At 40.4% G+C, this 288,358-nt stretch overlaps 1 protein-coding gene, 1 long non-coding RNA gene and 1 other non-coding gene across 9 annotated transcripts; 1 reads left to right on the top strand and 2 right to left on the bottom strand.

The window, feature by feature from the left end:
• Positions 1 to 69,602: 69,602 nt before the first annotated feature.
• On the bottom strand, positions 69,603 to 237,565 carry NEDD4 (NEDD4 E3 ubiquitin protein ligase). Of its 7 annotated transcripts, XM_063639393.1 has the most exons (30): positions 237,340 to 237,424; positions 214,966 to 215,111; positions 211,741 to 211,814; positions 196,939 to 197,017; positions 196,804 to 196,842; positions 169,823 to 169,876; positions 117,379 to 117,429; positions 115,874 to 115,935; positions 112,762 to 112,864; positions 106,144 to 106,310; positions 103,898 to 104,015; positions 103,644 to 103,811; positions 99,364 to 99,429; positions 95,520 to 95,639; positions 93,323 to 93,523; positions 91,585 to 91,665; positions 91,300 to 91,354; positions 91,151 to 91,209; positions 89,749 to 89,814; positions 84,728 to 84,957; positions 84,037 to 84,158; positions 83,878 to 83,948; positions 81,831 to 81,926; positions 81,428 to 81,501; positions 81,110 to 81,170; positions 77,238 to 77,297; positions 77,049 to 77,156; positions 76,019 to 76,115; positions 73,182 to 73,254; positions 69,603 to 72,663 (listed from the first exon to the last, which is right to left on the bottom strand). In XM_063639393.1, exons 4-30 carry the CDS (start codon positions 196,981 to 196,983, stop codon positions 72,561 to 72,563), a joined length of 2,550 nt encoding a protein of 849 aa, XP_063495463.1. In that variant the 5' UTR covers positions 196,984 to 197,017; positions 211,741 to 211,814; positions 214,966 to 215,111; positions 237,340 to 237,424; the 3' UTR covers positions 69,603 to 72,560. The 7 variants fall into 7 exon arrangements, with proteins under 7 accessions (XP_063495463.1, XP_055135214.2, XP_055135215.2 ...); XM_055279239.2 differs by lacking the exon at positions 214,966 to 215,111 and having other exon boundaries at positions 237,340 to 237,565; XM_055279240.2 differs by lacking the exons at positions 211,741 to 211,814; positions 214,966 to 215,111; positions 237,340 to 237,424 and adding an exon at positions 211,344 to 211,460.
• LOC129483810 (small nucleolar RNA U13) lies at positions 201,067 to 201,170 on the bottom strand. The gene has a single exon (XR_008658301.1). It is a non-coding gene; the product is annotated as a small nucleolar RNA U13 (small nucleolar RNA).
• Positions 237,566 to 237,697: 132 nt separating the features above from the next.
• On the top strand, positions 237,698 to 264,385 carry LOC129482825 (uncharacterized). The gene is made up of 3 exons (XR_010120816.1): positions 237,698 to 237,870; positions 258,633 to 258,805; positions 259,205 to 264,385. It is a non-coding gene; the product is annotated as an uncharacterized lncRNA (long non-coding RNA).
• Positions 264,386 to 288,358: the final 23,973 nt, after the last annotated feature.

Here is a 288,358-nt window from a genome sequence, read left to right as displayed (position 1 = left end):
CAGGCACGCCACCATGCCTGGCTAATATTTTATATTTTTAGTAGAGATGGGCCTTCCCCATGTTGCCCAGTCTGGTCTCAAACTACTGACCTCAGGTGATCTACCCACCTCAGCCTCCCTAAGTGCTGGAATTACTGGTGTGAGCCACCAGGCCCGGCCTAATAAATTTTTTCTTTTAGAAATAATCATTTCCCGGCCAGGCGTGGTGGCTCACGCCTGTAAATCCCAGCACTTTGGGAGGCCAAGGAGGGTGGATCACGAGGTCAGGAGATCAAGAACATCCTGGCTAACACAGTGAAACCCCATCTCTACTAAAAATACAAAAAAAAAAAAATTAGCTGGGCGTGGTGGCGGGCGCCTATAGTCCCAGCTACTTGGGAGGCTGAGGCAAGAGAAGGGCGTGAAACCCGGGAGGCGGAGTTTGCAGTGAGCTGAGATCGCACCACTGTACTCCAGCCTGGGCGACAGAGTGAGACTCCGTTTTAAAAAAAATAAAGAAATAAAATAAATAAATAAAAAATAAAAATAAAAAAAATTAGCTGGGCCTGGTGGCCTACACCTGTAACCTCAGCTACTCAGGAGGCTGAGACAGGAGAATCGCTTGAACCTGGGAGGCAGAGGTTACAATGAGCTGAGACCGCACCACTGCACTGGGCGACAGAGCGAGACTCCCTCTCAAAAAAAATAAATAAATAAAAGGCCGGGCAAGGTGGCTCACGGCTGTAATCCCAGCACTTTGGGAGGCCGAGGCAGGCAGATCACGAGGTCAGGAGATCGAGACCATCCTGGCTAACACAGTGAAACCCCGTCTATACTAAAAATACAAAAAAATTAGCCGGGCTTGGTGGGGCACACCTGTAGTCCCAGCTACTTGGGAGGCTAAGGCAGGAGAATGGCGTGAACCCGGGAGGCAGAGCTTGCAGTGAGCTGAGATCACACCAGTGTACTCCGGCCTGGGCGACAGAGGGACACTCCGTCTCCAAAAAAAAAAAAATTATCCCTTTCTCCCTAGGGGCCTGAAAGCTTGAAGGGCCGAGTAACTCCTCCCTTCTCAGGCCCAGTCCCAAGGCACAAGGCCACTTGGGCCAAGAACATGTGTCAGCAAGGTAGCAGAAGCAGGAAGAGAGCCGGCCGGAAGACACCTACCCTGGTCGGAAGACCCGTACCCCATGAAGATCAGGAGGGAGGCCGTCCGGGTACCGCCTAGCAGTTACATCAGACTCAGACACTTCCTGTTTACAGGAGACTATAAAACCCCTGCCCCATCGTCATTTGAGGCCCTGACACCATTTTAGGCCTCAGCCCGCAGGCACCAGGTGCTCATTAAAACAGCATGTTGCTCCACCCGGCCTCATGCTGTCTGTTGGCGCGCTGTCGGGGTTGGAACCGATACAAGAACCTTTTACTGTCCACTGAGGCTCTCTGCTGGATGCTGAGAAAATCAAGATGAATTGCATGGCCCCGGCCCTTTTTTTTTTTTTGAGACAGAGTCTCACTCTGTCGCCAGGCTGGAGTGCAGTGGCACGATCTCAACTCACTGCAACCTCCAAAAAGTCATGATGAAACTGGGAAGTTCAAGCAATTCTCCTGCCTCAGCCTCCTGAGTAGCTGGGACTAAAGGCGTGCACCACCAAGCCCAGCTAATTTTTGTATTTGTAGTAGAGATGGGGTTTCATCATGTTGGCCAGGATGGTCTTGATCTCCTGACCTCAGGTGATCCACCCGCCTCGACCTCCCAAAGTGCTGGGATTACATGTGTGAGCCACCGCACCCGGCCGAGCGCCAGCCCTCTTAAAGCTCACATCCTAACTGTGGAGATAAACAAATGCTGATGAGTCCCTGTAATGCATGCTGCAACAGCTGTATATACACAGTACAGGGGGGACTTGCTTGGGTAGGAATGCATCTAGGTGGTGGTGAGGACAATTCAAGACAGGATATAACTGTAAATATTAATGTAAATGGTACTAAAGTAACACATGCCTATGGAGCAAAAAGTAATGATGAAACTGGGAAGTTCTGTACACTTCCTTGCCTCCTGGTCAGAGGCCTCCATCTCCCTGCTGCAGCCTGGGCTGGTTACTTTACTGACCTGTAGTAGCTGTTTTCCTGGGACTACCCTTTCCAGGTCTCCAGAATTGCAGCCGTGTTTCCTGGATTCCATGTCTATTTCTTTCTTGCCTATTTCTGTATTTTGCTAAAGCATATCCTTGCAGTATGTCTCAAGAAATGGTGCCTGGGATGTATCATTTGAGTAATTATATATCTAAAAATGTTTTTGTTCCACTCTCATGCTTGACTGATAGTATACCAAGATATAGAATTCTAAATTGAAAGTCATCACCCTTCAAAATGTTAAAGGCATCCACTCTCTTCTGGCATTAGTTTGCATTGAGGAGTCCAATATACTGTTCTGACACCTCATTCTTTGACTGTGGATTGTTTTGTCTCTCTGGTTGTTTTCAGGATTATCCCTTCAGTCAAGGTGTTCTGAAAATTCACCATCACATGTTTGGATGTGGGTTATTTTTCATTCATTGTTCCACAAACATGGGCTCCTTCTGAGTGATTTTTTTTTTAAGAGACAGAGTCTTGCTTTGTTGCCCAGGCTGAAGTGCAATGGCATAATCACAGCTAACTGCAGCCTCAAACTCCTGGGCTCATGCAATCTTTCTGCCTCAGTGTCCCAACTAACTGGAACTACAGATATGGGCCACCAGGCCTGGCTATCTTTTTTTTCATTTTTTTTAAGAGACAGAGTCTCACTATGTTGCCCAGCCTGGTCTCAAAATCCTGGCCTCAAGCAATCCTCCCACCTCCAAGTCTTTGGGATTACAGGCATGAGCCACCACGCCCAGCTCGAGTTACTTTACTGACTTTTATCAGTGTCTTCCATGGTTCCTTGTGAGATTGTGTACTCATGACTTTAGAAAAATTGGAGAACAAATTTTTGTATTTTGAATAGTTATTTTCAGTTGTTTTCCTTAGTCCAACTTTAAATATTTATTATACGAAAGAAATTCCAAAAACAGAATTCTTTTCCACAAAATAAAAAATATATCATAGATTAATGTCTTCCATTTATATAATTTTTATAGTTTAGTGTTTTCAGAAACTTGATCTGATACAATATCTTACCAGCTATGTTGTAATATTTTAAAGAAGATAGATCACAACAACTTATAAATCAATAAAAACTTACAGGCTGGGCACGGTGGCTCACGCCTGTAATCCCAGCACTTTGGGAGGCCAAGGCAGGCAGACCACGAGGTCAGGAGATCGAGACCATCCTGGCTAACATGGTGAAACCCCGTCTCTACTAAAAATACAAAAAATTAGCCGGGCGTGGTAGCGGGCGCCTGTAGTCCCAGCTACTCGGAAGGCTGAGGCAGGAGAACGGCGTGAACCCGGGAGGCAGAGTTTGCAGTGAGCTGAGGTCATGCCACTGCACTCCAGCCCGGGCAACAGAAACAGAGCGAGACTCCATCTCAAAAAAAAAAAACCAAAAAAACAAAAAAACCTACTTGACATTTTCTTTTTTCTTTTTTTTTTGAGACAGTTTCGCTCTTGTTGCGCAGGCTGCAATGCAATGCGATGGTGCGATCTTGGCTCACTGTAGCCTCCACCTTCTGGGTTCAAGTGATCCTCCTGCCTCAGCCTCCTGAGTAGTTGGGATTTCAGGCGCCCACCACCACGCCTAGCTAATTTTTGTATTTTTAGTAGAGACGGGGTTTCACCATGTTGGCCGTGCTGGTCTCGAACTCCTGACCTCAGGTGATCCACCCACTGCAGCCTCCAAAGTGCTGGGATTACAGGCGTAAGCCACTGCACCTGGCCTCTTTTTCTATTTTTGAAAAAAATAGTAGGTATATGTGTAATTTTCTTGTATCAGGGATTTGGTTAGTATTTTCTTTGCTCTAGATAAACGAAAAGAACAGAAAAGAAAGGGCTGTGTGGTGAAGAATGTAGAAAGTAAAATGGGTAATTTGGGGGCGGAAGTCGAAAATCCAGAGAGAAAGAAAAATACACACACACACACACACACACACACACACACACACACAGAACTAGTAATCTGTGAGAGGAACCAGGCTAATGTCTTAGAAGACATAGACATTGAAACAAAATGTACTTTACGTACTGAAGCGACAACAAGGTTTAGCTTCATGAATTTGTAGAGTCCAGCTTGTCTGACAGCGGAATAAGCAATGAGTCCTCCACTTTTGCTGCCTGAACATAGGGTGACAATTTTTTTCTTCAGTCTTTGGTTTCACCACTAACTAAATATCGTCTGGGTTCCCATCCAGTCTGAGAACAGAAATATGTCACTTGCCTTGGTTTTAGGTTTAAAACTAGATTTCACAGTTTCTAAGTTATATGAATGCTACCAAAAGTAAAACAAAAATTCAAATTTTTATTAAGCCCATATCTCATTCAGTTATTTTTGCTTAATGTTTTTTTCTTTTTCAGCCCAACAAAAATCCACGTGTTAGACTACCTTGGCAAAAAATCTTAAAATAATAATGCTCAGGTACCTGGGGGTGGTGGCTCACGCCTGTAATCCCAGCACTTTGGGAGGCCGAGGCAGGCAGATCACCTGAGGTTAGGAGTTCAAGACCAGCCTGACCAATATGGAGAAACCCTGTCTCTACTAAAAATACAAAAATTAACCGGGCTGTGGTGGCACGCACCTGTAACCTCAGTTACTCAGGAGGCTGAGGCGGGAGAATCACTTGAACCTGGGAGGCGTACATTGCAGTGAACCAAGATCATGCCACTGCACTCCAGCCTGGGTGACAGAGGGAGACCCTGTCACAAAAAATAATAATAATAATAATTTAAAAAAGAATAATGCTCAGAAGAGTTAAAAAGAATAGTTAAAATGAAAAAGTTAATGTTAAAAAAATTTAAAGAATACTTAAAATAATTTTAGCTATTCATTTGATTAGGAACTAATTATATACAGTACTTGAAGGACTGTTCCCAAATTTCCTTTTTTTTTTTTTGAGACGGAGTCTCACTGTGTTGCCTAGGCTGGAGTGCAGTGGCATGATCTCGGTACACTGCAACCTCCGCCTCCTGGGTTCAAGCAATTCTCCTGACTCAACCTCCCCAGTAGCCCCCCACCACGCTCGGCTCATTTTTTGTATTTTTAGTAGAGACATGAGCCACCTTGCCCAGCCCCAAATTTCCATTTTGAAAGTCACTGTAGCTATTAAAAGCTAATGTCAGGGCTAGGCTTGGTGGCTCACACCTGTAATCCCAGCACTGTTGGATGCCAAGACTGGCGGATCACTTGAGGCCAGGAATTCGAAACCAGCCTGGCCAACATGGTGAAACCCTTCCTCTACTAAAAAAAACAAAATTAGCCAGCTGTGGTGGCACATGCCTGCAATCCCAGCTACTTGGGTGGCTAAGGCATGAGAATCGCTTGAACCCAGGAGGTGGAGGTTGCAGTGAGCCAAGACTGCACCACTGCACTCCAGCCCAGGCGACAGAGCAAAACTGTGTCTCAAAAAAAAAAAGCTCGCTGGGCACGGTGGCTCACGCCTGTAATCCCAGCACTTTGGGAGGCTGAGGCGGGAGGATCACGAGGTCAAGAGATTGAGGCTATCCTGGCCAACATGGTGAAACCCCATCTCTACTAAAAATACAAAAATTAGCTGGGTGTGGTGGTACGTGCCTGTCGTCCCAGCTACTCGGGAGACTGAGGCAGAAGAATCACTTGAACCCGGGAGGCAGAAGTTGCAGTGAGCCGAGATTGTGCCACTGCACTCCAGCCTGGGTGACAGAGAGCAAGACTCTGTCTAAAAAAAGAAAAAAAAAAAAAGGCTAATCTCAGGTGTGACCACTTGGGTTCAAATCTTATTTATGTCATTTACTGAGTTTTATGATCTTAGGCAAGTTGCTTAATCCCGTGAATCTCTGTTTCTCCACCTATAATATGTGGATAGTGGCCAGGCACAGTAGTTCACGCCTGTAATCCCAGCACTTTGGGAGGCCGAGGTGGGCAGATTACGAGGTCAAAAGATGGAGACCATCCTGGCCAACATGGTAAAACCCTGTCTCTACTAAAAATACATAAATTAGCTGAGCATCGTGGTGTGCACCTGTAGTCCCAGCTACTCGGGATGCTGAGGCAGGAGAATCACTTCAACCTGGGAGGTGGAGGTTGCAGTGAGCGAAGATCGTGCCACTGCACTGCAGCGTGACGACAAAGCGAGACTACGTCTCAAAAAAAAATGTGGATAGTAATAGTACCTATATAATAGAGTTGTCATAAAGATGAAATTAAATAATAGATATAAATAGCTTGGCAGAATGCCTGGCACATAATAAATACTCAACAAACATGAACCACATTACATCTGCATAGATAATGCACAGTTGAGTTCCACGTTCAGTTAAGCATTTAATACTCTGTAAATGCTCAGATTTTGTTTTCAGTTAATATAATGAGGATTCTTGGCTTATAGAAGGTCGGAAAAATATCCGATGCATCCTTTCCTATATGTGAACTATCAGAATCAATGCACAGGTCTCCAATTCCATGTCTGTTAATGACCAAGAAACTTCAAATCAACCTGTGCTATCAAACAGGATTACAAACCCACTTACAGAGTGTACTTATACACATCTTTTCCAGATAGCTATGTTACGTATAATGATCACCTTAGATTATAAGAATTCACTAGTTTAAAATAATTTTTTAGATATTTGAAGCAACTATGACCAGATACAAAGGTGCTTAGTACAGGAAGGTGCTGAGAAATTTATGAAATGAATTTATCAAGTTTTGTTTCTGCATGTTGTTTTGTTAGGCCCATGTATTACTTACCATAAATAATGATAGCTGCTGAAATTCTGTGGTTTAACACAATAAAAGTATATTTCATGCTTGTGCTGTATCCAGTGTAAATATTTGTGATTGGTAGATGCAGAGCCACATGGTCATTCAGGGACCCAGAGAGTAGAGGACCATGAAGGAAGTTTTTATAGGCCAGTTCTGGAAGTGCAGTGCATTACTTCAACCCATCTTCTGTTGGCCAGAACGCAACCACATGACCAACTCTTACAGCCTGGAAGCTGGGAAATGTAGTTAGATAAGTTCCAGGAATAAAAGACATGGGCCAGGCGTGGTAGCTCGCGCCTGTAATCCCAGCACTTTGGAAGGCCAAGGTGGACGCATCACTTGAGGCGAGGAGCTCGAGACCAGCCTAGCCAATGTGGCAGAACCCTATCTCTACTAAAAATGCAAAATTAGCCAGCTGTGGTGGTACATGCCTGTAATCCCAGCTACTCAGGAGACTGAGGCAGGAGAATTGCTTGAACCCGGGAGTCAGAGGTTGCAGTGAGCTGAGATCGCACCATTGCATTCCAGCGTGTGTAACAAGAGTGAAACGATGTCTCAAAAAAAAAAAAAAAAAAAAAAGAAAGAAAGAAAAAGAAAAATTAGCCAGGTGTGGTGGCCCATGCCTGTAATCACAGCTACTAGGGAGGCTGAGGCAAGAGAATTGCTTGCCACCCAGGAGGTGGAGGTTGCAGTGAGTTGAGATTGTGCCACTGCACTCCAGCCTGGGTGACAGAGTGAGACTGTCTTAAAAAAAGGAAGAAAGAAAAGAAAATAAGTGGGTTTTAGTGAACATGTAGTCTCTGCCATACCCTATTACAGAAAGAAAGCCAACAAATATTCTTAGAAGCTGTCAGAGAGCTGACAAGTCTTCAAGGTCCAGTTAGAGAAAAAGTTTTGGTATCCATGGCAAAGTGACACAGGAATAATGGTTTTTGGAAGCAGTATGCTCACCAGCTGAGTGACATTGCTAAGTTCCTTGATCTTTCTGAAGCTGAGTTGTCTTGCTCAGTAAAATAGGAATAGTACATAATAGCATCTCTCTCTTGGGGGGGGGTAAATATTATAATGTATATAAAGTCCCTAGAACATAATAAACACTTAACAAACGTTAACACACTGGACAAAGGGATGATTTATGTCCTGGTGGGGACAGAGTGGGTGGCACAAGATTTCCTTTTTTGTGTGTGATGGAGTCTTGCTCTTTCGCCCAGGCTGCAGTGCAGTGGAGCAATCTCAGCTCACTGCAACCTCTGCCTCCCGGTTTCAAGTGATTCTTACCATGTTGGCCAGGCTGGTCTTGACCTCCTGACCTCAGGTGATCCCTCTGCCTCGGCCTCCCAAAGTGCCGGGATTATAGGCGTGAGCCACTGTGCCCAGCTGGCACAATATTTCATCATGCTATTCAGAATGGTACACAATTTAAAACTAATAAATTATTTCTGGAATTTTTTTTTTCTTTTTTGAGACAGTCTCACTCTGTCGCCCAGGATGGAGTGTAGTGGCACGATCTCGCTGACTGCAAGCTCCGCCTCCCAGGTTCAAGTGATTCTTCGCCTCAGTCTCCTGAGTAGCTGGGCTTACACGTGCCACCACCTCACCCGGCTAATTTTCATATTTTTGGTAGAGACGGGGTTTCACCTTGTCGGCCAGGCTGGTCTCCAACTCCTGACCTCAAGTGATCCACCTGCCTCAGCCTCCCAAAGTGTTGGGATTACAGGCGTGAGCCACCGCGCCCAGCCAGTTTCCAGCTTCTAGAAGCTGCCCACATTCTTGTGTCACGTCCCTTTTTCCATCTTCAAGGCCAGCAGTGGCTGCTCAGGTTTTCACATCACTTTACTCTGACTGCCCCTTCGGCTTCCCTCTGTCGCATTTAAAAGGGCACTTGTGATTACACTAGGCCAACCTGGATGATCTAGGATAATCTCCCTATTTTAAGGTCTGCTGATTAGCAACCTTCATTCCACCTATTACCTTGATTCCCCTTGCCATGTAATGTAACACAGGTTCTGGGGATTACAACATGGATATCTTGGGGAGGGAGTGCCGTTCTGCCTGTCACAGTGGGTTAGAATTTCAAGAGCATCTTAACTCAGGTTTTCTCATGAGGGTGCAGTCAAGATGTCAGCTGCGTCTTCAGCCATTTGGAGGCCTGACTGGGCCTGGAGGGTGCCTTTCGTTAGTTGTGCTGGTTGCTGCTGGAAGGCATCAGTTTCTCCCCATATGAGGCTGTCTTCTGCTGCTCGCGTGTCCTCAAGACATGGCTATTGGCTTCCCCCAGCACAAGTGATCCAAGACAGCAAAGCAGCAGCAGCAATTTGGTCTTTTCTAATCTAGCCTCAAAAGTCACACACATTTCCACTATACTCTATAGGTCAAAGATTAAATCATACAATGCGGGAGGGGACCATCCAAAGTGTGAATACCAGAAGTTGAGACTAATGGGAGCATATTGGAGTCAGGCTACCACACGACCACACCCTTCCTGTGAAATCTGTTCTAACCACTTCCCTACCCCCACCACACTCCTGCATGCATTCTCTCTGCCCTCTTCTAACTTACACTACCCTTTATTTCACTCACGTGTCTACAGGTCAGTTTCCCTTTTCCTCATTCTGAGCACATTGAGGTTAGAGATAATGCTTCATTTACTTCTGAATTCTTAACATTCAGCATAGTGTGACTGAACTGAATTGAATTAAGGAAAGAAGTCAAATGACCAGAACTTGGAAACAAGCCCCAGTCTTTTACGGGAGCCTTGCTGAATGTAGATGGTAGATTACTTGAATTGGAAGACTAGCCAGAGAGGCTTCATCTGGTAAATCCCTTGAGAAGTAAGGTATATTTACAGCAGGCAACTCTGCCTATGGAGCAGCCATTTTGCTTACACTGTTGGCATAATAAGCTTGCTTTCTTTTTTTTAAAAAAAGAAGTTATCTTCATAGTAAATATAAGGAACGTGAGGGCTGAGGACTCTGTATAAAACTTTTTATTACTTTCCTGTATTGAATAAAATTGAAACTTGATAACCATGCTGAATATCTGCAGTCTTTTTTTTTTTGAGACAGAGTTTCACTCTGTCGCCCAGGCTGGAGTGCAGTGGCGTGATCTCGGCTCACTGCAACCTCCACCTCCCTGGTTCAAGTAATTCTCCTGCCTCAGCCTCCCGAGTAGCTGGGATTACAGGCGCATGCCACCACACCTATCTAATTTTTGTATTTGTAGTAGAGATGGGGTTTCACCACATTGGCCAGGCTGGTTTTGAATTCCTGACCTCAGGCAATCTGCCCACCTCGGCCTCCCAAAGTGCTAGGATTACAGGTGTGAGCCGCTGCACCCAGCCTTTTTTTTTTTTTCTTCTGAGACGGAGTTTCTCTCTTGTTGCCCAGGCTGGAGTGCAATGGTGCGATCTCGGATATCAGCTCACTACAACTCCCACCTCTCAGGCCAAGCAATCCACCCGCCTTGGCCTCCCAAAGTGCTGGGATTACAGGTGTGAGACACCATGCCCAGGCCTTTTTGTCTATTTTTATGTGGAGGCTACTCACCATAAACAAGTCTTTTTTTTAATTTTTTTTTATGTGTTTTGAGACAGAGTCTCACTCTGTCACCCAGGCTGGAGTGCAGTGGTACGATCTCCACTCACTACAACCTCCACCTCCTGGATTCAAATGATTCTCCTGCCTCAGCTCCCCGAGTAGCTGGGATTACAGGCATCCGCCACCACGCCTGGATAATTTTTGTAGTTTCTGTAGAGACAGGGTTTCACTATGTTGGCCAGGCTGGTCTGGAACTCCTGGCCTCAAGCAATCCACCCACCTCAGCCTCCTAAAGTGCTGAGATTACAGGCATGAACGCCCAAGCCCGGTAAAGTCATTCTTGATCTTTCAAGATTTAACTGTATGATGACAACTAATAAGTGAGGATGACTTTTCTGCCTTATTTAGGCCCCTACTCTTTCTAAGCATCTTTCCATACACCAGAGAGACTATTGACAATTCCTCCAAAGACAGGACTTACTTGGACCCCTAAAATTTAAAGTTTCTAGCTATTCTACGTTCTCTTCTTGGATGGCAGCATGAAAGATTCCAGGGCCATATGCTGTGTTTGCTCTGTGTGTCTCCATGTGAAATGTATGCAGTTTCCCAAACAGAGTATTAGCCTAGACTTTCTAGACATGCCTGTGTTAGTGAAAAGTACTGTAGCATCTTGTGTTAGTGATAATGGTTTCAAATTAGACAGCTTGAATTTCTTAATAGAAACCAAAGAGACTTTTGGGTAATATGTGAATCGAAAGGAAAGAATCTGCCAGTTTCTAGCCAAAAGGTGACCCTTTTAAAGACATATTTGTTAGTTGTGAGTGACAGAGGTTACAGAGTCAGCCAGGACCGTTTCCAAAGTGTTAAACTGACCTTAGGTAACAAGGTCATGAGGTCGGTAGGGGTCAGGATTGGTCGAGGAGAACTCTTTGCCTTTTGTGGAGAGCTTTAAAAGGCTTCAACTTCCCGTCCCTCCCTCTCTTCTTTCTGGTCTCACCCTGCCTGGCTGTTTTCTAAAAGCCACCATGATTTGAAAACTGACTCATGGGCTGACCTCCCCAGCCTGAGGGCACACGGACAACCAGATGCTGTAGTTCAAAACATATTCCTGTTTGGCGGGGTGGCAGGAGCCAGGAAGCCTGGAGATGGGGACTCTCCTCATGCCCCTTGCAATCTGTAAGAATTGTCTAATGAAGGCCGGGCGCGGTGGCTCACGCCTGAAATCTCAGCACTTTGGGGAGGCTGAGGCGGGCAGATCACTTGAGGTCAGCAGTTCAAGACCAGCCCGGTCAGCATGGTGAAACCCTGTCTCTACTAAAAATACAAAAATTAGTCAGGCGTGATGGCAGGCGCCTGTAGTCCCAGCTACTTGTGAGGCTGAGGCAAGAGAATCGCTTGAGCCCAGAAGGCGGAGGTTGCAGTGAGCCAAGACAGCACCATTGCACTCCAGCATGTGTGCCAGCATGGGCAACAAGAAACTCCGTCTCAAAAACAAAACAAAACAAAACAAAAAACTATATCTCTCTAGAAATGAAGACACTGTAGTACTCTTGTTCCTGCCAACAATTCTCTATATATAATTACTGGCTTTACAGAAGGTGGAGTAAGACATTTGCAACCCTGCCCAGGTACTGACCCTTTGGTTTTAGCTCCCAATGACTTATGAAACTTCATAAACTCTTCTAAGCCCTTGCACATGATATGACTGTGTTTGGTTTCTCTGGCATGTAACTTGTATATTACTTATGTAAGCTTTACCACTTTACAACAGTGCTTTGGACAATGATTTCTTATTAAAAAGACTTTGGCTTTCCCCCTCCTGAACATGTAAAGCACATTTGAACTGACATCTTTTAAACAGAGAAATTGTGATTTGCTCACATATAGCTTAACTGACTCGGGGATATTTCCTCCTCATTAACCTGTCCCCATCAATTTGAAGAGGAAATCAGTAAGACCTCACCATGAATCCTCTTTACCTCTGTATTTCCTTTTTTCCTCTCTTTGAAAAATCTGCTGAAATCTGGGTCTGACATTTGCGTATTTTCCAGGCTTCCAGCCATAGTGATCTCAGCTCCCTAACACCATCGTGGTCCGCAGCTTCAGGGCTCCCCACAGGAGTCTGGTCCAATGGCTGGAACTCCAGAGGCTCCTCCCTGCCCACCCCCACTCTGTGGTGTTCGACTGTCCAAGACTCAGGCAGACATAAGGGCAGTTCTGGCTGCCAGATGCTCATCCAATCATCTAGTTCCTTCCGCCTCCGTTTTAGGAGAAAATAACCAGGGAAAGAAGAGGAAATGATTGTGTTAATGATCAGGGCCCCAGAAAAATCTAGTGTATATGCTGGAGGAATAGAATGTGGGAAAGGAGGGCCCTGAGCACCTGATTGAGAAATTTCAATTTCTTTCTATCTGATTCACTTTAATATTTTTATGAGTAAAATTCTGTAATGTGAGCAGTGGAGATGCGTAAGACACACAAGAGGTATGTCCACATGCAGATCCACAATCCAGTGGAGGAAGAAGGAAAATACAGACAGAACTTAAATATAACCATATTAAAAACCTAGAAGCAATGCTCTGTGGGAATAGAGAAGAGGAAGAAAGTTATTTCAATGGGAAGACTCTCGGAAGGCTTTGTGTAGGAGGTAGCATTTTATCTCAGTCTTGAAGAATGGGTATGATTTAATGAAAGGATTTTTCTGGGAGTGGGGGCAGAGGTCAGGAAGGATATTCCTGGGAGAAAGGAGAGAAAACAGCTTGAATAAAATCCCCTAGAAGAGACAGCAAATGAGGCCAGGCATGGTGGCTCACGCCTGTAATCCCAGCACTCTGGGAGGCCCAGGTGGGCAGATCACAAGGTCAGGAGATCGAGACCATCCTGGCTAACACAGTGAAACCCCGTCTCTACTAAAAATACAAAAAAATTAGCTGGGCATGGTGGCGGGCGCCTGTAGTCCCAGCTACTTGGGAGGCTGAGGCAGGAGAATGGCATGAACCCGGGAGGCGGAGCTTGCAGTGAGTCGAGATCGTGCCACTGCACTCCAGCCTGGGCGACTGAGACTCCGTCTCAAAAAAAAATAAATAAATAAGAGACAGCAAATGGTGACAGACAGACAGGTAGGAATCAGTAAGTTCTTGAACAATTAATTTTAGCTTAAAAACCATATGGCAGGCCAAGTGTGGTGGCTCATGCCTGTAATCCCAGCACTGTGGGAGACTGAGTTAAGAGAATCACTTGGCCAGGCGTGGTGGCTCACGCCTGTCATCCCAGCACTTTGGGAGGCCAAGGCAGGCAGATCACTTGAGGTCGGGAGTTCGAGACCAGCCTGATCAACATGGAGAAAACTTGTCTCTACTAAAAACACAAAATTAGCCAGGCGTGGTAGTGCATGTCTGTATTCCCAGCTACTCGGGAGGCTGAGGCAGGAGAATCGCTTGAACCTGGGAGGCGGAGGTTGCGGTGAGCCGAGATCACGACACTGCACTCCAGCCTGGGCAACAAGAGCGAAACTCTGTCTCCAAAAAAAAAGAATCACTTGAGCCCAGGACTTTGGGACCAGCTAATACAAAAATTAGCCAGGTGTGGTAGCATGCATCTATAGTCCCAGCTAGTTGGGAGGCCGCGGCAGAAGAATCATTTGAGCCCAGGAGGTCAAGGCTGCAGTGAGCCATGATGGTGCCACTGCAGTACAGCCCAGAGTGAGACCATGTCTCAAAAAATAAACAAACAAAAACCAAAAGTCATATTGAGGAAGAAAAATATGAAATTATAATAGCTGCATGGAGCACAGGGAAAAAAATGAAAAGACTGGGTAACTTTGGAGGTTTCATTTAAAATAATTTTTGTTAAGAAAACACGGCAGGCCGGGCACAGTGGCTCACGCCTATAATTCCCAGCACTTTGGGAGGCCAAGGTGGGCAGATCACGAGGTCAGGAGATCAAGACCATCCTGGCTAACACGGTGAAACTCCGTCTCTTCTAAAAATACAAAAAATTAGCCCGGTGTGGTGGCAGGCGCCAGTAGTCCCAGCTACTTGGGAGGCTGAGGCAGGAGAATGGTGTGAACCCGGGAGGCAGAGCTTGCAGTGAGCCGAGATTGCACTCGAGCCTGGGCGACAGAGCGAGACTGCATCTCAAAAAAGAAAAGAAAAGAAAAGAAAACATGGCAAAGGCAACTAGGATGATATAGAACATCTTGGGAAATGGGTTATTCAGATACTATAAGGATAAGAGTAGAGGTTGGAAAAAGGAATAATACTATATGGGATAACAATTCTTATATTTAAGATCACTATAAGGATAAAGAAGGTAATTTAGGTAAAAAGCTTAATACTAACTCCGTAAATGGTAGTTGCTATTGCTATTATTTTTGAATTGTTTATTGCTATTGTTATGTTTATTGCTATTGTTTATTGTTACAAACTTAAGCATAAAAAAGCAAGACTTGAAAAATGCTTGTCTATGAGAAGAGAGGGGCGGAAACTATCAAAACAAGACCCTAGAGCCGGCTCAGTGGCTCACACCTCTAATCCCAATGCTTTGGGAGGCCAAGGCAAGAAGATTGCTCGCATCTAGGAGTTTGAGACCAGCCTGGGTAAGATAGCAACCCTGTCTCTACAAAAATAAAAATAAAAAAATTAGCCAGTCTTAGCAGGATGTACCTGTGATCCTAGCTACTCAAGAGGCCAAGGTGGGAGGACTGCTTGCACCCAGGAGTTTGAGGCTGCAGTGAGCTACGGTTGCATCACAGCACTTGGCAGCCTGGATAACAGAATAAGACCCCTTCTCTGAAAAAAGAAACAAAAAACAAAAACACGAAACCAAAACATGACCCTAAGGATTTGGAGACAGAGGTGCCATTGGATAAAGAATACGGCTGAGAGATCTGGGACACTTTAGTCCCCTGCAGATCCTTTCCTCCAGCTTTGTGCTCTTAGCCTGCCCAGCTTTCTTCAACTGCCAGAAACCCCTTCTGTTTCCCCAGCAATTTCCTATCCATCCCTCTAAGCCCAGGTCAAATGCCACTCCCCTCCTAGAGGCTTTTTCCTTTTATCAGTCAGAATGCATGAGTGTTTCTTGCGTGTTCTCAGAACATGCTACTTGTGCTTTGATGATGCAAATATTCGTGTGTCTGTCTCCCCCACTGGATTCTTTTGGGTTCCTCGTACTTAGTGAGTGCTCAAGAAGCATTTATTGAGATAAAATGTGACACATAGTGAGTTTAAAGTTTACTATATATAAATTTTTTCCATAGATGTTAGGGTTAGCCTCAAGCCCCAGATGTGCAAAAAAGTAAATTTACTTTTCTGTAAGTTCCCTTCATCTCTCTCAGGGTGACAGATAATTAGTAGTAGTTAGTTAGGGGTATCTTCTGCTTTCCCCCATGCTGCCTGTAAGTGCAAGGGGGCTCACTAGAGCCCTGTCTTCAACCTACACAGCTCATGGCTGAGTTGTCCCTGTTCCTTGAGACTTCTCTATGCCTCTCAGGCTCAAAGGAACTCATTCTACTGCCCCTGTGCTGTTTGGACCCAGTTGCTGAGACACTCTCACAGACATACCTGCTGTGGGCTATGCTGTCTTTGGGGTCTACAAGAGGACAGGGGCACCCTTTTCCCTAAGCTTCCCCAAATCCATCAGTCCATCAGTGGTTTCTGTTGTCATTTCCCACCACTGCCCCCCGAGGCCAAGTCATAAAAGGCAGGCTGGGAGCGCTTTAATCCCAGCACTTTGGGAGGCCGAGCCGGGTGGATCACTTGAGGTCAGGAGTTTGAGACCAGCCTGGCTAACATGGTGAAACCCCGTCTCTACTATAAATACAAAAATTAGCCAGGTATGGTGGCAGGCGCCTGTAATCCCAGCTACTCGGGAGACTGAGGCAGGAGAATCGCTTGAACCCGGGAGGCAGAGGTTGCAGTGAGCTGAGATGGCACCACTGCACTCCAGCCTGGTTGACAGAGCAAGACTCTGTCTCAAAAAAAAAAAAAAAAAAATAAATAAATAAATAAATAAATAAATAAATAAAAGAAAAGGCAGGCAGAGCCCAGGCTTCCTTTCTCAGGGAGCTACGTGCTAATGATTTTTATCATTGTCTCCCTCCCCAGCCTGGACTTTCCTCCTCCCTTCAAAGCAGAAAACTTTCAAATTAGCCCAAGAGTGGGAAAACTTGCTCTGATGCATATGTCAAGTTTTTTTCTGTGCCCCAGGGGTTCCTTCAAGGCTTGGACTTTTAAATATCAAAAGCCTTTCTCCTACTTATTAAGGTACTAAATGTCCTCTAGTCTAGCTGCCCAATTAAAGGAAGAGTGGAGGGGGTAACGGGAAATACTGCAGTGGGAGAATCTTTAATATTTCCACCATGCGGGCATCTGGTGATGTGCAACTCATGGTAGAGAACGGCAAATGTAAATCTGGGAATCAAAAACTTATCCTCGCAATAACCAAAGCTAAGAATGACAAAGGGGAAAAAGAAATCAATCAGGTAATTTTTTGAATTAAGCACTGTGCTAATTACCCCTGGGGGACAGACAGGAAGCTTGCAATTTAGTTATAAGAATCTTTTGCAATCTGGCCCCAGGCTCCCTCTGTAGTCTCTTTTGTCACCACTACCTTCCTTGACAGCACTCTTCTCAGCCCTCCGCCTTTGCCAGCCTGTTCCCTGAGGCTAGAATGCCTGTGCTGCTTTCTCCCCTGTCTTCCCCAGCCGGCAAACTCATCCTTCAAGGAGATCACATGTCTTCTTCTCTTGAAAGCTTTCCTGATGCCTGTGGCAGTTTTGTAGCTCTCCCTCCAGGCCCGCATTATAGCAGCAACCACTGACCTGTGAAGAATCTGAGGGCGAGGACTGAATCTATCCCCAGCACCTAGTACATAGAGCTTGGTACACAGTACATACTCAGTAAATATTTGTTGACTGCATAAGGGAATAAAATACACACTCAAAGCTGTCACAGAACAATGATACCTGAGCAGTCAACAATAGTAACAGTAAACATAGGAACTAGTGAACATTTTTCTTATGGTCCAGATACTGTTCCCCACCCCCACGCCGAGACGGAGTTTCGTTCTTGTCGCCCAGGCTGGAGTACAGTGGTGCGATCTTGGCTCACTGCAACTTCAGCCTCCCGGATGTAAGCGATTCTCCTGCCTCAGCCTCCGGAGTAGCTGGGATTACAGGTTCATGCCACCACGCTCAGCTAGTTTTTGTATTTTTGGTAGAAATGGTGTTTCACCATGGTGGCCAGGCTGGTCTCAAACTCCTCACCTTATCATCTACCTTCCTCGGCCTCCCAAAGTGCTGGGATTACAGGCGTGAGCCACTGCGCCCAGCCCAGATACTGTTTTACCACTTTACCTTGGTTTATTTAGTCCTAGCTACAACCCTATGAAGTAAGCACGATTTTTATTTCCATTTACAGATAAAGACCACTGAGGGATAGAGAGGTCAAGTTACCTGCTTAGAATTACTTGTCTACGTAACAATTTAGTACGGTAACTTAGTTACTAAATTAGGATTACTTAAATTTAGTAATAATTAAAGAAACAGTTGGACAACTGTTCTCAATTTTTTGAGACTAGTTTCCTCCTACCCAAAGTGAGGGGATTGGACTCTGTGATTTACAAGATCACTTTCAATTTGGAAAATCTCTTAATCAACAGTCAAGGATGTGACTAAAATGCAATGTATGCTAATGGTGGAACATGGGTATCAAGAGCAGGGCTTGGAGGGAAAGATATAGTCTGTGAGCCAGGTGTGGTGGTGCACACCTGTAGTTCCAGTTACTCAGAAGGCTGATGCAGGAGGATCCTTTGGGCCCAGGAGTTCAAGGCTACAGTGAGCTATGATCATGCCACTGTGCTCCAGCCTGGGCATCTGAGCGGGGGAGGGGAGAGAGGGAGGGAGGGAGGGAGGAAGAAAGAGAGAGAGAGAGAGAGAGTCTGAAAGCACGTGCTGAAGTAAAGTCAAAGGTCTAACTAACTAAGGCTCATGTCCTTTCAAAGAATCAGCCCATGTCATTCCCTCTCACAAAGGAAGTGGCTGGGCTGCACCTGTTCTCTCCTTCTGCATGACCTCTACATGATTCCTTCAGAAAGGTACTGTGCAGTTTCTTTTTTTAACTCCATACTACCTGATGCTCACTTGCACGGCCTCTCCTTGTGGAATAGTGCTGCAGAAGCAGGTAGCACAGGACGATTTGTCTAGGATACGCCCCCTAACATGGTTTCAGGCCCCACATCTTCCTGGGCACAGCCCAGGCCAGCTGGTCATAGAGATTAGAGGTCCCTCTAAGACGGCAAAGGATGGTGGATCGTCAGGGCTAGGCAGAGTGTGAGGGTGAAGAAATGGATCATTGGAGGTGCTCACTTCCTCTCTGTCTTCTTTTGCCCCCTTGTGTCCACACATGCAGTCAATGAATACACACCACCCATTCACCCCCTCAGAGAGTCTGTGCCTGTCTCCCCTCTTTTCCACCACCTCCATGTAGTTTGGATTTTAAGTGCTTCTTTGGTTTGCAGGAGTAACTTCCCTAACAGTCTCCCTGTTTCCAGTTCATCTTATACCAAGCTGACAGGTTTGTTTTAATCACAGCTCTGATCCTGCAACACCAGGGCCACCAGTCTTCAATCCCTTTCCATTCTCCAAACTTCATATTCTTCATGTTCCAATTCTTTGTATTCTCATATTGTCATTTCCTAGTATGTATAGGGAAACCAGATGACTAACTACTCTTCCAACTTGCCCCTGCCCTCTCTCTCCACATTTGGGCTCAGGCTCTGCGTCTATTGAAGTCCTATTAGACCCAGTTCAAATGGTATGGGTTTGAGTTTTTCCTTTTTTCTTTTCTTGTTTCTTTTCTCTCTTTATGTCTCTTTCTCCTTCCTTCCTTCCTTCTCCTTTTCTTTCTTTCTTTCTTTCTTTCTTTCTTTCTTTCTTTCTTCTTTCTTCTTTCTTCTTTCCTTCCTTCCTCTCTTTCTTCTTTCCTTCCTTCCTCTCTCTTCCTTCCTTTCTCTCCTTTCTCTCTCTCTTTCTTTCTCTTTCTTTCTTTCTTTTTTCTTTCTTTCTCTTTCTTTCTTTTCTCTTTCTTTCTTTCTTTTTCTTTCTTTCTTTCTTTCTTTCTTTCTTTCTTCCTTCTTCCTTTCTTTTTCTTTCTTTCTTTCTTTCTTCTTTCTTCCTTTCTTTCTCTCTCTCTTTCTTCTCTTTTCTTTCTTTCTCTTGAGACAGTGTCTTACTGCGTTGCCCAGTGGCAGGATCACATCTCACTGCAGTCTCATCCTTCTGAGCTCAAGAGATCCTTCCACCTCAGCCTCCCAAGTAGCTGGGACTATAGGCACGAGCCACCATACCCCGCTAATTTTTAAAATCATTTTTTGTAGGGAAAGGATCTTACTTTGTTGCCCAGGCTAACCTTGAACTCCTAGGCTTAAGCGATCCTTCTGCCTCGGTCTTCCAAAGTGTTGAGATTACAGGCACGAGCCACATTGCCTGGCCTATGTTATGGTTTTTATAAAGCCTTCTGGGATATCCGCATTCAAATTTAATTTCTCATAACACCTCATGCCTCTGTTATAGCAGAAAATCATGATCAAATTTGTTTTTAGATTTACATTTGTAAATCTGTCTCTATTGGTTTGTCAGACCTATGAAAATCGGAATTCTGTGTTTTTATATTTCTCACAGAGGCCAGTATGTAACTTTTCATTCAGTGGGCACTTGATAGTTATTGAACATGTGACATAATGTATAAGTAAACATGCTGTGTTCATTAAGGTTGAACAACATAAACCAGCATGGTCTAGATTAAACCAACAAAGTGAATATATAGGAGTCTATTTTGTTGAAAGCTGGATATAATGTGCTGAATAAAAGGGCACACTACTAGTTCCCATAGAGTTTTCTGCCTTTGGCTTCTACTCTAGTAAGTTGTGTTTCTCTGTATTTTCCTGTCCATCTCCTCAATTTTGTGGGCAATGCTCTGCCCGGTGGCCTCGGGTCTCTGTTGGATCTAAGAAGAGTTATTGATGTTCGCTTTGCTCAGCATTTTTCTTGTACAGATGGGAGTGATGACTTCCAAGCCAGAACAGAAAGCAGGTCTCTGTAGGGTCTCTTTTGGAGTAAGAAAGACTCAGACAACTCAGATTCAGGAAGGAATGGACCCAGAGTAGTTCTGGGCACTTGTGCGGTAGAAGTTGATCTCTCTAGAGTCCTGCCATTTACATGGTTTAGCACCGACAAGGTCAAAGCTCTCCATCTCTCCCCTCCACACATTTTACATTCTAGGGAGGGACCCAAGGAGGGGTTATCTACTCCTGGATCAATCAGCTATGGCCAGAGTCACCTGGCCACAAAGTATGGATGTGCCCTTTGGGGGCCACCCCTGTGAGTTAGGGCCACTCTTCAGAGAAGGGGTCTTTGGGAGCTGTGCAGAATCACAAGAAGCATCTACCTCACCATCAGAGGTCCTTGTTTGAAACGTTTGGCAGCAGAAGAGAGGACAGCATGGGCGAAAAATAAATTAACTTCTAGAGGAGGCAAATATTGGGTAAGAAAATAGTTATTACTGGACGATGGGGAATTGTCCAACCACGGTGGCTCATGCCTATAATCCCAACACTTCAGGAGGCTGAGGTAAGAGGATTGCTTAAGCCCAGGAGTTCAAGACCAGCCTGGGCAACATATCGAGACATACCTGTTTTTAAAAAAGTTACTGTTGTCCTTAATGTTTTAAAGAATGGTAAAGTGGCAGCTGGAGGGGTCAAAAGTACATATAATGAAGAAATTAATCATAGATCTACTGCTGATTTGGATCATATATTTGAAGAATCAGCTGTTAACAGAAAGAGAAAATAGGGTGGCAATTGGAAGGAGGCCATCAATTCCAGGAATTGTTCTCTTCATGTTGGTGGAAACCTTGAGGGTGAAATTGGTTGGGTCAGTAGGATGGGAGGGTGAGGGGATGGGTCAAGTAAGCAGAAGTGGGGCATAGGTAGGGGAGTGTGTCCTTGAGGGGTTAGGAGATGGCTGTAGGAGCCAAGGTAGCTTCCAAAAGCAGACCTAGCTGCTAGCAGGATTTTAAGGGTAAAGAAGGGATCAAGTTAAATTCTCTGATGGGGAGCCAAAAAAAAAAAAAGAAGGAAGAAGTGAGGGGAAGAAGAAGAAGGAAGAAGAGAAAGAAGGAAGAAGAGGAAGGAGGAAGAGGAAAAAGGAGGTGGAGGAGGAGGAGGAGGAAGAAGAAGAAAAAGAAGAAGGAGGAGGAGGAGAAGAAAGAAGGTGGAGGAAGGAGGAGGAAGAAAGAAGAAAGGAAGATGAGAGGGGAGAGGAGAGAGGGGGAGAAGGATGGAGGAGGATTAAGAAGGAGGCAGGAGAAGAAGGAGGTGGGAGAAGGAAGAAGAAGAAGAAAGAGAATGAGAAGGAGGAGAAAAAGGAGAAGAAGAGGAGGAGGAAGAAGAAGAGGAAGAAGAAGAAGAAAGGAGGAGGGAGAAGAAGAAGAAGGAAGAAGGACAGGAAGGAGGAGGGGGAGGAAGAAAAGGAGGCACGTGATCAGAGCCAAAGCTTGGGTGGTCAGGTTATTATGTATTCCAGCAGATGAAAGACATCACTCTCTCTTTCAGACCACAGGGAAGATAAAGAGTTCAGCTGCAAAGGAAGGCAGTATGGAGCCTAAAGGCTGTAGTGGGGCTTATTACATATAAGCAGCCCTGACACTTTAACTGGTTATTTATTTATTCATTCATTCATTCATTCATTTATTGAGATGGAATCTCGTTCTGTCACCCAAGCTGGAGGGCCATGGCATGATCTCAACTCACTGCAACCTCCGCCTCCCGGGTTCAAGCAATTTTTCTCCCTCAGCCTCCTGAGTAGCTGGGACTACAGGTGTGTGCCACCATACCCAGCTAATTTTTGTATTTTTAGTAGAGATGGGGTTTCACCATATAGGCCAGGCTGGTCTCAAACTCCTGATCTCATGATCCACCCACCTCGGCCTCCCAAAGCGTTGGGATTACAGGCGTGACCCACTGTGCCCAGCCTACTTTATTTATTTCAAGATGAATGTGGTTCCTGTGTTAGCTTCCTAGTGTAACAAATTATCACAGACTGGGCGGCTTAAACTATAGAAAATTACTATCTCACAGTTCTGGAGGCTAGAAGTCCAAACTCAAAGTGCCAGCAGAGTTGGTTCCTTCTGAGGGCTGTGAGGGAGAATCTATTCCATGCCTCTCTCCTGGCTTCTGTTTACTGATAATCCTTTGCATTCCTTGGCTTGTAGGGACAGCATTCCAACGTCTGCCTTCATCTTCACATTCTGTTCCTCCTGTATCTTTACAAGGCTTTTTTTTTTTTTTTTTTTTGAGATGGAGTCTCACTCTGTTGCCCAGGCTGGAGTGCAGTGGCGTGATCTCGGCTCACTGTAAGCTCCACCTCCCGGGTTCACCATTTTCCTGCCTCAGCTTCCTGAATAGCTGGGACTATAGGCACCTGCCACCACTCCCGGCTAATTTTTTGTATTTTTTTTTTTAGTAGAGGCAGAGTTTCACCATGTTAGCCAGGATGGTCTCGATCTCCTGACCTCATGATCCGCCCACCTCAGCCTCCCAAAGTGCTGGGATTACAGCGTGAGCCACTGCACCCGGCCCAAGGCTTTCTAATAAGGATAATAGTCATATTGGATTAGGGACCCACCCTACTCTAGTGTGACCTCATCTTAACTAATTACATCTGCAATTACCCTACTTCCAAATAAGGTCACATTCTGAGTTACTGGGGGTTAAGACTTCAAAATATCTTATTTTGGGGGGAACACAATTCAACCAGTATTAGTTCTCATTATACAAATGAGCAGACTGAGGCTCAGAGAGGTTAAATGAATTGCCCAAGGTCATTCAGCTAGTGACTATCAGAGCCAGGATTTGAACCCACATTGCTTTAAGACTGAGATGCTCTTACGTCCTCTGAACTGAGGATTGGTGAAGACAGAAAAGGTCAGCAGCAGTCAGTGTGGGCAATGACCTTGAAATATCAAATGGCCAGGGCTCTACTGAGCTGGAGGACATATAATTCTTATGTCAGGTCTGCTAAATTGGATGTCAACTGATATATTTTAATGATAACTTACAATATTTCTGAACCTTAGGATGGGAATGGCAAATCTGGGGGGAAAGCTGATGAGTACTGTCTTTAGAGCAAAAGTTCAAAGAAATAAAAACAATGGTGAGAGCAATAATCGAGACTTCTATAGTACTTTACAGTTTCTACAGGATGTTCACATTCATTATATTACTCAAGTGTCCCTGTGCAGTACTTATTGCCAGCCTGAGTTTACCCACAGGAAAGTGAGGCTCAGAAACTAAAGGACTTACCAGGACCTTCCAGCTAGTATGGAGAGGAATGGTCAGGGTTCTAATCCTATTCTGTTTCTACTGAATCACCTTGGGCATCTTCTTCAGAGAGATGACAGCTGAAGCAGTGCGAATTAGGACACATCACTGAAAGAGAGGACAGTATAGAGAAAAAAGGGCATAGGGTAAAGCCTGGGCCTCAGAGGCCGTGTTTTAAAGAGTCACGATAGAGACAATTAGAGGAACAAGTGGATGCACTCAGCAGAATCACAGAATTGAGGGAGAAAGCTACAAGGGTAAGCAATATTAAATGCTTGGGGAAGGCCAAGGAGAATAAAGATGGACAACATTTCATGGGATTTGGGAATGAGTAGTCCACTGATGGCCTCTTTAAGGTTTCAGGAGAACAGTGGGAGGAAACTGGAGTACAGGGGGTGGGGCTGAGGAAATGGGATGATGAGTGGCTCCATTTTTCATTCCAAAAGTTTGTCAGGGAAAAGGAAGAGAGAATAGGACCGTAGCTGGAGGGCACAGCAGGACCCAGCAAAGGTTTTTCCAAGGGGGAGGCAGGGGGACCTGTGCATGTCTGGAATACATCTGATCTCAAGGCTAGATTCTGTTTCCAGATGTGCAGTCACCAGTGATGAATACAATAACGTCTCCATCTGTTAGCTGAGTATAGTCCTTCTCACACAAAGATGTCCATGTTTAGTAGCATATGTTACTAATTTTATTTGCATTGTAGTGGACGGTATATTGCCTAACACTTGTCAGAGAAGCCCCTGCTCTAGATTTATGTCTACGTTGCCATGCAGCAACATTTATTGCATAGTGATGAAGAGCTCAGTTTTTGAAGACAGAAAGATCTGGTGTGGACATTAGCTCTAATAGCCAGTGCAGCCTTGGGCCAGTTAACATCCCTTAAGCTTAGGTTCCTCATCTGGAAATCAGGAATCATATCCATCACAGAGTACTGTGAGTAGGATTAATGGCCTAAGTTACGTACAGTGCTTAACTCAATGCCTGGAATATGTAAATACTCAGTACATAGTAACTATTAGTAGTTGTGGTCTTGGGTCAAGTAGTAAAAGCAATGCTACTATTGTTTTATCCTTAACGATCAAAGTGGGGCACTGTTTTTATGTGTGTCTCCACACTGTATGGCAATCGTTTAGTCTCCTTTTACCAGGCTTTTAATTAGATCACAGATGAAGGGTGCCGAACTGGCCATACCCCACACCAGAGCAGACCCCTCTCCCACTTATTCCTCGACTATCAGGTTAGTCTGTGTGTGGGAAAAGAGATCTGAGTTCTTTTCAAGCAGATCTGGGATGGGGGGAGGAGGAGGGAAGGAAGGACACCAAATGAAACTCTTTGATCTAAAAAAATGTCCTCCTCAACACACACACACACAGACAAACACACACACACACATACACACACACACATACACACACACACACATACACACTTGGTTTTGCTCTGTCCAGTCTGTATCCAGGAGGCCTGTATCTGAGGTCTCAGAGACAAAGATAAGAACATTGTTGAGAGTTTCAACTTTTATAAATATTAAAAATTGCAAAATCAGACTGAACCATCATAGCTCTTCCTTGGCCCATAAATCACTACTGGATTCGGTTCTTGGAAATCTTATTGAATTATAATAAACATTTTAACTTTTAGAAAAGTGATCCATTTGAGGGGAATAGATGGGGGGTGGGGTGGAGAAATGGCAGAGCTGCTGAATAGCTGTAGGCCAGACTGCCCCAGAAACCCAGACAAATATAAACAAATATCCATGCCCACTGCGATTTTCTTTCAAGTTTTCTCAGCTCTTCACAAATACCACTTCTCCTTTGATCAAAGTTTCTTCTGAAGACCTAGGGGGAAAGATGGAGCAGGCTTCCTGCTGCTCTTGCCCCATTTTATCTCATTGAGACCCACTGCTGATTAGGAGAAGGCCACTTGGCCCAGAAGCCCACACATCTCTGCTCCTGGAATGTGCTCACTACAGTACTGTCTGCTGTCACAGGAAGAGTGATTGCCTCTCTGGAGTGTGAAGATAAACAGATTTCTCTGTCTGCAAAGCTTATTCCCAGCATCAACTACCCACCCCTGCTCTGGAAGAACCCTCCTAGCCATCCTGTGCTTTAAAAACAACCCCAAAATATGACAGCTCTGCCCCCAGAATCTTTCTACAGTCCCATACAATTGTTATCTCAGGATCCTTGGGGAGAGGAGTGGTTAGCACAACTCAGGCTTTCAGGAGGAGGCGAGGTCAAGACAAACTGGTTCAAAAATCGGTGAACAGGCTGGGTGCAGTGGCTCACGCCTGTAATCCCAGCACTTTGGGAGGGTGAGGTGGGCAGATCACCTGAGGTCAGGAGTTCGAGACCAGCCTGGCCAAGATGGTGAAACCCTGTCTCTACTAAAAATGCAAAAATTAGCCAGGCGTGGTGGCGCATGCCTGTAATCCCAGCTACTTGGGAGGGTGAGGCAGGAGAATCGCTTGAACCCGGGAGGCAGAGGTTGCAGTGAGCTGAGATCACACCAGTGCACTCCAGCCTGGGTGACACAGCAAGACTCCGTCGGGGGGTGGAGGGTGGGGGAAGTGAGCAAACAGCAAAACATAGAAGAAAGGAGTATTAACATATATTGGTTCTCTGATGTTACCATTGCCACTGTTGTTCAAATTTCTTTCTGAGGATCTACAGGGATCTTGCCAAAATCTGGGAACTCGTGTCCCTGTTATCCTGGGCTGGGTACCCAGTTGATCATGGTGGCCCCGTCTCCCTCCACCAGAAGAGGAGCATCTCTGAAGCCCCAGAGACATCTTTTTTCTTCTTCTTTTTTTTTTTTTTCTGTCTGTGATTCATCAATGGGTGGGGGTGGGAATGGAGAGTGAATATCTGGAAAGGACTCAAATTCTCATATATTCTATATCGTTATAGTAGTTCAGGACAAGTGTGGTGGCTCATGCTTATAATCCTGGCACTTTGGGAGGCTGAGGCGGGTGGATTGCTTGAGCCCAGGAGTTCCAGACCAGCATGGGCAACGTGGCAAAACCTCATCTCTACAAAAAATACAAAATTGGCCGGGCGCAGTGGCTCACGCCTGTAATCCCAGCACTTTGGGAGGTTGAGGCAGGCAGATCCCGAGGTCAGGAGTTCGAGACCAGCCTGGCCAACATGGTGAAACCCTGTCTCTACTAAAAATACAAAAATTAGCCGGGCATGATGGCTTGCATCTGTAGTCCCAGCTACTCGGGAGGCTGAGGCAGGAGAATCACTTGAACCTGGGAGGCGGAGGTTGCAGTGAGCCAAGATTGTGCCATTGCACTCAAGCTTGGGCAGTGAGCAAGATTCTGTCTCAAAAAAAAAAAAAAAGGCCGGGCGCGGTGGCTCACACTTGTAATCCCAGCACTTTGGGAGGCCGAGGCGGGCGGATCACGAGGTCAGGAGATCGAGACCACGGTGAAACCCCGTCTCTACTAAAAATACAAAAAATTACCGGGCGCGGTGGCGGGCGCCTGTGGTCCCAGCTACTCGGAGAGGCTGAGGCAGGAGAATGGCGTGAACCCGGGAGGCGGAGCTTGCAGTGAGCCGAGATTGCACCACTGCACTCCAGCCTGGGCGACAGAGCGAGACTCCGTCTCAAAAAAAAAAAAAAAAAAATTAGCAAGGTGTTGTGGTGCATGCCTGTGGTCCCAGCTGCTTGGGGCAGGGGAGGGGACTGAGGTGGGAGGTTCGTTTGAAACCAGGAGGTCGAGAGTGTGATAAGCCAAGATTGCACCACTGCACTCCAGCCCGGGTGACAGAATGAGACGCTGGAGAAAAGAAGGAAGGAAGGAAGGAAGGAAGGAAGGAAGGAAGGAAGGAAGGAAGGAAGGAAGAAAGGAGGGAGCGAGAGAGGAAGAAAGGAGGGAGGGAGGGAATAAATCCAGTGAAAATCTGACTTGCATTTCCATCAGTGAAAGATTATGGGAGGAGAGTGGGCTGGGAATAGTTTGGTTGCAAGAAGCCACGGGCCTGCTCTCAAAATTCTTCCTTCTCATGGCAAAAGCAATGGGCTTTGTTGTCGGGACAATGACAGTTTCCTACTGGCATGATTTGCAAGCCTGGATTTAGCTTTTCAAAGTGAAGGCCTCACAAAAATCGAAGGAATAAACACTGTCCCCTAATGGACTCACACATGCAAATATCAAGTCTGGTGGTATAGCTAAAGCATGGAAGAGCACAGCCCCCAGGCCAGGTAGGAATTTTAAACTGATAACCTTCTCAGAATAGCCAGTTGGGTCAATAATCCCCCAGCAGCAGGTAACAAAAAGCTGCTTGATGAGTTGCAGACAGGGCTCCCTGCCAGAGGCCCCTAATGGTCAGAAGTACATTCCCTGGTGTCTTCATGCTTTTGTTCTAGGAAAAACCTCTCTAGGCTCTGTGGGTTCCCTTCTGGCGCCAGCTCCCCAGGCAGGTAAGGGAAGGGAGGGAGGGAAACAGAGAGAAGAAGGGGGCTTTCTTCTTCCCTGGCAGCAGGAAAGCCTTCTGTGGAAAGGAGGGCAGATGAGCATGGGGAAGGGGATGTACCTGACTCTGTCTTCTGCTTCCAGTTTTGGGAGCTGTGTCCCTCACCAGTGGGCAAACTTATGACCCCCAAATACGGCAGGGAAGTTTTAGTACTCCCACCTCAGCTCTCCAGGGCAGGCAGGATAGTGGGCTTGGGGGACTGGGGACTCCACTTCTTGGGCCCCCTAAGAAAAGAGCCAAGTTCCATCTGATCTTGGGCAAGAGAGGTGACGCAAAAGTAGGAGGTATGAGAGTTCAGCTTTGGGGCTGGGTGCGGTGGCTAGGCCTGTAATCTCCCGGCACTTTGGGAAGTCGAGGTGGGTGGATCACTTGAGGTCAGGGGTTCAAGACCAGGCCTGGCCAACATGGTGAAACTCCATCTCTACTAAAAATACAAAAATTAGTTGGGTGCGGTGGTGGGTGCCTGTAATACCAGCTACTCGGGAGACTGAAGCAGGAGAATCGCTTGAACCTGGGAGGCAGAGGTTGCAGTGAGCCGAGATTGTGCCACTGCACTCCAGCCTGGGCGACAGAGCAACTCTGTCTCAAAAAAAAAAAAAGAAAAGAAAAGAAAAAAGAAAGTTCAGCTTTGGCACCCATTTTTGTCTCCTCTTTTTCCCACCAACTCTTTGACACCTGGCACTCCCACTTGTACTCATTCTCTTGGTCTCAGCTTGAATTCGCCTCCTTTCTGAGGCATCTAAAATGAAGTCACTCCCCTCTCTCTCCCATCTTCTTTTTAGGTTCCCCTGACTCCTCCATAAGCGAGCTCAGTGAGATGTGGGATTTGTTTGTATAATTGGCTCCCTCTAGACCTGAGGACCCTTGAGGCCGAGATGACGTCTATGTGGCAGGCTTGGCTGGCACATGGCAGCCTCTCTCTCTGTGAATGCTGAATTAACGGAGAAATGAACAGTGGATCACTCCCATGATGCCTCTCCAAAGCATCCTTCTCCATCGTTCCAAAATGTCATTGTCCTTTTCAGTTAACAATAGACAGTAGACACCTGGAGGGTCTCCCAGGTATCTGGCATTCTAGTGGAGGACAAAGAGAATAAAGACTAATATGTATAATGCTCACCATGTGACACGTAGCATACTAAGCACTTTACATTTCATCTACTCATCTTGACCTCACAACTCTGTGAAGTAGAATGATTCTTATAATCTCCATTACATAGATAAAGCAACTGGGTGCATGTGGCTTGCCTGAGATCACATGGCTAGTAAGAAGTGCTGGCCTGCATGGTGGCTCATTCCTGTAATCCCAGCACTTTGGGAGGCTGAGGTGCAGGATCACTTGAACCCAGGAGTTCAAGGCCAGCCTGGGCAAGATGGTAAGGCCTTGTCTCCACAAAAACAAAATAAAATAAAATTGGCCAGGAACTGTGGCTCATGCCTGTAATCTCAGCACTTTGGGAAGCCAAGGTGGGAGGATTGCTTGAGCTCAGGAGTTCAAGACCAGCTTGGGCAACATGGCAAAACCCTGTCTCTATAAAAAATATAAAAATTAGCCAGGTGTGGTGGTGCATGCCTGTAGTCCCTGCTACGCAGGAGGCTGAGGTGGGAGGATGGCTTGAGCGTGGGAGGCGGAGGTTACAGTGAGCTCAGATTGTACCACTGCACTCCAGCCTGGGCAAAAAGCAAGACCCTGTCTCTAAAAATAATAATAATAATAATAAAGTGACAAAGCCCATATTTATATCACACCCCACTTATCTGGCTAATCAATCTATAGCAGCAAATGAGGTGTCCTCTACAAAGGTTGTGTTCAGAGGTTATAGAAGGGTTCTAGTAGCTGCACTACAAGACTATCAAGGAAATTTTAAGTAAAAATAAATATATGTTTGCTTGGAAGGGCTGGTTCCTACCTCTTTTTGGTTAGTTGTCATATAATAAGTCAGAATGGCGAATAGCTTGATTAGCCCCCTTCAAAATCCCCTTCCCTCAATCTTTAATATTGACAGAAAGGCAAGGTTTATGAGAACTCACATTAAGGTGTAAAAATATCTTAATTTACTGTTCTAACTTTTGGAAAGGAGCTTGATGCCAAATTACCTCTGAATTACCTTGATGCCAAATTACCTCTGAAGAGGTAATTCAGCAGGTTGTGGGATCTCTTGTTGGGATCAGAGATGGTTTCCTGGGGCTACAGGAACTACACTTGGAGTGGGAGTGGGTGGCAGAGGGTTTCCTCTCCCAGGCTCCTCAGATGATCTCACAGTTTGTTACCAAAAGGACTCAGTTCACAGATTCCCCCCTTCCAAATGGGATTCCCTAACAAGGCCTGACATTTTATATTTTCTACACAGTATTCACCTTTATTCTTCTGTGGGATCCTCACCAACAAACTGGTGATTGAACAAATATGAAAAAAAGGGACAGGAGGACGTTTTCCTTTTGGAAAGTTGTACTAACAAATGGATGGCCCAGGTGTGATCATGCACTGTTCTTGGGATGCTGATGGGAGTGGGCACTGCATGCTGGGCAGCAGTGGGCAGCTAATAGTAGGGGGGGCTGTTGAGGTTATGATATGGGGCATTTTGGGAGGAGAGGAGTGAAGAAAGAAATGATGGTGATTTTTTAAAAAGTGTCTAGAAAGGCTGTTGGGAGCCTGATGGTGAAGGGTCTTGCCTGCCTGCAGCAGGATCTGACCCTAATCACAGCCATTCGTTGCTTTTCCAAGTCACACGAGTGCCCTCAAGATGTTAGGACATGATCCAGTTTGAAGGGGTCCTATGGTTTACTAAACTTAATCTTTGGGTTAGACAAGTTAGATAGGTTCCCCCCTCACATGGTTTGGCTCTGTGTGTCCCCAACCAAATCTCACGTCAAATTGTAATCCTCAGTGTTGGAGGAGGAACCTGGTGGGAGGTGATTGGATCATGGGGATGAATTTCCACCTTGCTGTTCTCGTGGTAGTGCGTGAGTTCTCACGAGATCTGGTTTAAAAGTGTGTAGCACCCTCCCCCTCCCTCCGCCCATTTTTTCTCTGTCTCCTGCTCTGACATGTGAAGACGTGCCTGCTTCCCCTTCACCTTTGGCCATAATTGTAAGTTTCCTGAGGCCTCCCAGCCGTGCTTCCTGTACAGCCTGCAGATCTGTGAGTCATTTAAACCTCTTTTCTTTATAAATTACCCAGTCTCCATTAGTTCCTTATAGGAATTCAAGAACGAACTAATACTGCCCCCCCCCACCCTCCACCACCTGCCCCAAGAATTTCCAGAGTCTAATATATTCTAAGAGGCTTTATTATTATTATTACTATTTTTTAGCATGGAACATGATGTTTTATTATATAGGATAAAAGCATTTTTGTATGATTCAACAAATCTTCAGCACTGTATTAGCCAGGGTTCCCCCAGAGACACAAAACATGCATGCACATGCACACACACGTGTACACACACACACATACACACACACGCACACACACAGAGAGAGAAGAGAAAGAGAGACAGATATTGAGATTTATATGAGCTAACCAGCAGGCTGGAAATTCCAGCAGGAGTTGACACAGTCTTGAATCTGAAGACAAAGTTTGGTGGCAGCATTCCTTTCTTTTCTGGGAACCTCAGGCTTTTCTCTTAGGGCTTTCCCCTAATTGGATGAGGTCCACTCACATTATGGCAGGTAATCTTTATTACTCAAAGTTTACTGGTTTAAATCTGAATCTCATCTAAAAAAATACCTTTGCAGCGGGCCGGGCGCGGTGGCTCATGCCTGTAATCCCAGCACTTTGGGAGGCCGAGGCGGGCGGATCACGAGGTCAGGAGATTGAGACCATCCTGGCTAACATGGTGAAACCCCGTCTCTACTAAAAATACAAAAAATTAGCTGGGCGAGATGGCGGGCGCCTGTAGACCCAGCTATTCGGGAGGCTGAGGCAGGAGAATGGTGTGAACCCAGGAGGCGGAACTTGCAGTGAGCCAAGATCACACCACTGCACTCCAGCCTGGGTGACAGAGCGAGACTCCATCTCAAAAAACAAACAAACAAACAAAAAAACCTTCACAGCAACAGCTAATTTGGTGTTTGTGCAAGCAGCTAGGCACCACAGCCTGGCCAACTTGACACCTAAAATTCACCATTATGAATACCCAGAAGGCACTAAACATGGCTCTAGACACTGGATGACAGAGGATTAAACTAAAGAGACAAGCTTCCTGCCCCCCATGGAGCTTATGTTCTTATAGATGAGTCTGAATGTCATGTCCAGGATGAATTGGGAGTGGGAGGCCAGGCAGAGAGGGAGCAGAGGAGGTTGGAGTCTAGAATGTTACTCTTGTGTTGGCATGAAAGCCAAAAGGTCACATTAAGACTGGAGTAGGGCAGTCAGCCTGGGGTGAAAGGGGCTGATAAAAGATTTGTTTTGGAAGAGGACTCAGGAATAATTAGTAATAGGACAGACACCAACTCTTCATTTTATAGGGGGAAAATAAACTCATATAGGGTCTTGAGAGGTGACACAATAAGTTCAAGATCTCATGACAGGTAGTGACATTCTTGATTTAAGGCACTTCTCAACATGTTTGCATTGACGTCCTGGAATACCCTGAATCACAGCTCTGGGCCAAATTTTAATCAACCAAAGTTTTAAAATATGTATAACCAAGGATGCCTAATGTCTTAACAAAATACCACAGACTGGGTAATTTATAAAGAACAGAAATTTATTTTCTTACAGTTCTGGGGGCTGGGAAGTCCCAGATTAAGGCACCAGCAGGTTTACTGTCAGGTGAGGGCCTGTTCCCCACTTCAAGGTGGTACCTTGTTGCTGTATCCCCACACGGCAGAAGAGCTGGAAGGATACAAACCTACTCTCTCAAGCCCTTTTATAAGGGCCCTAATCTCATGCAGGAGGGCTCCCCCCTCACGCTTAATCACCTCCTAAACATCCCACCTCTTAACACTCTTACACTGGTCATTAAGTTTCAACACATATATTTTTGGGGACACATTCAGACCATACCACCCTATTTGGCCATAACTAAGCATGGCCTATTGTGAAAAACCAGACCAAGATTTGAGAGCCAAGCAATGGAATATAGAATGAAACACCCCCAACTTGAAAGTAATGGGATAACAAGTCAGATCACCTGGCCTGTTATCTGAACTTTGCCTCAGATAAATGTGGAGTGACCCAAAAGGAAATCAGATGACAAAGGAGCATAGCAATCCTGGTTTGTTTTTCTGATCACCCAGCCCCATTGCAGGAAGCAGAGGGAGTGGAGTCTTTGAGAAGAGCAGGCTGGAGAGAAGCAGCAGCACAAACCTCACCCTCAGTGGGTGATGAGTGTTTACGTTAGCCGCGTGCGGCCCAGGAAGTGGCAGGTGGGGCATCCTTGCCTCCTTCCGAGCCCAGCTGTAGTGTCACACTACTGGAGGGGCTTCAACTATAATTAGCATTGGTTCTGATGACATTTTGGAAATATTTTCTGTGGTAAAGCAGCACCACAGCATTTAGACATTGAGAAAACACTAGGGAGTGGACTGAACTCATCTTACTCCAGGATGGCAGCTGTCAGACCAAAGACCACTTGTCCACAGACCACTAGCCAGCCCGACACTGCTGGGTGTCCCTCATCCCCCTCCCAAAGCCTGGTGTGGGGTCAGACCACTACGACGGCTGTTGCAGCAAACCCAGGCCAAGCTGAGCTTAGAGTCTGGGTTTATTTAGAAAGGAGCCCCAGTGTCCCATTCAGTCTGGGGCCAGCTGAGATCTGGCTGTCTTCCTAGTCTTTCCCAGGCAGTGCTGAGCTAGACCACTTTCTTCCTCCCTTTTCATAAGGCCTCCACTTCCTCAGGCTCACACAGGCCCAATCAAGCTGTGAGGCAATAAAATCTTAAGACAACTTGTGATTAGGCACCTATTGTGGGTATAGCGAAGAAGAATTTCCTGACTATAGCAAAGGATGCAGTGACTGCAGTGAGGGCAGGGAAGGCATCCCAAAGTAGCTGGAAATGAATTTGAGCCTGGTTAGTGAGAACTCAGCCTCATCAGATGTTTGGAATAATCGTGATGACTATTTTTTTGAGAAACTGCTGTGTAGCAAGCACTCTGCTTAGCAGTTTGCATATATCTCATTCTTCATGTTCCATGAAGGCAGTTAACATGATTGCTGTGTTCACTGCTGTATCTCTAACATACAGAGCAGTTTCCTGTACATAGTAGGTGCTTAATAAATATTTGTACAATACCTGAGAGGTAGGATTATTATTTTTCTTTTTATTTATTTATTAGGGACAGGGTCTCACTCTGTTGCCCAGGCTGGAGTGCAGTGGTGTGATCATAGTTCACTGCAACCTTGAACTCCTGAGCTCAAGCGATCCTCCTGCCTCAGTCTCTTGAATAGCTGGGATTACAGGCATGTGTCACCATGCCCCGCTAATTTTTTTTTTTTTTTTTTTTTGTATAGACAGGGTCTCATTATGTCGTCCAGGTAGGTCTCAAACTCCTGGCCTCAAGTGATCCTCCCAAAGTGTTGGGACTATGGGCGTGAGCCATCATTCCAGGCCATAATTTCTCTTTCACAGTGCTGAAATTTAGGTTTGGGGTGTGTTATAGTTTGGCTGTGTCCCCACCCAAATCTCATCTTGAATTGTAACTCCCACTATCCCCACGTGTTGTGGGAAGAACCTGGTAGGAGGTGATTGAAATATGGGGGTGGGTCTTTCCTGTGCTGTTCTTGTGATAGTGAATGGGTCTCATGAGATCTGATGGTTTGATAAGGGGAAACCCATTTCACTTGGCTCTCTTTCTCCACCATGTGAGATGTGCCCTTCACTTTCCACCATGATTGTGAGGCCTCCCCAGCCAAGTGGAACTGTAAGTGCAACAAACCTCTTTCTTTTGTAAATTGCCCAGTCTCAGGTATGTCTTTATTAGCAGCATGAAAACAGACTAATACAGTAAATTGGTACGAGTAGAGTGGGGCATTGCTGAAAAGACACCTGAAAATGTGGAAGCGGCTTTGGAACTGGGTAAGAGGCAGAGGTTGCAACAGTTCAGAGGCTCAGAGGAAGACAGGAAAATGTGGGAAAGTTTGGAACTTCCTAGAGACTTGTTGAATGGCTTTGACCAAAAGCCTGATAGCGATATGGACAACAAGGTCCAGGCTGAAGTGGTCTCAGATAGAGATGAGTAACTTTTTGAGAACTGGATCAAAGGCAACTCTTGTTATGTTTTGGCAAAGAGATTGGCTAGGCCCAGGGTCCCTGTGCTGTGTGCAGTCTGGGGACTTGGTGCCCTGTGTCCCAGCTGCTCCAGCCATGGCTGAAAGGGGCCAACTTAGAGCTCGGCCTGTAGCTTCAGAGTGTGCAAGCCCCAAGCCTTGGCAGCTTCCATGTGGCGTTGAGTCTGTGAGGGCACAGAAGTCAAGAACTGGGGTTTGGGAACCTCTGCCTAGATTTCAGAAGACGTATGGAAATGCCTGGATGCCCAGGCAGAAGGTTGCTGCAGGGGTGGGGCCCTCATGGAGAACCTCTGCGAAGGCAATGTGGAAGGGAAATGTGGGGTCAGAGCCACCATGCAGAGTCTCTACTGGGCCACTGCCTAGCGAGGCCATGAAAAGCAGGCCACCATCCGCCAGACTCCAGGATGGTAGATCCACTGACAGCTTGCACCGTGAACCTGGAAAAGCCACAGACACTCAGCGCCAGCCTGTGAAAGCAGCTGGGAGGGAGGCTGTACCCTGTAGAGCCACAGGGGTGGAGCTGCCCAAGACCATGGGAACCCAACTCTTGCATCAGGGTGATCTGCCAAAATCACAGAGATAGAGTCAGGACTCAAACCCAGGTCTTACTGACCTAGAGCGAGACTCTTAATCACTCTATTGCATTGGAAACATCTGGGCTTTAAAGAGGGCTGTGCCCAGTGCCTGCAGTCTGTAGACTGGACTTAGTGCAAGGACATACCTACCTAGTTCTCTGGCAAATTAAACCAAAGAATCAACAGTATTCGGCATACTTTTTAGCCCCTTTTTTGAAACCACCCCTCATCCCTGCAACCTGAGGGATTTTCCTCTTAGCTCCTTTTAGTCCTACAATGCACTGCTGGCACATGGTTATAATACTACCTAATGAATATTAATTTGAATAGGTGTTTGTTCCTTACATGTTGCTCATGATATTCCTTGCATTTTTTCTTGCATTTTTGAATTGCTGCTTAACTTTTTTGCGTGCACACCTGGTTGTCTCAACTGGACTATAAGTAAGGACTGTGCTCCCAGGGTTAGTCTCTGTTTTATCTTTCCTACTCTATCCAGGCCAGGGCTAGTCCATCGCATGGCGTTACCGATTTTAACACAAATGAGAGAGGCTGTTCTAAAACTCTCTGTGGGCAGGAACTCCATAACTACTCAAGGTATTTTCTTCTTTCCACTATTAGTTCTTTCAGTTGGTCCATTTGTAAGGCCTTTTGCATGTGCCAGAGGCTGAGCTAGAAGGGGTGGATGAGGAAAAGTCTGCTTCCTGCCCTCAAAGGGCATACACAGGGTGGGTTAGGTGTGACACAGACAGGGTTATTCATAACCATTACTTGAAGTAGGAAGAAATAGTTTCATTAGAGACGCATAGACAAAGCTTAGTAAAGCATGTCAGAGGAGGGAGAGATTGTTTCCAGCTGTCGAGATCAGGGAAGGTGCCTCCCAGGACGTTCACTGTCTTATGCCACTCACCCCCATCAAAGAGAGGTGACTCCGAAAGACTTCAAAGGATACTACTAACTAAGTAGATAACTAAGCAACTGGAGAACCTAGCCTTGTCTATGTCCCTTGGAGTACATTTGGATTTACCAAATACTGCACAGCGGAATCCTGTTTTAAAGAATTGCATTGACTATATAGAATTCTGAGAGAAGAGAATGGAGAAACAACCTCGAGCTTTGGTGATCAAGTTAGAGGTTGTGTGTGAATGCAATTTTGAAAGAGTGGTAAGAGCAGAAGCCAGACTGCAAGGACATAAATTGGGAAAGCATGATGAGGAAATTTATTTCAGCAAATAATTGAATGCCAACTATGTTTATGCCAAGCACTAGGCTAGGCACTGGAGATACTGAAATATACAAAGCAGACACAGTCCCTACTCTTTGGAATTGGCAGCCTGTGAATCCTCTTTTGAGAGGACTGGAAGTTCCATGAGGAGAACTGGGAGGGTGGCTCCACAAATAGGTTGAGGGGAGTTTTTTTTTTTTTTTTTTAAAGTAAGAGAGACCAGCAGGAGTTAGAGATCAGCCTGGCCACATGGTGACACCTTCTCTACTAAAAATACAAAATTAGCCAGGTGTAGTGGCACATGCCTGTAATCCCAGCTACTTGAGAGGCTGAGGTAGAATTGCTTGAACCCAGGAGGCAGAGGTTGCAGTGAGCTAAGATCGTGCCATTGCACTCAAGCCCGGGCAACAAGAGTGAAACTCTGTCTCAAAAAAATGAAAAAATAAAAATAAAGTAAGAGAGACCAGGACACGGTTTCAGGCTGAAGGGAGAAAGTTAGAGATAGTGTGAAAATGCCAGGAGGGATGGATAACTAAGAATGTAAAATCCTAGAGGACATATGTGTATAATGTTTAAATCATGCCAGCACTGTGCTCCACACATCTTGTAAATGATCCTATTCCATCCTTTTTTTTTTTTTTTTTTTTTTTTGAGACGGAGTCTCGCTCTTTCACCCAGGCTGGAGTGCAGTGGCGCGATCTCGGCTCACTGCAGGCTCCGCCTCCTGGGGTTCACGCCATTCTCCTGCCTCAGCCTCCCAAGTAGCTGGGACTACAGGCGCCCGCCACCTCGCCCGGCTAATTTTTTGTATTTTTAGTAGAGACGGGGTTTCACCGTGTTAGCCAGGATGGTCTCGATCTCCTGATTTCATGATCTGCCCCCCTCGGCCTCCCAAAGTGTTGGGATTACAGGTGTGAGCCACCGCGCCCGGCCAATCCTATTCCATCCTTACAATAACCCTATGCAGCAGTTATTGCTAGGTAAGGACACTGAGATGCAAGGTCACATAGCAAGTAGGTGGAAACTGAGATGTGAAGCCAGGTCCCACTGTCAAAGACATGCTCTTGAGAACTCCACTGCTTGGAGAGAATTTGGCCAAAAAAACATTCACTGGGTGTAAAACTCACTCCAGCTGGTCTACATCGCAATGTTTTGCAATATTCTCAGCCAATGTTTACCTGAACTTTTCACAAAGTTTTGAGCTGTGCAGCATGAGAGAGGGAGAATTACCTTCCCCTACTTCAGGCTGCTCGGAGTTTCATCTGCAATAATCTTCGGGCATAGATCCAACTCTAGGAATAACACTGCATGCTCCTTTTTCACCTCAGGCCCCACATTGTGAATGATCCTTGGGTGCCATTGTTGCTTCCTTTGGCACATCCCCAGCACCTGTTTTCCCAATTCATCTCTCTAGGTGTGGGCAGTCACTCTCTCTCTACCCACCCCATTCAGCACCCCCACCCCCAACTTAACACAGTGTCTAGCACACAGCAAATGTTGTAGAAATGATTAACAACATTTTACATTTCTGCAGCACTCAACTTCAACTCACATGGAATTTAAAAACAAAAACAAAAACAAAACAGGATTTGGATCAGACAGAGCTAGATTTCAGTTATCTTTCCATTACCTAGAAGCAGTGTGACTCAGGACAAGGTACTCTGAACCTGTATCCTCATCTAAGAAATGAGATACCATGGCTGGGCACAGTGGCTCACCCCTGTAATCCCAGCACTTTGGGAGGCTGAGGCAGGTGGATCACAAGGTCAGGAGATCGAGACCATCCTGGCTAACCATTGAAACCCCATCTCTACTAAAAATAAAAAATTAGCCGGGTGTGGTGACGGGCGCCTGTAGGCCCAGCTACTTGGGAGGCTGGGGCAGGAGAATGGCGTGAACCCGGGAGGCAGAGCTTGCAGTGAGCCGAGATGGCGCCACTGCGCTACAGCCTGGGTGACAGAGCGAGACTCTGTCTCAAAAAAAAAAAAAAAAAAAAAAAAAAAGAGATAACAAAACCTCTTTCATACAGTGTAGTGAGGATTAAGTGAGGCAATTGATGTCTTTGTTAAATGTCTCCTTCATAGTGTATTTCCAGTATAAATGGAATCAAATGTTGATTTGATTTCTGCCCCCTTCAAATGCGTTTTATTTTATGTTATTTATTTATTTTTTGAGATGGAGTCTCGCTCTGTCACCCAGGCTGGAATGCAGTGACATGATCTTAGCTCACTGCAACCTCCACCTCCCAGGTTCAAACGATTCTCCTGCCTCAGCCTCTTGAGTAGCTGGGACTACAAGTGTGCACCACCACACCTGGCTAGTTTTTGTATTTTTAGTAGAGATGGGGTTTTGTCATGTTGGCCAGGCTGGTCTCACACTCCTGACCTCAGGTGATCCACCAGCCTCGGCTTCCCAAAGTGCTGGGATTATAGGCATGCACCACTTTGCCTGGCCCAAATGCATTAACAAAACACTATTACCCCTAACGAGAGTCTGTTGAATTAGTTTTCTGATCCTCATTCCACTCTGTGGGGAAAATATCAAAGAAAGAAACAGGACCTAAAGCACCTTCCAGTTTCTCAGAAATTCAACTGAGTTTGTTTCTCAAAACTGAAAAGACTCCACCTTTCACATGCTGCCACAAAAGGCATTGCACACCAGAAGGGTGAAGTTAAAATAAGCAAGAGAAAGGAACTACCTTTTGCAAGGACTGTGCATGGTATTGATAAAATTTTTAAAAAGCTACTACAGAATTCCCTAATAGAGTTCATTTGTTGTTGGTGTCCTGAGATGCTTGGCTGACTTTAGAGTAGAACTTATTCATCAGACCAGGAGAAAGCCAAACCCTCCGCAGGGATGTCCTCTTTCCCTAAGCAACAACAGATGAAACTGTGATAATGTTCTTGCCCACAGTCATCTGCTCCCATTCTGCAGATTAGATAGGGACAAGAGGAGGAGGGAATGTTCTGGGATGTAGCAACCCCCGACCTCCCTACCCAATGAAAAGACAAGCCTCCAGTGAGACTGCACAATGAAGGTGCAGAACTAGCATTTTGACAACTCCCTGGTCCTGTTCCACCTCGTGAACCTTGAAAGACTCAAAAGATATGGGTTTTTAAATGTAAATTTCACAGCCACATACAGAGCACTTGGTTAGTCAGTAATGAAGAAAAATGATTTTACTTAATAAGATCTACATCATCATCAATGGGACTTGACGGTGCGTGACGTGATTTCTCTAGCAATTTAAAATAATGAGGTTAGCTCTAATAGAAGGGACCAGAGAGGAAACTGTTCTGCCTGCTCTGCCTCCTTCACCATCAGCAAGGAATCACCGTGGCTTTTTTGGACAATTAAAAAAAAATTTGCATGGTGTCTCACAGTAATATTTTTCCTCTTCAGAAGGGATACATTTTAACTATTCTGCTAAGGCTAGCATTAGAGAAGAAAGTTTTCACAACCTAACATTGGAAAGGTCAGAATCAGTCCACAGGATGATTTGATTTAGCCCCTTAATTATCCAGGCTGACAACTAATAAATGTTTAGTGCTTACATGTGTAAAGGAGATAGAGCAAGCTAGAAGCAAAGACCAAATAATACATTTATGTTTTATATTTAAATCTTAAAGCATTTTACTTCTTATGAGAGAAAAGGCAAAATAATTGATTTGACTCAACTATTTCCAACAAGTAATCTACCTCTCTCTCCTTTCCTCTCCCTCTCCTCTTCCGTTTTTCTCCTTCCTCTCTCCCTCCCCTTTTCCCTTCCTTTATCTTCCTCCTCTTTCTTTCTTCCTCTCTTCCTCCCTACATCTTCTGTTTCCTAAACTCTCGAGAAAAGTCGAAGGGTGGGATACAGTTAGGGAATTTTCATCTTAAACTCACTTTTCATCTCCAGGACTGGCTTTGGGTAAAATGAAGAATTTGGCCCTCTTGGCCTTAAGTCCTTTTCTTGCCCTGCACACAGTAACCCGAGAAGACTAGAAAACCACATTTTCTGGGCCTCTCCAGCCTAGCTGCTGCCAGAGATCTGAGGCTGCAAAATTGTATCTGTGACCCTCTGTGTGGCAATTAGGCAATTGCCAGCCTAAGTGGCCATTTGTGCCTTCTGAACAGCATGCAAATGGCTGATTGTAGGTGCAATTCAGCAGCACATGCTCTTGGATATCTGCAGTTTTGCTTCTGAGCAAAGGGAAAGACCCCAGTGGTGAAGTGTCCCTCACCACCCCCCCATTTCTCTCTTTACCCCTTCCCTAAATACTGAGGACTAAATATTGAGAACTGAGGAAGACAATTTTGATATTCTTGGAGCAAGCAAAAAAGTGGAAAATTCAGTCACATTCAAGAAACATCAACCCCAGGATTTAAAAAGTTAGTTTAGAGGCAGCTGCTAAGCAGGTGAGTTTTGAGGCTCCTTTTCAAAGCTAAGGGGAAATTAACAAATGGTCAGCCCACCTCCCTGCTGGAAACACGAATCAGTGGTGCCACCTCCTGGCAGAAACGACCTTCAGACCAAGGCTGGGAAAAACATGGCAGCCATTTTGTTTTGGGTGCCAGAAAGTTCAATGCTGGGAGAAATCACAGGGCTGGTTCCAGTACAACCTCGTCATTTTGGAGGAAATGAGGCCTGGAAAAGGGACATGACAAAATCTGTGAGCTGAGACTGGGCAGCGAAATGAACCAGTATGTGTTGAATCTTTTACTAAAGGCTGAACGCTGTGCAAAGCATAACTACATCCTCACAACAACTCTACGAGGAAGATATATTTTGTACCATTTTCCAGGTAAGAAAAGTAAGGATCAGAGAGGTTCAAGTGATAGCTAATAAATTACAGAGGTATCTCTACCTTTAAGACACATGATATCACATGCAACAGATATTAAACTCAGGCTGGAATATGTCTGGAAAAAATGCTGCCATATTGTCCCATTCTGGAGTCCTTCGAGCCTGAATGAAAACAGGCCCTGTTCTGTGGAGTGGGGGTTCCCCAGGGAGCAATGGAATGGCATCCTGAGAAGGCAAGTGGTTCCTGAGAAGTCGATCAGTAAATATCATTTATCCCACACCCTGTTCTCTCCATTAGTTTTTTCATAAATGTCGGACCAGCTTCTTGTTTGGAAAATATGGTCGTTATGTGGAACACAGCAGAAACTCAACAGATAGTTTTAGTTAAATGAACTGTTGCAAAAGGGAATTTGGAAATCATTTCTTTATTCAATGTTGTAACCTCCTCTAACATGCATGCACACATACACACACACTTCCAATTCTTTTATTTTTTTTTTTGAGATGGAGTCTTGCTCTGTCACCCAGGCTGGAGTGCAGTGGCCCAATCTTGGCTCGGTGCAAGCTCTGCCTCCCGGGTTTATGCCATTCTCCTGCCTCAGACTCCCGAGTAACTGGGACTACAGGCACCCGCCAACACCCCAGCTAAGCTTTTTGTATTTTTAGTAGAGATGGGGTTTCACCGTGTTAGCCAAGACGGTCTCGATCTCCTGACCTCATGATCCACCTGCCTTGGCCTCCCAAAGTGCTGGGATTACAGACGTGAGCCACTGCACCCAGCCATACACTTCCAGTTCTTCATCTGCAGTCCAACACTACCTCTGAGCTATACCCCCTCCTTACACTTCTTTTTTTTTTTTTTTAAGACGGAGTCTCGCTCTGTCACCCAAGCTAGAGTGCAGTGGTGCGATCTCTGCTCACTGCAACCTCTGCCTCCCGGGTTCACACCATTCTCCTGCCTCAGACTCCCGAGTAACTGGGACTACAGGCACCCGCCAACACCCCAGCTAAGATTTTTGTATTTTTAGTAGAGACGGGGTTTCAACGTGTTAGCCAGGATGGTCTTGATCTCTTGACCTCGTGATCTGCCTGCCTCAGCCTCCCAAAGTGCTGGGATTACAGGCGTGAGCCACCGCACCCAGCCGCACTTCCAGTTCTTTACCCAGCTTGAATACCTCCAGGAAACTCACTAGTTTTAGAGGTGACCTATTTACAGTAAGTGCCTATTATTAAAATTATTCCTGTTGTTGAGTCAGTTTGTCATCCAACAAATGCGCTCTCTTGTCCTAGCTATGACCTATTAGGCAACACAGGACCTATATTATCTTCTACATCATAGCGGTCAAGTTTTGACCGTGCTCCTCTTCTTTAAGCTGAATCTCCTTGCTTTCTTCCATAGGTCCTCAGCAAGTTTTCCTTCTCACCATACAGCCTGTATTTCTGGTGACACTGTGTCCCCAGAACCCCACCCTGCTTACTGAGAAGCTTGACTGGTGAGGAGCAGGGCTGACTTCTGCTTAGGCCCAGGAACATCCAGACCCAGCACTGCCTACCTCTGGCTTATCGGGTAAGATACATGAACCTGTAGAGCCAGCTTTCTGTTAACTTACAGCTGAACACTTTCCTAATGGATACAGGTATGTGCCTTGTACCTCTCTCTGTGAAGACTGTTTACTAATGCCATCTTAATCCTGGGGAAAATGGATTAACTGTCCCCCTCTCAGGTCGTCTTCCGTAGAACAAAGGATCTGGGCCTGATTACCTCTGTGGTCCTTTCACATCTCTGATGTAAGCCCCACTGGCATCACCACAATAGTGCTGAGTGCCTACACTGGACTCTAATAAACAGCAGTGGCATTTTCCTTCAGTGATTTACAGTCACAACTGCACTTCATTTGCATTTTAATATTTTTCTTCCTGAAAATAGTTTTTATAACTATTCCAGGTTATTTTGGAGAAGAGAGAAGGGTTTTTGCAGAATCTGTTCCAGCTGACTTGGAGAATCCTTAATATTCCAGGTCATGTCTCCTTTCCTTGCCCTCTTCCCACTTGACAGCCAGCTCAGGCAAGTCACTGCAAGAACAAGTGCCCCAGACACCAGTTTCCATTGCTTGGTTGCCCAGAGAGAGGAGTGGGAGGTGGGCAAGGGTTGCTGTGTGGGCTATCGCCCAGTGTCCACCAAGCTCAGGCGGAGGGACCACACTCAGAGTACTGTCAGATGAGCCCAATACAGCACAGGCTACTGACTAGTGTCAGGACATCTCAGGCCTGTATGTCTTCACCTGTGTGATGGGTTGGTCATGATATCCCCTGCCCTGCCTAGCCTGCCCTGTGAGGTTGCATTGAGGTTTAACGCTGTGAGGAGGCTATACAAATCAGGATTAATTTTAAGATTATGATAGCCACTCTTTCCATATAATTATAATTTTTATGATCAAGCCTATCATTATTATTTATTACAATTCCGTAAATGTGGAATGTTGTCTTTATCTACCTATCTCCATGTGGTTAGAACATAATTTGTGCAATTACTGCATTTATCGTGACGGAGAATACAGAGAATTTAGAGCATATAATTATTCTGGCAAAAGCAGCATTTATGACTGTATCTTCCTAAAAGGGAAATGCACTCCTTTAAAGTAAATTATAGTTGCCTGGTTATGGCCATTCAAAGACCCCATTATTTCTGACTTTTTCTTGTAAATCTCTGAAAAGCAAGGCAAGGATTAAGGCTGAAACTCTAATTTGAGCCCAGCTTCAGGGCTGGAGGCTGCCACTGAGTGTTCTTGGGTTTCCCTGTGGGTAATGGAAGGCAGCAACTCCTCTAGTGGCCACCACTGCATGGGAATAATCATCAAAAGAGAGAAGAGACAAAAATACTTTAATTGCCTTGTAACCTCTTGTTAGCTGTGAAACAAGGTGGCCTTTACAGCTGCCCCCCAGAGAGACTAAACACTGGGCTGGGACTGTTTTGAATGGAAAGCTATAAAGTGCAAGCATCTAAAAGGAGTACTACTCTGTAATCGCCGCTGCTATTTATAGAGCTTGCCCAGCTCCGCAGGCTTATGGCTGCACAGGGAACACCTCTCAGCAGCTGCCTTTACCAGCTGACCTTGCTCAGGTTTGGGGTGGAGGTCCCCGTGGAACCTGCAGTTGGAGGAAACCTGGGCCCTGTGATGCTGCAGTCACTCACACAAGGTGTCCCAGGAAGGGACCAGGGCTTGAGTCCAGGCTAGAGCCTTCCACCATGCCAGGCTGTGTGGGAGGAAGGTGAATAGACCGTTTGATCCCTCGTCTCCTCTCTCTCTCGTACACAAAACTTGGAAGCCAGGATTTATTCCCTCAGAATAATAAAACACCTAGAAGTTCTCTGCTAACGAAATTGAGCAGCTCTAGAGTTGTCTGGATTCTAGCATTTAGGGTCTGTTGAGTGTACAGCTGGCTTCCTGCTCAATCACCTGCTAGCTGACAGGCTTTTCTCCTACTCACACTCCTTAACTCCTCATTCTTTTTTTTTTTTTTTTTTTTGAGATAGGATCTCACTGTGTTGCCCAGACTGGAATGCAGTGGTGCAATCTTGGCTCACTGCATCCTCGACCTTCCAGGCTCAAGTGATCCTCCCACTTCAGCCTCCCACGTAGCTGGGGCTACAGGCATGCACCACCAGGCTCAGCTAATTTTTGTATTTCTTTTTCTAGGTGAGGTTTTTGCCATGTTGACCAGATTGGTCTCAAAGTCCTGGCCTCAAGTGATCTACCTGCCTCGACCTCCCAAAGTGCTGGGATTACAGGTGTGAGCCGGCAACTCCTCATTCTTTTTTTTTTTTTTTTTTCCAGATGGAGTCTCGCTCTGTCATCCCAGCTGGGGTTGAGTGGCATGATCTCAGCTCATTGCAACCTTGGCCTCCTGGGTTCAAGTGATTCTCCTGCCTCAGCCTCCCAAGTAGCTGGGATTACAGGCCTGTGCCACCACACCCAGCTATTTTTTGTATTTTTAGTAGGGATAAGGTTTCACCATGTTGGCCAGGCTGGTCTCGAACTCCTGACCTCAGGTGATCCACCCACCTTGGCCTCCTAAAGTGCTGGGATTACAGGCATGAGCCACCACGCCTGGCAGCAACTCCTCATTCTTAAACATGAGCAGAGGTGCAAGGATTACCAGACAGTTGGTTAAAATAAATGAAAAGGTTAAACAAAAAGAAAAATTGACCTCTAGAAAACAAAGGTAATTCAGAGAACAGAACTTAAAACAAAAATACCAATCTGTATATAGTATGCTCAGAAGGTATCATGTCCATAAAACAAGAACAGGATGTTATAAAATAGGAAAAAAAATTAGAAATTAAAATATGATTGCTGAAACAGAAACTAAACGGAGATACGAGAAAATAAAGACAAGGAAATCTCTCAGAAAAACGAAAAAAAAAAAAAAGACAAAGACATGAAAAAGTAAAGATATAGAAGATACAGGCCAGGTGCAGTGACTCATGCCTGTAATCCCGGCACTTTGGGAGGCTGAGGTGGGCAGATCACTTGAGGTCAGGAGTTCAAGACCAGCCTGACTAATATGGTGAAACCCTGTCCCTACTAAAAATACAAAAGTTAGCCAGGTGTGATGGCGCACGCCTGTAATCCCAGCAACTCGGGAGGCTGAGCCAGGAGAATGGAAGTTTAGATCCAGCCTTCAGTCTCCTAAGTTTCAGAAACAAAGAACCATGAACATGGAAGAAAGGAAATCATGAAGGAAATAATATAAGAAAAATTTCTAAAGCTGAATGACATTACAATGGCAATGAATGACATTGTAATTAAAATGAGCCACTGAGTGCTTAGCACAATAAATCAAGAAAACAGATGTATACCTATGTATAGCATGAAAGTTCACAATACTGAAAATGAGGAATATCTTAAATATTTCAAAGGAGAATAAAACAGGACATCTACAAAGAGGCAAGAATCAGAATAACAATAGCAACCATAAATGCTAGAAGTTAGTGGGAAAGACCTCAAAATTCTGAGGGAGAATGATTATCAACAAGAGATCAATATCCAACAAAACTACCATTTGAACATGAGAGTAAAGCCAAGATATTTTCAGGACTCAAACGGTTTCATGCAAACCCTTTCTTAGGAATTTGCTTTCAGATATGCTGTAGAAACATGAAGAGCAAAATCAGGAACAAAATAAAATCTAAGCAATAGTGGATCCAATGTAGGGGGGTAGTCAAGATGTTCCAGATATCCCTTCAGCAAGTAGTCCAAACTGGAGCAGGAAGACAGGAATCCCAAGAAAGATCTCCAGGGAAAATGGGACACATAATAATTAAGTTATGAAGAATTTGGAAATAATTGGGAATTAAAAAAGGCAATTGGTGGAATAAACATAAAGGAAAGCAAATGAGAAATTCCAGAAAAAAACCCAGAAAGCTAAACAAAAGATAAAACTTCAATTAAAGGCCAGGTGTGATGGCTCACACCTGTAATCCCAGCACTTTCGGAGACTGAGGCGGGTGGATCACCTGAGGTCAGGAGTTCAAGACCAACCTGACCAACATGGTGAATCACCATCTCTACTAAAAATACAAAATTAGCCAGGCATGGTAGCTCATACCTGTAATCCCAGCTACTTGGGAGGCTGAGGCAGGAGAATTGCTTGAACCTGGAAGGTGGAGGTTGCAGTGAGCCGAGATCATGCCATTGCACTCCAGCCTGGGCAACAAGAGTGAAACTCCATGTCAAAAAAAAAAAAAAAAAAAGCTAGAGAAGAATCAAATAGATTCAATAAAAAATGATAAAGGGGATATCACCACCAATCCCACAGAAATACAAACTACCATCAGAGAATACTATAAACACCTCTACACAAATAAACTAGAAAATCTAGAAGAGGCCGGGCGCGGTGGCTCACGCTTGTAATCCCAGCACTTTGGGAGGCCGAGGCGGGCGGATCACGAGGTCAGGAGATCGAGACCACGGTGAAACCCCGTCTCTACTAAAAATACAAAAAAATTAGCCGGGCGTGGTGGCGGGCGCCTGTAGTCCCAGCTACTCGGAGAGGCTGAGGCAGGAGAATGGCGTGAACCCAGGAGGCGGAGCTTGCAGTGAGCCGAGATTGCGCCACTGCACTCCAGCCTGGGCGACAGAGCGAGACTCCGTCTCAAAAAAAAAAAAAAAAAAAAAGAAAATCTAGAAGAAATGGATACATTCCTGGACACATACACCCTCCCAAGACTAAACCAGGAAGAAGTTGAATCCCTGAGTAGACCAATAACAGGTTCTGAAATTCAGGCAATAATTAATAGCCTACCAACCAAAAAAAGTCCAGGACCAGACGGATTCACAGCCGAATTCTACCAAAGGTACAAAGAGGAACTGGTACCGTTCCTTCTGAAACTATTCCAATCAATAGAAAAAGAGGGAATCCTCCCTAACTCATTTTATGAGGCCAACATCATCCTGACACCAAAGCCTGGCAGAGACACAACAAAAAAAGAGAATTTTAGACCAATATCCCTGATGAAGCTTGATGCAAAAATCCTCAATAAAATACTGGCAAACCGAATCCAGCAGCACATCAAAAACCGTATCCACCACGATCAAGTCGGCTTCATCCCTGGGATGCAAGCCTGGTTCAACATACACAAATCAATAAACGCAATCCATCATATAAACAGAACCAAAGACAAAAACCACATGATTATCTCAATAGATGCAGAAAAGACCTTCGACAAAATTCAACAGCCTTCGTGCTAAAAACTCGAAATAAACTAGGTATTGATGGGACGTATGTCAAAATAATAAGAGCTATTTATGACAGACCCACAGCCAATATCATACTGAATGGGCAAAAACTGGAAGCATTCCCTTTGAAAACTGGCATAAGACAGGGATGCCCTCTCTCACCACTCCTATTCAACACAGTGTTGGAAGTTCTGGCCAGGGCAACCAGGCAGGAGAAAGAAATAAAGTGTATTCAATTAGGAAAAGAGGAAGTCAAATTGTCCCTGTTTGCAGATGACATGATTGTATATTTAGAAAACCCCACCGTCTCAGCCCAAAAGCTCCTTAAGCTGATAAGCAACTTCAGGAAAGTCTCAGGATACAAAATCAACGTGCAAAAATCACAAACATTCCTATACACCAGTGACAGACAACCAAATCATGAGTGAACTCCCATTCATAATTGCCTCAAAGAGAATAAAATACCTAGGAATCCAACTTACAAGGGATGTGAAGGACCTCTTCAAGGAAAATTACAAACCACTGCTCAATGAAATAAAAGAGGATACAAACAAATGGAAGACCATTCCATGCTCATGGATAGGAAGAATCAATATCGTGAAAATGGCCATACTGCCCAAGGTAATTTATAGATTCAATGCCATCCCCATCAAGCTAATAATGACTTTCTTCACAGAATTGGAAAAAACTACTTTAAAGTTCATATGGAACCAAAAAAGAGCCCACATTGCCAAGACAATCCTAAGCCAAAAGAACAAAGCTGGAGGCATCACACTACCTGACTTTAAACTATACTACAAGGCTACAGTAACCAAAACAGCATGGTACTAGTACCAAAACAGAGATATAGACCAATGGAACAGAAGAGAGCCCTTGGAAATAACACCACACATCTACAACCATCTGACCTTTGACAAACCTGACAAGAACAAGAAATGGGGAAAGGATTCCCTATTTAATAAATGGTACTTGGAAAACTGGCTAGCCATATGTAGAATGCTGAAACTGGATCCCTTCCTTACACCTTATATAAAAATTAATTCAGGATGGATTAAAGGCTTAAATGTTAGACATAAAACCATAAAAACCCTAGAAGAAAACCTAGGCAATACCATTCAGGACATAGGCATGGGCAAGGACTTCATGACTAAAACACCAAAAGCAATGGCAACAAAAGCCAAAATTGACAAATGGGACCTAATTAAACTAAAGAGCTTCTGTACAGCAAAAGAAACTACCATCAGAGTGAACAGGCAACCTACAGAATGGGAGAAAATTTTTACAATCTACCCATCTGACAAAGGGCTAATATCCAGAATCTACAAAGAACTTTAACAAATTTACAAGAAAAAATCAAACAACCCCATCAAAAAGTGGGCAAAGGATATGAACAGACACTCCTCAAAAGAAGACATTTATGCAGCCAGCAGACACATGAAAAAAATGCTCATCATCACTGGCCATCAGAGAAATGCAAATTAAAACCACAATGAGATACCATCTCACACCAGTTAGAATGGCCATCATTAAAAAGTCAGGAAACAACAGGTGCTGGAGAGGATGTGGAGAAATAGGAACACTTTTACACTGTTGGTGGGACTGTAAACTGGTTCAGCCATTGTGGAAGACAGTGTGGCGAGTCCTCAAGGATCTAGAACTAGAAATACCATTTGACCCAGCCATCCCATTACTGGGTGTATACCCAGAGGATTATAAATCATGCTGCTATAAAGACACATGCACACGTATGTTTATTGTGGCACTGTTCACAATAGCAAAGACTTGGAACCAACCCAAATGTCCATCAATGATAGACTGGATGAAGAAAATGTGGCACACATACACCATGGAATACTATGCAGCCATAAAAAAGGATGAGTTCATGTCCTTTGTAGGGACATGGATGAAACTGGAAACCATCATTCTCAGTAAACTATCGCAAGGACAAAAAACCAAACACTGCATGTTCTCACTCATAGGTGGGAATTGAACAATGAGAACACTTGGACACAGGGTGGGAACATCACACACCAGGGCCTGTCATGGGGTGGGGGTAGAGGGGAGGGACAGCATTAGGAGGTATACCTAATGTAAATGACGAGTTAATGGGTGCAGCACACCAACATGGCACATGTGTACATATGTAACAAACCTGCACATTGTGCACATGTACCCTACAACTTAAAGTATAATAATTTAAACAACAACAACAACAACGACGACAACAACAAACTTCAATTATGGTGCATACACTGTTTGAATCAGTAGGGAACAATATTTTCCTGGTCATAATAATGATTGTGGCTTACTGATATTCACCTGTTGGGCTTAAGCAATAAGCAACACAAAGAAAACTAAGTTATGTTTTCAGAACAAAATGTAAACATTATAAATCTTCAAAATACATAAGTAAATTTAGACGAACAGGATTAGGGGAGGAAAGGAGAGGAGACCAGCTGGAGGAAAAAAGAATGGGGGTTCTGATAGGAAACCAAGAAATATTATCTATAGGAGATGGAAGAAGAGATAAAGGTTTGTCTTTAAAGTGATAAAAATGGTCAACAGAGGCCAGGTATGGTGGCTCATACCTGTAATCCCAGCAGTTTGGGAGGCTGAGGTGAGAGGATCACTTGAATTCAAGACCAGTTTGGCCAACATGGTGAAACCCCACCTTTACTGAAAATACAAAAATTTGTTGGGCATGGTGGTGGGCGCCTGTAGTCCCAGCTACTCAGGAGGCTGAGGCAGGAGAATCGCTTGAACTCGGGCAGCAGAGGCTGCAGTGAGCCAAGATTGTGCCACTGCACTCCAGCCTGGGCAAAAGATTGAGACTCTGTCTCAAAAACAAAACAAAACAAAAACAAAAAACAAACAAAAACCCCAAAAATCAGGTCAACTGAGAAATTGAGACTTGAGGGCTTACGCAGGTAAGAAAGTGACTGAGCTAAATCATCTGTTATGGTAGGAAGTAAATAGTAATGCATAAAATTTATAAATCAAGAAATAGAGGCAGGGCCGGGCGTGGTGGCTCATGCCTATAACCCCAGTACTTTGGGAGGCCTAGGCAGGCGGATCACCGGAAGTCAGGAGTTCGAGACCAGCCTGGCCAACATGATGAAACCCCGTCTTTACTAAAAATACAAAAATTAGCCAGGTGTGGTGGTGCAGGCTTGTAATCCCAGCTACTCAGGAGGCTGAGGCAGGAGAGTTGCTTCAACCTGGGAGGCAGAGGTTGCAGTGAGTCAAGACTGTGCTACTGCACTCTAGCCTGGGCGACAGAGGGAGACTCATCTCAAAAGAAAAAAAAAAAAACAAAGAAACAGAGGCAAAAATATTGTTTATAGTTGTGGATCAGGAAAATAAAACTTCGAGGGTAGAATAGCTGTATTGACAAAAATTTCAAACGACATTCTTTTCTTTATATTTTGCAATAATCTTAGATTGAAAGAAAAGTTGCAAAAAAACAGTACAAAGATTTCCTATATGCTTTTCATCTAGATTTCCTTTATGTTACCATTTTACATAACCATACCTCAATGATGGAAACCAGGAAATTAACATCGATACACTACTATTAACAAAACTTTAAGGCCCTCTCTGAATTTCACCAGTTTTTTTTTCCCTATCATGCTTTTTCTTTTCTAGGATTCAACCCAGGAACCCACAATTCATTTAGCAGTCATGTATCTTTAAGTCAGCTCCAACCTGGGACAGTTATTTAGTCTTTTCTGGTCTTCCATGACTTTGACACTTTTGAAGAGTAAGTTATTTTGTAGACTGTGTCTCAATTTGGGTTTTTCTGATGTTTTCTCATTATTAGATTTTGGCAAGAAGGCCACAAGTGATGCCGTGGTCTTCTCAGTGCCTCATATCAGGGTCGGGCGGTGTATGATGTCAAAATGGCTTATTATTGCTCAAGTTAACCTTGATCACTTGGTTAAGACGGTGTCTACAGTGTTTCTCCACCATAAAGTTAATATTTTTCCTTGGCAATTAATATCTTTGGAGAGATGCATAGAGAATATGCTCATGTCCTATTTTCTCCTCACCTTCGGCCACTTTAGCATCCATCAGTGACTCTTGTTTGCCTAATCATGCTTTTCAATTCTTTGTTCCTCTCACATTAATTGGAATTCTTCTGTAAGGAAGAGTAGTCTACCCTGTATATAGTATTTTTAATTTTTAATTTTTTTCAGGAACAGAGTCTTGCTCTGTTCCCCAGGCTGGAGTGCAGTGGCACTTTCATACCTCACTGAAGCACTGAATTCCTGGGCTCAAGGGATCCTCTTGCCTTAGCCTCTCAAAGTGCTGGGATTCCATGTATTTATTTATTCAATTATTTGTTTATATCAGTATGGACTCATGCATATTTATTTTATTCTATGGGTCACAACTTAATACTGTCATTTATTTTCTTGCTCAATTTGCTCCAGCTTTCTCTATCAGGAGCTCCTTCAGGTTGGCGCCTGTGTCCTTTTGATGTTCCTTTATTAGTTTTCGAGCACTTCCTTGCTTTCTGTAACCACAGGAGGTTCCAGGCTCATCTTTAATTTTTCCTGCCCCAGCCCTGGATTGAACTATTTTTTCCAAAGAGACCTGGTTCCTTTTATTGGAGAATAATAGACGTATGTATGTATGTATGCATGTATATATGTATGTATGTATGTATGTATATATGTATGTATGTATATATGTATGTATATATGTATGTATGTATATATGTATGTATGTATATATGTATGTATATATGTATGTATGTATGTATATATGTATGTATGTATGTATGTATGTATATATGTATGTATATATGTATGTATATATGTATGTATGTATATATGTATGTATATATGTATGTATGTATCTTTATATATATTATAAACCACAAGTTCATTGTTATTCCTGCAGATCTAATCCAACACCATAGAGCTCCTTCTAGGCTTTCCCCTTTTTCTTATTAGTAACTTCCTTCTGGAACCTTGAGAAATGTGGCTTTCAATATCTGTAGTGTATTTACTTATTTATTCTATACTGGTATATACCTATAGTCATTTCAGAATTACTTATTAACTAGAATACAGTATTTATATAGTTAGCCTTTGGTCTTATATTATCCAATCAAAATACTGTTTTGCAAAGTTATTTAAGTTATTTCTTTTCTTCCTTACTCCTTTCAGTGAAGTTATTTGCAATTCAATTAATTTTTTACTATTTTATGCTACTTTGGATTCCCCCCAATCCTGGTTGATTTTTTTTTTTTTTTTTGAGACAGGGTCTTGCTCTGTTGCCCAGGCTGGAGTGGAGTGGCGTGGCGTGGCGTGATCATAGCTCATTGCCACTGTAGCCTTGACTTCCCAGGCTTAAGCCATCTTCCCGACTCATCCCCTCAAGGAGCTGGGACTACTACAGGTTTTCACATCACGCCCAGCGAATTTTTTTTTTTTTTTTTTGTAGAGAAGGGGTTTTGCCATGCTGCCCAGGCTGGTCTCAAACTCCTGGGCTCAAGCGATGCACCTGCCTGGGCCTCCCAAAGTGCTGTGATATGGCCGTCTTCTTATATGAACCCCAGTCATATTGGATTCAGGGCCTACCCTACTCTAGTATGACCTCATTTTAACTGATTACATTGGCAATCACTCCATTTCCAAATAAGGTCACATTATGAGGTACTGGGAGCTAGGACTTCAACATATCATTTTGGGAGGGATGCAATTCAACCCATAACAGTAAGCATTGTCTTTAGTTTCTGGCTTATCCTCCCTGTATTTCTTCTGAACAAACAAATACAGTAAGTTCTCACTTAAGGTCATTGATGGCTCTTGGAAACTTCAACTTCAAGTGCAATGAAGTATAACAAAACCAGTTTTACTATAGGCTAATTGATATAAATAAGCAAAGTTCTACACAAAATTTCAAATCACAAAAACATCACCAAACTTCTAAATGAAGATCCCAAACACCAGCTGGGCGTGGGGGCTCACACCTGTAATCCCAGCACTTTGGGAGGCCAAGGTGGGTGGATCACCTGAGGTCGGGAGTTCAAGACCAACCTGACCAACATGGAGAAATCCTGTCTCTACTAAAAATACAGAAGCTGGGTGTGGTGGCGCATGCCTGTAATCCTAGCTACTTGGGAAGCTGAGGCAGGAGAATCGCTTTAACCTGAGAGGCGGAGGTTGCGGTGAGCCAAGATCGGGACATTGTACTCCAGCCTGGGCAACAAAAGTGAAACTCTGTCTCAAAACAATAACAACAACGACAGCAACAAAAACCCAAATGCTTCTTTTTTTTTGAGACAGAGTCTCGCTCTGTCCACCCAGGCTGGAGTGCGGTGGCGCGATCTCGGCTCACTGCAACCTCCGCCTCCCAGGTTCAAGTGATTCTCCTGCCTCAGCCTCCCAAGTAGCTGGGACTAAAGGCGCATGCCACCACTCCTGGCTAATTTTTGTATTTTTAGTAGAGAGAGGGTTTGGCCATGTTGGCCAGGCTGGTCTCAAACTCCTGACCTCAGGTGATCGGCCCACCTCAGCCTCCCAAAGTGCTGGGATTACAGGTGTGAGCCACCATGCCTGACCTCTCAAACACTTCTAATATTAAACATTGAAATAAATGTGAGTTGCACTTATATTTAAGAAAGATGAAAACAAGATAATTGCTGGGTACAGTGGCTTATATCTGTAATCCCAGCACGTTGAGAGGTTTAGGCAGGAGGATCGTTTGAGCCCAGGAGTTCAAGACTAGCCTGGGTGACATAGGGAGACCCCATCTCTACAAAAAAGAAAAAGAAAAATATTAGCCAGGCATGGTGGCACATGCCTGTGGTCCCAGCTACGTGGGAAGCTGAGGTAGGAGGATTGCTTGGGCCCAGGAGGTCAAGGCTGCAGTGATCTATGATTGCATCACTGCACTGCAGCCTGAGAAAGACACTGTCCTAAAAAAAAAAATACAATTATCCAACTCTTGGTGAATCAGTAAGTGATGGCAGTCATAGTGATGGTGGGTTAAATCAAAGAATAAATGTTTGCAAAGGGAAATTGTAAGGAGAGCCTCCTCCCACCACACAATGCAAAAACAATCATAAATATGGTGGGCTCCCTGAGTGCTTTCACACCACATTGTTTGTCAAGCACGTGTATCATTATCATCTACTTCATGAATTTTTATTTTACAATAACTTGTGTCCATTCATTCACTCATTTCCCAACCTGCTCATGCCAGCTCAGGATCGGAGGTGGCCCAAGTCTATCCCAACAGCTCAGGGAGGAAGGTGGGAACCAATCCTGGACAGGACACCATCCCAACACAGAGCGCACACACACACTCACTCATACCGGCCAACTGAGACATGCCTATTCACCTAAAGGGCACACCTTTGGGATGGGGGAGGAAAGCAGAGTATCCAAAGAAAACCCACACTTACCTGGGGAGGGTGTGTGAACTCTGCACGGGGGCCCCAGCTGGGAATGGACTTATTTTCCTCATGAATCTTATAATGAAACAATGTTGAAGAAAAGATGTTATTGGAGGAACTGCTATACATGTATTTTTTCTTATATTCCTTCTTTATTGCATGTAGGATAGCATACTATCAATGCTCTTTTGCATGTTATGTTTTCACTTCACAGTATATCCTAGAATCTACTGATACCAGGTTTATAGACTCTTCTTTTTTTTTTTGAGACGGAGTTTTGCTGTTTGTTGCCTAGGCTGGAGTGCAATGGCATGATCTGGGCTCACTGCAACTTCCACCTCCCAGGTTCAAGCAATTCTCCTGCCTCAGCCTCCCAAGTAGCTGGGATTACAGGCGTGCACCACCACGCCTAGCTAATTTTTATTATTTTTAGTGGAGACAGGGTTTCTCCATGTTGGTCAGACTGGTCTCTCGAACTCCCGACCTCAGGTGATCCACTTGCCTCTGCCTCCCAAAGTGCTGGGATTACAGGCGTGAGCCATTGCTGCCGGCCTCCTCATTGTTTTATAGAGCCACTTAATACTTTACTTTATGGTTGAGTGGTAGTTTATTCAATCAATCTCCTATGATTGAGCATTTAAATTTGTAATGACCAGAAATGATGCAATTAATAACTTTGTGCATATATATTTTTTCACATTGTTAGAACTATATCTTCAAGATGATTCCTAGAAGTGCTACTGCTGAATTAAATTGCATATGTAGTTTTGTTAGGTATTGCCAAATTCTCTTTGCAGTTTGCATTTCTAACAGCAGTGTATGAGAATGCCTGTTTCCTCACAGCTCACAGAATGTATCATCATACTTTTCTTTTTTGCCAATATGATAGGTGAGTATCTCACTGTCTAATTTGCATTTCTCTAATTATAAGGGAATCTGAACAGTTTTTCATATATTTGAAAAAGATCTTGCCCATTTTCTGTTGGGTTTTGGTCATTTGTCCCTTCATTATTTTTTAAACATCTTTATCAACTTCATAATATACTTTCATCCCTTTCAAGCGTACAGGTTTTAGTGTATTCACAGAATTCTGCATCCAAACACAATCTGAGTTTAGAACATCTTCGTGGCCGGGCGCGGTGGCTCACGCTTGTAATCCCAGCACTTTGGGAGGCCAAGGCGGGCGGATCACGAGGTCAGGAGATCGAGACCACGGTGAAACCCCGTCTCTACTAAAAATACAAAAAAATTAGCCGGGCGCGGTGGCAGGCGCCTGTAGTCCCAGCTACTCGGAGAGGCTGAGGCAGGAGAATGGCGTGAACCCGGGAGGCGGAGCTTGCAGTGAGCCGAGATTGCGCCACTGCACTCCAGCCTGGGCGACAGAGCGAGACTCTGTCTCAAAAAAAAAAAAAAAAAAAAAAAAAAAGAACATCTTCGTTACCCAAAAAGAAACCCTAAACTCACTCCCTATTATCCCTCATCCCTCAGCTTTATGCATTTACTAACCTACTTTGTCTGTATGGATTTGCCTATTTTAGACATGTCATATAAATGAGTCATATAACATATGCTCTTTTGTGACTGACTTCTTTCACTTAGCGTAACATTTTCAAGGTTCATCCACACTGCAGAATGTACCAGTATTTCATTCTTTTTATTGCTGAATATTCCATTGTATGAATATACCACATTTTGTTTATCCATTCATTAGGCAACAGACATGCGGGCTATTTCCACTTTTTGCCTATTGCTAAAAGCACCATTTAGAAAAATGTCAAGTTTTGCTCTCAGATTTGAGATGCCACCTTTAAAATCTACTAAATTTTTGATATGTACTCTGGTCTATTTTGGGGCTTTCTATCCTGTTTTACTAGTCTATTTGTCTATTTATGTGGTACTACCACACTTTTAATCATAGAGGATTTATAGTACAATACGTTTCAATGTCCTATAGAGCTACTCAGCTCTCATAGCTTTTCTTCAGTGTTTTCTCACCTATTGTTGGATATGTTTTTCCATGTAAACTTTGTATCAACTCATCTAAAAAAAACTTACTAGTAGGCTGGGCGCTGTGGCTCATGCCTGTAATTCCAGCACTTTGGGAGGCTGAGGCAGGTGGATCACCTGAGGTCAGGAGTTTCGAGACCAGCCTGACTAACAAGGAGAAACCCCATTTCTACTAAAAATACAAAATTAGCTGGACGTGGTGGCAGATGCCTGTAATTCCAGCTACTTGGGAGGCTGACGCAGGAGAATTGCTTGAACCCGGGAGGTGGAGGTTGTGGTGAGCCGAGACTGTGGTGAGCCAAAATCACGCCACTGCACTCCAGCCTGGGCAACAAGAGTGAATCTCCATCTGGAAAAAAAAAAAAAAAAAAAGCTTGTTAGTATCACATTAGGTTTTAAATTAAGTTAGGGAAAATGACATCTTTATAATGTTGAGTCATCCTATGCAAGAATAGGAGCTATCCTTCCATTTATTCAAGAAAGCTTTTGTGTGTTTCAGAAATGTCAAATTACATTTTAAACTGTACTTGTTTTTTAACTACTTTAGGGACTGTATTGAGTTTTTCGGAATGTGATACCATACAAAATGGATAAAATATATGTCACATTGTCTGCAGAAAAAAAACCAGTATCTTAAATGCTAATCTGATTCACACAGTAAGTAATGTTTTAAAAGCCTGGAGTCTGATTGACCAGTGCCTCTGATGAAGTTTTTATCAATCTCAGCTGTAGAAGGATGCTTTGGGCAGTCAGGAAATGCCAGAGATACAGGATTGTTTTCTTTTTGGATCTTCCTCTCAGTGCTCTGCAGGAAGCCAGATCTTTCCCACCTAAACCATAAAACTTCTTAAGATAAACAGTTTCTCTCTTCTTGAAGAGAGGGAAAAGGAGGCTGATATAACCAGTGGTGTCAGTGATCTGAGATAAAAACTGTCAGAATAAAGTAAAGGAGAAAAACTAAGCATGTGTTTGTAGCCAGGTCAGAAAGCTCTTGTAATAGATCAGGCGTTGGTTATATTGCAGATAATTGACACATACACACCCACCCTTTCTACTCTCATACACATACAGAGGGGAGAGGATGACAGAAAAAAAACTTATCAAGACACAGAGAACAGAGAACTCAGAGGTACAGAACAAAGACCCTCATTAAGCCACCCTAGCTGGAGAATCTTTGCCATGGCCTCCTCTGTAAGTTAAGTCTGGTGTTCTGAGCCAAAAGCATCTCAATACATTAGATTTCTAATTAGTTGTAATATTTAACTAGGACATTTTATTTATTGCTGGTATTCAAGTTATTTTGAGAATACTGTTCACTGCAAGTCCTGGTTTAAGAATCTAAGAAGTCTATATGAAAAAATGCAAATCTGGCTAGGTCCTACTGCCCATTAGTCCCTGGATCAGGGATGGACAGTTTGCATTTCGTTTATCTACACCCATTGTGTCTGGAAGAGAGAAAGAAACACTAACTATATGACTGATACTCCAAATAGACAGTTTGCCTCCAGACCTCACCTGCGGGTCAGGCAGAGTGAGATTTAGGTGAGCTCATTAGTCCTAGACACAAGCTCTGAAGTTGAAGGGTCAAGATACCACCCAAAGAGGCTGACTTCAACTTCTAGATCTGCTCCTAATTTGCAGTGCACCCAAAGGCAAACCCTTGCTGTGTCTTGTTTTCCCTTTGTGAGCTATCAAATGAGAATGATAAAGTGTGCCCTACCTCCTTTACTGGCATTTAATGAGGAGACAATAAATGTGAAAATGCATTAAAGTGAATTAAAAGTGCGATCTAAATGTTAAGAGTGATTCAGTGAATTGTGTTCCAGCATTCTTCAATGTCCTAATGAGGAAGAAATGTTCCTAACGAGGAACAATTAGATAGCTTTCCAGCATATTTATCATGGATTTAAAAAGTGTCCACTCACTCAGTGGCTGAGTCACTCTTCCAACCTCTGTTGTATGCATGTTAGATCATTTTAAAAGGGCTGGGAGGCTGGGCGTGGTGGCTCACACCTGTAATCCCAGCATTTTGGGAGGCTGAGGCGGGTGGATCATGAGGTCAGGAGATCGAGACCATCCTGGCTAACACAGTGAAACCCCGTCTCTAGTAAAAATACAAAAAATGAGCCGGGCGTGGTGGCAGGTGCCTGTAGTCCCAGCTACTCGGGAGGCTGAGGCAGGAGAATGGCATGAAGCCGGGAAGCGGAGCTTGCAGTGAGCTGAGATTGCACCACTGCACTCCAGCCTGGGCGAGAGCGAGACTCTGTCTCTAAATAAATAAATAAATACATAAATAAAAGGGCTGGGAAACCTCTGTTCTACCAGCTGAAAAGACTTCCAAGCCCCCATAACTTGGCAAACAGGCTTCGGATTGTGGCCGTCCCACATTGCTGGCAGAGTGGGCTGAGGTTGAGTCCAAGGAAAAAAGTTATTGGCACTCTAGAAAAGATTTTGTAGACTCAGAGATGTAGTGCCTGTTATATATAACTAGGGAACCAATATAATTAAGGAAAACCTCACATTTTTGTCTGTCCCTCTTGATGTAAGCATATTTGCCCTCTGAGTTCATGGCCATGGGTAGTAAGCATCTTTTGGGTAATTGAATACTTGGAAGTATTTCATGACATAGAGATTTGTGAAATACTTCTCCTACACAAAACCCCAAGTGAAATCTTACGCAGATAAAATAATTCAAACAATGACCTGTGCTGTGACAAAGACCATCACTGCCCACACTGGAAACTGTTCCAGCTGTTTCTCTTGGTCTGAATTGGCTTCAGGTAGACAGAGCCTAAGATAAAATGGCAATGCTGAGAATATCGGTCTTTTAGGCTCTTGATCTTCTGTTTCAGGGCTCTTTTCCATCCTGGGAGAAGTGTCCCTTTTTCTAACCTCTGTCAATACTGGAACAGCTCTTATCTTTTACTATGAATATATTTGGGGTCAGAAGTCTTTTCCTTTGTATTATAATTTCAGTCTTCTAAGTATGGAAATGAAAGGCCTTATTTGCTATTAAGTTCAGTCATCAGAAAACAGGTGAGAGCATATTTGGTTTCTCTTGAACCTCACCATTCCTGCTATGGGGGCCAGCCCCGAGAGGGAGCTACATTTAGTCATTTAAGAGACTTTAGGGTCACTTGTTATTTGGGATAGAAAGGCAGAGAGGAGGGGCTGTCTCTCGCTTCCCTCCAGGGTCTGCTACCTTACCTGGTCGTCCATCCTGGGGCTGTCAGGGGCTTATTCCAGGTAGTGCTCGAGACCACACAGACTCCCTGCCCAGGAGCCTGCATCCCATGTCCTTCATGCTCTTTTAGGCCTCCCTAGCTCATCTCTAATCTCTATTTCTTTTCCTCCAACAGTCTTCCAAGGGCCTCAGAGTCCATTTTCATTGTGCTTCTCCCTCCCCAGAGCCACCTGGCCGGTTGCAGCCTCCCCACTCCCCACCCACGCAAACTTCTTTATGGAGATCATAGGGCTGTTACCTAGCAGTGACGTTATCCACAGGTGCAGGGTCCAGAGCTCCTACAGCCTTTGGCCTTCTAGCACCTAGATGCCAAAGTGAAGAGCAACAAGAGGACCACTTTACAGTGCAAGGCACAGGCAGGGTCTCAGGTGAGAGCAACTGCAGAGAAATTGGGCCTCGCACCAGGGAGATTGGGAACGGGAGCCAGGTCATCAGCAGCCATCAGGTTATGGCTGTGCACACACGTGTGCGGGTGTGGGGGAGGAATTCCACCCTGAGTGGAACAGGACACAAGAGAAAACTGTTGGCAATAATTCTAGAACTTGGAATACCTAACAGAGACAAAAGAAAAACCTAAAAGCCTCCTTTTGGCTAGGAAAACACTACCAATTACACTGTTTATAGTCTTCCCTCACTCACCACTTATTCTATTAAGTATAAAATAGATCAGAATTTGCTTATCAGAAGTGATGTTTGATAATTCACTCAGCTTTCTTAGTGTGCTGCACATGTAACAGGGTCTCCTCACGGGCTAATGATTATTTGCTGATAACCTCCATATCTCTACCCACCTTTAGATCCACAGCCGCCTGCCGGCAGCCTCCCCTCTGATGTCTCCGTGATCTGTTTCTGTTTCAGCGGCGGCACTAGCTCTCATCCAGCTGGCCCAGTTAGAGACTTAGGTGTGGGCCTACACTCCTGTCTGCCCTTCCTGCCCTTCCCTCTCCAAAAACAAGGGCAGTTCAGCCTCCCCACATCTCTGCATCCCAGCTTCTCCAGGCTGACTTCAGACTGCCACCATCTCTCCCGTGTCACTGGAATGCTCGCCAAACTAATGCCGGCTCCCGGTGTTACTGCCCCTGGAGAGAAGGAATGAGCTTTCTAAAGTGCACATCCCATCACACCACCCTTTGGCATGTAACTTTTGAATAGTTCCCCTATTGTTGACAGGATACAGATCAGATTCTTTTCACTGTCAAATCCCTACTATTTCTCTCAATATAATCTGCTATTTCACCCATTGAGAGTAACTCATAATGGCCTCTGATGATCCCTTGTTTAATTTCACTCTTTCTTTTTCATGGGCCACACGCACTGCTGAAAATTAGAAGGCTGGTTCCAGTTCAAAGCCTTCAGCTGGGCTGAGCTCCATCTGCAGTCTATTAGCCCTTCTGATCACATTTTGTTATTCTCCTTGCACCAGAAAAAACAAACAGATGCCTCTCCCACAGTCTATGCCTTCCCCTCAGTGTCAGAGGTTGGCTCCCAGGTGACCCCCTGCGACCTCCTCAGCAGTGGCCTTACCCTCCTAGTTGTCCTGTCTCAACACTGCTCGTGATTTCTAGCCGTTTTTTTTTTTTCCTTTTTTAAATTTTTGAGATAAGGTCCCACTATGTTTCCCAGACTGACCTCGAACCTCTGGGCTCAAGAGATCCTCACACCTTAGCCTCCCAAGTAGCTGACACTACTTGGTGTGCTCCACCCAGGAGCACAGGATGGAGCTACCAGGCTTTCTGGTAAACCACCCGGGTGCCAATGTGCCTCCTCTGTTCTGGTGATGATCCTTCAAGGTGCTAGATCCAGCACTTCGTACTGGATGCTGCTTCCCAGCTCTTCCCACATGTTTGCTTCTGCCCACAGCTTCCATGACCTTCAGTAGGGACCACCTCAGTACCGGGGGGGCGACTGTCAGCAAAATTCCTGCCTCTATAGGAGCTACAGTGCACACTCAGGTATGACTTGGGGGCTTAGCCCACCTCTATATAATCTGCGTAAGCCTCTCACCCGAGCCACCCCTAGCAAACATATAACCTACATGAAAGTCACATGCTTACAGTGGAAACACAGCTCCTCCTCAAACCAGACCACCATCCTTAAGCTCGTGAGTGTAAATTATATTTTTTTATTTTTGGTGTAGGCATTTTAATCTGGCGGTGCGTATGTATTTTCTAAACATTCTACAATTTGTACATGTTCTATTTAAAATAAAACAGAATAAGTGATTTTAAAATTTAAAGAGGTGAAAGAAACTGTAAGAAAACAGACGCTTTAAATGAGGTGGTTTCAGCTGGGCGCAGTGGCTCATGGCTTTAATCCCAACACTTTGGGAGACTGAGTTGGGCGGATAACTTGAGGTCAGGAGTTTGAGACCTGCTTGGCAAACATGGTGAAACCCTGTCTCTACTAAAAATACAAAAATTAGCGGGTGTGGTGGTGGGCACCTGTAATCCCAGCTACTCGGGAGGCTGAGACATGAGAATCGCTTGAACCTGGTGGGGTGGGGCAGAGGTTGCAGTGAGCTAAGATCATGCCACTGCACTCCAGCCTGGGTGACAGAGTGAGACTCCATCTCAAAAAAAAAAAAAAAAAAGGTGGTTTCAAAAGAAGGCATAAATTTTTTTTAAACAGTTAACAATTAAATACATGCCAGAGTACTGCACAAACTTTTGGAGAACAGAAGACATGCAAAAGTACTTCCAGTCTTCAACATAAAATAAGTCCGAGCATTGCTTCGTATGTTTGTTGGCTATTTGTATATTTTCTTGTTTTTTTGCTTCAGCTTTTAAGTTCCATGGTACATGTGCAGGAAGTGCAGGTTTGTTACATAGGTAAACGTGTGCCATGGTGGTTTGTTACACAGATCAACCCATCATCTAGGTATTAAGCCCAGCATCCATTAATTGTTCTTGATGCTTTCCCTACCCCCCGCCCCCACTGACAGGACCCATATGTGTTTTCCCCTCCATGTGTCCGTGTGTTCTCATCGTTTAGCTTCCACTTATAAGTGAGAACATGTGGTGTTTGGTTTTCTGTTCCTCATTAGTTTGCCGAGGATAATGGCTTCCAGCTCCATCCATTGCAAAGGACACGATCTAGTTCCTTTTTATGGCTGCATAGTATTTCATGGTGTATACTACATACCACATTTTCCTTATCCAGTCTATCACTGATGGGCATTTGGGTTGATTCCATGTCTTTGTTATTGTGAATAGTGCTGCAATGAACATATGCTGGAATGTATCTTTATAACAGAATGATTTATATTCCTTTTGGTATATATCCAATAATGGGATTGCTGGGTCAAATAGTATTTCTGCTTCCAGGTCTCTGAGGAATCACCACACTGTCTTCCACAATGGATGAAATAATTTCTAAGTGTAAATTTTCAATTTCAAAATGTGACTATCTAGATTAGAATGTTGTTTGAATTTCAACATTTGGCTTTCCTGGAAGAACTTCTTCCTAGTCTCTGGGGTTCCCTGGAGGAAGCAAAATAATTTAGCAACATCGCTAGGTGAGCCACTTGTAGCTGCCTCTCAATTCCTTTATGTTGTGTGGAAGTTTGTCTTTAGGCCCATGGATTCCAGCACTGTCCAGTATGGCAGCACCAGCCACATGTGGCTATTTGAATTGTGGCCAGTCTGAATTAAGATGTGCTGTAAGCATAAGGTACATACTGGGTTTCAAAGACTTAGTACCAAAAATGGAAAATATCTCATTAATAATTTTATGTTAATCACATGTTGAAATGATTTTTTTTTTTAGACGGAGTTTTGCTCTTGTTGCCCAGGCTGGAATGCAATGGGGCAATCTCGGCTCACTGCAACCTCAGCCTCCTGGGTTCAAGTGATTCTCCTGCCTCAGCCTCCTGAGTAGCTGTGATTACAGGTGCCTGCCACCACGGTTGGCTAATTTTTTGTATTTTTAGTAGAGATGGGATTTCATCATTTGGCCAGGCTGGTCTTGAACTCCTGACCTCAGGTGATCAACCCGCCTCAGCCTCCCAAAGTGTTCGCATTACAGGCGTGAGCCACTGTGCCTGGCCTGAAATGATGTTTTGGATATACTGAGTTAAATAAAATAGATTATTACAATTAGTTTTCTTTTTATATTTTAAAACATGGCTACTAGAAAATTTAAAACTACAAACGTCGCTTGCTTTATATGACTATTAAATAGTGCTGGACTAGTCCTAAGATATTGTAGCTCAACTGTGTCTTAATATACCTTCCAAAGGCTTGCAGTATGTGCTGTGTGTAACTCCCTTCCCCTACCTTGTCAATGCCTATATTAGTAATTAGAGGTCTTGACAATAAATCCCAAATTCCATTTCACAATGTCCCCAGATGGAGATAGGGCAAGTATATATATTGAGCCCCTGGGGGAACCACAGATATTCCAGAGTCCTAGTAGTGGCTGAGTTAATACAGCTTTCTTTTTTCTCTTCGCACACTTCTTTTGAAGGGGCAGACAGGGATAAAACATGGCAGAATTCCTTATAAAACCACACACCATCACCATCTCTTCACAAGCACGACCCCATTCCAACAAACAGCAATACTAAAAAAGCGAACCTATTTGGCTGCCGTCCATCAATCACTGAGAACTTGGTTATCCCTTCAGAGGGCTAAACATAGGATATTTCACTGTCATCAAGTCTGGAAGAATATTTATGCTACACTTGGACTTATGCCCAGTGACTGGGTATTAACAAAGTCATTAATCTGCATAGTGTTTTCAAGTCCAGCATCAGTGACAATCCTGTTTGTTTGAACTGAGATTATCTTAGTTCACTGTGCTCATTACCTCCTATTAGTTTGAGAAAATACACTTGAATTTCTCATTTATAAAATATTCTTGTTACAGAAAAACAACTTTTAAGAAGGCATGATGTTTGCCTTTATAATAATTGATTATTCTTCAGAAGAGAACTTAAGTCAGGACCTAAGTAATGAATAGAGTATAACTCATGAGCCTATGGTTATGGCTTTAATCTTTGGTTAATTTCACCAGGAGAAAAAACTTTGTTCCAGGGTCATGTGATTGCACAGGAACTTTCATTTACTTGGGTGTTTGGAGGCCCTCCCTTGCACATCTCTCCAGAGATTTAAAGCAGGTCTAAACACATCTGCAGAGAATGTTCAGCAGCTCTGGGCTGTGAACTGCTTTCTTCCCTTCATGGCTCTAGTCTGATTTGGACCCACCTTATCATCTTGACCATGATTTCAATGGAAAGACAACCTTTCCAATAAAAGGCGCAATTATGGCTTTTCATTTCTCTTTATATAAGAAGCAAGATTGTAAGGATGAGTTGAATATAATTTCAGGCCAATGCAACCTTCTGGTATTGGGAAAAAATACGAATTGATGGCTCATCTGAGAGTAGTGACTTGTGAATTTACAGCTGCTGAAGTGGCATCTTACTGGCTGTTGTTGGCATTAGTTTATTTAGCTGGCCTTTCATTGACAAAGAGTGGAAAAATGAACTGCACATTATAAAATTAGATATATATGTGTTTTTCAAGGCGAATCTCCATAATCCTTAACTTTTCTAGCCTTAGCCTTTACCTTCTGTGGAAGGCAGGATTTTCTAGTAATGATCTAGGAAATATCTCATCCTCCTAATCTATGCTGTTTAATGAACATGATAAGATCTTGGTCCCATGACTGTGTTCTGCCTATGGTACAATTTTCTTTTTTTTTTTTTTTGAGATGGTTTTTTTGTGTTTTTTTTTGTTTGTTTTTGGTTTTTTTTTTTTTTTTTTTGAGTTGGAGTTTCGCTCTGGTCACCCAGGCTGGAGTGCAATGGCATGATCTTGGCTCACTACAACTTCTGCCTCCCAGGTTCAAGTGATTCTCCTGCCTCAGCCTCCCAAGTAGCTGGGATTACAGGCATGCGCCACCATGCCCGGCTAATTTTTGTATTTTTAGTAGAGACAGGATTTCACCATGTTGGTCAGACTGGTCTCAAACTCCTGACCTCAGGTGATCCACCTGCCTCGGCCTCGGAAAGTGTTGGGATTACAGGCGTGAGCCACTGCACCTGGCCCGTACAATTTCCAAAAAGGAAGACTATTCAGGTGGGCCTGATCTATTCAAATTAATCTTGAAATGCAGAGAACTTTCTCCGTCTGGTGGCAGAAGAGGGCAGCCGAATGGGGAATCAGAGATTAGAAGCATGAGAGGCATTGTTGGCTTGAAGAGGGAGAGAGGGCCAATCCATGAGGAATGTGGGTGACGTCCGAAAGTTAAGAGTGCCCCCCAGCTGCCATCCAGCAAGAAAACAAGGACTTCAGACCTGAAGCTACTAGGAACTGGATTCTGCCAATAATCAGAAAGATCTTGGATGCAGGCAAGAGTCCAGACACCATAATTTTGGCTTTGTGAGACCCTGAGCAGAGAACCCTAAGCTAAGACCATGTGCACTTGTGACCTACAGAACTCTGAGATAATAAATGGGTATTGTTTTTAGCTGCTAAGTTTATGGCAATTTGTTTTGCAGCCCAAGAAAACGGATACATCTTGGTAATTTGTTGGATTCCATAGCTTTTCTTTGTTGTGGTTCATAAATCCACTGAGTTTACAAGCTGTGTGGCCTTAGGTGTATTACTTGTCCTTGAGCCTATAAAACCTGTCTCACTGAGTTTTTATGAAGATTAAATGAGATCCACATAAAGTGTTTACTGCAGAATCCAGCACTCAGCAGGATCTCAATCAAGCTCCCTCTCTGCTTGAATATTTACGTAGTCCCCAATGTCCACCTGAATACAGAGCTCCTGCACATTATTGCAGTTCCAGGCACACCATACGTGCTCCTAAATGGATTCTATACACAAATGGTATTTTTAAGCTCAAATTCATCAAATATTTGCATGGGAAATGAACATATGAAAAAGATGGATACATAATTGTCTTTGTCCTCAAACTGCCCAGAAGTTTGTAGGACAGAATTATATAAACAAAGAATTGTAATGCAGTCTCATCCGCACTAGTATATACCAACTGCTGAGACCACAGCACCGTTCCACCGTGTCCAGAAAGTGGAGTGACTTATCAAGTAGACATGAGAAGCGAAAGCATTCAGACGGCACCGGAGTCTGCAGTGATGAGGGGCTGGAAGGACTCTGATTTGGAGGGGAACCAAGGGCGCCTGAGTGAGGTATGATGGAAGGTGGAATTGAGACCTTAGGCTGAGGATGGACTGCATTCCATGCGAACCTCCATGCTAACGGGTTTGTGCTTCATGCTTTTGGCTCTGGGGAGCTCTCAGGTTTTTTGGCGGTGCAGTAACCTGATCAAATCTGTGCTAAAAAGGAAACACTGGTTGTGATGGAGGGACTGCATAGGACGCATTGCAGTGGAACAGACGAGTGGAACAAACAGGAGGCTAGTGTAGTGATAGGCCTTAACTTTCAAGGAAAATACACAAAAATCTACTAAGTTTCTTTCTTCATAGTGAGGTCCTGACATTCTAATACCTTAGTTTAATATCATTTATAAAATAAATGTCTGCCGTGATGGACAGCAAAGCAAGGACTTCTTGTACAGGTGGGGCATGGTGTGGGTTGGCTGCTGCCCAAGCTGGCTAGAACAGGAAAGGTGGAAGCAGAGGGCCATGGCCTAGGCCCCCAAAATTAAAAGCTATGGTCTGGATTGTGGCAGAAACAGGAGGCTGGAACAGCACCTTCCCAGGCTGGCTTGAGTGGGTGGGAGTGGATTCCCTTCTAACTGGGAAACTAATTCTCATGCCTGAGAGGAAGGAGGAAAAGACACTTTGTTCTGAATTAACACTCCGAACTCTTTTTCTCATAGAAATGATGTTATAAATAGTGGTTGGCTACAAGACTGGCTTCTTTGATGAGCAGCAAGGTGCCTGAAATCCAGTCCATTTTTAGCTATTATTTTTATCTTCTGGCTATTTCACTAACAACCAGACTTATGCAATACAACCTTTTTGTAAAGTGGAAATGATTATCTGTGGTTGAGAGTTTATAATCATGTTAGTTCATCAGGTAGTAAGTTTAGGGTTGCATTGAGAATTTAACGTTTTGCTGTAAGGAACTAGACCAGAAGACATCACCCAGCATACTGACTTGGAAACACTCCTATTTCATAATGAACCACAGTTTTTTTTTTTTTTTAAAATCAGAACAGAACTTTATTTGTGGATTCAAGATTTTAAAAAATGATTTTACACTTTAAAGTGTGCAATAAATTTTGATACATCAATCTTGATATATATATTTACTGTATCAGAAGATTTTAAAAAGTCAAATAGTTTATAATAAAAATGAATTGTGTTTAACTTGATACTTATTGGAATAACTTCAGCATTATAAATAAAAACCCAAAACAAACACCATTTAAATTTGAGTTCTGATGAAATGCATTTGTAATACAATTTTGTTAAAATTTTTTAATAAGAGATTGTAGGCTAAAGTTATATGCTTATAATTTCTAGAAACACATGATGTCCTTGCTTTATGAAAATGATCCTACTGACTGTCCTGCAGTAGAATGCATTTGAGACACTTTTCTGTCTGGGATAAGGGGCTGTGTTGCTTGATACACATTCTTTCCGGACCATGAGCCCCTAGTGGGAGATGAAGGGGATGAAGGTCTGCAGCTGGGGACTGGTGGCAGTGAGTCTGGTCTCATTTAACACCATGTTCTATGAGTCACAGAATCATCCAAATGAGTATCAGCCAGATAAAAAGAAAGCTTTGTATTTGCTCATGCTTAGATAGTTCACAAACATAGTATTTAAGTAATTGTGGCAAAATCCTGTTTTAACAAAAACGATTTTCACATTCCATTCTACATAATGAGGACATTTCCAAAATGCATTGGCCCACATTACTATTACTTTGCTGATATGAAGAAAATGAATTATGATGGTAAGATCCATATACAGATATACACATGTGTATCTATATTATTTATGTATTTAATATCAGATATGTTCCTACTTCCTTGTCTTAGAAGTCACTTTACTTTTAAATGATTCTTTGGGAGTGTGGTCAATTTGCACACCTGACTTGACACAATCTGACGGTCAGCACAAAGCACCTTCTGATTGTATAACACTTTACAAAGTACTTTTTGCTTTCTTATCTGTCTGGAACTTCTGACAATCTGGCATGACAATGCGGGTGGGCATGATTATTCTCATTTGACAGATGAAGAAATATGAATCCAGAGAGGTTAAGTAAGCTGCTTCAGTTCACATGGCTGGTGAGAGATCAAACCAGGACTATACCTGGTGCTCATCCTTGACTGCTGGTTGACAATGGTGAAGACAAAACACAGGGTACATTAATCTGTGAATTGCTTCCCCTAAACCATGCTGATGATGTGGTGTTTGGAAAGTGGAAAGTGGTTTTGCTACTGTCACATTTCAGATTTCTATCAGGTGCTAATGAGTACTAATCATGTTATACCCCAACAAACTTAAACCAAGAACCAGAGGTACTTTTTACAGTTCTCACAGGGTGTGTGTATATATATATATATATATATATATTTAAGAAGATTCATAACATATATTTACAATTATTCCTAAATCACCAAGATACCATACTGAGAAATAGGTTTAATCTTTTTAAGAGCATTTTCTATATAATCATTCCAATATAAGGATGAAACAATTTAAGTATGAAATATAAATACAGTCTTGGCACACTTTATCTTTGCAGGTGTGCTGGAACCTAGAACACTTTCCCTTTTGCCTTATTCTGCTTACCCCTACTTTGGATTGTTTTACAAATTCATCGACGCATTTGCAAGTTCCTTGAGGATCAGGACTCAGCTTCTCTGAAGCTGACAACTCTTACCCCAGAGCATAGCATAGCTCTAGGCACGCAGCATTCAATAAACGTTTGATGGATACATGTACATGGTCTTTATGTACTTCAGTTTGGTTAAAGGAAGATTTGAACTGTAGCATTTTGCCTACAGAGTTCTGGATTTGTAATTAAAAACATTGTCTTCATAGTAAACAGTATTTTAAAAGGCATAAGAAATAGTAATAAATTTAATACAAATTATGCATTATAACAACTCTTTGGTTATTTTAAACAAATCATTTGGTTTTTTTTACTAGCGTGATACTAAAATATAAAAATGCGACTACAGAAATTAGCTTAATCTGTAAACATGATAAACCCTGTAAACATATATTTACTACATAATTGTACAAGTGTAAAGAATGTCTAGTAAAGGCAAGTGCTATACACTTCATTTAGTTCTTCAAGGCATATTTAGAAATACTGCTTTGTGGATCTTTAATGTTTGAAGAAGGAATTCTTCTAACTACACTAAAATATGAAAAAGTGATGAGTATACCAATGGTCAATAGGATATGCCGGCAAGAGAAAGGCTTTAATACTTTTTACCCATTGCAAATATGAATTTGCTTCACATGTCTTATGAACTGTTTAGTAAAAACTGCATATTAACAAAAGCCAAATACTTCAAAAGTGAAGAAGTAAACAGTTTTTCTGTTAGTTGGCTAGAAATATAGGTAACACACTTTCCCAAGTTTTTTTCCAAAAATCTAGGCAGTAAGGTGCGTAAGGCAGGTCTACAAAATAATAAATAGCTGCAAGTAGCACTAAATATATTGTAGTTTACTAAATAGTAAAATATTTCTTTTTCCAAATTTCAGTTTTCCATCTCAAAATGCATCAAACTTTTCACACATGACACTTATCACAAATATTTCACAGTTATCATCTCAGTAGTTTAAGAAAAAACTGCCTGGCAGATATCCTATACAAGAGGTAAATGTTAAGGACAAAATTCACTATTTAAGTCATACCAGACTTATATCCTATTGTGTGAACTCTAAAGCCAGGTGTGGCCAGGCACCTAACTCTAAAGACAGAATGAAACAACTGGTAAATGCAATGCATTATTTAAAAGTGATTGAAAATAAGCTGTCATACTATTTCTTCAAATGCTTTTTATATGATTTTCTTCAAGATCTGGGAAGAATCAGTGGCCACGTTTTAGTAGTTCCCTGGAAAATTTTAAGTCAAGATTTTGGTTATAAAACTATGGCAGTAAAAACACTATAGATTGTTATTTGTAATCTAATCAACTCCATCAAAGCCCTGAGTGTTTTCAATTGCCATCTGAAGTTTATCCCATAATTCTTCAAATGATTCATAAGGTGGCAAGTCCAGGCGATTAAAACTGAAAGAACAGAGAGGAACTGGTTATGAAGGACATTGACAAAGCAAGTACCATCAGAGCAAACAGGGCAATGCTGCTATTCATGATGAGTGTGTTCCAACAGCACCAAAATACGTCTTTTCACCAGGGGTAGAAGTAAGACGTAGGACTGGGTTCTGGGCATGGATACTCTGCACAACTCCTTGTGGAGTGCTGCCCCCACCACATCTTCCAAATGTCTGAGTTCTCTGCCACTTCAACCTCCAAAATGGAATGTTCTAGCCCGTCTTGGGACAGCCCATCACTCATCACTCAGTTTAGATGGGTCTCTCTGATCTTCAGCTACCTGGACTTCAAGCCTGGGCAGACTTGGTAACAAAACACCTGTTCGTTGGGTGTCACCAACTCCTCCTTACCCATAATCCATACCTGCCACCGACATAACACAGAGGAGACTAGCCCTGCTGTAGCTAGGCTAACAGTCAGAGGAACCTCAATCTCTGAGGCTTTGTTCTATCGAGGTCCAAACAACTGCTTACCAGGTATGAGCTCTTGGCAGCTTTTCAGGAGTACCCCACTGTTCAACTGTAAATGACTGTGGTCCGTTTGAACCTACAAGGAAGAATTTATTTGGTTTCATTTACTCTCTACAGGGATCTCCAGGCATATCAACACTTTTTCTAGTGTAGAACCTACACACACACAGGGAACTAATCTGGTTTGTTTATTTATTTATTTATTTATTTATTTATTTATTTATTTATTTATATTTTAGAGATGGAGTATCCCTCTGTCACCCAGACTGGAGTGCAGTGGTATGATTCAAGCTCACTGTAGCCTCAAGCTCCTGGGCTCAAGTGATCCTCTTGCTTTAGCCTCCTGAGCAGCCAGGGCTACAGGTGTGCACCACCACGCCTGGCTAACTTTAAAAAAAATTCATTTCGTAGAGATGGGGGTCTCACTATGTTGCCCAGGCTGGTCTTGAACTCCTGGCCACAAGCCATTCACTCTGTCACCCAGGCTGAAGTACAATGGCATGATCTCGGCTCAGTGCAACCTCTGCCTCCTGGATTCAAATGATTCTCATGCCTCAGCCTCCCAAGAAGCTGAGATTCCAGGAGTGTGCCACCACACCCAGCTAATTTTTGTATTTTTAGTAGACACGGGGTTTCACCATGTTGGCCAGGCTGGTCTCGAACCCCTGACCTCAGGTGATCTGCCTGCCTCAGCCTCCCAAAGTGTTGAGATTACAGGCGTGAGCTACCCCACCCAGCCGACTTAACATACTTTTTATTGGCTATCTAATACTGTAATTTTAACATTTTGAAATAACTTCTTCCTATAAATACGTAAGAATTTGACTTTATATTCTAAGAATTTGACTTTGTATTCTAACACAAACAACTCTGGCTCTATGTGTGGGATATTTGCCCCAAATTTCAAACAGTGCATGAAATCCGTGGATGGCTATAGGGCTGGGTTACATAGAAGAGAGAAGAGAGGCCAGAGATGGAAAGGGGCATTTGTTTGCCCTGCCTTCATTTTTCGCTACTAACTTGTTAAGGTAGAGAAGATGGAGGAAGGGGAGTCAGGTGAAACCATGAAAAAGAAAGAGGCTATGAAGTCCAATTAGGCAAAGAATGACTGAACTGGTTACTGGCAAAGCTAATCACTTTGAGTGATTACTCTAGGTAGAGAAGTAGCAGCTGCTTGATCGGTTCTGCAAACACACATTAATGAGGCTTGGCAAGCTGACCAGATTTGCCATGGAGAAGAAAGCGTTTAGCTATCCCATCAGATGGTCAGCTTCTGTTTGCACAAAAAATTCAGCTTAGCAATTTCTTAGGCAGCAGTCCCGACTTCTAGTCCCCAAGACAATCCTAATCTTACTCATTGTTCTGAGTAGGCCTCCCACTTTAGGTACATCCTTTCTAAAAGATTTATTCTTGGATTCTTGGTTTCCTTAAAAGCAAGTAAATATCATTCCAATAGACAGAATATGAATCAATATGAGAAAAGTTGCTGTAATCTACATCAGAAATGGCACTTTTAAGCAAAACACACTTCCAGTTTTTTTTTTTTTTTTTTTTTTTGAGACGGAGTCTTGCTCTGTCACCCAGGCTGGAGTGCAGTGGCACAATCTCGGCTCACTGCAAACTCTGCCTCCCGGGTTCATGCCATTCTCCTGCCTCAGCCTCTCCGAGTAGCTGGGACTACAGGCGCCCGCCACCACGCCCGGCTAATTTTTTGTATTTTTAGTAGAGACGGGGTTTCACCGTGGTCTCGATCTCCTGACCTCGTGATCCGCCCGCCTCGGCCTCCCAAAGTGCTGGGATTACAAGCGTGAGCCACCGCGCCCGGCCCACACTTCCAGTTTTACACATCAACTGGAAAATAATTTGATAGAATACATAGAATCTTACTTTACCTAAAACTGCATTAACTATTCTGAAAATCAAGAGATATGTGCAGTCTTCTTCCCAGTCCTGCTGCCTCCCCCAAGAAATGAAAAATAGTAGCCTAATGAGATTCTCCACCCCTATCTTGAAAGGAAAAAAAAAAAAAGATTTCATGATCAAGTAAGTTTGGGAAACAATGCTTTTGTTTTCTTCTAACAGTAAAGGTTCTACAAAAGTCATGAAGAAATCCATTTAACTTTGTTTAGTCCAGCATTTCCCCAAAGGTATTCAACCATGACTCTTTGTTTTTATTTTTTAAAAAATACAGTTAGTAACATTCTGTGAAACTTCAAATGCTATCCTGAACTATCACATTAGAAGTAATGCTTTTTCTTTTTTTTGAGACAGGGTCTCAGTCTGTCGACCAGGCTGAACTACAGTGGTGCGATCTCAGCTCACTGCAACCTCCGCCTCCTGGGCTCAAGCAATTCTCCTGCCTCAGCCTCCTAAGTAGCTGGGACTACAGGTGTGCACCACCAAGCCCAGCTAATATTTGTATTTTTGGGTAGAGACAGGGTTTCACTGTGTTGGCTAGGCTCGTCTTGAACTCCTGACCTCAAGTGATCTGCCTGCCTCGGCCTCCCGAAGTGCTAGGATTACAGGTGTGAGCCACCCCTCCCGGCCAAGGTAGTGCTTTTTCTGTAACTGATGCATACTTGGCATAGAATTTGAAGTTAAAGAACGGAAAGTGACTCAAGTCATTTGATGTTTCCAGTTTTCCCCTTTATTATCTGATTAGAAGGTGTAAATACATTTTAGCCTACTCCAGTGTTCCTAATGGTATCACTTTCAAAATCTTAATTCTTTTTAAAATTAAGCTAAGTATTAGTAAATGATGGAAGCTTGAGGATTCATCAGCCATGAAAAAGACAATAGGCATTATTCCATTTTTTTAATGATCTATGGAAAATCCTTACCATATAGTTCAGCAAATCCATTCATAGGCACCCGAGATGTGCCAGTGACAAACTGAAGTAATCTTATTCTTTTTTCTGAATCCATCATTAAAACAGCCTGAATAAGATAAAAACATCATTTAGGGAATAGCACTGAGAAAAAGGTAAACAAATTATCCTGAAACATAAACTATCAGAATTTAGTTAGAATATTAATAATCCCTTACTAGATGTGGATGTTTCTTTTAGTTAAATTTTTGTTTATAGGTGGTTTATAAAGTTCTTGAAAACTCTATTTCTAAGGCTACATGGCAACTTTTTAGAATGGGATTATAACCTAGTGAAGTAACAAGATTTCTGTTGAGATGTGATTCATGACTTTTAAAAATTATATGCTGGGTGCAGTGGCTCATGCCTATAATCCCCAGCACTTTGGGAGGCTGAGGTGGGTGGATCACTTGAGGTCAGGAGTTTGAGACCAGCCTGGCCAACAAGGTGAAACCCCGTCTCTACTAAAAATAAAGAATAACCAGGCATGGTGGTGCATACTTGTAATCCCAGCTACTCGGGAAGCTGAGGCAAGAGAATTGCTTGAACATGGGAGTTGGAGGTGGCAGTGAGCCGAGATTGCACCATCGCACTCCAGCCTGGGAGACAGAGGGAGACTCCATCTCAAAAAATACATTATATTAATATTATTGAATGGCATACCTATTTCTCTATGAGAAATTTTAAAAGAGCCATCCAGGAGGCCCTAGGAATACCCTGCAGGTTATTACAAGTTCTTTCAGTCCCTACTTTAGTAGAAAACTAAGTGCCTGTCTCAGCCTGTCATTCCACCTACTACCTTCTGAACATTTTACTTACCTAGTAATAGTTACAGACCCAGAAGGTGCATGTATACAGTACAAAACCAAAGATAATTTTTGCTGGTCTGTATATTTTTCTGTATCAGTTAAGTGTAATCCACCAGTATAGTTAATCAAGAGTTGACTTAAATATGATTTGATCTATCAAAAAGTAATTTACGAAAATAAAAGTTTCAAATTACCTTCCAAAACCACTGTATAACCTGATGATTTGCACTGTAGCCATTCTTATACTTTGTATGTTCCCTCCAGTCATTCACATCAACATCTCCCAGTCCACACATAAGAAGCTACATAAGAAATGTCAAATTATAAACAAGGAAAATAATGGGTTCAAAATTTCTGTTTCAACATAAAATGTTATGTCTTACCTCTAGTTCATTTTCATCAAAAATTTTGATGAGGTCCTGTGGTATTAGTTCAAAGAATCCCTAGAAAAAAGATGTATTTAAAAACTTGATGGGCAGGGCCAATGGCCTTTCCTGTGCCTCAGCTTCTGGATGCTACTGGAGGAATCCCACATCCACACAAGTTTCTACCACTACACAATCATGGGCTCTTCACTGAGATCTCAATAGTGGCCAGAAAATGTACACGTGCACAGTCTGTTCTCTCTCATTTATTCCTCAAAGTGGCTATTTTTAAAACTTCCTGTGGCCAGACGGGTGGCTCATGCCTGTAATCCCAGCACTTTGGGAGGCCGGGTGGGCGGACTGCTTCAGCCAAGGAATTTGAGACTAGCCTGGGAAACATGGTGAAACACCGTCTTTACAAAAAAATACAAAAATTAGCCAGGCATGGTGGTGTGAACCTGTGGTCCCAGCTACTGGGGAGGCTGAGGTATTCCAGCCTCGGCAACAAAGTGAGATCCTGTCTCAAAACAACAAGAACAACAACAAAAAACAAATTTCCCATCCTTCTCAAGCCTCCACATCACCCCTTCTTTACAGTAGGTAAGTGTAAGTTCTATTTGAGGGAAAAGAGGCAATTAAGCACGATGGAACTCCCTCAAGCTTCTGCATCCCTGCGTCCCAACCATCACCAACACCCATCATGGCCTCCTTCCCACCGCAGTGGAAGACAGAGGTGCTGCCTTTTCTTTCAGGCTAGGCCTGCACCTGTGCTTCACCTGTTCCTCAGAAAGGTCATCTCACTAGATATCTTTCTCTTTACTGGCTCACTCAGTATGCATTTAAATTTGCTCAACCCATATCTACCTTTAAAACAAAGCAAAACAAACAAACAAACAAACAAAACTAATGACTCTTCTTCCCTTCACAGCCAAGTTCTTGACAGTGTTATGCACTTACCAAATCCATTCACTCACCTCCCATCTAACCCTCAACCCACTGCAATCGGACTTCTACACTACAGCTTCCTTGAAATTGTTCTGGAAAAAGTCAAAGATGGCTTTGCAGCTATATCTAATAAACACATTTAATTCCTTATCATATTTGACTTCTTTGCAGTATATGATTAAAACCACCTTTGCTATTGAAACTCTTCTACTCTTGATACCTTTCTGTCTGCCTCTGTTAATTTCCTTATTTCCGGCCAGGCGCGGTGGCTCACGCCTGTAATCCCAGCACTTTGGGAGGATGAGATGGGCAGATCACAAGGTCAGGAGATCGAGACCATCCTGGCTATCACGTGAAACCCCGTCTCTACTAAAAATACAAAAAATTAGCCAGGCGCAGTGGCGGGTGCCTGTAGTCCCAGCTACTCGGGAGGCTGAGGCAGGAGAATGGTGTAAACCCGGGAGGCGGAGCCTGCAGTGAGCCGAGATCGCGCCACTGCACTCCAGCCTGGGCGATAGAATGAGACTCCGTCTCAAAAAAAAAAAAAAAAAAAAAAAAAAAATATATATATATATATATATATATATATATTTCCTTATTTCCTTTGCAGTCTGTTTTTTTGTTTTTTTTTTCCCCATGCCCTAAACTGTCCATTCATAAACAATCCATTCAAAACAACAGTTAAGATGCTGGTGTTCCCAGGTCTCTCTCCACATGTGAGGCCATCCACTTTCACAGCCCTTTCACATTTTCCATCGTATCAAGTTCACAGCTTCACTACATTTAGGCAGATGATCCCCAAATCCATACATCTCTATCCTTTAAGTCTCCCTTTCTGAATGCCATTCAAATGCACATGCAGCTCTGACCACCACCACTATCTTCACTTCCTTACCATTCCTATCTCAACTCCCTCACCATTCCCTTAATTCCTTACCATTTCTCACCAAGATTACTGTAGCACTTTCCCAACTCTGCTGGGAAGTCTCTGCTGCTAGTCTGGCTCTCCTCTAGCTTGCTCTACATAGCACTTCCAGAATGATCTAAAACATAAATTGAATCTTGGTGTCTTATTGGTTAATAGCCTTTAATGCTACCTTCCTTCTCCCTCATTGAAATTCAGAGAAAACTCCGAACTCTACCACTTCACACACAGGCCCTGGATAAGCTGGTCTGTTAGCTCCGCAGGCTGACTGTTTCCCTCTTGCGTTCTCTCACCCAGCATACTCAACTGCCTGTGGGTACAGCCTGCCTTATTGCCAGACTTCACATATGCTGCTCCTGCTGCTGAGAACTGCATTTCCCTCTTCTGCATGGTTGGCCAATCCCTCTAGTCCTTCTTTGTCCCTTCCTTTGCCCCTCCCTGGCTTGTACTTCTCTTCTGTGCTCACCTAGCACTTTATGCTTGCCTCTGTTCATTTCACTCTTTACATCATACATCCCTTAATAACAGGACCTATGTCTTTTGGCCTGGTACAGCACCATACACATAGTACTCAATAGTGAATTTATGAGAAAGTATGTGACACACACACACACATTTTAGAGACAAGGTTTCACTCTGTAGCCCAGACTGGAGTGCAGTAGTGCCATCATAGCTCATAGCTCACTGTAGCCTCAACTTCCCAGACTCAAGTGATCCTCCAGCCTCGGCCTCCCAAGTAGCTGTGACCATATGCACATGCCATGACACCAGGCTAATTTTTTTTTTTTTGAGACGGAGTCTTGCTCTGTTGCCCAGGATGGAGTGCAGTGGTGCGATCTCAGCTCACTGCAACCTCTGCCTCTCAGGTTCAAGCAATTCCCCTGCCTCAGCCTCCCGAGTAGCTGGGACTGCAGGTGCACACCACCACGTCTGGCTAATTTTTTTGTATTTTTAGTAGAGACAGGGTTTCACATTAGCCAGACTAGTCTCAAACTCCTGACCTCAGGCAATCTGCCCACCTCGGACTCCCAAACTGCTGGGATCACAGGCGTGAGCCACTGTGCCCAAATTTTTAATTTTTTATAGAGATAAGGTCTCCCTATGCTGTCCACACTGGTCTCAAACTCCTGGGCTCAAGCAATCCTCCCGCCTCAGCCTCCTCAAGTGTTGGGATTATAGGCGTGAGCCACCACACCCAGCCAGATACATATTTAACAGAAGATTGTAAGTTAGCTTAAGAAATGAGTGCTCTGACGATCTGTCTACCAATTGGAAAAGTTTAAGTAACTTTTAAATTTATATTCTGAATAAAATATAGCGACAAAGAAAGGCAGCTATATGTCTTCACATGTAAATATCCCCAATAAATATCTGACAAAAGAAGAAAGTAGGCCGAGCACAGTGGCTCACACCTGTAACCCCAGCACTTTGGGAGGCCAAGGTGGATGGATCACTTGAGGTCAGGAGTTTGAGTTTGAGACCAGCCTGACCAACATGGTGAAACCCTGTCTCTACTAAAAATACAAAAATTAGCCAGGCATGGTGGCAGGCACCTGTAATCCCAGCTACTTGGGAGGCTGAGGCAGAAGAATTGCTTGAACCCGGGAGGTGCGGGTTGCAGTGAGCCAAGATCATGCCACTGCATTCCAGCCTGGGCGACAGAGTGACACACTCAAAAAAAAAAGAAGAAAGTCACAAAACAAAACATATAAGGTGATCCTATTTAGAAAAACAAACAATATGTTATACTATCCCTAAAGCACTCTTGTTCTTTTGCTGTCCTAAGGTGAAGAGAATGGAATAGGGAAAAGGCTTGGGGGAAAGGGGACCTGTCCATGTTTATTGTCTAGACTTGTTGAATGACTGAATGGAATATTTAGTTAATATAAAAATATAATTTAGAATGATTTCACAAAACAAGCCATATACTTATTTTTCTCAGATGTGATGAGGCCTAATATTTGAAACTGATAGGTTATACTGTGACAGTATGGAAGAGCAAATACAAGAAAATGAATACCTCTTTAAAAGCAGCCATTTGCTTCTGGATTCGGTTTACAAATCGCCATTGTATTACAAGACTAAAAAGAAACAACATTTCATTTTCACGTGAACCAAAACAAAATTCTGAGGCACAATTATTCCAGTTAGAAACAAAAACTAAAGGCTAGCTGAGCCCAAGGTAAAAGCTGAATATGAGTGCTTGCTACTGCATTGTGACAAAGAAAAAGAACACTGAGATTCTGGCCAAGGGGACAGAGAAAGATGGTAAGAAGAGTCTTTTTGGAATAAAGTACAAAATTATATCCAATAAAATACTTATTAATAAAATACTTACTAAATATATTCCTTTTTGTTCTTATTGGTGACAACTATTTCTGATCCACCATTTTTCAGCTCATGTTGGTGTGTCTAAAATTAAACACAATAACTTGATATGTTATTTTAGTGAGAAAAATTTAAGAAGTATACATATTGTAGTTATAAGAGAAACTTGGTGTTTTAAATTAAGTCCAGTCAAAAGTTAAAAGCTAAGAAAACTTAAAATACTAGTTTTACTAAAATAAATATGGAACAAGTCAAATGTTAAAGAAAGTACAAAATTCTTGCTCAGAGACAGCTTTTGTTACTGGAAAATAAATGTAAAAACAGAGCCTAGGAATGTATTAAGTGTACGTATTAACATCTAAACATTTGTTTCACAATTTATGTGCCATTTTAACTGATCAGAATTCACAAACCTGTCCAAAAAGTTCTTCATCTATGATAAACCTGAGGTCCAATTCTGTTGGGTCATTTTCAAGAATCCATCTTAGGGAATTGTAATATTCACTATCCTAGATGGGAAAATTACATATTTAAAATGTGTATACATAACACACCTGAAATTGCAAAAAACAGTATGTAGAAGGTCTGAATAATTGAGTAAAAGATGAGAGGTCAGATGGACATCCTTTACTTACACACATACATAAACAAAAATGTATGTGTGTATGTGTGTGTACTACAAAAAGAGACGGATGACAGCTAAGGGCAAGAGTAAAAATGCATCAATCAATCAATCGGTGCCTACTTAAAAGTTCAGAATCTATGTTTATGTGGAAGCAGTGGAGGTACAGATTTTATTATCCAGTTAAAGGAATGAATACAGAAGTTTTCAGACAAAATCTAACTTCTTTGAATATCCAGGAGCACTTAACGCATTCCTCATATGCCTATGTGATTTCGTGTTAAATGTTTTATTTTTATTTTTTAATTTAATTTTTTTTTTTTTTGAGACAGGGTCTCGCTCTATCCCTTAGGTCGGAGTGCAGTGGGGCGATCGTGGCTCACTGCAGCCTCGACATCCTTGGCTCAAGTGATCCTCCTATTTCAGCCTCCCCAGTAGCTGGGACTACAGGCACGCACCACCAAGCCCGGCTAATTTTTGTATTTTTTTGTAGAGACAGTGTATCACCATGTTGGCGAGGCTGGTCTCAAACTCCTGATCTCAAGTGATCCACCTGCCTCAGCTTCCCAAAGTGCTGGGATTACAGTTGTGCACCCCCATGCCCAGCACTGTGTGTGAAATGTTTAAGTAGCTATGAGGCCATTGTTTATACGCAGCCCGAGTTAAAGAAAAATCTCTAAATAAATATAGAGGCTCAATGAACCAACTCAAATAACTGTGCAATCTTATGATTTATAAAGAATCACACTGTTTGTGCTGTTAATATGTAATAAGAAAAGAATAAAAAATGAACTTGGTACTAAGGAAGATGTCCTGGAGTTCATGTGTGCACACATTGTGTGAGGCTATTCAGCAGCACAGGAAACAACATGGCTACAGTCCAGAGTGTAATCCTTGGGCTTCTGTGTTTTTCTAGGAGCCTAACCATAATGCTTTGCCTTTCGACTGCCATTTAAAAAATATACACCATTTGGCCGGGCACGGTGGCTCATGCCTGTAATCCCAGCACTTTGGGAGGCTGAGGCGGGCAGATCATGAGGTCAAAAGACGGAGACCATCCTGGCGAACATGGTGAAACCCTGTCTCTACTAAAAATATGAAAATTAGCTGAGTGTGGTGGCATGTGCCTGTAGTCCCAGCTACACAGGAGGCTGAGGCAGAGAAATGCTTGAACCTGGAAAGCGGAGGTTGCAGTGAGCCGAGATCATGCCACTGCACTCCAGCTTGGCAACAGAGTGAGACTCTGTCTCAAAAAAAAAATACATATATATATTTATATATATATATTATATACATATATGTATGTTATATATATTTATATATTATATACGTATATTATATATTTATATGTATTATATACGTATATTATATATGTATATTATATATGTATATTATATATATGCACATATATATGTGCATATGTATATATATATACAACATTCATCATAAAAGATCATAATGCAAATACTGATTCAAAAGATACATAACTTGTACAACCTATTGAAGTATTTCGTGGGATATTTAATGTTATCTATAACTTATTCTGAAATGCATGAAGAAACTAAGATAGACTGATGGATAGACAGATAGGTATGTGATAAAGTAAATCTAGAAAAAAGCAATTGTGAGTAGTGGATATGCAAGTGTCCAATGTAAAGTTCTTCCAACTTTATTATATGTTAGAAAATTTTCATAATAAAATGTTAAGGAAAAAGTTCATTTGTATTTTGAAACATGATAATATATTGATTTCCATGTAATTAAAAGCAAATTCTTCAAAATGTTCAAGGTGCTTGTTAAATTATACTTCATCTATACTATAAGTGAAAAAGACATACCACAGATTCCATATCATGAAGGGTTATTGGTTTGTGAAGCATCATCCTGTAAAATGGGCGGATGAAAAAACCTTGCAAAAAAACAAATATATTTAGAATGATTACCAAGTGAAAGAAAACAAGTAATTACATTGTAAGAAGTTTATACTTAATACTAACCATCCAACAGTTTGCCATGATAAACTGCCATTCCAGCTACCCGACCAATAAACTTGAAGTAAGAGAGGTGATCTTCGTTACACAATCCAGAGTTTGGATTTATCTGTAGGGTATAATTGTCCCTGTAAAGACAACCCCATTTAAATACTTCATCTGAAAAACTTTAATATGGCAAATAATTATAAATAATCTTCCTCTTTTAAGAGTTGTTTGTCACTGTTAGAACCACATTCCTCCACTGGATTTAATGGTTTTAAAAGTAGTAATTTCTGTCAAAAAGTGGAAATAACCCAAATGTCCTTTGGCAGATGAATGTATAAACAAAGTTTTTTTGTTCGTTTGTTTTTGGGATGGAGTCTTGCTCTGTCGCCCAGACTGTAGTGCAATGGCATGGTCTCAGCTCACTGCAACCTCCGCCTCCCAGGTTCAAGCGATTCTCCCACCTCAGCCTCCCGAGTAGCTGGGACTACAGGTGCCCGCCACCACGCCTGGGTAAGTTTTTGTATTTTTAGTAGAGACAGGGTTTCACCGTGTTAGCCAGGATGGTCTCGATCTTCTGACCTCGTGATCCACCTGCCTTGGCCTCCCAAAGTGCTGGGATTACAGGCGTGAGCCACTGCGCCCGGCCGACTCTTACTTTTAAAACAGTGATTTTTCTTTTTCTGTCTATAATCATTGTAAAGGTACTTACGTAGCAGAATATTCAAACAACCCATAATAAGGGTTAAACATTTCCTTTGAGATCAGGAAGAACCATTCTCTGGCGACTCCTCCATAATCCAATCCCTTTTCACCATCAAACTCAATCCACAGTCGAGCCTTGAGGAAGTCTGCTCTCTTGACACCCATAATTCTCCGGTAAGAGTCTTCAAGAACAGTTGCTCGGCGAAGTTTCATTTCAAATTTGTTTGGAATGTCATTCTGAAAATCCAGAGGAGACACTTATTGTTTAAATCAGTTCAACATAATAACAAACCTATCTCTCATAAAGTTATACCATTCCCTCTACACCCTGTGTCCAAGTCTCTTTTTCCTTACATAATATACTCAGGGAAAACACAACTACGTATATTGTCTTGGTTTCCTCTATGGTATAAGAGAGTTCCTGCATTTTCTCTAATCACTCAGTAATATAGACTTCTTTATATCTGAAGATGCTTTTTTTTTTTTTTTTGAGACAGCTCTGTAGTGCAGGCTGGAGTGCAGTGGCGTGAACATGGCTTACTGCAGCCTCGACCTCGTGGGCTCAAGTGATCCTCTTGCTTCTGATTCCTAAGTAACTGGACCATAGGCGCATGCCATCATGCCTGGCTAATTTTTTAAGTTTTTGAGGTCTTGCCATCTTGCCTAGGCTGGTCTCAAACTCCTAAGCTCAAGCAATCCTCCCATCTTAGCCTCCCAAAGTGCTGAGGTTACAGCCATGAGCCACGGCACCTGGCCTAAAGAAGCTATTGATGGTGATGGTAATGCCCCCATGAAGGCATTTCGTTAACAGTCCTTTTCATATTAAGTTCCAATGAACACCGTTCTATGACCTGTAGGACAGCCACTGCTTGCTAGCTGTTGTGCCTGTCTGTTCAGGGTTTTCCCTACCTCTACTTTCCTCCCTGGAGTCTGTCTTCCTTCACTCATTAACATATGGTGACATTTACAGACTGTGCCAGTGATATATTTTGGCTGTGTCCCTACCCAAATCTCATCTTGAATTGTAACTCCCACAATCCCCACGTGTCATGGGAAGAACCCAGTGGGAGGTGATTGAATTATGGGGGCGGGTCTTTCCTGCACTGTTCTCGTGATAGTGAGTGGGTCTCACGAAATCTAATGGTTTCTATGCACAAGCTCTCTCTTTGCCTGCTGCCATCCACGTTAAGATGTGACTTGCTCCTCCTTGCCATCTGCCATGATTGTGAGGCCTCCCCAGCCATGTGGAACTGTAGGTCCAATAAACCTCTTTCTTTTGTAAATTGCCCGGTCTCGGGTATGTCTTTATCAGCAGCGTGAAAACGGACTAATACAGCCAGGCATGGGTCCCCTGGAATGGTAGGTTAACTCATTTAACCTTATAACAACACTATGCAAAAGCTACTATTATTGTCTTCATTTTACACATAAAACTGAAGAAGACAACAAAGTCTTAGCTCCTGAGTCTGTGCTCTTAATTAATGGAGCTACATTACCTCACTAATCTTTAGTACCTTCTTTGCTTATGTGACAAATGTACACAACTATGATTTAGGCAGAACTTATTGTAAATTTTACAAAAGATATATCTAAATATTTTATTCCTCAGTATTTCATGGGCAAATTTCCAGGGGAAACCAGTAAGAGAAAACATGCCATCAATATTCTGTCACCTCCAAAAAAGGTTAGCTCTAAGGAAAAAAAATCAATTTCATTTTCAATTTATTTAGGGAAAATGGAAAGCTCTATAGAAATATAATAATGTAAGCAGTTGATATAAACAATATAAGCATGATATGAGCAGTTTCCTGTACTGCTTATGTCATTAAAAAAATGGTAAGCTTGCAGAAAAGCAACTTTAGACTGGATACTAGGCAGCTGGTGCAGGTAAGCATTTATCAAAGGCCTACTCTGGGCCAGGTGGTATTGTAGTAGGGTCAACGATGGGGAATAAAGGGAATAAAAACATAGGGTAAGATGTCATTGCTTCCTCAAGGAGTTTCTCATCTGGTGCATATGTGAAAAACAAGTATAAATGCTGCTAATTCTGAGACTTAAAATAGGAGGACAATTGCTGATGACAGAGATGGAAGCAATGTCTGCAGGGCATAAAAGACTGAGCTATTGACTTCAAATGAGGCAATCAAGAAGGCTTTGAGAGGAAGTCTTTAGACAGAGAAAGGGAGGGAAGGACGGAGGAACAGCATACATGAGGGGTCTGATATATTTAATACCTAGAGGGCACAGAAGGAGAAGACGGGAGAGGAAGGGAAAGAAAGCAGGGATTATAGTGAAAAAATGCGAAAAAGTAGTCTGGGGCCAGAGGGTGGACAGTGTAAATGCAGTTGGGAAGAGTTTCTGGGTAGGGGAGCCACATGGTCAGATTGCTGGGTTCTCAGAAGCTGATGGGACAGGGTGCAAAGGGTGGTTCTAAAGAGGAGAAACAAGAGGCACACTGGTCAGTTAAAGACCCCTGGAATAGCTCAGTGAGAGAAGACAGAGGGACCTGTGAAGGAGCAATGGTAGTGGAAGAAGAGAGGGCTACAGGAGAAACTTCAGTGTTTGAACTGAGTTGTAGACAAGTGCATGCATTCTGGAATCTGGCCGTGTTCAAATCTTGACTCCACCATTCACTAGGAGTGAGACTTTAGGCGGGTTACATGTCTTTTCTAAGGATTAGTTTCCTCATCTATAAAATAGGGATAATAATAATGATAGCTACCCAGATGGAGTTGTTTCAATTCCATGCATTAAAAATGCTTACACAGTATCTGGCATATGGTAATTATTAGCCATCATTATTCCTAACTACAAGATGTTGAGGATAAGGAAGAGGAAAAGGTTAAAGACAGTGCACGGCTTTCAAGCATCAGTTTTTAATTTTTTTTTTTTTTTTTTTTTTGAGACAGAGTACTGCTCTGTCATCCAGGCTGAGTGCAGTGGCATGATTATAGCTCAGTGCAGCTTTGAACTCCTCAGCTCAAGTAATCCTCCTGCTTCAGCCTCCCAAAGTGCTGGGATTACAGGCATGAGCCACTGCACCTGGTGTTTTTAATATTCTTTATTTCTGTTTTGGTGCTACACGTTCTTACATTCTAAGTGTTCTGCTCTTTTGCTATGATGTGTCTAGATACAGATTTTATTTTTAAAGTACTGCTTGGGCCTTTTTATTAATGTGAGAATTCATATTCTTAGCCTTCTCCTCATGATCTTGGTCCCCTCCTTCTGGAGTGACTTCATGTCTTTTAACCTTTCTTTTATATGTTTATCCCTTTACATACCTTTGTTGCATTCTGGGTAATTTCCATACAAATTAATTAATTTCTCTCTTAATTCTCTTAGTCACCAATATGATATGTCATGTTGCTTAGGGACATGGGATCTGGAGCTAGACCACTTAGTTTTTCTACTTAATAACCATGGGACTTGATCACATTGCCTATTCTCTCTGTGCCTCAGTTTCCTCATCTGTGAAATGTAATAGTAGTCCCTTCCTTACAGAGTTATTGTAGACATTAAATGAATAACACATTAAACTTCTAAGAAGAATGCCTGGTATGCAGTGAGAGATCAACGAATATAATTGCTTTTATCTTTTTTTTTTTTTTTTTTTTTTTTTGTATTTTGTGGCCTGTAATGGCATTCTCCCATCTTCTGCTGCCTGGAAGACATTAACAATTAGATACTACAACATGTTTCAACCACTCAGAGTGGCAAATGGAGAAGCTAGTGCTTCTATTCCTCCAGCATATTCTCATTAACAATGAAAATATTTAACAGAACAATAAATCAGCAAACATTTAAAATCCCAAAGTCTAGAAGTAGAAAACAAATTTCCAGGGAAATTTTGACACAAAGTTATTCGTTTTTTTTTTCTTTTTTTTTTTTGAGACAGGGTCTCACTCTGTTGCCCAGGCTGGAGTGCAGTGGCGCAATCTTGGCTCACTGCAACCTCTGCCTCCTGGGTTCAAGCGGTTTTCCTGACTCAGCCTCCCGAGTAGCCAGGATTACAGGTGTGCACCATCATATCTAGCTAATTTTTGTATTTTTAGTAGAGACAGGGGTTTCACCATGTTGGCCAGGCTGGTCTCGAACTCTTGACCTCAAGTGATCCACCCACCTCGACCTCCCAAAGTGCTGGGATTACAGGCGTGTGCTACTGCGCCTAGCTCACAAAATTATCCTTAAAAATGAGTTTAGAAAGTTGATGATATTTAAGGATTTTATTAGGGCATAAAATGTTTACACTAAAAAAAACTATCATGTTTTATTTCTGTTAAAAATTTGGGTGAAAATCTGAGGTAGCCGACCCACCATCTTGAATCTTTGTGAAAGCCAGTTTCTGGCTTAGAATGCAAGAAAGTATAACCCAATATGGCCACCTAGTGGTAGTATTCCTAAACTGCAGGCAAAGGAGGACAGGATGAGCAAGTAAACTAGTAGACACCAACAGAAATCAAATAGATGGCAGATGATGAGTTTAGTTCCAAACATATTGCATATGTGGTGATGGGAAAAAGTGTAGTGAACATAACTGATAAACATAAGGAAGCACAGTTCCGCTCATGATTGTATTTTTAAATGATGCAGAGACATTACATTTGAAGCTGTAGAGAATGAATGACTTTCGCTGGAAAACAACAAAGTCATAAAAAAATCCAGAGAGTCCTCCAACACAGTCAAAGACTAGGCCAGAAGATAATTTCCTGAGCCACTCTTGCTCAGATTCTACAAAGATCAAGCCCCATAAACCCCACAAGGATACACCAGGTTAGAGCTCTGGAAAGCAAACTTTAAATGCCATTTTTCTATATTATAAAATATATTGAAAAATAAAGACATAAAGTAATTATGGTCTGTAGTGATATATCACAGCTACTCAAAAAATGAGCATCCTTTCTCTAGGAAAAACTGTTCACTCAAAGTTGTTACAAATATAGAACAAATTATTACTTTAAAAAAACATTTCCCATTACTTTCCATCTATATATTAATGACTCTTAAGTATTTATTACAAATACCACTAACCTGCTTCTTCAACTTTCTTCGGAAGAACTCATACTTTCTTTTGTAATCCCTGGAGTAGGGCACTGCCTTTAGTTGGAAATTTTGGAAAAATAAAGAAATTTAGGTTGTTTTTATTCTGGAACAATTTTTAAAGTTCCCTGCAGGGTATTTTATGAACCTAAGTTAAGGGCATTAAAAGAAAAATATTTGGAAAGAAAAGTTTAATTAGAAGAAAAATAAATACAAAACTTTAAACTTTAAAATATTTAATTTCTCTGTTTAAGATAAAATTATATTCAGCAATTCCTATGGCTGTAATTTTCATTATGCAATATACTTAAAATGCAGCATGCCAGAAATAGGAAATTTCTTCCAGGTAGAGAAATATTAGAAACAAAAATTTCCATTTCTAAAGAGACTTTCAAAGTGATTTCTCCATTAAAGGGACAATGTGAAAAGTGTACCTTTTCCTTGAACTCCAAGGAGTTGCCTTTTTGAGCTATTAAAGGACTACATGTTGAGATAGTAAATAGTAATAAAAAGCGGTATCTTCAGTTTTATTTATTTTTATGAATTAGAAAAAATCTGAATAAAATGGAAAAAGCTGCTATAAAAAAGGATAATTTTCCTATCAATCTGACTCAAGAGTAGTACAATTATCATACATGGTAATATTTATACTTAAGTGTGGATGTGTCTTACATACTGGGCATTTGCAATGATTTCTTTTTCTTTTTTTCTTTTTTTTTTGAGATGGAGTCTCGATCTGTCGCCCAGGCTGGAGTGTGGTGGTGCAATCTCAGCTCACTGCAACCTCCACCTCCTGGATTCAAGTAATTCTCCTGCCTCAGCCTCCCAAGTAGCTGGGACTACAGATACCTGCCACCATGCCCAGCTGATTTTTTTTGCATTTTTAGCAGAGACAGGGTTTCACCACCTTGGCCGGGCCGGTCTCAAACTCCTGACCTCAGATGATCCACCTGCCTTGGCCTCCCAAAGTGCTGGAATTACAGGTGTGAGCCTGGCTTGATTTCTATCAAAAAATTTAAGAATGACCCTGGAGTGGATAGGGTGCTGCTGCTTCCTCATCCGCATACACTCTCTGCTCCTCTCTGATTTGTGGAGGACTGTCATCATTCTTGTTCAGACAGTGGGAGGCACCAGCCAGAGCTCAGCAGCCCACACTGCCTTAGCATTCCGACTGTCTGGCTCACTTGGCCCCCACTGCTATTGCGTAGGGTAAGGATAATGACATTATAGAATCTTTTCAAATAACTGAGACTTGGAGTATGGGAAATGGGGGAGAGGAGAGAATATGTGCTTTCCTCTCAATGCCTGTAGGGTTATGCCCTTGACTATCTGCTCTTGAAGAGACAGGTGAGAGGACAGTCCCATCAGAGCACACTGGCACAGAGAGACTTACTGGTCCAGTTATTGCTACATTCTCCAACCGAGGATCTTCCCATTGTGTTCTTTTTATATCTGAAGGGAAGAAAAAGAAAAAAGATGTACTTTCTCACACATAAAATTTATTACAAAAAATAACATAATGAAAAATCGCACTGCACATACTGTGATTTATGTAGAAGATTCTTCCATCTGTGTGAGTTCTCTCTTCCCATCCTGGCTATAATTAAGAATGTATTTCAGTTATTTTAGGATAGGGTTTTAGATGAATGGATAGAAAAATAACACTGGTTGTATGGGTAATTTAACTTGCATATTCCATTCCATTCTTAGAAGGTATCAACATTTTAATAATAATATTAATGATAGCTGATAAAGAACTACTATATCTGAAAATGCAAAATATTTGAGATAGCCAAGTTAGATGGGTTAGCATTTCTATACACTTACAGGTAAAGGCCCTAGATCATTGGAAGTATCCAGTGATGTCTTTCCTCTCAGATGGACTGGAATTTTCAATCTTGGATCTTCCTTTTTTGGTGGAGTAAATAAAGAACAATACACACAAATTTTAAAATAATGAAAGTCAGTCTGTTACCATATTTTCTAACATCAATGGATATTTAAAATATTCTCTTGTAAAAGTCAATTTATACTTTATTTCCTAAATATGTGACACAATATTTTCTCCTTCTAAAATCTATCACTGTCAGGCTATAATATCAAAAGGAATAACCATCAGTTTTCAGGATCACCACTAACTGGTCATCTCTTTTGCCTTGCTCTTTAGGAAATGTGTCACTATATAGGGCTTTTCTCTATGTAAAAATTGGTGAAAGAGTGGGACACATGATATTTCTTTCTTTTTTTTTTTTGAGACAGAGTTTCGCTCTTGTCGCCCAGGTTGGAGTGCAATGGCACCATCTCAGCTCACTGCAACCTCTTCTTCCCAGGTTCAAGGGATTCTCCTGCCTCAGCCTCCTGAGTAGCTGGGATTACAGGCATGCACCACCATGCCCCGCTAATTTTTGTATTTTTAGTAGAGACTGGGTTTCTCCATGTTGGCCAGGCTAGTCTTGAACTCCTGACCTCAGGTGATCCACTCGCCTTGGCCTCCCAAAGTGCTGGGATTACAGGCATGAGCCACTGTGCCCGGCCCTGGACCACATATTTCTAAACCCCAGAACATGCATTTTGCCAGCTATCTGTTCAAGGGTTGATTAATATTTTTGAATAGCAGGAAGGTAAGCCCAAAAAGGTTATCAAAGGCCAATTCAGAATGTTAAAAAAGAGAACAAAATTCAATTTATTTGGTTTAATTTACATATATTATTAATTTATTAAATAATTTTAGTATTATTTAAGCTATGTTGGTCTTTTAATAATTAATTAAAATCTATTCATCTGCTGCTAATTTTAAGTAATTTTTCTTTCTTTCTTTTCTTTTTTTTTTTTTGAGATGGAGTCTCGCTCTGTTGCCCAGGCTGGAGTGCAGTGGCGCAATCTCGGCTCACTGCAAGCTCTGCCTCCCGGGTTCACGCCATTCTCCAGCCTCAGCCTCCCGAACAGCTGGGACTACAGGCACCCGCCACCACGCCCAACTAATTATTTTGTATTTTTAGTAGAAACGGGGTTTCACCATGTTAGCCAGGATGGTCTCGATCTCGATCTCCTGACCTCGTGGTCTGTCCCCCATGGCCTCCCAAAGTGCTGGGATTACAGGCATGAGCCACTGCACCCGGCCTTTAGGTAATTTTTCTATTAGTGGTAAGCCAAGCACTAAACAATTTTAAGCCTTATCTTAAAATAAAAATACTTGTTCTACCTAGCCTCACAAGGTTTTTTTGATATTAAATGAGATATGGATTCAAAAGTGCTTTGGAGCTATAAACCCTCATATAAAAGCAAAGGATTATTCCTATATATCTTCTTAAGCATTTATGGCTAGTGAGCTAAAAACTGGAAATAGGAAGTAAACATGAATATCTCCATCATAATCCAAAACAATATTAAAAAGAGGCATAAGCATTCTCCTGAATACAAATAATATTATTAAGAATTCAATATATCTTTCAATGAATATTAGGAAACATAGGTTATACTAATATACACGTAAAGATTTTAAGGAACTATGCGTAAGAGATGATTATTGTTGTTATGAATTTAAATGGAAGAGTATCAGAGTTACCCAGGTGGTGGTTTTAGTGTTATGGTCGATAAAGAAAGGCCTCCCATTTGGTGCATGCCGGACTTCCCAGCCTTTAGGAAGGAATCCTCGCTCAATTTCAGATGGCTGGGTCACCTGCTGGCCCGAATCACTGGTGAAGGCTTGTGATTGAGGGCCTGCAGAACTCTGGCTTGAGGTCAGCTGACTGGTCTCCACTGTGGCCTGGCATATTAATGAAATCATATTGTAATATTTTATAGAGAGAGAACTCACAAATAGATGCAGTTAAAAAGGTAACTTAACCTGCAAATAGAATACACACCCTCCATTAAAGAGACTCTAAATATTTGAGGCTCATTTTCAAATGTAGTTATGGCATGTTAATATTTTCCCAACATTTCAATAATGCATTACATTTAATAACATTTTTCCAATAAATTATTTTGTAAAACTTTATTTTTTACAGTAATTTATAATTTCTCAACTAGTTCTCAAGCAGTAAGATGATAGTTAACAGTCTGCTGTGGGTGCATCTGACTGAAGGAGCGAGGTCCACAAGCTCAAGCCCTAGATGCAAGGGGAGCTCTGGTGCCTATAGGAGGAGGTCGCCTTTGTTTTCCCAAAACTCACAGGATGGGGAATTCTTCATACACAGAAGTAGATTCAAATGTTGGGCAGACAAAATGAATGGCAAACATCTACCACAGAAATGGATAATTGAAGTGTAATATATTCATGATGGAATATTAGTAGTTAAGAGAAATACACTGGATCTATAAATAACATGGACAGAGCTTTAAAACAATGTTAAGCAAAAAAGGTGTAGACTTACAGGGCCACAACATCAATGCAAAGTTTTTTTTAATCAAGCAGCACCTCATTCTATAAAATAAAATGAGTGTTCTCTCGTTGCAAAATTAGAAACAAAGGCATATAAACAATATTTTACATTTTCTTTTCCTTTTCCTTTTTTTTTTTTTTTTTTTTCCAGACGGAGTTTTGATCTGTTGCCCAGGCTGGAGTGCAGTGGTGCAATCTCCGCTCACTGCAACCTCTGCCTCCCAGGTTTAAGCAATTCTCCTGCCTCAGCCTCCCAAGTAGCTGGATTACAGGCATGCACCACCACGCCCAGCTAATTTTATTTTACATTTTTTAAGCTCTTTATCTAAGTATATAAAAAAGGCTAGAAAACACAACAAATTTAAGATGGTGGTTCCCCCTGGGGAATGGGACCAAGAGCTTGGCTAAAAGGAATTTAATCTATAAGACTTTATTTTTAAAAATAAAATGTCTAGAAATTAATATGGTAACTTGTTAATGATGGTAATTCTGAGTGTAAATGATATGTGCATTTGCTATATTATTCTCTGCAGTTTTCAATGTTAAAACATTTCTCAACAAGACACATGGTGATAAGAGAAAATAAATATTTTGCTAAACACTTACAAGGAAATATTATAGATGACACTGTTGCCAAGGGTGAGGTATCATCAGCATCAACTTTTTTTTTTTGAGATGGAGTTTTTTGAGCTCTTGTTGCCCAGGCTGGAGTGAGCCACCTTGCCCGGCCCAGCATAAACTTCTTTAATAGATCCCAATCGCCAAGAGTATCTTTTAGTTAAAATAATGATCCTAACTATTCAAATTACAAAAATACCCAAAGACTAGATCATTTGCTTTTTCCTCTTATTCTCATTTGTACTTGTTTTATATAATAACAAGTGGTAATTCGTGTATATTAGAGATTCATAGGAAATGGTAGACACTTAACATCAGTGTCAGAAAATAAATAATTAGAAGATGCTATGGCCAGGCACGGTGGCTCAGGCCTGTAATCCCAGCACTTTAGGAGGCCAAGGTGGGTGGATCACCTGAGGTCAGGAGTTTCAGATCAGCCTGGCCAACATGGTGAAACCCTGTCTCTACTAAAAATACAAAAATTAGCCAGGCGTGGTGGCGGGCGCCTGTAATCCCATCTACTCGGGAGGGTGAGGCAGGAGAATCGCTTGAACCCAGGAGGCAGAGGTGCAGTGAGCCACGATCACACCATTGCACTCCAGCCTGGGTGACAAGAGTGAGACTCCATCTCAAAAAAAAAAAAAAAAAAAAAAAAAGCTGCCAGAAGTATCCAGTGTATACTACAAAGTGATGTAATAGTTTACATAGGGATGTGACGTTGAAATCCTGTAAGAAAGCAAGTTAATAGACTGCAGGATACCTGTACAGTGGGCTTTGTCCAAGTAGTCGTTCTGGAATTGTGATCTACATAATATGATCTTCCTCTTTCATCTTGTTTTTCTTCCCAACCTGGTGGTAATCCAGATGAAGTAGGCAAAAGCTAAAGTGAAGAATAACAGAAGAATTAAATACATCAAGTTTAAGAATCCTTCTATCACCCCCAAAAGTTCCCTCCGTCCCTATGCCTACTCCCAGGCCCCAAGCAACCACTCATCTGCTCTCTGTTGCTACAGTTTTGCCTTTTCTAGAAATATATATTATAATATATTATATTATAATATATATTTATATATTATATATATTTCTAGAAATATATATATTTATATATATATTATATATATATTTCTAGAAATATATATATTTATATATATATATTATATATATATTTCTCTCTCTCCCTCTCTGAGAGACAGAGGGAGAGAGAGAGAGAGAGACGGAGAGAGAGAGAGACAGAGTCTTGCTCTGCTGCCCAGGCTGGAGTGCAGTGGTATGATCTCGGCTCACTGCAACCTCTGCCTCCCGGGTTCAAGCTATTCTCATGCCTCAGCCTCCCGAGTAGCTGGGGATTACACGCATGTGCCAACACACCCAGCTAATTTTTATTTTTTTTTTAGTATCAACAGAGTTTCACCATATTGGCCAGGCTGGTTCCGAACTCCTGATCTCAAGTGATCCACCTGCCTTGGCCTCCCCAAAGTGCTGGGATTACAGGCATGAGCCACTGTGCCTGGCCAGAAGAATTAAATATTAATAAGAAAGAATCCTTTAAAAAACACCACATCCCTTCTTCACTACTTGTTTGCTTTAAAACAAATTATATTTTATTTTGAACTAAAACCATGTATTATAATAAAAATGGGTAAATTATACATTTTAGTGAAATAAACCACATTTTAAATATCTTAAAGTGTGCAAAATAAAGTGTACAGTACTTCACTTGGGAAAAAAAACACTATAACAATAATGATGAGAGTGATAACAACCCTAATAAAACGTAACAACAATAACAAGCACGTGCTCTGTTTAACACAGATAACGTCATTTACTTCCCACCTGAATTTCAATGAGATAATTACTAATACTGGCTCATTTTACTGGTGAGTAAACAGAAGCTTACAATATGGAAGTAACTTGTAACTCCACTTGATCTTAGCCAAAAGGTCCAGAGTGATGGAAGTAACTTGTTAAGCGACATTGCTTCTAAGGAATGGAGCTGAGATTTGAACCCAGGTAATCTAACAACAGAAATCATGCTTATCTGCTGAATGAACAGTCCTACTCCTGCCTTGTTTCTCTAAAAGCTAGGAGATGCTATTTATCATAGTTTGTTACAAATGAATAAAGAGAGGTCTGGTTATTTCCAGGCTTACTTAAAATAGTCCTAAATCCAGGCTGGGCGTGGTGGCTCACCCCTGTAATCCCAGCACTTTGGGGGACTGAGGTGGGTAGATCACCTGAGTTCAGGAGGTCGAGGCCAGCCTGGCCAACATGGTGAAACCTCGTCTCTACTAAAAATACAAAAAAAATTGGCTGGGCATGGTGGTGGGCACCTGTAATCCCAGCTACTCAGGAGGCTGAGACAGAAGAACCGCTTGAACCAGGAGGCAGAGGTTACAGTGAGCTGAGATCGCACCATTGCACTCTAGCCTGGGCAACAGAGCAAAACTCCAACTCAAAAAAAACAAAAATTAGCTGGGCATGGTGGTGTGCGCCTGTAGTCCCAGCTACTCGGGAGGCTGTGGCAGGAAAATCACTTGAACCCAGGAGGCAGAGGTTGCAGTGAGCTGAGATCGCACCACTGCACTCCAGCCTGGGCAATAGAGCGAGACTCCGTCTCAAAAAAAAGAAAAAAAAAAAAGTCCTAAATCTGGCCTTCCTGTTGTCATTTTGAACCAGATAAGCCCTGGTTTGGTGTGGCTCCCTAAGGTGGCTTACAACATAAAAACCATCACCACCAGTCTCCACACTGAAGACACCACTTACTAAATACACGGGAGCCCTACGTACTTTGGGGACAGTTGTGATGAGCTGTTAGATCACAAAATGATGGATTTAAATGCTGCCCAGTTCTACAAATGTCCATCAGCTGGTGAACAGATAAATGTAGTGGATATATCTCTACAATGGAATACCGTGCACTAATAGAGGCATGCAATAACATGGGTCTGTGTGAAAAACAGCATGCCAAGTGAAAGAGGTCAGACACTAAGCCTACACCCTACGACTCCCTTTACATGAGATTTCTAGAAAAGGCAAAACTGTAGCAATAGAGAGCAGATGAGTGGTTGCTTGCAAGAGAGTAGGCATAGGGATTGAGGGAACTTTTGGGGGTGATAGAAGTTTCTTAAACTTGATTGTGGTGATGTCTCCATAACTGTATAAATTTACAAAAACTCTTTAATTGTATGATCAAACATGGGTGGATTTTATGGTATGTAAATTATACTCCAAGAAAGCTCTTACCAAAAAAACCCCAATCAATGTATTGAGGGAAAAAAAAGGAATGGAAACAACTTTTCTGGTACTAAAATGTAAATCATCTCGAGATTCTGCTGCTCATCTGGTGCACCTAAAGTTGTGTCTTGGGTGAATGTCTGTCAGTCAATGAGAACTTCCACATATTCATTGTATAGAGGACATTATAAGGTGCAGAGGGAAAAATACCATGGAACTCAGCTTGAGCAGGCTCTGATCTAATGCAGGAGGCTGGACAGATGACAGTGAGAGTAAGGTTGGCGATGATAGCCTTTCAATGGCATCTGTCCTGTTGTTGATGGTCAATATTGACCAGAGCAATGGATGCATAGGTGGGCGACCTCTCATTCTTCAGCACAGGATCTGGGTCCCTTTCTTAGTGCAGGGTGTTATTTAGACAGATAAACCACTCGTGGGCTGAGGATTTTGGAGACTGCATTCCTGTGCTAGAACATACCCTACTTTTCAAAGCTGATACCTAGACTGCCATTCAAACTTCCAGATGGTTGGGGAAGAAAATGAGAAAGCCATTCCAAGTGGGGAAATGGAATGCACACAGACTCAGAAGCGGGAGAGAATCAGGACATGGGAACAGTCTGCTTCGAAAAAAAAAGCACAGACAGGAATGAAGGCAGCAGGAGGCTTCTGTTCGGGGATAAGGAGAAGGGTAGGCTGAAGAGGTTGGGAGCCTGGGAGTTTTACTTTGGTTTCAAAAACAAGTAGGGCCTCTGGAAAACAGAGACAAACTCAGAGTAGTGAGGCTTATGTCAGGAAGAGGATGCAGGCAGGGTTAAGGTTCAAGCTGCCATCCAGGCTGTGGCTGGGACAGCACTGAGCAGGAAGCAGAAGGCCTTAGTAGACCGATGGATGTGATCCTGCAGGGAAGAAACAGACCAAGGACTGATAAACTCCAGCCTGGCTGCTGGGCATGTCAATACCAGTGCACACCTGGGTGATGAAACCCTGGCTATGCTTCATGTACAGGGCAGACATGGCTGCTGGATGCCATGTGCACACGGAGAACATCGGCAACTGGACACAGTGATCCTGAATTGTGTGCTGCATGCAGCAGATCACCTCTAGCCAGCACAGCGCTTCAACTGACAAGCCCAGATACCACCCACAGTCACCAGCATGCGGAAACTTTGCTTTTAACATGAGAGAGATGATTCTCCATGTTGTGTGTCTTTAAGGCCCTTCCCTGAACATCACCACCTGGAGCCTACATTCTGTGCTGTATTGGCTCCTTGTAAGGCAAACGTTCACACTCAGTCTGCCAAAAAATAAAAAATAAAAAGAGATGCTGAGTTTTATATTTTTATTGATTGATGGGAGAGGGTAAAACTCACCACAGGAAGTGTAGGTTGTTCCTCAAAAGTATAGGCTTGTAAGCTGCCTCTTCTGCTGGAATGATTCTTGTAAAAAAACAAGACAACAGAAGAATACCTTGAGATTTGTGATTTGCCTTTGAGTGACAGCTAAGGTAGTGAGGGTAAGTATGACAGGGCAGAAGAGAGAAGGATGGCTAGGATGCAAATGTTGAGAGTGCAGGCTGAGGCACGTGGTCGCTCTCAGCCCCCTATGTGGACACCTTCACACATCCAGCTCCCACGCCCCCGGTGCTGGACTGCATCCTAGACACCTTCTCTTGAATGTCTCACAGAAACCATTCTCAAATACACTCCCTTTCCACTTTAGTTACTAGTTTTATTGTTGTTTTAACTTCAAGTTTTCATCTTTTGTCACTTTGATTACAATGGCAGCAATATCCTAATAGCTTTCCCCGTCGCAAGTCTTACTTCCTTAAGTCCATTCTCCATGCTGCACCCTGCAGCCTCAGAGCATCCTGCAATGCCAGTCCTGTCCTTCTGGAGCTGAAGCCAATGACAGCATAGAAAACAATGCTTCCTGAACACCACAACCTGCCTCTTCCTTACTTCTTCAGCCACTTCCCACTTCGCAATCTACCTCCTGGACATTCCAGACTACTTGTTTCCTGGAAATCTCATGTTCTTTCTTTCCTTATGTTTTTCTATACATGCTATCTGAAATATCTTAGTTATCACTATCTGAAATATCTTAGTTTTGTTATTTAATGACATCAAAATTTACAATGCACAAATTAAATCACAATATCCACTGTAGTACTGTTTATAATAGTACTGTAAACAATCTAAAGTCTTTCAATAGGAGACTGGTGAAATACCTTAAGGGTTACTTGTACAATGGAATATGCCAGAGTTTAATGATTGTTTTAGTTGGTTTTTAAGGGAGTACATCTATATGTACTGAAATGGTTCAATGTCTAAGAGACAGCAAGTGAAAAAAGTAAGTTACCAAAAAGTATGTGTAAGATGATCTCAGGTTAAAAAATCATCTACAAATATATATGTATGCATGCACGTTTATGAATATACAGAAAAAGTTTCTATATATGTATGCATGTGATTTATCACCAGCAAATCAATATCATTTATCCTTTAGGTCTTTGACCACTAATAGTAACTGAGGGAGCATATATTAGTGGTAAGATGGAAGGTTTAATTTTTATTTATTATTTATTTATTTATTTATTTGAGACAGAGTCTTGCTGTGTTGTCCAGGCTGGAGTGTAGTGGTGCGATCTTGTCTCACTGCAACCTCCACCTCCCAGGTTCAAGCAATTCTCTTGCCTCAGCCTACCGAGTAGCTGGGATTACAGACACGCGCCACCGCACCCGGCTAATTTTTGTATTTTTAATAGAGATGGGGTTTCGCCATGTTGGCCAGGCTGGTCTCTAACTCCTGACCTCATGTGATCTGCCTGCTTTGGCCTCTCAAAGTGCTGGGATTACAGGTGTGAGCCAAGATGCCCAGCCTTAAGTTTTATTTTATATACCTAAATACAATCTCAATTTGTAACCATAACCATACAGTGCTTTAAAAATATTTTTTAAAATAGGTAACACTCATACACGTTATAAAATTTGAAAGGAGCCTGGGAAACAATACTATACCAAGTCTTTACAAAAAAATTTTTAAAAATTAGCGGGGGTACAATGGCATGTGCCTATAGTACCAGCTACTCCAGAGGCTGAGGTGGGAGAATCCCTTGAGCCCAGAAGTCTGAGGTTGCAGTGAGCTATGATCATGCTACTGCACTCCAGCCTGGGCGACAGAGTGAGACCCTATCTCAAAAAAGCAAAAGGTATAAACAATATATATCCTGTTCACTCTTTGCCTCTTTGCCTCTCTTCAGAGGCAAGCAACATTATTAGTTTCCTGTTTAGTCCTCGAGTAAATTATACACATATTTATGCTCTGCATTTAAATAATTTACATTGGTGTAACAAACACACTGTTATGTACTTTGCTGTTCTTCATTTACCAGCATCTCTTAGGGATTGTTCCATCCAACATATACACTCGAGCCCACCTTGTTCTCTTCAGTGGCTGCATAGTATTACACTATATGGTTGCCATGTATTACTTTAAGTAAAAAAAATACCAGGAAGAAGGGGAATGTGATTTATCATCAGCAAATCAATATGGTTTATTCTTTTTTTTTCTTGAGACGGAGTTTCACTCTGTCACCCAAGCTGAAGTGCAATGGTGCAATCTCGGCTCACTGCGACCTCTGCCTCCTGAGTTCAAGCAATTCTTCCACCTCAGCCTCCCAAGTAGCTGGGATTACAGGTGTGCACCACCACGACCAGCTAATTTTTGTATTTTTAGTAGTGACAAGGTTTTGCCATGTTGCCCAGGCTGGTTTTGAACACCTGACCTCAACCCATCTGTAATCCCAGCCTCCCAAAGTGCTGGGATTACAGGCGTGAGCCACCACGCCCGGCCTAATGTAGCTTATTCTTTAGGTCTTTGACTGACCTGTCCCACTCCCCTGTGAAAAAATGAAATGAATGGAAGACAGAACAGACAAATGGAAGAAAGGAAGGGCAGGAGGCAGGCAGGTGGATTTACTGGCAGATATTCATATTCACATACAACTATCTACTGTGAAGCTTCTTGGAGAAGATGCTAGAGCAGAGGTTAGCACACGTTTCCTGTTAAGATCCAGACAGTAAATACTGGCTGTGGGCCATATGGATGCTGCTGTAACTACTTAATTCAGATGATGTGGTGTGAAAGCAGAGATGGGCAATACCTCAACAAATGATGTGGCTGTATTCCAATGGTAATTATTCATAACAGGCAGCTGCCGATTTGGCCCACTGGTTGTAGTTTGCTTTCCTCTGCACTAGAATATAAGTCCCATGAAGGCAGGAGATATTGTAAATTTTATTTACTGATGTATCCTCAGTAACCAGCATATAGTACCTTGCATATATGTGATCAGCTCTCAATAAATATTTACTAACTAAATGAAAGGCAGGGAAACCTCAACTGGAAATGACAAATAGCATCCTCAGAGAATCATCTTTGTCTTCTACTGAATCTCCCTTGATGATACATATTAGACAGCTAGCTATGAAGTTCTCATCGTGGAAGCATATGCTGGGATACTTTATTCTGAACCCTATGGACAACAGTTTTTACAGTGGTGGCTGAAGTAAAAATGTCATCTATCTCCTTGTTTAGTCAAAGTGTATCAGTTCTTATTCATATATACCTGTTGGTGACATCTGTGATATAATGTTAAAACTTCAGGCCAGAAGCAGTGGCTCATGCCTGTAATCCCAGCACTTTGGGAGTCTGAGGCGGGTGGATCACTTGAGGCCAGGAGTTCAAGACCAGCCTGGCCAACCGGGTGAAACTCCTCCATCTCTACTAAAAATACAAAAATTAGCTGGGCGTGGTGGTGTGTGCCTGTAATCTCAGCTTTTCAGGAGGCTGAGGCATGAGAATCGCCTGAAGCTGGGAGGCGGAGTTTGCAGTAAGCTGAGATAGCGCCACTGCACTCCAGTCTAGGTGACAGAGTGAGATGTCTCAAAACAAACAGACAAACAAACAAAAAACCAACTTCAGCATAACTGGGAGAGAAAAGCAGTCCCTAACATCCAGGAGCTGGCCTGGCACTCATAGGTAAGATCAAGACAAAATCAAGACCACTCTGTAATCGTGGCTGAATATAGACAAAACATGAACACTGTCCAAGCCACAAAATACCAAACATTTCCCTATCCTGGCAAATGTGAGTGACTGTTCTACTTTGCTAACCATAGCTTTAGCCTCACTACAGATAAGATTTGAGATACAAAATCATAGAATTATCCCTGCTTCCCAACAGCATCTCATGTAGAGCAAAGTCCTGCTTCCTAAAACCCTCTTCAAAATCACCTAACAGGAGCCCAAATCCTTGAAGTCTTTTCTAACATTCTGCTACCAAAACACCAATGGTGCGTGTTCTCCCTTGCTGAAATGAATAATAAACCCAATTTGTTCAATGACAAATGTGTCCCTCGTGATTTTTGACTGGAGGGCACTGACATAATGGAAATTTGGATGCCATGACTCTGGTCCATACTATTAATGAGGATATTTGAAAAATGACCATGTTGTAAAGTCCCAAGGTCCCTAACATATTATTACACATTATTGCATTTAAGACAAAATTTTACATAATAGTTGTTGAATGGTATAATATGCATAATATAAACTACTGAAGCCATAACAAAATCTAAGAGCATCTTACTGAGCTGGATGCTGGCTGGCTCATGGCTGAATTTCCAAAAATGGTGAGCCTGGCATTCAATTCTTCTGCAAGATGAGTTGGAACATCCAAGTTACTTGATGGTGGAGGTGATGGGAAGGCCTGGCTACTATACATGGTGGCTTCATCTTCTCTTATAATTTCCCAGTTCTAAAATGAACAGAATAAGCTTGAGCCATACGTACTTTATTGCTATAGCATGTGTCTTTCAAGGAGAACTAGGAAACTACTTATACCTCGGAAGACTCTCGGTTGTCAACACTTTCTGTTTCCTCGGATATTTGCCGCCTGGTGGTAAATGCACGTTGTGCTTGCAGTTGAATGTTGCCATTCTCAGCATCTGTTAGGTTGTCCCTATATTGGAAGTATAAAAAGCCATGATCCATGTCTTAAGTAGTTAAAATGATTGTCAAAGATTCTGTGATCGTTGAAAAAATATCTACATTAGATCAATAAAAAAATTTATTGTCTTTGACCAAAGGCTATTTCGACATGCAAAGATTCAATCATGGGCAGGCAGACTGGTATATTTAGAGTACCTTATGGAGTTCAAGGTTTTGTGAAAAGGTATATAACATGTCTGATTTGATATTTTAGTTTGTCACCATGTCTAGGATAATGTCCAACACATATAGGTACTCAAAAATGTTTGTTGAATGAATAAATATCAGAGCACTTCATAGATTATTTCATCATATTATTTTGCCATGTTATTATAAGAGTAATAGAGTTACACATACATACTTCTTTGTGAATCAGATAGTACATTTTCTAGAATTGGTCTTAAGCCAGGAGTAGAGTACTCCATGCAGCAATGTGAAGGGCAGAATGAAAAGATGGTGTAAGAACTTTATAATGAAAAGCTTAATGGTTTAGGAATTACATATCTATTAGGAATGGTATCTGTTTTTCGTAAAATACAGTCATGAGCCTGTCCTGAAAAAGGTAATAGTAAAGATTTGTCTAAGCTTAGGAGAGGTACAATAAATCAGATTGGATGCTTAATGAGTATTAAAAAAAATAGAAAGAATGAATAAGTCCTAGTATTTGATAGCTTAACAGGTGACCACAGTCAATAATAATTTAATTGTACATTTAAAAACAACCAGAAGACTATAACTGGATTGTTTGTAACAAAAAGGATAAAAGGCTTGTGAGGATGGATATCCCATTTTACGTGATGTAATTATTATGCCTTGTATGCCTGTATCAAAACCTCTCATGTACCCCACAAACATATATACCTACTAGGGACCCACAGAAATTAAAATTTTAAAAAATCAGATTGAACACCCTCACCTCAGTCATTTATATCATTCTAATTATTTGCATTTAATATAACCAGTCTATCAGATCAAGAATTTTGTTCAAATATTTAATAATAAAATTATTGTTAATTTATTTAACGCCACATGAGCTCAGGCTAGTCAGAAGACCAGTTCTTACTGTACCATAGCTAAAGAGAACATAATTTTGATACATGGTTCTAAGGGAATGCTTCAGTTTTTTTCCCCCTAAATATTTGATTTTGGCTACCTGAAAACGACATCAGCCACGGTGAAAGAAATGTGATTTTGCTCATGTAAGGCTTGCCATAATACTGAGGTATGCAACAGGGCAATTCTGCAGAATTTTATAGTGTCTTCAGCTTTGCAGTCTGTACCTCACTCTATGAAGACCGAAGCTTCTGTGCCATGAAGTACTTGAACTGCTGATTTGTTTTGGAAGGATTTGAGAACAGAAAATATCTATGAAAGTGCTTGGCATATATCAGGCACAAAATATCAAAGCCAAAAATTAGGAGGCTAATGAACACATTAAAAAATTACAAGTATGTTTCAAACAGAAAAGTAAAGGAAGACTTTATAAGACTATATGGAAGGAAAAATGGAAGGGGATTTGAGAATAATATGAATAATAGGAGATTTTATAAATGTATATACAGTCTAATAATAAAAAAAATCACTGAAGAGATGTAAGTTAGAATATGTTGAAAGCCATTCCGTCCTTGATCTGTGCATGCTGGAAGTTATGTGGACATTGACCAGACTGTCAAATGGGCGTTTAACATAATACCCTTATTATTGAGTCCTTTATATTTTATAAATAATTCATATTTTAAAAATAGAGTACTATAGAAATTAACATTTTATTATATTTTAATAACAAACTACAAAAATTCTCCAAGACTTCTAATTCAGCCTAAAAATAAAAATGTACCATTTGTGGCTACATAAAATTAAAAACCTATTAAAATTAAGACACAATTAAAAGGGTAGTATCTAGAGTCAAGTAATTTTGAATATTATCAAGTCATTTAAAAAACGAAACAGCAGAGTTAGGATTTTTAAAGTCCCGGGCAATAAAAATCCTAGTATTCTTATAGTTTATGGATCACTATACTGTTATGAATCCATCTGAGACATGACTTCAAAATGAAAAGTGTTTCCAGATTAAAATTGTGAAAGCCATCAGCACATACTGAGGGGTTGGTCTTTTCCACTGTGTTCTTCTAGATTCATGGTTTACATAATAGGTCCTTCCAAGGATATCCTGCCTCTCTTCCCACCCTGGAGGTAGAGGAGAAGGTTCTTGTCGTTGCTGCAAATGGCAAGCAGCATCTGGTTGGTCCAAAACAACCCAGCCAGGCTGCAAAACAGGATGGTAGCAATTAAGTTTATGCATGATTTTTTGAACTTTATAAATTATATGCTAAAGGAAATTTAAAAAGAGATTTATTATATCAAGTTTTTATGCATAGACAGAATTAACAACCCCCAACTTTTAAGACCATAATGTAAATACTTTATGATAATGAATACTTTTTTTGCAAAAATGATAACCATTTAAATTTTGTTTAAAATTGTCCAAAAATTTTTCAAAAAAAACTTTAAAGGCACAAGCCTGTAAAGTTTCCACCAGGTTCTTCCTGGGTGACAGAACCAGACCCCATCTCAAAACAACAATAAAACAGAACTTTAAAACAAATCTATTTAAAATTTTCATAACAAAAAAGTAAAAGTATGTGAGGTGACAGATTTAATTAGCCTGATTTAATCATTTTGCCTTGTAAGTATGTATCATCACATTGTCCTACATAAATATATACAATTATTGTCAATCAAAAATAAAATTTAAAAAAATCTAATAGAAAAAAAGGACAAATAATTTTTTAAATAAACAACCATGGAAAGTTAGAAAGTACTGAGAAATTGAGAAGTATAGTTTAAACTACTAGTGTAATCTTAGGCTATTCTCTAAATTATCAGCTGAATGAAGGGCAAGGATTATTTCTTATTGGTCATTGTCTTTCCCACCGAGAAAGCACCTTGCTTATGGTAGAAATCAATAACTATCTGACACATGGAAAAAATCATTTGATAAAGGTCAAATACACAGAGGGGCAAGATGGGGAAGGCAAATGATTTAGAAATAATTGCTACAGTGAACTCTCTAGTGATGGAAAAGTCATTCTGATTCCCTTGTCTGATTTCTCTCTCCGCTGGACCAAGGCAAGGCATTTTATCGTCGTAAAACAGCCAAGGAAAGATTTTTTAAAAATGCACTGAGAAGTTTGGTTTCTCAGAGACTAACAAGGGGCAAAATTAACATAAAGCCTTAGGGCAGTTAAAGTAAGGAATTGATACAAAAGAGTAGCAAGAGTTAATGCTTTTATATGAGAAACCTCATAAAAGAAAAGGCAGTAGGTCAAAGATTCTATTAAATACTGATTGGTTAGGAAAGCATTAGAAACTGAAATAAACTGGTGAGAAAACTTTAAAATGCTCCCAAAAGGACACAAAAGAAGACCTAAATAAGGGAAAGACATGGTCTGTTCTTGGCTGGGAAGACTCAGTCTCACAAAGGTGTCTTCTTCCCAAGTTAATCTATAAATTTGCCAATATTCCAACAAAACTACATTATGATTTAAAAAAAAATAGGCCACGTGCAGTGGCTCAGGCGTATAATTCCAGCACTTTGGGAGGCCAAGGCAGGTAGATCACTTCAAGTCGGGAGTTTGAGACCAGCCTGACCAACATGGAGAAACCCCATCTCTACTAAAAATACAAAATTAGCCATGTGTGGTGGCGCATGCCTGTAAATCCCAGTTACTCGGGAGGCTGAGGCAGGAGAATCACTTGAACCCGAGAGGCAGCGGTGACGGTGGGCCGAAATCACGCCATTGCACTCCAGCCTGGGCAACAAGAGTGAAACTCTGTCTCATAAGAAAAAAAAAAAAGATACAAGGCAACTCTCAAGTTCAACAGAAACATAAACAAGCAGGAATAAGCAGCACAATTTTTAAAAAGAAAAGCAAGTAGTGAAGATCAACCCTACCAGATAAAAACACATTATAAATGACAACAATTAAAGCTGTATGGTTCTGGTGCATACATCGACAGGCAGCTCAACAGATTTGCCCAGAAAGAAACGCAACTTTATAGGAATTCTGGCTGGGCACAGTGGCTAACGCCTGCAATCTCAGCATTTTGGGAAGCTGAGGTGAGGGGGTCACTTGAGGTCAGGAGTTCGAGACCAGCCTGGCCAACATGGTGAAACCCCATCTCTACTAAAAATACAAAAATTAGCTGGGCATGGTGGCAGGCGCCTGTAATCCCAGCTACTCGAGAGGCTGAGGCAGGAGAACTGCTTGAGCCCAGGAGGCAGAGGTTGCAGTGAGCTGAGCTCGCACCACTGCACACCAGCCTGGGCAATAGAGCAAGACTCTGTCTCAAAAAAACAAAAAACTTTATAGGAATTTAGAATATGATAAAGACATTTGAAATCTGTGGCAAAATAGGCAGATTACTTAGAAAATGGGCATCCATTTGGAAAAAACTTCACTTGAATCCCTACCTCATGCCTTATATCAGGATAAGTTACAGACTGAAGAATATCTAAATGTTTAAAAGTGAAACCAAAAAGTATTAGTAACAAACTTTTGAAAATTTTAGAAATATATTTTAAAAGTGGGACACTGTTAAGTATGACACCAAACCTTGAAGGCATGAAAGAGAAGATCCATAAATTTGACAACAAAACACCCACATTTGTATATGGCCAAAACTACTAAATAACATTGAAAAAAAAAGAGCAAATGACAAAGTGGCAAACATTTTTGGTATTTTGATAACTGACACAGAACAATTTCCTTAGATACACAGAGCTTCTGTTCTAGGCCTGGAGATCAGCAGTAAATGACTGCTGTGTGACAAGCAGTGGACTGCTTCCAAGATGGAAGAGAATTCTTCTATGTTGGAAGGCTAGACCTGAAAACGAGGCCTCAGGGAAAAGAGTTGGGAAGGAAAGGAATGTTTTTTGGTAGCAGGGAGAAATGGATAGGGGTTTCTGCAGCAAGGTTGATCTATTTTGGCTAGCTCTGTATAGAAGGTGACGGGTAGTGGGGGAGGAAGATGACAGAATAAATTATTTTGGGAGAAAAGGTCTGGATGGGAATTTCTCTCTTTCTTCTCTCTCTCAACAGGGTCTCATTCTGACACCTAGGATGGAGTGCAGTGGTGCCATCACAGCTCACTGCAGCCTTGACCTCTTGAACTCAAGCAATCTTCCACCTCAGGCTTTAGGTGCGTATTACCATGCCAAGCTAATTTTCAATTTTTTTGTATAGATGGGGTCTCGTTACGTTGCCCAGGCTGGTCTCAAACTCCTGGGCTCAAGCAGTCCTCCTGCTTTGGTCTCCTAAAGTGCTGTGATAACCAGCATGAGCCACTGTGCCCAACCTTTCTTCTTTTTTTTTTTTTTATTTTTACCTCTTCTATAAGAATTGTTACCTCTATTTTTTTTCTTTTTATTGCCCAAATTTCATTCGCTTCTTTCCCTATATCCTCTTACTTTGTCTGCCCATCCATGTTTATCTTCCTTCTTTCTTTCTTTCCTTTCCCTTAAATTATGATAATACAGGATCTAGCATACCTAAAATTTAGTCTTGCATATATTGAATCAGATTGTATTTTTCTGGTTTCAATCCCAAAACATGTAAGTTTTTATATTTTACTCTTTTGAGAAAATACAAGCTTAACATTTTTTGGTTGAATATAATCATTGATTCCTTTAGGATTAATACAATTTATTAATAAAATAGTTCTCACTACTGCTATAAAGGATTATAAAAATACTCAGTGCTAGAAAAATGGTACCAAAAGAATACTTCTTTTAAAGCTTCTTAGAGATTTCTCTCTTAAATGTCTGCTTAATGTATTTTTATTATCTGAACAAATTCAAGAAGAGAAAGAACAAAAATTAATTTAATTAAGGGCTTAAAAACACCTGTCTCAAGTTTGTGGAAGTAGAGTTGTACAATCAAACACGGCTTAGAAAGACTGGATAGAATGCCTCTATACAGTGGATTTTTTGGATAGAAGGCCTTCCTATTAAATACGTATCAGCTGTTATTCTTTGTAAAATAACTTGCTAAGTATCAATGAACCTTATTTAAGTTCTAACCGCAAAGCCAATATGTAATTGCTCACAATTTAATCAAGTCAGAGAGGGTCAGAAAGAAAGCATTCAGAGGTACAATCAACATTTTATATGTTAACTTTGTAAATACATACAAGTAACCCTAAAGTTGCAAATGGTACAAAAATCAAATGTTACATAATTATCTATTATAGCCATACTTTACTACAGAATACAAACTACCTAAGAGTGAGCTTCATTTCAAAATTACAATTGTTTTCCTTAAATAGTAGAATTTTATATATACAGTCACAAACTAGCTGTCAAAGGACTAGGCAAGACTCTTCCAGTCATTAGCTACACAGAAGGTAAATAAGCACAGATTCACGTGTTTGAATTCCTAGGGCCTTTCATAAATAAACTCCTACACGCTTACATCTCCTGAAATTATAAGGTGCATTCTGAGGGAATTCAAACATTGAGACATGAGACCACAAAATGAAGTGAAGCAGTTCTCTCTACAGAAACTCAACTGTGAATAGGGTCCTATGATGTATGCATGTGGGCAAAACTTGGAGCAGGTTACTAAATAATGAAATGCTGTTAAATTTTTTTAAGTTACTAAATAAATAATTTTGTTTCTTTACAGCAGATATCCTTCATTTCAAACAGAATTCCATTATGCAAGATACTCTGGTACACCAAAAAGCCAGGTAGAGAAACTTCTACTGAATAAATACTTGAAAACTTTAAAAATGATTATTATATGAAAATCAGAGAAAAATACATAACAAAACGTTAATCAAATAAGTGAAGAGAGTTCTTTGATCACCAAACTAGCGGCCATCTATACTCTGTGGTTTGAAGAAAAAAGTTTCTTTCCTGGCCGGGTACCCTGGCTCACGCCTGTAGTCCCAGCACTTTGGGAAGCCGAGGCAGATGGATGGCTTGAGGCCAGGAGTTCAACACCAGCCTGGCCAACATAGTAAAACTCCGTCTCTACTAAAAATACAAAAATTGGCCAGGCATGGTGGCACATGCCTGTAATCTCAGCTACTTGGGAGGCTGAAGCATGAGAATTGTTTGAACCCAGGAGGCAGAGGCTGCAGTGAGCTGAGATTGCACCACTGCACTCCAGCATGGGCCACAGAGCAAGACTCTGACTCCAGAAAAAAAAAAAAAAAAAAGGTATTTCCTTCTATTATTATAGATTCTCCTGCAAAGCAAAATCTCATTAGTGCATTTAAAATTTTCCAAGAAAGCTCTGCTGCAAATTCACTACCTGTTCTAGAGCTTTTCTTTCTCAAGGTACATGGGCATATGAGGTAGAGCCTAGCCCCTGGGGAAGGCCCTCAGCTTCACTGTTCTTATGGAGACCTAAGCAGGCCCTCAGTCAGAGGAGAAAGTGTTAGCAAGGCAACAAATAAGAACCCTCCAGTCAATTTCGTGCCTTACGCTGTGTGCTTTGCTTTCCGTAACTGCTGTTAATATGGTTTGGCTGTGTCCCCACTCAAATCTCATCTTGAATTGTAGCTTCTATAATCCCCTCGTGTCATGGGAGGCACTCAGTGAGAGGTAACTGAATCATGAGAGTGAGTTTTCCCAGTGCTGTTCTCATGATAGTGAATAAGTCTCATGAGATCTGATAGTTTTATAAAGGGCAGTTCCCTGGCACACACTCTCTTGCCTGCCACCATATAAGCTGTGCCTTTGCTTCTCTTTCACCTTCCACCATGATTGTGAGGCCTCCCCAGCCATGTGGAACTGTGAGTCCATTAAACCTGTTTTTAAAGCTTTATAAATTACCCAGTCTCGGGTATTTCTTCACAGCAGTATGAAAATGGACTAACACAGCTACTGAATAAATGATACTTCTTTTTGATGATAATGTGCTTTCAAAGGGAACCTCAAGGAGCAGGTGTTTTTTTGATCCCTTTCCAAATCATAAATTTTTTTGCTGGAAGAAACCCTCGAGGTCATCTGATGCCATCCTGTCACTCTGCAAACAAGATCCTGAGGTTCGGAAAAGTTCAATGACTCACACAAGTCTGGCTAGATAGAGTGTGCAACTAGGATTCCAGTCTCTAAACCCTATCCAATTCTATTCCAAATACATACTTTCTGCCTCCTACTTGCTTACTCCAGATGCATGTAACTCTACACAAATCTTGACTTGGACTTTCCTCTCATCCTGTCATCCGTGAAAATTGTTAAATTCTACTTGCCCCACATACAGAAGGCTCTTTATTAGATCACTTAAATTCTCCTTGCTCCCTAATTCTCCTCCTTTCCTATGAGCCTCCCACCATAATAAGAATATTAACAGGACTTAAATTTCATAAAAGAGTTCCTAATCAGTGGGGTCTCCTCAAAATGTCCATATATTTAACTTCAAAATACTAAATTGTGTTCTTACTTTAATGGAGAATATACAGTTTTAGAAAACTTTGAAAAACTAGACTTATATTCTATTCTCTACTCCTTAACCTTTAAGAAGGCCATTAATAATGGCCATTCCTTCTACAGAAATATCCTAGAGGAAAAACTACTAATGAATGCTTGGGTGAAATAAATGTCCAAGTAAATAATCTTTATTGCACACGTTAACTTCATTCAATAGTACAGCAAAATAAGAAATTAAAATTTTTCTTAGTTTAACCAAATATTTATAAAATCTCACCTCTAATTCCTCAGCCTGTTCTGCATTATCGTCTTCTGAGCCACTGGTTTTAGGTAAATAAGTCATTTTTAGTCTCAGATAACCTTTAACTCTTGATTTGTGACTGTAGAAAAGAAAATAAATATTCATAAAACTTTAACACCAGGGAGAAAAGTATTCAATTAATAAGAGTTTAATGAACACCCACTAGGTACCAGGGGGTCTACAAAGGGAGGTTCAAAGACAAGTTCCAGGGCAGAAGATACCTAGGGAAAGGAATAGAAGGCAGAGAAAAGGGAAACATATGTAAATAAATAATTGTTATGACACAAAGAAGATGCTAAGGAAGTTTAAGTGAATGATCAGAGACAATGTCAAAGAGAAGCTGGCCTTTGAGTTGGGATTAGAAGATTGGGGAGGATTCTTATCTGTGGCAGTAGAGGAAAAGGCATATGAGTGGAGAAGAGGGCAGATCCAGGAAACAGATTTGAAATCTGGGGTGCAATTGAGGAAATTGCAGTAGTTGAGTTTGGCTAGATTACAGGACATGTAAAGGGGACTACAGGAGATTGGGATGGCCCAGAGGTCATGCAAAATCAGACAACTTCAGACTTTATTTTCATATTTTGGTAAATCACTGAGAATTTGGGGGATAGAGAAAGGTATCCTCAGAGATGTGCTTTAGGGATACTAATCTGGCCATATTTTTTTGGATGACAGAAGAGTAGAGGGTAAGGCCTGATAAGTGTCTGAAACCTGCTACATCTCTTTGGCAGCTGTTTGAATCTGTCACACATTAATTTACCTAATCTATTTTTATATTGTATCACCTCTTTGAATTAGTTGTCTAAGCTAAAGACTGCTGCCTGCTGTAGTAATATTTTAAATCTTTTGAAAACCTGTCTTTCATAAGCTGCTGCTGCTTTTTTTTTCTTCTTTTTTTTTTTTGTTTTGTTTTTGTTTTTGTTTTGAGACAGCATCTCCCTCTGTCGCCCAGGCTGGAGCGCAGTGGCTCAATCACGGTTCACTGCAGCCTTGACCTCACAGGCTCAGGTGATCTTCACACCTTAGCCTCGTAAATAACTGGGACTACAGGCACACGCCACCATGCCCGGTTAATTTTTGTATTTTTTTTGTAGAGATGGGGTTTTGCCATGTTGCCCAGGCTGGTCTGGAATTCCTGGGCTCAAGCAATCCACCCACCTCAGCCTCCCAAAGTGCTGTGATTACAATGCTTTCATAAGGTTCTAATTTAAGGCTTAATTCTATTGTCCTCATCAATTCTAGCATCCTATGATTTACTTAAGAAATCTTTGCTTATCTCAGCTCTCTATATAGATTTTTTGGGGATGATTTTTTTTACAGATATCAGATATGTAGCAATTATCCTTTGTCTTTCTAGAAAAGAGTCCTAATCCTTTTATTCTGTCTTCAGGAGATTACCTACCCCCACTCCCAAGCCTCCCCTAATCTTTTTAGCTCTTCTCTGTATAGTTCTCATGGATTTGGCAAATTTAGTGTATCCTTTCATGAGTAGTCAGTGAAATCCCCGATGCTTATTTCCAAGGCTGCTAATGTGGCTTGTGTCTCCGTACTGAAGGAGATGTGAACATTCTGACTTGTGGCTATAAAGATGGATACAGAAAATGTGCTCAGATAATGTTTTGTTGAAAAGTTTCTCTACAATTGTATGTTTCATGTCTTCTCAATTGGAAAAGAAGCCTCAAGGTTTTGACTTAATGGGGCTCAAACAAATTTAGGAATGTAGTACATTTTCTATCTGAATAAAGTTCTTTCTACACTTGCAATAATATTCATTGCAGACAGAAGAAGCAAATTGTATTTTTTAAAGATAAAGACGCTAGAAAGCATGTGACAAATTGAAAAGCAGGCTGCTAGGACAATCAAATAAGAAAAAACAATTTAGTTATTCTTGATATGCAGATGTCACAATCAGTCTAAAATTAAAAGACGAAAAGAGATTTACATTCCAGACATCTACAGAAATTAAATGTGACTTCCTTTACAGACAGTAAATATTAAGTCAGTGAGCACTCCTTTTCATTTTGTTTTAATATTTATATTACAAACAATAATTTAAAAAATCATTTTTAAGTGAAAAATTTTACTAAGTTCCAATAGTACATTTTCAAATGCATTTTATAGTTTAAGAAACAAGACAAATACTGTTGCTTTCACAGATGTCCTTTCTATGCTTTAGTTTGAACTTTCTGACAGTAAATCCACACACGTTTTCACTAGATTTTACTTGTCAATGAGGTACAGAAGATCAAAAGGAGTTTTAGTTACAGCTTAAGTTTAAATTTTTTTGATAAACAACAAGTAACTTTGGGAAAATGGAATTATAAGCATGCTATGTGGGTTTTAAATTCCAGTCTTACGTTATTTTCTCTAAATATTTGAGTCTTCTGAAATACTTTTTAAAGTATGCAAAATATAGTTAGGTTTTTCTGAAATTGGCTTTGTGCATGTCGAGTTGGATAACGGTTTTAGATGAATTCATGTTTGTGATTTTTTTTTTTTTTTTTTTTTTGAGACAGAGTCTCGCTCTGTCGCCCGGGCTGGAGTGCAGTGGCGCAATCTCGGCTCACTGCAAGCTCCGCCTCCCGGGTTCACGCCATTCTCCTGCCTCAGCCTCCGAGTAGCTGGGACTACAGGCGCCCGCCACCGCGCCCGGCTAATTTTTTGTATTTTTTAGTAGAGACGGGGTTTCACCGTGGTCTCGATCTCCTGACCTCGTGATCCACCCGCCTCGGCCTCCCAAAGTGCTGGGATTACAAGCGTGAGCCACCGCGCCCGGCCAATGTTTGTGATTTTTTAAAGCATAGCATGACAATATGACATAAATAGCCTTCTAGTTTGATAAGTACTAAGAGGACGAATCTTTCCCAAAGGGCTGTGATCACTTTCTGTATTTTCAGAATGTTTTGCAATGTGCATATAGTACTTTTAATCAGAAATAGCAATGAAGCTTTTAAAATAATAATAATAATAATAATATTTACAAGTAGCTTATTTACAGAGGTTTAAACCCTGAATTTCTAATGAGGCTACTATAAGGTGTAATGAAGAGATAAAAAATTTAATATGCTATTATTTTATATTTACTGACCTTCTTGGGTGAAGAACAAAATCCTTAAATGTATATGGTCTCTCCAATCTTGGATTTTCTGTCTAGAATAAAATAGTGGGTTTTCAAAATATATCTGTAACACCAAAAGCATGTACTTTTCAAGAATACTCATGAACTATCACCTAAGGCATAATTTAAGTTGGAAGTGAGAAAAAAAAGTAGCTTTAGTTTATCAAATGCTAACTTGACAGTGCTTTCACTTTCCTGCCCAAGAGGAATTGCAGCCAACATGACAACTCAAACAAAAACTAGCTGAGCAGGTGGGTTGTGGAGCCAAAGGGAGGGCAGAAGAGAATAGGCAGAAAAACAGTATAGAGTGGTTAGTATGTTGACATCCCGAAAGAATATGGACTATGCACATGTCTGCAGGCTGGCTTGGTTAGAGCATGGAGATAATCCTAGGAGATCAAAAAAGTCCACAGCCTGGAAAGTAAGACTGGATTAAATATATTACTGAAAGCTTATGGTCCTGCACCCTGTTTAAAAAAAAAAAAAAAAAAGATTATGCTCTGGAAAGACTGTGGAGAGCTAAGTAATATAACTCATTAGACTGAAAAAGAAGTATTTTTTCTCTTTCTTTAAAATTCAGCAGCTGTTGGTTTTTATTATCATTCTCTGATGTTTTGCATTGTTAACTACCCAGTCTGCCTTGAAACTCTTTGCTTAAATTCTCATGACATTATTTTACTTGGTTCTTTTCCTGTTTCCCCTTGTCTGTTTTCTCTTTCTTTTCTGATCCACTCACGTTGACTGAGGGTCAATGGCTGGCCCTCCGTTCTTATCTCTTTTATCAGGAAAGCCCATTATTCTCAGAGATTCTGCTGTTATCTGGACAGTGATAACACTCAATCCTTCCAGTCCCTTTTCCCTACATAGCTGATTTTTATCTCTCTGTCAGCAGTCCACTTTAAACTTTCATTTTCTTTGTTTCCTATCAAAACTCTGTCCAAAAATAAATTTTTTGCATTTCAAAACAAAATGGCTTTTCTTCCTCACTTTTCTACATGAGATGCCACTCTTATCTTCCAAGTTCAACTTGTATTATCTTTACTTCTTATTTTAAGCCTCCATGTCAGACATGTGATTCAATAATGTTCTATTTTGCAATGTTTCCTGAATCTGTTTTTCTCCTTGCTATATTCTTAGTCCTGATTCTCAGCGTTTTATGTTTCAATTGTCGTAAACTATCTTAGTTTTCTTCTGTGAGCTTAGGCACTCCCCATTCTAGTTATTCAGCAGAATATTTTCAAACTAATCTTTTTTACACAGTGTTTTCACAATGCTAGCAAACATCAAAAATTCTCTATTTCTCACTGGGGTTCATGTATGGAAATCTTAAAGAGAAAATGCAAACGGAAAATTGAAATGGGTTTTTAGAAAACAGTATGTAAATCAATTATTTACATTAACTATATTATATATGTAAGTATTTATTAAATTAAAAAAATAAGCACAAAAGGAAAATCATGGACACCTATACCAACCGGTAATGGATAAAGTGGAACATCCACTTGACCTAGGAAATCATCTCTTGTCTATAAGAGAAAGAAGAAAAAATATAATTAGTAATATGCTCAATTCCTTTAGAAGAGTTTTATGAGATAGTGCCACCATTCACAGAAAATGTAGAATTTTTTTATTCAGTTCTATGCAGCACCAATGGAAAATAAAGAGTAGTGTGGTACAACTTCTCGTAATGGCAGAGTAGCACATATTAGATTAATCCTTCTGCAGACAACAATTATATTCTGTGACAAAATACTAAAAGAGCTATTTGAAAGTACAACAGAATGACCCAAAACAAGCAGAAACTGGAGTGACGTCAATCCTTCAAAGAAGGAACTACACTAGGTAAGATTCAGTATTTATATGGCTTTTCCTCTAGTAGTGTTCCACAGTCCACATAATGCAGACAGCCTAGAACTCAAGCTGAAAACCGCACTATTACTGGCTTGAGGAGTCAGAAGGCCTAGTTTGGTGTTGACAGCATATCTAGAAAAAGAGGAGAAAAATCCCAGAAAAAAAAGAAGCCACCAGAGTTCTTCCAAATCTATATATAAACTCTTACCTAAACCCCTAGTTTTACCCTGCACTGAACAAGTGAAAGTCAACAGCTGGAAGACTAACAGGGCTCAGCACTGATTTCAGCTGATGTTCACCAAAAGGGAAGTAGAATTTAGAGTTCAGCTATGTTAACTTGCTAGAACAAAAATCAACACTGGGCATGGAGGCTCACACCTGTAATCCCAGCACTTTGGGAGGCCGAGCTGGGTGGATCACCTGAGGTCAGGAGTTAGAGACCAGCCTGACCAACATGGTGAAACCTCATCTCTACGAAAAATAGAAAAATTAGCCAGGTGTGGTGGCACATGCCTGTAATCCCAGCTACTTGGGAGGCTGAGGCAGGAGTGTGGCTGAAACCCAGGAGGCAGCAGTTGCAGTGAGCCAGGACCATGCCACTGCACTCCAGCTTAGGTGACAGAGTGAGACTCCGTCTCAAAAAGAAAAAAAAAAAGAAAATCAACACTCCTCAGGGAAATATAATAAAATTCACTGTCTCTATTAGTTACTATATTCATTGTCTAGCCCACAACAAAAAAAAAATTACTAGACATGCAAAGAAATAAAAAAAAACCCAGTATCAAGAGAAAAAGTAATTAACAGAAACCAGCCACAAGATGACGCAGATCATGGAATAAGCAGACAGGGAAAATAAAGCAGCTATTATAAAGATGTTCAAAGGACTTAAAAGAAAAATAAGGTCATAATGAATGAAAAGATGGGGAACCTCAGCAGTGAAGGGGAAACTAACAATGAATCAAATGCACTTATTTTATTTTTTTTATTTTATTTTATTTTATTTTATTTTATTTTATTTATTTTATTTTATTTTATTTTATTTTATTTTATTTTATTTTTGAGACAGAGTCTTGCTCTGTCACCCCAGCTGGAGTGCAGTGGTGCAATCACAGCTAACTGCAACCTCTACCTCCTGGGTTCAAGTGATTCTCTTGTCTTAGCCACCCAGGTAGCTGGGATTACAGGCATGCACCATGCACCACCATGCCTGGCTGATTTTTGTATTTTTAGTAGAGACAGGGTTTCACCATGTTGACCAGTCTGGTCTCAAACTCCTGACCTCAGGTGATCCGCCTGCCTCAGCCTCCCAAAGTGCTGGGATTACAGGTGTTAGCCACCACGCCCGGCCAGATGTACATTTTAGAACTGAAAAATATAATACATGAAATAAAAAAATTCAGTAGATGGGTTTAAAAGACGATCCATAAAAGGGGATGGGTAATAGGGCAGAAAAATATTTGGGGAAGAAAACAGCCAAAATACTCACACATTTAGAAAAACACAAGCTGAGACAGTCAATAAAGTCAGTGAACTGAAGCAGGATAAATATAAAGAAAACATGGGTAGGCACATCATTATTAAATGCTGAAAACAAAAGATAAACAGAAAATCTTGAAAACAGCCTAATAAAAATAATATATTACACACAGGAGAATAAGAATACAAATAATGGTTGACTTCTCATCAAAAACAATGGAAGCCAGAAGACAACTGAATGATCTCTATAAGTGCTGAAATGGAAAATGTACCAAGAATTCTGTATCTAGCAAAAACTATCCATCAAAAAGGGAAGGAAAATAAAGGTACTTTTGGATAAAGTTGAGATAATTTGTCATCAGCAGACAAATCGTTGGCACTACAGAATACGATACAGGAAGTTCTTCAGGCTGAGGATAAGTGGCACCAGATAGAAATTCAGATCTAAAGAGAGTAATAAAGAGCACCAGAAAATGGTAAATATGTGGGTAAAGTTTTTTTTTTTTTAAAGAACAAATTGTTGTATACAAAAAAAAAATTGTATCGCTATACTATGGGTTTAAAATATATGTAGATGTAATAAAAATGACAACATTGTGCACAAGATAGGTGGAATAATCAAATCTATATTGTTGCAAGACTTATATTTTATATAAAGTGGTATGATTGATATGTTAATCATTAATTGACTGCAGAGCTAAAAAGCACAGAGAAGAGTTAAAATGGAATATTGCAAATATCTGACTAACCCAAAATAAGGCAGGAAAAGAGAAACAAAGAAACAGATGAGATGAACAGAAATAAACTGCACATTCTGAGAGCTAAATCCAGCCATATAAATTATGACAAACTAGTCCAATTAAAGACAGAGATTGTCAAGCTGAATAAAAATGCAAAACCTAACCATATGTTGCCTATAAAAGACATCTATCATTATTATTTAAAAATATTTTATTAAATATTTTTCTTTTTTTTCACTTTTTTTCTTTTCTTTTTTCTTTTTCTTTTTTCTTTTTTTTAAAGAGATGGGGTCTTGCCATCTTATGCAGGATGGTCTCAAACTCCTGGGCTCAAGCGAGTCTCTGGCCTTGGTGTTTCAAAGTGCTGGGATTACAGGTGAGAGCCACTGTGCCCAGCCAACTTCTCATTCTAAAAGAATTTCAGATTTAAAAAAATTGCAAAAATACTGCGAGAGAATCCTCATATACTTTTCACCCAGATTCACCAAATGTTAACATCTTGAATAACCATATTATAATGATCAAAACCAGAAATATTATTAACTACTCTACAGACTTGACTCAAAATTCACCAACTGTCTGCCTAATTTTAGTCCAGGGTCCAATTCAGATTAACATATTGCATTTAGTAGTCCTGTCTCCTTAATTTCTTTTAATCTGGAAAGTACCTTAGTCTTTCTTTGTCTTTCATAATCTTGACATTTTTGAGCAGTACTGACTAGTTATAGAACATCTTTCTAATATTTCTTCATGGTTGCATTTAGATTATGCATTTTTTGCAAGAATACCATAAAGGTGATGCTTGTGCCCTTCTCAGTGCATCATATCAGCAGGCACATGATACTGATTTGTTGCATTACTAATGGTATTAACTTCAATCATTTGGTTAAGGTGCTGTCTTCCATGTTTCTCAATATTTTCCCCTTTGTAATTAACAGTATCTTATGGGAAAAGCCTTTGAGGTTACGTAAATAGCCCATTTCTCATCAAACTTTTTCTCACAAACTTTAGCATCCATCGATGATTCTTGCCTGCAACAATTATTACTGTGGTGCTTGCCAAATGTTGACTTTCTATTTCTACCATTTCCATTATTCTTTTTATATTAATTATTATTCTACTTAAGAATTTTCCCCTTCCTCCCATTTATACATTCTAATTTATATCATCATAGACTTATTTATATTTATTTTATATTATCTTATAAGATATAATCCATTATTGTTACTTATTTTTTTACTCAAATTGTCCCAGATATGGTCATTGAGAGTCACTTCAGGTTAGTTTTTGTGCATTTCTGATGGCTTCTCAATTTTTTTGTATACTTCCTTACTTTTTGGCACCACAAAAATGTTTCAGGTTTAGCATATACTCTTCTTATCCCTGCTCTACAATCAGCCACTTCTCCAGAGAACCCTGATAAATTTTACTGGAGAATCATATTTAGATATAAAGATCCGGGTTCAAGGTGCTTATTACTTTTAGGCTCAAGAGATGAACTTTAAATTCAAATACACAGATAAATGAAAATAAAGGTATGGAAAAAATAATCAGGTATACAGTAAGTATAAGTGGCTATAATAATATCAGACAAATCAGATTTCATGATGACGAGTATTGCCACAAATAAAAAGAAACATTTCATAATAATAAAGAGATCAGTTCATAAAATATTACTGTAAGTCAATAATGTGAATCAATAATAAACAGAAAACTATCCAATTAAAATGGGCATAAGACTTGAACAGATATTTCAAACAAGAAGATAAATAAATGGTAAATATTATATGAAAATATGCTTATCACTATTAATCATCAGGGAAATGCAAATTAAAATCACAACGCAGTACCACTTCAAACCCCCTGGAATAGCTAAAATAAAAAAAGTCTGACAAAAACAAATATTGGTCAGGATGTGGAGCAATCAAAACTCTCTTATAAAGTTAAACATATACCAGTATATGACCAAGAAATTCTGCTCCTTGTATTTTCTTAAGAGAATAAAAACAAATATCCTCTAAAATACTTCTTCAAGAATGTTCATAGAATTTCATTCATAATAGCCTAAACTGGAAATAACTCAAATGTCCTTTGAAAAATGAAACTGTGGGATATGCAATTAATAGAATTACTCAGCAATGAAATAAAATGAACGGATATACAAAATAACATACATAAATCTCAAAGAAAAGTGTTTTTTTTTTTTTTTTTTTTTGAGACGGAGTTTCACTCTTGTCGCCCAGGCTGGAGTGCAGTGGTGCAATCTTGGCTCACTGCAACCTCCGCCTCCCTGGTTCAAGCGATTCTTCTGCCTCAGCCTCCCAAGTAGCTGAGATTTCAGGCATGTGCCACCACAACCAGCTAATTTTTTTGCATTATTAGTAAAGACAGGTTTTACCATGTTGGCCAGGTTAGTCTCGAACTCCTGACCCCAGGTGATCCACCCGCCTTGGCCTCCCAAAGTGCTGGGATTATAGGCGTGAGCCACAGCGCCTGGCTAGAAAAGTTTAATTATAAAAAGAAGATACAAAACAGTACATGCTGTCCGATTTAATTTACATGAACTGTAAAAGAAAGAAAAAAGGGAGACTGGAAGAATAGATGACAGCAGAGAGAGAAGTGAGAGAATGAGTGAAAGTCCTAATACCAAACAGTAAGGACCTCTCCAACTCCTTTGTTTCACTTGGCTTCTAGAATACTGGCAGACAAATATATACTTCCCAGGAAAGAAAATTCCTCTCTGGAACAACTAAGCAACCCAATGAGACAGACTTATAGATATTAAATCCAGGAAGTCTTCCAGTAAAATGACTAATCCTCTCTGCTCACCCCAAAGTGAAGTCCACTAGTCAGTAGATGCCCATGAACAAAACCCTTCCAATAAATATTGGAATCTTATATATTATGGACAGTTAAGGACTACTAAATATTTGGGGGAAAGTTTATAACATGAAACACACAGACCTAAATGAAAGACGGGAGTCTGATGAATAAGAATCAAGTCAAATTGCAAGAAAAATACCTCAGAAAAACCGTAATATTCCCAGAGATAAGAGGAAATGAGCCGTCTGTCAAACAAGATAGGAGGCTGCAAAAAAGAAGCAATTAGAGGACAAGAAATATCTCTTAGAAATAAAAAGTATAACTCAAATAAAAACTTCAAGATAGAGTTAGAAGATAGAGTTAAAAAAATTCTCAGAAAGCAGAACTAAAAGACAATAGACCATAGGATTCTTGAAATAAGGAAATTACAGGAGAAAATTCAAAAGTCAACATTGAAATAATAGGCACTCCAGAAATAAAAGAGGAAAGGGAGGACATTATCAAAAAAGCATTTTAAGTAACTTTGCTTGAACTCAAGGAAGAGAATATTAAAAATAAAAGGGCTGGCTGGGCACGGTGGCTCACGCCTGTAATCAATCCCAGCGCTTTGGGAGGCTGAGGCGGGCAGATCATGAGGTCAGGAGTTCGAGACCAACCTGACCAACATGGTGAAACCCCATCTCTACTAAAAATACAAAAATTAGCAGGGCGTGATGGTACACGCCTGTAACCCCAGTTACTCAGGAGGCTGAGGCAGGAGAACTGCTTGAACCCAGGAGGTGGAGGTTGCAGTGAGCCGAGATCGCACCATTGCACTCTAGTCTGGGTGACACAGCGAGACCTTGTCTCCAAAAATAAAAAATAAAAAAAAAAAAATAAAATAAAAAGGCCCACTGAATATTAGGCAAAGTGCATGAAAGAGGTAAAAGACTTGCTGCAAGGCACATCACTGTGACATTTCAGAGCACCAGAGATAAAGAAATTCTAAAAGCTTGGAGAGTAACAAAGTAGATAATACACAAACCTGAAAGATAAGAGAGTACTTCCTGCAAAATAATGAGAGAAAGATATTTCTTATGTAGAATCTACATTCAGAAAAACTATCTTTTTCAATTATGATGGTAGAATAAAGATATTTTCAGATACTGGTATTTTCAGGGAGGTAGTGGAGGATATACTTCACCAAAATGAGGGAGTGTGCCGTGATATGGAAGATGCAGGGGATTCAAGATAGGAGAGCATAGAGGAATCTCAGAAGGACAGGGAAAGGAAGTCTTAGAGTAACAGTTATGTAACAGCTAGAGAGCAAACAGTGCACACCGGAGCAGGAAGCTACAAGAGAGATGTTTCCTAGAAGAGTAGGGATAATCATATCTACTAGTAGGGTTTGGTGAGAATTAAATAAGAGAATACAAAGTGCCTTGCATAATACCCAGCACACAGTAAGTATTCAATACATGTTAGGTAATATATATTTAAAATACTGGCGTATATAATGAAACCCCTGCTCCCCTTTCCCTGGACCAGTTTGTGGACATTTCAAACAGGTATATCCAAGAAAAGGAGTATGGTTGGAGACTAAGGCCTAACAAATTAGCTTAGCTTAACGCCATGTTCCTATTCTAGAACATGAGTTGATGATACTTTTTGAAATGGGTAAGTTAGCTTTTAATGATGTTTTCAAGGCTATATTGTAGTAAGTTTTTCTTTTCTTTTCTTTCTTTTTTTTGAGACGGAGTTTTACTCTTTTTACCCAGGCTGGAGTGCAATGGAGCAATCTCGGCTCACTGCAACCTCCACCTCCTGGGTTCCAGTGATTCTCCTGCCTCAGCCTCCTGAGTAGCTGGGATTACAGGCACACACCACCATTCCCGCCTAATTTTGTATTTTTAGTAGAGACACGGTTTCACCATGTTGGCCAGGCTGGTCTTGAACTACTGACCTCCAGTAATCCACCCACCTCGGCCTCCCAAAGCGCTGGGATTACAGGCGTGAGCCACTGTGCCCAGCCAGTATGTTTCTTTATTCCTGTTTTTATCACAAGTAGATGTTATACTTCATAAGTCTGATCTTTAAGAAGCTCTAAGTGAATAAGTAAAATATAACAAAAAATAGTAAAATCTCAACCAGGATGACTGAGGAATATTTTCGGTAATTGAATTGTCTAGTTAACTTAGGTTTAGGCTTAACCAGATTTAAAAAAAAATCAAAACTTTTTTTTTTGTTCAGTCTTATTAAATAGCCTTGTCCTGAGTAAACAGAATACGCTGAACATCTGTATGTTTGATGATCTGTGACCCTGCAGTGCTTAAAAAACAGCTGTGATCAACTGTCACCAGAGTAATACAGGCATAGAACAGGGTTTCTCAGCTTGGGCACTACTGACAATTCAAGCCAGATAATTTTTTTTTGTTGTGGGGGCTGTCTTGTGCATTGAAGGATATTTACCAGCATTCCTGGCCTCTACCCACTGTGTGTCAGTAGTGCCCGCCCTCCAGTTATAACAACCAAAAACAGTTTCTGGCTTTGCCAAATATCCCCTGGGTGGCAAGATCATTCCTCATTAAGAACCACTGCTACAGAAGGTATAAGACCAAATGTTCCAACAAATGTGCAGAAGTCTCTTCCTAATTTTGGTTTTTAAAAGTAACAGCTTTTAGGTAGGAAGTGGAACAAGATAACCAAATAGAAGCCTCCACTGATCATCCACCCTGCAGAAACACAAAATTTAAAAATCACACAAAAAGCACCTTCCTAAGAACCAATCACAGTATCTAGTTTTAACTTCACATCACTGAAAGAGGCACTGAAGAGGGTAGGAAAGACAGTCTTCAATTGCTGACACCCACCCCCTCTATCCCCTGGCAGTGGCTCTATGGCATGGAGGATCTGTGCACTTAGGGTTGGGAGAGCTCAGTGACAGTGGGACTTTACATTGGAACTCAGTGCTGCATTGTCACAGTGGAAAGCAACACCAGGCAGAACTCAGCCATGGTCCATGAAGGTGGCATTTAGATCAGCCATAGCCGGCGGAGAACTGTCCATCCTAGTGGTTGGAGCTTGAATTCTGGCAAGCCTCACCACTGTGGGCTAAAGCACTCTGGGGTTCTAAATAAACTTGAAAGGCAGTTTAGGCCACAAGGACTGCAATTCCTAGTTAAGTCCTAGTGCTGTGCTGGGCTTGGATTGGAGCCAGTGGACTTGGGGGACAAGTGATCTAGTGAGACACCAATTGGAGTGGCCAAGGGAGTGTGTGTGCCACCCCTACACCAACCCCAGGCAGTGCAGCATGCAGCTCTGAAAGAAACTCCTTCCTTTTGCTTGAGAAGAGTAAGGAGGACTTTGTCTTACAACCTGGATACCAGCTCAGCCATAGTAGGCTAGGACACTTGCTGACTAAAGAGCCTTAGGTCCTGAATAATCAGCAGCAGTAACCAGACAGTATACATCGTGGGCCTTAGGTGAGACTCTGAGACATACAGGTTTCAGGTGAAATCCAGCACATTCTCCGCTGTGTTGGCTATAAAGAGAGACTCCTTCTGTGTGAGAAGTGTAGAGGGAAGAGTAAAGAGGACTTTGTATTACAGTTTAGGTACCAGCTTGGCCACAGTGGGGTAGAGCACCAAGCAGGCTCTTGGGGTCCTTGATGCCAAGGCGTGGTTCTTGGATGGCATTTCTGGACCTTCCCTGGGACACAGGGGAGCCCACTTCCCAGTAGAGTGAATTCCAGGCCTGGCAGCATTCACCACCAACTGACTGAAGATCCCTGGGGCCTTGAGTGAACACTGGCGGTAGTCTGGCAGTACTCCCCATAGCCCTGTGGCAGGAGTGGCCATGGGGAGACTCTGCCTGTGGAAAGAGAAGGAAAGAGTGGGAAGGACTTTGTCTTATGGTTTGTGTGTCCACTCAGCTGCAGCAGAATAGAGTACAAGGTAGATTCCTAAGCTTTCTGACTCCAGGCCCTGACTTCTAGACGGCATCTCTGAATGCACTCTGGGCCCAGGGTAACTTGCTGCCCTGAAGACAGGGTCACAAGCCTGGCTGACTTTACCTGCTGACTGTAGAGCCCTAGGGCCTTGGAGCAAACAGAGGTGGCAGCCAGCGAGTGGTTACAGCAGGCCTTGGGTGAGACTCAGTGCTCTGCTGGCTTTAGGTTTGACCCAGTGCATTCGCAGTGGTGGTGGCCACAGGGATGCTTGTGTCATTCCTCCCCTAGTTCCAGGCAGCTCAACACACACACACACACACACACACACACACACACACACACACACACACACAGAGAGAGAGAGAGAGAGAGACTCTATTTGTGAGAGAGAGAGACACTCTATTTGTTTGGGAGAAAGTAAGGGAGAAGAACAAGAGTCTCTGCCTGGTAATCCAAAGAATTCTTCCAGATGTTATCCAAGACCACCAAGGTGGTATTTCTTCCTTTTTTTTTTTTTTTTGAGACAGAGTCTTACCCTGTTGCCCAGGCTGGAGTACAGTGGCATGATCTTGGCTCACTGCAATCTCTACTTCCCAGGTTCAAGCAATTCTCCTGCCTCAGCCTCCCAAGTAGCTGGGATTACAGGCACCTGCCACCACGTCTGGCTAATGTTTGTATTTTTAGCAGAGATTGGGTTTCACCATATTGGCCAGGCTGGTCTTGAACTCCTGACCTCAAGTGATCCACCCACCTTGGCCTCCCAAAGTGCTGGGATTACAGGCATGAGCCACCATGCCTGGTCCCAAGGTGGTACTTCTATAGGTGCAAGAGCCACAGCATTACTGGGCTTGGAATGTCCCCTAACACACATATGGCTGCAGCAACCAAAATTCAGATCACAACACCCAGGTCCCTTTGAATACCTGGAAAGCCTCCCCAAGAAGGATGGGTAAAAATAAGCACAGACTGTGAAGACTATAATAAATACCTAACTTTTCAATGTCCAGACATTGGCAAACATCCACAAGCATCAAGACCATCCAGGAAAATATGACCTCACAGAATGTGCTAAATAAAGCACCAGGGACCTATCCCAGAAACAAAGATATATGTGACCTTTCAGACAGGGAATTCAAAAGAGCTGTTTTGAGGAAACTCAATGAAATTCAAGATACACAGAAAAAGAATTCAGAATCCTGTCTGATAAATTTAACAAAAGAGATTGAAACAATTAAAAAGAATCAAGCAGAAATTCTGGAGCTGAAAAAAGCAACTGACATATTGAGTAATGCATCAGAGTCTGTTAATATCAGAATTTATCAAGCAGAAGAAAGAATAGTGAATTTTAAGACAGGCTATTTGAAAATACACAGTAAGAGGAGACAAAATAAAAAGAACAAAAAACAATGAAGCACACCTACAAGATCTAGAAAATAGCCTCAAATGGGCAAATTGAAGAGGTATTGTCCTTAAAGAAGTAGACACAGAGATTGAAGGAGAAAGTTCACTCAAAGGGGTAATAACAGAGAACTGTCCAAACCTAGAGAAAGAGATCCATATTCAAGTACAAGAAGGTTATAGAACACCAAGCAGATATGACCTAAATAAGACTCCTCAAGATATTTATTAACAAAACTCCCACAGGTCAGGGGTAAAGAACGGATCCTAAAAGCAGCAAAAGAAACAAATAACACACAATGGAGTTCCAATACATCAGGCAGCAGACTTTTCACTGGAAACCTTATTACCTTGGAGATAATGGCATGACATTTTAGAAGTGCTGAAGGAAAAAAAGTTTTACCCTACAATAATATATCTGGCGAAAATGTCCTTCAAACATGAAGGAGAAATAAAGACTTTCACAGACAAACAAAAGCTGAGGGATTTCATCAATACCAGACCTGTCCTACAAGAAATGCTAAAGGGAGTTCTTCAATCTGAAAGAAAAGGATACTAATGAGCAACAGGAAATCATCTGAAGGTACAAATTTCACTGGTAACAGTAAGAACACAGAAAAGCACAGAATATGATAATACTGTAATTGTGGTGTGTTAACTATTCATATGTTAAGTAGAAAGACTAAAAGATAAACTGATCAAAAATAGTAACTATGACAACTTTTTAAGACATAGTACAAGAAGATATAAATAGAAATAACAAAAAAAAAATAAAAAGCAAGGGGACAAAGAGTTTTTATTAGTTTTCTCTTGGCTTGTTACTTTGTTTATGCAATCAGTGTTAAGTTGTCATCAGTTTAAAATAATAACTTATAAAATATTTGCAAGCCTCTTGGTAACCTTAAATAAAAAGACATAGAAAGGATACACAAAAAATTAAAAGAAAGAAATTAAAACATACCACCAGATAAAATCACCTTCACTAAAAGGAAGACAGGAAGGAAGAAAAGAAGGAAGAAAAAACTATAAAACAACCAGAAAACAAATAACAAAATGGCAGGAGTAAGTCTTTACTGAACAATAATAACCCTGAATATAAACAGACTAAACTCTCCAATCAAAAGACATACAGTGGCTGAATAGATTTAAAAAAAAAAAATATCAAGACCCAACAATCTGTTGCCTACAAGAAACACATTTCACCTATAAAGACATAAAGACTAAAAACAAAGGGATGGAAAAAGATACTTCATTAAAATGGAAATCAAAAAAGGACATGAGTAGCTGTATCAGATAAAATAGACTTCAAGATAAAAACTATAAAAAAAGACAAAGAAGGTCATTATATAATAACAAATGGGTCAATTCAATAACAGGATATAACAACTGTAAGTCTAGGCCAGGCGCGGTGGCTCACGCTTGTAATCCCAGCACTTTGGGAGGCCGAGGTGGGCGGATCACGAGGTCAGGAGATCGAGACCACGGTGAAACCCCGTCTCTACTAAAAAATACAAAAAATTAGCCAGGCGCGGTGGCAGGCGCCTGTAGTCCCAGCTACTCGGAGGCTGAGGCAGGAGAATGGCGTGAACCCGGCAGGCGGAGCTTGCAGTGAGCCGAGATTGCGCCACTGCACTCCAGCCCGGGCGACAGAGCGAGACTCTGTCTCAAAAAAAAAAAAAAAAAAAAAAAAACAAACAAACAATTGTAAGTCTATATGCACCCAACACTGGAGCACTCAGATATAAAAAGAAAATATTATTAGCGATAAAGAGAGAGACAGACCCCAATACAATAACAGCTTGAGAATTCAACATCACACTTTCAGCAGTGGACAGATATCTGGACAGAAAATCAACAAAGAAACATCAGACTTAATCTGCACTACAGACCAAATGGATCTAATAAATATCTAGAGAACACTTCATTCAGCTGTTTCAGATTACACATTATTCTCAGTGCATGGATCCTTCTCAAGGACAGACCATTCATTAGGCCACAAAATAAACCTTAAAACATTTTAAAAAATTGAAATGGGCCAGGCGTGGTTGCTCATGCCTGTAATCTCAGCACTTTGGGAGGCCAAGGCGGGTGGATCACGAGGTCAGAGATCAAGACCATCCTGGCTAACATGGTGAAACCCCGTCTCTACTAAAAATACAAAAATTAGCAGAGCGTGCTGGTCTGTAGTCCCAACTACTTGGGAGGCTGAGGCAGGAGAACTGCTTGAACCCATGAGGCAGAGGTTGCAGTGTGCCAAGGTCGCGCCACTGCACTCCAGCCTGGGCAACAGAGCAAGACTCCGTCTCAAAAAAAAAAAAATTGAAATAATATCAAGTATCTTCTCTGACCACAAAGGAATAAAATTAGAAATAAATAACAAAAGGAATTTTGGAAATGATACAAAAACATGGAAATTAAATAGTATGTTGCTGAATGAATGACCAGTGGGTTAATGAAGAAATTAAGAAGGATATTGAAAATTTTCTTGAAACAAATAATGGAAACATAACATACCAAAACCTCTGGGATACAGCAAAAGCAGTACTCAGGGGAAAGTTTATAGCTAACAGTGCCTACATCAAAAAAGAAAAAAAAAAACTTCAAATAAACAGCTTAAAAAGTGCATCTTAAAGAACTAGAAAGCAAGAGCAAACCAAACCCAAAATTAGTAGAATGAAAGAGATAATAATGATTAGAGCAAAAATAAACGAAATTGAAATGAAGAAAACGACACAAAAGACCAACAAAAAAAGTTGGTTTTTAAAAAAAGATAAAATTAACAAACCTTTAGCAGACTAAGAAAAAAAGAGAGAAAACCCAAATAAATCAGAAATGAAAATGGAGACATTACAACTGATACCACAGAAATCAAAGGATCATTAGAGATTATGACCAAGTATATGCAATAAATTGGAAAATCTAGAAGTGGATAAATTCCTAGACACATACAACCTATTAAGATTGAGCCATGAAGAAATCCAAAACAGGAACAGACCAATAACAAGTAGTGAGATTGAAGCTGTAATAAAATGTCTATCAGCAAGGAAAAGCCCAGCATCCAATGGCTTCACTGATAAATTTTACCAAATATTTAAAGAACTAATACCAATCCTACTCAAACAATTCTGAAAAACAGAGGAGGAGGGAATACTTCCAAATTCATTATATGAAACCAGTATTACTCTGAGACCAAAATCAAACAGACACATCCAAAAAAGAAAACTACAGGGCCAAATCTCTGATAAGCATTGATACAAAATACTAGTAAACCGAATTCAACAACCTATTAAAAAGATCATTCATCATGACCAACGGGGATTCATTACAGGGATGCAAGGATGGTTCAAGATATGCAAATTAATCAATGTGATACATCACATCAACAGAATGAAGTATTGATTATAAACAGAATGATCATTTCAATTGATGCTGAAAAAGTATTTGATAAATTTCAACATCATTTCATGATAAAACCCTACAAAAAATGGTATCAAAGAAATATAGCTCAACATAACAAAAGCCATACATGACAGACCCATAGCGAATATCATAGTGAATAGGGAAAAACTAAAAGCCTTTCCTCTAACATCTGGAACATGACAGGAATGCCACTTTCACCACTGTTATTCAATGTAGTAAGGGAAGTCCTAGCTAGAGCAATCAGGCAAGAAAAAGAAATAAGGGGCATCCAAACTGGACAGGAAGAAGTCATATTATCCTTGTTTGTAGATGATATGATCTTATATTTGGGAAAACCTAAAGACTGCACCAAAAAACTATTAGAACTGATACATTCAGTAAAGTTGCATGATATATAATTAACATGCAAATATCAGTAGCACTTCTAAATGCCAACAGTAAACAATTTTTAAAAGAAATCAAGAAGGCAATCCTATTTACAGTAACTACAAATAAATTACCTAGGAATTAACCAAAGATGTGAACTATCTCTATCAAACACTGATGAAAGAAATCAAAGAGGACACAAAAAATGGAAAGGTATGTTCATGGATCAGAAGAATCAGTATTGTTAAAATACCCATACTACCCAAAGCAATCTACAGATTTGATGCAATCCCTATCAAAATAACAATGACATTCTTCACAGAAATAGAAAACAGAATCCTGAAATTTATGTGGAACCACAAAATACCCAGAATAGCCAGAGGCATCCTAAGCAAAAAGAACAAAACTGGAGAAATCACATTACCTGACATCAAATTATATTACAAAGCTATTGTTACCAAAACGGCATGGTACTGGCATAAAAACAGACACACAGACCAATGGAACAGAATAGAGAACCCAGAAACAAATCCATACATCTACACTGAATTCATATTGGGTAAAGGTGCCGAGAACATATACTGAGGAAAGGACAGTTTCTTTAATAACTGGTGCTGGGAAAACTGGATATCCACATGCAAAAGAAACAAACTAGACTCCCATTTCTCACCTTATACAAAAATCAAATAAAAATGGATTAAAGACTTAAATCTAAGACCTTGAACTATGAAAGTAATAAAAGAAAACTTTGAAGAAACTCTGCAGACATTGGAGTCAGCAAAGATTTCTTCAGTAATACTCCATAAGCACAGGCAACCAAATCAAAATGGACAAATGGGATCACATCAAGGTAAAAAGCTTTTGCACAGCCCACAATAAACAATCAACAAAGTGAGGAGACAGCCCATAGATTGGAAGAAAATAGAACGACCACAGAATCCAGCAATCTCACTACTAGGTATATGCCCAAAAGAAAGGAAATCAGTGTATTGAAGGGATATGTGCACTTCAGTGCTGAAGAGATATTTCAGCACTGTTCACAATAGCCAAGATTTGGAAGCAACCAAAGTGTCCATCAACAGATGTATAAAGAAAATATGACACATATACACAATGGAGTACTATTCAGCCATAAAAGGAATGAGATCCGGTCATTTGCAACAACATGGATGAAATTGAAGGTCATTATGTTAAGTGAAATAAGCCAGGCACAGAAAGACAAACTTCACATGTTCTCACTTATTTGTGGGAGCTAAAAATTAAAACAATTGAACTGAAATAGACAGTAGAATGATGGTTACCAGAGGCTAACAAGGGTAGTGGGGTAGGGGGAAGTAGAGATAAGTAATGGCTACACAAAAAAGAATAAATAAGATCTAGTATTTGATAGCACAATAGGGTAACTTTGGTCAAAAATAATTTAATTTAGTTTTTTTTTTTTTTTTTGGAGACAGAGTCTTGCTCTGTCACCCAGGCTGGAGTGCAGTGGTTTGATCTTGGCTCACCGCAACCTCCACCTTCCAGGTTCAAGCAATTCTTGTGCCTCAGCCTCTTGAGTAGCTAGAATTACAGGCATGTGCCACCATGCCCAGCTAACTTCTTGTATTTTTTAGTAGAGATGGGGTTTCACCGTGTTGCCCAGGCTGGTATCAAACTCCTGAGCTCAGGCAATCTGCCCACATTGGCCTCCCAAAGTGCTAGGATTACAGGCATGAGCCACCACACCCAGACTAATTGTATATTTAAAAATAACTAAAAGAGCATAATTCTACTGATTGTAACAGAAACGATAAATGCTTGAGGGGATGGATACCCCATTTACTCTGATGCAATTATTATGCATTGTATGCCTGTTTCAAAATATCTCATGTACCTTGTAAATATATATACCTACTATGTACCCACAAAAATTAAAAATAAAAAAGCTTTATTAAGATATAATTCACATACCATACAATTAACCCACTTGGAGTGGACAATTAAATGTTTTTTAGTATTTTCACAGAGTTGTTCAACCATTAGACAATCAATTTTAGAACATTTTCATCACCCAAAAAGAAAACCCTTACCAATCAGCATTCACTCCCCATTTCCCTACCCCTCCTTCAGTCCTAGGCAACCACCAACCACTTTCTGTCTTTATGGATTTGCCTATTCTGGATATTTCATATAAGCGGAATTATATACTACGTGGTCCTTTATGATTGACTTATTTTGCTTAGCATGTTTCCAAGATTCATCCACATCGTAGCATTCCTTTTTTATTGTTAAGTATTGCATTATATGGATATACCACATTTTATTTATCCATTTTTCAGTTGATTGATATTTGGGTTGTTTCAACTGTTTGGCTATTATAAATAATACCACTGTGAACGTTTGAGTAAAAGCTTTTGTATGAACATATGTTTTCATTTCTCTTGGGTATATACTCAGGAATAGAATTTGCTAAAAATCTGCCAGACTGTTTTCCAAAGTTGCTGCATCATTTTACATTTCTATCAGCACTGTAAGAAGATTTCAGTTCCTCCCCTGTCTTACCAACAATGACCTGTCTTTATGACAATACCCTTCTTAGTGGGTGTGAAGTATTATGTCATCCTGGCTTTTTGCACTTCCCTGACAGCCAATGAGGTTGAGCATCTTTTCATGTGCTTATTGTGCTTATTTCCTAAAATCTCTTATAATCTTCCCTACAGCTTTCATCTCCATTGGAGAGGCAGTGCCTGGTCACTCAGGGACAGAAAGAAAACTCATCCCATCCCATCTCCCTAAAAAAATCACCTGTTTTTATTGCTCTATATTCGTTGTTCATTGGTTGTGTTTGGGAACAAAAGAACAAAAATCCCACATGGTGAGAATTTTCTTGTCTCAAGTACCTACATTTTAAATATTTCTTGCAACGGTGTTTTATTTAAAGCCAATGATCTGAAATGAGTTTCTTCACTTCTACATAAAATCAAATGATCCCAAATAGCTGTATTTCCAGTATTTGAAAAATAAAAAATTTTCCAAACTAAAAGTCAATATGCATGGTCTCGGAAGGAGATGGAGAATCTGAAACTGGGAACTATCCTGGAAAGTCTGGGACATATGGTTGCTATAAATACAGGACAATTAGAGGTTCTTTTTCCATTTACAAAGGAAAAGTAATAGTTTTAAATGCATTCCTATGAAGACAAGTCAGTCTGTGATGTTCATTAATATTTCCCTAGCCAACCAATTGTTCCAAATTCTGAATATCAAGCATTTCTTTGCAAGAGTTATTTCCTATATTTGAACTGCATGCAGCCTACTTCATAAAACAAATTTGCATTTGGTACAATATAAGTAATTTAAGAATGCCTGAAAGTCTGAAAAAGAATTTAGAACACCAGGTGATTTTAAACAGGACCATCTGCAATGGGCACAGTTTAGTCAGCAAATAATACCTTTTCTAATACTATAACAACATGAATTTCAGTTTCTTAAAACAATTTTTAGAACAAGAAAAAAATCCAAATTGCTGTTTTTGTAAAAACTTTAATTAAAGATGCTCTAATTTTAGGAGGACAAGTGTTGTTAACTTTAATAAGAATGAATAGTAGCTAAATGTTATGCTTTAAGAGAATCCAATGTAATAAAAAAATCAGAATTTAAAAAACAGTTAAGTGTCACAACTTTGAAGAATCCTTTGCTTTAAAAAGACTTTCTATTAAATATGAATTATAGGCTGGGCACGGTGGCTCATGCCTGTAATCCTAACACTCTGGGAGGCCGAGGCAGGTGGATCACCTGAGGTCAGGATTTCAAGACCAGCCTGGTCAAAACAGCAAAACCCCGTCTCTACTAAAAATACAAAAATTAGCCAGGCGTGGTGGCAGGCACCTAGAATCCCAGCTACTCGTGAGGCAGAGGCAGGAGAATCACTTGAACCTGGAGGGGCAGAGGCTGCAGTGAGCTGAGATTGCACCACTTCACTCCAGCCTAGGCAAAAGAGCAAAACTCCAACTCAAAAAATAAATAAATAAATAAGTAAATATGAATTATAAATAATTTTCCAGGGCAAATCGACTGTAAAAACCAAAGGATTATAGAAAGAATAATTTCTTCATAGCCAGAGGCCAACAAGATAGCCAAGGTTTTCTGCTGTAATATCAAACTTTTTGTTTCAATCATGCTTTTTAAAGAGTAAAAAAAAATTTTATACCTGAATATTAGATATAGTATAATTTATGTTTTTTCAGTTTTCAGACTTAGCTATCAGCACTTTTCTTTCAAGAACATGTTTTAAAAAGTAATTTAAAAATATAAGTAACACATATACCAAGTACAAAATCAAAAAGAAAACGAAAGAGTTTCTACCCTCCAGCTATCCATTTCTACCCTCTGTCCTTGCAAAAGGTGATAGCTGTTTTATTTTTGTGCCTATCCCCCCTTTAGAGTTTTCTCTGACGTAGTGTTATGCAGCTTGCTTTCCCCCTTCAACATTATCTCTCATACTTTGTTCACATATCAATATATAGAGAGACGCTTTACCATTTTGGTGGTTGTATGGTATGCCATTATATGGTACACCAAAATTTACTTAACTAGTTCCCCACTGACAGACAATTAGATTGTCAATCTAAATTCAGACTGACAATCTAAATGGTTTCAAATCTTTTGCTATGCAAACAATGCCTCAACTAAGCTGGTATTTATTAATTTGCATATATACCTAAAATAATTTTTATTTTGTGTAACAATAAAGACTACAGTAAACTAACCTGAAATAGAAACACATCTTAGTGATTAATCAGATGCTACAGAAGGAAATACTCTTCTGAGTGAGCCAAGAAGCCCAGATCAGTTTAAATACCTTTCTTCAAAGATAACATCAAGATCAAAGATTCACGATCAAGAGGCTTACGTTTGTATTAATATCTTAATCTTTGCTAATAACAACTGTTTTCACAGAGCTGTATTAAAATCCTCTATGCGCAAATGTCATGATTCCTCTGTATAGATCACATAATTCTAAAAACAAGAACTGGGGCACGCAGTGAAAAAAGAAATTGAATGAATTTACAGCCATAAAAATGTTCAAGCCGTTATTAATCATATTATTTAAATTAAACTAAGAGATCAAGAAATACTTCAGAGATCACAAAAGACCAGAACACAATTAAAAACTGTGAAGCTGAAACACTAAAAGTGAAATTATTTAAGAACCTCTTTGTTTAAAGTGGAGTTTAAATTTCCATTCTATTTATAACACATTAAATTTTTTTTTATTTGAACGTATGAAAAGTGGGTATTTGGACACAGATGATATTCACACGAGTCTCTCAGAAAAATAAGCAGAACTTATATGAATAGACCATTTATAGTATTTTAAAAATAAGAAACCATATTTTTCTGCTTGCTGAATAAAAACTATTATTTTAAATGAACATCCTTCCTCTCAAAATCCATACTATATGGATTCATACTACATACTAGATATAGATAGAAAAAAGGCTCATAAAAATCACTGTAAATTTAACTTAACTGTTTTCTAAGGTAAACCAATCTTATTAAACAAAATTGCATTTGTATAGCTGCTTCTTTCCTGCTTCCTTATTGACTGTGCTTTATACTATAATGGGCTTCTTTAAAACATTTTCCTAGAAGTTCAAAATTTACTGAGTCAATCTTTTTAGCATGTCAATGAGGAAATGGAGTTAGATAAACAATTTAATCTGTGCTGTAAAATCACAGTGCTTTGGAAAATGCATATCTTTGCATAAAGCAAGCATTCCATGTCTTCAGTTTGTGATGTGCTCGGCCTCTAGCCTTCCTGGTACATCTGACTATAAGACATAAACTGTATAGTCAGCTCTCTGTATCTGTGGATTCAATCAATCCGGGATCAAAAATATTTGAAAAGAAAAAATAACACAACAATAAAAAAATACAAATTAAAAAACAATGCAGCACAAGTATTTACATAGTGTTTACATTGTATTAGGTATTATAAGTAATCTAAAGATGACAAAATGTATGGGAGCATGTGTGTAGGTTACATGCAAATTTTATACCACTTTATTTAAGGAACTTCAGTATCTGCTCATTTTGGTGTCTGTGGGGTCCTGGAACCAGTGTCCCTGCAAATACCAAGAGACACCTGTACTTGGTTCTTTGATAGTAGCTTCACACTACTTGAAATTCTACGGCCCTTAGAAACCCTCACATCTTTAAAGGGACTTTTACCTCATAGATGGGGGTGAGGTGGAAGTCAGGAGAAACCACTTTCTAAATCAGTTTCGGTTTGAGTTATTGTCCTTTGAATTTCAGTTTCTTTGGAGTTCTTACTTTCTAATTATCACAGACTTGTGAAAACAGATGATTTACCTTGTCAAGTTTATCTTTACACGCTCTGAAGTTTCATTCATGATTTATTGTGAGGATTTAAAAATACAAACCACTTTTTAATATGCTACAGGAAAGAAGGATCTGAAGCAGACAAGACATAACAGGAATCAGAGGTTGTGTCTGTATCAAATATAAATAGGATTTTATAATTATTTCCAAAGTTAAAATTTAATATATACAACACTTTTAGGAGCAATTTATATTGTATGCTCCTAAACTAGATGACTACTAAAGATAAGAAAAAGGTTTTGCATTTGTTTCAACTTCCTTTGCACCTCTAAAAAAGGGAGGGGCTCATCCCATTGTTTCAAATTTATATTTCTGAACAAAGGAAAATAACAAGAGAACTAAGTGTATAAAGTTATAATTTAGCCAGGAAATACCCACAGCTAGGTAACTGCTAAAATGGATAAAGCTCTTCCTTTCCAAAAGTATTCACTCTCGACTGAAAATAGAGATTCACACTTCTGAGCGCTAATTATGATATTAATTTTTTTCTTTTTAGAAACATCTGCCAAGCTACTAGGGAAAGGAAAAGATAACTTTCAAAGAGATGGACGCTAACATTCTCTGGAGAATTATCTCTGGAGTTTAAATGAGAAATGAAATCAGCAGACGGCTGCTACTGTTGCAAAATATAGAGTGCCTTCAATTCTAAGAAACCAAGGAGCTGAGCTGTGTAAAATCTTGGATGTTCAATTTAAAAACAAGTAAGTGTGAGAAGGTGAACTTTAAAACAGATAAACAGGAAACTACTTTAAAATGGATAAAAGGAAGCTGTGGTAGCTGAGGAAAGCTGGAGGCTCTGTGCCCAACCTAATCTAGAGTTTCAAGATTCAGGCTGAATTTCAGTGTGTTAAAATCACCTGATAGGCTTTTAAAAGACAGATTGCTGGGCTCTACCCCCAGAATTTCTGATTCTGCTGATCTGGGATGATGTGTGAGAATTTGCAGTTCTCGGGTGATACTAATGCATCTGGCCAGCAATACACCTTGAGAAACACGTCTCTATTCAATGTTTGGAGAAACCAGGAGGAGTGAGCAATGATTGTTAACAGCTGAAGATAAATGAGCAGGCCATCTAACGCTGGTCATATAATTGGGATACATTTGGTTAAACCAAGCTCAAAAGTTTATTTCCTACAGAACTTCAGGAACTTAGATTTACTAATGTGCATTGTGGTATTCCAAGATACAGCATGTGACATTATACAAACTTATCTGTCAATGGGGTAGGTTTTATATGAGGCATCTTACACACTGGTGAGGACAACATTTCAAAAATACTGGTCCAGAGGAAAAACTAAATTCCTTGGCATGGGATTCTAGTTTGTTTTTTCCAATCTACCTTTCAGCCTTCTATTAACAAAAGCCCCCCAATAGCTGCAATGATCTTATATTTTGCCCTCTCAAGCTCACTCGGCACACCCTCTTGCTGGAAAGTTTCTTTTTCGTCTCTGCCTGTGTAAATCCTTAACTACTTATAAGACCCAGCTCAATGTCATTTTATTTATTTTTGTCCGTATTTATTTTGAGACAGAGTCTCACTGTGTTGCCCGGGCTGGAGTGCAATTGCACGATTTTGGCTCACTGCAACCTCCACCTCCTGGGTTCATGCAATTCTCCTGCCTCAGCCTCCCCAAGCACCTGGGATTAGAGGCGTGCACCACTATGCCTAGCTAATTTTTGTATTTTTTTGTAGAGACGGGGTTTTGCCACATTGGTTAGGCTGGTCTCGAACTCCTGGCCTCAAGTGATTCACCTGCCTTGGCCTCCCAAAATGCTGGGATTACAGGGTGAGGCACCATGCCTGTCCTCCATGCCATTTTAATAAAAATTTACCTGATGATACTAAATTGCTAATTTCCTCCTCTGTAATTCTACTTCACTTTGTATCTATTTTTAATATCTGTATTATAGTTCTCTTGCACTCCAACCAGATGGTAAATTCCTTGAGGTCAACAAATACTAGTGACTAGCTTCTAGAGTCAGGCTCCAGGTTAAGTTCAGGAGGGTATTTCTGGTATCATGGAGCCTCCAGTCATGCATGATTGACAAACATGCATATATAATTAAAATCTGTGTAAAAATTGCAAAGGAAAAGCATAAAATTCTATTCATGTATATAGAAATGTTAAGGAAAACTTTTATTCTTTGTTATAGCCCAATGTGCCTTGCCTTTATAGTTTTAACGTAATTTATCTATTTAAGACCTAAAGATAAATTCTAAATTATTAAACATGATAATTTATAAATATATTTGTATATATTTATGAATATACAATTTATAAAATATTAAATATGATTATTGATATGGCTTTTTTTTTTTTGAGATGGAGTCTCACTTTGTTGCCCAGGCTGGAGTGCAGTGGTGCAATTTTGGCTCACTGCAAGCTCCGCCTCCCGGGTTCACGCCATTCTCCTGCCTCAGCCTCCCGAGTAGCTGGGACTACAGGCACCCGCCACCATGCCCAGCTAATTTTTTTGTATTTTTGTAGAGATGGGGTTTCACTGTGTTAAACAGGATGGTCTCGATCTCCTGACCTCGTGATCTGCCCGCCTCGGCCTCCCAACGTGCTGGGATTACAGGCGTGAGCCGTGTGCCTGGCCGATATGGCATGTCTTAATGGAAAACTGTGCTGTGTCATCTTGGTCTTACTTAATCCTTCCTTTGTAAACATTAGCTATTTAGACCTGAGGAACTACTCTAGGATGTGGAGGGAATTTTCCAAGAAGGAAATAGGAATAGTTCTAGCATTACAAAACTAAATCAGGAGTTGTGACAGGAAATGCTGCAATATCAAAAGAAGATGGTATCAGATTTCCTTTGACTTTTCAGTCACTAGATTCTTAAAGTCCCACTTTGCCAATTTCAAAAGGGTCAGTATGTTCAACTTGGAGCAATAATCGTGAGGGTCAAATGACCTGCTCAACTCCCTGCAATCTGACTGCCTTCTTCAACCTGGCCTTAAATTTAGCTTTCTGCCAGCAGTTTGACAACCTGGTAAGGTTTGGGCTCCAGACTGGTTTATTAATTCCCTGCCCAGTTTATTAATTCCCTGCCCATGTGTCCTCCTGGCTTTGACTGTGGCTTATGTTCCTGCATCGTTTACTGGCTTTCCTGCCTCAGGGACTGAATTGTGTTTGCTTCAAGTTGTGGGAAGTTGTCTTCCTTACGAAGGGGGGTGATCCAAGCTTTCCCCTATACTTCTCCCCAGGCTTCCACATCCGGTTCCTGACCTTTCCTGCCCTCTAGTGGCCATGAGCCACACTCCCATCCTTGGCTGTGGAATCTGCACACGGTAAAGTTTGACAGATTAGAATGTTTTACGTGAATTTCTATTATTCAAATACCATGATATTATAACCCTGATCTTCCATTGACATTACCCCACAATTAAAACACACATCCATGAGAGGTGAAATCCACAACTCAAGTGGACTTAGATTCAGATAAAACTACCCCATTTAATAGTTTCAGTATAATCTACGAATGTTTACACAATGTTTCGAAAGGAAGGTTAAAAATAATTCCTAAGTTTTTCCATATAGTGGAAGGCTTACCAACACACTGCACATGGTTGGAAGTCACTATTTAGCTCATCATTTGGTTGTCAGATTTATTGCTCCAGATTCCGGTTTTAATCATTTTCAAAGGTAAATGAATCTAAAAGTTATAAACTACTGAACTTCATATTCAATTTTTTCTATGTATTAAGCAACACTAGCATTAGTGGGCCTGAAAACACTGTTAACAACTCAGGATTTATGAAGGTTTTCAGTCTATAGACTTTACTGAGATTATCCTCCTGCAAACTTCCTTAATTCATGGGCAAGCAGCCTTGATGCTTACAATAATTTCAACACTCTGATCCTTCTTTAATAATTTCAAAACATCTTATATATGTTCTTTGTCTTCTTTGCCTAGACTGCCCTATCAGAAGTTGGGATAATGTCTTCTAGTCTTTTGTATTTCACAAAAAAGAACTTTTTTTTCTTTTTCTTTTTTTTGAGACAAGGTCTTACTTTGTTGCCCAGGCTAAATACAGTGGCACAATCGTAGCTCAGTGCAACTCGAACTCCTGGGCTCAAGTGATTCTCCTGCTTCAGTCCCTGAGTAGCTGGGACTATAGGCAAGCGCCACCACACCTGGCTAATTAAAAAAAATTTTTTTAAATAGAGACAGGGGTCTCACTCTGTTGCCCAGGCTGGTCTTGAACTCCTGGGCTAAAGTGATCCTCCTATCTCAGTCTCCTAAGTGCTGGGCTTACAGGCGTGAGCCACTGTGCCTGGCCAAGAAAAGACCTTTAAAAGGCAAAATCTGCCTGTTAGATTTTTCGTAGTCTTTTTCCTATTCATTAACAAATAGTAGTAAGCACAAATGATGCACAGTGATCAGTGAAAACAGATTTCTTCTCAGTAAAATAAACACACTGCAAGAAGTATGTGTAAAGATTGTACATATGGCCAGAGAATATTTCTAAACAACAAACAAAATAATTATCAAATAATTCCCAAAGTAGTTTTTCTTCTTCTTTTTAATTCTCTCTCTTTTTCAAACCTTGGCACAAGACATTATGTAGTGGCAGAATAAAACGTTTTCTATAAAAAGTTTTACTTTTTGAAATGAATAGCCTTTTCTTAGTTTTAAAAAATGTATTTCAGAAGTAGAAACTGATTATTCTTACAATTTGATTACCTGGTTATCTGATCAAATGTAAGTTTAGCTGATCTATAAACAGGTTTTAAGATTTTTTCCAGGGTTGAAAACTCACATAATTTTTACTGAAGACTATAACATATCAATGAAAACAGGAAAAAAGGGGATGTGGGTTACTGTTGCTTAAGAAATAACTCAACGAACCCCTTTAAAACCAGTATTTTCTTGCTTAAACATTAGGGCAGGTACCAGTAGAGAAAAATAAAGTCATTGGGATGGGGCTCCACTCCTTCAGCCATAACCACCTAGTACAGCAGCTTTAGGCGTTTTCCTCAATACAGTGGATCATTGTGAAAGTACAGGGGTATCAATGTCTTGCAGCTTGAAACCTAACGTTCTAGGGGAACCCTGTCCAACAGAACTTTCTGTACTGATGGCAATGTTCTGTACTACTGCTGTCCAATGCAGGAGCCAGTGATCACATGTAGCTATGGAGCACAGGAAATGTGTCTAGTGCAAATGGGGTTCTGAATTTTAAATCCAATTCAATTTAAGCTAATTTAAATCTCAATAGCCACACGTGGCTACTGGCTACTAAACCGGACAGTGGTGCTGTAGGAAATTTTTTTTAGTAAAACAGTACTTTCTGGTTTTAAGATCTTAGTTTTAGTTCTTGCTATCTCTGAGATTCAGACATGTCCTCAAAGCTGAATGATGCCCCACACCACACTGTGTTCAGAATCATGACTCCACTTTTTTTTTTTTAAACTAGTTAGGCTCATTATACCTAAGAAAAGGTTGAGATAAGCTTTTTAAGGATGCTTCTGGACAAGAACTCATCGTAAGGAAAGGAGGAGGAACCAGGGCCCAGTGGGACACAGCAGGGCTCCAAAGTGACAACAGGTGTGCTGCATATGCCTGGAAATACTGCTCCACAGGACTGGATTTGTTCTAGAGTGCATGGGAGCCATGCCTGGGAATCCCAGAAATACTGAACAGCACTTTATAGCTGCTTGGGATCTTTCATGAGTAGAAGAGAAGAGCTAAGTCAGTGAAATTTGGGTTATAATTGTTCTTTTGTATCTACTGGTCCCTGCAGGCTGATGAAGCTTGGGAAACTTAGATTAAATGGAGTAAACAGATTTGATTAGCTTGCTCCAAATTATGGTGTCAGTATAATATACTTCAGCAGTTTTAACACCTGTTGCTAATATTTATAAATAACATGCCAGGGTCATACCCAAATTAACCTTAGAAGGTTAAAAAATATCCTAAGAGCCAAATACATAATTACTGTCAGTAAAGGGAGAGATAGCTGTAAGAGAGCTTTACAAAAGCCCTATCAGACTGACAAAATTGAGTTGCTTCTATGAATCATATAAAATTGAGCTTTTATGTATGTCTCCAAGAGTAACTATATAAATGTAAAATTATAATAGCTGAATTACTTTGCTTTTACCCTGTCAACAACTGCCAACTAAACATTTTAATATGAAGATAAATTGGCACACTAGGATATATTTCCCATTGCAAATGTATTAATAATATTTTGTTAAAAATATGAGGCAAAAACATTGATGACAGCTAGAAGATGAACTGATTCCTAAAGATCAAGAGTAAGATAAAAACCAAGTTATAATAGTGGTTTTTACAAAATAAGATGTTTAATGTTTTCACATATAATAAACTCATTTAAATAAAAATAATGCTATTAGTGAAAACTGGTATCTTAACTTTTTTAATTTTTAATTTTTGTGGGTACATGGTAGGTGTATGCATTTGTGGAGTACATGAGATGTTTTGATACAGCTATGAAATGCATAATAATCACATTATGGATGATGGGGTACCTATCCCCTCAAGCATTTATCCTTCGTGATATCTTAACTATTGAGAGCTCTGGGAATTCTTTAGTTTAAAAACTGAAGAGAAGAAAGTCCACAATTTTATGTTTTACGTTTATGAGATCATCTCCATAAGTCAAAATTTTCAATGGGGGATCAAAGAAACAAGAGTTCGCTTTAGAACTACCAATTATTGGAGATTCAATGTGGGGCTTGTGGCCCACATATAGGACTTTCTAGCTGCTAATTATTTACTCCTGTTAATTTGCTGTGTAATTTTTATTTTTGTCCTCCTTCAGTACATCCAGTGTTGACACTGTCCCTAAGAATACATCTAATCAAAATTAGTGAGTATAAGTAAAAAGAATTGTGGCTTAATTGTTAATAAGGCTTTAGAAATCCTGTATTCCTTTGAAAACAGACTTTGATCTTTGCTTTGGTTTCTTATGAAGAAGTGCTTCCCCAGATTCGTGGTCTGTGTATTTTTACTTGACTTTTTAATGTGTTATTTTCATGCATTTCCCATTACTTAACTGTTCATCTGGATTCATAATTACCTATATGATTCCGTTTGTACACATAAAAAACAATTATTATGTGTTACATATCATGGCACTTCACAGTTTACAGTGCCTTCAGATACTCTCACAACAACATAAGGTAGATAATGAGAGCTACTCTTTATCGAGCATCAAGTATTTGCCAAACATATAACATTTCCAGTACTTGAAACACTGCTGCAATGTTTCACAAATTTTATATTATATAAATATAAAAATCAGGATTTGGAAAAGCTATAATAGGAACTAATAGAGTTACTTCAACATAGAGTACGTTTTCACCTCTGCCCAGGAGTGAGTAAGGTAGCTATCCCAGATGTTTGAACCCTAAATACAGTGCGGCAATTAAGGCTGAGATAAGATGTGGTTAGATGATAAATTCCAAATCTGAACTCGAATCTCTTGGTTTTAGGTTCCAAAGGAAGGCCTCAATTATATTGGTAACCCATGTATTATCAAAAGTTATCTGATTAAAGAAAGAGAAAACCCTATAGTAAATAACTGACATGCTCCATCCCAAAGAGATGTGAATATCAGAAAATAGATGAATTAGATAGACACAAGTCAAAGGAGATGTATCCATCTTGAATTCTGTCAATACTAAAATGACATAGTGACTTAGAGATTTATCCAGCAAAACAGTTTAGAATTAATGTTACTTTTACCATTAATTTTGTCACGACTGCATGGTGGCTTTATATATGTAAAAGGCTCCTAACCATCACAGATGCATTTCAATGTGTTTATGCGTAGAATATGTATTTTTTTAAAAATATTCTAGAAAAAAGAAGAAGCGAGGAGGAGATGGATGATATAATCAACAAAATGTTGATATATTTTAGAACTGGATGAGGCATACATAGGGGTTCACTGCAATATTCTTTCTACTTTTGTGTATGTTTGAAATTTTCCCTAACAAAAAGTTTTAAAATATTTGGGAAAAAACTAGCTTATAATAATGTAGGTAGTTTATAACATTTATTAAATAAAAAGAACTTAAGGATGAAATTCATAAACAATGTTATAGGAGGCAGAAAACAAAGCATGTGTTAATCAATAAAAGTAATCAGAAAAAAAAACAAAGTAATTATAAATCACAAGTTGGAAGACAAGGAAGGAAATATTTGAGAGAAATTAGGTCAGCATGGTGGTGGGTGCCTGTAATCCCAGCTAGTCAGGAGGCTGAGGCAGGAGAATCACTTGAACCAGGGAGGTGGAGGTTGCAGTGAGCCGAGATTGTGCCATTGCATTCCAGCCTGGATGATAGAGCGAGACTCCATCTCAAATTAAAAAAGAAATATTTGCGAGAGAAACTGGTTCTCTGGTAATGTTTTTTTTTTTTTTTTTTTTATTATACTTTAGGGTTTTAGGGTACATGTGCACAATGTGCAGGTTTGTTACATATGTATCCATGTGCCATGTTGATTTCCTGCACCCATTAACTCGTCATTTAGCATTAGGTGTATCTCCTAATGCTCTCCCTCCCCCCTCCCCCCACCCCACAACAGTCCCCGGAGCGTGATGTTCCCCTTCCTGTGTCCATGAGTCCTCCTTGTTCAATTCCCACCTATGAGTGAGAACATGCGGTGTTTGGTTTTTTGTCCTTGCGATAGTTTACTGAGAATGATGTTTTCCAGTTTCATCCATGTCCCTACAAAGGACACGAACTCATCATTTTTTATGGCTGCATAGTATTCCATGGTGTATATGTGCCACATTTTCTTAATCCAGTCTATCGTTGTTGGACATTTGGGTTGGTTCCAACTCTTTGCTATTGTGAATAGTGCCGCAATAAACATACGTGTGCATGTGTCTTTATAGCAGCATGATTTATAGTCCTTTGGGTATATACCCAGTAATGGGATGGCTGGGTCAAATGGTATTTCTAGTTCTAGATCCCTGAGGAATCGCCACACTGACTTCCACAATGGTTGAACTAGTTTACAGTCCCACCAACAGTGTAAAAGTGTTCCTATTTCTCCACATCCTCTCCAGCACCTGTTGTTTCCTGATTTTTTAATGATGGCCATTCTAACTGGTGTGAGATGGTATCTCACTGTGGTTTTGATTTGCATTTCTCTGATGGCCAGTGATCAGGAGCATTTCTTCATGTGTTTTTTGGCTGCATAAATGTCTTCTTTTGAGAAGTGTCTGTTCATGTCCTCTGCCCACTTTTTGATGGGGTTGTTTGTTTTTTTCTTGTAAATTTGTTTGAGTTCATTGTAGATTCTGGATATTAGCCCTTTGTCAGATGAGTAGGTTGCAAAAATTTTCTCCCATTGTGTAGGTTGCCTGTTCACTGTGATGATAGTTTCTTTTGCTGTGCAGAAGCTCTTTAGTTTAATGAGATCCCATTTGTCGATTTTGGCTTTTGTTGCCATTGCTTTTGGTGTTTTAGACATGAAGTCCTTGCCCACGCCTATGTCCTGAATGGTATTGCCTAGGTTTTCTTGTAGGATTTTAATGGTTTTAGGTCTAACATATAAGTCTTTAATCCATCTTGAATTAATTTTTGTATAAGGTGTAAGGAAGGGATCCAGTTTCAGCTTTCTACATATGGCTAGCCAGTTTTCCCAGCACCATTTATTAAATAGGGAAGCCTTTCCCCATTTCTTGTTTTTGTCAGGTTTGTCAAAGATCAGATAGTTGTAGCTATGCGGCATCATTTCTGAGGGCTCTGTTCTGTTCCATTGATCTATGTCTCTGTTGTGGTATCTCTGGTAATGTTTAATAGTAATCCCTAAACTTTTTTTTCACTCAACAATGGCCATAAGAAAGCACTTGATCTGGACTATACATTCTTCAGAGTGTAAACGTTATTCATCAGATTGCAGTCAGCCCAAATGGAATTTTTCCTTTAGACAACTCTTTTTTTTCCTTTCTGATGCTATTTTTACCAAAGTAATCTTTTCCAAGCAGCTTTATCCTGTAGGATTCTCCCAGTGCCTGATGAGAATCCTTTTGGCTAGTGGTAGTAGAAAGGTGCTTTAAAATACATAATGGAGTTGAGTTTTGGTTGAAGTATGACATTTACTAGATTTGTGATTTTCAGCAAGTCATTTAAAAATTTCTGGGCCTTTCTACTTATTTCTAATATGGAGATATAATCACTATCTCAGGCAGTTTCCTAAAATGTGGCACATGAAGTATGCTGTTTTAAACTTTTACAAATATAAAGCTAAGGGTTTAAAAAAGAATTTACTGGGGCCGGGCGAGGTGGCTCACGCCTGTAATCCCAGCACTTTGGGAGGCCGAGGGGGGCAGATCACGAGGTCAGGAGATCGAGACCATCGAGGTCAGGAGATCGAGACCATCCTAACTAACACGGTGAAACCTCGGCTCTACTAAAAATACAAAAAATTAGCCGGGCGTGGTGGCAGGTGCCTGTAGCCCCAGCTACTCGGGAGGCTGAGGCAGGAGAATGGCGTGAACCTGGGAGGCAGAGGTTGCAATGAGCCAAGATCGTGCCACTGCACTCCACCCTGGGCGACAGAGTGAGACTCTATCTCAAAAAAAAACAAAAAACAAACAAAAAAAACCATATATATATATATATATATATATATATATATATATATATATGCTGGGCACGGTGGCTCATGCCTGTGAATCCCAGCACTTTGGGAAGGCGAGGTGGGAGGATCACCTGAGGTCGGGAGTTTGAGACCAGCCTGGCCAACATGGTGAAACCCCATCTCTACTAAAAATACAAAAAAAATTAGTCAGGTGTGGTGGCGGGCACCAGTAATCCCATCTACTTCGGAGGCTGGGGCAGGAGAATCGTTTGAACTTGGGAGGCAGAGGTTGCAGAGAGCCGAGATTGCACCACTGCACGCCAGTGACAAGAGCAAGACTGCATCTCAAAAGAAAAGAATATATCAAGGTTTTCTCCAAGCTAAAAATCACACTTGAGGCTTCAAGTCCTAGTGACAGTGAACATCCAATATTAAACTCTACTAGAAGGCTGTTATGGTCTCTTCCTCCTTGTTCTATTTCCATACACCTTTTATTTTATTTTATTTTATTTTATTTTATTTTATTTTATTTTATTTTTTTGAGACAGAGTCTCACTCTATCACCCAGACTGGAGTGCAGTGGCTCGATCTCAGCTCACTGCAACCTCTGCCTCCCAGGTTAAAGAGATTGTCCTGTCATAGCCTCCTGAGTAGCTGGGATTACAGGCGTGCACCACCACGCCTGGCTAATTTTTCTGTTTTCAGTAGAGACGAGGTTTTACCATGTTGGCCAAGCCTGTCTCAAAGTCCTGACCTCAAGTGATCTGCCCACATCAGGCTCCCAAAGTGCTGGGATTACAGGTGTGAGCCACCACACCCGGTGTATTTCCATACACATTTTAAACAGGTTGATCCTCTTCTTCTGAGTGACAGGTATGCATATTTGCACTTCAATGTATTACCAAGAATGCAAAAAGTTGAGAAATACGTTAAGGAAACCACATTTTCTACTACAGAGTGTTTACTTCAGTCTTTCTAGGAGTGTATATGCTTCTAGAATATATACAAGGTATGTCAGACCAGAGGTATGAAAATGAGGCATTTCGGCCAGACATGGTGGCTAATGCCTGTAATCTCAGCACTTTGGGAGGCCGATGTGGGTGGATCACCTGAGGTTGGGAGTTCGAGACCAGCCTGACCAACATGGAGAAGCCCTGTCTCTACTAAAAATACAAAATTAGCCGGGCGTGGTGGCACATGCCTGTAATCCCAGCTACTCGGGAGGCTGAGGAAGGAGAATTGCTTGAACCCAGGAGGCAGAGGCTGCAGTGAGCCACGATCGTGCCATTGCACTCCAGCCTGGGCAACAAGAGCGAAATTCCATCTCAAAAAAAAAAAAAGAAAAGAAAAGAAAAGAAAATCAGGCATTTCATTTACTGCAAATGAATTAAATTATCATCAGCATGTTATGAATTCTGTAAGTAAGTATCACTTTCAAGATATATTTTACCTGGAATTCACTCAGTTGCAGAACTTATATAAAGGAATCACCTTCACTCCTGATTTGTCACTAACCATGGCTGTAAAACATAACTGGGCAATCATTAGAAGTTCTTCTCTGGAGCAACAAATTGACCTCAGAGAGAAGACACTAACAATTGGGGAGTTTCCCAACAGTGAAACTTACCAGTTGAAAAGCCCAACATAATTATAGAACCTCCAGGCAACTTCATAGTGACTTACTCTCAAATATCAACACCAGATATCTGGAGGAAAATGTCCAGCATTAAAGAGAAATAACAACAGCAAAGGGACCAAGGGGAACCAGAGACAACATAGGACCTGAAACAAAACTTAAGAAAGAAAATAGATCAAACCCGAAGTAAAATATTCTCAGAGAAATAAGAGATTGTATTCATAAAAACAAGTAGGACGTTAGGACTAGGAAATCATCAGAAACAAGAAAGAACTTTATAAATTAAAAATAAAATTTTATATCCTTTGCCCACTTCTTGATGGGGTTGTTTTTTTCTTGTAAATTTGTTTGAGTTCTTTATAGATTCTGGATATTAGCTCTTTGTCAGATACGTAGATGGCAAAAATTTTCTCCCATTCTGTAGGCTGCCTATTCACTCTGATGGTAGCTTCTTTTGCTGTGCAGAAGCTCTTTAGTTTAATTAGATCCCATTTGTCAATTTTGGCTTTTGTTGCCATTGCTTTTGGTGTTTTAGACATGAAGTCCTTGCCCATGCCATCAACAAGTGGGCGAAGGATATGAACAGACACTTCTCAAAAGAAGACATTTATGCAGCCAGCAGACACACGAAAAAATGCTCATCATCACTGGCCATCAGAAAAATGCAAATCAAAACCACAATGAGATACCATCTCACACCAGTTAGAATGGCGATCATTAAAAAGTCAGGAAAACAACAGGTGCTGGAGAGGATGTGGAGAAATAGGAACACTTTCACACTATTGGTGGGACTGTAAACTAGTTCAACCATTGTGGAAGACAGTGTGGCGATTCCTCAAGGATCTTGAACTAGAAATACCATTTGACCCAGCCATCCCATTACTGGGTATATACCCAAAGGATTATAAATCATGCTGCTATAAAGACACATGTACATGTATGTTTATTGCAACACTATTCACAATAGCAAAGACGTGGAACCAACCCAAATGTCCATCAGTTATAGACTGGATTAAGAAAATGTGGCACATATACACCATAGAATACTATGCAGCCATAAAAAAGGATGAGTTCATGTCCTTTGTAGGGACATGGATGAACCTGGAAACCATCATTCTCAGCAAACTATCGCAGGGACAAAAAACCAAACACCGCATGTTATCACTCATAGGTGGGAATTGAACAATGAGAACACTTGGACACAGGAAGGGGAACATCACACACTGGGGCCTGTTGTGGGGTGGGGGGAGGGGGGAGGGACAGCATTAGGTGATATACCTAATGTAAATGATGAGTTAATGGTTGCAGCACACCAACATGGCACATGTATACATATGTAACAAATCTGCACATTGTGCACATGTACCCTAGAACTTGAAGTATAATTTAAAAAAATAAATAAATAAAAAATAAAATTTTAGGCTGGGCGCAGTGGCTCACGCCCGTAATCCCAATACTTTGGGAGGCTGAGGCAGGTGGATCACTTGAGGTCAGGGGTTCAAGACCAGCCTGGCCAACATGGTGAAACCCCATCTCTACTAAAAATACAAAAATTAGCCAGACAGGTGGCACATACCTGTAATCCCAGCTGCTCGGGAGGCCAAGGCACCAGAATTGCTTCAACCTGGGAGGCGGAGGTTGCAGTGAGCCAAGATTACGGCACTGCACTCCAGCCTGGGCGACACAGCCAGACTGTCTCAAAAAAAAAAAAAAAAGAATAAAAAATAAACAAAATTTTAAAATTAAAGAAAGGGGGAAACTTGGAAGAAATCTTCCAAGAAGTAGATTAAGGAGGCAAAGAAACAGAAAATAGGAGAGAAAAGAAAATTTTAAGGTCAATCCAGGAAGTGCAAACTTTGGCTAACAAGAATTCTAGGAAGAGAAAACATGGAGAAAAAGACAGAAAATCTTCAAAGAAATAATATCTGACTTTTAAAATGGGCACATGTGTTACCTTGATAAAAGTAATTAAATCATACGGGCAACCATATATCTCAATGTTTAGGTGTTTACCTGCATGCAGTAGGTATATAGACATTATTATATATTATACTATATTGTTCTCTGGTTGTTTTCTATGGATTATGCTGTTTTCTCATTTCAGTTATAACCTCTTCAAATCCAGGAAGAACATTTGCCACTTATGGCAGGCACATATTCTATTTCTGATAAATACTTGTTAAACTCATTTGCTTTGAAGACGACTTGAGTTTCTAGTAAGCTCTGTGACTGTTTAAGAGGGTTCAGTCTTTCAGCCTTGTTAAAAAAGCAAAGGTCATTCTTAGCTGAAACAGTTACTTTAAACTCCAGGAACTAGTCTGAGAATCCCAGCTCTTACATAAAGTCTAGAGGGAAGTCATTTTATAAAACAATGATAAACTGAAAGAAAGCTAGTCAAATGGCCTTTGTCTGAATACCCTTAAAGATCTTTGTCCATTCAATCTTCTTTTCAGAAAACTTGATCTGAGCCTCTATCCAGACACCCAGTTATACGGTACCAGTTAGTGGAATATGTAGGCTATGAATCAGACTCCGCTGTGGAAACTAATCCTTGAGTCACGATCATAATATTCCATTGGCATTCACCCCAGGGACAAGGTATTCATTTAAGAGTGCCACTCTTCCATGCAAAGGATGAAGCATCACGTAGCTCCCACTCATCATCACAGTCCTCACTCAAATATCCTAGTTTGGTTATCTGTTTCTGCAAGGCTGTGTGTAGTCATCCTCACCTATCAGGATTCTGCAGTCATCTCTACCCCATTCCAAAGGGTCCCTGGCTTTATTCATTAATTTAATAAATATCTATTGTCTATTTTGAGCTAGTCGTTGTTCTCTATACTAGGGAACTGTATTCTAGCAAATCTGAGCCCAGAAAAGATTTGCTTAATCCATTCTCCAGCATACTTCTCTAATCAATTCTAGTGAATTTACATTTTGCCTACCTATTGCCATATCTCCATCTTTAACTTTTTTTCTGCTGCATGTACACTTACTATCTGAAGTATTATTGATATGTTTTTAATGAATTACTTATGATAATGGCCACAATAATGGCATTGCAGGAACTCAATGGATACTTCGACTTTGAACTGTATTACTGTTCTCATCAAAGAATGGCCTTAAGACTTATTTCTCAAAGTGTGTCTGGGGAATTACCAGCATTGGTACAATTTGTTATAAATACAGAAATCTCAGGCCCCCACTCTGAGACCTACTGAACCAGAACCAGAATCTGCATTTTAATGAGCGCCATGTTATTTACATGCACATGAGAATTTAAAAATCACTGGCCCAGCTGACATCTTAATAAGCCATTCTCTAATTCCTTAATAAAGCATTAGAGGGTAGCCTGTGAGTGGGACACAGCAGTGCACCTGTAGTCCCAGCTATACAGGAAGCTGAGGCAAGAGGATTGCTTTAGCCCAGGAGTTCAAATCCAGCTTCTGTAACATAATGAGACCTCATCATAAAAAAAAAAATTGAGAGAAAAAGTAAATAAAAGGAAGCAATCCTGGATATTATTATTTTAGGTATATCTGTACTTAACTTCAGGTATAACTATACTTAACTAAGTTTAGTTATAACTGAATTTAAAGACATTGTCTACTATATCATCAATATCTTGCTTGGGTAATGTATTTTTCTACTAAGGTAATCACAATGTTTCCTAGTGTTATGGTTTTATAATACCTCGAAGTCAAGAGAAGGCCTATGCTCTTTCTCCCCCAACAGACATCCTCGAGCCTAACTAGAAATGCCATGAATTTACTTACTTGTTCAAGGTGTTCTTTGTTGTGACTCACCCATGAATCGAGCTACAAGGTACACATACACACTAGCTGGTTGCTCGTCTAAGCCCTCAGGTCTGCTGCTCTTGTTCTATCCCAACAGTTCGCTTCAATCTTAGTGTGGGTAAAATTGCTTTTCAACAATTGCTCCCATGTTGAGTCCTTCCCAAAACATCTCATTGAACTGGGACAGATCTGCTCATCTCTTGTTTTGAAATTATTACATCTCTAAGTATCTGTCTTCATCTGACCATAGTCTTCTGATTTTACACAAGGAACAGAGGATACTGAACCAGATGTGTGAGCAATACTTTGGATTATTTCCAGGGTATGGTGACAAGACAACTGGTTCCCTTTCTCAGCACTCATTTGCTCCTTCTGCTAACCACCTTCCTGACCTCAACACATCTCCTGGCCTCACCCAGAGACTCTGCCAAGCCCCTTCAGACTACAAAGCCTCTTGTCCTGGTTTCTCCTGGTCTGTCTTGTTTCCCTGTCACCTGTGATGTAAAGGGAGAGTGGATACAAACGGGTGAGGCCTCACAACAGCTAGCACATGGTAGGCTCCATAGCCTGGAAGAAGCCAGCAACAGACAGAACTGCCTATTCTCCAAGTAGTTTCTGGGAATAGGCCTCAAAACCTTGACTTGTTTTCTACATGGAAGCTCTGTTTTGTTTTGTCTTATTTTTGGTGGTAGAGAGGGGACTGAGAAAGTTAGACTAATGCTGTCCAAAATTAGGTATGAATATTCATAAGCGATTTCAAGTTTTCACTTGTAATTTTCTGTTTCCTTCATTTGATATTGCTGAATTTCCATTTCAGTTTTCACTGGTCATACTTGCTTATTCTATAGTTCCAAGGGGAAAGAAGACTGTAAACTTTATTTTTTTCTCCAGGAAAAAGAGACTGTACTCTCCCTGTAGAGAGGGATTTAGTCTTACACATCTTATATCCACTTCACATATGCCTTCTGTATAACAATCACTACATATATACCTTGCCTATGCTATCTCATGCTTATTTTATGACACCGAGCAAGCAACCTACGCTGGCTGTTTCTGCTTCCTTACCTGTTTGGTTCTTTCTTCAATCTGGCTTTTAACCCTGCATTCTCCTGAGCCCATTCTTACTAACGGACCTCCTAACTGCCACATCCAGTGGATACTTATGTTCTCTGTGGTACTGTTTGCTTTCCTCCTTCCCTCGCCTTTCACCCATGCCTGCACGCCTCCACGCCTCCATGTCGATGCCTCCATGCTCTCAGCCTCTGTGTGGTTCCTCCTTAGTCTCTTCTTTATCCCCTCTTCTACCACCTCACCAAAGTTGGTGGTCCCCACGATTATAATTTATCTTCCCTTCCCATCTCACTGTATACCTTCCCTAACATGTTCATCCTTATCTGAGGCTTTGACTATACTCCTGACTCCCAATCTATATTTCCAAGTCTCACTTCTCTCCTGATCCTTGGTCCTGTATGTCCAACTGCCCTACTTGAATGCAGCACTACCAGGGCAGCCTCTGATGCACATAAACTTAATACATGATTTCTTCTTCACCCTCCCAATCTGGCCCCTCTCCTGAATTCTCCATCTTAGTTCATAACATCACTGTTAACCCAGTCATCCAAGTTAGGAAAACTTTAATTCATTTATAATCCATGAAACCATGAAAAATTATCTTCTAAAAACCTCAAATAAAGACCTCCACTGCCCAACTACCGACTATCAGCAGAAGACCACCTTCTTTGTCTTCAGCATGAAGCACCAGGCCTAATCGGACTCCGACCCACTTTTGGCAGATCACCTCTTCCCACATCCCCAGGCTACCCTATGCTTGAGCCCTACTGGACTATTTACAGTGTGATATTCTTTCACATCTCTAGCCTTGCATATGCTGCTGCTGCCACCTACAGCAGTGACTCTCAACAGGGGACAATTTTGCCCCTAGGGGACATCTGGCAATGTCTGGGGACTGGGAGAAAGGGGTGTTACTAGCATTTAGTGGGTGGAGGCCAGGGATGCTGTTAAATATCCTACAGTTCACAGGATAACCTCCACTACAAAAGTGTCCAGCCCAATATAATAATGCTGAGATGGGGAATCCCTGCCCTAGAATCTCTTTGATTTCTCTGCCTGATGAACTCCAGTTTACCTATCAAGACTCAGTTCAAATGTCACCTCCTCTGCGAAACTTCCCTCTACCAACCAGGTCCTCTCTCCAGATAAATAATGTCACATCTTTCTACTTTTTCACACACACCTCTATTTAGCACACCACGTATTAGACTGAAAATTTTTATGTTTACCAGCATGTCCCTATTACTAGAATGGGAGCTCCCCTAAATAGAGACTGTATTTTACTCATCTTTTATTCTCAGTGCTTGGGACAGTGCCTGGCACTCAAATGTGTACTGGATGAATTAAACAAGACACATCTACAGAGAATACAAAACATTTTCAAGCAAACAATTCAGCACTCTGAACCTGTCTGAAATTAATGATTCCTCAGTTCTAAGAAATATAGATGTACAAATATACATTTTTCACCAACTTTCTAAAACTAGTCATTAACATTGTGGATCACATTTTAGAATACTTATAAATTACATTGGTTTATATAAGTGCTGCTCAAAATAAATTTAACCAAATCTCTCTAAATATTCTGCTAAATTTAGTAAAATAGGGACTGGAAAATAATGGAACATTAAAGTAAGTATATATTTAAAACATCTATTTTAGGAAGAACAATTAAATAAGAAAATATTGAAATGTATAATCTTGAGATTAGTGTTAAAGGCTTTGAAATAATTAATACATAAGTTTATTACAGTTCTACTATACTAGGCTTAAGGAATTTACCTATTTAGGATTAAGTTTCATATAATGAACAAAAACTTTTATAACAAAAAGAAAAATGTAAAAAATAATTCTAATAAAAATATGAATATAAGCAAACAATGGAAGACATTCAAGCTTGGGCAAAATGCTAATGCACATTAAATAATAGGGTACTGAAATCTCTGAGCATCCTAACAACATAACATAGGAGATTTAGAAAACAACAGATGGGGGAAATAAAATAACAGTAGAGAAAACTAACTACTATACAGATTTAGGAATCTGAATAGCAATCATTGTTATCACTGTATACGTAGTACCTTAGCTCCTTAACCTGCTTCTTGATTGAACTGACAAAATATTACACATACTGTTAAAATATCAAGTATTTATTTTCAGATCAAAAGTCATTAAATAGCCTTTACAAAAGCAATACTGTATTTCAAAAGGCATATATAATAAACACATGCCAGTCACTGTTATGTTGTTTGCTATGCCTGAAATAAACATTATTATGCAGACAGACTACAAAGTCTCATCTTCACTCTAAGTTGTAAACACAGAACACAGACGTCCCAGATACAGGTAAAAGTTCTCACTAGATTAAAAAAATCAGTCATTAATGAGCTGTTGATTATAGAAAGCTAGAAACTCAATTTTATACTGCTAGAGACTGGTAGCTAAACATATAAGAAAAGAATTTGTAGACTCTCAGTGCTTTAGAAACCAGGGTCTCTGACCAAAGCAGTGATTTAATTTCACGGCTGCTCAGTACAGATAGCTGACATTACTAAATGCTACTCTAATATCAACTTGTTAAATGTGAATCCAGACTCAGCATATCAGAATACTAACCCAGACTAACCGGAGTCATGGGAAATATTTTGGGAGCTGTTTATTTATAAATGAGTTACAATATACCACTCTAATTAGATTAATATACAATTATTGATAAACAGGATTATTTCTAAAACCCATTATTGTTGCCACTGCTATATTTAGAAAAAACAACATTAGAATCTTCTCCATAAAACAAGCCTTTGATTTATCAATTAAATCTATTTAGATATAGCATAAATTAAATTTAACTGTCACTATATGGTTTACAATGCTTTTATAAAGAGAAGTCTAATAAACATTAAAAGGGGGGACAATTTAAATCTCCAGCAAACTGCACACTTCTGAATTATTTTATAATCCAATAATCTATCAAAAGATAGAATCTGCACAAAGTTATACATTTGATTGTCACAAAAAATATTTAAGTTAGCTTACCTAAGCATAAATAAAACCAGTAATAATGGATATTTTTAACAATGCAAAAGGCATTTGATGCACATTTCATTAAAAAAACACATTTAAAATACTCTTCTCAAAAGCATCCACAACAAACTATAATTATTACCACAAAATAAACTATTTTAAGGTGTTTCTACAAATATTTCTACATGAATTATTCCTTTCAGATTATTTCATTAAGTGTAAAATAAATTTATAAGTAACATTAATTCAATTAGCATACTATTAATGTTTCTTCTCAGTGCCACCTCATTTCTTTCTTTTAGGAAGAAAAACAGTTGACTAGAATATAATCTCCCAAAATCTGGTTTTAGAAAAGTTTCCTAAACGGAATTTACAATTCTAAAATATAGATCAGAATTTGAAATCTGATCTTTTTTTATCCTTAGTAAAGTAGTGGCTTATATTAACATCTGGGCATTGGTAACAATTATTATATTTACCAGATTTCAGAAGAGAGAAAATAAACTAGCAATTACTATTTTATTCACCTAAAGCTACTTATCCAGAAGTTTTTTTTAAAAAACAATCTTTAATAAACATATTGGATGTTGCAAAAACACAGATAAACAGATAAGGTTTTTCCCCCCAAAACTATGATGTACTGTCATGTAAAATTGCTTTAGTTAGAAAATTTTTTAAATTTCCTGGAATCTGGTAAAACATTCCAAATACAGAAATTTTAAAAATCTATTTCAGTTCAAACCATTTTAAATACTTTGGAAAGGCCAAATTACATAAAGAACTTTTGGCTAAGATTCATAAGAGTTAAATTACTAATATAATAAAGCTGAATTGTCAAAAAAATGAAAAGGTAAATAGAAAATTGTGGGAAATGCCTAGCAATTTAAACCAAATTCAAAAATATTAAAACTTAGAATTCAATATCGGTGAAAGAGTGAGTTACATTTTAGAAGGCAGTATTAACTCGTGGCTAAAGAAAAATAGGGTGGAAACAAAATTCCTGTGGTTAAGGGTATATACAAATACAAATGCCATTTATTTTTCCTCTGCTTTAAACATGCAGCATAATAGTTTTTATGAATGATCTTATAAACACATGTATTTGAGATATAGTTTCTCTATGATAATTTATAACAAGATCTTCACACTTTGATATAGGTTTTTGTTTAATATTTTAAATAGGCACTCTAAATTTTACTCTATTTCATAATGATTAAGAAGGGGAGAAAACAAAATGATCGTTTGAAAATAGGAATAAAGTATTGAGCTACACAACAGAATACTATACCATTTAAAGGAAACATATACCAAGATAAAATGTTATGAAATAGACTGTTATTCAAAGTTTGTTTTTATGTTGTAGAAAAGTTTTATAGCTTAAATCACTTAGGAAGATTTTTAAAAATACACATTTTGATTGGTAAAAATAACAAATAGAGTAAAAAACTATACATAGAATTCTTCAGATTTACAAACATAAAATTTATGACTACAAAATACTGCTAGCTAAGGACCAGGAAAATATATAAAACTGCTTGGTTATAATAATATGTTCTCCAAATATTTCATTAAGTTATTCTCATATAAATTAACATTTACCAAGACCAAAGGAAACTTACCTTGCAAGAATTAGACAGTTCATTTGTGTAATCTCTGTTGCTGTCTCTTGATAAATTATCCACTTTACTTTCATTTCCAGATGCAAACTTTATGAGTAACTGAGATGGTCCCCCTTTAGAACAATTGTGCTTAAGGCTGGATAGACAGGAAATATTTGGATAAGCTCCTCCCAATGAAATACTTCTTTGTAAAATACCATGGTTTTTGTTCATCTGTGAATGTGGTCTTTCCAATTCTCCATTGATATTTATTTGATAATCTACATTTTGGGAGGATGGCAAACATGCAGATGTCCTATGCGTGAGCTTAATATACTCTGAATCAGAATTAAGCTTAATTTCTGACATTTCTGGTTTACAATCACCATTTGTTGTTTCACAATCTAACGTAGTTGCTTTTTGTTGGGTGAAATGTACTGAAACACAAGAATATCCTTCAGATGACTTTTCACAGACAGTCTGTCTGGGAGTATTATTTGAAAGAACAATCTTCTTCTGTAACGAGCCCTTCCTGTGAAGCGGCCGTATGTCTCTTACTTCTCCGGGGGTACAAATTGTTTTGGATAACCGAAGTCCATTGACAGCTGTTGAAAGAAATCCTTTAGCACTAGTGCCATCCTCATTATGTGCAATTTCACTAGGAGAAATAATAAACTGGTGTGAAGTTTGATAGGACCCTTGGCTCAGAAGAGTACATGGACTTGTTGGAGAAGTCGGTGGGGTATCTGAAGGACTCCTAGGAAAAATGACTAAGGAGGAGCAACGTTTTAGTGGAATTTTTGTGTTCCTGCTCACTGGCAATTTCATAATCTCTAATCCACGTTCCAAGTCATCCTGGACAAAAGGATCTGTACTTGTACTTCTTGAAAAAATTTCACATGGAGTAGTATTCGTGTTTGGCACACTTCTATTGGAGGTGCTGTCAGAAGGTAAGTTTCCACCCAAAACAGTATCATCACTTGGTGGAAAAGTGTAACTACTACTGTCACTGATGACACTGTTAGTGTATGAACCTCCACTTGTGATACTTGCACATGACCCAAAATCACTGCCGTTGCTGCTGTAAGACCCATTATCACTGGTTGAAAAGTTACTAAGGCTACCACTACAAATGGCTGGATTGCTTACAAGGTTACCATCATTCACAGCATTCAATTCATTATCGACCACAGCACTGCTGTAAATACCATCCTTCAAGATACAAGTAAATGAAGCATCATCACTATCAGCTAAGACATTGCTAGACTGAAGATATGCACTGTACCTTGTTGGCTGTAGTGAAATCTGTAGACAGCTGCTCTTTTTATTAACATTTTCAGATGAGGGAACAGATGATCTTTCTTGAGACTGAACGTTTTCCTTTATTAACGGAGCTAGTGCAGTCTGTCTGGGAGTCAGCTTCATTTGAACAACGTTAGACGTTGAAATCCGTGTTGGTCTTTTGAAGCACACATGAACATGGCTATCCAAGTCATCTCCGGAGGTTTCTGACAAAGGGTAAGTATTACTTCTTCTGGCTGCAAAGTGCAATCGTAAGCTTTGTGCCATTTGTTCTCATTTCCAAACATGTTAAGGGCTGAAAGTCATAACAAAGATCTCTGTCCGTAGACAGGCTAGAAGCAGCTGCACTGCATCAAAAGAAAAAATCATTTGTGGTGCCTAAAAGAGCTATTAAGTAGTAGTCTTTATCCTAAGTAAAACATTACATACCAGATATCATAGAAAGAAAAAGACGACCCATTCCAGAGACTGACGTTTCCAAAATGTCTTGAATCGCTTGTAGTCAAAATGCCTTCACTTACAAAGCACTTGATTTCCAGCGACCTTTAAGCTGAGCTCAGCTGCAGCACACTGACTCAAACACAGCCAACCTTGTTTCAATTATACCTTCTCCAATTTGCATGAATGAGTAACACAAGAACAACAATCTTCTAACATTTCAAGTTGAAACAGTATTTTTTCACCCCAACTCTACTAAATGAACATTTAACTATGTGAATCACAGTGCCTATACTTTCTCCAGCCGACTTTGACCACTAATATTTTTACCCATAGGTATAGAATTACAGGAAGTTGGTAGGAACGAAACCCCATGTAATCAAGCATCAAATCAAAGATTGAATTTCCAAATAGTAGCCATACTAGGAATCTAGTCAAGTTAGTTAATATAGGGACTGTTAATTTTTTTTTTTTAATGTGTGAATTCAGTGAGGTAAATTTGGAAATACCAAAACTTTAGGATAAATTAAAACTTTAGCACTACATCAAATAGATACATATTTTAGCTTCCAAAGTGCTAGTTACATAAGAAGTGAAAGCCTAAGGACAGAACTACAAAATTAACCTAGTAATACCATTGCAAAACTGAAGCATAGGTTCGAGAAAAAAAGTTTAAGAGAAGCTGTCACTAAGCATTTTCTCCTGTAATTTTAAGGCCTTTTCCAGCCAAGTAGAACAGTCTTTAAATGATGCCATTTATACTTTGACTATTAAAACTGCCAAGAAATAGCCTAAGCAACCATTCCAATAAAAATATATGCAGATTAGAAAAAAAAACTACACCCCAAGATAGTTTGAACACATAGGATATTTTATTCCACTGTCTCTGCAATTCATTCACTTAAGAGAGTGTTGTGGTAAGTAAAGAAGTCTAAAAAGGATTTAACACATCAAATAAATATATCTCAATGCCAATTCTGTTCTGAAAAACTCTAGGAGCTCTTTGCTGGCCCCTGCTGGTGCTTTGAAACAATCCATTTAGCTGTTTGATATCTACAAAGAAATACAAACCAAGCTGCACATTTCTTTATATAAACAAAGTACATACTTGTTTACATTTTTGAGAGCTAGCCCTACCCTAGAGGTGGAATTACTCACCAGTGCTGATAAAGCTCCCACAGTAGAGAACAGTGGACTGTTTGTCGTTTTAGAGGTTGTGATTTTGTATATATATTTTTTCTGCTTTGTATTTATTTAACCTTTATTTTCAGTTTACTAGGCAATAAAAATTTAATATTTTAATTTCTCTCCCAAATGCCATAGACCAAGGTTGGTATTCTATTTGAAAGAAACAAATTTATTTTCAAATAATACTCTAGGGTATATTTAAACCCCTTACCTAAATTTTATAGCTGGAACTCCAGTAATAAATATATACTGGCTCATTCATAGGAAAGTAAAAGGTAAAATAGTTCCGTTGTTTATACCACATGCTACTACACCCAAGTTGTATTTTTCTAAGTAAGTTTTTTTCCCTAAGTAAAAGTAAATATGCAAAACATATACTCATACTTTGTTAAAAAAAAAAAACTGCTTAAGATAGATCTGTTTTCGATCAGAATTTTCTAAACAGATTTTTAATCAATTAAGACACAAAACAGAATTATGGGAATTTACTGAATTTCATTTGACTAGAATGAAACAGCACTGTTTTCGAATGCGTACAATAGTTGGAAACTTAGTAATGCAATTATTATGTTATTTTCAGTTTTGTATAAACTACCTCCTTTATGATTTTACAGACTTCAGTCAATATTCTCTTAACATCTTTTTCTTTTAAATAAGGAGGACTCCTGTTTTACTCTGCCTTCAAATGACCTCAGCGTTCTTTCTGGGATTAAGTGTGGGGTCTAATAACTCAAAGAATGAATCCCTTCTAATAGGCTAATCAATGAGATCTAATTGTTCATGCCTGTGGCCTAAAACTTCCATGAAATAAGAAAAGCTCCTCTGATTATTAACATATAAAATAATGAACTCCAAGTATTTGGCCAGATAAATGTCTTCTCTGGTAAGCTTCACTACAAGCATCAGTACCATGTCCCCTAACTAGATTTTAACTTTCCAGAGAGCATGGGCCATAACTACACATTTCTTTTGATGCTCCTGAGCTTGTCCTGGGCACAAAGTAAGTACCAAAAGACACCAGATAGAAGTCTGGATGGATAGATGGATGGTGTCATCACAGTCACTCTGAATGCCTAATGCTTTCTTTCAGGATTTTTCTTGTTGTTGTTGAAGTTGATCCAGCTGCCACTTTTAAAGAAATATCAAAAAGCACAGCAGGTGGACAAGAAAGAATGACGTTTGAAAAATTTACAGAGAGGATTTCAGCTAAGGAAAAGTAAGGTAAGAGAATCACATGCACTTCCTAGCACTCTAGTCTGAGTTTAAATTCTAGGGAGGCTGAACAGTTTGCATTGCTGGCTGAGGTCTGAAATTGCATAGGGTCTATACTGCTATTACAGCAGTTACATGGGAAATCGGGGAACTAGATATAAAATGTAGTCCCTCAGTCCAGCAAATACCAAAACAGGAGTGTTAACCCTAACCTTAAGTGTAGAAGAACTGGAGGGACATGGCAGCCCTCATCTGGAAAGAATCCATGCAAGTCCTACATAGAATTTCATATGCTGGAATGAAACAGATAATGTCTTAGGATTGAAGCTAAGAACCTCACATTCGGAGCTGTTGGTTACTGATCATCTACATGGAAAATAATGTGATTATCTACATGGTATGGATAGGCTCTGGGTAATCTTAATCATTGACTGAACTTTGAAGGCCAAAGTCAGCTGCGGTGGTTAATTGTATGTATCAAATTCGACAGGTTATGGTACCCACTTGTTTGGTCAAACACCAGTATAGACATTGCTATGAAGACATTTAGACAGGATTAGCATTTAAATCAGTAGACTCTGAGTAGAGCACATTACCCTCCACAATGTGTGTGGGTCTCATCCAATCAGTTGAGGGCTTTGAGAGCAAACACAGGTTTTGTAAGAAGCAGCAATGCTGCCTCAAGACTACAATGTAGAATCCCTGCCTAAGTTCTCAGCCTCCTGGCCTGCCCTGCAGATTTCAGATTGAAGTCTTCACTATATATATATTGTGTGAAATATATATATTCATATATTATACATAATTTCATATATAAAATATATGAAAAATAAATAATACATAAAATACATACACAATCTATTGTTTCTGTTTCTCTGGAGAACCTTCACTAATACAACTGCTAAACGTGAGAAGCACAGGGTCTCCACCCAGAATATACGTGGCTCCTAAAACCGGTGGCTGAATGTGTACAGGTGTATGTCTTAGACTGGTGACACAGTGCTAACTTTTGCATTGGTGGGTAGAATTTTTTTAAGACACATCATTCTGAAATGTTCTGTCATTATTGCCACCACTACCACCACCATCACCATAATGAAACGACAATATTTTATAACCCTCAAGTCTTAAAATTGGCTGGAAAAAAGTGATATAAGCCTACTCTTTCTTGAAAGCAAATATCACTTATATTACAAACGTTTTCCAGATGACTAAAGTTGTTTCTGCTTAATATTATACTTGTGTTCTTCACCCTCCATTTTCAAAGAGAATTTGCTAGGAAAATGGTACATTTTAAATTTAGTTGTGAGTGCCTCAGCAGAATAAAGACGGAATGACATTTATAATGACACCGGTCACTTGTTGCTATACAATCAGGTCTGTTACTCCACCAATGGCTATAGTTTCTATAACATCTCAGGTCATCTCTATACCTCCCTTACCTGCTAAGACTAGCAACAAATCAGAGAACTAAAATGACACACACCACCATGTTCTAATTATCTTTGGCTCTTTGGCTGGTAAACCAAGTTTCTCGAGAAAAGCTGTATCTCCCACGCACAGAAGAGCATCTAACACAGTAGATATACTAAATGGTATATCTTAGCTAACACAAGATATACCATATCAGCTACAAACGCGTTAAGTCCATGAATCTACTTTATATTTCTATCATGATCAAGAATTTTCCAAGTATTTTCATTGTCACTGTCTCATTTTATCCTCACAATATGCTTATGAGATAGGCAGGGCAAATATTGTTGTCCTCGTTTTTTAAATGTGAGAAGGTATTTTTAGAAGGACTGAATAATTTGTTTAGGGTTACAAGCTAATGCCCCAAAAGAAAGGCAGGATAATAATAGAATTTCTTAGTCCTTAGTGTAGGGATCTATAATAACTTTTTTTTTTTCCCCCGAGATGGAGTCTCACTCTGTTGCCTAGGCTGGAATGCAGTGGTGTGATCTCAGCTCACTGCAACCTCCACCTCCTGGGCTCAAGCAATTCTCATGCCTCAGCCTCCAGAGTAGCCAGGACTACAGGTGCGCACCATCAGGCCTGGCTAATTTTTGTATTTTTAGTACAGACGCGGTTTCACCATGCTAGCCAGGCTGTCGAACTCCTGACCTCAGGTGTTCACCTAACCTCAGGAACACCTCCTGATCCACCCACCTCAGCCTCCCAAAGTGCTGGGATTACAGGCGTTACAATATCTTGATTAATGTGTTATTTTTTTTTCATTTGGTTAAAAGTTTTAAAAATTTTGTCATATTTATCCATCTACAAATATCAAACTGTTAATATCAAAGGCAATACTTTTTTCTTCCAACCTATCATGACACACTTCATAGTATTATATACACAGTAAATGCTTAAGGAATGTTAATTCACTGATTAGTGTTTGACAAACAGCCATTCTGGCCATTAATAAAGAGTCACACCAATACTAAAGTTACTGGCAAAATGGACCAGACAATTAAGCACAAATTTGGTGGAAAGCACAAATGTGAGCTGTCCCTCCTTGTGGACAACATGCAAATAACGCAAATAAAATAGTTCACCAATAATACACCCAATGATCAGGCAGAATTCACATAGGTATCAGTGGCAACAGGAAAAATAACAGTAATACCACGATCTAGCAATTCAACTCTAAAACATATCTCTTAGAGATAGACTCAGACACGTACATAGGGAGACATAAAAATGTTCATCAATTGGTAAGAGCAAAATACTAGAAATAACACTAATATCTATTAAGGAGGTTAAATACATAAATTATAGCATTATGATTTTTCAGAATATAGAAAATTATGCATCATTGAAATGTGTAATCACAGATCTCACAAATATAACGTTAAGCAAAAAAGCATATCAGAGGAATGTCTATAGAGATATACTATTTTTATAAATTAAAAAATATGCAAAATAAACAATGTGGGTTTTTGTTTTTTGGAGACAGAGTTTCGCTCTTGTCACCTAGGCTGGAGTGCAATGGTGCGATCTTGGCTCACTGCAACCTCCACCTCCTGGGTTCGAGCAAGTCTCCCACCTCCACCTCCCGAGTAGCTGGGACTACAGGTGCCTACCATCACACTTAACTAATTTTTGTATTTTTATTAGAGACAGAGTTTCACCATGTTGGCCAGCCTGGTCTTGAACTCCTGACCTCAGGTGATCCACCTGCCTCAGCCTCCCAAAGTGCCAGGATTACAGGCATAAGCAACCATGCCCGGCCAACAATGTGTTTTTTAGGGATATATATATATATGTGATATAAAATATATATATGTGATAACAGTATTTTAAAAAGCAAAGAAGGCCAGGCGCTGTGGCTCACGCCTGTAATCCCAGCACTTTGGGAGGCCGAGGCGGGCGGATCACAAGGTCAGGAGATTGAGACCATCCTGCCTAACATGGTGAAACCCCGTCTCTACTAAAAATACAAAAAATTAGCTGGGCGAGGTGGCGGGTGCCTGTAGTCCCAGCTACTCGGGAGGCTGAGGCAGGAGAATGACGTGAACCCCGGGGGGCGGAGCCTGCAGTGAGCCAAGATCCTGCCACTGCACTCCAGCCTGGGCCACGGCGAGACTCCGTCTCAAAAAAAAAAAAAAAAAGCAAAGAATGATAAATACAAAATTGAGGACAGTGGCTACTACTTGTGGAGGAAGAAAAGAAGATGCTACTAAGGAGGGATCTAGGGAGGGTTTCAAAGATTTTGGTAATGTTCTAGTTCTTAAGCTGAGTAACGTGTATACATATTTGTCTTATTATTTAAAATATTTATATTATGTGGGCTTTTTTGTATGTATATTTCATGAGTTAAAAACAAAACATACACAAAAACTCCACCAATACGAAGTTTAATTTGTTTCCATCTAGAAGGGACCAGCCCGGCCAACATGATGAAACCCTGTCTCTACTAAAAATACAAAAATAAGCTGGGCAAGGAGGCGGGTGCCTGTAATCCCAGCTACTTGGAAGGCTGAGGCAGGAGAATCGCTTGAACCTGGGAGGCAGAGGTTGCAGTGAGCTGAGATTGCGCCACTGCACTCCAGCCTAGGCAACAGAGTGAGATTCTGTCAAAAAATAATAATAATAATAAATAAAGGAAAACAGATCTATAGAGACAGAGGGGAAAAAAAGGAAAACATTTTATATTCTTTTAAAAAAGCAAAAAAAGGGGAAAACAAATAGCTCTGTAACTAACCATATTTGATAATCAAATCGGCAACATCTGTCACTTAGCCTTAAAAATTAGATTGCCAGGCTGGGCATGGCGGCTCATACCTGTAATCCCAGCACTTTGGGCGTCAGAGGCAGGCAGATCACGAGATCAGGAGATCAGGACCATCCTGGCCAACATGCTGAAACCCCATCTCTATTAAAATTCACAAAAATTAGCCAGGCGTGGTGGTGTGCGCCTGTGGTTCCAGCTACTAGGGAGGCTGAGGCAGGGGAACTGCATGAACCCTGGAGGCGGAGGTTGCAGTGAGCCGAGACTGCGCCACTCTGTTCCCACCTGGCGACAAAGCGAGACTCCATCTCAAAAAAAAAAAAAAATATATATATATATATATATGTGTGTGTATATATATGTGTATATATGTGTATATATGTATATATGTGTATATATATGTGTATATATGTGTGTATATATATGTGTATATGTGTGTATATATATATGTGTGTATATATATATATGTGTATATATATAGAAAGAGAGAGAGCTTGCCAGTCAGTGAGTCTTCTTTGGCAGCAATAATATACTTTTGCTTAGTATGATGTTTATTAAAGATTTCATTGGCAATATCTTTAGTTGCTAGTATAATTATCATTTCTTGAGGGCAAAAAAACATGAATGTAGTTTAACACTAAAAACGGACTTTTTTTAAAAAAAGCTAGTTTCTCTGTTAGCTAAAAAATGAACAAAACTGTTTAATTTTTCTGGTGCTTGTAACTGATACGCTTTGCACACATAACACTGTTTCTATGCTTACCTGTTCAAATTTTACAGGTTTAAAATATAGATGTAAGATGCTAAGAAGAGGGTTTGAGATTGGATCCTCAGAGACAAAATTAGGAAAAGGATAGGACTTTAAGAGAGTCTTTGGGAATTCAGAAATCAGAACAATCATTTTATAAAAAGAACATCAGGTTTAACTTTGCTTTTTGCTTCTGTAAGAACTGGCCATCCTTGAGAAGACTTTATTTGCTCATTCCTTATCAGTGTAAAAAGGACAGATTTCCTTTGTAGAAGAGTGGGGATGAGAGAGTGGATAGGATGTCCATTGGATACAAGTAACCCTAAGAAAGGCCACTGTAGTGAGGAGGCGCAACTGAAGGATACCCTGGGGGAAGATTCCCAGAGCCATGGACTAGGAACCAGGGGACATGGGCGAGTGAGAGGGAAGGCAGGACAAAGAGATTGGTTTTCTGTCCTCTCCTGTCAAAAGAGGTCTTGAGTAAGACCTTATAATATGTTGGCAATCAGAAGAGGTGCTTGGGAGGAGAATGGAAAGGGAGCGAGTAGGACCAGGAGGAAGAAAACAAATTCTATCTCCCTCACCATTTTGCCCAGAGTCTCCATAACTACCCCCAAGCCATCTCTCAAATCCCAGATTGCTTACCCACTTCCCCTGGCTGCTCTTCTGAAACGTACCCTTACTTCATATTTCACACAAGCAAAATATAACTTACCAATCGGTTTTCGTCAAACACTTCAAAAAGAAGCCGGTGCTGCTGAGGATGAACCTAAGTAAGAAAAAGACAATCTTTATTTAAAAACAAGTAAACATCAACCCACGGATACTCAGAAATAAATGCTTAAAGATGCTGCCATTTGGTCGGGCGCGGTGGCTCATGCCTGTAATCCCAGCACTTTGGGAGGCCGAGGTGGGTGGATCGCCTGATGTCAGGAGTTCGAGACCAGCCAGGCCAACATAGTGAAACCTCGTCTCTACTAAAAATACAAAAATGAGCCAGGTATGGTGGCACGTGCCTGTAGTCCCAGCTACTTGGGATGCTGAGGCAGGAGAATTGCTTCAACCTGGGAGGTGGCGATTGCAATGAGCCAAGATTGTGCCATTGCACTCCAGCCTGGGCGACATAGAGAGACTCCATCTCAAGAAAAACAAAACAAAACAAACAAACAAAAAGATGTTGCCATTTGCTAATTCCGATTATTTGGAATGCATTTTTAAATTACATGAAATAAGAGCAGACTAGTCATGTGTCACTCATTGACTAGTAGTTTCACAACAACAAAGTGAATCTGGTTGTTTATTTTTCAGATTTTTCTAACAGAATGAAAGGAAGTAAAAGAAAATTTCAAAAGGTTACTTAAATGTTTGCAAACGCTTATAAATACAGACTAGATTTTTACATCTTATGATCAGTTTTATTTACTTGCTTTTTATTTATCAGTTTAGAGCCACCCAAAGTGAACATTTATTTTTCAGAAACTAGTGTTGTGAATCCTTTTATTATTGACTTAATAAAAATACATGTTGCTTTTACTATATAAAGTACATAGCAGTCAAAAGTATACACTGCATTTTCACTTAAGGTTTAAATTTTATAGCACATGAATAAAAATTACAAGCAATATTTTATTTTTCAAAGCCAATGCTTTCATTCTTGTAGGAATGTTTCGATATCAAAATAAAAATCTATGTAACATCAAACAGAAAGGCAATCTTTAATACTTTTTTTGTACCAGAGTTTAAAATGAACAAAACATATTCATGTTTATGTTGATTTTTTGCCTACAATACATGTATTATATTGAACACTGAGATATCTTAAAACATTGGTGTACATGTCAAAAGTATTGATAGAAAAAAGTCCTATGCTTGTGACAAAGATATCTAGATACCTAACTCAGTGTCTACTTTTCCCTCTGAGAACATAATCCTAGTTTTACCTACAGCCATGTTCCCAGGCTCAGCACAATACACACCTCTTGAGGAAACCATTAATTTTTGAAAACTGAAGTACAACACATATTCAGTGAAGTATAAAGTATACTAATGTTGTGATGAGGAAGAAAAAAGTATACTAATCTTAACTATACGGCCTGATAACTTTTTACATATACATATTGTATCAGACAGTATGTATATGTAAAAATACATATACATATGTATCATATACATATACAGTATGTAAAATACGTATACATATACATATGTAAAAATACATATACATACTGTACATGTAAATGATATGTATATGATACATATGTATATGTATCAAACTCAGATAAAGATATTGAATACTCTGTTCTATTCTATATTTTTTTGTGTGTGAATGGTGTTCTATGGAATTGTTTAACATGGAGACCCTGAATATGTCTGTCTAGAAATGTATCCCTTGTACCTAGGGGCAACCAATGAAGCCAACCTAGTGCCAGTCACTCCTCAGGACAGCTTTTCAGAGGTGGCTGACTCAGCTGGGAGAGATGTCCCTTTTGCCCCTTGCATTTATCTTTCCTGTCTGAAATGCGGTTAGGATAGCTGGCACTCCTTCAGCCATATTGTGACCATGGAGTAACTGAGGATAGACAGGCCAAACATAAGGCTAGACAACGTGGGGATGGAAAAATAGTGTGAAGATGGCCGGATGTGCTGGTTCACACCTGTCATCCCAGCACTCCCAGGCTGAGGCAGGAGGATCACTTGAGCCCAGGAGTTGGAGACCAGCCTGGGCATCATAGGGAGACCATCTCTACAAAAATAACAAAAATTAGCTGGGCGTCATGGCACGCGACTATAGTCCCAGCTACTCAGGACGCTGAGGCACGAGAATTGTCTGAACCTGGGAGGCGGAGGTTGCAGTGAGCCGAGATCGTGCCACTACACTCCAGCCTAGATAACAGAGTGCAAACCTGTCCCCTCCCTTCCACCAGCCCCCCAAAAAAAGGGTGGGCATGGTGGCTCACGCCTGTAATCCCAGCACTTAAGGAGGCCAAGGCAGGCAGATCACTTGAGTTCAGGAGTCTGAAACCAGCCTGGCCAACAGGGTGAAACCCTGTCTCTACTAAAAATACAAAAGTTACCTGGGCGTGGCGGCAGGCACCTGTAATCCCAGCTAGTTGGGAGGCTGAGGCAGGAGAATCGCTTGAACCTGGGGGACAAAGGTTGCAGTGAACCAAGATCGTGCCACCGCACTGTCCAATCTGGGCAACGGAGTGAGACTACGTCTCAAAAGAAAAAAAAAGGAAAAGAAAAACAGTGTAAGACGATTTTTTTTCAAAGAAGATGTAGAAGAACTTTTGAGGAGATGTAACCGAGCTGAGACTTGAAAGATGGGAAGAATTTAAATGAGAAGGTATACAGAACATGCACAGCAAGGTCACATGAGAAAAGAAGGCATGGGGGCAGAATGAGCATGCTCTAAGGAAATGAGACTGACAAAGACTGACAAGATTCTTTTTTTTTTTTTGAGACAGAGTCTCACTCTGTCACCCAGGCTGGAGTGAAGTGGCACGATCACAGCTCAGTGCAACCAGGCTCAAGCAATCCTCCCACCTCAGCCTCCTGAGGGTCTACAGGCATGCACTACCATGCTCGGCTAATTTTTAAAAAATTTTTGTAGAGACAAGGTCTCACTGTGTTGCCTAGGCTGATCTTGAACTCCTGGGCTCAAGTGATCCTCCCGTCATGGCCTCACAAGAATATTTTTGCATTAGACACTGGCAAGAAAAGTTTGGTTAGTTAGGGTAGAGCCAGGGTGGGGACACTGACATCCAGAAGAAGAGTTAAGACTTGATTGGTAGGGGGACCAAAGCAGTTTTAAAAGGAGAAATGACATAATTTATGTCACATCTGAAGATTATTTTGTCAGTGGTGCACAAAATGAATTGGACTGGAGAGAGACCCTGGTGTCTACAGGAGCTGGAGCCGTAGTAACTCAGGCAGGGAGTCAGCAGAGCTTTGCTCAGCATGGCCCCAGTGGGAGTAGGGAGGGAGACAGGGCTATAGAAACCATTTTGAGGAAAAACCTCCAAAGTATCAATGTCTATCAAAATATCTAGCAGACACTGCAGATGTTTAATGAATATTGCTAAGAAACTAATCCGCTGGCCTGGTTCAGACTGTAATTAATAGCTTGTAACAGGATTCACTACCTCAACTATCTTTTTTTTCCCCCCTCACTCTGTCACCCTGGCTGCAGTACAGTGGTGCAATCCCAACTCACTGCAACCTCCGTCTCCTGGGTTCAAGCGATTCTCCTGCCTCGACCTCCCAAGTAGCTGGGACTACAGGGGCGTGCCACCAGGCCTGGCTAATTTTTGTATTTTTTTTAGTAGAGACAGGGTTTCACCATGTTGGCCAGGCTGGTCTCGAACCCCTGACCTCAGGTGATCCACCCACTTTGGCCTCCCAAAGTGCTGGGATTACTGGCGTGAGCCATCACCCCTGGCCTATCTTATCTTTTTAATCTATCTTTCCTACTGTAATCGGAGTGACTTACCTAGAAGACATTTAGGCCATCTTTACACCCTACTTAAAAGTTGTCCCCAATGGTCTAAATAACAAAATCCAAACGCCTGAGTATGGAATGACCCTTCATGATCTGAGTCCAATTTGCCTTTCTGGCCTTGTGTCCTACAGATGTCCCCCTGCCCAACCAAATATACATCTACCCTATACTGTAATCACACTGGAAACTCACTACTAATTGCTTCTTACATTTTCTGATTTGTACTTCTGTGCATGTTAAGGTCTATCCACTTGCAACACCTTCTCCACTCTACATGTCTACATTGTGCTCATCATTCAAGCCCAGCTCAAATGCCAGCCTCTCCCTAGAGCCTGACCTCCCTATTCACTACTACTCCTCTGTTTTCAAAGTAGTTGATCAGATTTACTACATTTTTTCCTTTTATTAAAGTTAATTTGGCATATGTGTGATATCTCCCTACTGAGTTATAAACACCACAAATGACTTATTCATGTTGCTTTTTGTATTTCAGAAGCACATAATAAATGCAAAAATATAGTTTAAAATGTGTAGTGAGAATACTAATTAAAAATTAAAAATACTAATTAAAACATGAACATAAATAGCTATCTTCTCTCTTGGGAGATTCTATTTAAATCGTAGGCAATAGTTTGTAAAAGATACAAAACCATTACAGCAAAGAAGATGAGAGGGCCATCAGCAGCTGAACAATTTCAACAGTTACCTAGCAGACAGATGAAGCAGGGATGGAAGTGATGATGGCGGGCAGAGGAAGCTGAAAACCACCAAAAGAACCGAGTGTCAAAGCAACAGGGGCAACTGCCCTAATGACAGAATGTCTCAAATACCACCTTAGCCTCCGGATGGTACATGTACACACACGCACGAGCACGCGCGCACACACCCTCTTATTAGAGATTTTCTCTTTATGTCTGATTTCAGGAGGAGATTTAATGAAAATATAAGCATCAGATTTTTTTCCTTTTTTAAAAAAATTATTTTAGTTTTGGCAGTACACGTACAAGTTGGTTCTATAGATAAGCTGTGTGTTATGGGGTTTTTTTGTACATATTATTTCATCCCAGGTAATAAGCATAGTACCCAACAGGTAGCTTTTCTATCCTCACCCTCCTCCTGTCCTCTACCCTCAAGCAGGCCGCGGTGTCTATTGTCCCCTTCTTTGTATCCATGTGTACTCATATTTAACTTCCACTTATAAGTGAGAACATGTGGTGGTTGGTTTTCTGTTCCTGTAAGCATCAGTTTTAATATATAAAATATAAATGGTAACTAAAAATGTAACATATAATTGTTAAATGTTTATGCATTTTACCTAAAGAAACAACAGATGATTTTTCTATTTTATCACTGTTAAGTATGATAGATTACCAGAGATCATGAACATACAAATTAGAAAAACTGTCCTCAAAGGAAAAAAGAGATAATTTAGGAAACAAAAGAAAAGAGTTTTAAAAACTATAAGGAGTGTCCTTAGAAACATTTAGGAATGTCTTGCATCCATAAAACAAAAACAAGATACTAAAAAAGGGAACTGGAAAACAAAAAAGAAGTGCTGGAATGAAAAATGACTGTTGAATTAAAATAGAAGTGCTTTAAGAAAAATTTGTGGAAATCTCCCCAAAGGTAAAATAAAAAGCTAAGTTGAAGGGAAACAAGTGAAAATAAAAAAGAGGATTTTCTGAACAGATTCAGTGAAAGAATTAACCCCTAATGCCCTAAAAAAGAGGCTGGGCAAATTATGGCTTGTGTGCTAAATCCAGCCAGCCATCTACTTTTTAATTTAATGGCTCACAAGATAAGAATATTTTTTATATTTTTAAATGGCTACATTTCAGATAGATATATAAATACCTACACCATAGCCTTGATTTTGCCTCCTAACCTACAACACCGAAAATATTTACTATCTGTCCCTTTAAGAAAAAGTTCACTGACCCTTGTCCTAGACAATCACTGTATGTTATCTATTAATTTCTCTCATGTATCTAGAATGGTACTGGTTAAGACCAGCCTTGGAAGATGTGAGAAAAAAGTTACTCAAACCATTTTCTGAGTCTGTGGTTCATGTGAGGAATTCTGATTGAGAAGAACAGAAAATCACTCTAGGTGACCTTCCATTCAACTAGTTGGAATCCCCAAATGATAATACAAACAGAGGGAAGAAAATTATTTAAGAAATTATTCACACAATTTCCAGAGTTGAAGAGAAACAGTATTCATTAGACTGAAATGCTTACTGATATGGTTTGACTGTATCCTTACCCAAATCTCACCTGAATTGTAAGAATCCGCATGTGTCAACGGCAGGGCCAGGTGGAGATAACTGAATCATGGGGGTGGTTTCCCCCGTACTGTTCTCCTGGTAATGAATAAGTCTCAGGAGATCTGATGGTTTTAAAAATGAGAGTTTCCCTGCACACACTCTCTTGCCTGCTACCATGTATGATATGACTTTGCTTCTCCTTTGCCTTCCGCCATGATTGTGAGGCCTCCCCAGCCATGTGGAACTGTGAGCCCATTAAACCTCTTTCCTTTATAAATTATCCAGTCTTGGGTACACCTTTACTAGCAGCATCAGAATGGACTAATCTACTTACCAAAGGCCAAACACAATGGATTTTAAAAACTGTACATACAAGGCATATCACTGTGAAATTTTAAAACACTGGCATAAAGATAATTATTAAAATTTTTCAGAGAAAGAGAAGAGGGAGAAAAAAGGAACAAGTATATCTTTCAACAGGAATACAAAATACAATTGTAAAAGATGATAAAGCAATGTCTTCAAATTTGGGTTCACCCAAGAATCCTATGAATGGCCAAACATAAGTTGGCTGTTTATTCATCTATCACAGTTGGAAATCAACTTGGAACATGCATGCATGAGCTTTTTAATAATATGGGAAATATGATCAGAGTAACAAACAGAAACAGTTAAAAAGTGGGTAGCAGGAATAGGAGGGAGGACAGAGCACCAGAATTTGTTGTTTTTCATTATAAGCCCTTTTATACTATCTCATTTTAAAACTATGTGCAAATTCTTTCACAAGATTTTTTAAATTTATTGAAGATAGAAGTAAAACTATGCTCACAAAAAATAGAGTTTGTAAGATGATATTTTAAGGAAAGGCAAAAGCAGAAAAAAATAAAAATATCAGTAACAGACTTATTGAAAAAAAGGATAACTATGTTAGTCTATAAATGCATAAAACAACAGAGGAACAAAGTTGCCAAAAAAGTATCCAATTTTCCAAAAAGAACAAAGGTGTTGATAAGTATATGATTTTACTGTGTTCATAAAGAAACTGAAGCAATATTCCTGAAAATTCTGCCAGTGGTTATGGGAACAAACAACACAGGTACATCTTTAAAACAGCCTTACTAGCTATAATTCACATAGCATACACTCATCCCTTTGAAGTATACAATTCAATGGTTTTTAATATATTCAGAGAATGTGCAACCATCACCACAATTTTAGAACATTTTTACCATTACAAAATGAAACCTTGTGTCTTTTAACAGATACTCCCCATTTTCCTTCAACCTTCCCAGGAAACCACTAATCTACTTTCTGTCTCCATAGATTTGCCTATCCTGGACATTTCATGTAAGTGGATTCATACAATATATGGTCTTTTGTAACTGGCTTCTGATATGGTTTGACTGTGTCCCCACCCAAATCTCATCTTGAATTATAGTTCGCATAATCCCTATGTGTAGTGGGAGGGACCTGGTGGGAGGTAATTGAATCATGGGGGCGGTTACCTTCATGCTGTTTTCGTGATACTGAGTGAGTTCTAATAAGATCTGATGGCTTGACCCGCATTGCCAAGACAATCCTAAGCCAAAAGAACAAAGCTGGAGGCATCATGCTACCTGACTTCAAACTATAATACAAGCCTACAGTAACCAAAACAGCATGGTACTGGTACCAAAACAGAGATATAGACCAATGGAACAGAATAGAGCCCTCAGAAATAATACCACACATCTACAACCATGTGATCTTTGACAAACCTGACAAAAACAAGAAACGAGGAAAGGATTCCCTATTTAATAAATGGTGCTGGGAAAACTGGCTAGCTATAGGTAGAAAGCTGAAACTGGATCCCTTCCTTACACCTTATATGAAAATTAATTCAAGATGGATTAAGACTTAAATGTTAGACCTAAAACCATAAAAACACTAGAAGAAAACCTAGGCAATACCATTCAGGCCATAGGCATGGGCAAGGACTTCATGACTAAAACACCAAAAGCAATGGCAACAAAAGCCAAAATTGACAAATGGAATCTAATTAAACTAAAGAGCTTCTGTACAGCAAAAGAAACTACCATCAGAGTGAACAGGCAACCTACAGAATGGGAGAAAATTTTTACAATCTACCCATTTGACAAAGGGCTAATATCCAGAATCTACAAAGAACTTAAACAAATTTACAAGAAAAAAAATCAAACAACCCCATCAAAAAGTGGGCAAAGGGTATGAACAGACACTTCTCAAAAGAAGACATATGTGCAGCCAAAAGACACACGAAAAAATTCTCATCATCACTGGCCATCACAGAATTTGCATAAATGCAAATCAAAACCACAACGAGATACCATCTAACACCAGTTAGAATGGTGATCATTAAAAAGTCAGGAAACAACAGGTGCTGGAGAGGATGTGGAGAAATAGGAACACTTTTACACTGTTGGTGGGACTGTAAACTAGTTCAACCATTGTGGAAGACAGTGTGGAGATTCCTCAAGGATCTAGAACTAGAAATACCATTTGACCCAGCCATCCCATTACTGGGTATATACCCAAAGGATTATAAATCATGCTGCTATAAAGACACATGCACACGTATGTTTATTGTAGCACTATTCACAATAGCAAAGACTTGGAACCAACCCAAATGTCCATCAATGATAGACTGGATTAAGAAAATGTGGCAGATATACACCATGGAATACTATGCCTCCATAAAAAAGGATGAGTTAATGTCCTTTGTAGGGAGATGAAGCTAGAAACCATCATTCTGAGCAAACTATCACAGGGACAGAAAACCAAACACCGCATGTTCTCACTCACAGGTGGGAATTGAATAATGAGAACACTTGGACACAGGAAGGGGAACATCACACACTGGGGCCTGTCGTGGGGTGGGGGGAGGGGGGAGTGGGGAGGGGGAAGGGATAGCATTAGGAGATATACCTAACGTAAATGACAAGTTAATGGGTGCAGCACACCAACATGGCACATGTGTACATATGTAACAAACCTGCACGTTGTGCACATGTACCCTAGAACTTAAAGTACATAAAAAAAAAGATCTGATGGCTTTATAAGGGGTTTTTCACCTTTTTCTTGACACTTCTACTTGCTGCTGCCATGTGAAGAGGGATGTGTTTGCTTCCCCTTCTGCCATGATTGTAAGTTTTCTGAGGCCTTCCCAGCCATGCTAAACTGTGAGTCAATTAAAACTTTTTCCTTTATAAATTACACAGTCTTGGCTAGAGGCAGTGGGTCACACCTGCAATCCCAGCACTTTGGGAGGCCGAGGCGGGCAGATCACCTGAGGTCAGGAGTTCGAGACCATTCCGGCCAACATGGTGAAACCCCGTCTCTACTAAAATACAAAATTAGCTGGGTGTGGTGGCACACGCCTGTAATCCCAGCTACTTGGGAGGCTGAGACAGGAGAATTGCTTGAACCCAGGAGGCGGAGGTTGCAGTGAGCTGAAATTGCACCACTGCACTCCAGCCTGGGCAACAAGAGTGAAACTCTGTCTCAAAATAATAATAATAATGATAATTTAAAAAAATTACCCAGTCTCAGGCATATCTTATGAACAGTGTGAGAATGGGCTAATACAGCTTCTTTCACTTAGTATAATGATTTCAAGGTTCATCCAAGTTGTAACTTGTATCAATACTTCATTCCTTTTTATTGATGAATGATATTTCATTATATGTGTATATCTCATTTTGTTATCAGTTGATGGATATTTGTGCTGTTTCTAATTTTTGACTCTTATGAATAATGCTGCTATGAACATTGGTGCACAAGTTTTCTGTGCATTTATTTTAAGAACACTGTAAAAAGTTAAATGAATTAGACAAGTATTTTCATAAGCATAAAACAATATATGAATAGAAAGTATTCCGGCATTTTAATTTAAATGTTTTATGTCTTTCCACTTTATTTCTTTATGCAAATAGTTATCTGTAATCAACAAATATAAAAATAAGCTGTAGATATACAGCCATGGAGAAAAAACCCAAACAGTAAAAAAGGATATATAGTAAATTATAAATCTCTGTCTTACCTTTGTCCCACCCCCAGAGCAAATACAGTAAACAGTTTCTTAGGTCCTTCCAGAATTATTTTCTAAAAATATCAGCATATAAGAAATTTTATTATTATTAAAATTTATTGTATTAAAATTTTTTCTGGTTTTACACAAATAGTATATTCCTATATACAATGTTCTGCTTTTTTTTTTTTTTTTTTTTTGAGATGGAGTCTCACTCTATTGCCCAGGCTGGAGTGCAGTGGCACAATATCGGCTCACTGCAACCTCTGCCTCCCAGGTTCAAGTGATTCTCCTGCCTCAGCCTCCCAAGTAGCTGTAATTAGAGGCACCCACCACCATGCCTGGCTAATTTTGTATTTTTAGTAGAGATGGGGTTTCACCATGTTGGCCAGACTGGTTTTGAACTCCTGGCCTCAGGTGATCCACCTGCCTTGGCCTCCCAAAGTAGTGGGATTACAGGCATGAGCCACCATGCCTGGCCTTGTTCTGCATTTTTCTTGCTTCATTTAATATAATCTGAAATGAATTATCTATAACAACATATAAACCTGCCTCTTTTTAAACAGCAGATTAGGATTTCATTGTATGAATGTATCATAATTTACTTACTGCTCCACTGATGGGGTGTCCTGCCTTCTTCCTAGCTAAAAGAATTATAATTTTATTCAAATATTGGGTGACTATGTATGTCAGAGATAGACAGCAACTCCTCTCTCCCAGGGGCTGAATTTTGATTCCTTTAAGCCTTAGGGTAACACCATTTTCCGCACCAACAATGGGGTAGGAAATATGCACATTACACAATTCTGGCCCAAGAGAAAAAGATCCAAAGTCTTCTGGAGGGTCTTCTGGAAAAAGGTTTTTTACTTTTTTAAAGGGATACTCAGCAAAGGCTGGGCGCGGTGGCTCACGCCTGTAATCCTAGCACTTTGGGAGGCCGAGGTGGGCGGATCATGAGGTCAGGAGATCGAGACCATCCTGGCTAACACAGTGAAACCCTGTCTCTACTAAAACTACAAAAAATTAGCCAAGCGTGGTGGCATGTGCCTATAGTCCCAGCTACTCGGGAGGCTGAGGGAGGAGAATCGTTTGAATTCGGGAGGCAGAGGTTGCAGTGAGTTGAGATCGTGCCACTACACTCCAGCCTGGGCGACAGAGTGAGACTCTGTTTCAAAAAAAAGAAAAAAAAAAAAAAGATACTCAGCCAAAAGCTCTCCCTTTTCAGCCTCTAGACATCATCATGTCTTTGGAACTGCTATAAGTATCTGTGACCACAGAGAAAAAGCCAAGAGAATTCCAGAGAAGCTGGGTCAAGCATGACTTCTTTCACCTGCTGCAATGACCAACCTTCTTCTATGCTTCTTATGATTAAAGCTAACCAGTGTGCTTATTGTGAAGGCAGTTTTCATTGCTATTTCAAGTCTATAACTTGAAGCTGAAAGCATCCTAAATGATACACTTTGTCAGAGGGGTCCCTCCTAAACCTCCTAGGCTAAGTGATCCCCCCATCCCTGTATTTACTCTCTGGTACCATTGTTTTCCCTTCCATAAAGCTCAGCACACTGGTAATAATTTTGAGTTACCTGTTCACACTGGTCCATACTAGACAGTAAGTTTCATTGAGGGTAGGGACTGTGGCCATCTCATTAACAATCATAGCAAAGTGCCTGAGAAATAGGTATAGAAAAATATCACGCCAAATTTGTGTGCATATGTAGGTAAGTTTTTTCCCCCTATCCATAAAAATACAAAAGAAAAAAAACCACATAGGAAATCCCAGAAGAGCATATTATCAGTGGTGGTTTATCGAGATGAAATTATGGCTGATTTTCATTTCTCTTTTTGTTAAAAAAATCTATCTTGTATAAGTTACATTACTTCTATAACATAATATAAACATACACCTGCATATATATACATTACATAAATCTAATATATTGAGTATGAATGCTAAAAATATACACAGAGCACCTGCAGAATGTAGGAAATGGGGTGAGGCTTTTTCAGATGCCCACGCACAATTCTTATGCACGGAGTAAATAACATGTGCATTGCACCTAATGTGTTGCACTTTCTTCCCTCTAAACATGTGAAGTGTAGATTTTAATTAAAATTTGCTATTTTTTTCCTTTTTTTTTTTTTTTTTTTGAGACGGCGTTTCACTCTTGTCGCCCAGGCTGGAGCACAATGGTGTGAACTCGGCTCACTGCAACCTCTCCCTCCCAGGTTCAAGTGATTCTCCTGCCTCAGCCTCTTGAGTAGCTGGGATTACAGGCATGCGCCATGATGCCCAGCTAATTTTTGTATTTTTAGCAGAGATGAGGTTTCACCATATTGGCCAGGCTGGTCTTGAACTCCTGACCTCAGGCAATCCACCCTCCTCGGCCTCCCAAAGCACTGGGAATACAGGCATGACCACTGCGCCTGGCCATAATTTGCTATTGAATACTAACTTCAACTTGGAGTTTCCCGTTTGTGTTAACTTGTCAATAACAGTTTTTCACAAAAACTTTTTTTGAACTTCATGTTTTCTCAAAGATATAAAGCTGCCTTCAACTTCTGACCACAATTTCCATTTGGCCGAATGCCCAAGAACCAAGGTTTTGCTGTAATATGTTATCTCAACAGACATTTTTATGGCGAATACATTCAGTTGAAAACATTCTGGGATATATAAAAATGATGATATAAATGACAAAGAGGAAAATAGAGGACCACACATAATAATGTCCTTTGTACAGAAGATATTTCACCATACGTTTTCAGTTTTTTTCTAAGCATAGTGAATTAGCATTGATCCACACAAATTTATATAGTTATCCTTATAATAAAATAGCAGAATTTCTAATTGAAACAAATGTGCAGCCTATGATCCCAAAAACGAAGTAAATATTTGGTAAATGTTACTAGCTAAAACATTTGGTAATAGTGAAGTTATAGAAAATGAAATAAAAAATAAGGAAATGGCAGTAGAGTCCTAATCCTGATTTGTCAATTACAAATAGCCTTCTTTCAAGACAAAAATAAATGGAAAGACACCCTGTGTTCATGGATTGGAAGAACTTAATATTGTTAAAATGTCCATACTATCCAAAGTAATCTACAAATTCAGTGCCACACCCATCAAAATCCCAATGGTACTTTTTAAAGAAATAGAACAAATAATCCTAAAATTCATACAGAACTACAAAAGACCCTGCATCTTGAGAAAGAAGAACAAAGCTAGAGGCATAATAGTTCCTGATTTCCAAATATATCACAAATCTACAGTAATTAAAACAGTATGATACAGGAATTAAGACAGACAGAGACCGATGAAATAGCTCAAAAACAAACCCGAGAAATACAGTCCACTGATCTTTGACTCAGGTGCCAAGCATACACAAAGGGGAAAGGACAGTCTCCTCAACAAATGGTGGCCAGGGACATTGGCTCATGCCTGTAATCCTAGCACTTTGGGAGGCCGAGGTGGGCAGATCATGAAGTCAAGAGATGGAGACCATCCTGGTCAACGTGGTGAAACCCTGTCTCTACTGAAAATACAAAAATTAGCTAGGCATAGTGGCGTGTGCCTGTAGTCCCAACTACTCAGGAGGCTGAGGAAGGAGAATCATTTGAACCTGGGAGGTGGTGGTTGCAGTGAGCTGAGATCGTGCCACTGCATTCCAGCGAGACTCTGAAAACAAAACAAAACAAAAAACAAAACAAAAAAACAACAAATGGCTTGGGAAAACTGGATATCCATATGCAAAAGAAAGAAATTGATCCTTATCTTAAAACAAACACAAAAATCAACTCAAAATGAATAAAAGACATAAATAAGACCTGACACTGTAAAACCCGTAGAAGAAAACAGAGAAGAAGCTTCTTGACTTTGGTCTTGACAATGACAATGATTTTTTGGGTGACACCAAAAACACAGGCAATGAAAGCAAAAATTGACAAGTGCGGCTACATTTAACTAAAAAGCTATATGACAAAAGAAACAATCAACAAAGTGAAAAGGCACCCTACAAAATGGGAAAAATATTTGCAGACCATGTATAAGATAAAGAGTTGATCTCCAAACTTCAAAATTACATACAAAAGGAACTCCCATAACCCAACAGTAAAAAAAGAACAAGCATCCACAACAACAACAATAACAAAATAAACTCCCAGGCACAGTGGCTCATGCCTGTGATCTCAGCACTTTGGGAGGGCAAGGCAGGAGGATCATTTGAATCCAGGAGTCTGAGACCAGCCTGGGCAAAACAGTGAGTCACTACAAAAAAAAAAAAAATTAAAAACAGCTGTGCGTGATGGTGTGCACTTGTGTTTGCAGCTACTAGAGAGGCTAAGGTGGGGGGTCATTTCAGCCTAGAAGGTTGAGGCTGCAATAAGCCATGATTGTGCCACTGCACTCCAACCTGGGTAACAGAGTGAGACCCTGTCTCAAAAACAACAACAACAACAACAAACAAACAAACAAAAAAACCCACCACCAACAATAATATGGTTTGGCTCTGTTCCCCACCCAAATCTCATCTCGATCTGTAACCCCCACGTGTCAAGGGAGGGACCTGGTGGGAGGTGATTGGATCACGGGGGCAGTTTCCCCCATGCTGTTCTCATGACAGTGAGTTCGTTCTCTGGAGATCTGACAGTTTTACAAAGGGTTCCTCCCCCTTCACTTTCTCTTCTCTCTCCTACCATCTTGTGGAGAAGGTGCCTGCTTCCTGTTCATCTTCTGCCATGACTGTAAGTTTCCTGAGGCCTCCCCAGCCATGTGGAACTGTGAGTCAGTTAAATCTCCTTTGTTTATAAATTACCCAGTCTCAGGTAGTATCTTTATCATAGTGTGAAAATGGACTAATACAAACAACAAACCTAATTTAAAAAATGAACTAAGGACCTGAACAGACATTTCTCCAAAGAAGACAAACAAATGGCCCACTATGTAAAAACGTGCTCAAAAATCACTTATCATCAGGGAGATGCAAATCAAAACCACAGCTGTTAGGATGACTATTACAAAAATTTTTAGATTTTTTTAGGCAACAAGTTTTGGTGAAGATGTGGAGAAATTGGAATCCCTGCACACGTTGGTAGCAATGTAAAATGCTCCAGCCTCTGTAGAAAACAGTACAGCCTGTATAGAAAACAGTATAAAGGTTCCTCAAAAAATTAAAAAATAGAACTACCGGATCATCCAGCAATCCCACTTCTAGGTATGTAGCCAGAGGAAATAAAATCACTGCAATTACAGTTATGTACCCTCCCACGTTCATTACAGCATTATTCACAGTAGCCAAGATATGGAAATAATCTAAATACCCACTGAAGGATACATTAAGAAAATGTGACATATACATACAATAGAATATTATTCAGCCTTCAAAAAGGAAACCCTGCCATTTCCAACAAAATGGATGAACCTTGAGGACATTACCCTAGGTGAAATAAGCTAGTCCCAGAAGAACAAATACTGATGATCTTACTCACAAAAAGTATCTAAAATAGTCAAATTCATAGAAGCAGAGAATAGAATGGTGGTTTAATACTAAATTATACACCAAAACCTTTGTGAAGAGGGTACATATCAAGTGTTCATACCACAAAAAAGAGGGTAATAGGAAGAAACTTTTGGAGGTGATGGATATGTTTATGACTTTGACTGTGGTGATGGTTTCACAGCTGTATGCATATGTTTAAACCTATCAAACTGTATGTATTAAATATGTGCAGGCTTTTTCTATATGAACTATACCCCCAATAAATCAGTTAAAATGTTGTTTAAATGGCTTATTTTTCTCATTAACATCTCTAATTCCAAAGTAGTCCTTCCTCCCTCTCTCCCTCCTTCCCTCCTCCCCCTTCTCTCTCTCTCTCTCTGTCTCTCTGTCTCTCTCTGTCTCTTTCTTTTGGGACTACGTCTCACTATGTTGCCCACGGTATCCTCGAATTCCTTGACTCAGTGTTCTCTCCCATGTCAGCCTACCAAGTAGCTGAACTATAGGTGTGTGCCACCATGCCTTGTGAAGAGGGCCGTTTTTTTGGTAGAGATGGGGTCTCACTATGTTGCTTAGGATGATCTTAAACTTTTGGGGAGCCCACCCTGGCCTCTCAAAGTGCTGGTATTACAGGCATGAGCCACCATGCCAGGCCAAATATTCTTTCTAATAGGAGAATAAGATCATCAAAAAGAATGGCAATATTTTTAAATTATAAACACCTTAAATTCTTTAAAATAAAAAATAAATTATAACATTAATTCCTCTAACAGATATCCATATTTTCTGTTTCTACTTATATTGGTTTTAGTATATTTTGGCTTATAAGAATTTATCTATCTAAACTAAGTTGTTAAAATTACAGGCACAAAATTAGTTACAGTATTACCTTTTAAAAAGTATCTGTAGGTTCCCTCCTCTGATTCCTAATATTGGTCATCTGAGTACTCTCTCTGTCTCTCTCATATAAGGCCAGCTGTTGTATATCAATTTCATTAATTTTTTTGAAGATCCATCTTTGGTTTTATTTATTTTCTCTACTTTTTGTCCATTTTCTTGTCCATTGCTTTCCACTCCTATTTCCTTCCTTCTTTTTCTTTAAAGAACTTAAGGTGGAAGCTTAGATCATTGATTTTGAATATTTCTTCATTTATATACAAGTATTTAAAGATATAAATTAATCTCTAAGCACTGAATTAGCTTCATCCCACATTTTGGTATGTTATGCTTTAACAATCAATCAGTAAAAATGCTTTTTAATTTCCCTTATATTTTCTTTTTTGATCCATGGCTTATTCAAAAGAAACTGTTTAATTTCTAAACATTTGTGATATACATACGTGTGTTACTGAATTGTAACTTAAATCTGTTGTGATCAGAGAACATATCCTATTAAATTTCTTTTTTTTTTTTTTTTTTTTGAGACAGAGTCTCACTCTGTCACCCAGGCTGGAGTTCAGCAGCGCGATTTCAGCTCACTGCAACCTCCGCCTCCCAGGTTCAAGTGATTCTCGTGCCCAGTCTCCCAAGTAGCTGGTATTACAGGTGCGCACCATCACACCCAGCTAATTTTTGTATATTTTTTTTCTTTAGTAGAGGCAGGGTTTCATCATGTTGGTCAGGCTTGTCTCAAACTCCTGACCTCAAGTGATCTGCCTGTATCAGCTTCCCAAAGTGCGTGGATTATTGGCGTGAGCCATTGCGCCCAGCCAATCCTGTTGAATTTCAATCCTTTTAAGTGTATTGAAACTTGGTTTATGGTCCAATATGTGGTCTATCTCGGTAAATGTTCCATGGGCATATAAAAAGAATATACACTTGGGTATTAGCTGTAGTGTACTATACGTGTCAAACAGGTTAACACGATTGGTAGTGTTGTTCCAATCATCTATATGTTTACTAATTTTTTTTGTCTAGTTGTTATATCAGTTACTAGAAGTGATAAAATCAACTATTGTGGATTTGTTTATTTATTTAATTTGTCAATTTTGACTTTGTAATTTTAAAGATTTATTACTAGGTCCATACACATTTCAGATTATATGTTTTCTTGTTGAATTCACTCTTTATAATCATGAAATGCCCTCTTTATCTCTGGCAATACTGTCCTGAAGTCTAATTTGGCTAATGTTAATACAACCATTAGCATATTTTTTCTGGTGTTTGTATGGTATCTCATATGGTTTGGAATTATGTCTCTGCCCAAATTTCATGTCAAATTGTAATCCCTAATGTTGGAGGAGGGGCCAGATGGGAGGTGACCGGATCACAGAGGCAGACTTCCCCCTTGCTGCTCTGGTGACAGTAAGTGACTTCCTATGAGATTTGGTTGCTTAAAAGTGTGTAGTACTTCCCCCTTCATTCTCCTCCTCCTTCTCTGGCCATGTTAGATAAGCCTGCTTCCCCTTCACCTTCTGTCATAATTGTTAAGTTTCCTGAGGCCTCCTCAGCCAGGCTTCCTGTACAGCCTGTGGAGCTGTGAGTCAATTACACCCGTTTCTTTATAAACTGCTCAGTCTCAGGTAGTTCTTTATAGGAATGCAAGAACAAACTAATACAGAAAATTGGTAATGGGAAGTCGGGCATTGCTATACAGATACTTGAAAATGTGGGAGCAAGTTTAGAAGTGGGTAATGGACAGAGGTTGAAACAGTTTGGACAGATCAGAAGAAGAAAGGAGGATGATAGAAAGATAGAACTTCCTAAAGACTTGTTGAATGGTTGTGACCAAAATGCTGATAGTGATATGGACAGGAAAGTCCAGGCTGAGGTGGTCTTGAAGATGAGGAATCTTTTGGGAAATGAAATAAAGGTCCCTCTTGCTATGCTTCTGCAAAGAGACTGGCAGCACTGTGCCCCTGCTCTAGAAATCTGTGGAACTGTGAACTTGAAAGAGATGATTTAGGGTATCTGGCAGAAGAAATTTCTAAGCAGCGAAGTGTTCAAGAAGTGGCCTGGCTGCTTCTAACCATATGCTTATATGCATTCACAGAAATGATCTGAAACTGGAACTTATATTTAAAAGGAAAGCAGAGCATAAAAGTTTGGAATATGTGCAGCCTGATCACGTGGTAGAAAAGAAAGCCCCATTTTGTGGGGAGGAATTCAAGCCAGCTGCTGGAGCTGAATGTTCATAGCCAAAACAATGGGGAAGATGCCTTGAATGCATTTTAGAGATCTTTGTGGCAGCTCCTCCGATCACAGCCCCAGAGGACTAGAAGGGAAGAATGATTTCATAGACCAGGCCCAGGGCCCTGCTGCCCTACACAACCTTGGGACACTGCTCTCTGAGTCCCAGCCACTCCAGCTCCAGTTGTGGGTAAAAGGGCCCAGATATGTCTCAGGCCACTGCTCTAGAAGGTTCAAACCGTAAGTCTTGGTGGCTTTCACATGGGGTTAAGCCTGCAGGTGTGCAGAGGGCAAGAGCTGAGGCTTAGGAGCTCTTCCTAGATTTCAGAGGATGTATGGAAATGTGTTGATATCCACACAGAAGTCTGGATATCGCAGGGGCAGAGCCCTCATGGAGAACTTCTACTAGGGCAGTGTGGATGGGAAATGTGGGACTGGAGTCCCCACACAAGATTCCCACTGGGACACTGCCTAGTGGAGCTGTGAGAAGTGGGCCACTATCGTCCAGACCCCAAATGGGAGATTGACTAACAGCTTGCACTGTTTGCCTGCAAAACCTGCAGGCACTCAACACTAGCCTGTGAGAGCAGCTGAAGGGATTGTACCTTGCCGAGACACAGGGGTGGAGACACCCAAGGCCTTTCGAAACCCACCCCTTGCATCAATGTGGCCTGGATGTGAGACACAGAGTCAAAGGAGATTATTTTGGAGCTTTAAGATGTAATGATTGGAAGATGGCCGAATAGGAAGAGCTCCTGTCTGCAGCTCCCAGTGTGACTGACGCAGAAGACGGGTGATTTCTACATTTCCACCTGAGGTGCCTGGTTCATCTAATTTGGACTGTCTGGACGGTGGGTGCAGCCCACAGAGGGCAAGCTGAAGCAGGATGGGGCACTGCCTCACCTGGGAAGTGCAAGGGGTCAGGGGATTTCCCTTTCCTAGCCAAAGGAAGCTGTGACAAACTGTACCTGGAAAAATGGGACACTTCCAGCCAAATACTGTGCTTTTCCCATGGTCTTATCAACAGGCAGACCAGGAGATTCTCTCCTATGCCTGGATCGGCAGGTACCACACCCACGGAGCTTTGCTCACTGCTAGCACAGCAGTCTGAGATTGACCTGCCAGTCTGCAGACTGGTGGGGTAAGGGGTGTCCACCATTGCTGAGGCTTCAGTAGGTAAACAAAGCAGCCGGCAAGCTCAAACTGGGCAGAGCCCACCTCAGCTCATCAAGGCCTACTGCCTAAAAAGACTCAACCTCTGTGAGCAGGGCATAGCTGAACAAAATGCAGCAGAAACTTCTGCAGACTTAAACGTCCCTATCTGACAGCTCTGAAGAGAGCAGTGGTTCTCCCAGCATGGCATTTGAGCTCTGATTACAAAAGATTGCCTCCTCAAGTGGGTCCCTGACCCCTGTGTAGCCTAACTTGGAGACACTTCCCAGTAGGGGCCAACAGACACCTCATATAGGCAGCTGCCCCTCTGGGACAAAGCTTCCAGAGGAAGGATAAGGCAGCAATATTTGCTGTTCTGTGATATTTGCTGTTCTGCAGCCTCCACTGGTGATACCCAAGCAAACAGGGTCTGGAGTGGACCTCCAGCAAAATCCAACAGATGTGCAGCTGAGGGAACTGAGTGTTAGACAGAAAACTCACAAACAGAAAGGAATAGCATCAACATCAATAAAAAGGACATACACACCAAAACCCCATCTGTATGTCATGAACATCAAAGATGAAAGGTAGATAAAACCACAAAGATGGGGAGAAACCAGAGCAGAAAAGCTGAAAATTCTAAAAACCAGCGCGCATCTTCTCCTCCAAAGGATCGCAGCTCCTCGCCAGCAACAGAACAAAGCTGGAAGGAGAATGACTTTGATGAGTTGACAGAAGTAGGCTTCAGAAGGTCGGTAAAAACAAACTTCTCCGAGCTAAAGAAGCACGTTCTAACCCATTGCAAGGAACCTAAAAACCTTGAAAAAAGGTTAGACCAATGGCTAACTAGAATAAATAGTGTAGAGAAGACCTTAAATGACCTGATGGAGCTGAAAACCATGGCACAAGAACTTTGTGATGCATGCACAAGCTTCAGTAGCTGATTCAATCAAGTGGAAGAAAGGCTATCACTGATTGAAGATGAAATTAATGAAATAAAGTGAGAAGACAAGTTTAGAGAAAAAAGAATAAAAAGAAGCAAACAAAGCCTCCAAGAAATATGGGACTATGTGAAAAGACCAACTCTATGTTTGATTGGTGTACCTGAAAGTGACAGGGAGAATGGAACCAAGGTGGAAAACACTCTTCAGGATAATATCAAGGAGAACTTCCCCAACATAGCAAGGCATGACAACATTCAAATTCAGGATACAGATAACACCACAAAGATATTCCTCGAGAAGAGCAACCCCAAGACACATAATTGTCAGATTCACCAACACTGAAATGAAGGAAAAAATGTTAAGGGCAGCCAGAGAGAAAGGTCGGGTTACCCACAAAGGGAGACCCATCAGACTAACAGCAAATCTCTCAGCAGAAACCTTACAAGCCAGAAGACAGTGGGGGCCAATATTCAACATTCTTAAAGAAAAGAAGTTTAATGCAGAATTTTGTATCCAGCCAAACTAAGCTTCATAAGAGAAGGAGAAATAAAATCTTTTATAGACAAGCTGAGAGATTTTTGTCACCACCAGGCCTGCCTTACAAGAGCTCATGAAGGAAGCACTAAACATGGAAGGGAACAACCAGTACCAGCCGCTGCAAAACCATGCCAAATTATAAAGATCATCGATGCTATGAAGAAACTGCATCAATTAATGAGCAAAATAACCAGTGAACATCATAATGACAGGATCAAATTCACACATAACAATATTAACTTTAAATGTAAATGGGCTAAATGCTCCAATTAAAAGACACAGACTGGCAAATTAGATAAAGAGTCAAGACCCATCAGTGTACTGTATTCAGGAGACCCACCTCATGTGCAGAGACACACATAGGCTCAAAATAAAGGGATGGAGGAAGATCTACCAAGCAAATGGAAAACAAAAAAAGCAGGGGTTGCAATCCTAGTCTTGGATAAAACAGACTTTAAACCAACAAAGATCAAAAGAGACAAAGAAAGCCATTACATAATGGTAAAGGGATCAATTCAACAAGAAGATCTAACTATCCTAAATACATATGCACCCAATACAGGAGCACTCAGATTCATAAAGAAAGTCCTTAGAGACCTACAAAGAGACTTAGACTCCCACACAGTAATAACAGGAGACTTTAACACCCCACTGTCAACATTAGACAGATCAACAAGACAGAAAGTTAACAAGGATACCCAGGAATTGAACTCAGCTCTGCACCAAGACCAAACAGACATCTACAGAACTCTCCACCACAAATTAACAGAATATACATCCTTCTCAGCACCACACCACACTTATTCCAAAATTGACCATATGGTTGGAAGTAAAGCACTCCTCAGCAAATGTAAAAGAACAGAAACTATAACAAACTGTCTCTCAGACCACAGTGCAATCAAACTAGAACTCAGGATTAAGAAATTCACTCAAAACTGCTCAACTACATGGAAACTGAACAACCTCCTCCTGAATGACTACTGGGTACATAACGAAACGAAGGCAGAAACAAAGATGTCTTTGAAACCAATGAGAACAAAGACACAACATACCAGAATCTCTGGGAAACATTTAAAGCAGTGTGTAGAGGGAAATTTATAGCACTAAATGCCCACAAGAGAAAGCAGGAAAGATCTAAAATTGACACCCTAACATCACAATTAAAAGAACTAGAGAAGCAAGAGCAAACACATTCAAAAGCTAGCAGACGACAAGAAATAACTACGATAAGAGCAGAACTGAAGGAAACAGAGACACAAAAAACCCTTCAAAAAATCAATGAATCCAGGAGCTGGTTTTTTGAAAAGATCAACAAAACTGATAGATTGCTACCAAGACTAATAAAGAAGAAAAGAGAGAAGAATCAAATAGATGCAATAAAAAATGATAAAGGGGATATCACCACGGATCCCACAGAAATACAAACTACCATCAGAGAATACTATAAACACCTCTATGCAAATAAACTAGAAAAGCTAGAAGAAATGGATAAATTCCTCGACACATACACCCTCCCAACACTAAACCAGGAAGAAGTTGAATCTCTGAATAGACCAGTAACAGGCTCTGAAATTGAGACAATAATTAATAGCCTACCAACCAAAAAAAGTCCAGGACTAGACGGATTCACAGCTGAATTCTACCAGAGGTACAAGGAGGAGCTGGTACCATTCCTTCTGAAACTATTCCAATCAATAGAAAAAGAGGCAATCCTCCCTAACTCATTTTATGAGGCCAGCATCATCCTGATACCAAAGCCTGGCAGAGACACAACAAAAAAAAAGAATTTTAGACCAATATCCCTGATGAACACTGATGCGAAAATCCTCAATAAAATACTAACAAACTGAATCCAGCAGCACATCAAAAAGCTTATCCACCATGATCAAGTGGGCTTCATCCCTGGAATGCAAGGCTGGTTCAACATACGCAAATCAATAAACGTAACCCAGCATATAAACAGAACCAAAGACAAAAACCATATGATTATCTCAATAGATGCAGAAAAGGCCTTTGACAAAATTCAACAGCCCTTCATGCTAAAAACTCTCAATAAATTAGGTATTGATGGGACGTATCACAAAATAATAAGAGCTATTTATGACAAACCCACAGCCAATATCATACTGAATGGGCAAAAACTGGAAGCATTCCCTTTGAAAACTGGCACAAGACAGGGATGCCCTCTCTCACCACTCCTATTCAACATAGTGTTGGAAGTTCTGGCCAGGGCAATCAGGCAGGAAAAAGAAATAAAGAGTATTCAATTAGGAAAAGAGGAAGTCAAATTGTCCCTGTTTGCAGATGACATGATTGTATATTTAGAAAACCCCATCGTCTCAGCCCAAAATCTCCTTAAGCTGATAAGCAACTTCAGCAAAGTCTCAGGATACAAAATCAATGTGCAAAATCACAAGCATTCTTATACACCAATAACAGACAGAGAGCCAAATCACGAGTGAACTCCCATTCACAATTGCTTCAAAGAGAATAAAATACCTAGGAATCCAACTTACCAGGGATGTGAAGGACCTCTTCAAGGAGAACTACAAACTACTGCTCAACAAAATAAAAGAGGATACAAACAAATGGAAGAACATTCCATGCTCATGGGTAGGAAGAATCAATATCGTGAAAATGGCCATAGTGCCCAAGATAATTTATAGATTTAATGCCATCCCCATCAAGCTACCAATGACTTTCTTCACAGAATTGGAAAAAACTACTTTAAAGTTCATATGGAACCAAAAAAGAGCCTGCATAGCCAAGACAATCCTAAGCAAAAAGAACAAAGCTGGAGGCATCACACTACCTGACTTCAAACTATACTACAAGGCTACAGTAACCAAAACAGCATGGTACTGGTATCAAAACAGAGATACAGACCAATGGAACAGAACAGAGCCCTCAGAAATAACACCACACATCTACAACTATCTGATCTTTGACAAACCTGACAAAAACAAGAAACGGGGAAAGGATTCCCTATTTAATAAATGGTGCTGGGAAAACTGGCTAGCCATATGGAGAAAGCTGAAACTGGATCCCTTCCTTACACCTTATACAAAAATTAATTCAAGATGGATTAAAGACTTAGATGTTAGACCTAAAACCATAAGAACCCTAGAAGAAAACCTAGGCAGTACCATTCAGGACATAGGCATGGGCAAGGACTTCATGTCTAAAACACTAAAAGCAATGGCAACAAAAGCCAAAATTGACAAATGGCATTTAAGTAAACTAAAGAGCTTCTGCACAACAAAAGAAACTACCATCAGCGTGAACAGGCAACCTACAGAATGGGAGAAAATTTTTGCAATCTACTCATCTGACAAAGGGCTAATATCCAGAATCTACAAAGAACTCAAACAAATTTACAAGAAAAAAACAACCCCATCAAGAAGTGGGCAAAGGATATGAACAGACACTTCTCAAAAGAAGACATTTATGCGCCAACAGACACATGTAAAAATGCACATCATCGCTGGCCATCAGAGAAATGCAAATCAAAACCACAATGAGATACCATCTCACACCAGTTAGAATGGCAATCATTAAAAAGTCAGGAAACAACAGGTGCTAGAGAGGATATGGAGAAATAGGAACACTTTTACACTGTTGGTGGGACTGTAAACTAGTTCAACCATTGTGGAAGACAGTGTGGCGATGCCTCAGGGATCTAGAACTAGAAATTTCATTTGACCCAGCGATCCCATTACTGGGTATATACCCAAAGGATTATAAATCATGCTGCTATAAAGACACATGCACACATATGTTTATTGTGGCACTATTCACAATAGCAAAGACGTGGAACCAACCCAAATGTCCATCAATGATAGACTGGATGAAGAAAATGTGGCACATATACACCATGGAATACTATGCAGCCATAAAAAGGATGAGTTCATGTCTTTTGTAGGGACATGGATGAAGCTGGAAACCATCATTCTCAGCAAACTATCACTGGGACAAAAAAACCAAACACCGCATGTTCTCACTCATAGGTGGGAATTGAACAATGAGAACACTTGGACACAGGAAGGGGAACGTCACACACTGGGGCCTGTCATGGGGTGGGGGGAGGGAGGAGGGATAGTATTAGGAGATATACCTAATGTAAATGACAAGTTAATGGGTGCAGCACACCAACATGGCACATGTATACATACGGAACAAACCTGCGCGTTGTGCACAGGTACCCTAGAACTTAAAGTATAATTAAAAAAAAAAAAGAAAATACATATGTTTCTAACAAAAATGTAACAAAATAAGTAAAATAAAACAAAAGCATAAATAAATAAATAACTCAACAACTTGGGAATTTAAAAACACTGTCCTAACCAACACTTGTGCCAAAAAAAGCAATCAAAACCAGACATTATCAAGTCTGGAATTTATTCTGGTTAAATAGTAAAAACAGAAATTTAGCTTCATTTTTCTTCATTTGACGATCCAATGGATTCAATACCATTTCCTCAAGAATCCAAAATTTCCAAACCAATTTAAAAGGTTGTTTTATGTCATACTACATAGAGTGGGGAAAATCTTATTCCAAACCAAAAAAACAGAAGCTATTTAATTGATGCCGTTGGCTGGATCTTCAGCAACAGCTTCCTTGCCCTTAGTGTCAGCAATTTCTTCCCTTCAAATTCACTTTAGTAAAATTGAACAAAACAAAACAAACAAAAAACTTTAAACATGAAGTACAGAAGAACGGCTTCTGTTTTCCTTACTGAAATCAAGTATGGTACCATAAAAGCCTCCAGAGAGGCTGGTGCTTCAGGAATGATCTGCCATGTCAAATGCTGCAAAGAGCATGAGTAAGATGAGATAAGATAAACTCGGCGGCAGGGAAGTCACTGGTAACCTGAACAACAGCAGTTTCATTTGAGTGATGGGGATTTAGAGTACAGTGGGTTAACGAGCATCCCGGAGAAGCAGAAATGATGAGGGCAGACAACTCTTCCATGAATGTTCCCTATTCAGGTGAACAGAGAAACGAGTCAAGAGCTAAAGCGGAATATGGGGTCAAGGAAGAACATTTTAAGGATGATACAAGTGGGAATAATCCAGAGAGGGAAAATTCCTAAAATGCATCTCTACCACTGCTCTGGTAGGGTTTTGATTCTGGCAACAGTAAGAACTCTGATATGAAATAGGTACAAGGAGACACTGTCAGTTTGAGGGCCTTGCTGAGGAACTGGAAATAATTGCTGATTGGAATTTGCTCTTACGGGAAATGAGGCAGATGGGGTGGAAAGGCAGCAATGTGAATGATGTATGGATAAAAATAAATGTATTCACTTGATAGGCCCTAATCTACTTAATAATAAATGACTGGGGAGACATAAATATAATTTGCATCATCTTTATGAGAAAACACTGAATCTGCTCAACTGGAGTAAGACTACTGTAAAGTCTCTAAATCAGTTTTAGTAGAATGAGATAATTCTAGTCTTTTACCTCTCCATTTTCATAAGACAAAATTTCAATTCCTTTTATATTTTCACAACTTTAGGCAAATTCTGAGATACATCTTCAAATATTAAAAATGAGAATTCATCATTCTAACCTCCTGAGAAAAAAACTTACTTTTTCCACTTTAGTAAAATAAAATATATACTTACTCTGAATAGTATTTCTTCATTCCACTTTGGATTCAAACTCTAAAAAATAATAAACATAGCATAACTGAATAAGGTTTTGTCTTATAAAAATAAAACAAAGTACATTAAAAACTTTTGAATATTGCTAAGTCTAACCTTTTTAATGGTTTTTGTTTGCACACTTGTAAGAACTCCATTCATTGGGTCATATAACGTCACTCTCACGTAAGGATCACTGTTAAAAAAAAAGAAAAGAAAAATTTTAATTATTGCTTACCCCAAGCTCAGATTACCCAGACTATAAAATTCACAGTTTTCCTTGTTAGTTATGTCTACAATTATTTCCTGAATTTAAAAGTCAGGATTCTTAGGCAGGTGAGCAATTAAAGTAATTTTTGCATCTTATTAAAAACCTGAAGTACCATGTTAGTGAAAGACACAAAGAATTAGAAAGAAAACCTTTTAATCACAGGCCTAATGATTATAACCTTCCTAGATTTTTAAAATTCTGTTGGATATTTATTACATTCTTCTTTTGAGTTAAGATGGTTAATTCATGATTCTAAGACTGGTTTTGTAAGACCTCAGGTTGTCTCAGGTTATCTCATAGGTGTAAACTCTTCTTATAAAGTAAAGGCAAACTGCTTTCACTTAAAAAAAACAACAACAAAAAAAAAAAAACAAAAAACTAGGTGTGGCCGGGCACGGTGGCTCACGCCTGTAATCCCAGTACTTTGGGAGGCCTAGGCAGGCGGATCACGAGGTCAGGAGATCAAGACCATCCTGGCTAACATGGTGAAACCCCATCTCTACTAAAAATACACAAAAAAATTAGCCAGGCGTGGTGGCAGGCACTTTTAGTCTCAGCTACTCGGGAGGCTGAGGCAGGAGAATGGCGTGAACCCGGAAGGTGGAGCTTGCAGGGAGCCAAGACCATGCCACTGCACTCCAGCCTGGGCGACAGAGCAAGACTCTGTCTCAAAAAATAAAATAAGATAAAATAACTAGGTGTTATGTAACCACTTCTACAAGGAGACATGGAGAAGGAAATTCTTGTGAAATATAGGGTTGTAAACCACAAGACTTTGGACACTTTACTTGTCCATGGTTAAATTTCTCCTATTTTCCTTGGGTATCGAAAGAACTCACCATTCTCCACCAAGTACCCTCCAAACTAATCCAAACTATCCTTCCCCCAACTCCATTTCCTCATACCACGTTACCTCTTAATTGGCCAAAATCAAAGGCACCAGAACACTCACAACATACTGGTATTTATCAGAATCCATTCTTACCCCTAACCTAGTGAGTCAGGAGCCCTCTTGTTTTGAGTCTCATCCCCCTTGTTCCAAGTTCTCTGAACTTTGGAGCCTTGCATCATCTGTTCTCATTGCTCTCTTTTAGACCTTTGGCTTTTTCTTTGATCTAGGTTTCTCTAGGCATATAAATGTTTTTAAACTCCTCTTCCCCTTGACTTTCCCTCCCTTCTCCAGCAAAGCAAAATACATCTTTTTCTTCTATTCCCAGTCAAACCTTTTCAGAGACAGTTTTTAATAATAAAAACAAGAACACTTATATAGCAATTATTCAGTGCCAGACACTGCTGTAAGCACGTTTCATGTATTAATTCTTTTTTTTTTTTTTTGAGACAGAGTCTTGTTCTGTTGCCCAGGCTGGAGTGCAGTGGTGCAATCTCGGCTCACTGCAACCTCTGCCTCCCGGGTTCATGCCATTCTCCTGCCTCAGCCTCCCGAGTAGCTGGGACCACAGGCGCCCGCCACCACGAGTACAGACAGGGTTTCACCATGTTGGCCAGGATGGTCTCGAACTCCCGACCTCAGGTGACCCGCCCGCCTTGGCCTCCCAAACTGCTGGGATTACAGATGTGAGCCACAGAGCCCAGCCCGTATATTAATTCTTTGAATCTCTATAACCACCTGTGAGGTAGGTACTATTCCTTTCTTTATTTCATACAGATCACACGGCCAGGATTGAAACTCCAGCACCTGGCTCCAGAGGCCATACTCTTCTTCTTCTTTTTTTTTTTTTTTTTTTTTTTTTTTTTTTTTTTTTTTTTTTTTTGAGATGAAGTCTCACTCTGTAACCCAGGCTGGAGTGCAGTGGCACAATCTTGGCTCACTGCAGCTTCTGCCTCCTGGGTTCAAGCTATTCTCTTGCCACAGCCTCTCTAATAGCTGGGATTACAGGCACGCGCCACCGCACCTAGTTAATTTTTGTATTTTTAGTAGAGACGGGGTTTTGTTGGCCAGGCTGGCCTCAAACTCTTGAACTCGGGTGATCTGCCCGCCTCGGCCTCACAAAGTGCTGGGATTACAGGCATGAGCCAACACGCCCGGCTTAAACTCTCTTGCTCTGTCGCCAGGCTGGAGTGCGACGGCATGATCTCGGCTCATTGCAACCTCCTCCTCCTGGGTTCAAGCAATTCTCCTGCCTCAGCCTCGTGAGTAACTGGGACTACAGGCGCCCACCACCATGCTTAGCTAATGTTTTGTATTTTAATAGAGACGGGATTTCGCCATGTTGGCCAGGATTGTCTCAATCTCTCAACCTCATGATCCACCTGCCTCAGCCTCCCAGCCTATACTCTTAACCACTATAGCATACCAGCTCCTTTTCTTTATTTCCTTAATTCCTGTTACACTTCAAAACCCTACAGTCTGGTTTCTGTCTCTTCCCTTCAGATCCATTCCTATGAAAAGGCTGTTGTAAAGTCACCAATCTTGTTAACGCAATCAACATTTTCCAGATACTTCTTTTTTTGGCCCTCTTTATGTTTTTAGATACTACTGACCATTTTCTCTTTGAAACACTCATCTCATTTCGCTTCTATGACACACCTCTTCCAGTGCTCCTCATACTACTCGAACTGTTCCTTCAGTGGCTTACTTAGTCTCCTCTTCTACTATCTGCCAGTCAAATACTGATATTCCCTAGGTATTGCTCCAGCCCTCTGTTCTCTCTACATTTTCCCTTTACAATCTTATCCATGGTTTTTTACAACTAACTATATACTATTAAATATAAATACAAAATGTAAATGTAATTATATGTCTATCCCTAATCTCACCATCCAGCTAGACAAATACACTTGAACAATACACAGACACTGTCTGTTCAAGAGTTTTTCCTTTTTTTTTTTGAGATGGAGTTTCACTCTTATTGCCTAGGCTGGAATGCAATGGCGTGATCTCAGCTCACCGCAACCTCCGCCTCCCAGGTTCAAGCAATTCTTTTGCCTCAGCCTCCCAAGTAGCTGGGATTACAGGCATGCATCACCACACCTGGCTAATTCTGTATTTTTAGTAGAGATGGCGTTTCTCCATGTTGGTCAGGCTGGTCTTCAACTCCCAGTCTCAGGTGATCCACCCGCCTTGGCCTCCCAAAGTGCTGGGATTACAGGCATGAGCCACCATGCCCAGCCGAGTTTTGCCCATTTTTAATTGGCTTTTTAATTATATTATTGAGTTGTAAGAGGTTTCATATATATAGGGGGTTAATGGACTTCATCAGATATCTTTGTTTCATTGTTTCTCTTGTGGTAAGAATATTTAACATGACCTCTACCCTATTTATTTATTCATTCATTCATTCATTCATTCAATTTCATTTCATTTTTTGAGACAGAGTCTTGCAATGTTGCCCAGGCTTGAGTGCAGTGGTGCAATCTCGGCTCACTTGAAACTGCTGCCTCCTGGGCTCAAGCAATCCCCCCACCTCAGCCTCCCAAGTAAGCGGGGACTACAGGCGCACACCACCACGCCTAATTGTTGTGTTTTTTTGTAGAAACAGAGTTTCACCATGTTGCCTGAGATGGTCTCAAATTTTTGGGCTCAAGTGATCCATCTGCCTCAGCCTCCCAAAGTGGTGGGATTATAGGCATCAGCCACCACACCTGGCAGCTCTACCCTTTTAAATTTTTAATTGCACACACATTAATGTTAACTTTAGGCACAACACTGTACAGCAGATCTCTAGAGCTTATTCTTCCTGCTTGACTCAAGTTTAATGCCTGTTAATTATTAACTTCCATTTCTACTTACCCCTCACCCCAACACAGCAACCAGCATTCCACTCTTTGATTCTACGAATTTGACTATTTTAGATATATAAATGTAAACATGCAGTATCTGTCTTTCTGTGACTGTCTTATTTCAGTTAGCATAATATCCTAATGATTAATCCATATTGTCATATGAATTTCCTTCTTTTTAAAGGCTGAATAAACATTGTATGAATATACATTTCTTTTTTTTTTTCTTTTCATGTGAGATTGGTAACCTGCCCATGTTGTAACAAGCTTCAAGGGTGGCATATCTTACACATGTGCATGGACAGCCCGTCATGACACTTAAAAACTACAAAAGGATCTATACTACATTTTTTTTTTTTTTTTGAGGCAGGGTCTCGCTCTGTCACCCAGGCTGGAGTGAGGTGGCACAAACATGGCTCACTGCAGCCTCAACTTCCTGGGCTCAAGTGATCCTCCCACTTCAGCCTCCTGAGTAGCTGGGACCACAGGCGTGCATCACCACACCTGGCTAATTTAAAAAATTTTTTTTTGTAGAGACAGGGTCTTATCACAAGGCTGGTCTCGAACTCCTGGGCTCAAGTGATCCTCCCACCTTGGCCTCCCAAAGTGCTGAGATTACAGGTGTGAGCCACCATGCCCAGCCCACATTTCTTTTTTTTATGTTTTTAATTTTTGTGGGTACATAGTAGGTGTATGTATTTATGGGATACATGAGATTACCCATTCATTTGACGATGGACATTTAGGTTGTTTCCAGATATATGTCTGAGGTTACTTTTTCCCAATCTATGGCTTGCATTTTCCGTAACCTTGTTTCTTAAAGAAGAAAAGTTTTAATTGTATTGAAATTTCTTACAACATTTTTCTTTTATGGCTCATCCTTTTTGGTACTGTTCACGAAAACTTTGTGTAACCCAATAGAGCAAAGATTTTTTTCCTATGTGTTCCTATAGAAGTTTTATCATTTTAGCTCATACTAATTTTCTGAATGATGTGTGGTAAGGGCCAAGATTCATTTCATTCTATACAGACCAGTTGTTCTAGTACTGTGTACTGAAAGACTACCCTTTCTCTTGCATTACATCAGCATTTTTTGTTAAACAGGAACTGATCATACATATGTGTATATATTCTCTTGTTGTCTCACACACACACGCGCACGTATTTTTACGCTCTCCATTCCATTGAACAATATATCTATTCTCATGCCATTGCCGCTCTGTCTTATTATAACTGTGTAGCAAGTCTTGAAATGGAGTAATGTAAGTCTTCCAATTTTGTTCTTTTTTGAAATTGTTTTGGCTATTCTATGTGCCTTGACTTTCCATACAAATATTGAAATCAGCTTATCAATTTCTCTGAAAAAACTTGCTGAGATTTTTACTGGGACTGTGCCAAACCTAATCAATTTGGAGAAAAATGCCACCCTAACACTATTGAGTCTTCTAATGAAAACAGTATATGTATCCATTGATTTATGTGGTCTTCGACTTCTCTCAGCACTGTTTTATAGTTTTCAGTGTCCATTTCTTGCAAATCTTTTGTTGTATTTATTTCTAAATATTTAACTTTTATACAATTGTAAACACATTTTTAAATTGTATTTTCCAATGGCTCAATGATAGGATACAGAAATATAACTGATTTTGGGTTATATAAACACTGACTTTGCATTTTGTGGTGGTGTTAAATTCACTTAGTTCTTCCAGTAGTTTTTTCTGTAGATTCCTTGGGGCTTTCTACATACAAACCATGTTGTCTGCAAATAAAGACAGTTTTACTTCTTCCTTTTTGACTGTACGATTTTTTTTTCTTTGCCATACTACATGGCTAAAATATATAGTACAATGTTGGATAGAACATGAAAGCAGACAACTTTGCCTTATTCCTGAGTTAAGTAGAGGGCCTTCAAACTGCCACCATTAAGTAGGTGGTTAGCTACTGGGTTTTTTCATAGATTCCCCTGATGAGGTTTAGGACATTTCCATTTATTCCTAGTTTGCAGAGTGTCTATTACGAATGGGTGTTGAATTTTGTCAGTTTGTGTTTTCTGCTTTTATTAAGATGCCTGTCTTCTCAGTGTGGCGATTCCTCAAGGATCTAGAACTAGAAATACCATTTGACCCAGCCATCCCATTACTGGGTATATATCCAAAGGATTATAAATCATGCTGCTATAAAGACACATGCACATGTATGTTTATTGTGGCACTATTCACAATAGCAAAGATTTGGAACCAACCCAAATGTCCATCAATGATAGACTGGATTAAGAAAATGTGGCACATATATACCATGGAATACTATGCAGCCATAAAAAAGGATGAGTTCATGTCCTTTGCAGGGACATGGGTGAAGCTGGAAACCATCATTCTAAGCAAACTATCACAAGGACAGAAAACCAAACACCGCATGTTCTCACTCATAGGTGGGAACTGAACAATGAGAACACTTGGACACAGGGTGGGGAACATCACACACTGGGGCCTGTCGTGGAGTTGGGGAAGTGGGGAGGGATAGCATTAGGAGATATACCTAATGTAAATGACGAGTTGATGGGTGCAGCACACCAACATGGCACATGTATACATATGTAACAAACCTGCACGTTGTGCACATGTACCCTAGAACTTAAAGTATAATAAAAAAAAAAGATGACTGTCTTCTTTTATTCTATTAATACAGTGTATTACATCAGTTAATTTTCAGATGTTAAGCCACCTTTGTATTTTATGCTAGTTTGCTGAGAGATTTTATCATAACTGGGTGTTAGATTTTGTCAAAGGCACATTCCATGCCAAGTGAAATGACCATGTGTTTTTTCTACTTTACTGTATTAATACGATGAATTGCATTGATTAATTTTTTTAATGTTGAACAAACCTTGCATTCCTAGGAAAAATCCTACCTGGTGATATATTGCTACATAATGTTCAATTTCATTTTTGCATCTATGTTGAGGGATATTGGTTTTAAGTTTTCTTGTGATGTCTGTGTCTGGTTGGGGGATCAAGATAATATTAGCCTAATAAAATGAGTTGGGAAATGCCCTCCATTTTCTGAATGCATTTGTGTAGAATTTGTATTTTTTTCCTTAAATGTCTGATAGCTGTATCCAGTGATACCATGTGGGCCTGGAGTTTTCTCTGTGGGAAGGACAAATTCAATTTAATTAACAACAAATTCAATTTCTTTTAATAACAAATTCAATTTCTTTCAATAATAAACATCTATTAAAGTTTTGTATTTGTTCTGTGGCTAGTTCTGTAATCTGTGTCTTTCAAGAATATTATCTACTTCATCTAAATTGTGTGTACTTCTTTATTGATATGAAATTGTACAAAATGTTTTCTTTTTATCTTTTTCATTTCCACAGGGTCTATAGCAATGCCCCAGTTTTCATTCTCATTACCAGTAATTAGTGCCTTCTCTCTAACTCTTGATCATTCTAGCTAGAGGTTTAAAACTTTAATTGATGTCTTCAAATAACAAGCTTTTGATTGCAATAATTTTTTTCTACCATTGTCCACTTTCTCTTTTATTGATTTTGGCCCTTGTCTTTATTATTTCTTCCCTCTACTTATTTTAGAATTCATTCGCTCTTCTTTTTCTAATTTATTAAGGTCAGAACTCAAAACATTCATTTATATCTTGCTCCTTTTCTAAGTTAAGCATTTTAAAGACATAAACTTCCCTCTGAATATAACTTTAGCTGAATTCCACAATTGTGATATTGCTGTATTTTCATTTTCATTCAGTTCAAAATGTTTTCTTCTTTGACATATATATTATTTAGAAGTATATTAATTAAATTCCAAATATTTGCAGTTTTTCTAGATCTTAATATTATTGGTTTCCTATTGAATTCCACTGTTCTCAAAGAACATCCTCTATATGATTTCAATCTTTTGAAAATCTCTGAAACTTGTCCTGTGGACCCACACATGGTCTATGTTGATTAATGTACCATGTGCATTTCAAAAGAATGTGGTTTAGTGTTTTAAGGCCCAGAATATTGTGGCATCCAGACACTAGGGCAGCTCCTATTATCCCCACCTCCTAATATTCATGCTCTTTTTGTTCCTCTCCTCTTAAGCATGGGACAGATCTATATATTCTAACCAACAGATTATGGCAAATATGACAAAAAGTACGTGATTACATTACATAAGATTGTAATCCATCTTGCTAGGAGACTCTTGCTAGCTTTGAAGAAGCAAACTGGCAGCTTGTGAGCTGCTGAATGGTAAGAAGCTGAGAGGGCCTCCAGCTGACAGCTAGCCAGAAATGCAAACGCTCAGACTGGCAGCATGCAAGGAACTGAATGCCACCAGCAACCACATTAGCTTGGAAGTGAATCCTTCCCTAAGCAAGCCTCAGCTAAGACCATCGCCCTACCAATACCTTAATGACAGCTGAAGTGAATTCCTATAATTTTATGTTGCCTCAGCATCCATATTGAATGTTAAGTTGGATATTTTTACACCAGAAGCAAGTCTTAGTCACCCTTAGCACAGTTTCCAGTTCTCTACCTCCTCTCAGCTCCTCAATGTGGTCAATCCAGATAACTACCTTACACAACTGCCTCCTGGTAACCACCTCCCTAAGGAACAACTAGATTCAACCTACTTGACTTGCTCCACTGACCCCATACCGCCAAGGACTGCAGAAAAAAGCCACAGTAACCACCTCTCTGTGATGGTTAATATTGAGTGTCAACTTCATTGGACTGAAGGATGCAAAGTATTGTTCCTAGGTGTGTCTGTCAGGGTATTGCCAAAGGAGATTAACATTTGAATCAGTGGACTGGGAGAGGCAGACACACCCTCAATCTGGGTGGGCACCATCTAATCAGCTGCCAGGGCAGCTAGAATAAAGCAGGCAGAACGTGGAAGGACTTGACTTGCTGAGTCTTCTGGCCTTCATTTTTCTCCCGTGCTGGATGCTTCCTGCCCTCGAACATCAGACTCCAAGTTCTTCAGCTTTTGGACTCTTGGACTTACACCAGTGATATGTTAGGGGCTCTTGTACCTTCGGCCACAGACTGAAGGCCGCATTGTTGGCTTCCCTATTTTTGAGGTTTTGGGACTCGGACTGGCTTCCTTGCTCCGCAGCTTGCAGATGGCCTATAGTGGGACTTCACTTTGTGATCATGTAAGTCAATTCTCCTACTAAATTCCCCTTCATATATACATCTATCCTATTAGTTCTGTCCCCCTAGAGAACCCTAATACTGATTTCTCAGACACAGCATGACTCCATGAAATTTGTGCCTACTTGCTCTAAACCCACCAATTACAACTCCCTGAAGGAAACCTGCTTGGAAAATGCCCTGGACCCCAATAAAAGCCTCAGCCCACAGGTCCCTTGTACTCTTTGCCCTGTTCCCCACCCACTAGTTGACTATGCATGTCCTAGATGGCTCCCCACTTCCTGTTGGCCCTGGGAGGCATGCTGCCCTCTTCTCTCTGGCATCTGTAAGTAATAAACTGCTGTTATTTCATGTGTTTTGTTGAGTTGCCTCCCGTGTCTCACCTGACCAATACACTCGACCCTAACTTCTTTGTCAGGATTCTCCTAGAGAGTGGCTATCTGCTATTTTGGTAGGAATAAACTGGACACAAACGAGAGATATAAGAGCATCTGCCAGGATATGCGAGTTTGCTGTGAGAGGGACATCTGGTCATAGGTCAGACACTTAGGCAGGAGGGCACTTGCCAGGATAAAGAAATACCCATGAAAGGCACACTGTAAACATCTATGTCCAAATTCCTAGAGTCTCATCAGGGCAGGGCTAGAGTTTACAGCCACTCTCATGTGAGAGACTTCAAGAATGCAAAATTAGAAAAAATTAGAAAAAAAAATACAACAGCAGCTTTGCAAGACCCTATAGCAGAGGACCTAGTTAAACAATGCAGGAACTTCTGAACCACAGAAACTGTGAAACAATAAATGTACATTCTTTTAAGCAACTAAGTTTGTGGTATTATTATTATTATTATTATTATTATTATTATTTGAGACGGAGTCTCACTCTGTCACCCAGGCTGGAGTGCAGTGGTCCCATCTTGGCTCACTGCAACCTCCGCCTCCCGGGTTCATATCAATTCTCCTGCCTCAGCCTCCCGAGTAGCTGGGACTACAGGTGCCCACCACCACACCCGGATAATTTTTTGTATTTTTAGTAGAGATGGGTTTCAAGGTGTTAGCCAGGATGGTCTCGATCTCCTGACCTTGTGATCCGCCCGCCTCGGCCTCCCAAAGTGCTGGGATTACAGGTGTGAGCCACCGCGCCCGGCCAGTTTGTGGTATATTATTATGCAGCAATAAACTAATATAGCCCATATGTGGTCTATACTAGTGAATGTAACATGTACACTTGAAAAGAATGTACATTTGAAAAGAAAGTTGTTAGAAATAGTGTTCTTTAGGTCAAAGTTGTTCATAATATTGTTCAAATTTATGTTTTCGATTTTTTTATTTAGTTGTTTTATCAACTGCTGAAAGAGAAGTGTTAATACCTCCAACTATGACGGTGGGAGTTTTAAAAATTTCCCCTTTAATTCCGTCAAATTTTGATTCATATTTTTCTAAGTTCTTTTAGCAGGCACACACACATTTATGATTGTTATATATTCCTGACTGACTTTATTCTTTATCATCATGAAATGTTTGAAAATTTTTATGTTGAAATCTATTTTACCAGATACTAATATATCCACTTCAGTCTTTTTATGCTTACTGTTTGCATGGCATATCTTTTTGCATCCGCTTTCTTTCAACTTAGCTATGTCTTTATATTTTAAGTGCATCACGTAAGACAGTATATAGTTGGGTCTTGTTTTTTAATTTATCCTAACAACCTCTGTCTCATATTTATTTTAATCCATTAATGTTCCATGTAATTATTGATATGATTGGATTTAGTCTACCAGGTTTATTGTTTGTTTTCCATTGTCCCTGCCCTTTACGTTGTTTTTCTTTTTGAGATGGAGTTTCACTCTTGTCACCCAGGCTGAAGTGCAGTGGCATAATCTTGGCTCACTGCAACCTCCATCTCCCAGGTTCGAGCAATTCTCCTGCCTCAGCCTTCTGAGTAGCTGGGATTACAGATGCCTGCCACCACACCCAGCTAATTTTTGTATTTTTAGTAGAGACAGGGTTTCACCATGTTGCCCAGGCTACTCTCGAACTCCTGACCTCAGGTGATCTACCCACCTTAGCCTCCCAAAGTGTTGGGATTACAAGCATGAGCCACCGCACCCGGCCTCTTTTACTTTTTTTGTTCATTTGTTCCTCCTTTTCTGGTTTTTTTTTTTTTTGGATGTTTAGCTCTTTTGCCCAGGCTGGAGTGCAATGGCGTGATCTCAGCTCACTGCAACCTCCGCCTCCTGGGTTCAATTGATTCTCCTGCCTCAGCCTCCTGAGTAGCTGGGATTACCGACATGCACCACCACACCCAGCTAATTTTGTGTCTTAGTAGAGATGGGATTTCACCATGTTGGCCAGGCTGGTCTCAAACTCTTGTCCTCAGGTGATCCACCAGCCTCAGCCTCCCTAAGTGCTAGGATTACAGGCATGGGCTACCACAGCCGGCCTCGGTTACTTTTTTAAATCATTTGTTTCTCCTTTTCTGGCACTCTTTTTTTTTTTTTTTTGAGACAGGGTCTCACTCTGTCACCTAGGCTGGAGTGCAGTGGCATAATCATGGCTCATTGGAGCCTTGACCTCCTGGGCTCCAGCAATCCTCCAACCTCAGCCTCCTTTGTAGCTGGGACCACAGATGCATACAACCACACCTGGCTAATTTTTTGACTTTTTGTAGTGACAGGGTCCCACTTCGTTGCCCAGGCTGATTTTGAACCTCTGGGCTAAAGTTCCTGGCTTTTTTGTTTATTTAGTTTTTCAACAACTTCATTTTAAAGTTTCTACTGTTTTTTATCTATAATTCTTTGCATTATTTTTTATTGGTTTCTCTGGATATTACAATATACATCATTAATCTTTTCTTCAACTTATACTTAGTATTGTACCATTCTACCAAATAAGTCCATAACTTATACTTGCTCCATCCTTTATGTTATAGTTGTTTTACGTATTCCATTAACAAACTATAAATCCTACAAAACAATGTTTCAAGTTGTGATTTCAACAGGCGTATGTTTTATTTTAAAAAGGTATGATGATAAAAGCAAAACATGTTTGTATATTCCCAGATATTTACTATTTTTGATGCTCTTTATTCCTTTCTCAGGACCTGAGTGTCTATCTGGTTTCAATTTTCTTCAGCTGAAAGGACTTTCTTCAAGATATCTTACAGCGCAGGTCTGCCAGTGATGAATTCTCTAGTTGTCTTTTTTTGGAAAATGTTATTTTGTCATCTTCCTTAAAGGATATTTTCACTGAATATAAAATTATGGATTGATGGTTATTTGATTGTTCCATTTTCTCCTGGTCTCCATAGTTTTGGGTAGGAAGTCAGTAATTAATTGAATTGTAGTTCCCCCATATATAAAGTGTCATATTTTTCTCTTTTTGTCAAGATTTTTTTCTTTATACTTGGCTTTCAACAGTTTGACTGTTATGCACCTCATTGTGTTCTTAATGTTTATTATCCTGCTTGGTGTTTTTTAATACTATATAAATTTAATCAAATTTGGAAAAAAACTTGGCCAAAATTTCTTCAAAAATATTTTGCCTTCTTCTTTTCCCTCCCCTTTCTGTGTTAGACTACAAGATATTATATAATGATATCCATGTTAGACTTTTATATATTACCTAACAAATCCTCAAGGCTCTGTTTTTTTTTTTCCTCCAATCTTTGTCTCTCTCATCTCTCTCATCTTCCAGCTGGGTAACAATTTCTACTGATGTATCTTTAAGTTCAGTTAATCTTTCCTCTTCTCCATTTGGCTGACAAATCGACCCAACAATTTTAATTTCAAATGCTGTATTTTTCACTCCTGGAATTTTCATTTTTTTATGGTTTCCATTTCATTTAATATTTTTAAAATTTATTGTGGGCATATTTTCTTTTCTCTACTAAAAATGCGTTCCATTTTCCTGGTTCTTTTTAGATAAGTAATTTTGCATTATATCCTGGACATATATGATAAATGTTAAGTTTTGGAGACTGAATTTTGCTGCTGGTGTGTGTGTGTGTGTGTGTGTGTGTGTGTGTGTGTGTGTGTCTGCTTATCATTCTATGGTTGGATATTTGTATCCTCCAAACCGCATGTTGAAATTTGATTTCCAATGTGGGAATATTGAAAGATGGGTCTCGGTTGGAGGTATTAGGGTCATGGGAGCAAATCCCTCCTGAATATTAATGCCCTCCCTAGGGAGTCAGTGAGTTCTCATTCTATTTGTTCCCCTCAATTTGTCAAAAAGAGGCTGGCACACCTCCCCCTTGCTTCCACTCTTGCCATGTGATTTCTTTGTGTACGCTAGGTCCCCTTCCCGTTTCTGTCATGACTTGAAGCAGCCTGAGGCCCTCACTAGATGCAAAGGCCCAGTCTTGAACTTTCCACTCACCAAATCAACCTCTTTTCTTTACAAAATACACAGTCTTAGGAATTCTGTTATAGCAACACTAAACAGAATAAGACTATCATGCAATTAATCATCTTGTTTGGACAAAGAGCCACAAATCCTGTTTTTGCTTGTTTGTTTTTTGAGACACGGTCTCACTTTGTCACCCAGGCTGGAGTGCACTGGCACAATCTTGGCTCACTGCAGCCTCAACCACCCAGACTCAAGCAATCCTCCTGACTCAGTCCCCCATTTAGCCAGAAGTACAGGCATGTGCCACCATGCCCAGCTGATTTTTTGTAGAGACAGCGTTTCACCTTATTGCCCAGGCTGGTCTCAAACTCCTGAGCTCAAGCAATCTGTCTGCCTCAGTCTCCCAAACCCTGTTTCTTAGGCAGTGACTGTGATCTCTGTTCAGATCTTTTGTCTTCAGCTGAGTTGCTGAGCTCTTCAGCTCTCTCCCTTCCAGAATCCTTACCATTGCCATGTTTTCTTCAGATTCAGAGATTCAGTAAATCAACAATTGGAAATATTATTCTACTTTCCACAACAACTTACTAATACTATTTGGTATGTATGTATGTATGTATATATGTATGCATGTTTGTATGTATTTTTGTTTTTGAGACAGAGGCTCACTCTGTTGCCCAGACTGGAGTGCAATGGCACAATCTTGGCTCACTGCAACCTCCGCCTCCTGGGTTCAAGCGATTCCTGGATGATTTTTGTATTTTTAGTAGAGACAGGGTTTCACCATGTTGGTCAGGCTGGTCTCAAACTCCTGACCCTTGACTGATCCGCCTGCCTCGGCCTCCCAAAGTGCTAAGATTACAGGCGTGAGCCACCATGCCTGGCCCTATTTGATTTTTAATTGAACCAAAGTTTGGATTCTGCTATTTTCCCAGGCCATGAAGACTACAGTTTTTCCAGGTTCTGATTCTACTTGCCCTCAGACCAATTCATAATATCAGGAACTCACTCAGTACAATTCCCTTCTTCCAAACATGAACTCCCCACCAGAATCTGCCTGCTGTGTTCACTCTCCACTGCCTTCAGGTTGCTGCTTTTTGTATTAAGTCCAGAGTTTATGGTTGTTATCTGCTAAAGGATTAGTCTGTTAGAATTTTGCGAATTTCCAGAAGCAGAGCTCAATAATGTATCTTGTGACTATTGCTATCATTTGTACTTCTGCCTAATTTCACAAATTTAGTAATTCAGATACCAAGAGATTTAGTAAACCATCAACTGGTAATATTATTATTATACTTTCCACAACAATTTACTAATACTATTTGATTTTTAATTTAACCAAAATTTGGAAAAACTAATTAACAAATGCAAAGTTTTAAAATTATAATCCAAATTGATATACTTACCTAGCTCCCAATATATCCTTCTTGGCAAGGCCTATTCCGGCTATAACTTTTACTCTCACAATTCGTGAATTTTCCTAAAATACAAAAATTTAGATTTCATTTTCATGTACTTATAAGTTAACTAAGACACAATCTTTTAAAATATATATATCAAATAAAGTAATTAGGATATTAAAATTAATTGAAGAATCTTTTTCAATAATTAATTTTATTAAAAGTTACACAGGAAAAGAAGAAAATTATTTGTAGATGACCTGATTATTTACAAAGATAAGCAAAAACTTGAGTCAACTTATTACACTGAATAAGAATTTATCACTGCGCTCAAGAAAATCTAAAGCCAAAGTATTGCAACTAATATGAATTTCCAATTATTGCTATATACGTACACAAAATTGAAAGTTCATAACCATTTGGTTTTTGTTTTTTTTTTTTTGAGACAGAGTCACACTCTGTTGCCCAGGCTGGAGTGCAGTGGTGTGATCCTGGCTCACTGCAACCTCTGCCTCCCGGGTTCAAGCGATTCTCATGCCTCAACCTTCTGAGTAGCTGCGATTACAGGCATGTGCCACCATGCCCAGATAATTTTTCTATTTTTAGTAGAGACAGGGTTTCACTGTTGGCTGGGCTGGTCTTGAACTCCTGACCTCAGGTGATCTGCCTGCCTCAGCCTCCTGAAATGTTGAGATTACAGGTGTGAGACACTGCACCCAGCCCATGATCATTTGTAATAACTACTTAGAAAAAGTTATTTTTTAAATCCCATTCAACAGACAACAGAGTATATAATAATGTGTGGATATTGTAATGGATCAAATATTAAATATCTTTGATATGATGGCATGGAGGTTTTATAAAGAGTGTCTTAGATTTAAGAGATACATACTGAAGTGCTTAGGGATAAAGTATCATAAAGCTTGCAACTTATTTTCAAATAACTTACCAAATAAAAAATTGAACATAACTATGCTGTGTGTGTGTGTGTGTCTGTGTGTGTGTACACAAATAGAGGGGAATAAGCAAAATGTTACCAATTTGTGGATCTAGTTCTTGGGTATACAGGTGTATACTGTACTACTTATATTACTCTTTTAACTGTTCTGTAGGTTTGAAATTGTTCAAAATAAAAAGGTAAGAAAATATAAAACATTATGCATATTTTTTAAAAAATTCACAAGTTACAAAACTATTAGAACAGAAATAAAATTAATAAGAAATATAAAAAACCTTCATAGATAACATTATAAAATATTGCTGGTTATGCTGGCACACACCTATAATTATACACAGCACTTTGGGAGGCCAACGTGAGAGAATTGCTTGAGCCCAGGAGTTCAAGACCAGCCTAGGCAATATAACAAGACCCCATCCGTCCAAAAAATAAGCCAGGCATGATAACTTGTGTCTGTAATCCCAGCTACTAGAGAGGCTGAGGCAGGAGGATTGCCTGAATTTGAGGTAACAGTGAGCTATGAACACCACTGCACTCCAGCCTGGGTGACAGAACAAGACCTTATTTTTAAAAATTTATAAAATATTGAAGAATGTAAAGAAGCCTTCAATAAATGGAGAAATCCACTATGTTTATGTGTGAAAATATTTAATATTATCTTTTTTCTCCAAAGTAATCTATAAATTTAATACTATTCCCACTCTCCCTTCAAATTTTTTCATGGATCTTTACAAATAATTCCAAAATTCATAGAGAGGAGTAAAAATGAGTAAAGAAGTAAACAACATTCAATCACTATCTTATACTAAAATATAAAACCGAATTCCAGATAAAGTCTAAAAGTGAAAAGAAAATTTTTTTTAAAGTTCATTTAAAATTTTAGAATAGTTCTATAGCATTTGGAAAGATTTAAAAAATACAACCCTAATCGCAAAAATTATTAAATTCCACAATAATACAATTATATACCTTTAGTATGAGAAAAAATATCACGTGCAAAATGAAAAAGCAAGGGGATATTTTAGATACTTCTTCCTGTAGATGTATCTAAAATATCTACAGCAGTATCTAAAATATACATCGAGACAAATGATAATTATCCAGAATATGTGAATAACTCCTAAAAATCAATATGTAAAATATAATTAACCTAGTACAAGATACCATATAGAATGGCTAAGAAATACATGAAAAGATAATCTCACCGGTCAGCAGAAAGAGCTCTAATGCACTGTTGGTGGGAGTGTGAATTGATGGATCATTCTAAAGAGATGTTTGACACGCTTACTAAAGTTCTAAAACAAAAACCCAGGAACTGTATTTTTAGATGTTTCCCTAGATAAATGTACATCTATGTACACAAGGACTTAAGTACAACAGTATTTACAGGAGCATTTTTTAAGATCAACCAATATGGAGGAGGAGGCGGAGCAAGATGGCTCATTAGAACCCTCCAGTGAGAGTCCCCACCAAGGAACATCAAATTAAACAATAATTCTAACAAGAAAGCACCTACATAAGAACCAAAAATCAGGTGACTGATCATAGTACCTAGTTTTAACATCGTATCAAGGAAAGAGGCACTGAAGAGGGTAGGAAAGACAGTCTTGAATTGCCCACACCACCCTTCCCACATGCCCTGACAGTGCAGTGTGGTGGCTGAGACAGAATCCATGCCTTTGCGGGAGGAAAGGCAAAGTGATTGTGGGACTTTGCATTGGAACTCAGTGCTGCCCTGTCGCAGTGGAAGGCAACACAGGGCAGAAGTCAGCTGGCACCCACGGAGGGAGTATTTAGACCAGCCTCAGCCAGAGGGGAATCGTCCATCCCAGCAGTTTAAGGCTAAGTTTGGGCAAGCCTTGCCCCTGTAGGCTAAAGCACTCCGAGATTCTAAATAAGCTTAAAAGGCAGTCTAGACCATGAGGACTGCAGTCCCTGAGCAAGTCCTGGTACTGTGCTGGGCCTGGAGCCAGTAGATTTGGGATGCACATGAACCAGCGAGACACCAGACGGGGCGGCCAAGGGTGTGCTTGTGTCACTCCTCCTCCAACTTCAGACAGCACAGTTCATAGCTCCAGGAGGAGAGCTAAGAGTAGAGGAGACTATGTTCTCCAGCTTGGATACCAGCACAGCCACAATAAAATAAAGCAGCAACCAGAGTCCTGAAGCCCCCATTCTAGGTCATAACTCCCAGACATTTCTAGACCCATCCTGGGCCACAGGGGAACCCGCCACCCTGAAGGAAAGGACCCAGTCCTGCCAGATTTCACTACCTGCTGACTAAAGAGCTCTTGGGCCTTGAATAAACATCAGGGGTAGCCAAGCAGCAGCTGCCACAGGCCTTGGGCAAGACTCAGTATTATGCTGACTTCAGGTGTGATCCAACACATTCCCAGCTGTGGCGGCCACAGGGAGACTCCTGCTTAAGGAAAGGAGAGGGAAAAGTAAAACAAAATTGTCTGCAACTTGGGTACCAGCTCAGTCACAGTAAAAATAAAGCACCAATCAGACTCCTAAAGTCACTGATTCCTGGCCTTAGCTCCGAGAGGGCATTTCTAGACCCACTCTGGGCCAGAAGGAAACCCACTGCCCTAAAGGGAGAGACCCAGGCCTGGCAGGACTCACCATCTACTGATTAAAGAGACCTTGGGCCCTTAATAAATATCAGCAGTAGCCAGACTATAGTAGCCACAGGTCTGGGGCAGTGGTGGCCATGGGCAGAGACTCTGTCTGCTTGAGAAAATCAAAGGGAAAGAATAAAAAGGACTTTGTCTTGTAACCTGGGTACCATGACAGCCCCAGTGAAATAAAGCACCAAGCAGATTCCTAAAGTCCCTAATCCCACACCCCAACTCCTGGACAGCATTTCCAGACCCACCATGGGCCAGAAGGGAACCTACTGCACTTAAGAGAAAGACCCAGTCCTGGCAAATTCATCTCCTGCTGACTGAAGAGCCACTGGGTCTTAAATAAACACAAGCGGTAGCCAGGAAATAGTCACCACAAGCCTTAGGCAAAATCTGGTACTGTGTTGGCTTCAGGTGTGACCCAACACAGTCCCAGTGATGGTGGCCACAGGATTGTGTCACCCTTCTGCCAACTCCAGGCAGCTCAGAACAGAGAAAGAGATAGAGAGAGAGGGAGAGACTCCAATTGGTTGGGGGAAAATAAGAGAAGAGAACAAGAGTCTCTGCCTGGTAATCCAGGGAATTCTCCCAGATCTTACCCAAGACCAGCAAGTTGGTGCCTCCATAAGACTACAACAGTCACATCATTATTGGCCTTGGGGTACCCCCTAATATGCTCACATATGGCTTCAGTGACCGAAGACTTAAGATTCCCTCTGAATACTTGGAAAGCCTTCTCAAGAAGGATGGGTACAAACCAGTCCAGACTGTGAAGATTAGAATAAATACCTAACTCTTTAATGTTCAGACATTAGTGAACATCCACAAGCATCAACATCATCCAGGACAACATGATCTCACCAAACAAACTAAATAGGGCACCAGTGACCAATTCCAGAGGGACAGAGATATGTGAACTCTCAGATAAATCAAAATAGCTGTTTTGAGGAAGCGCAATGAAATACAAGAAAACACAAAGAAGGATCTCAGGATCCTATCAAATAAATTTAACAAACAGATTAAAAACCTCTTTGATTCTTATAAAGAATCAAGCAGAATTCTGGAGTTGAAAAAATTAATTGGCAAACTGAAGAATGCATTAGAATCTCTCAAAGGCAGAATTGATCACGCAGAAGAAAGAATTAGCGAGCCTGAAGACAGGTTATTTGAAAATATACTGTCAGAGGAGTAAAAATAAAAAAAGAATAAAAGTAACAAAGCATGCCTACAGGATCTAGAAAATAGCCTCAAAAGGGCAAAGTTAAGAGTTATTGGGCCGGGCATGGTGGCTCATGCCTGTAATCCCAGCACTTTGGGAGGCCGAGGCGAGTGGATCTCTTGAGGTCAGGAGTTCGAGACTAGTCTGTCTAACATGGTTAAACCCCGTCTCCACTAAAAATACAAAAATTAGCCAGGCGTGGCAGCGTGCACCTGTAATCCCAGCTACTCAGGAGGCTGAGGCAAGAGAAATGCTTGAATCTGGGAGGCAGAGGCTACAGTCAGCAGAGATTGTGCCACTGCACTCCAGCCTGGGCAACACAGTGAGACTCCGTCTCAAAAAAAAAAAAAAAAAAAAAAGACTTATTAGCTTTAAAGAGGAGGTAGCAAGAGAAATTGAGGTAGAAAGTTTATTCAGAGAAACAATAGCAGAGAACTTTCTAAGCCTAGAGAAAGATATCAATATTCAGGCACAGGAAGGTTATAGAATATCAAGCAGATTTAACCCAAAGAAGACTACCTTAAGACATTTAGTAACCAAACTCCCAAAGGCCAGAGATAAAGAATGGATCTTAGAAGCAGCAAGAGAAAATTAAAAACAAAACAAAACAAAAAACAAAGGAGCTCCAGTATATCTGGCAGCAGGTTGCTGAGTGGACACCTAATAGGCAGGAGACAGTGGCATGATTTATTTAAAGTGCTGAAGGAAAAAATGTTTATTGTAGAATAGTATATCCAGTGAAAATACCCTTCAAACATAAAGGAGAAATAAAGACTTTCCTGGACAAACAAAAGCTGAGGGATTTAATCAACATCAGACCTAGCCTTCAAGAAATGCTAAAGGGTGTCCCACAGTCTAAAAGAAAAGGATATTAATAAGCGATAAGATATCATCTGAAGGTACAAAATTCACAGGTAACAGTAAGTACATAGACAAATACAGAATATTATATCACTGTAATTGTGGTGTGTAAACTACTCATCTCTTGGGCAGAAAGACTAAAAGATGAACCTATCAAACATAATAACTACAACAATTTCTAAAGACATAGACAATATAATAAGACACAAATAGAAACAATAAAAAGTTAAAAACCAAGGAGGATAAAGTGTAGAGTTTTTATTAGTTTTCTCTTTTCCTGTTTGTTTTTGCAGAGTTAAATTGTCATCAGTTTAAAATAATGCATTGTAAGATGTTAATTGCAACCCTCATGTAACATCAAGTTAAAAAATCTACAATAGACACATACAATAGATAAACCAAGAAATTAAAGCATACCACTAAAGAAAACACTTTCACAAAAAGGACCACAAAACGACCAGAAAACAAATTAAAAATGACAGAAGTCCTTACTTATCAATAATAACAATGAATGTAAGTGAACTAAACTCTCCAATCAAAAGACATAGAGTGGTTGATGGATTAACAAAACAGTACCCAACAATCTGTTGCATACAAGAAACGCACTTCACCTATAAAGACACACATAGACTGAAAATAAAGGGACAGAGAAAATATTCCATGCCAATGAAAACCAAAAAGAGCAGGAATAGCTATATCAGATCAAACAGATTTCAATATAAAAACTAAAAAAAGAGACAAAAAAGGTTATTACACAATTATAAAGGGATCATTTCAGCAAGATGATACAACAATTGTAAATACATATGAATCCAACACTGAAATACCCAGTTATATAAAGCAAATATTGTTAAAGTCAAAGAGTGAGCTAGACTTCAATATAGTAACAGTTGGAAATTTCAACATCCCACTTTCGGCACTGGATAGATCATTCAGACAGAAAATCAACAAAGAAATGTTGGACTTAATCTGCACTGTAAACCAAATGGACCTAATAGATATTTACAGAACATTTCATCCAATGGCTGCATAATACATATTCTTCTCCTTGGCATATGGATCATTCTCAAGGATAAACCATATGTTAGCCACAAAAGAAGTCTTTAAAAATTCAGCTAGGCACAAGGGTTCATGCCTGTTAATACCAACACTTTGGGATGCCAAGATGGGAGGACTTCTTGGGCCCAGGAGTTTGAAACCAGCCTGGGCAACATAGTCAGACCCTATCTCTTAAAAACAAACAAAAAAACAACAACAAAAAAACAGGCAGAGTGGTACTCCCAGCTTATCAGAAGGCTGAGGTGGGAGGATCACTTGGGCCCAAGAGTTGGGGCTGTAGGGAGCCATGACTGTGCCACTGCAGTCCAGCCTGGTCAACAGAGTAGCCATGTCTTGAAAAAGAAAAAAATTAAAAAAATTAAAATCTTAAAAGTGTCTTCTCTGACTACAATGGAATAAAACTAGAAATCAATAATAAGAGGAACTTGGAAATAATACAAACAAATGGAAATTAAACAGTATGCTCCTGAATGATTGGCAGATCAATGAAAAAATTAAGAAGGATATTAAATAATTTCTTGAAACAAATAATAATGGAAACCCAACATAGCAAACCTATGGAATAGAGCAAAAGCAGTACTAAAAGAGAAGCTTATAGCTATAAGTACCTACATGAAAAAGTAGAAAAACTTCAAAACAAAAAAACAACCTAGGTATGCATCTTAAAGAACTAGAAAAGCAAGAGCAAACCAACTCCAAAATTAGAAGAAATAATAAAGATCAGAGCAGAAATAAATGAAATTGAAACAAAGAATATAATACAAAGAATCAACAAAATGAAATGTTGGTGTTTTGAAAAGATAAAATAGACAAAACTTTAACTAGACTAAGGAGAGAAGGCCCAAATAAATAAAATCACAGATGAAAAAGGAGACATTACAACTGATACCACAGAAATTCAAAGGATCATTAGAGACTACTGCGAACAACTATATGCCAATAAATTGTAAAACCTAAAGGAAATGGATAAATTCCTATACACATGCAACCTTCCAAGACTGAACCATGAAGAAATCCAAAACATAAAAAGACCAGTAACAAATAACGAGGTTGAAGCTGTAGTAAAGTCCCCCAGCAAAAAGAAGCCTAGGACCTGATGGCTTCGCTGCCAAATTCTACCAAATATTTAAAGAAGAATTAATACCAATCCTACTCAAAGTATTTCAAAAAATAGAGGAGGAGGGAATACTTTCCATACTCATTCCATAAGGCCAATATTACTCTGATACCAAACCAGACAAAGATCCATTGAAAAAAGAAAACTACAGGCCAATATCTCTGATAAACATTGATGCAAAAATCCGTAATAAAATACTAGCAAACCAAATTTGACAACACATTGAAAAAAAATCATTCATCGTGACCAAGTGGGATTCATATCAGGGATGAAAGGATGGTTCAACATACACAAATGAAAGTGAAACATCATATCAACAGAATGGAGGACAAAACTCATATGATCATTTCAACTGATGCTGAAAAAGCATTTGATAAATTTCAACATCTCTTCATGATTTAAAAAACCTCAAAAACCTGACTATAGATGGAACATAGCTCAACACAATAAAAGCCATATATGACAGACCCACAGCTGGTGCCATGGTAGATGGGGAGAAACTGAAAGCCTTTCCTCTATGATCTGGAACAAGATAAGGATGTCCACTTTCTTTTCTTTTTTTTTTTTTTTGAGATAGAGTCTTGCTCTGTCACCCAGGCTGGAGTGCAGTGGCATGATCTCAGCTCACTGCAACCTCTGCCTCCCAGGTTCAAGCGATTCTCCTGCCTCAGCCTCCCAACTAGCTGGGACTACAGGTGTGCGCAACCACACCCGGGTAATTTTTGTAGTTTTAGTAGAGACAGGGTTTCACCACGTTAGCCAGGCTGGTCTCGAACTCCTGACCTCAGGCAATCCACCCACCTTGGCCTCTCAAAGTGCTGGGATTACAGTCGTGTGCCACTGTGCCTGGCCGCCCACTTTTCCAACTATTATTGAATACAGTACTGGAGGTCCTAGCTAGAGAAATCAGATAAGAAAAAGAAAGGGAAGCTAAATTAGAAACGAAGACATCAAATTTTTCTTATTTGGGAATGATATGAACTTATATTTGGAAAACCTAAAGACTTCACCCAAAAGCTATTAGAACTGATAAACACATTCAGTAAAGTTGCAGGATACAAAATCGATATATAAAAAATCAGTAGCATTTATTTTAAGAAACAAGGTATTAAAATCAGTAGCATTTTTATATGCCAACAGTGAACAATCTGAAAAAGAAATCAAGAATGTAATTCCCAGTTACAATCCCTACAAATAAAATTAAACAACTAGGAATAAACTTAACCAAAGAAGTGAGAGATCTCTACAATGAAAACTATAGATGAAAGAAATAGAAGACGACACCAAAAAAAAAAGGGAAAAATATTCCACGTTCATGGATTGGAACAATCAATATTGATAAAATGTCCATACTACCCAAAGCAATCTACAGATTCAATGCAACTCCTATCACAATACCAATGACATACTTCACAGAAACAGAAAAAACAATCCTAAAGTATATGGAATCACAAAAGACCCAGAATAGCCAAAGTCATCCTGAGCAAAAAGAACAAAATGGAGTCAAATTAATTACTGGACTTCAAATTATACTACAGCATTATAGTATCCAACACAACATGGTACTGGCATAAAAACAGACATACAAACCAATGGAACAGAATAGAGAACCCAGAAGTAAATCTACACATCTATAGTGAACTCCTTTTTAATAAAGGTGCCATGAACACACAATGGGTAAAGGACAGTCTATTCAATAAATGGTGCTGGGAAAACTGGATATCCATATGTAGAAGAATCAAACTAGACCCCTATCTCTTGTCATATACAAAAATCAAATCAAAACATTGAGGAAACTCTCCAGAACACTGGTCTAGGCAAAACTTTCTTGAGTAATACCCAAAAGCACAGGCAACCAAGCATAAATGGACAAATTGGATCACATCAACTTAAAAAGCTCCTGTACAGCAAAGGAAACAATCAACAAAGTGAAGAGACAGCCCACAGAATGGGAAAAAATATTTGCAAACTATCCAACAAGAGACTAATCACTAGAAAATATATGAAGCTCAAACAACTCAACAGGAAAAACTCCAATAATCTGATATTAAAATGAGCAAAAGATCTGAATAGATATTTCTCAAAAGAAGACATACAAATGGAAAACAAGTATTTGAAAAGGTGCTCAACATCACTGATCATCAGGGAAGTGCAAATCAAAACTAAAATGAGATATCATCTCACCCCAGTTAAAATGGCTCTTATCCAAAAGATGGGCAATAACAAATGCTGGCAAGAATGTGGCAAAAGGGGTACCCTTATCCAACCTGGGCGAATTTTTTTTTTTTTTTTTTTTGAGATGGAGGCTCGCTCTGTGGCCCAGGCTGGAGTGCAGTGGTGCAATCTCACTTCACTGCAAGCTCCGCCTCCCGGGCTCATGCCATTCTCCTGCCTTGCCTCCCTAAGAGCTGGGACTACAGGCGCCCGCCACCACGCCTGGCTGATTTTTTTTTTTGTATTTTTAGTAGAGACGGGGTTTCACCATGTTAGCCAGGATGGTCTCGATCTCCTGACCTCCTGATCTGCCCGCCTCGGCCTCCCAAAGTGCTGGGATTACAGGAGTGAGCCACCGCGCCTGGCCAACATTTTAAAAATTTTAAAAGATCAACAAATATGAAATATTATAGCACAAGAGATAGCAAATTAACTGATTCTATTCTAAAATGATTCCACTGGCAAGCAGTGGCTTGTATGCCTTTCTCAGAAGAAGTCTGAGTGGGAGAAAATATGCATATCATAGATTATTTATTTTAACCTTCTTTCTTCTAAAGACTTACAAACAACCCTGTTCCAGGAGGCCTAGCTAAATAAGATAGTCATGGTTGCAGAATGATATTTTGGCCAATGATGGACAGCATATATGATGGTGGTCCCATAAAATACCACATTTTTACTTTACCTTTCCTATGTTTAGGTACACAATATTTACATTGTATTACTACTGCATACAGTATTCAGTACAGTATCATGCTGTAAAGGTTTGTAGACTAGGAAGAATAGGCTATATCACACAGCCTAGGTGTGTAGTAGCCTATACTTTCTAGGTTTGTGTAACTACACTCTATGACATTTGCACAATGATGCAATTGCCTAATGACACATTTCTCAGAATGTATCCCTGTTGTTAAGCAATGCATGACTGTAAATATTCTACTAATTCTAAAATCCATATGGTAAATTAACACAACACAAAAAACTCTGACTGGAGATGCTAGATAAAAATAACTTTCTTCCATCACCAAATAAAATTAAATATATAGCTGATCTTTCAACAAAGAAGGGAAATCCTCAGGTATCAGAAATAAAGATGGAATTGAAAACCAGAGAGGAAATTTCAGTTTTCTGAGGGGAGGGATTCACAAAAATCGGAGATTTTATTTAATCTTATTTTTTTTTTAATTTAAAAAGATTATCCTTTTTTTCTGGAAGGTCACTGAATAAATAGGCCAACTGAAATATTCCATTGGCCCTGATAGTCAAATTCTCACTATACCAGTTTACTGGGAAGTAACCATACTACGTTACATAGGTAGGAATCTCCAAAACTGAATTCTGCCAATTAAAAATCTCTTCTGTGTGATGACTTAATTAACAAGTACAATTTCTCTCAAGTGGTAAAGTATAATTGAAAGTGACAACAGCAAATAATGTTACTTATCTTATTTTTTCTAAGTTCAGGTAGCAGTTATAATTTACATGACCTTAACTGAGAAAGAGATTATCATATATCTCTAAAAAGTTAATCCATATTTGTGGAGCTCCTGATATTAAAAACCATCCATGTTAGCCTTGACTGAAACACTCCCCAGCCTCATGGGGAAAATTTAACAAGCATTAATCAAAAACAATTCCAGGGGAATTATAAATAACACAGCTATCCCAGATACATTTAACTTTTAACCTTTCTCCTTGCATTTCCCACCATAAAAATCAGAACTAGTTATTTTAAACGCTAAGATTAATTGATAAGCTATATGGATTAAAAACTTCTTTCATAATTAAGTGCCATTTATTTTAATATTTGCATTGGTTTTAACTTCATTTTATAATCTCATGCTACGGAATTGTCAAATTAGTCTTTTCCATCACTTTCATGTGTTGAGATTGTAATCTCTCACGTTTGAAAAGGAAGGAAAACAGCATAAATGCTGCAACTAGAGAAAAAGCTCTTCAATAATTTTAGAATTCTGATCCTGAGTACTATTAACAGAAATCTGGATAGTGCTTAAATAAGTAAAAAAGGAACAAAAGTTAAACACCCTTTCTGTAATCAAAACAGGGACAAAATTATACCAGACCAGGGCTCTTCACTAAAGCTTGAACCCTCCCTCTTCCAAACTCATGAGTAAAGAGAGCTTTATTGTTTTTTGAAAATAAAATAGAAAGTTGCAAATTATAGGCAAAGAGATGTGGCTTTTTTGAATGACAAGGAGAAACAAATCGGTAATGTGATGTAATGTGTTATCTATGCAGGCAGCGTCAGTAATTAAAAGGTAGCTTCTTAGGGCTGAGATTTTCTCCACAATTCATGAAGACATCTACTAACGGCTCTTCAATTTCTTGACCATGCAAAAAAAAAAAAAACAAGAACAGGAAACGCAGGGCTGTACGTCTTTCCATTTCTCACAAGTCTTGAGAGATTTTATCTTTTATTATTATTCATCCTTCTCTCATTCCTCTGTTGTCCTCTACCCTCATAAGTCTATTTTTAAAAATATATATATATACCCCATTTTTACTTATTTCTGAGTTTTTATACAAACTGGATTCCCTTACTACTTCACTATTAAAATCCTATATAATCTGGGCAGAATCCTTTGAAGCCATTAAAAAAGTAATTATTATTATAACAGATTAATTATATTAATTGAAAAAATAAGAATGCTGAAATATAGTCTATGACAACTGTAAAAACACACACAGAAAGATTAGAAGGAAATATGCAAAAATAAAAATAGCTATTAAAGTAATAAGATCATGAAAGTTTACTTCTTAAACATTTTGTAAATTTTACATTCTATTTTTTCTTTAAAGAAAGTTCTGTCCTTTCTTCAAAGCCCAAATGCCATCTTTTCTAAAAGCCTTAGATGAAATTAATCTTCTCATTGTCAGAGGCTCATTTATGTAGCGTTTATCACATACTATCTTGTATCTGAGGCAATAAACTTTATGCCTTTCTCCACTTTTAAAACTAAGATTTTGGAAACTTTTAGTTAACTTTTTATAATCATAATTATAATTATAATAATTATTATTTTTTGAGACAGGGTCTCGCTTTGTCGCCCAGATTGGAGTGCAGTGGTGTGATCTCAGCTCACTGCAACCTCTGCCTCACGGGCTCAAGCGATTCTCCTGCCTCAGCCTCCCGAGTAGCTGGGATTACTGGCGTGCGCCACTATGCCCAGCTAATTTTTGTATTTTTAGCTTCGCCAAGTTGGCCAGGCTGATCTTGAACGCCTGACCTCAGGTGATCTGCCTGCCTTTGGCCTCCCACAGTGCCAGGATTACAGGTGTGAGCCACTGCACCTGCCCATCTTTTCATTAACTTTATACCCTCTGTATAAACCAACAGAATGCTTGGCACACAGTAGGGGCTAACAAATTCTGGATTAACAAGAAACCTTTCTAAAGTAGCTGAAAATAGGAGTAAGACACCTTATTAAAAGCAGGGAAAACTTTGCCCAATGAGACCCCAGCCTCATCCCCCAACTTAGGTTTGAGAACAGCAGCTGTTGTACCCACCAAACAGAAGACTGAGCAAACTGGGTGATCCAAGGGGAAAAAAATGCTATAAATCGTGACATGTGAGAATCCCACAATGAAATGGTAGGTTCAGATCATTCTACTGTGAGAGGCTCCAGTCAACAGTACCTGACCCTCGTACAGAGGATGTAAGCCACCAAATAAAGGAATAAATATGGAAAGAAGAAAACAAGAAATTAAAGAAACAGTGGATTCAACACGGAAAAGAGATCAAGTGAATTCTCACAATGATGGCAAATGGAAGCCCACAGAAGATGGTTACACAACAGGTGTAGAGAACAAGCAGTCCAGATGGAATGCAACATAGCAAGAGGCTGTCTTCAACAAGAACAAGGAAAAGGAAATGGCTAGCATTCACTTTTTAGTGTGTGTAGGGGTGTGTGTGTGCATATATATATATATATATATATATATATACACACATATATATAACATTTTTACTGCACTGAGTGGTTTTAAAGCTCTGTCCAACAGCTTGCAATTAAATTTGTGGCAGACATACAGAAAACTAAACCAAAGAAAAAATGTGAAATAAATAATTATAAACATAGTATAGTGATTCAGATGTGAATAATACTGTATTTATATAGGGTAATAAGGTAATCACAAAATATTCAACAAAAAATACTGCTAGGGAGGGATGCATATTTTTTCCTTTTTTGTTTTTGAGACGGAGTCTCACTCTGTCGCCCAGGCTGGAGTGCAGTGGTATGATCTCGGTTCACTGCATGCAATGTCTGCCTCCCAGATTCAAGCGATTCTCCTGCCTCAGCCTCCTGAGTAGCTGAGACTACAGGTGCCCACCACCACACACAGCTAATTTTTGTATTTTTAGTAGAGACATATGTGGGATTCTCATATGTCACCACCATGTTGGCCAGGCTGGTCTGGAACTCCTGACCTCAGGTGATCCACCCGCCTCAGCTTCCCAAAGTGCCGGGATTACAGATGTGAGCCACCATGCCCGGCCTCCTTTTTTTTCTTTTAAGCAACATGCTACATCACTTATCGCGACCGTATTTTCCAAACTAAAAACTGGAACCTATGGATTGACAGCAGTTTTCTTCCTCTGGTATGTAAATTTATTTGAAACCGTCTATAAAATGTAAGTGGAAGATCACCCATACTGAGAAGTAAAATTAATTAGAAGTGTCCTTGTAAAGCTGGAGTCTATGATACCCATATGCAGGAGTCAAAATTCTTCAAGAGTTTTTGACCGTAATGGCCATAATAAATAAGAAATATCCAGAATCCTTGGATTTAGGAGCAAGCATTAGTGCTCAAACTGGATGCCATGGACTAGCAGTATGAACACCACATGGAAATTTGTTACATATGCAAATGTTGAGGCCCACACCTACTGAATCACACACTGTGGGGTAGTCTGTATTTTAACAAACTCTTCAGATGAATCAGATGGACACTAAAGTTGACAACCACAGGTACAGAACATGGGGGTAGGAAAGGAAACTGCTGTAGTTAATGTGGTTATGGAAGTATTCCTCATTTAAAATACTAGACTTTATTCAATCAATACTACATAATTTCTAAGAAAGAACAACTCATCATTACATCTTATCACTACTTTTAGTGTGATAACACCATATTTATTTTTTATACACAAAGTATCACTGGAAGGATACAGATGGAGCTGATAACCTAGGTTACTAGAGAAGGCTGGGAGACAGGAGTAGGAGGAAGGCTTTGTCTGAAACTTCAAATGTTGCTGAAAGAATGTGCAGCAACTAGAACTTTCACATATTATCAATGGGAGATTAAAACGGTACAATCGTGTTGGGAGACTGTTGGGCAGTTTCTCATAAAGTTAAACACATATAACCCTATGACCCAGAAATTCCATTCCTAGGTATTTACACAAGAGAAATAAAATAAATAAAATAAAATAAATAAAAATATACTTTTATGAAAAGATTTATAGATGTTCACTGTAGGTTTATTCATAACAGCACAAAGTTGGAAACGATCAATGTGTCCATCAAAGGAGAATGGATATATTCATACAATGAAATACTCTTCAGCAAGAAAAAGAATGAGCTGTTGATACAAACAACCCCATGGATGACTCTCAAAAAAAGAACCAAGACACAAAAGAGTACATAATGTACATTCCATTTACATGAAGTTCTAGAACAGACAAAGGTAATCTATGGTGACAAAAGGCTGCATATAGAGTAGGGGTAGAATTGACTGGAAGAGGGCCCAAGGGAGCATTCTGGAATGATGGGAATATTCTATATCATAACTGGGTTACTGGCTTTACATGCTGAAAATCATCAAATTATACATTTATAATCTGTGCATTTCACTCTTTGTAAATTTTACTCTTCCCTACCCCCATTCCATAAAAGAAGGCAAAATCAATACATTTTCAGACAAAAACAAAAACTGAGAAAGTTCAATTCCAACAAACAGTCAGTAAAAGAAATTCTAGGGCTGGGGGTGGTGGCTCACACCTGTAATCCCAGCACTTTGGGAGGCCAAGGCAGGTGGATCACCTGAGGTCAGGAGTTCGAGACCAGCCTGGCCAACATGGTGAAACCCTGTCTCTACTAAAAATAAAAAAAATTAGCAAGGCGTGGTGACTGGTGCCTGTAATCCCAGCTACTCGGGAGGCTGAAGGAGGAGAAGCGCTTAAACCCAGGAGGCAGAGGTTGCAGTGAACCGAGATTGTGCCATTGCATTTCAGCCTGGGTGACGAGAGTGAAACTCCATCTCTTAAAAAAAAAAAAAAAAGAAATTCTAGATGATGTACTTTAGGCAGAAAAAGTGATCCCAGATGGAAAGGTGAAGAAGCAAGAAGAAATAAAGAAATAACTAGCAAACAAATGTTAAGCATATGAGGAACAAATATTAACTATGAAAAATAATGATGATGATGACAATGGGGCGTGTGTGTGTGTGTGTGTGTGTGTGTGTGCATTTGATTTCCATTCCACTTGGTATCCAATTCCAAATCCTCAACATGGCATGCCAGGCCTTGCCTGATCAGGCTATCCTCTCCAGCCTCATCTGCTGACATTGTCCCTCTTGTTCTAGCACTCCAGCCTTCATGTTCGTCTCCATCCCATCTTTTGCACATGTGGTTCTATTTACTCAGAAGGCTTTTTGCCCCACTCTTCAACTGCTAACTCCTATTCATCCTTAGTTTCAATTTCCTTGATATTTTCTCCCTTCTCCACACCATATAATTAATTTTTAGAAATATATATAATATATATATATTTATATATATTTATTATATATAATATATATTTATATATTTATTATATATAATAATATATAATATATAATATATAATATATTATATATAATAATATATAATATATAATATATATTATATATAATAATATATAATATATATTTTATATTATATATAATAATATATAATATATATTATATATTATTATATAATATAAAATATATATTATATATTATTATATACAATATATATTATATATTATATATTATTATATATAATATATATTATATATTATATATTATTATATATAATATATATATAAATATATATTATATATAATAAATATATATAAATATATATATATATTTTTTTTTTTGGAGACAGAGTCTTGTTCTGTTGCCCAGGTTGGAGTGCAGTGGCACAGTCTCGGTTCACTGCAACCCCGCCTCCTGGATTCAAACAATTTTTCTGCCTCAGCCTCTCAAATACCTGAGACTATAGGTATATGCTACCATGCCTGGCTAATTTTTGTAATTTTGGTAGAGACAGGGTTTCACCATGTTGGCCAGGCTGGTCTCAAACTCCTGACCTCAAGCGATCCACCCACCTCAGCCTCCCAAAGTGCTAGGATTACAGGCGTGAGCCACTGTGCCCAGCCTGTTATATATACTTTCATCTTGCACTGCTTTCCTTAATAACACTTATAAAACATTGATGTGTGATAATTTATTTAATGTTTCTCTCTCCCTCTTGGCTATAAAGTCGGTAAAGTATATTGTATATCATTATACCTCATGCCCTGACCCACGTGCCTGATACATAGTGTTCATCAAATATTTGTTAAGCAAATACAGAAATCAAGTACTTCAGAGGTCCACCTAAAAGCTTTATCAAGAAAAGACAAGAAGATGTGGAAATGAGAGCATTAACAATTACAAGTTAATTTTGCACATATTCCATTCACATTCATCATCTTCCTGAGAAAAAGTCTTCTGTTAAATTATTTTATTTGTGTATTAGTAGCAAGAAAGTGGAAGGACCAAGTGTTTGTTATGAAAGAGATCTGCGTTTCAAAACCAGATCTGCTACCTACTGGGAGAAGGTTCTTGAACAAATCAGAATCTCATATTCCTTATCTCTAAAATAGGGGTAATACTTCCTACTTCTGCAATAATGTTGTGATGATTACAGCTAAAGTATGAAAAAATCTACGTGCCTGGCACGTAGTGGGTATTCAGTTAAAGGCAGTTGTTATTTATTTAGGTTGACTCTTTTTCCCAAAGGAGAATACTTTCACTAAAGCATCTTTATTGACAGCCATGATTGTTTGTTCATATTACTCTCTTCATTGCCCCAACATGTCTCACATCAGTCAAAGCTAGACATTTGAGTCCAGCCATGACTTATAATAATAGGCTACAGACATATTTACTCAACTTTCAGAAAAGTCTTATCAAAATGCTTTTTATTTATTTGTGCTGTGCATTTATCTCCAGACTTCTCCTATCTCCTCCCCATTCATCCTCTTAAACTTTGATACAATTGGCAAGGAGGCCAGAAGAAATAGAAGTTGTAAAGAAGTAACATCAATTGCCACAGAATTCAGCAGAACAATGGGTTTAGCAATTCAAATCAGCAATCTGACTTAAAGATTCAGCTCTGGAGTAGATAACCATGATAGATTGAGAAGCAATTGTGTTCAGTTGGTTCCTGCATGTCTCCAAATGCTATAGAATATTTCTGAGACAGCAAGGGGATGGGAGAATCAGCAGACTTAAATATCCTGCTCTGACTGATGTTAAACAATTATGCAAGATTCACCAAGTAAGTGATAGGGCCAGAATTCGAACCCAAAAGAATCCCATTTTCTATACCCCTGCTCACCCTAAATGATTTATTTACAAGGTCTCTTCCAGCTCAAAGATTCTACTCCTATGTGATATACGAATTGCTAATTACCTATAAAAGAAATTATAGTTCCTTCTCCTCTTCTGTGCCTGGCACAGAGCAGTCAACCACGGTCCACGACAGAAAATGTCTGTGGGGTGAGGGGGAATTTCACAGCGGTGCACGGTTGGCATGCTCGCCAGCATGGGGCACTGAGGGGAGGAGGGAGGTGCCATACAGAGATGCATCAGAAGGGTGTCCACTGGCAAGGGTACTGAGGAGGGGAGGAGAGTGTTGCATAGGGATGCTGCATAGAGAATAGCAATACTCCCACTGGCATCCAAGGATGTGAAGAGCTGACGTGGCAGAGGAGATGTCTGCGTGGTCAGGAAGTTAGTTACACTGAACACATAAGTAAATGAACAAATATATTAAGGATAATAAAAGTCAAATTTTTTCACTGTTAGAAAAGGTACTTATGGCTATAAAGGAACTCAGGTATTAGGTTTGATCGCGCGATCTCGGCTCACTGCAGGCTCCGCCCCCCGGGGTTCACGCCATTCTCCTGCCTCAGCCTCCCACGTAGCTGGGACTACAGGCGCCCACCACCTTGCCCGGCTAATTTTTTGTATTTTTAGTAGAGACAGGGTTTCACCGTGTTAGCCAGGATGGGCTCAATCTCCTGACCTCGTGATCCGCCCACCTCGGCCTCCCAAAGGAATTAATGATTTTTAAAGTTATGTATTTACAGATTGATATAGAAATAGCTATAGATCTTTGTGTATACTTATACATGTGTGTATAGTACACATACACACACAAACACACACACATACGCTTCTTAACTGTTCAGAGATGGCCCAAGAGTATATCCCAGTAACAATGAGCACACCAAGTACCCAAATTGTAGCATGTAAAAACCATTTTATACTAAATAGGACCAGTGCTCCTAGGGAAAATGGCTGATTGCAGATAGCTGAGCCAAGCAAAACACAAGAGAAGCCTGGAACAACTTCTGCCAGAAAGTGTTCAAAGAATGATGGGGACTTGTTATGAAGACCTAGGAACCTCCTTGAAAGGGCTCCCACTGGACAAATTGGGACAGTATGAGCAATAAAATATTTAATGACAGTAACTGATTACAACCTGCTGAATAAAGTGGGATTTTACAAGTCTATGCTGATAAATGACCGGAAAAGGAAAGCTCTTCTTACATAGAATGCCAACTAACAGATGGAAATAAAACAAAACAGTGGTGTTTGGTTCAGATAGAATTCATCAATGGATGCTAAAACTGAGGATGAAGACTTGATGAGAAATAGGATATTGGCATAATCTTACAATATGTCCCCCGAAAATACTATCAATTATAAAGAGAAAAAGGGTGACATTACAGAGAAGAAACCTGGCAGACACCAAGGTGACCAAGTGATTAAGGTCACTGACAGTGTTGGGACAAGTCAGCATCATGTGTCCCATGGTGTGATGCATGGGAAGAACACAGCATCATTTCTGTGATTCCTGCCAAGAGAGTGTGACCTGAACATGGTCAACAAGAAACACTAAACAGACCCAAAATGAGAAACATCATAGGATGTAAGGCCTGTCCTTTTTTTTTTTTTTTTTTTGGTGAGACAGAGTCTCGCTCTATTGCCCAGGCTGGAGTGCAGTGGCATGATCTTGACTCACTGCAAGCTCCGCCTCCTGGGTTCACGCCATTCTCCTGCCTCAGCCTCCCAAGTAGCTGGGACTACAGGCGCCAGCCACCACGCCTGGCTATTTTTTTTTTTTGTATTTTTAGTGGAGACGGGGTTTCACCGTGTTAGCCAGGATGGTCTCGATCTCCTGACCTCGTGATCCACCCGTCTCAGCCTCCCAAAGTGCTGGGATTACAGACGTGAGTCACCACGCCCGGCCAAGGCCTGTCCTTCTTAAAACTGTTTAGGATAAGAAAAACTGAGGAAATGTTACAGATTAGAAGAGACTGCAAAGACATGCCAAGTAAATGCAATATATGTTCCCAGATAGGTTCTTAGACAGAAAAGGAAAAAGAGAAATTATTAGTAACATTTATCAAAATTTGGATGGTATCTGTGGATGGAATGGAATTGTTGTATCAGTGTCCACTTCCTAGCTTGGAAGGGTGTATGGTTGTTATGCAGGAAAGTATTCTTGTTTTAGAAAAATACACACTAGAGTATTTAAAGATGATGGGGCATTGTGTCTGCAGCTTGCTCTCAAGTAGTTCAGAAAAAGATTAATGAAAATGGCAAAAAAAGGTGATGGAACAATTGCAGTGAAAAGGTTAACAGTTGCAGAATCTGCATGAGAAGGATACTGGAGCTCTTTGTGTTGTACTTTCAACTTTTCTGATGGTTTAAAATAATTTTAAAATAGGATGGGCGTGGTGCCTCATGCCTGCAATCCCAGCACTTTGGAAGGCCGAGGCAGGCGGATCATCTGAGGTCAGGAGTTCGAGACCAGCCTGGCCAACATGGTAAAACCCCATCTCTACTAGAAATACAAAAATTAGCTGGGCGTGGTGGTGTGCACCTGTAATCCCAGCTATCCTGGAGGCTGAGGCAGGAAAATCGCTGGAACCTGGGAGGCAGAGGGTGCAGTGAGTTGAGATCACGCCATTGCACTCCAGCCTGCGTGACAGAGCAAGACTCCATCTCAAAAGTAAATATATAATTTAAAAATAAATTATTTTAAAAATACACTATATTTATTCACTTCTTTAGTCCCTGGGTCCATGAAAAATACTTCATAATGATCCTGGAATTAAAGAGTTGAAAAAAGCACTAATGGCAAAAACAATACATGAAAGATTGGGAGAAATTACTAATACAGCTGCTGCTTAACCTATGCTTCTCCTCCTTTGTGTGTAGTACATAAAGGTTTGGGAAGTTTGTTCCGAGACTGAGTAAGGGTCTTCTGCTCAGCCTTAGTGGGTCCAGAAATATCATAATATGCCCTTCTTACCCTTTTGCTTATGCATTGTCGTGGCTGCTGCCACCAGGGGCATCTATTATTCTCTATGTGCAAACTGCACTCTCCATACCGATAGCGGAGACTCTAAACTCCTCTTTATTTCCTTCCTTTTTTTCCTTGCTTCAGTCAGGCTTTCTTATAGGAAACAGAAATCATTCTCGATGCTTTAAGAAGAAAGAAGCTAATACAGGGGATTAGATGCTTACAAAATTTTTGGAAGAGCTGGAAGAGTAGGTGCTAGGCTGGACTTCTAGAGCAGGGGTCCCCAACCTTAAGAACCAGCCACACAGCAGGAGGTGAGTGGCAGGCCAGTGAGCAAAGCTTCATCTGTATTTACAGCCACTCCTCATCGATCACATTACCTCCTGAGCTCCGCTGCCTGTCAGATCAGCAGCGGCATTAGATTCTCATAAGAGCATGACCCCTATTGTGAACTGTCCATGCAAGGGATCTAGGTTGTGTGCCCCTTATAAGAATCTAATGCCTGATGATTTGTCACTGTCTCCCTGTCTCCCATTACCGTCACCCACACTTGGGACCATCTAGTTGCAGGAAAACAAGCTCAGGGCTCCCACTAATTCTACATTACGGTGAGCTGTATAATTATTTCATTATATATTACAATGTAATAATAATAGAAGTGCACAATACATGTAATGTGCTTGAATCATCCTGAAACCACTAGACCTCATCCCTGGTCCATGGAAAAACTATCTTCCATGAAACCGGTCCCTGGTGCCAAAACAGTTGGGGACTGCAGTTCTAGAAGATCAGAAACATGGCAGAACTGACCCACCCAGGAAGCTACTACCTCTCCCAGTCAGAAAGGCAGATGATCAGGAGTCATCACCAGAACTGATGACTTCAAGAATATAATCAGTCTTGATGTCTGGAAGCCACCATTACCACTACTTCGGTGACTTCCTATCAATATGTACAAAGCAAGTTACCAGATACTGGAATACTTTTCCAGAAAAATCAGACGTTTACATGACTGTGCGAAAAAGCCAAAGAAACAAAACAATATGCTCCACCTCATTTCCACTCCCCAAATCTCAAGTGCACTTAACTGGGGTGCCTATTTTGGATCCAGACCATTAATTTCAATGGAGTGTGGGAAACAGTGTTGTTTTCCCACCTCCATATCACAGGGAGGTGCATGGGAAGGAGGTGGGAAGCGATGCTGAATTCCAGTCCCCGCATCCACCACACTGCTCCCCAATAAAGATCAGTGCATGTTATTCTCTACCGTTAATCTCAAGTGACCAGAGCAAATCTGGTATAAATTAGACTACACTTCCTCCTTTGTTTGTTAACACTTTAATGGCAAAATCCTGCACATGCAGCCAGGGTGATCTCTTACTATAAGTCACTTATATGTAGAAGAAGAGCCAAAACTCACTGAAAAGTGAGAGAAAGGTATTATGATCTACATTTTAGCATACTTCAGTGCTAATATGCTCAGACACTGACTCAGCGACTATTCACTATATACTGATTAAATTACAACTCTTTCACTGTCTTCTATCCCATTTCAAATTATTTTTCTCCCTGTTTTAGTTTCAAATTTAAAATAAGAATCCTCTCCTTTTGTTGTAATGAAAAAGCACTTTACTTTTAATCAACAGCAGAGGGCTGCCTATTTCCAGACTAGTCTGTGAGTTTTAGAAGTGACATAGCTGCAATGCTTTCTTCCTTTAACAAAAGGGGTGTTTGGGGGTGGGGAGGGGGGGAGTGTGGTTTCAATCCTTCTTTTACTTTTGTGATGGACCAGAAAATAAATGGCAAATGATAGTGGAGACGGCAACCTCCACAAGAAAAAAAGTGACTTTTATCCTTCCCTCAGTCCTAAGCTGAGACTGTCTTTTTTCCCTCTCTATCCCTGGTGCCTAGCACAATGCATGATACAGAGCAAACAGTAAATGAATGTCTGTTGAATGAATAATCCAATCACAATGGAAGAAGTGGAAGATTCTTCATCATCATGTCTCTTATCTTCCTATCTCACTCCTTTCCTCAATGTGGACAAAACAGAGAGGGGATAGAAGCAAATTAGAGTCATGGAACTGACAGCCAGAACTCCCAGAATGTGAATGGGATAGGCCACATTCCATGAAACTTCCTAGAAGTACAAATCCTTCAGCAAGTTGAGGAAATCCACATTTCAAAGGGTGGAGTTTCTGGGCTTTGGCCCCAGTTCCTTACCGACCACCCATTAACTGCCACAATTAGTTTTATTTCAGCTGGGCAGAGGGGTGATGATTGAAAACAGAGAAATTACTAAAGTAGATAATTAAAAACACTGATCATGTACCAAGAGGGAGAAAACAGATGGTGAATGATACCTTTGGCACTATTTTCTTTAAGATCAACTGGCTCTGCTGGAAGGCGGTGAGATGAGACATCTGCAATTAGCAGGGCCTACCTGTGAATACAGCAGGGAAAGAAAGTCCAAGGCCAGCCTGACTGGGTTGGACACCAGCTTGAAGTTAACTGCACTGGGCTGTCTATGTAGCAAGCAGGGGAATCTGTCTGATAAGAAAGCGACCACAGGTGAAGTGCTGTATTATCTTCTGATCTCGTCTACAGAATAAAGGTGCCATTAGCTAGAATGATATCTTTAGCTATAACACATTGACTATTGTTTCTGAGGGACTATGAGCCGCCACCATTTGTCCATCATCACTTCGTTTCTCTTCTGGCAGCAATAACTAGGAAATTAAATTCTAATCGCATCACGTAAGCATTCTCAAAATATCCTGAAATAACTTGACTGCATTAACAAATTGCCCACCCTTTATAAACAAAGAGCTCTCAAGAGAAGTGTAAAATGTTTGACGACACCAAGGTACTAAGAGAAGGAACTATACAACTTAAGTATTACAATACTTAAGCAGTATAAATTAGGTTGATGGATTTTCAGTTAACTGGGTCTAATCTTGATAACAGGTACATGTGGCAGCTTAGCCAACAAGAAGGCAAAAAAAATTGATTTTTTTCACTCGGAACCAGTCACTGTTAGACTATATACAGCCTTTTCATCTCCCAACCATTTGCATTTTTGAGACAATCTCCAAGAACACACAGAAGCCACATATCATTTACGACGGAACAACCTTTCCAAATGGTCTTACAATATTTTTAACAAGCATAGGCATAATCAGCATGTTATTTAGCTAAAAAGAAACAGCTTTGCCTTCTTCAAATCCCAGAGCTTAATCTAGTTTTCAAAGGGAACAGGTGTGGTAACTTCTTTAGGAAGTATTTATACCTTTTTGGCTTTACTTTTTAACATCAACGACGACCAGTGAAATAAAGCATGAACTTCTCACAGCGGACACTTGTTGCTAAAGAGGAGGAGGAACATTTATGTTCCTGCTCTCCCATCCCTGTCTCTAGTTAGGGGATTAAAAAGGATTTCAGATAAAGAAGAAAAAAACAAACCAGCGAATGACAAGTCCGTAAAGTTAACTCGGCCCGGCCTCTGCCAGAGCAAGCGAATCGACAGCGGGGATGCTGCAACCCTCTCCCAACGCCTGGGAGCTCCGCACACCCGGCGGGGGTGGCAGGAAGGGGCTGGCGCGGTGATGTGCGTCCCCCGCCGGCCGCCTAGCCCCCTCCTCGACACTTCCCGAAGGAAACCGAGAAGGAAGGCGGCGGCCGCTCCGGGCAGGGGCGGGTGGGACCCGACGCGCTTGCTCCCTCCGGCGAGCCCCCAGCGCCCGCGCGCCATGCCGCCCCCACAGTCCCAGCCGCGCCTCGCGCGCTCCCCAGGCTCGCGCCGAGGGAGGAGGGGCTGACAGCGGAGCCTCCGGTCGTGGCCGCCGCCGCTACCTCCCCGGGTCCGGCTGCTGAATAACCCGAAGGGAAGCCCGCCCCGCAGCCCCGCGGTCCCCGCACCTCGTCCTCCGGGAGCCCGAACACCTCCACCGCGCAAGTTGCCATTTCCGAACGCTTCCAGCAAACCGGACGCGCTCGCCCCCGCCCAGGGCAGGCAACTGTGGAGGAGGAGGAGAAGGAGGAGAAGCGGGAGGAGGCGGGGAAGAGTTGGAGGAAGGGGAGGAGGCGCTCCCTCAGCGACAGCAGCGCCTCCCCCGGCGAGCGGGCACTAGCGGCCCCGGCAGCGCGGCGGGAAAAGGCCGGCGGCGCGCGCTCCTGGGGCTGGGCGGGGGCGCGCGCGGCGGGGCTCGGGGAGCGGGGAGGGCGCGCGGCGGGGCTCGGGTGGGAGGAGCGCGCGCGCGGCGGGGACCATGGCGTGGGGAGCGCGCGTGGCGGGGCGCGCCCTCGGTCCCTTCCCCGGGAGGTGAGTGGTTGACCGGTCCGCCGGGGAGCCGGGGAGCGCCGGGGAGCCAAGCTGCAAGTGTCCCTCAGCAACTAGTCTCGCTGAGATCCGACCCAGAGTTCGGCCTCTGACTGGACGCCTGGGAATCCGTGAGCTTAACCCCCGCTTAAATCCCAAACTGAAAATCATAGCGCTTTCTTGTTGGTTAAGGTTGTCATTCCAATAAGAAGCCGGACCTGGGGACCGCCAGGGAAAGCCTGAGCATGGCAGCGAATGGGGAGGCCTGGAGGGATCGCAGCAGTCTTGGACTCGGGGTCTGAAATTCTCTCCCTAGGATTTGTAAACAGTGCCAGTTCCTAAGCTATTTGCTGTCCTGTGGTCTGTCCATCTTTAAAGCCCACCAGTAACCATCCAACCTCCAGGCTGACCCTCTAAACCTGCTTTAGCTGGGCGTTGACCCGCACCACCACCGGAAGGCAGTGAAGAGGAGGGAAAAATAAAATGAACTAGGACCTCCTGTAGAATAACTCCTCCTGTGGAATAAGGTTATGGAATAATCATGTTTTTTAATATTCCTGTCTGATGGGCTTTATAGTTCCATAATTACAGGAAGACCTCCACCAAATAAGGCATCCATAAAAGAGTCTGGGGAGAATTATGAACACCCAGACCACAATTTATATCATGTTGTTTTTATACATTTGCAGAAATTTGCACAATTCTGCAATCTCAAAATCTAATTTTTATTTTCCTCAATGATTTCAGAATAACTCTGATTTATTTTTAACAGTTTAAGATGCTACGTGGGAACAAGGCTATAGCCCATATTACTGGTTTGTTACATAAGATTTTTGTCGTACTTCGCCGGGCGCGGTGGCTCACGCCTGTAATCCCAGCACTTTGGAAAACCGAAGGGGGTGAATCACCTTAGGTCAGGAATTCGAGCTCAACCTGGCCAACATAGTAAAACCTTCTCTACTAAAAACACAGAAATTAGCTGGGCGTGGCGGCGGGAGCCTGGAGTCCCAGCTGCTTGGGAGGCTGAGGCAAAGAAATCGCTTGAAGTTGGGAGGAGGAGGTTACAGTGAGCCGAGATTGCGCTGTTGCACTCCAGCCTGGGCAACAGAACAAGACTCCATCTCAATTGTATACATATCTCAATATGTATCAAAATTCTGTTAATGCATAATTCAGATTTCATCCGTATTGGGGGAAAGAGATGGCACTTAAACATGACTACAAAATTACAGAATGGTCAGGAATTGTTGGCTTACCTAAATCTAAAAAGCCATGAGAGCATTAATTTGTCTTTTAAGTGGTCACATATCTGTCGGATTTGTGGGTTAAGAATAAAATAATCTGAAAATATTGTGTGCCCTTCTATTTTGCGAATATTTCCCTCATCTCTCATGATACACATTTTTATATTTAATTTTAAGTCAGTTAAGTCATTTAAATTTAAGTTAATTCATTGTCATTTCAGGGCACAATTACAAACGTGTAAAAACAGCTTCCGTTACTGCTACTAGAATGTAATGAATATATGAGAACTATACACAGCCTAAAACGTAATTTAAAAAAAAAAAAAAAAAAAAAAATCAGTAAATCCCCTAGGGATTATAAAGTAAAGCAAATTGGCCATTTGATGTACCCAATAGCTATTAGTGATGATACTTCTAAAGACCACAGATTTGACTCATGATTTCTTATTCTGTCTTTCTGAATATGAAATCATGAAGAATTAAACAGGCAGCTACCAATACAAGATGAACTACAGTAATTATTGTATCCCAGTCAACAGCTAGGAGGGGCACCTGAAATTAAAGGAAGCTCAAATCGAGATGGTGATATCAGCTTGTGGTCAAATAACCAACCACCACTGAGAAAGCTGTTTAGAATGAAGAACTCCTCCACATATCACTCAACTGCGCAGAGCTCTCATGAAGGCCTCTTGTCCACCTAGGCTGCCTTCGATGAGGTTCATGTTGATTTGGTTTGAGTATGTGTATAACCATGTGAGGCACGTGTGAAGAGTGTGACATGGTGCATAACAATTTATTCTGTGCCTCATACCTGTGCTAGGGATCATCCCAAGTCAAAACCCAGGCAATTCTAGCAACCTCCAATAGCATCACTGCTTCTATCTCTTGTTCTCGAGTCTTTTCTCCCTTCAAATCTGCCTTTACATGAGCCTCCAAACTGATTAAGAAGCAAGACATGAATGAAAACCAGTGAACCTTGTCTAGACTTTCTAGTAGTCTATGTACCTAACCCTCTTTAACTCTGCCTATAGATTTCACTGTGATGCAGAAATTGTTTCTAGTTTTTAAAATATCACCCATTGGGATCAAAATTTGATGTGGAATGTAACAATATGAAAGGTAACGATACGAAATGCACTTCAATGTTGGTAATTAATTCCCTAAGGGATATAAAAAAAGTCTTGTTCCGAAGTTCTCCTTTAATTCTCTCTTACTCTTAATATCTGCTGGCTGCTTCCTTTCTAATAGTTAACGTTTGAGATTTTTAAGGTTCATTTTTTCTTCCACTGGAAACTCCCTGGACCTCATCCATTGCCATTGCCATTACCATAGTTTCAGCTACTCTCTTCATAGAGCCCATCTCAGATCCAGAGCTCAGTAGTGCAAGAAATGTTTATTTGATTTTCTGAAATGAACTAAGTTCTACCTCCAGTGGTAGAATACATAGTCCCAATCAATTGATTGGTCTTCCCTGAGCCTCTTTTTGCTAAGCTGGATTCTGACTTCTAACAGGCTGTTGTGCTCCCTCATCTCGGTGATGGAGGTTCATCACTCCCTCCTGGAATTAGTAGATGTATCCGTGTTCCCGCTGGCCTCTAGCTGTGGACATCTTTATCAAGTAGGATTACATTTGGCTGTTACCTAAACTAATGAGATTTAAAGATTCATGTTATATGGCTGCCATGTAAAAGTCTAGACAGTGGGCAGGGCAGGGTTAATATGGCTAGTTTGCTCTGCCTAAGTGTGAGAAATTCAGGCACTTTACAGCTCACTGCTCTGATGTTTGTAGGTGTGACCCTTATCCTCATAGTCCAGACAGTGGCTCAAGCTTCAATCATTACATCTATGTTCCAGGTAACAAGGCAGAGGAAGGAGTAAAGAAGAGAGTTCAGGTATCATGGTCATCTTTTCAAATGCCCTCCTCACCCCACAAGGGGTGGGAGGTAGTGAGAGAGATGGCCAGGTGCAAGGCAGTGGGACCCAAGTGTGTTCAAGGAAGGGTTTGCTTGGTGGACTGGTGATGGCAGAAATGGGAAATTAGTTACTTGTAGAGACAAGTGATCCAATAAGTGAATATATGAATGATAATGAGAACCACATTCGTCACTGTTGAAGTTATAAGAATGGAAAGAGAAAACTTGAATGAGTCTTGTGTTGTTATAATGAAATTGGTGGTGTTGATATGAACTCAAAAGTTTTTAACATATATATAGTATATAAATAAATGTTGATGTAAACCTCTGCTGCATACACACACACACACACACACACAAATATTTTCTACATTTGTACTCTAAGAGGGCTTGGGAACAATGACACCCCAAAAGGAATGAGCATATCTTGCATCCACATTTTAATTTTTTACTAAAAGAAACCAGGGCTCCTTGGAAAAATGGCTGATTGCAGGACTAGGACAAGGCAAATAAAAGTTGAGCCTGAAACATCTTGTTATCCCAGAAAATAATGAAAGTAATGATGGAGACAGAATAAAAGGACACAGGAACCAACCTGAAAAAAGCTCCCACTGGCCAAAGATGGTCTAACTTGAGCACTAAAATAAATTATGATAGCAACAGATTATAATCCAATGAATAATTCTGGTACCATGAGTTCATTACAGATATAAATTATAATAAATGAGTACATTCAAAGTTCAATGACCAGTGAGATTTTTACAGGGTTCAACGTATATTTCCACAAAGTACTTAGTTAAATAGATTAAAAGGCTGAAAGATACCACCTTAATCAAATGATCAAAGTGAACATTTGACAGATCAAAATCTTGCAACCCATTGCTTTTCCTACATAACTTGGATCTAATCATGAGAAAACAAATCCAATTTAAGGAACGTACTACAAAATATCTGCCCTGTAATCTTCAAAAGTGTCCAGGACATAGAAGTCAAGAAAGTTGGAGGAACTGTTCCAGACTGACAGATTAAAGATACTGTATTATGGTTCCCTAGAGAAACAGAACCAATAGGATGCAGATATATAAAGAGATTTATTATGGCCGGGCGCGGTGGCTCACGCCTATAATTCCAGGTTTGGAGTGCAGTGGTGCTATCTTGGCTCACTGTAACCTCTGCCTCCTGGGTTCAGGTGATTCTCCTGCCTCAGTCTCCTGAGTAGCTGGGATTACTGGCATGTGCCACCATGCCTGGCTAACTTTTGTATTTTTAGTAGAGACAGCATTTCACCATGTTGGCTAGGCTGGTTTTGAACACTTGGCCTCAAGTGATCTGCCTGCCTAGGCCTCCTAAATTGCTGGGATTCCAGGTATGCGCCACCATACCGAGCGTCAACATATTTTTTCTACCAGGAGTTTCAAAGCTCTATTTTAAAATTTATAAGCTAAGCATTGACTCATCTTTCTCTTTTCATTTCTGTAGTAACAGTTCTAGCCTGAGGGCAGTAATCAGAAAGCCTCACTGCTGTCTGACTGGAGCCAGAGGAGAGGTGGCAGGATATTCCAGGAATATAAGTAGTTATCAACAATAAAATTTCACAGTACCTTGCTATAGCTTCCACACCGTTATCTCTTACCCAAGCTTCAGACCTGTATTTCCCACTGCCTTGGTATCATGAAAAAAGTCTCAAACTAAATAGATCCCAAAATGAACTCATCATCATCCTGTATTCTGTGTCTCTGGAAATAGCATTATTGTCTATCTAGTTGCAAAGGCTAGAGACTTCTGAGTATTCTAAAATTCATACTCTCTGCCCATTCCTACAACTTCTTCCTATCACCAATTTGTTATACAATTGAAATGCTTTCCTCTTCTACTTAAGAATTTTTTTCTCATCTTATTGGTATCCATGGCTAATGTCAGTACACCCATCATTGTCTGGTAATTGGCCCACACTGGTAGCTTTTTGTCTTTTTTGTCTCACCCTGTATCTTCTGAGACAAATGTTTGCATGCAGTAATTTTTTTTGAGACACACTCCCAAGTAGTAGTGTGCTGGACTCAACTCATACTGGCATCCAAGGTACAATTGTGTACACCTCTCTCCAACTGCAGATTTGGTGATGTCATGTTGGTAGCTTGAAATTATGGTGTATTTATGTCACAGAAATAGGCAAACGCTACAAACAAAGATAACTTTTTTTTTCCTGGAGAGGCAGTTATTAAACATTTATCAGAACACGACTGAGCCTAGGAAACATGAGTGGGGGACTGAAAAGAGTAAAACAAGGAATGGCATAAAACCCATGCAGTGATTTTTAAAATCTTTTAGTTTCCTTTACACGATTAACCTGATTTGGGCTCGATATCACTAAGGACCCTTCAGGAGCCATATAGAATGTACCTCAGAATTGTTCTACCAAGAAGGGAGTATTTATTCATTAGTTTCCATTCCCCATTGGACAGGGATTATTTCATAGGATGTTAATATTTGCAGATTTTCTTGTGTGTAGAGTGGCTGAATTGGCTCCTACAGGTATGTCCAACAGCAGTGGCAGTGAGGCGCAGGGGCAGAAAGTGAACTATACATTAAACAACTAAAATGAGTTGCTGTCTGGTTACATCTCTACATCTTTGGTTGCTGCAGCAAGGACTGGAGTAAAGGTTAGTTGAGAAGATATGAGTCAGAGTGCAAGAGGAATCTAACACACGTGCAGATCTGCCCTACACTTAGTCCATTCTGCCGTAGAGTCTTTGAGGTATGTCCAGTATTTACGTCTCCAAAAGACTTGATAGACAGGAGTTTCTAGGATAAGCTGCAGCATCTACTGTGTAACTGGTCTCAGGGCCATAATGATATGCATTATCTCTCTCCTGTACCACCCACTCTCAATTTTCCCATTCTTGGCCAGTACTTCAGCAAATCTAGGTTATTGCCTGGTGGGGACTCAGATTTTCCTCCCCAAGAGGTATGATTTGCCGGTTGTGTTAAACTTACTGGGTCATGGTTCTAGTAACTGCCCATTTCGAGTTGTCATTGGATATGCAAGTACTAAAATATGCAGTGAATCCCGAGTTCCAAACATACGCCTTCTTGTCTTTCTTGTGTAACTCAACCATAGCTCCTATACCTCCCTGCCAATACGGTAATTACTGTGTTTGTCTATTGGTCCAGTAACATGAGAAGCTCAAAAATGGCCAAGCGGTGGTCATAGCTTCCAGTACAGTAGGACCCTTGCTGTGTCTCCTGGAAGAAGCATCCCTTCTACTAGGGAACTAGGATTCCTAATCCAGCAGTACCTAAATTGTCTTGTAGCTCTCCCTGAATTAGTCTGGGAGTTCTTTGAATATAGGAACTGTATTTATCTTCCCATTGGACACATAGAAGCCAGTCAACAGTTATATGAATGAAAGATTATATTTGCCAGAAGCAGGGAAAAATGTATATGTAACACTGATTTTTTCCCTCATAAAATCTTATTTATGGATTTTATGTTGTTTCTTATTGCATATGACTCAATTCTGCAACAGATAAACCATATCTATACCATTAATATGCCGTAGTTCAAAACCTTTGAGCAAATGCTGTTATTTTAGCTCCCAAATACAAAATAAACTTACAAAGAACATTCCATTTCGATTATTAGCAATTTTTAAGTGGTGAAAAAGAGGTTAAAATATGAATATTACAAAAGTGTTGCCTTTCTAGAATAACTTGAGCTTTTAGCTAAAATGAGAGCATTTAGAATTTGTCTGATTATATTTGCCTGAATTATTAAAAAAAAGAAATAATAATTTGAAATGCAAAATGCTTTTTATGGTTCCCTAGGAGAAGAAAAGATATTATTTGTGGGTTCTTTTACCCTAGCTATTTTTTTTTTTTTTTTTTGAGAGTCAGTCTTACTCTGTCACCCAGGCTGGAGTGCAGTGGCGCGATCTCAGCTCACTGCAACCTCCACCTCCAAGGTTCAAGTGATTCTCCTGCCTCAGCCTCCCGAGTATACACTAGCTATTCTTAATTCCGAATGAGAGAATCTGCCTATAAAAGTGATTTGTAAACATTTAAGATATTGCTTCCATTCTATTATAACATGTAGAGTAAAAGCATTATAAATAAGGATTCCTACTAAAGGTCTGGTGTTTCTACACTGTTATTTAAAATGACTCAAATGTGTGAATGAAAATAAGATTATCTCCTTATAAGATCAAGAAGACAAGCTGGCAAGCAATTAGAAGTGCTCAATATTATTCTATAGGTAATGTGTGTGTGTGGTTTTGTCTTCTTTCTTTATATGTAATATTTCTGAGGCAAATAAGTAGTTTTAAGTTACATACAGCTTCAAATGTCTAAACCATTTGATAAAATGGTCTCTAACTTTTTCTACCAAAAATAGATTTACATTCCAGTTTTGTTTTTAAGAGATGATGAGTGATAACATGGCTTGAGGGCTTTGCAGGAAGCCGCTTATAAAGTAAGCTAAAGGTCCTGTCTACCTGTACAAACTTGTTTAGCTTTTGGTTGAAGACTGAAGAGCAGATAAATACTTTGTAAGCAACTTTCATGATAAATTTGTAGCATGTGAATTCTTCCTCTTTCTTCTAACACATTTCTGAGGCCAAAACTAAAGTAACTTCTGCTATGGTTTGAATATGTCTCCCAAAGTTTATGTGTTGGAAATTTAAACCCCAGTGCAACAGTGTTGAGAGGTGGGATCTTTAAGAGGTAATTATCAGCTGGGCGTAGTGACTCATGCCTGTAATCCCAGCACTTTGGGAGGTTGAAGCTGGAGGACTGCTTGAGGCCAGGAGTTTGAGACCAGCTTTGGCAATATAGCAAGACAGCAAGACAGCAAGACGCTGTCTGTAAAAAAAAAAAAAAAAAAATTAATAGAATTAATTAGCCAGGCATGGTGGTGCATGCCTGTAGTCTTAGCTACTTGGGAGGCTGAGGTGGATCACTTGAGCCCAGGAGTTCAAATCTCTGTCCATTTAAAATTACCCAACAGATATTCTGTTATAGCAGCACAAAGTTTGAGGCAGATATTTTTGAGGTTAAAACACTATCTGTCACTGGGAGCAGTGGCTCACGCCTGTAATCCCAGCACTTTGGGAAGCCAAGGAGGTCAGGAGTTCGAGACCACCCTGTCCAACATGGTGAAACCCCATCTCTACTAAAAATACAAAATTAGCCGGGCATGGTGGCACATGCCTGTAATCCCAGCTACTCAGGAGGCTGAGGCAGGAGAATCGCTTGAACCCAGGAGGTGGAGGTTGCAGTGAGTTGAGATCACGCCATTGCCTTCCAGCCTAGGCAACAGCTGGGACTACAGGCGCATGCCACCACAGCCAGCTATTTTTTTGTATTTTTAGTAGAGATGGGATTTCACCATGTTGGCCAGGATGGTCTCTATCTCTTGACCTTGTGATCCACCCGCCTCGGCCTCCCAAAGTGCTGGGATTACAGGCGTGAGCTACCCTGCCTGGCCAACACCCTTATTCTTAAAGGGGTGTACAACCAGAGTTTCTTTGTTGTTTATTTTTTTTCTGCCCATTTCTCCCCAAGTAATCCCTAGCTTCCTGTCATCCTTTTCCTTTCTTTTCTCCACCCTCCATTCCCTCACTGAATATACCAGGAACTCCAATATCTTCTTTCCTTAAACTGCAGAACAGTTCAACTCTTCAATCCCAAATTTAGCTCTAGGCTCATTTTGCATACCTAAACCTATCAAGGTATTCAGCAGAACAAAAGGGACTTTCTTATAACAGAATGCACCCTCTTTAGAAGAGAACTCTCATTATAAGTTAGCAATTTTAAACATTCTTTAAACATTCTAGTGTTCTTGGTTGCACTAAGGATATTAAGGATCATGTTTGGTCAGTGTGCCCTAGAGAAGTAATTGGCAAGAGACCCCCAGCCTGGATGCTCTTGCCACTGTGAATATGATTCTTTTAATTCTGATCTTAGACCTGGATTTTATTGCTATTAAGTTTGAAGGCATTCCCTTGTAATACAGATGCCAGTTATATTAATTTATTGCTTACAGTCAAACATTCCATTGTACTCAATTAGGGTTCTATCATGTATAAGAGAAACACATTTTTTTCTGCCACTTTACATATAAGGTATTTGACTTTTTTATAAAAGGCAGTACTGGTGGCTCATGCCTGTAATACCAGCACTTTGGGAGGCTGAGGAAAGCGAATCATGAGGTCAAGAGTTCAAGACCAGCCTGACCAACATGGTGAAACCCTGTCTCTACTAAAAATACAAAAAATTAGCTGGATGTAGTGACAGGTGCCTGTAATCCCAGCTACTCAGGAGGCTAAGCCAGGAGAATCACCTGGGAGGCGGATGTTGCAGTGAGCCAAGATCGCGCCACTGCACTCCAGCCTGGGCAACAGAGTGAGATTCTGTCTCAAAAAAAAAAGCAGTGCTGTTTACCTCAAGAATAATGTCAGTTTCTTCCTGAAACTCAAGTGGGTCTCAGTAAGAAACTAATTATTATTCTTTTGGGGGAGATTTTTATTGTAAGGATCAAGAGAATCAAAAAAAGAACAACCAGTTCTCAGGAAGGAGAGAAACTGGAACAGCTCTCGGGGCCTCAGAAGGGGGAACCCACAGACACTCTTAGGGGCCACCCTTGGGATAACTTGGCACTAACTGCCTTATCTCCATATGACTCTGCTAGAGATTTTATTTTATAAATATTTTATTTTACTTTATTTATTTGAGACAGGATCTTACTCTGTAGCCCAGGCTGGAGCGCAGTGGCACGATCTTGGCTCACTGCAATCTCTGCCTCCCAGGCTCAGGCAATTCTCCTACCTCAGCCTCCCAAGCAGCTGGGATTACAGGCAGATGCCACCACGCCTGTCTAATTTTTGTATTTTTAGTAGAGATGGGGTTTTGCCATGTTGCTCAGGCTGGCCTCAAACTCCTCTGAGCTCAGGGGATCCTCTGTCTCAGCCTCCCAAAGTGCTGGGATTACAGGTGTGAGCCACTGCGCCCGGCACTAAAAACATTTCAAATTGAAGTACAACACACAAAAAGTGAACAGGTCTTAAGTATACAGCTGAATGAATTTTTACCAAGTGAATGCACATACTAACTGGCACCCAGATTAACACTCAAAACATTGTCCATGCCCCAGAGTCTTCATGTCGTCTACTAGTCATTGCTCCCACAAGTATTCACTATTCTGACTTCTATCACAAATTTGTTTTGCTCATTTTTGAACTTTATTGAAATGTAACCATATAGTATGCTTTAATGTCTGCCTTCCTTTGCTCAGCATTATGCCTGTGCAATTGTCATGCCAGACTCCCATTGACCCCATTAGGGATGGCATCCTGTCTAAGAGGCTGAAGAAGAGACGTGGAGACAGCAACTGAGACATAGGGTTTATTGGAAGAACTTACATACAGGGATGGTCCAGTGGCAGCGGCTGGACAGGAGAACCACTCCCATTTGTAAAAAGCATGCAGTTTTTATAGCATTTTTGCTTAGCACCCTCCATCTAGCAACCTCCAGCTAGCAGTTTTCATTTATCCCAAAACAAAGGGCCTCAAGCCCATGTACAGCCTGCATTCCAAGGGATGGACTAGGGGTTCAGATGTCCTTCATAGATAAGGAGGGAAACTGGGTTGACCACTCCCAGGTTCCTTAGCTCAGAACTCTGAACACACATTCCTCTTAGACCATAGGTTCGTTCTTAAGGGTATACTTAAATTATTGCTGTCAGGTTCATCTGTCATACAGCAATGTATCCTACCGTTGCATCCAACAGTAACGTGTTCTGATTGTTATACAGTATTCCACTCTATGAATACTATACCCTTGATATACATTTGGGTTGTTTCCAATTTGGAGATATTATAAACAAAGCTACAAATGAACGTTCTTGCACTGTCTTTTGGGTCACCCATGTTTTCTTTCATCAAGAGTGGAATTGCTGGGGGATAAGGTAAACGCATATTCAGATTTAGTAGACTGTTGCCAAATGGCTTTCCAAAGAGGCTATGCCAATGTACGTTCCCAACAGCAGATGATTACTTTCAGTTGTTCCAGATCCTTGCTAACATGTGGTATTGTCATTTTAAAATTTTGTATCCTTTCTGATACGTGAGTAGTGCTGTCTCATTGTGTGCATTTCCCTGATGACTAATGATTGAGCACCTTCTCCTCATATGTTCATTGAACAATTAAATGTCCTCCTTTGTGAAGTGCCTGTTTAAGTATTTTGCCTTCTTATTGGGTTGTCTGTCTTTACATTATGGAGTCCTTTATTAGAATTCACACCTAAAATTTAAATTTCCAGAAAAGCCTGGGCATGGTGGCTCATGCCTGTAATCCCAACACTTCGTGAGGCAGAGGTGGGCAGATCACTTGAGTCCTGGAGGTTGAGACCAGCCTGGGCAACATGGCAAAATTCTGTCTCTACAAAAACAAAAATTAGCCAGGCGTGATGGTGTGTACCTGTAGTCCCAGCTACCTAAGAGGCTGAGGTGGGAGGATCACCTGAGCCCAGCAGCCATGATCACACCACTGCACTCCAGCCTGGGTGACAGAATGAGACCCTGGCTCAAAAAAAAAAATGAAAAAAGAAATGTTAAGTTATCCTAAAAAGCTCTCTGGTTCTTAATAATTCTAAAATTGTTTCCCTGCAATATTATTATCAAATAAGAATCAGGGGTAATTTTGGTTAAATTACTCCTGATAAATATGTAACAGAAAACATATAAATATGTTATATAACAGATAAATATGTTTGGTGGAATATAACATATTTATATTCCAACAAATACCATCTAGTATTCTATGTGTTTTATTAAAATCTTATATTAATGTAGTAACAGTATTTTTCATTAATTGATATGGTTGGGCTGCATCCCCACCCAAATCTCGTCTTGAATTATAGTTCCCATAGTCCCCACATGTTGTGGGAGGGACCCAGTGGGGGGTAATTTAATCATGGGGGCAGTTACCCTCATGCTGTTCTCGTGATGGTGAGTGAGTTCTCATGAGATCTGATGGTTTTATAAGGGGCTTTTCCCCCTTTTGCTTGGCATTTCTCCTTGCTGTTGCCGTGTGAAGAAGGACATGTTTGCTTCCTCTTCTGCCATGATTGTAAGTTTCCTGAGGCCTCCCAAGTCCTGTGAAACATTGAACCAATTAAACCTCTTTCCTTTATAAATTACCCAGGCCAGATGTGGTGGCTCATGCCCGTAATCCCAGCACTTTGGGAGGCCGAGGCCGGGGATTACCTGAGGTCAGGAGTTTGAGAACAGCCTGGTCAACATGGTGAAACCCCATCTCTACTAAAGATACAAAATTAGCCGGGCGTGGTGGCGGGTGCCTGTAATCCCAGCTACTCAGGAGGCTGAGGCAGGAGAATCGCTTGAACCCGGGAGGCAGAGGTTGCAGCGAGCCGAGACCACACCATTGCACTCCAGCCTGGGCAACAGCAGCAAAACTCTATATCAAAAAAAAAAAATTTACCCAGTCTCAATATGCAATCTCTGCCTCCCAGGTTCAAGCGATTCTCCTGCCTCAGCCTCCCAAGTAGCTGGGATTACAGCCACCTGCCACCACGCCTGGCTAATTTTTTGTATCTTTAGTAGAAACAGGGTTTCACCATGTTGGCCAGGATGGTCTTGATCTCTTGACCTCATGATCTGCCCACCTCGGCCTCCCAAAGTGCTGGGATTACAGGCGTGAGCCACTGTGCCCGGCCAGCACTATTCTTTAAAAAATTAATACGTTATAAATAAGGCTAAAGTCATTTTTTATTTGAATTCCCCAAATCCTAGTACCCTCCCCTGTGCCAGAAGTAGCCATTGTTTTAAGTTTGATGTGCACAATTCACTACAGTAAACAGTATATACATTGTTCTACAACTTGCTTTTTCCCTTCCACACTTTGTCTTGTTATGCTGTGTTGCATACTCGTCTAATTAATACATTTCAGCAGCTTTAAGGAAAAATACAATATCAATATACCACAATTTATTTAAGCCATTCCCCTATGGATGTCTGTTGGGTTGTATAGAGTTTACGTTGTTTCATATGACTTTTTCACATAATAGGGAAGACATTTCTGTACACAAAATTGATCAAAAAAGCTCAATGTTTAACACAGAAAAAATTACATTTGCAGTCAATACTTTTGTATCTATTCTGCAGTAAAAACTTTTATATCCTTTGGCATCACCTAAAACATACAATGAGGGAATGCCCTCTTATTCTAAAATTCTGTGATGTCGTAAGTATTCCCAATAGGCTATGCCAAGTTGTTTTTAGTTTTCTTACCATACACTGGATAGGTAGTGGGTTTTGTCTGTTTGTTTGAAATAGGCCGGGCGTGGTGGCTCACACCTGTAATCCCAGCACTTTGGGAGGCCGAGTCGGGTGGATCATGAGGTCAGGAGATCGAGAGCATCCTGGCTAACACAGTGAAACCCCGTCTCTAATAAAAATACAGAAAATTAGCCGGGAGTGGTGGCGGGCGCCTGTAGTCCCAGCTACTCATGGGGCTGAGGCAGGAGAATGGTGTGAGTCTGGGAGGCGGAGCTTGCAGTGAGGTGAGACTGCACCACTGCACTCCAGCCTGGGTGACAGAGTGAGACTCCATCTCAAAAAAAAAAAAAATAAAAAAAGAAGGGTTTTTAACATTAAAGTTGTTGGCATTTTTACAATATAAGTCCCTTATCCGTCCCCAAAAATTTGATCACGTTTATTAAACATAAATATCTCTTTCATGTACATGTGGATCTTGAATAGAAGTGTATGTTTCATGTAAAGGTTGGTATGATGTTCAACAGACAGCATAGAGTTCAATATACACTAGAGAGTGAGATGACCCATAAACTGAACCAGAGCTAGTAGTAATGAACATATAAACATGAGTACATGTAGAGTTCAAAGAAATCTAAGGGATTGCTTTGAATTTCTCTAGAGCCTGGAATAATCATTAAAGTCACTCTCAGTATAATCTCATGGGCAAGGAAAACTTCAATTGCTCATGGTGTACACAAGTCTTTACTGGGTTAGGTGCAGTGGTTCAAACCTGTAATCCCAACATTTTGGGAGGCCAAGACAGGAGGATCACTTGAGCCCGGGAGTTTGAGACCAGCGTGGGCAACATAGTAAGACCTCATCTCTACAAATAATTTTTTTAAGATTACCTAGGTGTGGTGGTGTGCACCTGTAGTCCCAGCTACTCAGGTGAGGTGGGAGGAGTGGTTGAGCTCAGAGGTCAAGGCTGCAGTGAGCTGTGATGGCACCACTATACCCCAGCCTGGGCAACAGGGTAAGACCCTGTCTCAAAAAAAAAAAAAAAAAAAAAGTCTTTACTAAAGGCTAGGCAATAGTGAATAACCAAAAGGAAATAAACACAACGTGTAACACCAAACTACATTGTCTGGTTATTACATGACTGTAATAGGTCCGTTGCCTGATGTGCATGGTAAGCCAATATGCCAAGACACCAGGTTGCAGCAAAGAAAGAGTTTTAATTGTAGGGCTGCCATATGAGGAGATGGGAGGAAACCTCAAACTCCCTGAGGAGTTTGGGGCTAGAGTTTATAAGGGTTTTGGAGTGAGCCAAGGCGTGACAGTTGTTGCTTGGTTGAAGAGTGCAAGATGAAGTCATGGTACAGAGAGATGAAGAAATGATATTCTCGTGTTGATGCTGATTGAGTTACCCTATGAGGGTCTTAAACTGCTTGGCATCAGCTGTTCTGCTGGAATTCGGGATCTGCTTAAGCAAGTCCTAAAAGTGTTAGGACTCTAATGTCAGAAATCATATCTATCTTAAACAAAAGCTATATGATTCTAGGGCCAGGAATCCTATTTATAGGTATAATGGGGGTGCAGACGGCCAGTATCTAGTGTGACATCACTTTCAGTAACAAGGAAGTGGGTCAACATGCAGACTGATTACCACTTGATTATAAATATTTCTGTCCAGAGTTCTTGTAAAGCCATCGAGGGTGGTATATTAGTCTCTTTTCATGCTGCTGATAAAGACATGCCCGAGACTGGGAAGAAAAAGAGGTTTAATTGGACTTACACTTCCACATGGCTGGGGAGGCCTCAGAATCATGGCAGGAGGTGAAAGGCACTTCTTACATAGTGGCAGCAAGAGAAAAAATGAGGAAGAAGCAAAAGCGGAAACCCTGATAAACCCATTAGATCTCATGAGACTTATTCACTGTCATGAGAATAGCACTAGAAAGACTGGCCCCCATGATTCAATTACCTCCTCCCACTGGGTCCCTCTCACAATACGTGGGAATTCTGGGAAATAAAATTCAAGTTGAGATTTGGGTGAGGACACAGCCAAACCATATCATTCCACTCCTGGCTCCTCCAAATCTCACGTCCTTACATTTCAAAACCAATCATGCCTTCCCAACAGTCCGCCAAACTTAACTTATTTAAGCATTAACCCAAAAGTCCACAGTCCAAAGTCTCATCTGAGACAAGGCAAGTAAGTCCCTTCCGCCTATGAGCCTGGAAAATCAAAAGCAAGCTAGTTACTTCCTGAATACAATGGGGGTACAGGTATTGGGTAAATACAGCCATTCCAAATGGAAGAAATTGGCCAAAACAAAGGGGTTACAGGGCCCATGCAAGTCCAAAATCCAGTGGGGGCAGTCAAATTTTAAAGCTCCAAAATGATCTCCTTTGACTCCAGGTCTCACATCGAGGTCATACTGATGCAAGAGGTGGGCTCCCATGGTCTTGGGCAGCTCCGCCCCTGTGGCTTTGCAGGGTACAACCTCCCTCCTGGCTGCTTTCACAGGCTGGCATTGAGTGTCTGCAGCTTTTCCAGGCGCATGGTGCAATCTGTCAGTGGATCTACCATTCTGGGGTCTGGAGGATGGTGGCCCTCTTCTCACAGCTCCACTAGGCAGTGCCCCAGTAGGGACTCTGTGTGGGGGCTCCAACCCCACATTTCCCTTCTGCACTGCCCTAGTAGAGGTTCTCCATGAGAGCCCCACCCCTGCAGCAAACTTCTGCCTGGGCATCCAGGCATTTCCGTACATCTTCTGAAATCTAGGCAGAGGTTCCCAAACCTCAATTCTTGACTTCTGTGAACCCACAGGCTCAACACCATGTGGAAGCTGCCAAGGCTTGAGGCTTCCACCCTCTGAAGCCGCAGACCAGGCTCTATGTTGGCCCCTTTCAGCAGTGGCTGGAGCAGCTGGGACACAGAGCACCAAGTCCCTAGGCTGCACACAGCACAGAGACCCTGGGCTTGGCCCACTAAACCATTTTTCCCTCCTAGGTCTCCAGGCCTGTGATGGGAGGGGCTGCTGTGAAGTCTCTGACATCAACCGAGAGACATTTTCCTCATGATCTTGGGGATTAACATGAAGCTCTTTGCCACTTATGCAAATTTCTGCAGCTGGCTTGAATTTCTCCTCAAAAAAATGGGTTTTTCTTTTCTGCATCGTCAGGCTGCAAATTTCCTGAACTTCTATGCTCTGTTTCCATTTTAAAACAGAATGCTTTTAACAGCACCCAAGTCACCTTTTGAATGCTTTGCTGCTTAGAAGTTTCTTCCACCAGGTACCCTAAATCATCTCTCTCAATTTCAAAGTTCCACAAATCTCTAGGGCAGGGGCAAAATGCCACCAGTCTCTGATAAAACATAACAAGAGTCACCTTTGCTCCAGTTCCCAACAAGTTCCTCATCTCCATCTGAGACCACCTCAGCCTGGACCTTATTGTTCATATCACTATCAGGGTTTTTGTCAAAGCCATTCAACAAGTCTCTAAGAGGTTCCAAACTTTCCCACATTTTCCTGTCTTCTTCTGAGCCCTCCAAACTGTTCCAACCTCTTTGTGTTACCCAGTTCCAAAGTCGCTTCCACATTTTTAGGTATCTTTCCAGCAATGCCGCACATTACTGGTCCCAATTTACTGTATTAGTCCATTTTCGCGCAGCTTATAAGACGTACCCTAGACTGGGAAGAAAAAAATGTTTAATTGGACTTACAATTCCAAATGGCTGGGGAAGCCTCAGAATCATGGTGGGAGGTGAAAGACACTTCTTACATGGTGGTGAAAAGAGAAAAAATGAGGAAAAAGCAAAAGCAGAAACCCCTGATAAACCCATCATATCTCATGAGACTTATTCACTATCATGAGAATAGCATGGGAAAGACCAGCCCCCATGATTCAGTTACCTTCCCCTGGGTCCCTCCCACAACATGTGGGAATTCTGGGAGATACAACTCAAGTTGAGACTTGGGTGGGGACACAGCCAAGCCATATGAGGTGGCGTCAATAACTTGCTCGCCAGAGCTCCCAATCCGCCATCCAATTGCATTCATCTTAGACTTATCACTTAGGGGACTGAGCCTGGACATCTATTGTTTTAGTTAAGAGGCTTTCCACCTCAATTAACAGAAAACCAACTCCAATCCTTTAACAGTGAAGTTGGCTTATATAACCAAATGTCTTGATACATGCAGACTTCAGGTACAATATTGTCATTGCCCGACAGGTTCTTCCTCTCCACTGCACAGACAAAATCAGTCCACTGAGATGGCAGCATTGCAGTAGAGAAAGTTTAATTGACATGAGGCAAGCCCATGAGGAAGAAATGGGCTCAAATCAGTCTCTGAAGATTTGGAGGTTAGGAGTTTTTAGGGAGTAGGTGCTGCTGATTGGTTGGGGATGAAATCGTAGGGGTGTGGAAAATAGTCCTCATGGGCTGAGTCTGCCTCTGGGTGGGGCCACAGGATTCATTGAGTCATGAGTTCATGTGGGGTCCATCTGAAAAACATCTCAAACCAATTATACGTTCTGTAATAGTGATGTTATAGAGGAGCAATTGGGAAGGTCACAAGACTCCTGAGCAGTAAGGGATTAGAAACTATGCCTACATTTTAGCAGAGTTCAGGCCCCTCTCACAGTCGGAAGCTTGTGGCTTTTTATTCATTTTACAAAGGCAGTTTAGTTTTGGGAAGGGCTGTTATCACCCCTGCTTTAAGGTTAAACTATAAACTAAATTCTCCCCAAGGTTAGCTTGGCCCACACCCAGGAAAGACCGAGGATAGCTTGGAGGTCAGAAACAAGATGGAATAAACTATGTCAGATTTCTCTTACTGTCATAATTTTGCAAAGGCAGTTTCAACATAATCAAAGTTCTAGCCTGATTTTCTTGCAGTGTTTGTGAGTCCATTCTCCATGTGTAGGTTTTGTTCTCAGGCTGGCTTCCCTCAAGGACACAAATTAAGCAACAGGTTTCTTTGCTTACATTCAATATGGAACAGTGAGATCTACTTTCCATCATTATCAATCAAATATAAAGAACTTTCCCCAAAGCTATTAGTAGCTCAAATTTTATTGGCCAATACTGAGGTACACTCCCATTCCTAAACCATTTGCTGGCCAGAGATGAGATTACCTTAACCAGTCCTTACTTTGTGAGCTGAGGATGGTGTTAGCTTTTCCTAATCCCAAAGGTTGGATAAGGATGGATACCAGAACAAAATTGGGGATCTATGAGAAGGAAGGAGTGGGAAATTGATTATAGGTAGGCACCAAGAATATCCACTATATATATATTTTTTCTACCTTCTTTAAATTCTCACACTATTATTCCCTTGATTTTTGTGGTCCAACTGCACTGGCTTTCTTTTGGATCATCAAACATGCTTTGCTCCTTGTCACCCTGAGATCTTTGTTCAGACTATTTTCTTAGCCTGGAATTCTCTTCTCCCACTCTCTTTCCTGGTAAAATGCTACTCACTTAAAAGTCATTTCTTTCATAAAGCCTTCCCTCAGCCCCTTACTACATTATGTGCTGCTTCTTCCAACTCAAAGTAACTTAAGCAAAAGGAGAATACAGTCAGTTCTCATTATGTGCAGTAGTTATGTTCTATCAAGTTGCCATAAACACTGCATTAGTGAATACTGAACCATTACTCCCAGAAGACTTAAAAGATTAGTTTCCAGGGAGCCTCTGGTCACAATATTTTCATCAATGGATCAATACATAACCTTGTTTTATGTGTGTTTTGGCTTAAAGACATCTCATTTAATACGTATTATTGATTTGTTAACACTGAACTACCAACATGCTAACTCATGCCTGAACAAAGCTTATCTAACCCATATATTTTCTCTGTAAGGCACATCTCAGTCTTGTACTCAGGAACGCTAAACAAAACAGCACTTTAGCACTAAGCTTGAGGGCCATTTTAAACAGTGAAAACAACGAAAAGCACAAAATGTGAAAAACGTGGCGCTAAATAGATTGCAAAAAGGACATTTGTTTACAGTGTGAGAGGTGAAGCAAGACAGCAGACGTCTTGTTGAACCTCAGCTGGAAACATGTGCATTAGGTGACTCAAATTTTTCACTACTCTGTACATACATGTCAGTGAATGATTGTGAAAGTGCTGTTGGGGCTCAGAAAACAATATCCCGTAGTATGGCACTGTGGCATGCTGAGTGCTTTGATCTGAAGGAGAACCAAGTTCTCACTGACTTTCTCCTGTGCTCTTGTCTCTTGCGCTTCTCTCCTGAAGAGCAAGAGGGAGCTCTCTCTGAATTTCCCTTACCTGCCTAAAAATGGATCCTCTAAAAGGGACTCATTTGTCCCCTCTCTGCAATCTCATTGTCTAGGGAAGATTAATTATATCACAGGAGAGGAGACTAAAGGTTGGTAACTTGCCCAGATAGACTTTGTCAAAAGTTGACACCTATTCTTCTTCTTGTATTTTTTTTTTTTTTTTTTTTTGAGATAGGGTCTCATTCCTATCGCCCAGGCTGGAGTGCAGTGGCACTATTGTGGCCCACTGCAGCCTTGACCTCCCAGGCTGAAGGGAGGTCCTGCCTCAGCCTCTTGAGTAGCTGGGACCATGGCATGTGCCTCCACACCCAGCTATTTTTTTTTCTTTTTTTGTAGATATGTGGGGTTTTTCCATATTGCCCAAGCTGATCTCAAACTCCTGGCCTCGAGTGATCTGGCCGCCTCAGCCCCAAATGCTGGGATTACAGACATGAGCCACTGCCCCCACCCCATCTGTTCTGAGGGTTGCTACTTGAGATATTTTCTCTGTATAACAAGACAACTTCGTTCACTATAAATTTCCTCCTCTCACCCTCTCATAACCTGTTACCACCTCCCCACAGAAGCCTCAAGCCCCTATTTCCTTCTATGGCTCAGGATGCTATAAAAACTTTGACCATCTACCCCTTCTTTGAATCTTATAATTTGTGAGGCTCCCACGTGCATGCACATAATAAAACTGTATGCCTTTTTTCTTGTTAATCTGTATGCTGTCAGTTTATTCCAGAGACTCAAATTATCAAACCTTCAGAAAGTAGGGGGAAGGTTTAAAACTCCCTTATAGTTTCAAGAGTATTAATCTAGGGATTACAAATACATTTTAGCAGGTAAGCAAATTCGCAAATACAGAATCCCCGAATAATGAGTGTGGTGGTTAATATTAGGGGTCAACTTGATTGAAGGATGCCTACATAGCTGGTAAAGTATTGTTTCTGGGCGTGTCTGTGAGGGTGTTGCCAGAGGAGATTAACATTTGAGTCAGTGGACTGGGAGAGGAAGACCCACCCTCCATGTGGGTGGGCACCATCCAATCAGCTGCCAGAGAGGCTCGAACAAAGCAGGCAGAGGAAGGTGGGATAAGCTGGCTTGCTGAGTTTTCTAACTTTCATCTTTTTTCCATGCTGGATGCCTCCTGCCCTTGGACATCAGACTCCACGTTCTTCGGGGACTCTTGGACTTACACCAGCGTTTTGCCGAGGGCTCTGTAGGCTGCACTGTCAGCTTCCCTACTTTTGAGACTTTTGGACTCGGACTGAGCCACTACTGGCTTCCTTCTTTCTCAGCTTGGAGACGGCCTGTCATGGACTTCGCCTTGTGATCCTGTGAGTCAATTCTCCTTAAGAAACTCCCTTTCATGTGTACATCTACATCCATCCTATTAGTTCTGTCCCCCTGGAGAACCCTGACTAATACAATAAGAATCAATTATATGTTGCTGGGTGTATCTGGAAAGTCCAAGCAGGTAAATCTGATTCCAGACATGACTAGATCCGAGAGTTTCACGTCTCTCTTTTTTCCATCCCTCTGTTGTCTCTTCATGGCTTTGTTCTTGAAGAGACTCTCTCTACTCAGCAGCACAACAGCTACCAGTAGTCCCAAGTCTATGTAATTCTTAGTTTACCCCCAAGCCCAGAAGATAAACCCTTTATCTCCCAAGCTCTGTGTGTTTAATCTAAGAGAAGAGTCTGATTGGGCTTTCTCGTACCCATTCCCTCATCTAGGGCAGGTGCAAGTGTGTTAGCCCCACCTGAACTGCATGAACAGACTCGTTACTGCGAAGAGGGGAGCCGTAATCAAAAGAAAGGAAAAGGAGCACAGTTGAATCTAATTAACAGGTGTTAATTATACCTTGCACATTTTTAGAATTCCGTGAAATGAAAAATGAACATTCTTTAAAAAATAATTTAGTTTTTCAACCATTGTCCACTCCCACCCCAAGTAGTCCTGTTTGTATTGTTGCCATCTGTATGTCCATGAGTACCCAATATTTGGTTCACACTTGTAAGTGAAAACGTGGTATTTGGCTTTCTGTTCCTGCGTTAATTCACTTAGGATAATGGCTACATCCATGTTGCTGCAAAGGACATGATTTCATTCTTTGTTTTTATGACTCCATAATGTTTCTGTTGTGTATGTACCACATTTTTTACCCCGTCCACCACTGATGGGCACCTAGGTTGATCCCATGTCTTTGTTATTGTGAATAGTGCTGCGATGAATATATACATGCATATGTCTTTTGGTAGAATGATTTATTTTCTTTTGGATATATACCCAGTAATGGGATTGCTGGGTCAAATGGTACTTTTGTTTTCAGGTTTTTGAGAAATCTCCAAACTGCTTTCTTTGCACACTGGCTGAACTAATTTACATTCCCATCAACAGTGTATACAGGTTCCCTTTTCTCTGCAGCCTTGTCAGCATCTGTTATTTTTTTACTTTTTAGCAATAGCTATTCTGACTGGTATGATATGGTATTTTATTGTGATTTGATTTGCCTTTCTCTAATGATTAGTGATATGGAGCATTTTTTTCATATATTTGTTGGCTGCTTGTATTTTTTTTTTTTTTTTGGAGAAGTGTCCATGTCTTTTCTCCATTTTTAATGGGGTTATTTGTTTTTGCTTGTTCAATTGTTTAAGTTACTTATAGATTCTGGGTATTAGACCTTTGTCAGATGTGTAGTTTGCAAATATTTTCTTCCATTCTGTAGGTTGTCCATATAATTTGTTAATAACTTATCCTGCTGTGTGGAAGCTCTTTAGTTTAATTAGGTCCCACTTGTCAATTTTTGTTTTCATTGCAATTGCTTTTGAGGACTTAGTCATAAATTATTTCCGAAGGCCAATGTCCCTAATGGTGTTTCCTAGGTTTTCTTCTAGTAGTCTTATAGTTTGAGGTTTTAAATTTAAATCTTTAATCTATCTTGAGTTCATTTTTGTATATGGTGAAATGTAGGGGTTGAATTTCATTCTTCTGCGTATTGCTAGGCAGCTATCCCAGCACCATTTATTGAATAGGAAGTCCTTTTTCCATTGCTTATTTTTGTCACCTTTGTCAAGATCAGATGGCTGTAGGTGTGCAGCTTCACTTCTGGATTCTCTATTCTGTTCCATTTATCTATGTGTCTGTTTTTGTTGTAGCCTTATAGTATAGCTTGAAGTCAGGTAATGTGATGCCTCTGGCTTTGTTGTTTTTGCTTGGAATTGCTTTGGCTATTCAGGCTCTTTTTTGGTTCCATATGAATTTTAGAATAGTTTTTTTCTAGTTCTGTGAAAGATGACATTGGTAGTTTGATAGGAATAGTGTTGAATATGTAGATTCCTTTGGCAGCATGGCCATTTTAACAATATTGACTCTTTTTCCGTGTTTTGTTTTGTTTTTTCTTTTTGTTTTTTTTGAGACGGAATCTCCCTCTGTTGCTCAGGCTGGAGTGCAACCTCTGCCACCCAGGTTCAAGTGATTCTCTTGCCTCAGCTTACTGAGTAGCTGGGATTACAGGCATGTGCCACCATACCTGGCTGACTTTTGTATTTTTATTAGAGATGGGGTTTTACCATAGTGGCTAGGCTGGTCTCAAACTCCTGACCTCAAGTGATCTACCCACCTCGGCCTCCCAAAGTGCTGGAATTACAGGCATGAGCCACCATGCCCAGTGGTATTTATTCTTCTGATCCATGAGCATGGAATGCATTTGTGTCATCTATGATTTCTTTGAGCAGTGTTTTATAGATCTCCTTGTAATGATCTTTCATCTCCCTGTTTAGATGTATTCCGAGGTATTTTGTGTGTGTGTGGCTATTGTAAATGGGATTGTATTCTTGGTTTGGCTCTCAGCTTGAATGTTGGTATATAGAAATGCTACTGATACTTGTACATTGATTTTGTATCCTGAAACTTTACTGAAGTCATCTATCAGTTCTCTGAGCCTTTTTATGGTGTCTTTAGAGTTTTCTAGGTATAGAATCATATTGTCCGTGGAGACTGATATTTTGACTTATTTTCTGATTTGAATGCCTTTTATTTATTTCCTTTGCCTGATTGCTCTGGCTAGCAATGTACTACGTTGAATAGGAGTGGTGAGAGTGGGCATCCTTGTGTTGTTCCAGTTCTTAAGGGAAATGCTTCCAGTTTTTTTTGTCCATTCAGTATGATGTTGGCTGTGGGTTTTACATAGATGGCTCTTATTTTTGGAGGTATGCTCCTTAGATGCCTAGTTTCTTGAGGGTTTTTATCAAGAAGCAATGTTGGGTTTCACTGAAAGCTTTTTCTGTGTTTATTGAGATGATCATATGGTTTTTGTTTTTAATTCTGTTTCTATGGTCAATCACATTTCTTGAATTGTGTATGTTGAACCGACCTTGCATCCTAGGAATGAAGCCTACTTAATTGTGGTGAATTAACTTTTTGATGTGCTGTTGGATTTGGTTTGCTAGTATTTTGTTGAGGATTTTTGCATCTATGTTCGTCAGGTATATTGGCCTGGAGTTTCTTTTTTTTTTTTTTTCTGTTGTGTCTTTGGTAGGTTTTGGTATCAGGGTGATGCTGGCTTTGTAGAATGAGTTAGGGAGGAGTACTTCCTCCATGATTTTTTAAAAAATAGTTTCAGTAGAATTGGTATAAGCACTTTGCATTTTTAGTAGAGATGGGAGCTTCACCACATTGGCCAGGCTGATCTTGAACTCCTGACCTCAAGTGATCCATCAGCCTTGGCCTTTGGCCTCCCAAAGTGCTGGGATTACAGGCATGAGCCACTGGTCTCAATTTCACTTAGTTTTTCTCTGATTTTAGTTATTTTTCTGCTAGGTTGGGGATTAATTTGTTTTTGTTTTTCTAGTTCCTCTAGGTGTGATATTAGGTTGTCAATTTAAGATTTTTTCAAGCTTTTTGATGTAGGCATTTATTGCCAAAAATACTACTCTTACCACTGTTTTTGCAGCATCCCAGATATTTGTTATGTTGTGTCTCTAGTTTCATTTATTTCAAAGAATTTTTTGATTTTTGCTTTAATTTTATTGTTTATCCAAAAGTCATTCAGGAGCAAGTTATTTAATTTCCATGTAACTTTGTGGTTTTGAGAGATTTAGGTATTAATTTCTATTTCTGTTCCACTGTGGTCTGAGAGTAAGATTCCTATGTTTTTGAATTTACTGAGGCTGACGTAAGTATATCTTGATATTTTGCTACTGTCATTTGGGAGCATACTCTAAAAAATATAAATATGGCAAAGCATATTGCCCTGCTCTGGCCCCGTTTCTTCTTCTTCTCCTCCTCTAGAGGCAACCACAGCTTTTTAAAATATAAATATATAACTTTTAGTGTATATGCACGTATCCATAGAGAATATACAAATTATTATTTGTATTTCTAAATTAAACATAAATAGCATCATAGTTTATAGGTTCGTTTTCAACTTGCCTTTTAACAGCATTTTTTGAACTATACAATCTGATACATGGAAATCGAGTTTATTCCTTTTATCTGTTTATTATTCTATTGTATCATTGCGGGAAGTCAGGGACGCCGAATGGAGGGACCAGCTGAAGCAATGGCAGAAGAACATAGATTGTGAAGATTTCATGGACATTTATTAGTTCCCCAAATTAATACTTTTATAATTTCTTACACCTGTCTTTACTGCAATCTCTGAACATGAATTGTGAAGATTTCATGGACATTTATCACTTCCCCAATCAATACTCTTGTGATTTCCTATGCCTGTCTTTACTTTAATCTCTTAATCCTGTCATCTTCATAAGCTGAGGATGAATGTCACCTCAGGACCCTGTGATGATCGTGTTAACTGCACAGATTGTTTAAACAATATGAAATCTGGGTACCTTGAAAAAAGAACAGGATAACAGCGATGTTCAGGGAACAAGGGGGATAACCATTAGGTCTGGCTGCCTGAGAGCCGGGCGAAACAGAGCCATATTTCTCTTCTTTCAAAAGCAGATAGGAGAAATATCGCTGAATTCTTTTTCTCAGCAAGGAACATCCCTGAGGAGAATGTGTTCCCAAGAGGAGGTCTCTAAAGTGGCCAGTTTGGGAACATCTGTCTTTTACGCTTGTAGATAAGCGATGAAATAAGCCCCAGTCTCCCGTAGCGCTCCCAGGCTTATTAGGATGAGGAAATTCCCGCCTAATAAATTTTGGTCAGATCGGTTGTCTGCTCTCAAACCCTGTCTCCTGATAAGATGTTATCAATGACAATGTGTGCCTGAAACTTCATTAATTTTGCCCCCGTCCTGTGATCTCGCCCTGCCTCCATTTGCCTTGTGATATTTTATTACCTTGTGAAGCATGTGATCTCTGTGACCCACACCCTATTCATACACCCCCTCCCCTTTTGAAAATCACTAATAAAAACTTGCTGGTTTTGTGGCTTGGGGGGCATCATGGAAACTGCCGACATGTGGTGTCTTCCCCGACACCCAGCTTTAAAATTTCCCTCTTTTGTACTCTTTCCCTTTATTTCTCAGACCGGCCAACACTTAGGGAAAATAGAAAAGAACTTACATGAAATATTGGGGGCTGGTTTTCCCTGATATTGTATGAATATAAGAGAAATTATCCATTCCTCTACTAAGGGAGAGTTAGAATGATTTTGATTTTTTTAAAATTTTTACTAAACTACTTAATTGCTATAGTTTTATAGTGCATCTTGACATCTGGATGTCTGGGTAGTGCAAGTCCCCTTCAGTTCCCCTTCAGAATGTCTCTATTCTTAGGCCTTTACTATCTGAATCTTAGGACTACCTTTTCAGATTACATAAAACCCAGCCATGAGTTTGATTTTGATTGGAATTGTATTGCATATGCAGGTTAATTAGTGATGAACAACATGTTGATGAGGTTAAGTATTCCTACTTAAGAACATGGCTGCCAGGTGTGGTGGCTCACACCTGTTATCCCAGCACTTTGGAAGGTTGAGGCAGATGTATCACTTGAGGTCAAGAGTTCAAGACCAGCCTGGCCAACATAGTGAAACCCCCATCTCTACTAAAAATACAAAAAGTTAGCCAGGCCTGGTGGCATGCACCTGTAATCCCAGCTACTTGAGAGGCTGAGGCAGGAGAATCACTTGAACTCGGGAGGTAGAGGTTGCAGTGAACCGAGATCATGCCACTGCACTCCAGCCTGGGCAATAGAGTGAGACTCTGTCTCAAAAAAAAAAAAAAAAAAAAAAAAAAAGAAAAGAAACATGACAAACCTTTCCATTTACTTTGAGTTTCTTTAAACTTCGATCAATATCAATAATAGAGGTTTTGCATATCTTTTGCTGGGTTTATTCATAGCTATCTAACCAGCTTGGTTGCTTCTGTGAGTGGGATCATTTCTCTTTAATAACATTTTCAGATTGTTTGCTGCTATGCTATGGAAATGTTTGCTGCTATTTTGTGGGAATGCAACGAATTTTGTATATTGTGCTTAAACCCACATTGCAGGACTCTTTCGTTAATTATCATAGTTGTATTATCTTGGATTTTCTGTGTAGATAACCCTGTCATCCATGAATAGTTACCTTTTGCTCTTTCCTTCCAATCCTTATATTTTTTTCTTGTCATACTACATTGAGTAGGTCTTTCATGACAATACTGAATAAGAATTGTGATGGTGGGCATCACTGTTTTCTTCTTGAGTTTGAAAGTATTATTTCTACTATTTTGCCATTAAATATGGTGTTTGCTATACATTTTTTATAACTATGTTTTACAAAGGCAAGCAATTTTCCTTCTATCCCAAGTTTGCCTAAGCTTTTTTAAAAACTTTGCCTAACTTGCCATCTTTAAATTTACTAATTGGATTTAAAATTTTTTTTTTTTTTTTTTTGGAGACGTAGTCTCTCTCTGTCACCCAGGTTGGAGTATGGTGGTGCGATCTCAGCTCACTGCAAGCTCCGCCTCCCGGGTTCACGCCATTCTCCTGCCTCAGCCTCCTGAGTAGCTGGGACTACAGGTGACCCCCACCATGCCTGGCTAATTTTTTTTTTTTGTATTTTTAGTAGAGATGGGGTTTCACTGGGTTAGCCAGAATGGTCTCGATCTGCTGACCTTGTGATCCACCTGCCTTGGCCTCCCAAAGTGCTGGGATTACAGGCATGAGCCACCGCTCCCAGCCTAAAAAATACATTTTAAATATGCTTGAGAAATTTCCCCCCATCATTTGCAAATTTCCTACCAACCAAATCACAGACTGTTCAGTTGGCTGATAAGCATGGTACATCATTTCACTTGGAGTCAATTTGTATTTTTTTTCTGCATCTATAAAAGGATTATATTGTGCTTCTCCTTTAATCTGCTAATTTGGTGAACAACATTATTAGATTCTCCATGCATTCCTGATACAAATCCTATTTGATCTAGAGTAACTTACATTCATTTGTATTCACTCTCATAACACATATCTATTCTATTAAATCTCTTAGCAGATCCTACTGGCCCTTCCTTCCTTCAAAATATACTCTGAATCTGACAACTTCTAACCATCTCTGCTACCTGAATTCAAGTCATCATCCTCTGTTGCCTGGATTGAGTCATTGATCCCTTCCCAGTCTCTCTGCTTCCACACTTGCCTCTCTATAGTTGATTCTCAAATTGCAACTGTAATGATCCTTTAAAAATGTAAGTCAGATTATGCCCCTTCTCTACCTAAAACCTTCAGAAAACTTCCCATCTTCCTCTAAGTAAACACTACAGTCCTTTCAAGGGCCCACATCTCCTATTGCTCTTCACTGCTCCTGCTCATTCCAGGCACACTCCCACCTCAGGGCCTTTGCACTTGCTCATTCCTCTGCCTCTGCCTGGGGAGTTCTCTCTCACAGATGTCAATGTATATCCCTAGGTTGACATAGTTTTGTCTACATATATACTAATAGATCTCCACATATATACATGTCTACATGTAGATTTTATGAATATACATATCTACATATAAACACATCTATATATGTAAACCTACACACATATGTCTACATATATCCCTCAACTCTCAGTTCTTTGCTCAAACATCACTTTCTGCATATTTCTGATAACACTATGTAAAACTACAGTCATGTTCCTCTCTTCCTTTACCTCCTTCCCTGTCTTATTTTTCGCCATAGCAGTGATTGCCAACTGACATACTGTGTATTTTGCTTATTGGTTTGTTGTGTTTCTCCCTAGTTCGAATATTATTAGTAACTTTAAGGTGGCAGAGATGTTTGCCTGTTTTCTCCATTATATCCCTGGTACTTGTAACAGTGCCTGGCACAACCCAGTTACTCAGTAAATACTTAATGAATGAATGAAGCAATTATTGTTTGATGCTCTGTCGGCCTCAAAATCTGCCTCCATCCCTCCTCATTGCTCGGTTCAGTTTATTAATATTTTATTTAGGATTTGGGGAGCTGTGTTTCTTACTATGACTGGCTTATAGATTGATCATTTTTTTTCTTCATTTCCCCTCAACTGTTTAGGAAGTTATACATCTTATTTTTGTTTTTGTTTTTGAGACAGAGTTTCACTCTGTTGCACCAACTGGAGTGCAGTGGTGTGATCTCATTTCTTCTTTTCTTTTTCTTTGTTTTTTTGAGGCGGCGTCTTGTTCTGTTGCCCAGGCTGGAGTGCAGTGGTGCTATCTCAGCTCACTGCAACCTCCACCTCCCAGGCTCAAGCAATTCTTCTGCCTCAGTACCTGGGACCACAGGCACGTGCCTCCATGCCCAGCTAATTTTTGTATTTTTAGTAGCAATGGGGTTTCACCGTGTTGGCCAGGCTGGGCTCGAACTCCTGATCCCTAGTGATCCGTGCACCTCGGCCTCCCAAAGTGCTGGGATTACAGGCATGAGCCACCATGCCGGGCCAGCATATAGTAATTTCTGAATACATGTTACTTGTTCTCCTTATTAAAATATTTTGTTGTTACTATCAACCCTGGACATAAAGAGGCTAGATTTGTCATTTGGGTTTGTACCAACTTCTTTATTTTTTTAAATTAGCATACAATCAATTCTTGTCATTCACGGTAGTTATGTTCTATTAAAGTCACCCTGTATCAGTCCACAAGGACTGCTGTAACAAAGTAGCACAAATTGGGTGGCTTAACCAACAGAAATATATTTTCTCACAGTGCTGGAGGCTAGAAGTTGTAGGTCAAGGGGTCAGCAGGGTTGGTTTCTTCTGAGGGCTGTCTCCTTGTCTTGAAGATGGCGGTCTTCTTCTTGTGTATTCACATGGTTTTTCCTCTGTGTGTATCTGTGTCCTAATCTCCTCTCCTTCTAAGGATCCCAGTCATGCTGGATTAGGGCCCACCCTAATAACTTCATTTTAACTTGCACTTTTAAAGACCCTATCTCCAGATGCAGTCATATTCTGAGGTCCTGGGGATTAGGACTTCAACATACGTATTTTTGGATAAAGTCGACCCATAACATGCCCCACACACTGAGTTAGCAAATGCTGACCTATTGTTTGAAGGCAACCTAGGTTAGATTCTTGGGAGCTGTTGGTCACATTTTTGTTAACTTATCAATACGTAACCTTGTTTGATATGTGTTCCTGTTTAAAGACACCTTACTTAATGTTTATTATTGATCCATTAATATTGAACTTGCAGGAAATGGCACGGTGACTCATGGCAAAGGAAGCTTACCTAGCACACATAGTTTCTCTGTAAGACATATTATCGCCTTCTTGCGCTTAGGAACGCTAGACAGCCCTTCAATACTGTGGGTGGGGGCCATTTTAAACAGCAAAATCAGCAACAAAAATCACAAAGGTACCAAAATGTGGCCCTAAATAGTACTCGAGATAACTACTTTTTACAGTACGGAAAGCTGAACCTAGAAGGTGGGGTGTCGGCCTTAGCCGGGAACAGCCACAGTGGACCACTCAAAGTTCTTGCCACTGTGCACATGCAAATGTCTGCACATGACAGCACAAACACTGTGAGTATTGATTTTGGGGTTACAAATAAATCTGCCAAATTCTTTTTTTTTTTTCCTTTTTTTTTATTATTATACTTTAGGTTTTAGGGTACATGTGCACAATGTGCAGATTTGTTACATATGTATCCATGTGCCATGTTGTTTTACTGCACCCATTAACTCGTCATTTAACATTAGGTATATCTCCTAATGCTGTCCCTCCCCACTCCCCCGACCCCACAACAGTCCCCGGAGTGTGAAGTTCCCCTTCCTGTGTCCGTGAGTTCTCATTGTTCAATTCCTACCTATGAGTGAGAACATGCGGTGTTTGGCTTTTTGTCCTTGCGATAGTTTACTGAGAATGATGTTTTCCAGTTTCATCCATGTCCCTACAAAGGACATGAACTCATCATTTTTTATGGCCGCATAGTATTCCATGGTGTATATGTGCCACATTTTCTTAATCCAGTCTATCGTTGTTGGACATTTGGGTTGGTTCCAAGTCTTTGCTATTGTGAATAGTGCCACAATAAACATATGTGTGCATGTGTCTTTATAGCAGCATGATCTATAGTCCTTTGGGTATATACCCAGTGATGGGATGGCTGGGTCAAATGGTATTTCTAGCTCTAGATCCCTGAGGAATCGCCACACTGACTTCTACAATGGTTGAACTAGTTTACAGTCCCACCAACAGTGTAAAAGTGTTCCTATTTCTCCACATCCTCTCCAGCACCTGTTGTTTCCTGACTTTTTAATGATGGCCATTCTAACTGGTGTGAGATGGTATCTCATTGTGGTTTTGATTTGCATTTCTCTGATGGCCAGTGATGATGAGCATTTTTTCATGTGTTTTTTGGCTGCATAAATGTCTTCTTTTGAGAAGTATCTGTTCATGTCCTTTGCCCACTTTTTGATGGGGTTGTTTGTTTTTTTCTTGTAAATTTGTTTGAGTTCATTGTAGATTCTGGATATTAGCCCTTTGTCAGATGAGTAGGTTGCAAAAATTTTCTCCCATTCTGTAGGTTGCCTGTTCACTCTGATGGTAGTTTCTTTTGCTGTGCAGAAGCTCTTTAGTTTAATTAGATCCCATTTGTCAATTAAATCTGCCAAATTCTTAAATACAGAATTCATAAGTAATGAGGCTCAACTGTGCCTCATTGGATTAAAAAATATTTTTCTAAGCCTAACACAAAAAATATAAAACAAAAAGATTAGTTATTCTCTAAGCTCCTGTAGCCTTCTCTGCGTATTTGTGCCTGTGCTCCTTATTTTGCTTTTTCTTCCTGTTGCTGTGGGTGAACCATCCTTGCTCCTAGTCAAGGGAACCACTCCATCCAGGATCCAGATTCCATCCCTTCACCTGCAGTAGCATGTTTCAGCAAATCCTACCTTTATTTCCTGCATTATTAGATTTTCCCTCTCTACTGGGTATTTTCTTTCATCAGCACACAAAATACCATTAATGTCTCTCAAGAAACAACCACACAACAAAAAAGTGTCCTCATTTCAGTCTCCTCACTTCCCACTTCTCCTTTACAGTGAAAGAAAAATAAAAAACAAAAAGTGAAAAAACCCAAAACAAAACAGTCTACACTTGTCTCCAAATGCTTTCCTCTCATCTTCTTTCTTTCCAAATCTCTTTTTAAACTAATTGTGAATTTATTTCAAATGGTAAATATTTATGGAACAAACTTTGTTTTAGAATTTTAATTTTTTTTAAAATGTGGGGTAATAGTGAAATAAGATTTAACAAAAACGTGTATTGTTGCTGAAGCTGCCTGTATTCTTTTTCTTTTTAAATGTATTTGAAAGTTTTCCACAATACAACGTTACAGGAGTATGCTTTGAAGTCTCTCTAACACTCTTGCCCTATTCACCTCATCTCCCCTGTCTTCTGCATGGAATCACTTTAGTTTCTTATGTATCCTTTCAGTGCAGATACCAGTAAAAATGTATGTGCCTTCTTTTCCTTCCTATTTGACACACAAGGCCTCACTCCACATGGAGGCTTCTGCAATTTGCTTTCATCATGTTATAATATATGTTAATATGCTACCTTGTTTGAGCTGTGTGTGTGTGTGTGTGTGTGTGTGTGTGTGTGTGTGTGTGTAGTACAAAGGGTCATGCACAATGTTTCTTTGCTTTTCACTGAGACAAAGTACCAGCTGTAAGATGTCATGTTTGCTCATTTCTGCTTACCAGCATTATTTCACAGAGCCCCTGACTCTGTGACTATGTGTAGCTCTCCAAAGGGATGCTTAATTTTTTCTTCATTTTTTTTTGAGACTGAGTCTTGCTGTGTCACCCAGGTTGGAGTGGAGTGGCATGATCTCGGCTCACTGCAACCTCCACCTCCCAGGTTCACGCGATTCTCCTGCCTCAGCCTCCCTAGTAACTGGGATTACAGGCGCCCCCCACCACACCCAGCTAATTTTTGTGTTTTTAGTAGAGATAGAGTTTCACCATGTTGCCCAGGCTGGTCTCAAATCCCTGGGCTCAAGCGATCCACCTGACTTGGCCTCCCAAAGTGCTGGGATTACAGGCATGAACAACTGCCCCCGGCTAATGCTTTGAAGACAAAACGGGATAGGGCACATGGCTCCCAAGTCTCTTGCCTGAGTCAACATATTCCTTAAAAGATAAATGACCCTAGTCTTTGCCTTTTCCTACACATAAGATAACATCTGAAGGGTTAATGGTATGCCTTTGTCATCTATAGCCAGACGTACTCTTACCCTCAGACTCGGATGTGATTTTGTCTTAATGTAACTTTGGAGCACATACTAAATCTTACTACCTGTAGGTAAGCTGTCAGCTGAAACACTGCTTCAGCTGTCCTGCAGACCTTCTCTGACTCTCTCTGGGTTGTGGTCCTCAGTAAGACTTCTGAATAAAATGAACTTTAATTCTTCAAAAGCTTGATTTTTTTTTCTTTACTTGACAATGTTGAATCATCTTTTAGTCCGGAGTCTACTCGGATGAACATGTAGAACTTTGCTTCTTCGCCCTCTGGCCTCCTCTTCCTCTGCCAGGAACCTTGGTTTTTTCCCTCTCATGCTTCTCCCTCAGGCCCAGGCATTGTCCTGGAATGCTGGAGTTTGATCTCTGAAGTCCTTGGTGCCCCTGGAGCAGCAGTGGCCACTGTGGTAGAGCTTTTGCATCTCAGGAAGATTTCATTTCTGCAAGTCCTGAGGAGTGAAGCTTCTGTGAGACGAAGCTTTCCTTTGCCGATGGTGACCACTTCTCATAGCAATCTTTGGTGCAAAGTCCCACCAAGGAATTCTTTCCATTTGAAGGGCAGTGGGGGCAGGGAGGGGTGAAAAGGAAATGAGGATATAAACAACACAGGAGGACAGAAAGTCAAATGCAGCCACCCATTTTAACCTTTGAAATGTTTGGATCAATTTTTGCATTCTTTCTATCATTAACTTCTACTTCTGTTCATAGGAAATTTTATAAATATGTAATTGTTTTATAACTAAAAGTCTACTTTTTCACTAAAACCAGAGTCTGGAATTACTTTTTTCTTTTCTTTCTTTCTTTCTTTTTTTTTTTTTTTTTGAGACAGGGCCCAGGCTAGAGTGCAATGGTGCGATCATGCTTCATTCAGCCTCAACTTCTTAGACACAGGTCACCCTCCCACCTCAGTCTCCCAGGTAGCTGGGACTACAGTCATGCAACACCACACCTGGCCAATTTTTGTATTTTTTGTAGAGATGGAGTTTTGCCATGTTGCCCAGGATGGTCTCCAATTCCTAGGCTCAAGCACTCCTCCTGCCTTGGCCTCCCAAATGATGGAATTACAGGCATGAACCAGTGCACCCGACCACTTTTTATTTTTTGATAAATGGTTTGCTATTTTCTGTAGGAATTTCTGTTGGTATTTTAATTGCACTACCTTAAATCTATGACTAAATTTGAAAAGATGCCATCTTTCTCGCTATGTTGTTTTCAACCCGAATGTGATATGTTACTGCTTCTGCTCAACTCTGCCTTTAATGTAATATTGTTTTATTAGATCTAGTTGGCACTTTGTTAGGTTAATTGTATAAATACCTTAGCACCTTAGCATGGCTAACATTTACTGGATTGTTCAAAATAAATTTGATAAGCAAAGGGAAAAAGTGAGAATCAGAATAATGTATGGATAGAAAGCTTGGAAAGCATCAAGAGAGTTTGAATAATGATGCTAACAATCCTGACCAGCTTTACTGGGTTGAAGATTCCCATGTCCTCAGAGAACACCATTCTGTTAATAGATGACTGGCATGCACAGGCTCCATTAGGACCCCTTATCTTGTGGTCAGGTATCTTGGTGCACATACAACTTGTTTCACTGACCTAAGACTATCTCTCCTCTAGGCTCAATTATTTTGTGGTTCAAACCTAATTAGGTTAGGGCTTGGCTGGGTGTGGTGGCTCACACCTGTAATCCCAGCACTTTGGGAGGCTGAGGCAGGCAGATCACCTTAGGTCGGGAGTTCAAGAGCAGCCTGGCCAACACGGTGAAACCCCATCTCTACTAAAAATACAAAAATTAGCTGGGCATGGTGGTGGGTGCCTGTAATCCAGCTACTCGGGAGGCTGAGGCAGGAGAATCACTTGAACCTGGGAGGCGGAGGTTGCAGTGGGCCGAGATCCCACCACTGCCTGGGTGACAGAGTGAGACCTTGTCTCAAAAAAATAAATAAATACATACATAAAAATTTAAAAATACCTACTTAGATTAGGGCTGCCACATAAAATATAGGACAGTTAAATTTGAATTTCAGATAAGTAGTTTATTTTAATAATAAGTATTCTCAAGTATTACATATTTGAAGTTTATCTGAAATTCAGAGTAAACTAGAGATCTCCAATATTTTTCTTAAATTTGCCAATCCTACCCTAAGTACTACCATTCAGTTTTATTTTCTGGTCTGAGGGTTACACCTACTTCAGAATTAATGTGCTGGTCAGTGAAGAACATTTTGTGGCAGGTCAAGTAATAAAAATCGTATCTTTGAAGCATTCAGTGGCTTTCAGTCCGCACCTTCTTGGATGTGACAGATCAGGAAAGAGACACGAGTCCCATCTTCACATCAGTGGTGCAAACATATTGAACTGGTTGCCCTCATTCCACTGTACTAAGCAGCCTGGTTGCTAGTAGTATCTCTGCCTAGGAACTCATCCTTTCCTGTTTCCCCCTGATTTTCTCAGTAGCTGTCCATCACCAGTGCTCTTCTGTTTGTGTGAGACCTCAGAGCTCTGGTTTGTGTGAGACCTCACACCAGCTTACTGTCTGTGGCTTTCTGCCATCCTCCCCCACTGCTGGGCTCTCTCACACTCCTTCCTGCCAAAGTCTTGTTCTCATTTGCCCCTTGTGATCTTTAAGAGCTCTGTTCCTCACCCAAATTTGACTATGAGAAAGAGATAAGAAGCCCCTGACACTCAGGAGCTGCCCTGGCACCCACAGTCAGGCCTAGGCATTTTCCTGCTGAACATAAATCATTTCACAGAACACCCGCAAGGCCATCCTAGAACCAGGATGAATCAAGAGAGAAACGAGACCACTTTGTGATCAGGTCTGAACACGGACAAAACATGACGTTTTCCTAGCCACAAAAATGACCAAACATGCCCCTAACCTGGCTAATATGAGTGCCTACTGCTGCTTTACCAATGATCAGTTTAGATTCACTCTAGCCTTCCCTCTTTCTAGATGAGATTCATTAAGATGCCCAATCATAGAATTACCTCTGTCTCCTGACAGTCTCCAGTCCAGAGCAAACTCCTACTTCCCTAAACTCTACAATTACCTAGCAAGAGCCCAAATCCTATAGAAAGTCTTTTAAACACCCCACGGTGGCAGAGGCGTACCCCAGGGTGTATGGTCTCCCCTGTTGCTTGGAGCACTAAACCCAACTCTTGAGCTGCAGGGTTGTTCCTGGGGGTCTTTGGCTGCATAGCATTGACAACACCCAGCAACCCATGATTCAGCCTCCGTAGTTGTTGTGCCAAACCCCTGTTGACCTCACTAGGGAAGGCACCAGGTTCCAGAGACCAAAGAAGAGACCCAGAACCAGCATGGGGTTTCAATTAGCGACTTCCATACAGGGGAAAGAGCCCGGTGGCGGTGGGATAGTCCAGATAACTGCACAGTCCAGTGGCAGCAGGCTGAGCAGGAAAATCACAACTGCCTGCAAACACCATGCAGTTTATATAGCATTTTCATTTAATACCTTCCCCTTAACAATCTCCACCTGGCAATCCTCATTTAACCCAAAACTCGGGGCCTTAATCCACTGCATGGCCTGTGCTCCTTGGGATGGCACGGGGGCCTAGATGTTCCTCCTAGACGAGGAATGAATCTCTGGATTCCCTAGCTCGGAGCACACAGGCAGGTGTATGTGTCATGCAGGGTCAGTCTCAGGGGATGCTCGAGTTATTGCTGTCAGGTGTGTTTACCCTAAAATAGTATTCAAAGTCACTCCCAGGATTGAGCAAATGCAGAAGGCATTTTGTGAAGATGTAGGCTGTGTGGTGGTCCCCACAGTTACCTTAGCTCTGGCTCTTGCCCCACCAGTAGGGGTTTGCAGCTGGCTTAGAGGTGAGCTGCATGTCTGCCCATCTATCAGAGGTCAGCATGGAAGATGGCATCACCATCCCTCTCACCTACCACCACCTGGCTACTGGGGGCTGCTCCCCATTCTCAACACTGCTGGTTTCACTATGATTGGGTGGGGCAAATAATTCTAGAAGAACTAAGTGCACTGTGGGCATTAACCATGTCATTTAAGGACAGTGGTTTTATACCTCTGTCCTCATACTCTAGAGTAACAGATTTTTCCTTGGTGGAATCATTCACTTCTCTATCAGTGATCAAATAAGAGTAAGAAGATGATTAGGCTCAGTATACAATCAACTCAAAGTGGGCATAGGAGCATCTATATTATTAAAGTTCAGGAGGGAGGAGTCCATGTCTAGGTTATAAAACTGAAATGGACAGCTTCAAATACCCACCAAAGTCCGGAATTTCACCATGCAGATATGATAGTCCTTAAAAAAGAGGAGATGCCAGACTGTCCTGAGAATCAGTTCTGATTAACCTATCTATGAGGCGACTCCTCTGTCTGGCTCCAGACATACTCCTACCAGAAATCGTCACCCTACACGTAGCAGTACTGGTTGGATTTCATTTTTAAAAAATTACTGTTGGCTGCTGTCTTGTACCTCCCCTATCTGAGAACTTGAGCCCTCAGCCTGTGTTGGGGGATGTGCTCGAGTGGCTTCTCCTCAGTACACCAACACGGGTCTGTCTGTCTGGAAACAGCTTCCAGCTGGCTTGTTGCTGGCAGCAGTGTCCAGCTGCCCTGATCTAGAGAAGTCACTCTCCTATCCATGGCTTTGTCCCCGTGGCCCTTGCCCTTGTCTACGCAGACCTGGCTCACCTGCTTTCTTGGCAGGACCTACCCAATAGTCACCCACAGGATAGCACTCACCTTTTCTCTCTATTCTCTGTGCACCAGCCTCTCCTTTGCTCTCATCTTCTTTCCTACCCAGTTTAGGTTTTGTCCCCCTTTGCCATATCTTTTCCTCACCTCACTATTGTTTCATCTGAATTTTCTAGTGTTAGTAACATTCACCCTTGGATGGGAAAATAAGTCACAGCATTATTCAGAATTAAACTATGTATCTCTAAGTTTTCTTTCAACGCTATAATTTCATGATTCTTTGGAGCTACTGTTCTCCCCAACTTCTACCTGCTAAATAAATAATCCAGTTAGAACTTTCACTTTAGTCTGTACTTGACTCTATTTAGAGTTAATTTAGGAGACAGAATAATGGTTCTTAAGTTTCTCAACCTCACTAATAAGCAAAGAAATTCAAATGAAGGAGGATTGTTTTCAACCCACCAAACTGACAAAAATGAAAAATATCAATTCCCAGGGTAGGAAAGTTGGTTGGCTGTACTTTGGAATATATCATTCTGGAAAAGAATCTGGTAACATGTATTAATATTTTAAATATGCATATTCCACATTTGGGAATTTATCCTAAAGCCAAATAAGCAAAGATGTATATAAAATAATGTTAATTGCAGCACTGAATGTAGTAGAAAAATTCAAAACCACCTAAGTGTCCATCAGTAGGAGAGGGTTAATATGGTATATGCATAATGCTATGCAGATTAAAAAATAATGAGATTGATAAGTGATTCTCAACCCTGACTGCACTTGTGAATCTCCAGAAGCACTTAAAAAACTCATAATTCCAGGATCTACGCTCAGAGGTTCTGATTATATGTTTGAGAGTGAGGCCCAGTATTTGCATTGTTTTAAAGTGCCCCAGGTAATTCTAAGGTGCAGTCAAGTTTGAAAACCACTCAACCCTTAACATTCGAGATGTTTCTATCAACTCTAACAAGAAAGATGCTCATGATACACTGCAAGTGAAAAAATTAGGTTACTTAATTTGTTGATTATGATTTGTTAAATTGAACTAAAAATGGCCTGAGAAGGACTCTGTACTTCTATATTTGAGTCCTTGTGGACAAACTGTAATCTAACTTAATAGGTAGACAAGATTGAAAACCTAACTTAGGAGTATGTGCCTGTAACAAGAACTGAGTCTTGGCCAATCCCAACAGCCGTACTTCAACCACTCATACACTGCTGAGTGTTCAAACTGTGTTCACGTAAGGCAAATGTCGAGCTGTAACCAATCCAGCTGTTTCTGTACCTCACTTCCAATTTCTGTACATCACATCCTGTTTTTTTATCTGTAAATCTTCCACCACGTGGCTGTACTGGAAACTATGAATCTGCTGTGATTCTGGGGGCTGCCTGATTGATGAATCATTTATTGCTCAAACTCCTTTAAATTTAATTTGCCTGAAGTTTTTATTTTATCAGATTACATTTATTAATAAATTATACATGTGCATTAAAATATAAAAGTTTACACACAGTTATTTCTGAAGAGTGAATTACATATTTGCAGTGTGTTTTCAACCATTATCATCTATTTCTCTTTTTTGAAAAAATGAAAAGGCAGTACAGGCTGAAAATGCAGAGAAAAAATGAAAACTGGCCTTCAGATGGCTTCTGAGTGCCGATAGGGACTTCCATCCTAAATCTGGTTTTATTTCTGTGGCTGACAACAGCAAAATGCGTACTTAGAGACAATATGGTCATTGTATTAGTTTGTTCTCACACTGCTAAAAAGAACTACCTGAGACTGGGTAATTTATGAAGAAAAGAGAGTGACTTGACTCACCATTCCACAGGCTATACAGGAAGCATGGCTAGGGAGCCCTCAGGAGACTTACAGTCATGGTGGAAGCAGGCACATCTTCACATGGTGGAGCAGAGAGAGAAAGTGCTAAGGTGGAAGTGCTACACGCTTTTAAACATCCAGATCTCGTGAGAACTCACTGACTGTCATGAGAACAGTAAGAAGGAAATCCACCTCCATGATCCAGTCACCTCCCACCTTCCCCCAACACTGGGGATTACAATTCATCATGAGATTTTGGTGGGGACATAGAGCCAAACCATATCAGTCATCTTAGTTCCAGTCAAAAATACTGGCTTGGCTAAATAATTCATTATGGTTCCCTTCACCATGAATTTATGTTCTGCAGAAAGAAATAATGAAATGGAATATATGCATTCATAAAGCACGTATCATCTTTATTTCAGAAACAAAATGTTTAGGCAATCATTTCTAAATTCATACATTAAAAAAGTGTGTGCATACTTGAAGAGTTAAACTTTGTAGAAAGTATCTCGTAGGTGAACCGGCTTGTGGGATTTACTGAACCGGCTTCAGGGGGCTTTACTGAAAATCATGATTTAGAGTTTTACCACATAGTAGAGTTCACTAAAAAATATTACAGCTCTCCAGGCATGGTGGCTCATGCCTGTAATTCCAGCACTTTGCAGGCTGAGGCAGGAGGATTGCTTAAGAACAGGAGTTCAAGGCTACAGTGAGCTGTAATCATGCCGCTGCACTCCAGCCCTGTCTCAAAAAGTAATTACAATTCAATAAAACTGGTGTGTGTGTGTGTGTGTGTGTGTGTGTGTGTATCATTGCTTATAAGTCTGATATTTCTCTCTCCCTTCCTTCCTTGCTGTCTCTACCCTTGTAAACAAAACAAAACAAAAAAACTCCAACCAGTTTTCCCAGGGTCAGTCTACTGAAGAGCTGATTTCTACATATTGCATAAACTATACTATTCATGAATTTTAAAAAATAACTTAAACTCTCAGGTGATATCATCATTTTCTTTGTTATTTCTTTCTATTGCATACCACCTTCAGAATGATAAAGAGATTGAGGCTCTAGTCACAATTATATTCAGCTGTCAGGAATGATTAACTATCTTCCTTCTCCCCATGAAGTGCATGAGAACGCAACCATGCAAGTTAGGGTGATAATGTCCCCCATCAGATGCTATGGCTCCTCCTGCCTCAGAAGAGAAAAGCAGCATGGTTTTGTACTAGGATATGGAATGAAGTCTGGGATGAATTTTCTGGTTTGTCTGGGGTCAGTCTTCTAGCAAGACTTACTTTAATTTTAAATTTTTTTAATTTAATTTTTTTTTTGAGACAGTCTCGGTCTGTTGGCCAGGCTGGAGTGCAGTGGCACTATCATGGCTCACTGCAGTCCTGACCTCTCAAGCTCAAGTGATCCTCCCACCTCAGCCTCCTGAATAGCCGGGACCACAGGCATGTGCCACCATGCCTAGCTAATTTTTAAAAAAATCTCTTTTGTAGAGATGGGGTTTCACCATGTTGCCCAGTATGGTCTCGAACTCCTGGGCTCAGGCCATCCACCTGCCTCATCATCCCAAAATGCTGGGATTACAGGCATGAGTCACCGTGCCTGGCCAGCAAGGCTTACTTTGCTTCAAGTTTTGTTTCCAGAACATTTAGGTACCAATTCTCAATATAGAATTCTAACTACAAAAGTCACAAGTTATAAGGCATTTTTGAAGCAGTCATTGTTCATGTCCATCTGTGTCTTTCTTTCCCTCCACTGGCACGGATAATTTGGAGTTAACTGTAGAGCAAATACTTAGGAAATTAATCCCACCTGATTTTCAGGTTCAAGGTGAGAAGAAAAGGAGAAAGCACAGTTCTTGTACCTTGATGACACACTTTATTCCATCTGCAGAAGTGGCTGCAGCTCACATGTGTGACTCCTGTTGGAACAGCAGGCTCACATAATAGCATCACGTGCTGGCAAAGTGTTCGGACGACAAGCCAGTTACCTCATTCGGCTGATGCAATCCTGGAATTTCCTGAATTGAAATACAATTTAGGACCAGAGGGAGAGACCCTGGGCTGTTTGATTAGGGCATCACCTTTAGCTAATTCTAACCACCCCCATCTTTTTTCCCCCATTTGTCTAGTTCCTTCTTTCCTTAGGTGGGAGGTAATAATATTAATTGGTAACAGTTACACTGTGCCATGCACTCATCTAAGAGTTTTACTCTTAATTGTCACAACAATCCTAGGAGGCAGGCATCCCATTTTCTCAGATAAGGCAACTGAGATGCAAAAATGCCATGTCATTTCTTTAGGTCACACAGGAGAAAATGTAAGGCTCTTCTCTTTGAGATGTATACCTGAGGATCTTTGCTTTTAGTGATCAGATTGTGTGTAAGTTTTCCAGGGAGTCCCACTCGTTGAAAGCCCATGACTGCCATGAGCTGTGACTGAAGATGCTGCCACCTCAGTGTGGTCAATGGCTCTGTCATCCAGTTTTAACCTCCATATCAGAACTTTAAATTATATGTAGAATTTTTTATTTTTCTACTATTGTTTCAGATTTTTCTTAGTATTTTAAGATAGTTTTTAGTGTTTTACCAGAAAAGGGTCACCACTTAAGATTCCCCTACCCCTGGTTTTTAGGATTTAAGGAGTGGGATATAGTTATTTATTATTTAGTGTGTTAAGATTATTTTCAGATAATAGCAAATGATCAAGTCTTAATCTTTTTTTTTTTTTTTTTTTTTTGAGACGGAGTCTCGCTCTTTCACCCAGGCCGGACTGCAGTGGCGCGATCTCGGCTCACTGCAAGCTCCGCCTCCTGGGTTCACGCCATTCTCCTGCCTCAGCCTCCCAAGTAGCTGGGACTACAGGCGCCCGCCACTGCGCCTGGCTAATTTTTTGTATGTTTAGTAGAGACGGGGTTTCACCGTGTTAGCCAGGATGGTCTCGATCTCCTGACCTCGTGATCTGCCTGCCTCGGCCTCCCAAAGTGCTGGGATTACAGGTGTGAGCCACCGCACCTGGCCTGTCTTAATCATTTTTATACCCCATGATTTTGTTCTGGATATAATACCAATATTTATATAAATAGACCAAGGTAGAAGGATTGCTTGAGGCCAGGAGTTCAAGACCAGCTTAGGCAACAACATAGCAAGACCCCCATCTCTACAAAAAATAAAAAAAAATTAGCTGGATGTGGTGATAGATGCCTATAGTCCCAGCTACTTGAGAGGCTAAGGTGGCAGGATCTCCTGAGCCCAGGAGTTTGAGGCTGCAGTGAGCTATGATTGTACAACTGTACTCCATCCTGGGCAGCAGATTGAGACCCTTTCTTTAAAGAAAAAAAAGAAACAGGCAAGGAATATATTAGCTTGATAATTATCTTTAGCTGTCACACAAAAAGTGAATACATCCTTCACATTCTGTCATCATATAGGAATGGAGAAAACTATAAATATGTAAAAATCTTAGAGACCATATTAATGATGGATTCCGTTAAGCCCTGTACATTTTGGTGTAACAGTTCCACCTGACAGCCACACCAATCCCAGCCACAGCATGAAGGGAAGAAACACAGATCCAGTACAGATTGATTGCTCAAACTTACTGCCTGGATGCAAGGTGCCCAGAACAGGAACTTCTAACCCCTTCTAGCCAGGGATGAAATGTGAGACCTTTTGTTACTTTTGAGACACAGAGTTCAACTCTTGCTCTCACATTTTCCTGCAATTGTAGAATATTTTAAAGATTAAAGTCATGGTTCTTTAACGTCACCTGTAGTTCAGGGGCCCAGACCTGTCCTGTTAAATCCCCTGACACAAGGAAAGTGCTGCTTCAAGATTCCTTTCTTGTCTGTTAAGGTAAACAAAACAAAACAAAACAAAACCAGACTTGTCATGCCAAGCTCATGGAGGATAGACAGAACTCTATAGACAAATTAAAAGCCTATTTATAATCACAGATAAGCAATGAACCCAACACAATTGATGCTTTATTGCTTATTTGAAGATAAATTCCTATTTCTCCCACCTCTCCCTCTACCCAGTACATTTTAAATGTAATCAGTAGACTTAACAATTTAAGAGTACCCATAAATGAGGATACTAATAGGAATTAGCTGATTGCAGAATCCTGAAAATGCTCATGAATTGGAAGTGCCAAGTATCTCAGAAGGTAGGGTTGTGTGTGTGAATGTGTGTGTGTGTGTGTGTGTGTGTCTCTGTGTTTGTGTGTATGTGTATTAAATGCACCTGATAGCAATAATTTACGCATACCCTGAGAACGACCCTGTATGGCAGGTGCACCTGAATGCCGTTCAGAGTTCCAAGCTAAGGAATCTGGGAGTGGACAACGCAGAGATTCATTCCTTATCTGTAAGGAACATCTAGGCCCCATCCTGTCCTGTGGAATGTGGGCTGTACAGAGGATTGAGGCTATTTGTTTTGGGTTAAATGCAAGTTTCCAGGTGGAGCTTATTAGGGGGCAGGGGCTAAGTGAAAATGCTGAAAAGATTGCATGCTTTTTGCAAGTGGTTGTGATTCTTCTGCTCAGCCTACTGCCCCTGGGTCGTGGGGTTCTCCTATCCTGTCCACCACTGGGCTCTCCCCTGTGTTTAGCCCCCAGTACAACCCCATGTCTTGTTTGCTGGCTCTGGGTCTCTTCCTTGGCCCCTTGAACCTGGGTGTCATCCCCATTGGAGTCCATAAAGGTTTGGTGCAACAGTGTGTAAAAAGCATAGTCAGGGGACTCTTTGAAAGCCTGTATACGCAACAGTTAGATTCCCAGGTTACCATCCACACTACAAGTAGTCAGGTCCCACCTCTTCCCAATACTAGTAGTGGAGGAGATACTTTGAAACTGGGCTAGGATTAGAGAAGAGTGAAGATGAGATGATCCATTTGAAACAAAGTCAGTGATCTGCATTTGAAATGGTAAAGCCTGTTTCAAGTTCCCCTACTGAATTTCAGAATAACAATAACCAATCATACAACCACAAGCAGGATGTGGAGAGATGAACAACCTCAGAAAAAATATAGTGTCTCTCTAGAGACATTTGAGGCAGGAGAATAGTGTCTGGAGGCAGGGAACCTAAGGCCAATTCCCACTGACTTCCTAGAACTAAATCAAAAGGAAAACCCCGACTTTCCACATCTAAGTAACAAAAAGACCAGAAGCTACTCCTTTTGCAAACCACCCCCTCTTTCCTGCATGGCAGATGGAAAATTGAAAATACTTCTGATTGGTTGCTTTCCACAATCAGACTGATTGCCAGCCAAGTCTTCATTTGCATAGAAGTATAACTTTGTAACTTCACTTTAGCCTGTGATTGGTTGCTTTCCACAACCAATCAGATGTTTGCATAGAGTGTAACCGTTTAACTTCACTTCAGCCTTTGATGGCTTTCTGCAACGAATCAGACTGATGTGGGCCACTACTTCATTTGCATGAGGTGTACACCAAGTGGCCAATGGAAAACCTCTAGAGAATATTTAAACCCCAGAAAATTATGTAACTAGGCTCTTCAGCTTCTGTGCTTGGGACGCTCCATCTCTGTGGAGTGCACTTTCGTTTTCAGTAAATCTCTGCTTTTGTTGCTTCATCCTTTCCTTGCTTTGTTTGTGCATTGTGTCCAATTCTTTGTTGAAGATGCCAAGAACCTGGACACCCTCCACCAGTAACACATTGACGTTTGGGGCTACATGAAGAAAAAGCCAGCTGGCCACCTGATTTCCCTGAAGTGTGCTGTTCATTCACACTTCTTGATTTAGATGTAAATATATATACAGTCATAGCAATGAAAAACACTGAAAATGAATTTACCAAAATTTATGAAAAAACTACATTGCAAGGATGGAATAGGGGAAGCTGAGGAAGTGTAACTCCTCCTCTACCATAATAATAGATAACTTGGATAATTTCTAAAATTGATGAATAAATAGCAAATTTGCTTATTTAGAAATATGAAGGTAAATGCTAGAACATTACAAAATTGAAAATAGTTACCTCTAAGGAGCAGAACAAGAAGATGAAGAAAGCAGAGGAATACTGTGTTTTATTACATACTTTTGATGGTTATATGAGTTTTTAAAACATTATGGACTAGTTATTACTTTGAAAGTGATGTGATAGTAGTATGTTAGATTATTGACTTTTCAATTAATAATTTAGAGGTTGCTTACTTTAAACATGTCATAAATAACTCTGTTCCCTTCCAAAAGGAACCATATTGTCTCTTTCAGGATGCTTCCCATACAGCAGTTAACTCTTTAAGGGAAAACAAAGAGATTTCCAGGGAGGAAATTCCAGGAAGACATTAGAACCCCAGAAGGGAAGTGGGAAGGCTGTCTTTCCGTAGACGCATCACTCTCTGTATATGAGCTGGGATACCTTTGCAGTAAATGGCTATTACCTTTCTAGAAATTGAAAAGCAAGTGCTTCGTTATTTAAGAATGTTGTTGAGATGTACTCTGAGGAGATAAACTGTGGAAAACCCTACAAACAAAAAATAACTTCCTCATTAATTATGCACGGTGAAAAGACTCTTTAAACCTATTTTTAAAACACATTATCTCTTCATCAATATTAGTTAATGCCCCTGGCAGAAATCAAGACCAGTTACAGATATTAAATAGAGAAAATCTGTCTGGTCAGGAGATATAGGTCAGGCTTAATTATCTGATTATTCAGTGGAAGAGTAATATGGATTATTTAAAGACTCCTCTGAGGAAACATGGAGTTCTCTCTAGAGTCTTCTTCTCAAGAAGTAACTAAATATTATGACCAAAGTGGAGATCTGAAGAAACAAGCTGCTAAGCAAAGAAAGTCTTAAATGTATTCCACTTCCTCATAAATTTACCGAAACAAGTTTTAGTTCAATGACTAATACATTCTTGTCTTTCCCTATAAAAGTGATCTCCCAGTTCAAGTAGGGGTTCTCTTTAATGAGATACAGACTATAAGTGATCTTAAACCAGAAGAAATAACTAAATGCCATGAGGAAATCTCCAAGTCTAGAAATTTTGATGAAGCCTCGAAACCATGACTTTGTCTAACATCCATCTTTCCACATTGGCTCTGTAAGAACTAACAGTAGGGAAGTGGCTCATCAAATACGTTGAAAGTCATGACAGTATTCCTAAAGAAATATAACAGGTAAAAACAAAACTGTATCATCAGCAATAATTTCAAAGCAAAACAATGTGTCAGCTTGTCTCTGAAAGTGTTCTGGGATAGTATTTGGAGATTTTGACCTTACATTTTTTATCTCTTAAAATTATACTCTAATTGTTTATGTATTGGATGATGGCATTTGCTATTGAAGGCAGACACTGTCTACAAAGAAATAATTTAATGGAAAGGCTTGTTTTAGTCCATTTTCTACTGCTATAATAGAAAACCACAAACTGAGTAGCTTATAATAAACATAAATTTACAGGCATGACCTTGAAGATATTCCAGGTATCTGGAATATCCAGATATTCATGTATATTCAGACTGCTACAATAAAGTGACTATCACAATAAAGTGAGTCACACGTATTTTTTGATTCCCTAGTGGATGTAACAGTTATGTTTACACTATACTATATTCTATGAAATGTGCAATAGCATTTGTCCTAAAAAAGTACATACTTTAATTTTAAAATATTGCTAAAAAATGCTGATGATCATCTGAACCTTCAACAAGTTGTAATCTTTTTGTTGGTAGAGGGTCTTGCCTTGACGTTGACGGCTGCTGATGGGTCATGGTTACTGAAGGATGGGGTGTCTGAGCAATTTCTTAAAATAAGACAACGGTGAACTCTGCCACATCAATTGACACTTTTTATGAAATATTTCTCTGTAGCATGTGATGTGGTTTGAAAGCATTTTCCCCACAGTAGAACATTTTTCAAAATTGGAGTCAATCCTCTCAAATCCTGCCCTGCTTTATCAACTAAGTTTATGGAATAATCTAAATACTTTGTTGTCAATTCAGCAATGTTCATAGCATCTTCACCAGGAGTAGCTTTCATCTCAAGAAACCACTTTTTTGTCCCTCTATAAGAAGCAACTCATCTGTTCAAGTTTTATTATGTAATTGGAATAATTAAGTTACATCTTCAGGCTCCACTTCTAATTCTAGTTCTCTTGGTATTTCTATCACATCTGCAATTATTTTCTTTACTGAAGACTTGAACCTCTCAAAGTCATCCATGATGGTTGAGATCCACTTCCTCCAAGCTCTCATTAATGTTGAAATTTTAATGTCCTCTCTATGAATCCCAGATGTTCTTAATGGCATCTAGAATGGCAACTCTTTCTCAGAAGGTTTTCAATTTACATACATTTCCCAGATCCATCAGAGGAATCACTGTCTATGGCAGCTATAGCCTTGTGAAATGTATTTCTTAAATAATAAGGCTTGAAAGTTAAAATTACTCCTTAATCCGTGGGCTGCAGGATGGATCTTGTCTCAGCAGGCATGAAAACAACATGAATCTCCTTGTATGTCTCTATCAGACCTCTTGGATGACCAGGTACATTGTCAGTGAGTAGTAATATTTTGAATATAATCTTTTTTTTTTTTCTGAGTAGTAGATCACAACAGTGGGCTTAAAATATTCAGTAAACTATGCTGTAAACAGATATGCTGGCATCCAGGCTTTGTTGTTTTATTTATAGAGCGCAGGCAGAGTAGATTTTGCATAATTCTTAAGGGCTCTAGGGTTTTCAGAATGGTAAATGAGCATGGGCTTCAACTTAAAAAGTCAACAACTGCATTAGCCCCTAGCAAGAGGGTCACCCTGTCCTTTGAAGTTTTGAAGCCAGGCATTGACTTCTCCTCTCTAGCTATGAAAGTCCAAATGGCAGCTTCTTCTAAGAGAAGGCTGTTTTGTATACATTGAAAATCTGTGGTCTAGTGTGGCTATTTTCATCAGTGATCTTAGCTAGATCTTCAGGATAATTTGCTGCAGCTTCTACATCAGCACCTGCCACTTCACCTTGCACTTTTATGCTATTGAGATGGCTTCTTTACTTAAATCTCATGAACCAACCTCTGCTGGCTTAAACTTTTCTTCTACAGCTGCCTCACTGCTCTGAGACTTTGTAGAATTGAAGAGAGTTAGGGCCTTGCTCTGGATTAGGCTATGGCTTAAGAGAATGGTGTGGCTGGTTTGATGTTCTATCCAGACCACTCAAACTTTCTCCCTATCAGCAATAATTTCTGTTTCACTTTCTTATTCATTTCTCCACTGGAGGAGAATTTTCACTTTCCTTCAAGAACTTTTCCTTTGCATTCACAACTTGACTACTTATTTGGTACAAGAGGCTTAGCTTTTGACCTAGTTTAGCCTTGGACATGCGTTTCTCAGTAAGCTTAATCATTTCTAGCTTTTGATTTAAAGTGAGAGACATGCCACTCTTCCTTTCCTTTGAACATGTAGAGGCTATTGTAGTGTTGTTAATTGGTCCAATTTCAATATTGTGTTTCAGGGAATAGGGAGGCCCAATGAGAGGGTGAGAGATGGGGAAATGACCAGTCAGTGGTACAGTCAGAACACCAATCACAGATCACCGTAACAAATGTAATAGTAATGAGAAAGTTTGAAATATTGCAAAAATTAGCAAAATGTGACATGGAGACATAAAATGAGCATGTGCTGTTGGAAAAATGGAGCTGACAGACTTGCTCAATGTTGGGTTGCCACAAACCTTCAATTTGTAAAAAAAAAAAAATGCAATGTCTGTGAAGTGCAATAAAGTGAAGCACGATAAAATAAGTGTAGTTGCATTTTGCTAATGATTCTAGAGGCAGGAAGTTCAAGATCAATGGGCTGCATCTGGTAGGGCCTTTTTGCCATGTCATTGCATGACGGAAGTCATCACATGGTAAGAGGGGGCACGAGACAGAGAGGAAATCAGGCCAAATTTATCCTTTTATCAGGAACCCTCTACTGGGATAACTAACCCATTCTCAAGATAATGGCATTAATCCATTCACAAGGGCAGAACCCTTGTGGCCTAATCACCTCTTTAAGGTTCTACCTCTTAATATTGTCACAATGACAGTTAAGTTTACACATGAGTTTTAGAGGGGACATTCAAACCACAGCAGGGTTGAATGGATTTTTAAATTCACACCTGGCAAAGAGTCTGAAATCATAGCATTTTGTATTTGTTTGAGCCAAGCCTTTGAGAGAGAAATGATTTAGTTTTTAATTCAAAGAGGGCTTGGTTCCAAAGTTTAAACCAACTCAGAGGATCAGAGTTTAGCTTTATAAAAGGTAACCATAGAGAAGGGAACAATACAGACTATGACTCATGGGCAGTTCCCCCATCTTCCTCCCAGGCAGGAAAACCAAAGAAACTTCTACCTAGCTGGGCGAGAGGAATCAGAGAAAGAGTAAGAGGAGAGCAAGAGCTAATGTGCAGCCTGGTCCCAGGCTCCTGTAGTCAAACCCCTGGCAGGGGAACAGGTTGATGGAGCTTGGTTCAGTCATCAGAGCAGAAGGAGTCTATACCCCACTTTCCACGCTGAACTGTAGGAGGGAACCCCGTGCACAGTGTCCCATGCCATGATGGGTAGCCTCAATAGAGTAGAAGTGGTGCCATAATATATTTGGTAGATGAAGAGAGCTTGAGTTGGTGCCCCACTGGTCTTCCATAACCTGAAAGAGACCTATGAGTTTCTGAGTCAGCCTCAAGTTGGGAGAAAAAACAGGA

This window comes from Symphalangus syndactylus, chromosome 5 (genome assembly GCF_028878055.3).
Source record: "Symphalangus syndactylus isolate Jambi chromosome 5, NHGRI_mSymSyn1-v2.1_pri, whole genome shotgun sequence".
Lineage (NCBI taxonomy): Eukaryota > Metazoa > Chordata > Mammalia > Primates > Hylobatidae > Symphalangus > Symphalangus syndactylus.
This window is presented reverse-complemented; position numbering and strand designations above follow the sequence as displayed.

What these genes read in the sequence shown, in the direction of transcription:
- NEDD4 (XM_055279235.2), bottom strand. Translation starts at nt 161,554, where the DNA reads ATGGCACAAAGCTTACGATTGCACTTTGCAGCCAGAAGAAGTAATACT. An exon ending in TGGAAAAGACCAACCCCTCA is followed by an intron (nt 104,016 to 106,143) that starts GTATGTGCTGAT and finishes CTTCCAATATAG; the next exon opens with GGACAACCTAACAGATGCTG. An exon ending in GAAGAAAGTTGAAGAAGCAG is followed by an intron (nt 84,958 to 89,748) that starts GTTAGTGGTATT and finishes CTGGATTTTCAG; the next exon opens with AATGACATTCCAAACAAATT.